The following is a 288,358-nucleotide window of genomic DNA, read 5'->3' on the forward strand; positions in this document are numbered from 1 at the left end:
TTTATACATAGTGATAATTTCTCTTTCCTTTGGCTGGGATTATCATGCTTAGTTGCTTCTCCACATGAAAGGTCAATACATAAGGTCCGATGGTCGGATTTTGGGGTCCATTGGCCAAACATAAAACTCTTTAGATGATACATGATGGCTTTGGAGTGTAGCATACAGTCAATCACACTATTCCCATTATGCTTCCTACATGTAAATCCATTTGTTCCACTCTACAAAGATACACCATTGGCAATGAGCATACATGTGCTATTACACATGTGTAAAAGTAACTTTCCATAGTGATCCGGTTCTTTCTCATCCATTGAAGTACAATCATACAAGTGAACTTCCTCCCACTCCCTTGAAATGTATGGCATATCAAGTTGTTGAGTATCATGTTGCAATGTTTTTGTGCGAGCATTCATATCCCCAAATACAATAACATCACCTTTGCCTATGAAATAAGCAATGTCCTCTTCTATATCAAAAAATGGCTGATCTCTATCCATGCAAGCATAAAAGGGAATAGTGATGAGGAATATAGCAATCGGCTACAAAAATGGGTGCTCTTTTTGGTGTCATAATTTTTAGCCATACATAACGATTGTACTTGTCATCTTTTTACACATTGATAAAAAATCTTCCAATCCTTTCTTAACCATACATGCTACCCCTCCTTGCCCTCTTTGTTGCTTGAGATTCTTTGACCACATCAATGAATGTACATTGTAATCCTCCAAGCCGTTGATCCTTTGTGTATCATGATCCCAAGTTTCAATAAGAAGTACAACATCGGCTTTGTTAGTTACTTCATCAATGCCAACCCCCACATTCCATGGGGTATCCATTACAATTCCAAAAACATATTTTCAATTGTAACTCTGTCTCACAAGTCACGCATCCCTATTTTCTCGAGGGATAAACCTCCTCCGTGGGCACATTTTCTTCATGAGAGATCTCCTTGTTTTTCTTATCATTTTCCTCATATGCCTTGCGACGCATATTTTGTTGCTTAGTAGTGCAATCTTCACATACAAAACATTTTGTATCCCTCAAATAGATCCAACTATTATCAAGGATAATCTTTTGTTAGGTCTCATCCGGCATGGTGCATACAATTGGCCGTTCTCCCGAGCGAGGAGCTTCTTGCTTCCCCACTCTATGTGCTCCACCGACCATTAACTCCGGCCATGCCAAAGTGGGTTTTGAAGGAATCTTCAATAACAATGTCAAGAGAAGGAGGTGTCTAACTTCTCTTCAGGAATTCCTCTTGGAACGTCGCTCTCGTTCCTTCAACTCCTCCACATCCACATTTTCAACATTCTTTGTTTGAACCATATCTTGCATGAGTGAGGAATTAGGAACCACATTGTTACATCATACATCAGCCCAAGACTTGTTTGTGCATACAATTTTTATGTCGCATACATCCCGACTCATGGTGTCAAATTTCTCCTCTTTCAATACATGGTCATGCTCTACTTTGCTCATGCGCTCCTTCAAAGCATTCAAGTCCACAAGAGAGCATTTACATTCCTTGACTTTGAAGCTCTTTAAGTTGCATCAAACGTCTTGTTTGCATCTCAAGTGTCCTCTTGAGATTCTCATTCTCAACCACAAGTACCCTTAGTGTGCCATTCTCCATTGCAAGTGCTTGTAAGTCTTCGCCTTGTTTGTTTACGGTCTCTTGCAACGATACCAAGTATGCCATGATCATGGTTTTCAATGTCGTTGGTTGGATCCCCTGCGAGTGCCGGAAGACATTGTATGTAAAATAAGAGATGAGAGTCACTTTCTTGAACCTATTCACTTCAGAAATGCTACTACAAAAATGACTTCCATAACTCTGAAAATTTCTATTTTTACATCAATGCATAGAGGGCATTGTGCTCTTTGATTGAGGTTATAGATCACCCAAATTGAAGTTCAAATAAAGAAGTTATGATCAAAAGAGTGAACTGTTGTCTACTAGGTCAAAAAATGGCTACGTTTTTTGAGAGAGAGAGCTGCGTTTTTAGAGAGAGAGAGAGAGAGAGAGAGAGAGAGAGAGAGAGAGAGAGAGAGAGAGAGAGAGAGGTGGCCTTTGGCCATCGGCAATACTAGTTGTTATTGAAAGCAAGAGAGATTCTTGGGATGGTTACTCACAGTGAGTTCCCTAGATCACATATTCAGAGAGAGTAATAAAAATACCCCTATATACAGCCTATGTTTACACTATGGGTGTCTTTTAAAAACCTTAACTCCCTCTAAGGTATCCACACATCTTAATAATATGTAGTCCTCTTGGGTTAACCGTGTGATATATTATACATTTGAAAAAGTGACTGCATTGGAGACAAATTAGATTACCATTGTGTAAAAACTCTATTCGGTCACACTAATATCATGCACACACAAAAAGAAAATCACATCAATAAATTTATTGCATTATTAGCCCTGAATCTCATGCAACAAAGGTCCATTAATAGTTGTGTTAGGCACAAATACTAAAGGAGACAAAATGCTCATAGTAGTTCATTTTGCATTCCCCTCTCTCCAGGTCCATTTAACTGTGTTGTCAAACAAGCTATTCGTAATTGTGTGCTTGAAGTGGATCTAGTATGGATCGAAAAGTCAACAATTAAAGGAGGTGCAAAGTTTACACATGTCAAGGTTCTAAGTGGGGATGGGAACGGAGAGAGCTTTGGAGATAGCTTTTTTATCTTTTTCTTTATATATGTTGTATTTTTTGAAAATGCTTGTTTTAGACACTATTAGAGAGAGCTGTTTTTTATATTATTTCCATTTTTAGAGAGGCTAGTACATAATATGGTTTAACTTGGAAAACAAGAGATTGTCTTAGATTTGCCTCATGGAGACATGGCAAAGAAAAAAGTGTATGAGAAGGGTTTCTTTCACTCTCCAACTCCAATATCCCTCCCTCTCTCTCTCTCTCTCTCTCTCTCTCTCTCTCTCTCTCTCTCTCTCTCTCTCTCTCTCTCTCTCTCTCTATCCACTACAACAGATCGCCTAAATATCGATGTCAAATTACCGTCGTCAATGGCAGGCGTCAGTATATATGTAGGTAAATCTAGAGGGAGACCAAATTTTTTTCAAAATCAATTTTTTATTTCAACACCGATACCTAGGAGCATATCAGTGCCCATATTGATGCATATATACATGCCTATTTCAATGCAAATTTTGATGCTTATATCGGTGCCTATATCGATGGATTCTGCAAAAACAAAACCCGCCGGGTTTTTCTGTGCATTTTGCTCATATTTCTCCTCTTCTCTTGCCCTCCTCCTCCTCACTTGCTAGAGATCTACTGCCGCACGGCTTGCCGGATTTGATATTTGCACTCACACGCTCCCCCCATCAACAAGGTAGATTTCTTTTCAAGATTCGTAGTAAGTTTATTTACTTTTGTGTGTGAGAGAGTAACATTGTGTGCGTGTGTGTTCTTTTTTTGCAGGTTTGGTGACATTTCGTCAAGTGTTTCTTGCTTAAATAGGCCGCATGTGAGTGGTCTATCATTCTCTTTTCTTGCATACACACGTTCACATGAACAGGCATCAAATAAACAAAAGTGCACACTAAAAAATATAAACACACTATGTACTGTGTACATACACATTTTTCAATTCAAACAAAGAAAACATTGAAAACAATATATAGCTTTTGTTATTTTATAAATTTTATCAACTATAAATCATCATTAACAAAGAAAGATAACGGCATTTTATCATTGAAAAAAGAATTATTTTAATTTATGTCATTTTATAATTAGTTTTATTATTTTCATGTAAATTAATTTAGAAATTAATAAATTATGTTGTTTTTTTTAAATGTGACTTGTTGTAGGTGTTGTAAATGTATATTAGAAACTATATAATGCTAGGTTTTAAGTACCTTTGATTAGCTTTATTTGTTTTGCAAATCGTCGATCGACGTTGTTATGGTGATCATTTATGACAAAGCGACGTTATGTTGATCGGACATAGTTGCCCGCTTTGGGCTATTCGCTTAATTAGGGTTCGCCCCTTAAGGCTAACCCTTTATGTAATAAGTTGTTTCATCGATTAGGACTGGTCCGTATTTAGATCGTTGAGGCTAGCTGCTTAGGTATTCAGCCGCTTAGCCGAGCTCGTCTAGTCCTACCCGTAGCTTGGCTAGCTTCATTATTTAGCCACTTAGTTGCTTAGGGCTAGTCGTTTAGGTCTAATCAATATTTAGACGGCTTATTAGGGCTTGCCGCTTAAATCTAGCCATTTAGGTATTCACTGCTTAGCGCTCATGACTAGTCCGTATGTAGATCGTTGAAGGCTAGATGCTTAGGGCTAGCATCTTAGTGTTAGCCGTCTCCACCCATAAAAAATGATAAAACACCCGAAGACAGGTGAAATGCTCGACAAAACAAAACCCCTGCAGGCTCCGAGTAAACTAAAACTTGATATCCCATCAAGATCATCCAATGAATTTCTCTAGGCTATATGAATTTTCTCGGCTTTGGGCATGGGCCAAGCTACAACCCTCGCAACAACCGTCTTGAATTGGCACTATTATATGAGATGCCCTTTTGTAGTTTATGCACTGCTGCTCATGTCTCTCATCAACAAGTGTAGTTTTTGTACATGCCAACCTTATATCAAAACTCCATATTGTAAGTCAGCTTTATAGGCACATAAGATGCATCCATTTTCCAAAGTGATTGAGGACCACTTTGGGCTCCAGGTCCTTGTCCAGTATAGAGAGAGTCATTTGGGCAGACCAACCTATCACAATAGTAAACATATATGGCCCCTGCAATGCCAAGGATAGAGCCAAATTATGGATGCACCTTAGAGATTCCCCTATTGAAGAAGAGTGGCTACTGATAGGTGACTTTAATATGGCGGAGGAGCAAGGATAGAACAAGCTCAGCCAACCTATTGGCTAGTTCTGAGAAAAATAAATGGCTGTGTCTTTGTGAGAAATGGGCTATGATGGACCTATGGGAGGCAAGTCCTTGGAAGTGCACGTTGGCCTACACATACATAATCCTATAGTATGCCCGCATGGCTTCCAAGCTTGGCAGGTGCTACTGCTCTCACCAAACTAACTGGATCCCATTGCTACTTGAGATGAAGGTGCTGACAAGGAAGAGTATGTCAGACCATCTACCTTTATGCATGAAACTCAAGGAACCCAAAGGGGAGGGGCAGGTCCCAATAAGGAGTAAGAACCTACTTGTTACTGGGGCACACCTGTTCAAAGACCCTCTATTTAGAAGGCTAACCAAAAAAGCTCTAAGTAAACTTAATAAAAATATTAATCTTGAAAAACCTAAAGCTTGGGACCTCTTTGGTCAGGGTATACATAAAGCAATCAAAAACTCGGGCCCTCGGATGGAAAAGGCCTGAAAAGAACATTGGAAACAACTCGAAGATGAGGTTGCTCATCTAACTTCAAAAAAGTCTACAGGGGTGGCCTCCAAAGAAGAACACAAAAGGTGGCTAGAAGCTAAAGCCAACCTGGCCGAGTATCAGCTCAAGGAGGTCAAGAGAGCGAGATTGATATCCAGGAAGACCTTCCTTCAACTAGAGGCCGCTAATCAAACACATTTTTTTGAGGCCTTGAAAATCAAGAAAAGTCAGGGTACCATCCACTCACTCACAGCAGATGAAAATGGGAATGCTACACAAAACCAAGATGAAATGGAGGGGATGATGCTTAATGATCTAATCCAAATCATTGGCCAGCAGCCACAGATCTGCTCTCAAGAAGTGAATGAAGCAAGAGCGACCTTGCTCAAGAGTGTCAATAGGAAAATTCCCCAGCCTGAATTTAATTGTCTTGAGATGCCTTTCTTGAAGATGAGTGCTCACTTGCATTACAAGCTCTTGGCAAGGAGAATTCCCTTGGTTGGAATGTTCTGACCACTGAATTCTTCAGGGCGTTCTGGGATGACCTCAAGGTCCCAGCCATGTATATGGATAACCCAACTTTTGTCAAGGGACTAGCCACTTAAGTATTCAGTCGCTTAGCCGTGCCGCTTAGTCCTATCCCCTTCTTTATTTAGTCGCTTAGTCGCTTAAGACTAGTCACATAGGTCTAATCGGTATTCACACCACTTAATTAGGGTTGGTCGCTTAAGGCCAACCACTTAGGTATTTAATTGCTTAGCCATGCCGCCTAGACCCACCCGCTTTGTTATTTAGCAGTTTAGCCGCTTAACTACGGCTAGTTGCTAAGGGCAACTCGGTATTCAAACCTCTTAAGACTTATTGGTTAGGGCTTGCTGCTTAGGGCTAGACGCTTAGGTTTACAGCCTCTTTGCCAAAATGTTTAGACCTACTCACTTTGTTAATTAGGTAGGCTGCTAGTCGCTTATGTGTTTGGCCATTCGAAGATGCTCAAGGTTTAGTTTCTAAGATATGGTTGTGTTTTGACGGTTTAAAGTAGAAAAAGTACAAACAATATTAACAAACGGACTTCAAATTCGGCTTGTGTACTTTAAAAAATGCAAATGGACTTCAATAAATGAAGTAAAATAACACAAATAGACTTTAATAATGCAAACCGACTTCCAAAACGGCTTGTGCACTTCAAAACTGCAAAGTAAAATAACATAAAAAGACTTCAAAACGCAAATAGATTTCAAAAGAGCAAACAAATTCCAAAAACGCAATTGATTTTGTGATTTTTTGAGGATTAGTCTATATTAGATCGGTCCATTTAAGTAACTTGTATGTACTAGATTAGAGTTTATATTCGATCTACGTACATGCATTAATTGTCATATAGACATGGGTGTGTACTTATCTCAAGCCCTCAAATACACGCATTGACCAATAAAGATGAGATTATTACCCAATGGTCCTGATCTCTGTTCACCTCTAGACCAAGGTGTGTGGGGATCAGGCATGGCTAGAGAATGTGAGGTAGTTAAAGCTAGTGGCAAATGGTAGAAAAAACACAAACGATCTTCAAAAATGACTTGTCTTCAAAAACGTAAACGGACTTCGACAAACGAAGTAAAATAATGCAAATGGACTTCAATAATGCACATAGACTTCAAAAATGCAAATGATCTTCAGAAATGGTAGTCTGTTGAGGATTGGACCATTTTAGATCGATCCATTTAAGCAATCAGCATGTACTACATACAGGTTTGTACTGGATCTACCTACATGCATTGTCATGTAGTTAACGAACCTCAGTCATCCCGTCCTTATCGACGACATGATAGCAACAATAAGGGGGTGAGATGATGCAGACTCTTGCACGTATGCCTCTTTACAATGGTGCAAAAATCTCAGTTCTCTGGATCTCTTTGGCCATGCTTAATATGCAGTCTGCCTACGGGTGGTTTGACACGAGTGTCATAGAGCTTTTCAGGTGAATATGTTGTATCCTAAGCATGTCAAAGTCCAATTTAAATTTCAATACTATGATTTTTGTGTTGTTGATGTAATGATAGGTTGCTCAACGAGCAAATCTTGCCGGAAGGCAATCACAAGCCCCCTACCCGTCTAGCCACTAAAATAATTCTTACTCACTTGAGCTTAAATTATCACAAAATACATGCATGCCCTAATGATTGTATACTCTTTTGCAATGAGTATGTAAATTTGGAACAATGTTCCAATTGTGGATCAAATAGGTATAGAGATGACACACAAGGAAAATTTTTCCTTGCAAAGATCCTTCGACACTTTCCTATCATTCCAAGAATAAAGAGCATGTTCAAGTGCAAGTCTATAGGCGCTTTGATGACATGACATACAAATACTAGATCGATAGATGATGTGATGCGGATACCTGCAGAATCTCATGCATGGAAGCCATGGAAGCACATAGAGGAAAGATGGTCTACATTTAAGGATGATTCTCGATGTATCCGTTTTGGTCTGGCAATGGATGGAGTAAGCCTATTTGGATTATGAGCTCGTCATGGCGCACGTGGCCTATTTGCTTGGTAAATTATAATCTTCCACCACGGCTAGCTATCAAGAAGGGCCATCTGTTATTGTCATTGATCGTCCCAAGAAAGTACAAAGCAAAGAACATGGACGTCTATCTGGCACCACTTATAAATGAGCTCCAAATCTTGTGGACTGGGATCGATGTGGTTTACATGTCCCAACCAATCGGACAACAAAATGCACGTGCAACGCATTCTCATGTGCACCATGCATGATTGGCCAGGCTTCGACGAGTGTTCAGGTAAGCATCTTTGAAACCCTCATGTATATGCTATTCGTGGTTGTGCCAATGCTTTTATTTCATTTTTATGATTTTGCAGGCTTGAGTTACTCAAACAATCATGCATGTCTAAAATGTGGTCCTCGACTCGGCTTTCGCTGTTGTGATCATTTGAGCAAGACAGTTTACAAGGAGCATGGTAGATTTTTTCTTGAAGGACATAAGCTACGTGGACCAAACATATGCAAACATGACATGCATCCACTGAAAGCTTTGTCCAAGAAAGTTTGGAGTAGTGTCAGGGATGAGAACACAGAGATTAGCTAGCTTAAATACTTTGACTACATCCAAGACATCTTGAAGGTTAGCTTTAGGAAGTTTGATATTTTTATCTTTGATGTCAAGTGGTTCAAAGTTATTACTAGCGGTCCTAATGCAATTGTGCACGCAAAGATAAGAGTGGGTTGATTCAAGTGAACTCTAGGTGGGTGTGGACAGATGCGCGAAATATATTTGTTCTTCCACAGCATTGTGAACAAATTGTGTTTACAATATATCCACTATGGAAAAAAAAGGATGAAAAAGATTTGTCTAAACCGTGATGGATCTATGTTGTTCAAGTTGCTCCACAAAGCAAGCAAGTATGTGAAGGATTGGAGGTTGAGGTCTTTATCATGAACAAAGTGCGCGGCCGACGGATGATGTAAGTGAGGATTTTGATCTGGAGGTCAGTGGTGAGCACATGTCTAAACGTAGAGATGAGCTTTCAAATACGCGAGTTAATGCGAAGAGCGATGAAGAAGTGGAGTTAGATGACAAAGATGAAAAATTATAGATTGAGATAAACATCTTTGGTGCATCAGCTCTCATAGAAGATGAGAGATTGACTACTGATTTTTTCTAGGAACTCTTTTGTAAAACTCTTTTAATTATTCTACAACCTAGATAGATATAATGGGTTGTGTTGCAGCTTTGTTTTTTGTTATTTGCATTGCTTAAGCTTTTGTGAAGTAACGTATTGTATTTGTCTTATTAATGTATCTGTAGCCATGATAACAACGATACATACTCCTAGTTTTAGTTTTCAGGTCACTCCGACTGGCATGTCACCCAAGCAGAGGGTTCCTTTTTGTCATAGTTCACACTAGAGCAAGTTGCTTACCCACAGTGTCTTTGGGGATTTGGTCCCTCTAGACCTACTATGACCGTCCTTACGCCTGGGACTAGTGTGCCCCCTACACCGATCGGTCCTACACCTTAGTAAAGTGTGCCACTTACACCGACGATTGGTTCTTCTTTGAGACAAGGTAGGCGTCATTCTAAAGGTGGTGGTTGTTGTGTTAGCGGTTCTACCAATGTGTCCACACCATTGAGAGAGAGTCCACCACTCTCTTCACTAGATAGTTCACTGATTGGCACACCACGTACACCTTGGGGATCACATGAGTATGATTCTAGCAAGGTATACAAGACCAAGGATGAGCTTGTTGTGGCGGATAGATCGAAAAGGCCATTTGACAGAGGATTTGATAGCTCTGTACAGTTTAGTGTGGCCACTCTGTGATAGAGATTTGGGATGATCAAGATTATGAAAGAAAGAGTTACATCATCAAAGCCATTTATAGAGAGTACAGGCCATCAGAGGGGTATGATCTAGTCTCAAATGACTGGATCTTGAGCGTGGACATTGCCACAATGTCACACCATGGATCACAGGTGAGAGACAGGTATAGGGTCGGTAGTCCAAAGCCGACATGGTTGGACGCAGGGGAGTGGGCGGAATTTCACGAGACACAAAACAATCCTTAAAGATTTCAGCAACAGCAGAGAGATGCAGCCAGAGTATGTTTGAAGTCTATTGGAGCGTCACATCTTGGGAGTGGGGCTAGGACACTCTTTGGATGAGTTTGTAAGTTTTATACGTATGCTTTAAATTTTCAAATATGTATATGTTATTTGAATATTTATCTTACAATTAATTGTTTATTTTGCAGGGAGTTGTCATGAAGCGCCCTCCGACATGCCAAGACGAGAAGTATGGGTACAAGCATAGACTTGTGGCCCTTTTGACCCAGTTGCAGGAGGAGGGAGAGGCCGTCAACTGGGAGGCATTACCAAGAGGGTGATAGCCTCCATATATGTTTTTTTTGTAGTTATGGTCTTCTTGATGCAGTTGTGCTCATTCATTGTATACATGTATTGTTGGGGTATAAAGCCCAATGTGGTCGCCCAGGTAAGTGGGCGGGCCGCCAGGTATGTACACATATTCTTTTGTTAAAACCTAATAAGAACTCACTATGCTCTACACATTACAGTAGAGCGAGTTCACCATATCGTCGTGCTCTTCTTCTCACACTCTCTCTCGCGTCACACTTCCGCTCGTACTCCTTCAACTGGTATCAGAGCTCAGATCAAGGCTCGGGGCAGCATTGCAGGAGGTAGAGTCACCAGCTCATATTGGAGTGAAATTCGACAGGCAAAGACACGGCCCCAAATTTCATTCTGAGGTCATCTCGGTCACCGTTCGGCTTCGACAAAGTTCTGCGCAGGCCATTTTCGACTACGTGGTCTCAGCGGGTGCAGATCCGACTCTGCAAATTTGGGGTTTTCGGCCTACGACTGCAGGTGCTGAGGATATCGACACTCCCAGAGTGTTGATTTGTGGCTGTCTACACATCGAAGGACGTCTCACAGTTCTTGGAGGCGTGTCATATACGACACAGGCGCATCTACACACAGACTCTAGGCGACATCCACTAGTTCATCGGGTAGCTTGTCTTTGCTGCTTGATATTCCAGATTTCATCCTGACATTACAGGTACTTCCACATGGGATGTATTGTCAGAGATGATGTATGTTTGTTGAGGGTTTGCTGGCTGTGAGTCACGCAGTAAACAACCGCCGCAGCGGTTACAACATACAGTGGGAAATTTGTGGATGTATGACTTTGTGGGAAGTCTATGTACTATCAGATTTACTGCAGCCTTTGTTGAGGGTCGAGTGAGGTTTTATTGAGCTGGGGGATTCTCGAATGTTGAGATCCTTTGGGTGATACAGGTCTTGGAGCGATCCCTCGAGCACCCGTAGATAGGCAGCTAGAATGTATTGACTGTGAGTTAGACAGTTGGGATTGCATCTTTGCTTTACTGCCGTTGAGGCATTGTCGCAATCTATGCTTACAGGACAGTGAGAGACAGTACAGTTGCTGGACAGGTTTACCTGCAGCTTACAGCGTCAGAGAGACAGTGATTTTTGAGCTGTTTTTTGGTCTCTTTTTTAGTACACCAGAGCCATTTTACAAAGGAGACTGCCGAAATTTATGCAGAATCTGAAGCTTTCTTGGTTCATTTGACAGGTTGATATTGGTTCAGAGGTTAGTTTACAGGGGAAACTCTGCCGAATTTTTCCCAGGAAAGTAAACCACTATGAAGCGTAGCTATGGCTGGATCACAGGACACTGCTCTTTACAATATCAAGAAGCTGGATGGAACCAATTTCCCATTGTGGAAGAAGCAGATTTGGCAGGTGTTGGTACAAAAAAAGCAGATAAAACCTATAAAGCTCAAGGGGATAAAACCAGAAGATATGGACGAAGATGAATGGAGCGAAATGGCTGAATTGGCACTTTCTAGCATTATGTTGACTTTGGCAGAAAGCGATTACTTCAATGTAGCAAACGAGATGTAGGCTTATCAAGCATGGATAAAGCTGAGTGATCTCTATGAGAAGCAGAGTGCAGCTTCACAGGTATACTGGCTTAAGAAGCTTGTTGACTTGAAGATGAAAGAAGGGACACCTATGTCCAATCATCTGAATGAATTCAAAACCATCTACAGTCAGTTGTCAGCTCAAGGTGTCAAGTTTGATGAACCTGTTAGTGCTATGTTCCTGTTGATCACATTGCCGAAAAGTTGGAACACTTTTCGCACAGCTTTGAGTAATTTTGCACCTCCAGATGGTTTGAACATAGCAGGTGTAGAAGGAAGTCTGCTTACTGAAGAAACCAATAGAAAGACAATGGACAAAGGCAAAGGAACAGCCTTAGTTGTCAGGGGAAGGACCAAAGAAAAGTACAAAGTTGGAAAGAGGAATCAGTCTCGTAGCAAGTCCCACAGTGCTAAAGGCAAGAGTGACATAGAATGCTACCATTATGGCAAGAAGGGTCACATGAAAAGAGACTGCAGAGAATGGAAAGCAGAAAAAGGCAAAGAGAAAGCTGAAGACCATGGTGAGAACAAGTCCTCAGTGAAGATTCAAGAAATAAATGTGACAAACACTGTTGCAGAAGATGACAGTCTAGTGTCAGGAGACATCTACTTCTTGAAGAATATAATGGACTCAGCTCTTCTTAGTGCATCTGATGGAAATGCACTGAGTGACTGGATTATAGACTCAGGGGCATCACTTCATGTGTCTCCAAACAAGGAATGGTTTACCTCTTATGTGACCACTAAAGATCATGTTCGGCTAGGCAATGGCCAGACATGTGAGATCTTAGGTGTTGGAGATGTTCAATTGAAATTTCAGAATGGATCTTCTTTCACGCTAAAGAATGTGAGACATGTTCCCGCAATTACAAAGAGCTTGATCAGCACAGGTTTACTTGATGATGCTGGCTACGTCACCATTTTTGGACAGAACATGTGGAAGATATCCAAGGGTTCTATGGCAGTAGCACATGGAGTAAAGTTTGGAGGACTTTACATGATTTATGTATCAAATGTCTCTAAAAATGTAATCAATGTAACTGAGCAGCCGAACGTTTCTTTGTGGCATAGCCGGTTAGGACATATGTCCAACAAGGGAATGGAAATCTTGTCTCGTTCTGGTCATTTTCCTGGCTTGTCATTTAATGATGTTGAATTCTAAGAACATTGTCTGTATAGTAAGCAAACACAACAGCCACATAAGCATAGAAGCAGTAGAAGAGATACACAGTTGGCACTTGTTCATAGTGATTTGTGTGGACCTATGCCTAACCTATCTCTAGGGGAAGCTTCTTACTTTATGACATTTATAGATGATTACTCGGGGAAAGTATGGGTTTACTTTCTCAAGCACAAGGATGAAGCGTTTAGTGTTTTCAAAACGTTTGTGACACTTGTGGAGAATCAGAGTGGCAAGAAGCTTAAATGCTTACGCACTGACAATGGTGGAGAGGACGTTTCAAAGGCCTTTCAGGACTTTTGTGAGTCAAAAGGTATAAAACGTGAACTTACTGCTCCTTACAATCCTCCTCAAAATGGTGTTGCTGAGAGGATGAATAGGACCATACAAGAGAAGGTCAGAAGTATGTTGTCTAATGCACAGCTGCCAAATGGGTTTTGGGCTGAAGCTGTATCAACAGCTGTTCATCTTGTAAATAGATCTCCTAGCAAGGTTTTGCTGAAGGATTTAGTGGCAGAGATGGTATGGTCAGGCAAGGTGCCCTCATACAAGCATCTCAGAGTCTTTGGCTGTGAGGCATATTCTCACGTTGCAAAGGAATTTAGGAACAAACTTGAGCCAAAGAGTAGAAAGTGCATCTTTCTAGGCTATGGTAATTCTGGTGAGATGGGGGTACAAACTTTGGGATCCTGAATCCAGAAAGGTTATCCGCAGCAATGATGTTCACTTTAATGAAGCCAAATATCATTCTAAACCAGAGAAGGTTGAGGAGATTAGATGAGTTGTCTTCCAAGAAGATGGACCTACACGTGCAATACAAAATGTCTGGGCTCAAGAGGAGCAAGGATGGATACAGTGGAACCACAGGTTGTGGCTGACCCTGAGCCACCTATTGTGCGTAAATCTGGACGTGTCATGCGACCTACTGATAGGTTTGTTCCATCTATGAACTATGTCATGTTGACTGATTGCAATGAGCCTTCTTGTTACAAGGAATCAGTGCAAATGAAGGCCTCCACGAATTGGAAATTGGCCATGCAGTCAGAGATGACAGCTCTGCATAAAAACAAGACATGGAAGCTAGTTAAATTACCACGGGGCAAAAAGGCTCTACCTTGTAAATGGGTTTACAGGTATAAGATCACCGCTCATGATAGTCAGCCAAAGTACAAAGCAAGAACAAGGCATTGACTTTGATGAAGTCTTCTCTCCGGTGGTCAAGATGACTACATTGAGATGCTTTCTTGCATTGGTTGCCATATTAGATTTGGTGTTGCACCAAATGGATGTCAAGACAGCGTTCTTGCATGGTGATTTAGATGTGGAAATTTACATGCAGCAGCCAGAAGGGTTTGTTGAGAAAGGCAAGGAAGATTGGGTATGCCCATTGTTAAAGAGTCTTTATGGCTTAAAACAATCACCGAGGGCATGGTACCATAAATTCCACAAGTTTATGCTTTCTCAAGGCTACAAACGTAGTGAGTTCGATCACTGTCTATATACAAAGAAGGCTAAGGATGGTAGTTGGTTGATCCTTATTTTGTATGTGGATGACATGTTGATTGTTGGCAAGCACTTGGAAGAAATTTCAGCTTTGAAGTCAAAGATGGCAGAATCGTTTGACATGAAAGACATGGGTGAGGCAAGTCATATACTTGGTATGCGCATTGAGAGAGACAGATCAAAGAAGTTGATTTGGTTATCTCAAACAGAGTATATTGACAAGGTTTTGCAACGTTTCAATATGGAGAAGGGAAAGGCATTGAGTGTTCCATTGCCACCATATGTGAAACTTAGCAAACAAGATTGTCCTGTGTCTGAGGAAGAACAGGCTGAAATGGATAAGATTCCATATGCGTCTACAGTGGGTAGTTTAATGTATGCAATGATTGCTACTCGCCCAGACGTTGCATTTGCAGTGGGAGTAGTAAGTCGATACATGTCAAACCCAGGCAAGAAACATTGGGAGGCAGTGAAAGGAATATTGAGATACCTGAAAGCTACAAAGAGTATGCGTATATGCTATGGGAGTCAGGAGCTAAGTGTAAAGGGTTTTACAGAGTCAGATTATGCAGGTGACTTGGACAACCGAAGGTCTACGTAAGGGTATGTATTTACATTGGCTGGTGGAGCAGTATCATGGCGTTCTAGATTACAAGATTGTGTTACTCAGTCTACTACAGAGGCTGAATATGTTGCAGCATCAGAGGCATGCAAAGAATCAATTTGGCTTAATCGACTAGTAACAGATTTGGGAATCAAAGAAGAGATGCCTGTGTTATATTGTGATAGTCAAAGTGCTATACAATTGGCTCGCAATCCAGTTTATCACTCAAAGACAAAGCATGTGGATGTGAAGTATCATTTCATCAGGGAAATGCTCGAGGATAAGCAACTTCAGCTTGTCAAAGTTCACACCACAGAAAATCCTGCTGATCTACTTACAAAAGGACTTCCCTCAGAGAGCTTTGCGCATTTTCGCAAGCAGTTAGGTGTAGGGTAGTACATCACTTCTCTACATCTCTTGTATATTAGCTTGTATAGTAGCTTCTCTCACACTTAAAGTACCACATTGGACTTTAAGTGGGAGGTTGTTGGGGTATAAAGCCCAATGTGGTCGACCAGGTAAGTGGGCGGGCCGCCAGGTATGTACACATATTCTTTTGTTAAAACCTAATAAGAACTCACTATGCTCTACACATTACAGTAGAGCGAGTTCACCATATCATCGTGCTCTTCTTCTCGCACTCTCTCTCGCGTCACACTTCCGCTCGTACTCCTTCATGTATAGTTTGACGTTTATGTTTGTGGTTTTGCATTCCATTTACGATTATGATTATGGTATGGCAATCAGTTTATGGTTATGGTTTTTCAATTATGGTATGGCAATCAAGTTACAATTATGGTTATGGTTTTGCAATTGTGGTATGGCAAGCATGTTATGGTTATGGTTTTGAAAATATGGTTTGGCAATCAGGTTATGGTTATGGTTTTACAATGATGGTATGGCAATCGTATTATGGTTATGGTATGATAAGCAGGTTATGGTTATGGTTTTGTAAATATGGTTTGGCAATCACGTTATGGTTATGGTTATGGTTATGGTTATGGTTATGGTTATGGTATGGCAATCATCTTATGGTTATGGTATGGCAAGCAGGTTATGGTTATGGTTTTACAAATAAGGTTGGGCAATCATGTTATGGTTATACTTGTGGTTTTCAAGTCATGTTTTAGTTATAGCTAGAAAATCTTCATGTCATTGTGCCTATGGTTCGGGAGTCGACGTTATGGTTATGCTTTTGGAAACTTGTCCTGTTTAAGCTTTTGATTTTGTGGTTTTGCTATACTTACAATTTTGAAAAAATGTAATGAATGTACCTCTTACTCTTCAACTTTAAAATGTAGGTGCATTGCGGTTTCTTTTGCACTCTTCCTTTGGGCAAAGAGGGTTGGTTCCTAGTGCTACAATACATGTAACATCAGTTCTCAACTCTCTCTGTCCAATTTTTTTTGTAGGTTTTGGTACCAGTACAGGTGTCAAAATAGGCGTTGATATACCCTTCACCCTTAAGTGGACACTAGCGCTCACTTTGGATTTGAGAGAGAGAGAGAGAGGGGGGGGGGGGGGGGGGGGGGGGGGGGGGGAGAGGAGGGAACATGGGAGATAAGCTGAGAGAGAAGATAGAGTGAGAGAGGGGGTTGAGTGGGGTTTAGGGTACCTATATAAAGGCTTGAAGTGTTAAATTTTTTTCACTTCACAAATTCTATTTCATGACGAATTTCTTGCGTTTTAAGGTAAACTCTCTCTCTCTCTCTCTCTCTCTCTCTCTCTCTCTCTCTCTCTCCCCCCCCCCCTTGAGTGGGCATTAGCACTCACGAGAGAGAGAGAGAGAGAGAGAGAGAGAGAGAGAGAGAGAGAGAGAGAGAGAGAGGGGGGGGGGGGGGGGGGGGGGGGGGGGGGGGGGGAGGGAGCAGGACAAATAGGGTGAGACTGAAGATAAACAGAAAGAAATACACGTTGTCAAACTTTAAGTTTTCAATTAAGATATAATGTCTCTCTCACTCTTTCACCCTTATGCTATCCCTCTCTCCCACCCTCACTCACTCCTTCCTCTCTAGCTTGCACATAAAGCAAGTGGGTGTTAGCACCCACTTGCTTTTAAGCACAAGTGAGAGAGGAAGGACTAAGGGAGTGTGGGAGAGAGTAGAAGGAGAGAGTGGGTTTAAGGTGCTAAAGGCTTGAGGTGTTGATTTTTTTGTACTTTGTAAATTTTATTTCTTAAAAAATTCTTGCATTTTAAGGTAAATCCCCCCCCCCCCTCTCTCTCTCTCTCTCTCTCTCTCTCTCTCTCTCTCTCCTTTCGCTCTCTCTCTTGCTCTTTTTCTTTAATGCCATGCTCCCTATCTCCCACCCTCCCTCTCCCTCTCTCTATCTTGCATATCCCTTCCATGGGTGCTAGCGCTCACTTGGGATATGTGCAAGGGCGAGAGAGAGAGAGAGAGAGAGAGAGAGAGAGAGAGAGAGAGAGAGAGAGAGAGAGAGAGAGAGAGGAGGGAGCATGGGAGATAGGGTTAGAGACAAGATAGATAGCAAGAAAAAGATGAACATAGTTTTTTAAAACTAAGTCATGTTCAATTTTAAACATGGGTGATAGAGTGAGAGAAAAGAGAGAGAGGGAGAGATAGATAGATAGATAGATTTTATTATCGTCCTCGGAGGTCAAATATGACCTATGGGACCAAAGTTACATGTGATGTAGTATGTGTATGGCTGATGAGTGACTCTCGATGCTCCAAAATTGTAGTGATGAGAGTCGCAATGGAGAGCCCACACTTTGGCTGGGAGAGGAAAGTGTGTAGGTCTAAGTTATGGCTGAAAATGTGAGAGAAGCAAGTTCGGATGTGATCAAAAGCTGAGCACTCTAGTAGTGTGTGGTACTCAGACTCTCGAACTTGCAGTGAGCATAATGTGCACAATCGATTTGACTCTTCTCCATTGCCCCAACGCCCTATCTCGCATCGAAGGAAATGGGAGCTAAGCCGAATTGCTGCGATAGTGCGTATCGCGGACAAGGGAATAGGCTCAAGCATGTAAGTTTGAGTACGGTTTCCTCTCTCAGCGAAGAACATGGTTTTGTAGTTGGGGGCAATATAAGTGGTGTAATGTATGAAGCGTGACCCACCGGATTTCTCCCAAGCCGTAATACATTGGCGTTGTAGAAAAGCTTCATTCACTTGAGAGTCAATTGAAGCATCATGTAGCAAGTGTAATGCATCCCATCTCCCAAACCACTTCTTTATGTCTTGCATCCATCCCGTGCTCAAGATCTTGCTTTTATGCGTCTTTTGAACTTTTTTGCTTGCTTCCCATGCAATTGTAGGAAGTCGATGTGAGGGGTTTTGACGCATCTTTATCATGTACTCCACAACCCTTTCCATGCCCATAACCTCAATTGGAAGAGATCCCGACTCAAGAAGTAGGAGCATATATGGTGTTTGTGTCTTAACTTGGAGAAAGTTTGTAAGAAAATGCTTTTGACATTCTCAAACTCTTTCCAAGTAGACTTTGAGATGCTCCCGCCCCACACTTCAACTCCATAAAGAAGAACCGGTGTCACCAATGCATCAAAAAGATACTTCTTGAGAACCCAACACTTGATGTTTCCCGCATTACACATGTTCTCAAATGCATAATATGCTCTCTTTCCCGCTTCCAAACGACGCATAGCACATTCATGCCACTTGTGATTGGATGGAACCTCAAGGCCAAGGTACTTAAAGCTCTCAACAACTTCAAGTGTCTCGTTGTTTTACACAATGCATGGCTTCTCCTTATGGTTGGTTTTCACAAGCATAACCTTTGTTTTGGATTCATTTACAATCAGCCCACTATGCAAGCAAAAGTTCTCAAGGACAACCATAAGCTTTTGTGCATCTTCTAAGTGTGTGCTAGAAGCACTACATCATCCGCATACAACAAAAGCATGATTACCGCATTGCAAATAGTGACCTCTTCAATGCCTTCTTCTTGCATAAAGTCAAGTACCATTTGTTCCAATTGATCAATGCATATACCAAAGAGAGTTGGTGACAATGGACATCCTTGTTTAACCCCAATAGTGCTTACAAAAATTTCTGAAATTTCTCTTCCCATGCGCAATTGACAAATCACCTTCTCATAGATTCGAGAAACCGCAAGCATAAACTCACTTGGCACTTGGAGTTCTTCCATCCTTCTCCACAAATTGTTACGTGGAATCATATCAAAGGCTTTCTTAAAGTCCACAAAACAACAATACAATCGCTTGCCTTTCAACCGACTTTCCTCCACGAGAACACGAAGAGTGACAAGATGATCAATGGTGCTATGGAATCGACGAAAACCCGCTTGTCCCTTTGCACGCTTGTCATTCTCTTCAGCCCAATCACTCAATTTCATCTCCATTATGCACCCAAACAACTTTGCCATAAGAGACCCAATCATTATAGTCCGGTAGTTGCTTACATTCTTTACATCCCCTCCTTTATGCAAAGGCTTAACCCAATTAGTACTCCAATCATAAGGCATACCATGTTGAAGTGCAAGGTTGAACATATCACACATCCACTCATGGGTAAAATCTCTCGTCCATTTGATCATCTCCGGTTTGATACCTTGAAGATCTCCCGCTTTGCGAGTGGCCAACTTTTCAAGCCCACCGCATACATCCTCAATAGTAAAAAAAGACGACATACATGGGAGTGAACCATAAAATGGCATTTTTTCAGTATTTTCTTGCTCATATAATTGCCTACAATGTGTGTACATATCCACTAGACTCAAGTTACCAAAATTCTCAACCCGCTTGCCTCTCAAGTTTCTCCAAAATCTTCCACATGCATGTGCCTTTTCTTGGACTTGAAATTCTTGTTGCTTTACTTCCTATCTTCTTCTCTTCTTTTGAATCAATGTCTTGTATGTATGCAAATGACTTTGATAGTTGTCTTTGTCCATAGTTGCATCAAGCTTTATCAAGGACTTTCGAGCATCTTGACATTCTTTATCAAACCACCTTTTGCGTGATCTATCTTTGTTGATACCATGGAGATGCTTTATGGCAAAGCATTCTTCCGCACAAGAACAAATAGCTTTCTTGAAAGCTTCCCATTTAGTTTCCAATGGTGCATCACATTGAAGCTTTGTCATCCATAATTTTTGCTCAACCATTTCAATGTACATTGGTGCCCGTTTGAAATCCATACATAGTGATAACTTCTCTTTCCTTTGGCTGAGATTATCATGCTTAGTTGCTTCTCCACATGAAAGGTCAATACATAAGGTGCGATGGTCGGATTCTGGGGTCCATTGACCAAACATAAAACTCTTTATGCGATACATGATGGCTTCAGAGAGTAGCATATAGTCAATCACACTATCCCCATTATGTCTTCTACATGTAAATCCATTGGTTCCACTCCACAAAGATACACCATTGGCAATGAGCATACCCGTGCTATTACACATGTGTAAAAGTAACTTTCCATAGTGATCCGGTTCTTTCTCATCCATTGAAGTACGATCATACAAGTGAACTTCCTCCAACTCCCTTGAAATGTATGGCATATCAAATTGTTGAGTATCATGTTGCAATGTTTTTGTGCGAGCATTCATATCCCCAAATACAATAACATCACCTTCACCTTTGAAATAAGCAATGTCCTCTTCCAAATCAGAAAATGGTTGATCTCTATCCATGCAAGCATAAAAGGGAGAATCATGATGAGGAATGTAGCAACCGGCTATAAAAATGGGTGCTCTTTTTGGTGTCATAATTTTCAGCCATACATAACGTTTGTACTTGTCATCTTTCACAATTGATACAAAATCTTCCAATCCTTTCTTAACCATACATGCTAACCCTCCTTGTCCTCTTCGTTGCTTGAGATTCTTTGACCACATCAATGAATGTACATTGTAATCCTCCAAGCCGTTAATCCTTTGTGTATCATGCTCCCAAGTTTCAACAAGAAGAACAACATCGGCTTTGCTTGTTAGTTCATCAATGCCAACCCCCGCATTCCATGGGTATCCATTACAATTCCAAAAGCATATTTTCAATTGTAACTCGGTCTCATAGGTCACGCATCTCTATTTGCTTGAGAGACTTGCCTCCTCCTTGGGCACATTTTCTTCATGAGAGATCTCCTTGTTTTTATTATTCTTTTCCTCATATGCCTTGCGACGCATATTTTGTTGCTTAATAGTGCGATCTTCACATACAAAACATTTTGTATCCCTCAAATAGATCCAACTATTATCAAGGATAATCTTTCGCTTGTCTCATCCGGCATGGTGCATACAATTGGCCGTTCTCCCGAGCGAGGAGCTCCTTGCTTCCCCACTCTATGTGCTCCATAGACCATAACTCCGGACATGCCAAAGTGGGTTTTGAAGAAATCTTCAATAACAATGGCAAGAGAAGGAGGTGTCTCTAACTTCTCTTCGGGAATTCCACGAATAACAATGTTCTTGGAACGGCGCTCCCGTTCCTTCAACTCCTCCACATCCACATTCTCAACATTCTTTGTTTGAACCATAGCTTGCATGAGTGAGGAATTAGAAACCACATTGCTACCACATACATCAGCCCAAGACTTGTTTGTGCATACATTTTTCATGTCGCATACATCCCGGCTCATAGTGTCAAATTTCTCCTCTTTCAATACATGGTCATGCTCTACTTTGCTCATCCGCTCCTTCAAAGCATTCAAGTCCACAAGAGAGCGTTTACATTCCTTGACTTCCTCTTCAAGTTGCATCAAACGTGTTGTTTGCATCTCAAGTGTCCTCTTGAGATTCTCATTTTCAACCACAAGTACCCTTAGTGTGCCATTCTCCATTGCAAGTGCTCGTAAGTCTTCGCCTTGTTTGTTTACGGTCTCTTGCAATGATACCAAGTATGCCATGATCATGGTTTCCGATGTCGTTGGTTGGGTGGTTGTGTTGCTATCTCCACACTTAGGAGATTTTGGATCATTTTCCACAATGGTTGTGGACCTTGTTGAAGAAGAAGAACCCTTGTGAGTGCCGGAAGACATTGTATGTAAAATAGGAGATGAGAATCAATTTTGTTGAACCTGTTCACTTCGGAAATGCTGCTACAGAAATGCCTTCCATAACTCTGAAAATTTCTGTCTTTACATCAATGCGTAGAGGACTTCGTGCTCTTCGATTGAGGCTATAGATCACCCAAATCGGAGTTCGGATGAAGAAGTTATGATCAAAAGAGTAGACTGCTGTCTACTAGGTCAAAAAACGGCTGCACTGAGAGAGAGAGAGAGAGAGAGAGAGAGAGAGAGAGAGAGAGAGAGAGAGAGAGAGAGAGAGAGAGAGAGAGAGAGAGAGAGAGAGAGAAGGATAAGGAGCAAGATAGATAAAGAGAGAGTGAGGGATAAGCAGTGATTGAGACTGAAGGAGCAAGGTAGAGAGAGAGAGAGAGAGAAAAGAGAGAGAGAGAGAGAAGAAGAAGAAGGAGCAAGATAGATAAAGAGAGAGTGAGGGATAAGCAGTGATTGAGACTGAAGGAGCAAGGTAGAGAGAGAGAGAGAGAGAGAGAGAAAAGAGAGAGAGAGAGAGAGAGAGAGAGAGAGAGAGAGAGATTTGAGTATCGTCCTCGAAGGTTAAAGTGGAATTCCTAAAAGAGGAAGGCCATTGCAAAGGCCCACCACTCTCTTATGCTTGGGGTAAAGTAAGAGAGTATGATGCTTTCATATTGTTTTACCCTAGCTCTACCCACAATTTCATCTCTATTTAGCTAGCTACCAAGCAAAGAATTCACGACTTTGAGATGGGAGATGTGGTACAAGCAGATGGAGATTTCAAAGGGCAAGAGGTCTCAGCCACTCCGTTGATTGGAAATATAAGGTTCCACGTGCAAAGCTATGTTGATAAATAGGATTTCTTCATCTCTCCACTCAAGTATGAAAATATTGTCCTACGGGTGGGTTGATTGCATGGCTGCCACTATGAAGTTTCCAAAGAGAAAAGTCCTCTTTTCCTATCGAGGCAAGGATGTTTCAATGGATGTTAATAGTGCGGCCAACACTATACCTCTTTTACAGACTCAAACTATAGACAAAGTAATGAAAAGATCTCTTTCTTGTTCCATGGTTTTAGTTTCATCTTTAGTTAAAGATGAAACTAAAGAGGAGGTAGAACTTTCTAGTTTCCTAGATGAGTTTCAAGATGTGTTTATGGATGACATTCCCAGGGAGCCACCTCCCAAAAGGGGACAAGATATTCATTCCATAGAACTTCTACCTGGTAGCTCACCTCCCAATAAGCCTTCTTATCAAATCTCACCGCCTCAGCAAGAGGAGATTATGAGGCAAGTGAATGAGCTTGTGGAAAAAGGGATGGTCAGTCCTAGTTCATCTCCATTTGGTTCACCCGTTCTACTTGATCAAAAGAAAGATTTTACTTATAGAATGTGTGTGGACTATCGGACACTTAGTTATCGGATAACCATAACAATAGATTTCTTATTCTCAGGATAGAATATCTATTCAATAAGCTACAAGGGTCTACCTACTTTAGTAGAATAGATCTCAAAAGTGGCTATCACCAGATACGGATAGTGCTTGAAGATATTCATAAGATGGTTTTTTGAACAAATTTTGGCTTATATGAACTCTTATTACTCCCTTTTGGATTTACAAATGTGTTGGCTACCTTTAATCGAATGATGGAAAGGCTCTTCATACCTCATCAAAGCTTCACGAGCGTGTTCTTTGACGACATTATTATATACTCAAAGACTATTGAGGAACATAAGCAACATCTAGAAGAAATGTTTCAAGTTTTGAGAGACAATAGCGTTTACATTAATTTAAAAAAAAGTGAGTTTTTCTTAAAAAAGATTCAATATTTAGGTCATATTATCTCTCAAGCAGAGATCTGAATGGACCCTACAAAGTTGGAGGTAATAAAAGAATGGCCTCTACCAACGAATCTACTTGAACTAAGAAGCTTTATAAGAATGTGTGCATACTATAGATGCTTCATTAAAAAAATCGCAGAAAGATAGAGAGAGCTTACCTCTCAACCCGTGCTAATATTACTAGACCTTTCAAAACCTTTTGAGGTTCAGTGTGATGCTTATGGACAATGCCTCGAAGCTGTTTTCCTTGAAGAAGGGCATGTCATAGCATACAAAAGAAGGAGATTGGATGACCTGGGAAAGAATTTAGAAATATATAAAAAAGAGCTTTTAGCTATCTTACATGCCCTAAATGCTTGGAGGCATTATCTCCTAGGCACTCCATTTATTTTTTGCATAGATCATCAGTTTTAAATACTTTTTGACGCAAACTAAATTAAGTGATAAGCAAATGAGGTGGGCAAACACTCTCTCACAACTTTATTTTCATATTGCTCACATAGTTGGTAAGCACAACCAAGTGGCTCATGCACTTTCATGAAGGCCGAGGGTGAATTTTGTATAAATAACTACTCACAATAATCTATCCTCTATGATTGATGAGTACGCTATGGATCAAGACTTCAATCTCTATGGCAACATATTATAGTTACACACAATTTTCATGAAAATGTTATGTACAAATCTCATGTTCCACCTTATGTAGTACATAGAGGGATTCAAGCCACTCTCAAGGGAGTAGAGATGTATTTTTATTAGCCAACAATGAAGGCATAATGGACTATGTTGCCAAATGCAATGCATGTCAAAAGACAAAGTATGATAGAGGGAAGCAACCTGGCTTGCTTCAGCCATTGACATAACCTGATTCGTTTGACAACTAGGCCTCCTTGTACAACTCTCTGCGCTCTCATCGGTGGACCGATCACTCAATAGTTCTACCACTTCATTTGCAAGTACTCTAGCCCCCTTGAAATGAGATGTTTTGAGCTTCAGCACAAACCTTATGATAGCCATATTCATAACAAAGTAATAAATATGTCAAGGGCACATTCTTCACGTACCATTAGCATTGCAATCTAATGGGTAAAGATGAGAATTCTCTCTCTCTCTCTCTCTCTCTCTCTCTCTCTCTCTCTCTCTCTCTCTCTCTCTCTCTCTCTCTCTCTCTCAGACACACACACACACGCGCGCGCGCGCATGCACGCGCACACACACTCTAAAACACATGCATGCATGGACAGAGACAAAAGCAAACCTGATTTTGCGTATCTCATTCTCTTCCTGAGGTGGGATCTTCTGCATATCCATGTCCCTTCGTTTTTTGATGGAAGATATGAGAGCTGACCTCTTATCACTGGTTGAATCTAATGCATGTGCACCCTCTACAGTAGAGTTGGTCGTACAAAGCCACCGATCAAGAAGCAGGGCATTGGAGGTGTAAAGCCTCAAGCATTTCAGATGAAAGCTGCATTCATAGGCATCACATATTAGGGATTTCTTGCGCTCATCTTTCCCACAGGATTTGCATAGCAAGGCAAGCTCTCATTGCTTGCCCACTTGCCTTGCAAACTTGGCATTAGGCTCTTTACCATGTCTTCAACACATCACCCAACATCGGGATCCTGGGTTGCAAACCTCCTTGCAGCTTGACAGCTTGAAAACTCCATGATAAAATAGCAGTCACAATTATGCTAAGAAAGAATTAAGAGCAAGCTTTCCATTACTATTGCACGAGGACTTTAGAACATTTTCTATATATTAAAAAAAGAATTTTTTATATACTTTTCTAGATTGATACAATCAAAACTAGAAAAAGTGCAATGTAGAAAAAACGGAACGTTTCCTAGGTAGCGTATCTAGAAAATTAGATGAGGCTTTCAATGGAACTTTTATATATAGAAAATTAGATGGACGTCCATAAAAAATTGCTAGATATAAAATTGGAGGGACGTCCAACAAAGTTTTTGGCATATGAAAAATGGAATTGATGTTTAAATTTATTTTTTACAAAAATAAACAAATTGATTGACCTATAGATAAATATTAATCAATTTTTAGCCTTTAAACCGACCAATGTATCATCTTTGTGTCACTTTTGGATCATCCACTATAACACACATTACACTAACCAATAAACTAATAACTTTGACTAAAAGAAGATCAGGCCTTTTTGCACATTTCTATCAGATACAATCCAAAGTAACACTACTCATAATCAAGTAGATTTCTCTTGAAACTTTTGTCAAACCCGATAATTTAAAGTGACTACATTTAAACATTGAACTTTAATCTCTTTGCAAGTAAAGAATAATGTCATCATCTCAAAAGAGATATTACATCAATTGGTAACCTATTGGGTCCAAACTCCCCAACCCAATTAATTATTTTTGGAGATACCAAAGAATCTCTAAACCCAAAGGTAAAAGACAAGGACGACATGTCGTCGTCACTAATTCCGCGCAGAGTCCCCCCCTCCCTGCCCCCACGGCCATGTGTCTCATTTTGCCTCAAACCCATGGCAGCTTTAATGGCAAGCTCTTACGGCATCAATGAGCATTTCGACATAGAAGCCTTGGAAGAGACGCCAGAGCTCAGGCAGGGTCGACACTATGTAGGAGTAGGGAGGGTGCAAGATGCCAATTGAGAAAGAGATACATGCTTTGAACCTCCCCAATCCCTGATTGCAAGCCATTGTCATCCCTGTTGTGTGTGTGTGTGTGTGTGTGTGTGTTTGCCACCTAGTTGATATTTGCAATACCATCGTGTAGGTGTTGGGGCTACTTTAAAGCACCATCTACTATATCCCCAATAGAATCACAGTAACCATACATTGCCAACTGCAACAGCAAGCACGCCTGCTTGCATATTCTTCCTCATCACCTGTTGCTTGAGTGCGCAAACAAGAGGACACCTATTCTACCCATTCATCACTTGCCAACACACACATAGACACACACAAAGAGAGAGAGAGAGAGAGAGAGAGATGTAAAATCTTGCAACTATAGCGGCTTCTCACTATCACCACCACCATGGTAAGAAACTGATCCACAAGCTCCTTGCATGCCCATGCTTAGGCTTCAAAGATTATAATATCAAGCCTACAGGAGCGGGTCAGACAATATTGCAACCTGGCATAATCTCCTCAAGACAACAAACCAAAAGCACCTTCATGCGTTAGCACCTCGTCTGGCAGCATGAAACACTCACACATCTCTTCCCTTCCTTGCTCTGCAATTTCGCAAAACAAATCAATTTGAAAAGAAAATTTGTGCGACGTCGATATTGTGTGCTCTGCACACCCCCCGCCGCCATATTCACTTTGCTTTGGGTTTGCGAAATTGCGAGAGCCTCTCTCTCTCTCTCTCTCTCTCTCTCTCTCTCCTCTCTCTCTCTCTCTCTCTCTCTCTCTCTCTTACAACTTCCCTTCTTCCATAGCCGAGAAGATTTTTTGCCTCGCAAAAAGACCAAGTTGCGAGCGAAGCAAAAAAAAAGAAAAAATTCTCCCATCTTTGGCCCAGATCTCTCTTTCTCTCTCCTACATGTGCCCTCCTCCCCCTTTTCTACTAAAAAAACCTTCCTTTCCTTTCCCACTCCAATCCTTTTCCTTTAGTTTTCCAAACGGCATTTGCCCATGATTCCATCAAAGGACCTGAATCCAAAATTGGCACGGCCTACTACATCAATTGGTTTTAAATCAATGAAATGTTCAATCACCAAGCGAATGACAAATAACATGAAATATGATGTTCAACATGGTCTGTTTTCACTTGAGCCCTTACATAAAAATGAATTTCACTTCATCAAAAGTCAACTCATGATCAAGTTGCCTTTCAATGATAACCCTCCCACTCAACCAACCACCTCACCAAATTCAATCTCATTTCCTCCAAAACTCAAACCTCTCTTTTGCTCAAAAAAATGAGGTCTCCTCCCTTTTAATCTTGTAGTGACTAGCTTTTAAAACTAGATACATGTCTTCAATTGTCTGTAGTAGACTGTAGGTCAAAGTGTTCAAGGAGAATAGTCTCCTCCTCCACCACATTTAAAGATGAAACCTACATAAACACATAACTTACTATTATAAACAAAGGGTTTTATGAAAACACATTTTATATTTAAGATAATAAAAGAGCTAAATATAAAAAAATGACAATTACTTCATCAAAATTTGGAACATACACATTCAATATTTCACTTACAATGCATTTCTCATCCTAAAAAAATCAATAAAAAGAGCTTATTACTAACAAATTTGGATTACTTGTGAAGCATCTTGTCTACAATGCCAGCAATCCTGAAGCAGTTATGTTTGTTCCTTTTTCCACACGCCATATACGCGGGACTCTAGCAGCGCATTGAGTGATTTTGTTATAGATGTGCCACATGTGTGATCCACACTTTCAATGCAAAACCACATGAATTGTGTTGTTGAACCATTACCATGAGCACTATCATTCCCTCTTTCCCATCTTTGAATACCCCAAAAGGATGTTGCAACAACACCTGCACCTGTGTTCTTTATATTCTTCTTACATTTGTCGACTCTAGATCCTAACCACCCTTGACATTGAACCCTGCTTTCCTTTGGTATATGACAGATTTCCACATTGTCTTATGAATATCTGCCTCCTCAACTATTAGCCCACCCTCATGTTCTTCAACAACATGTCCAGCCATTCCGGTAGTTGCTTGGAGACCTTGACGATTTTGCGGACGTTTTGTGTGAGATATTCAGGTCAATGTGAAGCATTCTCCTCCTCATTGCTTACTCTCCCAGCATTTTTTTGCTTTCTGGTCGGTTGTTGATAGAGTGGTGTAACTCCGAGCCCATCCTCAATCTCTCTAGCAACAACAGTTTGTCCTAGTGCTCGGCCTCAAGGGTGGGGGTGCATTTGACCTGCACGGGCAAAATCATAACCTTGGATCTGGAGATCCAAATTTACAAATACCACCTAAGCACCCGAATTTACCAATTTCTTTAGAATTATATTTTGCATGTCTTTACAAAACCATACAGACTTCCATTATTTTCAAGAAGCACGCATGGGTCAGTGGTTAGGGCATCAAGCTACCAAGCAAGGTGTCAGGGGTTCAAGTCTCAGGGTGGGATCGGGCTCGAATTTACATTTTGTCTACCTTGAATATCAGATGGCCCGATTTTGACCACAGTTGCTAGATGCACCCACCCTTGATCCCTTCAATATTGGGACGTGTCAAATAGAGAGAAGGCGTCTCCACCCCTAGTAATAGAATATTGTTTGCACCAGACAAGGGAAATCATCTTCCCAATGCTAATGTGGTTAGAGCATTGGCAATCCTATCTAAATTTTGTTCAAGCCTTGCTGTCATGTTTGCCCTCAACACCCCCCCTACCTATCTCATTACTGGACTGTTTTTGATACATAGGTTTCACTACATCGTGCTCTTCTCCGCCTATGTGTGACCATTTGGTGACGTCCATGTTGTTGGGAATAGGTGGTGCGCACACGGTTCTTTTCCACCCTTCCAAGCCAAAAAGTGATGTACGTTTACATGAATTCTTTGCACAACTTGGTTGGTGCTTTACCCTAAAAACTCCTAAGCCAAAATGTACATTTTTGTGTTTTCATATTTTCTATTCATCCTATGTCTATCAAGTCGCGAGCTTACTCGTAAGATGGTAGCGTAGTTATCTTGGGGTAATAAGTGTTGAACCCCAATGCCCCACCCATATGGCATTTTTTACTTTCCAAGGGATTTCCATGTGATTTTCAAATCATTCCCCTTGCCCATCTGACGGCCTTGGATGCATGTTATCTCCACGCAATTGATCCCTATTCGAATTTGGGTGTCAATTAGTCGAGAAAGGGAAGGGGGGGGGGGGGGGGGGGGGGGGTAATTTCTTGAATCTAGCCAAGTTTGTAATGTGATGATTGGATCATATTCCTATAAAAAGGTGAATTACATGTACCAAGATTGATAATTTTTTCATTTCTCCTCAATGCTCCATAGTCACAAGAGGACACATAAGTAAGACTCCACATACTCCAAAGTATTATCTCTATGTTCGAGGCTGGATTTTGGTGATCGTCTACTTATTGGCCCCTATATACCTAGGTACATGCCATCCACTCTACTACACCCCCCACTTATTATGCAATTGGAGGCCACCTCCCTCCTACTCCTACTCGCTTCTAGCTAGTACCCGACCTTGACTAGCGGGCTCACCGGCAAGGGTTGCCTTGACCTATGGGGTTAGGCACAATTAAACCACACTAGGCCTCCCCCACTACCCTCTGGCTCTTGAGCCTACTCCCATTCGCTTTCTTTGACCATCCTCCCCATACAACTCTCAAATCAACACCAACCTACTCTCTCATCCCCCCTCGCCTCTGGCGTAGCATGAAGACAAGCGAAGGCTCTCTCTCTCTCTCTCTCTCTCTCTCTCTCTCTCTCTCTCTCTCTATATATATATATATATATATATATATATATATATATATATATATATATATATATATATATATATATATATATATATATATATATATATATATCTAATGTGTGTGTGTGTGAACAGAAAGGGTCCACAAGGATTGGCATTGGGGCCTTCGGCACATAGGGTTGCTTTGAGGTGGAGATGATTTTAATCTTAAATTTATAAGCCAAAAAAGCCTTGCACCAATGGTTTGATGTGTGTGTGTGTGTGTTTGAGAGAGAGAGAGAGAGAGAGAGAGAGAGAGCGAGAGAGAAGGAGGGAAAGGTGTATTAGGCTAGAAGCCCCAATAGAAGAACATGTTTTGGATTCATATGACGCTTTGTAAGATGAAGTAGAAGATCAAAGTTGAATGAAGCATTTACATGGGTAGGCTAACATGTATACTATTATAATGGGAGGAGGGATTTCGGGCCCCTTCCCTGCCACATGTCAATTCCTCCTTCATCCGGCCAACCTCAGGTAGTAGCCTACAGCTCACGACGATCAGCACGCTTACAGAAGGAGAAACGTGTTGCATGAAGAGAGAGAGAGAGAGAGAGAGAGAGAGAGAGAGAGAGAGAGAGAGAGAGAGAGAGAGAGCTGGCCTTTGGCCACCGGCAATACTAGTTGTTATTGAACGCAAGACAGAATCTTGGGATGGTTACTCACTGGGATGGTTACTCACAGTGAGTTCCCTAGATCACATATTCCAATAGAGTAATAAAAATAAACCCTATACACAGCCTATGTTTACACTATGGGTGTTTTTTAAAAATCTTAACCCCCTCTAAGGTATCCACATGTCTTAATAATATGTAATCCCCGGGGGCTAACCCGTGTGGTATATTATACATTTCAAAAAGTGACTCCATTGGGGACAAATTAGATTACCATTGTGTAACAACTCTATTCGGTCACCCTAATATCATGCATACACAAAAAGAAAATCACATCAATAAATTTATTGCATTATTAGCTCCGAAGCTCGCGCAAAAAAGGTCCATTAATAGTTGTGTTAGGCCCAAATACTAAAGGAGACAAAATGCTCATAGTAGTTCTTATTGCAGCCTCCTCTCTCGAGGTCCGTTTAACTGTGTTGTCAAATGAGCTATTATTAATTGTGTGCTTGAAGTGGATCTAGTATGGATCGACAAGTCAACAATTAAAGGAGGTGCAGAGTTTACACATGTCAAGGTTCCAAGTGGGATGGGACTGGAGCAAGATTTTTTATCTTTTCCTTTATAGATGATGTAATTTCTGTAAATGCTTGCTTTAGAGACTATTAGAGAGAGCTTTTTTTATATTATTCCATTTTTAGAGAAGCTAGTACATAATATGGTGTAACTTGGCAAACAGAAGATTGTCTTTGATTTGCCTCATGGAGACATAGCAAAGAAAAAAGTGTATGAGAAGGGTTTAAGTTTCACGCTCCAACTCCAATATCCCTCCCTCCCTCTCTCTCTCTCTCTCTCCACTATAAGAGATTGCCTAAATTCTGACGTCAGATTACCGTCGTCAATGGCGGGCGTCTTTATATGTGTATGTAAATCTGGAGGGAGACCAAAAAATTTTAGATTTAAAAAATCAAATTGTTGACACCGATATCGAGGCACATAATGGTGCCCATATCGATGCATATACGGGTGCCTATTTTGGCGTATATTTTGATGCTTATATCGGTGCCTGTGTCGATGAATTTTGCAAAAACAGAACCCGTGGGTTTTCTCTGTGCATTTCACTCATTTTTCTCCTCTTCTCTTGCCCTTCTCCTCCTCACTTGCTATAGATCTGCTGCCACACGGCTTGTCGGACTTGAGCTTTGCACTCACACGCTTTTCCCCATTAGCAAGGTAAACTTCTTTTCAAGATTCGTAGTAGGTTTGTTCACTTTTCTGTGTGTGTGAGTAACATGGTGTGTGTATGTGTGTGTTTTTACAGGTTTGACGTTATTTCTTCAATTGTTTCTTGCTCAAAATGGGCCGCATGTGAGTGGTCTATCATTCTCTTTTCTTGCATACACACATACACACACACACACATTCACATAAACATGCACGCAAATAAACAAAAATGCACACTAAACAATATAAACACACTATGTACGGCGTACACACATATTTTTCAATTCAAACGAAGAAAAAATTGAAAAAAATATAAGTTTTTAATTTTATAAATTTTATTAACTAAAAATCATCATTAACAAAGAAAGATAACGGCATTTAATCATAAATTTATGTCATTTTATAATTAGTTTTATTATTTTTATGTAAATTAATTTAGAAATTAAAAGATTATGTTGTTTTTTAATTGTGACTTGTCGTAGGTGTTGTAAATGTAAATTAGAAACTTTATAGTGTGAGGTTCTAAATACCTTCGATTAGCTTTATTCGTTTTGCAAATCGTCGATCGGCGTTGTTATGTCGATCATTTATGACAAAGCGACGTTATGTTGATCGGACGTAGTTGTCCGCTTTGCTTAGGGTTAGCCCCTTAAGGCTAACCATTTAGGTAATAAGTAGTTTCATCAATTAAGACTGGTCCATATTTAGACCGTTGAAGGCTAGCTTCTTAGGTATTCAGTCGCTTAGCCGAGCTCGTCTAGTCTACCCGTAGGTTAGCTAGCTTCATTATTTAGCCACTTAGCCGCTTAGGGCTAGTCCTTTAGGTCTAAATGGTGTTCAGGCAACTTATTAGGGCTTGCCGCTTAAAGCTAGCCGCTCAGGTATTCAATCGCTTAGCTGTTCATGACTAGTTTGTATTTAGATCATTGAAGGCTAGCCGCTTAGTGTTCGCCGCCTCCGGCTAGTTGTTTAGAGCTAGCCGCTTAGGTTTTCAGTTGCTTAGCCACTTAGCCGCTTAGGACTAGTCTCACATGGCTAATCGCTATTCACATTGCTTAATTAGGGTTGGCTGCTTAGGGCCAGTCGCTTACGTATTTAATCGCTTAGCCACTCCGCTAAGGCCTACCCGCTTTGTAATTTAGCAGTTTAACCGCTTAACTAGGGCTAGTTGCTTAGGGAAAATCGGTATTCAAACCGCTTAAGACTTATCTCTTAGGGCTTGCCACTTAGCTTAACAACCTCTTTGACAAAATGCTTAGACCTACCCACTTTGTTACTTAGGTAGGGGTAGTCGCTTATGTGTTTGGCCATACGAAGACGCTCAAGGTTTAGTTGCTAAGATATGACTGTGTTTAGAAGGTTTAGGGTTGAAAAACTACAAACAAACTTTGAAAACATAAACGGACTTCAGAAATGGCTTGTGTACTTCAAAAAAATGCAAATGGACTTCGATAAACGTAGTAAATAACGCAAACGAAATTTAATAATACAAACGGACTTTAATAATGCAAACGAATTTCCGAAATGGCTTGTGTACTTCAAAAACGCAAATGGACTTCTACCAACGAAGCAAATTAACGTAAACACACTTCAAAACGCAAATAGACTTAAAAAACGCAAACAAATTCAAAAAACGCAAATGATTTTGCAATCTGTTGAGGATTAATTTGTATTAGATTGGTCCATTTAAGTAATCTGCATGTACTAGATTAGAGTTTGTAAGTACTGGATCTACGTAAATGCATTAATTGTCATATATACATGGGTGTGTACTTATCTCAAACCCTCGAATATAGGCATCGACCAATAAAGACGAGATTATTACCCGATGGTCTTAATCTTCGTGCACCTCTAGACCGAGGTGTGTGGGGATCAGGCATGGCTAGAGAATGTGAGGTAGTTAGAGCTAGTGGCAAATGGTAGAAAGAACGCAAATGGAGTTCAGAAACGCAAATGATCCTTAAAAACGACATGTGTACTTCAAAAATGCAAACAGACTTTGACAAACAAAGTAAAATAACGCAAACAAACTTCAATAATACACATAGACTTCATAAACGCAAACAGATTTCAAAAACACAAATGATCTTCAGAAATGGTAGCCTGTTGAGGATCGGTCCGTTTTAGATCGGTCTGTTTAAGCAATCCACATATACTAGATACGGGTTTGTATTGGATCTACGTACATGTATTGTTATGTACTTAACGAACCTCGCTCGTTCCGTCCATATTGACGCCATAATAGCAACGATAAAGAGGGTGAGATGATGCAGACTCTTGCACGTATGCCGCTTTACAATGGTGCAAAAATCTCAATTCTCTGTACCACTTTGGCAATGCTTAACTTGCAGTCTGTCAACGGGTGGTAAGACACGAGTATCACAGAGATTTTTAGGTGAATATAATGTATCATAAGCATGCCAAAGTCCAAATTAAAGTTCAATATTATGATTGTTGTGTTTACTTGTTGATGTAATGACAAGTTGCTCAACGAGCAAAACTTGCCAAAAGGCAATCATATGCCCCCTACCCATTCAGTGTTAGGAAATAAGACGTAGCTAAATAGATATTTGAGTAAATTACTTAATGGAGAGAGATATATTTCACACACAAGAGATTATAGAGTAGAGAGAGAGAGTACACACAATATACGTGGTTCACCCAATGTGGGCTACGTCCACGGGAAAGCAGCCACTCAATGGCTTTAGTACTTCAAAACAAGAAGTAGTTTACAAAGGGATTATACCCTTAATGGAGCTCCTGCCTTGCTTCACTCTCACCACCTCACACTCACCTTGTTGCATCAACTTCACACTATGAAATATGTGTAGAAATGGCCTCCTTTTATAGGCCAAAAGGGCTGCCCTCTCTCATGAGAGACAACCATGTGTAGCCACCCTTGTGTAGATAAGTCCAAATCGGACCCTTCAATCCGCCCATGTGTGGCCGCCCTTGAGAAGACAAATCCGCTTTTGAATTCGGCCACCGGCCATTGACTACCGGCCACCGGCCAACCGACAGTTGCCCTTGATTCTTGGCCGTGAAAATTTTGGTTTTCAGCAAGTGATTTTCCTTCACGCACGATGGCTTCTCCTCATAATGGGGGCCTTACAAATGTGCACTTTTACCACAGAAGATTACAAGGTAAATCAGGCTCCATACTTAACATTCAAACGTTAAAAGGATTCTTACTAACTTGGGCTTGGATTATCACAAAATACATGCATGTCCTAACAATTGTATACTCTTTCGCAATGAGTATGCGAATTTGGAACAGTGTCCCAATTGTGGATCGAACAGGTATACAGAGGACACACAAGGAAACTTGTCCCTGCAAAGATTCTTCGACACTTTTCTATCATTTCAAAAATAAAGAGCATGTTCAGGTGCAAGTCTATAGCCGCATTGATAACATGGCATACAAATACTAGACCGATAGATGATGTGATGTGAATACCTGCTGACTCTCGTGCATAGAAGTACATAGAGGAAAGATGGCCTACATTTAAGGATGATCCTCGATGTATCCGTTTTGGTCTGGCAATGGATGGAGTAAACCCAATTGGATTACGGAGTTCGTCATGGAGCACGTGGCCTATTTGCTTGGTTAATTATAATCTTCCACCATGGATTGCTATCAAGAAGGGCCATATATTATTGTCATTGATCGTCCCAAGAAAGTAAAAAGCAGAGAACATGGACATCTGTATGGCATCACTTATAAAAGAGCTCCAAATCTTGTGGATAGGGATCGATATGGTTGATATGCCCCAACCAATCGGACGACAAATGCATGTGCAAGGCATTCTCATCTGGACAATACACGATTGCCCAATGCTTTTATTTCCTTTTTATGATTTTTTAGGCTTGACTTACTCGGACAAGCATGCATGTCCAAAATGTGGTCCTTGACTTGGCTTTCGCCGCTCTGATCATTTTACCAAGATAGTTTATAAGGAGCATGATAGATTTTTTTCCTAAAGGACATGAGCTACATGGACCAAACATATGCAAACACGACATGCATCCACTAAAATCTTCATCCAAGAAAGTCGAAGTAGTGTCAGGAATGAGAACACGGAGACTAGCCAGCTTGAATACTTTGGCTACATCCAAGACATCTTGAAAATTAGCTTTAAGAAGTTTGATCTTTGATGTCAAGTGGTTTAAAGTTATTACTAGCAGTCCTAATGCAACTATGTGCAAAGATAAGAGTGGATTGACTCAAGTGAACTCTAAGCGGGTGTGGACAGATCCGCGGGATACATTTGTACTTCCACAGCATTGTGAATAAGTTTTCACAACTTATTCACAATATATCCACTATGGAAAGAAAATGATAAAAAAGATTTGTCTAAACCGTGTTGGCTCTATGTTGTTCAAGTTGCTCCACGGATCAAGCAAGTATGTGAAGGATTGGAGGTTGAGGTCGAAGAGCTTCAAAAACAAATTGCACGACCGACGAATATGATGTAAGTGAGGATTTTGAGCTGGAGGTCAGTGGTGAGCAGATGCCTAAACTAGAGATGAGCTTTCAAATACGCAAGTTGATGCAGAGAGCAATGAAGAAGTGGAGTTTGATGACGAAGATGCAGAATTACAGATTGAAATAAAAATCTTTGGTGCATCAGCTCTCATAGAAGATGAGAGATAGACTACTCATTTTTGCTAGGAACTCTTTTGTAAAACTCTTCTAATTAGTCTACAACATTGGATAGATATAATGACTTGTGTTGCAACTTTGTTTTTTTGTTATTTGCATTGCTTAAGTTGTTCTTTTGTGAACTAACGTATTGTATCTGTGTTATTTATGTATCTGTAGCCATGGCCGATGACGACGTTACATACTCCTAGTTTTAGTTTTTTGGTCACTTCAATTGGCATGCCACCCAAGCATAGGGTTCCTTTTTGTCACAGCTCACACTAGAGCAAGTAGCTTTAGGGAGCTGGTCCCTCTAGACCTAGTATGGCCGCCCCTATGCCTAGGTCTAGTATGCCCCCTACACCGATTGGCCCTACACCTCAATTGAGTGTGGCAATTACATTGACGATTGGTTCTTCCTTGAGACAAGGTAGGCGTCGTTCTGGAAGCTGTGGTTGTTTTTGTTAATGGTTCTATCGATGCGTCCACACCACCGAGAGAGCATTCACCGCTCTCTTTAGTAGATAGTTCACCGATTGGCACACCATGTACACCTTGGGGATCAGACGAGCATGATTCTAGCAAGGTGTACAAGACTAGGGATGGGGCAGTTGTGGCGGATAGGGTCAAAAAGGCCATGTGACAAAGGATTTGACAGCTCTGTAAAGTTAATTTGGCCACTCTGTGATGGAGATTTGGGATGATCAAGATTATGAAAGAAAGAATTACATCGTTGAAGCCATTCATAATGAGTACGGGCCAACCGAGGGGTACGATCCAATCTAGAATGACTAGATCTTGAGCGTGAAGATTGCCACAATGTCACACCGTCGATCAGAGGTGAGAGACAGATATAGCGCCAAAAATCCAAAGACGGCATGGTTGGACGCAGAGGTGTGGGCTGGATTGCACAAGAGACACAGAACAATCCTCAGAGATTTCAGCAACAAAGAGATGCAGCTGAGCACATTTGGAGTCTGCTGGAGCATCACATCTTGGGAGTGGGGGCTATGACACTCTTCGGCATGAGTTTGTAAGTTTTATACGTATGCTTTAAATTGTTGAATATGTATATGTTATTTGAATAATTATCTTACAATTAATTGTTTATTTTGCAAGACGTTGTTGTGAAGCGCCCTCCGACATGCCGAGAGGAGAAGTATGGATACAAGCACAGACTTGTGGCCCTTTTGACCCAATTTCAAGAGGAGGAAGAGACCATCAACTAAGAGGCATTACCATGAGGGTGACATCTTCCATATATGTTTTTTTTGTAGTTGTGGTCTTCTTGATACAATTGTGCTCATTCATCGTATACATGTATAGTTTGACGTTTATGTTTGTGGCTTTGCATTCCATTTATGATTATGATTATGGTATGGTAATCAGGTTATGGTTATGGTATGGAAATCAGGTTATGGTTATGGTTATGGTTATGGTTATGGTTTTTCAATTATGGTATGAACTGATGTTATGGTTATGGTATGGCAAGCATGTTATGGTTATTGTTTTGCAAATATGGTTTGGCAATCATGTTATGGTTATGATTTTGCAATGATGGTATGGCAATCATGTTATGGTTATAGGATGACAAGCAGGTTATGGTATGAGAAGCACATTATGGTTATGATTTTGCAAACATGGTTTGGTAATCAAGTTATGGTTATGGTATGGCAATCATGTTATGGTTATGGTTTTGCAAATATGGTTTGGCAATCATGTTATGTTTATACTTGCGGTTTTCAAGTCATGTTTTAATTATGGTTAGGATATCTTCATGTCGTTGTGTCTATGGTTTGGGAGTCGACGTTATGGTTATGCTTTTGGAATCTTGTCATGTTTAAGCTTTTGATTTTGTGGTTTTCTTATACTTACAATTTTGATAATCTGTACTGAATGTACCTCTCGCTCTTCAATTTCAAAATGTAGGTGGAGTGCGGTTTCTTTTGCACTCTTCGTTTGGGCAGAGAGGGTTGATTCCTGGTGCTACAATACATGCAACATCAGTTCCCAGCTCTCTCTGCCAAAAAAAAAAAAAGCAGGTTTTGACACTGGAATAGTGTCGGAATAGACGCCGGTATACCCTCAAAATAGATGCCGGTATGTACCTTGAAGTTGGCGTTGGTCTGCGTGCTATTACTAGCGTTGAAATATTATTTGTCTTTTCGACGCGTATTTCAACAGCTATACCGACACTCATTTCATTGTAAATTCCAATGGTGCGTATACTGATGCGTATACCGATGATGTGATACCGATGTTGATCCGACGCTTATACCAAGGCTTTATATTTTTTAAACAAACTTTTACTCATTCGATACACGCATCGATATTTGCACGACGTGTTGTAGTGATCTATCTATCTAACTTTTCCCTATATCACAAGGCGGAAAATCATCAGTCTCTCTCTAAATACATCTCTCAACTTAATTATTGCTCTCCATCTCCCACTTTCTTACTCTCTATCTCTCAGCCTCTCTCTCACTATACTCTCATGAGATGTTCCGACAATTCTCATTATGAGCTCTCTCTGCATAATACTCTCCTCCTTCCACTCCTTCCCACATACTTTCTTTCTCTACCAAAACCAAATAAGACTTTCTTTAGGTGATACCATTCACTTTATAATAATGCACATACAAGCAACCAACAACATAATTGCAAAAAAATATTTCAAAATTTCTCAAAAAGGAATTACAAGGTAAATTCAGACCAGATGGCCTGGTTGTTCTTGGGATACAAGGGGATGGGACTGGAGAGAGCTTTTGGAGGGAGCTTTTTCTAAGTCTTTCCCTGTAAGAATAGTGTCTGCAGGGAAAAATCTTTTCACGCCTAGGTGGATAGAGCTTTTTGGATGGAGATTTTTTTGTTTTTTCTCTATCCAATAAAAACGTTAACATGTAATTTTCAAAAAATTATGCTTTGAACGTAGGAGAAGGACAAGAAGACACAAGCCACCCTATTAAACCATGAATCTCTCAAAACAACAACAATAAAAAGTTTAATTTAGCAACTAACATCCACTAACCAAAAAATATACTTCGTTGATAGCAGAACAACAGGAAGACACAACTATTACAATTAGTGCCATACAACTACATATTAGCACTAGGAGATGTGAGTGAAACAATGTGATTACAGTTCTTTTTTATGTTGTACAATGGTAGTTGACCACACAAAGTAGATCGTTGTTTGTTAGCTTGCTCTGATGGATAAACATACTTGCATGAATCCCCCAAAAGAATTACAAGACAACATTTGATTTAGCGGCTAACATGTACAAACATAAAAATATGCTTTGCACCTAGAAAAACAAGAGGAACACTCAAGCCACCCTCTCAAATCATGAATTCCTATAGATAGAATTACAATCTTAAATCAATTGTTATAGTTCGTGTCATACAATTACATATGGGCACTAGGGGATTTGAGTGAAACAATTCAATTACAATTCTATTTTATGTTGTGCAATGACAATTGAACACACAAAGTAGATCCTAATTTGTTAGCTTGCTTTGATGGATAAACATATTGTGGTTTAGGTCCAAGCCAAAGTAGCAAAGGAAGATGAAGTAAATATGATTGCACGCCATGTAGAGTTGCTTTGTGTCACCCGTTCTGCAAACTCACCACATGTACACATTGGGATACTTCCAATATGAACTTCATAACTCTCGCCCTGCACTTGTGAAGAAGATGTGTCCACCATTAATTTTTCATGCATGCCATTCCTCACCACAGTGTGCGTGCTACTCGATTTTCCATGGTTACTGCAGAATCAATTCTCTTGGATGCTTGAATTGATACTACGGGCTGATAACACACATTATTGCTTTCCTTCACTGCAATCTTCTTTACTGTGAAGCCTCTTGTCTCCAATGCCACCAGCAACCGTGAAGCAGTCATGTTTGTTCCTTTTTCCACAGGCCATATACTCAAGACTCTAGCAGGGCATTGAGTGATTGTGTTATAGATCTACCACATGTGATCCACACTTTCATTGCAGAGCCACATGAATTCTGCATTTGAACCATTACCATGAGCACTATCATCCCCTCTTTCCCATGTTCAAATACCCCAAAAGGATGGTGCAACAGCATTTGCATTCTTCTTACATTTGCCGACTCTAGCATCTTTACACTTTGTAGCAAAGCGTTTGATAGATCAGACCCCTTCTTTCTCTCTTTATTTTCTTCTCCACACTTTTTATCTCAATTTGCCCCCCTTTCTCTCTACCCTCACTATATCCTCACTTTCTCTATCTCTCTCCCTGTACTTCTCTTTCTCTATCCCTCCTCTTCTATTTCTCTTTCTATCTCTTTTCTCTCTCTCTCCATCCCTCTCCCTCTATTTCTATCTATCTCTCTCTATCCATTTCTCTTTTTGCATCTCTCTCGTGCTCTATCCCTCTCCCTCTTTTCTTTTCTCTCTCTCTACCTCTATCTCTATTCTCTCTCCCCCCCCCCCCCCCCCCCCCCCCCCCCCCCCCTCTCTCTCTCTCTCTCTCTCTCTCTCTCTCTCTCTCTCTCTCTCTCTCTCTCTCTCTCTCTCTCTATCTATCTATTGCGACTTTCATCACCACAATTTTGGAGCATCGAGAGTCACTCATCAGCCATACACATACTACATCACATGTAACTTTGGTCCCATTGGTCATTTTTGACCATTGAGGATGATAAAAATATATATATATATATATATCTATCTATCTATCTATCTATCTCTCTATGCTCCCTCTCTAGATTTTTCTATCTCTCTCTTCTCTCTAACTCTCCCTCTCTAGAGCTCTCTATCTCTCTCTCTTTATATCTCTTCTCTCTCTCTCTCTCTCTCTCTCTCTCTCTCTATATATATATATATATATATATCCCTCTTTTATCTCTCTCTCCATCTCTCTATCTCTCTCCCTGTATTTCTCTTTTCTCTCTCTCCAATCCTCTCTGTGTCTTGTCTCTCTCTCAAGAGCTCTCTATACCTCTCTCTTTCTCCCTCTCCCTCTCTCTCTCTCTCTCTCTCTCTCTCTCTCTCTCTCTCTCTCTCTCTCTCTCTCTCTCTCCATGTCTCTATCTCTATCTCTCGCTCTTTCTCGAGCGCATGCATAAAATGCAAGTGAGAGAGGGAGGGAGGGTGAGAGGGAGGTCTGAGGGAGAGAGAGAGAAAAAGAGAGAGACATAAAAGCAATTTTATGTGTGCTTTTTACAATCAAAGGTTCATTTGCTTTTTTATGATATATATAAAGAGGTTCTTAAAGTTTATTACCACAAATAGATGAAATTGAAGCTTGAACTCAAAGGTACTCTTCTCTCTCTCTCTCTCTCTCTCTCTCTCTCTCTCTCTCTCTCTCTCTCTCTCTCTCTCTCTCTCTCTCTCTCTCTCTCGCGTTAATTGTAGGTGGGCCATAGCGCCCACATATGATTAACGCAAGAGGGCAAGATTAAAGCATTGTTTTGAAAATTAATGTGGTGAAATTGAAACCTTAAATAAAAGGTAATCTATCTCTCTCCTACCCTCACTTTCACCCTGCCTCTCTCCCTCTTTCTCTCAATCGTGGTAATTGCTAGTGAGTGCTAGCGTCCACTTGCAATCAGAGAGAGAGAGAGAGAGAGAGAGAGGGGAGAGGAAGCATGAATTTAAAAAAAAATTGTTAATCATATTTAGCATGAAAGTGAGGCTGAGAGTGAGTCTAAATATGATTAACAATTTTTTTTTTAATTCATGCTTCCTCTCCCATCTCTCTCTCTCTCTCTCTCTCTCTCTCTCTCTCTCTCTCTCTCTCTCTCTCGTGGACGCTAGCGCTCACTCTGGATTTGCAAGAGAGAGGGAGAGGGGGGGGGGGGGGGGGGGGGGGGGGGGGGGAGAGAGAGGAGGGAACATGGGAGGTAAGGTGAGAGAGAAGATAGAGTGAGAGCGGGGGTTGAGTGGGGTTTAGGGTACCTATATAAAGGCTTGAGGTGTTAATTTTTTCGCACTTCACAAATTCTATTTTGTGACAAATTTCTTCCGTTTTAAGGTAAACCCTGTCTCTTCCTCGCTTGGGAGAAAGACCTATTGTATGTATCATGGTTGATGAGGTAAATAGAAAGACCATCCTTGACAATAGTTGGACCTACCTCAAAGGAACGGTTGTAATGTATATGAGGATCAGACTCTTATGCAAGAAAATGTACGTCGCAAAGCATAAGAGGAAAGAAGCAAGAAGGTTAAGGTGTCATCTCAAGAAGAAAAGTCACTTGAGGAGGATGCAAGCCCACCCAACAAATAGGGATACATGATCTATGAGACCAACTCACGCTTGCGAATAAGCTTTTGGAATTGTAACGGATATCCAAGGAATGCGGGAATTGGCATTGATGAGCTTACCAATGACTCCAAGTGATACTTCTTGTCGACACATGGGAGCATGATGCGCAACAAATTCTTGGCTTTGACAAATACGATGTGCATTCTTTGATGTGGGTCAAAAATGAAAAGCAACTTAGAGGCCAAGGAGGCGTAGTATGTATGATAAAAAAGGGTTTGAGAGATGTTTCCATTGTCAAAAAAGATAAGTATAAATGCTACTTATGGCTGAAAATCAGCCCACCAAATGGTCAAGTCATGTTTGTGGCTGGTTGTTACATTCCTCACTATGACTCCAACTTTTATGCTCGCTTGGATATGGATAGAGATCAGCCTTTTGTTGAACTAGAGGAAGATATTGCTCATTATAAGGACCAGGGTGAAGTCATTGTCTTTGGAGACATGAATGCTTGCACAAATACGTTACAACACGACACACAACAAGTCGACATGCCGCATGTCTCAAGAAGAATGGATGACTCATACATGTATAATCGAAGTTCTAATGATGCGAAAGAACTGGATCACTATGGAAAGTCACTTCTATATATGTGCAATAGTACCGGAATGCTCATTGCAAATGGTGTATCTTTATGGCAAGGCACCAATGACTTTACATGTAGAAAACACAATGATGATAGCATGATTGACTATATGTTGTTTTCGGAAGCCACTTTAGAATGCATACAAAGCTTTACATTAAATGGAATCCAGAATCGGATCATAGGATGTTATGTATTGACCTCAAGTGTGGTAAAAGACTCAAGCATGTAGCCTCTGATCATGATGTGAATCATTTGTACCTATGTCTAGACTTCAAACGAGCACTTATATATGCTGATATGGTGGACCAAATGTTAAGCATGATAGAGCATCAAGAGAGCCCAACATTAGAATGCAAGTGGAAAGTTTTCAAAGAAGTAATTTGCTCTTGTGCGAAGGAATGCTTTTCGGTGAAACACGTATTGCAAAAGGTCTAAGAAGGGTAGCACCAAGAAGAAATGGTTTGACATGGAATGCAGTCAAGCCCGAAACCGCTTGCTAATATTGGATGCAAGCAAAGACAAGGAAGTTTACTTGGAACGTTCACACAGATACAAAGCACTTGTTCAAAAAAAGAGAAGAAGGTGGGAAGTCAAGAAACAACTTCTTTTAGCACAAGAGAAAGCACATGCATGTGGCAAGTTTTGGCAATCTAAAAGGAAAGTGTGGTGACTTGACTCTTGAGGATATGTATACGCATTGCAAGAACCTCTATGAGCAACCCAATGTTGATAAGATGGAGTGTTGTAGCTCCCTTCCGTTTATGCCTCCCTTCTTTACCATTAAAGATGTATGCCGCGCGCTTGAGAAACTTGCCACTTGCAAGGTAGGGTACCTTCAAGGTGTCAAGGCTGAAATGATTAAATGGACAAGCAAGAAAACACGATATTGGATACGCGATATGTTTAACCTTGCACTTCAGCATGGCATGCCTTATGATTGGACTGCAAATTGGATCGTATGAGCGCTAAAGAAGCCAAGGAGGTTGAGAGTCAGTTGGCTGACTACCTCGCCCGTGGTTTCATTAGACCTAGCACTTCGCCTTGGGCATCACCAATTCTATTGGTAAAAAAGAAAGATGGTACTATGCACATGTGCGTAGATTATCGCGGATTAAATGCCATAACCATCAAGAACAAGTATCCTCTGCCTCGAGTGGATGAGTTGTTTGATCAACTCCATGGGGCAAGATACTATACAAAGATAGATCTTCGTTCAGGATACCACTAAGTGCGTATCCTTTTGCAAGATATCTCCAAAACTGCCTTTAGAACACAGTTCGGGCATTTTGAATTTTTGGTTATGCCTTTTGGTCTAACCAATGCTCCAGCTACATTTATGACTCTCATGGATAGTGTCTTACGTCCCTATCTTGGAAAATTTGTTGTGGTTTTCCTTGATGACATTCTCATTTACAGTAAGACTGAAGATGAACACATTGAACACTTACGATTAATGTTTGAACAGCTATGAGCTCGCACACTGTATGCTAAAGAAAGCAAGTGCGATTTCTTTAAAACAGAGATACATTACCTCGGTCATGTGATCTATTATTCTGGCATCAAGATGGACACCGACAAGGTCACTGCCATTCTTCGATGGCCACATCCCAACACGGTTGAGTAGCTTCAAATATTTTTAGGAATGGTTGGATTTTATCGACAGTATATCCGTGATTATGCGAAAATCGCTGTTCCTATGACGGATCATGTAACAAACTGCTGACGTGTCGAAACCCTAATTCTGCTGAAACCCTAACTATAACCGGCCTGTTAACTTCAAAAAGGGCGGTATACTTTACTTCAAACCTTGATTTAGCTTTCACCCATCAATAGTCGTCTATTCTATCTGTGCTATAATGACACAAGAGAATGCATCTGTATGCGAAGACCGACACCAGACTGGCCCCTAAATTAGGCGCCCCTTTCGGTATTTCTTTATTTTTTAACAGAGGGAATAAAAGCTGTGGTTCCCTACAAGCTGCCCCGCACAACCTTGGCTGAATTTCAACTGTTATGGCCTGATTTCGGCAGCATAACTGTACTAGGACCCTTCACAGTCAGTATTCCCACGCATTGGATAACTTTCGCGACGCATACGGACACTTTGCAAAACCTGGCGAGAATCTGCAGCACGCTGAATTCTCTGTTTTCTGCCCCGAAAATGCGCCAGATCACCTGTACAGCGGTCCCCTTGCGTCCCCGAACCTCCTGGGGGTATTAGGGTCCGTTTAGGGCCAAAACCCTAAACCTACAAAAATACACAGCAGGCTGTAATTCACTGTTTCGGGCTCCGTTTCGCGTGCCGGTCGCATCCGTAGCAAGTCCTCGAGCTCCCGCACCTATAGGGCTACTTGCCCTTTGAATCGGACAAGATTTCGGGCATGAAACCTCTCCGAATTCACCTGTACCTGTGGGGGATTAGCCGCTAGCTAATCTAGTACCTGTGCAAGAGGCTCTTGCCTCGACAATCGTGCATGAACCCACACAACTGTACATTGGTCAATCTGATGAGCCCACTAGAGGGGCATAACCATAAAGAATAGGGGAGAGGGAGAGCAGTGAGAGGTGTGCAGGTCATGACATCCTGCACCTCACTGTACATAGAGGGTAAGCCAGCACTCCATTGAAGCTCTCCCACCTGTGACCAAAGTTACCCGGAACGGGAACGGGGAACGGGAATGGGGGCCTCCGGAACGTTTCCGGAACGGGGCCCCCCCGAAAAAGCGGAACGGGAACGGGGGCCGGAACGGTAAACTCGAATTATGCTTAAATTAGGGTGGATTCAATGTAACAGACTTGGACACTCCAAGTCAAGAATCAACCGCGACAGCACCAAATAACCACTTCAAAACAATTCACAGATCACAATAGATTTGCACTGGCCGGGTGGAGTTCCGTGCCTAGAGATATTGGCCCCAAAGACTGGCGCCCCTTTCAGTATTTCTTTTTATATTAATCAATCATCAAAGTACAAGAGATCGGTTAGGGTTTCTCTCTCAGACTCTGCGTCCAGATGCCCTGAGAAGTGAGGCCCTCACCACTAATTTAAAGGTTACAAGGGATGCCCAAAAGCAGAGCCCCAAAAGCTTCAAATCAAAAGCAATTGCTCTCTCTCTCTCTCACAGAGAGTCAAAACATGAAAGCAAAAGCATTCTCTCTCTCTTTCTCATTTAAGTAGAGAAAAAGCGAAATTTGCGTTGCTCATCATTTTCCAAATTTTTTTAAAAATAAAAATAAAAAATAATAATCCGCCTCCGCGATTTCTGGAAATTAGGGTTTCTGGCAAAAATTAGGGTTTGCAGGAATTTTAGGGTTTCTGTTGTCTGCCACGTCATCACTTTGTGACATTCAACCTATATGTTAGTAGAGAGCCACACACACTCATTACTCCAAGTAGAATCCTATTTAGGCATGCTTTGCAATGATGCTTAAGTCTTAAGGTGCGGTCATGACTCATGACACGAATCCACCATTCACATGACACAGAAGCATCTTGATTCTTCATAGAAAGGACATTAACTTAACTTAAAATTAAAAGAGTCCAGATTCCACACAAAAGCTTGTAGCAAAACAATGATACTAGATAGATCATGACGATGGCTTACAAGGCCAGCCAAGGCGCTACAAAAAGATACAAGGAGCAATCAGTCATGACTCATGAGTCATGCTTGAGAAGAGCCTCCTGCCTCCCAATCTATAGTGGTGTCCTGGATGTCATGAATATCATCCCAATCCTCCTGCATAGGCTCATCCTCATGTGTAGATGCTGCGGCCTCTCCAAGCACCTCTGCCTCTGCCTCCATCTCCCACTATAGAAAAGGGTCTGTCACTTTAGATGCTGACTTGCAAAGCATTCGTAAGTTTGTACTGACAAAAACAAGGTCATTTGCTTTCTCCACTCCAAGTCGGTTCCTCTTTCTAGATGCAATGTGGCTGTAAACACTCCACAATTGCTCCAAGCAAGAGGAGCTAACCGCTTGGCTGAGAATGCGGATAGCAAGTCGTTGAACTCTACCTCCTCTACCTTTTCAAAAGCATCATAGAACTATTGATCACCTTGTCACTCTTCGAGTTCTTATGGAAGCGTCTCGATTGAAAGGAAAAAAGTTGTATTGTTGCTTTGTGGATTTCAAGAAAGCTTTTGACATGGTACGGCGAGGAAATCTTTGGAGACGTATGCAAAGCCTTCAAGTGCTGAGAGAATTTATGCATGTAATCGTTCGTGATATGTTGACTACGTATGGGAGATGGAATTTCAGATTTTTTTTGCAAACACCATTTTTTTGCAAACATCATTGGTGTCAAACAAAGATGCCCACTTTCCCCAACCCTCTTTGGGCTACTCATTGATGAATTGGAGTCCATGGTTCTTGATTTTATGCAACAAAAAGGCATAGAAGAGGTTAAGCTCGTAAATGTGGTGATCATGCTTTTGCTTTATGTCGATGATGTAGTGCTCTTGGCACATACCTTAGAAGATGCACAAAAGCTTATGAGTGTCTTGGAACGCTTTTGCCTACATAGCGGGCTGATCGAGAATGGATCCAAAACCAAGGTTATGCTTGTAAAGACCCTCAATGATGAAAATCCATGCATTGTATACAACAATGAGCAACTTGAAGTGGTAGATAGCTTCAAGTACCTTGGCCTTGAGGTTCCATCCAATCATAAATGGAAGGATTGCACAATGCGCCGCTTGGAAGCTGGAAAGAGGGCTTATTATGCATTTGAGAACATGTGTAATGCTGGAGAGATCAAGTGTTGGGCTCTCAAAGAGTACCTCTTTGACACATTGCTGACACCGGTGTTTCTTTATGGAGTGGAGGTGTAGGATGATAGCGTCAAGAAGTCTACTTGGAAAGAGTTTGAGAATGTCCAAAAGCGTTTTCTCACCAACTTTCTCCAAGTCAAGACACAAACACCCTACATGCTCTTATTTTCTTGAGTCCGGATCGCTTCCCATTGAGGTCTTGGGCATGCAAAGGGTTGTGGAGTACATGCTTAAGACACAACGTATCCCTTTGTATCGACTTCTTAGATTCATATACGAAGTAAGTCAAAAGGTCCAAAAGACATGCAAGAGCAAAATACTAAGCTCGGGGTTGATGCTTGACATCAAGAAATGGTTTGGAAGATGGGATGCGTGTCACTTGGTCAAGGATGCGTCGATCGACTCCCAAGTTAATGAGGTCTTCTTACAACGCCAATGTATCACAGCTTGGGAGAAATCTGGAGGTTCTCGCTTCAACCATTACACCACACACATTGGCCCAAACTACAAATCTCTCTTCTTCTCCAAACAAGGTAACCGAACCCATCCCTACATCCTTGAGCCCATCCCGTTGAGTGCGATCCGCACCATTGCCACCATTCATCTTAGCTCCCATTCTCTACGCTGAGAGACATGACGTTGGGGCACTGGCGAGGAGTCTCATCAACTTGGCACCTTATGCCCTCGTCAAGTGCGAGAGTGAGTACCACACACTACTTGAGTGCTCAGCTTTTAACCACATTAGGTCCTCTTTTCCCCATATATTCATCCATGAGCTCTCCCTACATACCTTCCTCTCCCAACCACGATGTAGACTCTCTATTGCAACGCTCATTTCAACCATTTTTGAGCATTGAGAGTCAATTATGACCTTCACTCACACCACATGACATGTTCATTTGATCCCATATGTCATATTTGACCTTCGAGGATGATAATAGAACTATCTCTCTCTCTCTCTCTCTCTCTCTCTCTCTCTCTCTCTCTCCTTCCTTGTGGGCGCTAGCGCTCACTCGAGATATGCAAGAGAGAGAGAAGGAGAGGAGGGAGCATGAGAGATAGGGTGAGACAGAAGATAAATAAAAAGAAATACACATTGTTTTTTTTTCAAACTTTAAGTCATGTTCAATGAAGATTTGATATCTCTCTCACTCTTTCACCCTCTCGCTATACCTCTCTCCCACCCTCCCTCACTCCTTCCTCTCTCACTTAAGGAGTGAGGGAGGGTGGGGGAGAGGTAGAAGGAGAGGGTGGGTTAAATGTGGGTTTAAGGTGCCTATATAAAAGCTTGAGGTGTTAATTTTTTTGCACTTCGTAAATTTGATTTTGTGAAAAATTTCTTGCGTTTTAAGGTAAATCCTCCTCCTCCTCCTCTCTCTCTCTCTCTCTCTCTCTCTCTCTCATTCATTTTATTTTTCTCTAATGCCATGCTCCCTATCTCCCACCCTCCCTCTCCCTCTCTCTATCTTGCACATCCCTTCAATGGGCACTAGCGCTCACTAGGGATATGCGCGAGGACGAGTGAGTGAGTGAGAGGAGGGAGCGTGAGAGATAGGGTTAGAGAGAAGATAGATAGCAAGAAAAAGATAAACATAGTTTTTTCACACTAATTCATGTTCAATTTTAAAGTGGGTGATAGAATGAGAGAAAAGAGAGCAAGAGAGGAAGGAAAGAGAGAGAGAGAGAGAGAGAGAGAGAGAGAGAGAGAGAGAGAGAGAGAGAGAGAGAGAGAGAGAGAAGGAGCAAGAGTGGGAGAGAAGATAGATAAAGAGAGAGTGAGGGATAAGCAGTGAGTGAGGGGACAAGATGTTCATTCCATAGAACTTCTACCTAGTAGCTCACCTCCTAATAAGCCTTCTTATCGAATCTCACCGGCTCAGCAAGAGGAGATTATGAGGCAAGTGAATGAGGTTGTGGAAAAGGGATGGCCAAGCCTAGTTCATCTCCATTTTGTTCATCCGTTCTACTAGTACAAAAGAAAGATTGTACTTATAGAATGTGTGTGGACTATCAGACACTTAATCGGATAACCATAAACAATAGATTTCTTCTTCTCAAGATAGAAGATATGTTCAATAAGCTACAAGGGTCTACCTATTTTAGTAGAGTAGATCTCAAAAGTGGCTATCACCAGATAAGGATAGTACTTGAAGATATTCATAAGATGGTCTTTCGAACAACTTTTGGCTTATATGAACTCTTGTTACTCACTTTTGGACTTACCAATGTGTTGGCTACCTTTAATCGAATGATGGAAAGGCTCTTTAGACCTCATCAAAGCTTCACGAGAGTGTTCTTTGACAACATTATTGTATACTCAAAGACTATTGAGGAACATAAGCAACATCTACAAGAAATGTTTCAAGTTTTGAGAGACAATAAGATTTACATTAATCAAAAGAAAAGTGAGTTTTTCTTAAAAGAGATTCAGTATTTAGGTCATATTATCTCTCAAACAGAGATCCGAATGAACCCTAGAAAGTTGGAGGTAACAAAAGAATGGCCTATACCAATGAATCTACTTAAATTAAGAAGCTTTATAGGAATGTGTGCATACTATAAACGCTTCATTAAAAAGAAAATCCTTCATAGTAGGCCCATTGTATGATTTGACTAAAAAGAATGTTAAATTTGTATGGATTGCAAAAGGAATGAAGCTTTTGAAAATTTAAAGGCAAAGCTTACCTCTCAACAGACCTTTCAAAACCTTTTGAGGTCCAGTGTGATGCTTATAGATAATGCCTCAAAGCTGTTTTGCTTGAAGAAGAGCATGTCATAGCATACAAAAGAAGGAGATCGGATGACCTAGGAAAGAATCTAGGAATATAAAAAAAGAGATTTTAGCTATCTTACATGCCCTAAATGCTTGGAGACATTATCTCCTAAGCACTCCATTTATTTTGCGCACAGATCATCAGTTTTAAATACTTTTTGATGCAAACTAAATTAAGTGATAGGCAAATGAGGTGGGCAAACACTCTCTCACAGTTTAATTTTCATATCGCTCACATAGCTGGTAAGTACAACCAAGTGGCTGATGCACTTTCATGAAGGCCAAGGGTGAATGTTGTATCAATAGCTACTCACAATAATCTATTCTCTATGATAGATGAGTATGCTATGGATCAAGACTTCAATCTCTATGGTAACATATTATGCGTTACACACAATTTTCATGAAAATGTTATGTACTAATCTCATGTTCCACCTTATGCAGGACATAGAGGGATTCAATCCACTCTCAAGGGAGTACATATGTACTTTTATTAGCCACCAATGAAAGCATAATTTACTATGTTTCCAAATGCATTGCATGTCAAAAGACAAAGTATGATAGAGGGAAGCAACTTGGCTTGCTTCAGCCATTGCCATAACTTGATTCCCCATGGGAAAGTATATCCATGGATTTTATTTTTGGATTACCCAAGTCCATACATGGAAACATGGAAATGTTGACAATGGTAGATTGGTTTAGCAAACAAGGGCATTTTATACTGGTCAAAAAGACTATTAAAGCATACCATATGACAACCCTCTTTATCTCACATGTCTTTAAGTACCATAGCTTACCAACATCTATGGTAATTGATAAAGATTCAAGAATGACTAGCAATTTTTGGAAGGGTCTCTTTGGGAATTTTGGTGCTAAGTTGAATTTCTCCTCGGTCTATCATCCACAAACGGATGGCCAAAGTGAGATAGAAAATTCAACTATCATTGATCTACTTAAAGCTTATGTTACAAAAGTAGATCAAAGAGATCAATGGTAAAAATATCTACCCTTAGTAGAGTATTCATACAATAACACTATCCATACTTCTAAAGGAAAGGAACCCTTTGAGGTGATTAAAGGAAAACCCAAGCTCCCATTGATAGTCAAGACACTTTGGAACATATTTACTGTTGATGAGTATAGCAAAAATCTTAAAGAATCTTTTCAAAAGATCAAAGAAGCTATATCCATCACACAACAGAAGCAAAAGGCTGCTTGCAGATAAGCATAGACGAGCCTTGACCTTCAAAGAAAATGATTGGGTATTGCTCAAGTTTCCAAAGGGGAAAGTCCATGAAAGAGAAAGGGTAATTCCTAAATAATTATCTCAGTCATAGGTACAAGGCAAGGAAGGATAAATATATCCAGGGCAACCTTGATCAAAGGTACAAGACAAAAGAGATGATCAAGAGTAATTAGAGGAGTCTAAATATAGAAAGTGATTGTGCTAATCTCAAGTGATTAGAATAGCTCTTTAGAATCTAGTATGAAATCTGGGAAGCCTCACTGTGAAATTCTAACTTGCCACAAAATGTTTACATTTAGCAGCTTTTGGGAGTAGCTTGGCGAGACCTCCAAATCACTGTGCTAAGGTTTTGCAAAAGAGGTGAAATTTTTAAAGCCCAAAGGATGAATTTTATTTTTTCCAAAGATTATCCTAATTTAACAGGTAGATTGTAGCCTTGGGTCAGCTTCATAAGCCTCCAAGGTTTAGGCAACGGTCTTGCACCCGAGCCAATTAATAAAAGGGTAAGTTCATGCTTTTTATTAAATGAAAGGTTAGATCAGTCCTTCCTCATTTAGTAAGTTGACTCTAGTCTCTGTTTACTAAACTTGACTAGGCCACATGTCCAAAGTAGACTCTGCTCTTTGTTTACTAAGCTTGACTAGGCCACATGTTTAAAGTAGCCTACACTTGCTTTGAGTGAACTTAAGAAGTGTGTGTGTGGTGTTTCCACTTGCCAAGATGATTCCCAAGAAGGGGGAGGGGAGAGTTCTAACATGAAAGGCAAGAGGGGACAAGTGTTGGACATGCTTGAGTTGCATTAGGAGGTGTTCCCACCTCATTGGTCAAGTGTAAAACATTCTAATTCAAGTCTAGTTACACACTTGCATAGCTATATAAGAGAGGGCTCATTGCATTTTTGAGGCTCTTGCTCCTCTGACACACTCTCTCAAGCACCCAAGATTGGCAAAGCAAGCTCTCTCTCTCTCTCTCTCTCTCATGGGAGCTCTAGAGAAGGACTCTATGCTCAAGCTCTTTGCTATGGATGTAAATCCAAGCCAATGAGAGTTCCTTCTTCTCTATCTTTACTATTCTCTTACTAAGCTATGTTAAGAGCTTGCCCATGAGCAAGTGCACATGGAATATCAATTCTCTTACTTGAAAAATACTTCTCTTCGTCCTCATCTTCCTCTTTCCCCGCAATTCCTTTCTCTCTGCTGGAGTGTTTAGGGTTTAAGAAGGAGGGTTATACCATGGAATCTTGAAGACACCATCTTCTTGATTCAAGCAACGCTCCATAAGAGCACAAACATGTATTGTAACAAAAGCTCTCTTTTGAGAGGATTCTAACACAAGTCCTTTTGGAGGAGGGACCGATTTCAAAAAAGTCCTACCCTCATTGAATTGTCAATAATATTTGGTTATTCTCTTTGAATTATGTGCATGGTTAAAGTGTTTTTAATGTGTGTTTGTGTAAAAAAATCAGCAACAGCACAACCTATGTTCTCCTTGCTATCTCTCTCTTAAAGGAAAACTCTCTTCTTTCATAGTTAAATTTCGTTGAATCTAAAAGTAAGTGTTAGATTCTCTGACACAATCACCTATCTTGCATCTTGAAGGAGGAATGTGACATTACATGAGAAGTCAACATAGATGAAAAACTTCATGAGAAGTCTGCTACTCATGGGCTCTTTGAAAAAGATGTCATGCTTTGTCAATTCCTAGGGGGGTCCATCTTTCAAAAAGACCTATAGCATGTGTGTTAGAGATGTAGCCCCCTTTTCTTTCATAAATTTATAACTTCTTTTAAAGCTTTCATTATGAGGTGGACCACTTTTGGGATAAATGCTTTGGTCAACATATATGCCAAAGTATTGTCCTTGTAAAAGCATCAAACACTTTTGATGGGCTTCATGTATTATACATTGTTGCTTGGATTGCATTGATTTCACGATATGAACAACATGGGCAAGGCTTAAATGCTCTACATTGTGTTTAATAAATGTGGAGTGAGCTTTTTTCTCCATATATAGCCTCCCAAAATACATTTATATGTGAAGACTAATAGCAAGGGCTAACCAAGGAAGTTTGATTATTTGAATAGATACAATTGGAGGGCATCTACCCATATGGATTCACATTCGTTGATGCACTCAATGCATGTAGTCTCCCAAATCGCAAACAAGAGGCAAGTGTAGCTTGATAACATGAGGGTTAAATATGGATTTATGTAAACAACGGTATATTTGCATGACTAATATTTATGCAAATTCTTTGTGAAGGATAGACACGAGGATACTAATCGCAAGTGTGGTAGCTCACATCTAGATTACTAATTGAGATAGGCACTCACAATTGAGGAAGGACCACACAACACATCTATGTAAACTTAAAGGTAATGCTTTTTTCCCATCCATTGGGGATAAAAAGGAAGCGACCCTCTGATCTTGGAGGAGAAGAATGTTGTGACCCTCCAACATTGGAGGAGGAGCATATCATAACGACCCTTCGAAAAACAGCTACATGGGGAAGGGCACTCCTTATGATTTACAAATCTAAGCGAGGATGCAACTTCATAGCCATAATTACATATCATGGTGTTGTGTTTTCTTCAGTGTACACACATGTGAGCACGTAATGCATTGATCATGTTTTTCTGCAAACTTATATTGACTATTATCGCCATATTCTAAAAAGTTTTTCCAATCTTGCAAGGTTTGAACAATGTATGTACTCTGTACTCTGTACAAGTGCTTGGAATTAACCTAGCACACAAAATTCAATATACTACTAATTTTCTATTGGAATATGGATCATTCACAAGTGCATCCTTACACATATTGTTCGTGAGATGGTGTATCTTTGAGAGACTATTTTATCTGTAAAACATGTGATCTGTTCTCAAGAAATTTTGAAAACATTGGTAGATTCCATCGATGAAGATGATGCCCTATATATCTTCTCTAGCAAGTTTGCTTAATATCACAAATAATGATTTTGAGTAATGATCGCTTTTGCATGACTGAAAGGGATTAGCCTCGACACCTAAGTCTTCATGAATGATCAATAGCCTACCACGACCACCTTGAGGGAAAGGTGGAGGGAGAAAGTGGATCATACTTTTCCATGTTGTGCATTGATCCCAAGACCAATTCTCTCTAAGCTTGTAGGGTTGAAAAGACTTTGAAATTTTAGACCAGTTAATGCTCACAAGTTCAAAATATGAAGGACGTTATAGGCAATGTATTGCATATTTTAAGGATGGATTGAAAAATTTGAAAGACTTAGGGCCTTTACACACTATGTTGATGCTCGCCAAAACTGTATGCACACCCAATAGAGTTGCATCACATCTGATTTGGGCGTTGGGGGTTTCAAAGCACCCATATTTGGTGGAGCACTCCTTAGGCTCTCTCTTTCCCTTTTTGCCAATCACATGCAGTGCCTTTTGGTGTTACCCATTATCATTTAAACCACCAGTGTATAGTGTGTCTGTCCAAACCCTCGCCGCTATTTAAAAATGGGCTGTTGTATTTTGGCACGAGCGCCCATTTTCTTTTGGGAGTGTGTAAAGGCTGTCAGGTAGGGTGTGGGTAATCATCATCATCATCATGGGCTAGGAAAATACATTTTCCTGACTGGTGAAACAAGGGCAAACTTGAAATTCTCCTGGTTTTTAGGTCAGAATTGGAAGCTTTCGAGGCCAAAACCTGTGAATTTTCCCCAAGGCAGGATCAAAATCTAGCCGGATTTTACAACCAGTAACATGGTAGAGGTGCAACGAACGCCATCAAAACAAATGTCGTTGTAGGGTCGTTGAGCTGCACTTTAGCGTCGTCCGCCCAACAAGAACCGTGCAAACTCGATGCTTTCCAGTTTCTTTGTTCTACTTCGCATTTTCATTTGACTGGACCGAGTATGGACTGTTGCCCCGCAGCTGGAGTTCGCCATGGCGTCGGCACGGGCGCTTGTCTCAAAGAGACGCAGCCGTTGCCGGTTCGCCCGCATCAGCTTTTACGAGTGCCAGCGTCCCCGAAAACTCAAGGATGCAAATGTTCTATGAGGAGCTATGGAGTTTCTTCCTTCTCACAGGCCGTTGGTGCAGATAGGGTACCTTCATCCCCTCGGATACTTGCATCCAGGCATGCAAATACAAGCACTACAGCTAATAATCTGCCCGAAAACGAGGCATTGTCTTCAAATGCTGATTGCAACACCTCTAACTATAATGAGAGGAACAGAGGACAGAATGGTGCTGGTAATACGACATTCACACAGCTACCTAGCAGGGTAAACTCAACCAATTGCAGTATATCAGAATACCAAACCAGTATGGAGGAGAGCAGCAAATTGTCAACTGCCAAAATTTCCAACAACGGGCGTGCTGGCAGTACAAGTTGTGCAGATGACATAAGTTCTCCATCAGTTGATTCCACCCGCAAATCTGGATCAGATGACCAGAATGAAAACACATCTTTACCAGCGTCTCTGACAGATGAAATGACAAAACCTGGTCCCTTGATGGAGATACACAACCACGTAGCTGGTAAAGAGTCACCTTCTAGTGAGAGTGATTCTTCCTTATCTCATCTTCTATCTTCCCGCAATATTGTAGAATTCATATCCAGGTTTCCAAGCTGGGCAGATGAGCAAAAGGAGAGTGGCATGCCCCAGAGGCAACGACGAGCTTTTTATTCCCATGAGGATTGGCTTCGACATCGCAGCTCCTTGCGATACGTACGCCATGTGCTTTCAAGCGTTTCTTCCAGGGTCATAGTATCGTTAGTTCCGCCTGTTTTTACATTCACAGCTGGAGCTATAGGTGTTGCGGCATACAACACCGCATTGAAATACGGTTACCTTCCTTCATTCCTTCCTTTACTACATGCAGCGTCTCTTCCTTATGAGCTGACTGCCCCGGCACTTGCATTGTTGCTAGTGTTCAGAACAGATGCTTCATACTCCCGTTATGATGAAGCAAGAAAGACTTGGACAAGTGTCATTAGTACTACGAAGGATTTGGCCAGACTTTCTGCACAGCTGATCAAGAGTCCTCAAGATGTGGCTTTAAAATCATCTCTCTTGAGTTACATCATGGCTTTTCCTGTTTCACTGAAGGTAAGCCGTTGTCTGGTTAGGTTTGCATTTCCACATGCAGCTTTGGTAGCTAAGTGATAAAATAGTGGAGTTTTTGGTTGCTGGCAGTGTCACCTTATTTATGGATCTGACACCCCGAGCGAACTACAGAGGTTGCTTCAACATGACGATTTAGCTTTTGTGCTCAAGTCCCAGCACAGACCAAACTGCTTAATTCAGCTGATATCACAAGCAATGGATCTTCTTCACCTCGAGAAGACAGACAGAGTTCTGCTGGTATGGTTGTTGAAATCTGTCAGCCCTTTTGACCAAGTAGCAGAAAGATATTTGACAGATTAAGCTTGTGGAGTTTTGTTACTTTATGATTACAGACCTTCTGCCAGCCAGCAGTGTTCATGCATATGTTGGGTTATGGAATCATTCTGGTCTGAAGTATTAAACTCCTGAGGTTAGGTTGTATAACAATAGTAAGCACAAAGTTTGTAGCATTCTCTCTCTCTTTCTCTCTCTCTCTCTCTCTCTCTCTCTCTCTCTCTCTCTCTCTCTCTTCCGCGCAGGTTTCCCTTTTTCATTTGATATGCGTGATACCGGAGTGCAATGTAACCATCAGATGTATACTACTAAAAGTTTCGTTGTTTGCAAGTAGACGGATTGTTTAACTGAAGATTTTATAGATTGCAAAGTGGTTGGCAGAGTGTAAATTGAACCGATTTGATGAACGCATACTGGGAGATATCATGCATTCATCACGCACAGGAAATGCAGAAAGTGAAGGCACACTTGAGGTTCTCTAACTCTGTGAACACCAATAGAGCAAAATTTCGACTCAAGTGTTGACATGAAGATCACCAAAACGAAGGGAGAGGTGATGGACACATCGGAGATAAAAACAGAAAATTTGGCACTAAAAGCATGTATAGAAGAGGGTTTAAGGGCATGGATCAATGCTTGTAAAAACACACGAGGAAATCGTTTAGTGGATTGAGGTGGCAAATAAACAAAAGGCTACTTAGGTATCCACAGCTCTCAAACCAAGATCTTCTATCATTAATGAGACCTTGGAAGAGGAACAATGGAGGAAGATGAGCACTTCTTGTGCGGGTGACAAGTTTGATGATGGCGTGGAGGAGGACATGTGTCACCCAAGTTTGTGACGTGGCATGCCCAACTTAGAAGATGGGCCGAGAGGACTAAAGGGGGTTAGAGTTTTAAACTCTAACCCTAACCAACTTATGGCGCATCGGCCGAGGGGCCTTAAACCCTAAAAACTCAGAGAATCCCTTGAAATTGCGTAAGCTGTTGAGGTGGCAACACTTGCGCAAATCTTGATGACATGGTAGGCTGGTCGCAAAACACGGAAGGGTGATGATGTGGGAGCTAAGTTTTGAAGGCAAAATTGGGCGCTAGCTTTTGGGTACCAGTGCTTTGCTTTTAGACAAGTGCTTTCGGGGCTTTGCTTTTGGGCATCCCTTGTATCCTTATAAGGGCATTGAGGGCCACTTCGGAGAGCATCTGGACGTAGAGTTTGAGAGAGCGGGACCCTCGGGGAGCTGTATCTTTGCGAAGCAATAATAAAGAAATAAGGGAAGGGGTGCCGGTCTTTGGGGCTTGTGCATCTAGATACGAAACTCCCCTGTTTTGTGTCGACTCTCCTCTTCTCTCTCTCTCTCTCTATTCAAGTTCAGTTTAGTTATTTGCAGGTTCTGTTCGTGTGTTGCTATTGATTTCTCGTTGAGTGTATCCAAGCGTGTAACAACATGAAGAAGCTATACAAGCTCATGGGGACTCAAAAGCAATGGGCGGTACTAAACTTGTTTCACATGGACGATTTGAAAATGGAACAAAGCAAGTAGATTTGCCCACCGCATGTGTTTCTCAGACAACTTGGTATGAGTAAGAAAATATACTTTGATGATCCTTATGCACAGTGAAATCAGCCCCCAAGAGGTAATGCTTCCAGGAAGTCAAGGCATGGATGACCGCCAAGAGTTCCTTCTCATAATTCGTGATACGCGCTCGGCCTTAGTGAGAAGCTGACTTTCAAATGTGATGACATGCCAATCCTATTGCAAAACAGCCCCAATACTACTCCCACAAGCATCACAATGAACTTGGAAAAACTTTTGAAGATCTGGTAATACCAAAATGGGTTGTAATAAACTTGGACACTTCAAGCTGAAGATCTACACAGTAACACACATGAGAAAACTGCAAACAACTGAATTGAACTTGAAGAGAGAGACTCAGAGAGAGAAGAAGAAGAGAGAGTCGGCACGGAATGACGAAGTTTCGTCCCTAGATGCACCGGCCCCAGAGACTGGCGCCTCTTCTTGGTATTTCTATATCATTACTTCGCAAGAGTACAATGCTCGAGGGTCCTCTCTCTTGCAGTGCTCCCAAGCTAATCTGCCAAGAGGAGAGGCCTTGGCACTTATTTAAAGGCCCTTGGCCAAAAGCAAACAAGTGAAAAGCTCTGTTCCAAAAGCTTGCGCTCAAAGGCTTCCAGCATAAAACGTGCCGCAAAATCTGGGTCCAGCAGTATGGAAGTATCAGGGGGGTCCATGCTTTATTTTCAAAGAGTTTAGGCCCCTCGGTCAATATTCGTAAGTTGGTGGGGTTAGGTTTTAAACCATAACCCCCTTTGTCCACTCGAACAATTGTTTGAGTTGGGAACTTGCCACGTCACAAAGTTGTGACATACCCCCTCTTGAAAGAATTGTAATCAACCTTGACTACGCCTACAAAATAGACATAGGACAAAAACTAGCTCAATAGACAGTGACTCTGTAAGTACTGACGTACTAGACTGCACACATCCAACACTTGCACAAAGACGATCACTAAACATTCACATCATTATCCCCGTTGAGATCTCTGATGAGAATCATGATGTCACAAGGCAGTCTCCACGTGCCAATAGAAAAGAACAGACTGACAGACTTTTAGCACTTCAATAAGAGCTGAACTAAAAGAGAGACGACATGCAACACAGAGTGGCGGAATTCCACCCCAGATAGTATTGGCCCCAAACCTTGGCTCCCCTTTTGGTGTTTCTTTATATTGCATCATCAAAGTACAAGCCGGTACTCCATCCTCTGCATCTTCGTCCAGAAGCATGCCAGAGAATGACCTTATGGCCTCATATTGAAAGGCCCTAGGCCCAAAAGTAAACTTACATGAAAAGCCTTTAAACTCAAAAGCATCTGGTCCAAAAGCAATGCCTAAAAACTGCCAGCGTGATTTATGGAAATCCGTACAACTGCCACATCAGCAACGCAAATCGTGGAAATCCGTACAGGCTGCCACGTCAGCATGCCAGCGCAATTTTTGGGTTGTCCATATAGTCCTGCCACGTCAGCACACCAGCACGAAATCCTGGCTGTCCGTACAGGTATGCCACGTCATCAGCTGGCTGTGTATCTTTTGTGTGTGTGTGTGTGATGGTCCTGCTTCATCTTTTGTTGCTTCTACCTCTTCACTTAGGGTTTTAGGCCCCTGAGTTGGGATCTGCATAGTGGCTCCGTTCTTCAGTGGCTTGAGACGTCAGCAGTTTGTGACATCCCCCTTCCTTGAAAGAAAGTAATCGTCCGCGATTAGAGCATATCTGCAAAACAACTCAAGTTAGCTCAAAAATTTCCGAGGGTCATTTCGAGGAACAATCCGAGGGACAATCAGTTTGCTCTTTTTTTTGTTAAAGAGTTGGCTTCTCCTTTCGGCTCTTTTGATCAAGGAGTTGGCTTCTCCTTTCGTCCAGATCGAAACTCTTGATATTTTGGCGTAGTAAAATTAGCCATCACACCCAGACCGCACTGATCTTCCCCAGATGTCTTGATGCATTAAAATTACATACCCAGGCAATCTCAACCAATTAGGAATATTCAGGGGTTGGCACATCACAATGCAACACAAATGCTCACATATGCATGCTACAAGACATAGAAACATAACGTCGCCGATGAACACTCCCCCCGCAAATAACCATCCAGGTCTTGGCCATGAGCTGTTCAACGACTCCCTCATCACTCCTCCCACAAATAACCTAAAAAGGTCCGGGCCATGAGATATAGAGTCCTTTTACAACCAAACGCCCCTTAGAGTGTCACAAATGGGTGACGTAGCCTGGACATTGGGGCAACAGAGAACACACACACCCTCCCCGGCAACAAATAATTCCGGAAAACCCATTGTTAGGGCTGATGTGGCAGCAGCGTACGGAATTCCGCGTTTTGCGGCGCTATTTGCGGCAGGCCGTACGGAAGGCTGACGTGGCAGGCTCGCGTGAGAAAAAGCAGGGAAATTCTATGCAAGGCTCCTTTTGGGGAAAAATTGCTTTGAGTTGCTTTATTTACCGTAAGGCTTGTGAGAAGAGCTACATTATTTTTGAATGCTTTTTATGGGCAGCTTTTGGGGCTCTGCTTTTAGCAACCCTTGTAAATCTATAAATTAGTGGCTTGGGCTCCCACTTCTCAGAGCATCTGGACGCAGAGTCTGAGGGTGAGACCCAACCACTCCCTTGTACTTTAGGCACAAATTTTTATACAAAATGAAATACGGAAAGAGGCGCCAGTCTTTGGGGCCAATATTTCTTGGCACGGAACTTCGTCGGGCCGGTGTTGAATCAAATTGTGAACTGTTTTGAAGTGAATTCCTGTCGTGTTGTGATAGATTCCTGACTTGGAGTGTCCAAGCTGTTACAGTAGTATCAGAGCGCGTCCAATTTCTCTTCTACCGGGAAATCCGATCTTTTTTACGCGGCACTTATGGATTCAAGCAAAGGACAGTCGACTTCCTCTGCATCAGGAGATGCGGGAAGAGATCACGAAGAAGATTCACGCGAGGAGTATGGCCCACCTCGGCCTACTCAGGCGGAGCTTGAAGAGATGGAACATCGGAAATTGGTCGATGAGGCGACAAAGTTGATGATGAATTTTGCGAAGGACCGGAAACTTGCAAAATTTTTTACCGAGACCTCCTTCGACAAGGTGCACTCACAATGGCGGCAAACCATGGAGCCACCCCTCAAACTGGCGCTCAAACAACCTCTTATGCCGAGGATGTTTATAGAGCAAGAATTAGAAGAGGTGGTTGATGCACGGATTAGCTAGCTTCTTGACGTGCAAAACAAAGCCAAAAAGCAGAAGAAAGGCATTGATTTCCCGGGCTATTTGGGTCGTCAATCTACTTTTGCCTCGGCAAGAAAGCAGAAGAAGCTTGTGCGATTTGAAGGAGTACGTAGTTCCTCTTCTTCTGACAATTCTTCTAGCTCTTTTGGCTCGAGCGAAGAAGACAAAAGGGAAAAAGCGAAGCAAAAACCAACGCTTTGGAAAGGGCAAGAAAAAGGCAAAGAAGTCTAGATCTCGCGTAGTTTTGGACAATTCTACAAAGGACTCGTCTTTGGATAGTTCGGACTCCTTCGACAATGGATTTTATGCAAGGAAGAAGAATTTTTATAAAGCCAATGTCACGTGACACATCCAACCCTATGTGTTCGTGGACAAGCTACAACATGACCAGGGTTCAGTTCAGTCAAGTCGGTCTAGAATAGGAAGCGTTCTGGCACTTTTGTGAGTCTGCTCTCAGATCGTGCATGTCCAGACACTTAGAGTAGATGCATATCCTCTGGTTGCACACATCATGATCATCAGATTTCCATCAGAACCCTGTGTTCATCAGGCAACTTCTCAGCAGGACCCCCCAAGATGCCCTAGCATTTGTGCATCACAGCAAAGAAGCTAGCGTTTTTGGATCAAGACCAGCCCTGGCGTTTTTGCATTGGCAGGACAACTCGGCAACAACAAGAGACAGCAGATCAGCCCTAGCGTTAGCAGATTTCCACCGCAAGATAGATCAGCCCTAGCGTTTTTGGAGCAGCATAACGGCCAGCGTTTTGCAGTTCCATCGCGACAAGACAACAAGAAGACCAGCGTTTTCAGTTTTCAGCACATAGACTCCGCAGAACAAGTCCCGAACGTCGCAGATCTCACCTTCCCGCAGCATATCCTCGCCGCACGGTCAGATCCTGCGAAGTTTGTAGATTCAGCCCCGAAAACGCAGATTTCAGCATCTGCATTTTCAGCGCATCGTCGTCGTATCGTCGTCATCGCATCGTCACCGACATAGAGTCAAAATTCAGCAGATAAAGATCTGCAGATTACAGCCATTAGCGTTTTCGGATTCAGCCCGTCTTATCGTCGTCCTCATCGTCGTCGACATCGTCGGCAAGTCCAAGGCATTGTAGAGATTTGTGCAATCAATAGTAGACCGCTCTCGCCATAGAGAGTGGGGCCTTCGAAGGAGGGTTTGACAACATTTTGGTGTCGTATTCTTCTCTCTCTATCTCTCAGTCTCAACACCTTCATTCACGGTGTTTATCCACTTTCTTTGTGTCCATTGCACTCTCCTATTAAAGGAACGGAAGGCTCTCCCTTCTGTAAGTAAAAGGAACCCTTGAGCACGTTTCGGAGCACTCATCTTGAGCCATGTTCAACATTCACTTTTGCTGCACCTTACAGCCAACCAATATGACTTTTTGGAAGATAAAAGCAAGAAAGTCCGAGAGTTTAAAGAAGGTGGACAGTCAATTAAATTTGACTCGTTTTTTGGATTTTGAGATGCTTCGAAGGCTTTGGCCTTCATATAGTAGTTTGACATAGCTTTCTCTGGAGGACATTATTCAGAGCACTCCAAGATTCAGAGGGCTACCTCTTTCTTCAAGGGAAACGCTCGAACTTGGTGGTCCACTCTTCTATGAAACAAGAAAGCGTGTCACGTGACACATCCAACCCTATGTGTTCGTGGACAAGCTACAGCAAGACAAGGGTTCAGTTCAGTCAGTTCAGTTAGATTAGGAAGTGATCTGACACTTTTGTGAGTCTGTTCGCAGACCGTGTATGTCCAGACACTTAGATTAGATGCATATCCTCTGGTTGCACACACCATGATCATCAGCATTACCATCAGAATCCATCAAGAAATTTTCCAGTGCATTAAACCTATTTTCCCTATTTTTGACATTTTTCACTTATTATTTTTAAGTGACTTTTGTTGGAAAGTAGGTAGGGCAATTTTGCTAAGTTGTATAAATAGAAACCTAGCGCTAGCACTTTCTAGCAGAAGAGGCAGCAGGAAAATCGGTTCAACAGGCACCTTCTCAGCAGGACCCCCCTCCCCCCCCCCGGCAAGGCCTAGCGTTTTTGCACCATAGACCAGCCCTTGCGTTTTTGCAAAGCAGATCAACCCCGACGATTACAAGACACAGCAGATCATCTCTAGCATTAACAGATTCCCACAACAGATAGCAGATTTCCCCGCAAGATAATTTTCAGCCCTAGCGTTTTTGGTTTGCAGATCTTCGTGACGGAATCAGCCCTAGACTCAGCGTTTCCAGTTTTCAGCAATCAATTTCCGCAGTAGAACCTCCAAACCTCGCAGAGCTCACCTTCCCGCAGCAGATCCTTGCTGCACGGTGAGAATTCATCAAAGTTTACAGTTTCAGCCTGGAAAACACAGATTTTAGCATCTGCATTTTCAGCGCGTCGTCGTCGTACCGTCGTCATCGACATAGAGTCAGAATTCAGCAGATAAAGATTTGCAGATTTCAACCATTAGCGTTTTCAGATTTTAGCCCGTCTCGCGTCGTTCTCATCGTCGTCGACATCGTCGGCAAGTCCAAGCATTGTAGAGATTTGTGCAATCAATAGTCCCACCCGTACTTCATCGCGCATCGGGCGGGCTCCTGTCTTCACCGCTCATGTCTTACAGGGCATAAGCCAATTAAGATCACTTGCACGAGAAGGATCCAGATTTGTTTCAAGTCACTGTTTTTCTCAGAAGCAGTGCCATGCAGATGTTGATGTCTACAACTACCAAGCAACATACTCCAAGTACTTGGCAAGCTTTTAAGAAAAAATTTTGCCCGAAGTTATATGGTTTCTGACATCTTGTCACGTGACACATCCAACCCTATGTGTCTGTGGACAAGCTACAACATGATCAGGGTTCAGTCAGTCCAGTCAGTCTAGATTTAGAAGTGATATGGCACTTTTGTGAGTCTATTCGTAGACCGTGCATGACCAGTCACTTAGTGTAGATGCATATCCTCTGGTTGCACACAGTATGATCATCAGTATTCCCTTCAGAATCCATAAGATTCAGTCAGGGGAATTTTCCAGTGCATTTAGCCTATTTTTCCTATTTTTGGTATTTTTCACTTATTATTTTTAAGTGACTTTCCAACAAAAGTAGGTAGGGCAATTTTGATAAGTTAATATATAAGCAAACCCAAGTTAGTACTTTCTGGCAGAAGAGGCAGCAGGAGCACATGCTCAACAGGCATTCTTCTCAGCAAGAACCCTCAAGCGCCAAGCTCCCCCATAGCCTAGGTTTTTGGATTGGACAACCTCAGCAGGACCCCCCCCATTTTGGCGTTTTCAGCATTGCCTTGATCGCCATCATCACCAGCATGCCTAGCGTTTGCAGATTCCTCTCATCGCCAGCACCTCAAACTGCTAGCGTTTCCAATTTCAGCTCATCAGCGTTTTTGGATTCCATCAAGCCTAGCGTTTTTGCTAAGGATACAAGGCAGCCCAGCGTTTGTGGTTTCAGCCATTGTCGTAGTAGAAGGTCAGCGTTTTCAGCAATGAAGGACAGCAGACAATTCAGCCCTAGAAGCATTGTAGATACCCCCATTTTCAGCCCTTGAAAACGCAGCCAAACCAGAGATTTTCAGCCACCGAAACAGTCCCGAAATTCAGTAGATAGAAGACCATAGATTTCAGCCCTAAAGTCGTCATCATCACCGTCGTCGTCATCGGCATAGTCCCAAGTTGCATCAGTCCATTGCATACGCATTGTACCACTTTGTGCAATCATAAGTAGACCACTCTCGCCGACGAGAGTGGGGCCTTCGGAGGAGGGTTTTACAACGTCTTTGGTGTCGTATCTATCTCTCAGTCTCATACACTTGCATGCACAGTGTCCATTCACTTTGTTCGTGATCATAGCACTTTCCATTAAAGAACGGAAGGCTCTCCATTCCATAAGAACTAAAAGGAACCTTGAGCACAGTTTGGAGCACTCATCTTGAGCAAAGCGCAAACAATCATTCCGCTGCACCTAACACATCTTCCTTGGGAGTGCAACTTCTGGCAGAGTGGGGTATCTTGAAATGCTTGCCATGGAAACCGTAGCAGATTATAACTTGAAGTTTCTCGACATCTCTCAGTAGATGTCTCTTCACGAGCAGATGACCTTGGAGATCAAATGCGATTGCTATCTTGGGACTATCATCGCCGCCAACGAAAACACTCTGTCCAAAAGTTGATGGATCATGCTGTGCTCGGCTACGACCCTATGGAATGAACCTAACCCTAATTTTCTGGTGCAGGTTTCAGGATGGAAAGTCAGCCGACTTTCCAAGCTCGACTAATGTCAAGATTTCTTTTTTAAGTTCGAAATCTATTTGAGAACTTGTTTGGTGATCCTGTTTGAAATTTGTTTGAAATGGATGGTATCTGTTTTGAACCTATTTTGGTGCCGATTTGAAATGTTTGACTCTGGTTTTAATACTGGTTTCATTGATTGGTGACTTTACTCCTGGGTTGAGAACTGAAAAATACTGTTTTGGTATTGTTTGAACCTCGAAACAACGCAGGCCGATGCCTGTGGAGCGTTCTGTTGTATGCTAGAAAACCTCCGAACGACGCAGGCCAATGCCTGAGGACTGTTCCGTTGTATGCTAGAACCTCCGAGCGACGCAAACTGCGGTCTGGGGAGCGTTTGGTTGTACAGTCCTTTGAGCTCATGGCCCGAACTTTTTTAGGTTATTTGCGGGGGGAGTGACGAGGTAGTTGTTGAGTAGCTTCATACCGTAGACCGTTTGTCTTGGAGGACTGCTCAGCGGCGCTGTTTGTTGTGTTTTGTAACATGCATATGTAAGCATTTGTGCTGCATTGTGATGTGCCAATTATTGAATATTCCTAATTGGATGAGATTGCCTTGGTATGTAATTTTAGTGCATCAAGACACTCGTGGAAGATCAATACGGTCTCGGTGATGGCTAATTTACTTTGCCGGAATATCAAGAGTTCCGATCTGGACGAAAGGGGAAGCTAACTCCTTGATCAAAACAGCCGAAAGGAGAAGTTAACTCCTTGATCAAAAGAGCAGAGAGGAGAAGCTAACTCCTTAATAAAAAGAGCAAATTGATCGTCCCTCGGAAATTTTTGAGCTAACTTGAGTTGTTTTGCAGATATGCTGTAATCGCGGACGATTACTCTCTTTCAAGAAGGGGAGATGTAACAAACTGATGACATGGTAGATTTTCGAAAATTGCAATGGCATGATGACGTGGCAGGCTGTACAGATTTCCGCGTTTTGCGCTGGCTGATGAAACCGGCCTGTTTAATCCAAAAAGGGCGGTAGACCTTAGACTTAAACCTTATTTGTTTTCACCCATTTAATTTGTCGCCCACTTTACCTGTACTTTCGAGACACAACAAAGGGGAAAGGGATACAGGCTGCTAGACCGCACCTGTATGAGAAGACCGACACCAAACTGGCTCCTAAATTAGGCGCCCCTTTCGGTATTTCTTTTTTCTTTAACAGAGGGAATAAAAGTTGTGGTTCCCTACAAGCTGCCCCGCACAATCTTGGCTGAATTTCAACTGTTCTGGCTTGATTTCGGCAGCATAACTGTACGAGGACCCTTCACAGTCAGTATTCCCACGCATTGGATGACTTTCCCGACGCATACGGACACTTTGCAAAACCTGGCGAGAATCTGCAGCATGCTGAATTCTCTGTTTTCTGCCCCGAAAATGTGCCAGATCACCTATACAACGGTTCCCTTGCGTCCCCGAACCTCCTGGGGGTATCAGGGTCCGTTTAGGGCCAAAACCCTAAACCTGCAAAAATACACAGCAGGCTGTAATTCACTGTTTCGGGCTCCGTTTTGCGTGCCGGTCGCATCCGTAACAAGTCCTCGAGCTCCCGCACCTGTAGGGCTACTTGCCCTTTGAATCGGACGAGATTTCGCACGTGAAACCTCTCTGAATCACCTGTACCTGCGGGGGATTAGCCGCTAGCCAATCCAGTACCTGTGCAAGAGGCTCTTGCCTCGGCAATCGCGCATGAACCCACACAATTGTACATTGGTCAATTGAAAAGCCCACTAGAGGGGCATAACATATTGCCATAGGGGAGAGAGAGGGCAGTGCGTAGCGTGCAGGGCATCACTCCTGGCACCGCACTGTACATAAGAGGTAAGCAAGCACTCCATTGAAGCTCTCAACCTGTGACAGAGAGAAAATGAGTCCCTCTCCTCTCTAAAATCAGCGCCCCCTCTTCATGCATGAGGAAAGTGCACAGAAATGTGGCACTTGGCACATTTACAAGCTATTTCCCGTTTCGGGGTTGCCGCCTAAAAATCTCCCGACCGGTTGCCCAGTTGACTTCACTGCAGAGTAATAAAATGTTCCCCTTGTCATTCCGAAGATAATGACGCGAACACATTTTCAAGTCCCAAAATAGCAATTTTAGGAAATGCTGCCATTGTATCTTTCTAGGTCATCCGACCCTCTGTGTACACTGCAGCCACACCAAGAACTGAAATGTAGCCTCTGTAGCAAAGGATTCCACTTTGGCTAACCATAGTCCTTGTCCAACTTTAGTGCTCTCTTGCCCTCAGGCCTGGACTCCCTCTGAACAGTTCCACACTCGCTATGCAATGCAGGGCAGTTAGATTTCCCGAGGAGTGTTTTAAAAAAGTGAAAATAAATAAATAATAAGAAAGAAATCAACAAAAAGGATAGATAGTAGTCACATGCTGGTGACATACCCCCCTCTTGAAATCTCAAATGTCCTCGTTTGCATCGATGTCGTACATGCTCACAGTCAACAGTCGGGTGTGCGCACACCTGTCGACACATACACGCTCATTGTCAGCCCTGGTGTATTCAGCACCTCGTTGATACATGTATTACCTACGTGTGAACCCTTTCCCAATGACATAGTGGTAGCTTCGTACTTTGCCATTGCTTTGAGTCATTAACTTTCGAATGACAAAATGGTAGCTTTACATTTTGCCACTATCTTTTAGTACAGGTTGGATCCAGTAACACTTTCGAGCATACCCAAACCGACAGTTTAAGAATGCAGTTACACATGTACCGTTTAATATAAGCAATTACTGTATCCTTGACAAACTGACAAGAAATACTAACTTCTATAGCACTAAGCACACTTTTGGACATTCCGTAAGAGCAATTGCCAAACTGACAATCTGTACAGCTCTAACATTCATGTAACATGTACTTGATTTGAGCTCACTTTAAATACCATGTACATCATTTCTTTCAGAAGCCATTGTCACACTGACAATCCATGTAGCTTTGAAACTCAAGGGGTCAAGGTAGGTTGCAAATCGAAGGCTTCAAGGTAAAGTGATAACACAGTTGGTGACTCTGCAAGTTTACCTTCTTCCATCCACTTAGCATCCATTGGTGGATAGTTTCTGAACTTCACCAAGTAACGCCTAACAACCTTGCCTTTCACTTTTCTTTCTTTATGTGCCAAAATCTGTTCCGGGACCAAGATCTCGTCAAGTTCCTCGACTTCCGGCTGATCTTCAGCTGGCATATCTTCTGGCACATCACCCACATAGGGTCTGAGAAGACTCACATGAAGCGCATTGTGAATCTTCCAACTCTCAGGCAATTTCAACATATATGCAACATCACTAATTATGTCGCATACTTGAAAAGGCCCATAGTAACGCATGCTGAGCTTTGGAAACAGTCTTTCGTTGCCCTTCATCTTCTTTAACCTTGCCTTTTCAAAGCGTAGAAGCACCCAATTACCATGTAAAAATACCACTTAACGACGGTGACGATCAGCTGCTTTCTTTTGCTTTGCCCGAGTTTTTTCTAAGGCCACTTTGACCTTCTTGTACATTTCATCCATGTCCTCAAGATACTTATCTGCTTCAAATATCTTGTCGTTTGTATGCAGTATGGGAGGAACTTTCTTGCCACCTTCAACTATCTCAAAAGGTGCCTTGCCAGTTGATGAATGCATTGTATTATTGTATGCATACTCCACCAATGGCAAATACTACACCCACTTTCCTTTATGCTCTGACACGTAGCACTTTAGCAGATCTAGGACAGTAGAATTTGCCTCTTCTGACTGCCCATCTGTTTGAGGATGAAATAACGAAGAGAATTTGAGCGTTGTGCCCATATTCTCAAACAAGCCTCTCCAGAACAAACTTGTCATGCGTGGATCACGGTCGCTAACAATCGACTGTGGCATGCCATGATACTTGAAAATATTGCTCATGAACAAGCTTGCCTTCGTATTTGGCTTTATCTTCTTCCTGACAAGAATAAAATGAGCCTGCTTGCTGAATCTGCAAATGATGGTCCAAATACCATCGTTTCCTGTCTGCGTTCTCGGAAGATCAAAGATAAAATCCATAGGAATACTTTCCCATGGTTTATCTGGAATAGGTAGTGGTTGCAATAACCCTGGTGCGTTTCGCTTGTCAAACTTGACCTTCTGGCATATTAGGCATTCTCGCACAAAGGCATCCACATCTCTTCTCAATGTAGGCCAGTAGAAGAATGTCTCAACTGCTTTAACTGTAGCATTGATACCACGATGCCCTGCATACGGTGGGACATGACTCTCTGCCATAACTTTGTGTCGCAATGGCTTTGTGACACACAATCTGCCATGCATCATCATGAACCCATCTTTGAGAAGATAGTGTTCATGACGTTGTCCATCCATTAGCTGCTCGAACACCCTTGCAAAATCTTCATCATTTGCATACTGTTCCCTCATATCATCAAGTTCATGATGATAAGGAATTGACACAGCTGAAATTTGTGGCTTCCTTGACAAGGCATTAGCCACAACGTTCTTCTTGCCTTCCACATGCACAATTTGAAAATGGAACATGGACAAGATATTTGCCCATTGCATATGCTTCTCAGATAACTTTGCCTGTGTTAAGAAGTATCGCAAGGTCTGGTGATCTGTTTGGACAACGAAATCTGCACCTAGCAGGTAGTGTGTCCAACTTAAGAGCGCATGAATGACGGCCTGTAGTTCTTTTTCATAAACTTGCATAGTCTTTTCTGACCCTTGCAAGATTCTACTCTGATAGGCTACTACCCTGCCATCTTGCATTAGCACTGCACCAATGCTACTACCACAGGCGTCACACTGGACCACAAATGACTTTCTAAGATCTGGCAACACAATGACTGGATCTGAAGTCATCTTTTCCTTTAAGAGATTAAATGCTGAAATCTCTTTCTATGTCCATATAAAGGTGACTGCCTTCTTTTGAAGAGCATGTAAAGGTGAAGCAATCTCAACGAAATTTTGGATAAACCTTCTGTAATAGGAGCATAGTCCCAAGAAGCTTCGGACATCGTGCATCGTCTTCAAATCTGGCCATGACTTGATTGCTTCAACTTTTGCAGGATCCATTTTGACACCATCCTTTGAGACAATGTGTCCCAGAAAGTGAATCTCTTCGATAAAAAAATCACTTTTCTTTGCATATGAGCAACTTATGGCCGCGTAGCTCTTTGAACACAATGGCCAAGTGATGCCTATGCTCCTCTTCATTCTTTGAGTAGACTATCATGTCATCAAAGAATGTACCAACAAACTGCTGGTGTGGACAGAAAATTCTGTCCATCATCCTATTGAACGTAGCAGGAGTATTTGTGAGACCAAAGGGTATTACTAAAAATTCATAAAGGCCAAACGTTGTTCTAAAAGCAGTGTTGTGCACATCCTCTGATCTAATGCGGATCTGATGTTACCCACTCTTTAGATCTATCCTGCTAAACATAGCTGCTCCTTCTAATTGGTCCAGAATATCATCAATTCTAGGTATAGGAAACCTATTCTTGATGGTATTCTTGTTCAGTGCACGGTAGTCGATGCACATACGCCATGAGCCATCCTTTTTCTGCACCAATAACACTGGAGAACAGTATGGAGATAAACTGGGTTGAATCAGCCCCTTTTGTAACAGCTCCTGTACTTGGCTCATTATCTCTTTCTGCTGAGCCGCACTAACCCTGTACGGAGGCTTATTTGGTGGGCTATTGCCTGGCATCAAATCTATCGCATGGTCCTCGGGTCTCTCTGGTGGTAATTGAGACGGTAATGAATCGGAAAAACAGTCACTATACTGTTGTAAAAACATTGACCTTTCTTTATCTAACACAGATAAATTTGATTCATCACAATCTGACACTTCACGTGCAAAAACCAAGTACGCAGAAAGATGCTTTTTCATTACAGAAGTAATAGCAGAAGCTGATACAGTGGGAATAGACTCTCCTTTAAGCTTTACATCCAGAATGTGAGTCTTTCCCCTGCTCTGTACAGTGATCTTTTTGTTGTAGGCATCCATGATTCCCTGTACACGAAACAACCAAGGAATACCTAGCAACACATCACATCCGTCTAGTGGCATGATGTAAAATTCTTCAGCATCTACATAGGACTGGATATGTAGGCGCAACTTTCCAATGATGGGTGTCACAACGTCTGTATGGCCAGGACATGCCAAACCTGCCTCTGCTGTATACCCCATCTCTTCAGGTCTGATTCCCAACTCTGAAGCCAATTCTGGGGAAATGAAGTTGGCTTTGGCACCTGGATCAAAGAAGATGAGCACTGTTTGATCCTTGACCTTTCCCCATGCTCTGCAAAGCTCACTTGCATCTGGATTTGGCTTGTCACCCACCATATCTGGCACTAGACCAGCCATGGGCCTCTTTCCTTCTCTGTCCTCCTTGTCTTCAGGATCAGCTGGCCTTTTCTTTTGAGGACAATTGTAAGCAATGTGGCCAGGCTGCTCACAGATAAAGCTTTGTTCTCTGACCTGAGGATCTTCTTCTGCTCTTCCGACTTGCAAAGAAAACGTCTTTTCCATTTCTTTGCTGGTCCCTTTTCTGATTCAGTCGTAGCGTTGCCTTTCCCTGCGTTGGCTGGATCTTGAGTCGCTTTAGGAACCTCATTGGGAACGTACTTCTTTGCTGAATTTTTCTTGGCTGATCCTTCCTTGACGCCAGTATTAAATTCACAATCTTCTCCCTTGAGCAAACCATTGCCAGTGTTTGCTACCTCGATGAGTTGCGTCAAAGTAGTGACTTTGGTCTTCGTGCAGTACTTTCTCAATCCTTTGGGTAGGCCACAACAATATTTTTCAATCTGTTCTGTAATTGGCACAAACCTATAGGATGTTACTGGAAGTAGGGCTTTCCAAAAGTGTTGATTGTAGTCATCCAGATTCTTGCAAGTAACAGCATTAAGCTGGTGCCATTCTGTCATGACATCTGCTTCAAAATCATCAGATAACCATGCTGCTGCAAAAATTTGCTTGAAGTAAATCCATGTGGACGGAGCTTGCCCTTGAAGTAATAAAGTTGTCCATCATTGTCCCGCATTCCCTGTCAAAAAAGTGGCTGCCTTGCTGACCTTGAAGCCTCTGTAAAGTTTCCCCCTGCATAGGCCTTGTCAAACTGCTGGAGGAATGAGAGAGCCTTCTTCCTATCATCAAACCCTGTAAAGGTCGTGAATGTCACACCTTTGCCACCTTCTTTGTACGGAGTTGGCCTCTCCAGCGGCGTTAAGTTGTCATATGGAAGTGACTGAAACATGGGAACACTGTTAGGGTTCATCTGTGTTCCTTGGCCGCTATTAAGTTGACCTAGAAATGCCATATTTGGCTATTGATTTGTAATTCCAGCGATACCAAAATTTGCCTGTGGTATCCCTAATTGGCCCTGAATGCTTTGAAACCTTGGTAGCATGCCGGTGACACCATACATGGGGTTAGGCGTCATTGTTTGAGCACCCCCGAACACTGTTCCTGGCGTGTAAAATTGATTTCCAGGTGCATGACCAGCCATGCTTTGGAATACTGATCTACCTCCAAAATAGCCAGGGTGTACTGAAGGTGGTGGAAAGACTTGTTGCATAGCCTGTAGGTTGCTTCCCTGCCCATTAGAACCAGCTATAGGCTGCTGAAAAGTGGCTAGCTGAACTGGTACAGCTTGAAAGACTGGCATCTCAGCCACGTGTTCTTGCACCTTAGGCACAGGTTGTGGAGAGTGCATATTCTTCGTCAAGTGTACAGCTGTTTCCATTGACTCTGCAGTATGAATCACCTGTGCTTGAGCCTTAACAGGCTTTTGAATATGATCCAGTGACCCAACTTGCTGAGACGGAAGAGGAGGTTGCAGAAAGGCTAAAAACCTCGGGTTCTGCATTACTTGTGTGAACATAGCCACAGCAGTAGCCAACTGGGTCCTGAATATATCATCATCCGTCTGTGGTGGTCTTTAGGACTCACCCACTTCATGTGTCTGTTGACCCTATGAGGAGGAAACCTGTTCAGTCACATCATCTGGTCTGTCAGCGATAATTGCAATTTCCTGTTTCTGGTCTATGATCCCCTGTGTCTTCAAGCCCAAACTGACCAAGGCTCACTTCTATAGGAAAAAGTGATTTAATCCCGGCGATGGAACCATCAAACCGGGTTGTTTAATCCAAAAAGGGCGGTAGACCTTAAACTTAAACCTTATTTGTTTTCACCCATTTAATTTGTCGCCCACTTTACCTGTACTTTCAAGACACAACAAAGGGGAAAGGGATACAGGCTGCTAGACTGCACCTGTATGAGAAGACCGACACCAGACTGGCCTCTAAATTAGGCGCCCCTTTCGGTATTTCTTTATTCTTTAACAGAGGGAATAAAAGCTGTGGTTCTCTACAAGCTGCCCCGCACAATCTTGTCTGAATTTCAACTGTTCTGGCTTGATTTCGGCAGCATAACTGTTCTAGGACCCTTCACAGTCAGTATTCCCACGCATTGGATGACTTTCTCGACGCAGATGGACACTTTGCAAAACCTGGCGTGAATCTGCAGCACGCTGAATTCTCTGTTTTCTGCCCCGAAAATGCGCCAGACCATCTGTATAGCGGTCCCCTTGCGTCCCCGAACCTCCTGGGGGTATTAGGGTCCGTTTAGGGCCAAAACCCTAAACCTGCAAAAATACACAGCAGGCTGTAATTCACTGTTTCGGGCTCCGTTTTGCGTGCCGGTCGCATCCGTAGCAAGTCCTCGAGCTCCCGCACCTGTAGGGCTACTTGCCCTTTGAATCGGACGAGATTTCGCACGTGAAACCTCTCTGAATCACTTGTACTTGCGGGGGATTAGCCGCTAGCCAATCTAGTACCTGTGCAAGAGGCTCTTGCCTCGGCAATCGCGCATGAACCCACACAATTGTACATTGGTCAATTGAAAAGCCCACTAGAGGGGCATAACATACTGCCATAGGGGAGAGAGAGAGCAGTGCGTAGCGTGCAGGGCATCACTCCCGGCACCGCACTGTACATAAGAGGTAAGCAAGCACTCCATTGAAGCTCTCAACCTGTGACAGAGAGAAAATGAGCCCCTCTTCTCTCTAAAATCAGCGCCTCCTCTTCATGCATGAGGAAAGTGCACAAAAATGTGCCACTTGGCACATTTACAAGCTATTTCCCGTTTCGGGGTTGCCGCCTAAAAATCTCCCGATCGGTTGCCCAGTTGACTTCACTGCAGAGTAATAAAATGTTCCCCTTGTCATTCCGGAGATAACGCGAACACATTTTTAAGTCCCAAAATAGCAGTTCCCTAAATTTTAGAAAATGTTGCCATTGTATCTTTCTAGGTCATCCGACCCTCTGTGTACACTGCAGCCACACCAAGAACTGAAATGTAGCCTCTGTAGCAAAGGATTCCACTTTGGCTAGTGAATGACCCCACTTTGGCTAACCATAGTCCTTGTCCAACCTTAGTGCTCTCTTGCCCTCAGGCCTGGACTTCCTCTGAACAGTTCCACACTCGCTATGCAATGCAGGGCAGTTAGATATCCCGAGGGGTGTTTCCAAAAAGTGAAAATAAATAAGTAATAAGAAAGAAATCAACAAAAAGGATAGATAGTAGTCACATGCTGGTGACAGCTGATGACGTGGCAAGCTGTACGGATTTTCGTGATTTACGCCGACAGCTTTTTGGCTTTGCTTTTGGACCAGATGCTTTTGAGTTTGAAGGCTTTTCACTATAATTGCTTTTTAGGCCAAGGGTCTTTAAATATGAGGTTAGGGTTCATTCTCTGACATGCTTCCTGACGAAGGTGCAGAGTCTCGAGTACCGGCTTGTACTGTGTTGATGCAATATAAAGAAATACCGAAAGGGGCGCCAAGGTTTGGGGCCAATACTCTCTGGGGTGGAATTCCGCCACTCTGTGTCGCGTGTCATCTCTCTCTCTCTCTCTCTCTCTCTCTCTCTCTCAATTCGCTGTTATTGAAACCCTAAAAGTCTGTTCAATCTGTTCTTTTCTATTGGCACGTGGTGCCCATCTTGTGACATTCCATTCAGGAAGTGACGAGTCATGCGAAATGGGGTTTTGCCATTCATTCAAGCAATTTGACCTACCATAGATGAAATCATGACACAAAGGACCGAACAAACTTCGAACAAAGAAGAATAGCTGGAAGATTCACAATGATTTTCATGTGAGTCTGTTTAAGCCTTTTAAAGGCGATGTGCCCGATGATGGGGAGCCAGATGAGCAATCTGAAGTGGAGGAAAGCGAGGAGATCCTCGTTCCAGAACAGATATTGGCACATAAAGATAGAAAGATTAAAGGTAAAGTAATTAGGCGGTTCTTGGTTAAATTCAAGAACTATCCTGCATTGGATGCAAAGTGGATGGAGGAGGAGGTCCTAGCAGATACTCCTCAGATTTTGGAACTTTACCTTGAAGCATTCGGTTTAGCATAGTCTACTCCGATAGAACCCCAATTTCAACATGGGTGGATCTAGTGCAGCGGGCTTGCACAAGAGGGGAGTTGCTCCGCTCTTTTGTCAACGGATTACCCAGATTTTGTTATAGAGTCACTGATGTCCCTTTGGGTTTCAGGGATACTGCTAGGCTGACAATGTTCTGCTGTATGACTTTATGAACTGGAATTCCCGAAAAATGAAAATGATACTGATTGATTTGTACTTGACTTGTTTGAGTGCAGGAACTGAAAGACGAAATGACTGCAGCATTTCGGTCTCATAAATCTCTATAGACATGATTGCAATATGGATTAGTTAATCGGGCATCTATGAGGTCCTGACTGGATCTAGACGCGATTACTAAATACGTTGCCGATTAATCATGGTCTGAGATTTGGAATGAATTTGAATGTGATGTCGTATGATGTTCGATGATGTGACTGTCGATTGGTACATGTGCTAGATGTGTTGTGCCTAGTGCGTCGGTACTAACAGTCAGTGTTTGCTAAAACAGTTTATGGCCTCTGTCTGTTTTGCAGGTGTAATCGAGGGCGATTACAATTTTTTCAAGAGGGGGGTATGTCACAAAGTTGTGACGTGGCAGGCTTCCAGACACACAGTGACTGCGGCAGAAATGCCATGTGGCAGTAGTATGGGCCCCCGCAAAATGCGCTGGCACGCTGACGTGGAAAACTATACAGAATCCCGCTTTTTGCGCTAGCTGATGACGTGGTAGCCTGTACGGATTTCCATAAATTTACTGGCTTATTTTTATGACAGCTTTTGGGACAATTGCTTTTGGGGCTCTGTTTTTGGGCATTCCTTGTACCTTTAAATAAGTGGGCAAGGCCTCACTTCTTAGAGCATCTAGACGCAGAGTCTGAGAGTGAGCACCTACCTGCTCTCTTGTACTTTGAACACAGATTAATATATAAAGAAATACCGAAAGGGACGCTAGTCTGCTAGTCTTTGGGGCCAACACCTCTGGGCACAGAATACACCGGGCCGTGTCAATTTTGTGAATTGTTTTGAAGTGAATCTCGGTTGTGTCGCGGTAGAATCTTGAATACGGGTGTCCAAGTTTGTTACACCCCCGCCCATAGGACAAATAGAGAGAGTGGGTTCTCTTCGTTTAGAGAGTAGTTTAATGACAACATAGATACCCATACATTCACTTACAGTAGGTAAACTCCTCACTGTATGCTTCAATGTGTCCTCACTATACACATGATTTAAAGCACTCTCCTTTTTTCACTTGCTCACCTGCTAACTCCTGTTGTGGATGCGGTACAAATCCTTGGAGGGTGATTGAAGCACCCTCCAATTTCACCTCCATGGAACTTTCGCCAAAGGGTTGCACAAATAGTTTTGGAGGGTCCTTTAATAGCACACCCATCGGATCTATGGGGGAGCCCTCTTATTGTTTTTGGAGGTCATCTCTTGGGTTTCCTGTCTAGACTTGTAATGGCTTCTTTGTGGCTGTGCCCGATAGCATACTTGTGTTGAAAGGAAAACTAGAAGGAAAGGGAAAGCTTCAAACTTCCAGGAAGTAGTTCCTTCCTTTTCACTTCTTGGAGGAAGGCAAGTTTTCCTCCAAAAATTCTTTCTTCCTCAAGGAGGTAGCTTCAAAGTGAACAAAAGCCCTTCACAAAAACGACGAGTTTTTGTGAAGAATCAACATAGGTGTTCTTACGACGAACGACACGAGAAGCGCTACAATTCCCGCAAGGCGAGGTTCGCATGCAACGCAAATCGCGGAGCATACAAAACACAAAGACTTCAATTTCACATGGTACAAGTTGACATTTTTTTTTCTCTCTTTACATTAGTGTGTGTTTACCATGGCCAGTGAGGATATCCAACCTACACACACTTTTGATTTTGAGCATGTAGATTAAAATCAGGGCACCACGGGTACTGTTGACACTAATATGCATGACGACGATGATCTAGGAGATCATGGCCTTGTAGATATGGCTGCTTTCAAGACTTTGGAAAATCGCAAAAGCGTTCTTGAACGCAACCTCTTTGCACTCAATGCAAATGTAACCAATCTTACGGAGTTACTTGTGAAATTTATGAATTCACAGACGGCTCAAGGAGCCACAAGTGGCATTTGGTTCAAGGGAACCAAGCTCGCACGACTCAAGGAGTCCAAGTGAAACCGGCCCGTAGGGCGATAGGCGTTGGCTTTCACCCGAAATTCTTTACTTAAGACTCACACACAGAGCACTTTACAAAGAGAACCTGCGACGGGAACTAACACTTGAATACACACACGGCTCGGCAGCTAGAATGCTCCGAGCAGACACCGACAACCTGTAGGCCCCAAAATTGGCGCCCCTTTCGGTATTTCTTTATTCTTTAGGAGGGTAAATTACAAGGTAAGCTCCTGGGAATCCTTCACGTGTATCCACCTAGATACCATTTGATTTGGCCAAATTTCGGCAGCATAACAATCCCAAAATTTGCGCGAAACCAATTCCCCTGCTAGAACTCACTTGCACTGGCGTATACTGAAACCGGCCTGTCCAATCCAAAAAGGGCGGTAGACTTCACTTCAAACCTTGATTTAGCTTTCACCCATTATTAGTCGTCTATTTTACCTTACTTTCAAGACACAACAAGGGGGAGAGGGATACAGACTGCTAGATTGCACCTGTATGAGTAGACGGACACCAGATTGGCCCCTAACTTAGGCGCCCCTTTCGGTATTTCTTTATTGTTCAAAAGAGGGAATAAACGCTGTGGTTCCCTACAAGCTGCCCCGCACAAACTTGGCTGAATTTCCACTGTTCCAGCCCGATTTCGGCAACATAACTGTACTAGAACCCTTCACAGTCAGTATTCCCACGCATTGACCGACTTTCCCGACGCATACGGGCACTTTGCAAAACCTGGCGAGAATCTGCAGCACGCTGAATTCTCTGTTTTCAGCCCTGAAATTGCGCCAGATCACCTGTACAGCGGTCCCCTTGCGTCCCCGAACCTCCTGGGGGTATTAGGGTCCGTTTAGGGCCAAAACCCTAAACCTGCAAAAATACACAGCAGGCTGTAATTCACTGTTTCGGGCTCCGTTTCGCGTGCCGGACGCATCTGTAGCAAGTCCTCGAGCTCCCGCACCTGTAGGGCTACTTGCCCTTTGAATCGGACGAGATTTCTGGCGTGAAACCTCTCCGAATTCACCTATACCTGCGGGGGGATTAGCCGCTAGCTAATCCAGTACGTGTGCAAGAGGCTCTTACCTCGGCAATCGCGCATGAACCCACACAACTGTACATTGGTCAAATGAAGAGCCCACTAGAGGGGCATAACATACTGCCAAAGGGGAGAGAGAGGGAAGTGCGTAGCGTGCAGGGCATCACTCCTGGCACCGCACTGTGCATAAGAGGGAAAGCAAGCACTCCATAGCTCTTAACCTGTGACAAAATCTGAAAATGAGGCTCTCCCCCTCCTAAATTCAGCGCCAGTTCTTGTTGCATGAGGCAAGTGCACCAGAAGGTGCCACTTGGCACATTTACAAGCATTTTCCCGTTTCGGGGTTGCCGTCTAAAAATATCCCAACCGGTTGCCCAGTTGACTTCACAGCAGAGTAAGAAAATGTTCCCCTTGTCATTCCGGAGGTAATGACGTCAACACATTTTCAGGTCCCAAAATAGCAGTTCCCTAAATTTTATGAGATGCTGCCATTGTATCTGTCTAGGTCATCCGACCCTCTGTACACTGCGGCCACATCCAAAACTGAAATGTAGCCTCTGTAGCAAAGGATTCCACTTTGGCTAGTCAATGACCCCACTTGGCTAACCATAGTCCTTGTCCAACCTTAGTGCTCTCTTGCCCTCAGGCCTGGACTCCCTCTGGACAGTTCCACACTAGCTATGCAATGCAGGACAGTTAGATTTCTCGAGGGGTGTTTCCAAAAAGTGAAAGTAAATAGATAATAAGAAAGAAATCAACAAAAAGGATAGATAGTAGTCACACGCTGGTGACATACCCCCCTCTTGAAATCTCAAACGTCCTCGTTTGCATCTATGTCGTACATGCTCCTAGTCAACACTGATGTATTCAACACCTGTCGACACATATACGACACATACATGCTCATTGTCAACCCTGGTGTATTCGACACCTCGTCGACTCATGTATTGCCTGCGTGTGAACCTTGTCCCAATGACATAGTGGTAGCTTCGCACTCTGCCATTGCTTTGAGTCACTAACTTTCCAATGACAAAATGGTAGCTGCACATTTTGCCACTGTCTTATAGTACACGTTGGATCCCGTAACACTTTCGAGCATACCCAAACCGACAGTTTAAGAATGCAGTTACACATGTACTCTTCAATAGAAGCAATCACTGTATCCTTGACAAACTGACAAGAAATACTCACTTCTATAGCACTAACCAAACTTTTGGACATTCCATAAGAGCAATTGCCAAACTGACAATCTGTACAACTCTAACATTCATGTAACAGGTATTTGATTTGAGCTCACTTTAAATACCATGTACATCATTTGTTTCAGAAGCCATTGTCACACTGACAATCCATGTAGCTTTGAAACTCAAGGGGTCAAGGTAGGTTGCAAATCGAAGGCTTCCAGGTAAAGTGATAACACAGTTGGTGACTCTGCAAGTTCACCTTCTTCCATCCACTTCGCATCCATTGGTGGATAGTTTCTGAACTTTACCAAGTAACGCCTAGCAACCTTGCCTTTCACTTTCCTTTCTTTGTGTGCCAAAATCTGTTCAGGGACCAAGATCTCGTCAAGTTCCTCGACTTCCGGCTGATCTTCAGCTGGCATATCTTCTGGCACATCACCCACATAGGGTCTGAGAAGACTCACATGAAGCGCATTGTGAATCTTCCAACTGTCAGGCAATTTAAGCCTATATGCAACATCCCTGATTATGTCGCATACTTGAAAAGGCCCATAGTAACGCATGCTGAGCTTTGGAAACAGTCTTTCCTTGCCCTTCATCTTCTTTAACCGTGCCTTTTCAAAGCGTAAAAGCACCCAATCACCAAGTGAATATACCACTTCACGACGGTGACGATCAGCTGCTTTCTTTTGCTTTGCATGAGTCCTTTCTAAGGCCACTTTGACCTTCTTGTACATTTCATCCATGTCCTGAACATACTTATCTGCTTCAAATATCTTGTCCTTTGTATGCAATATGGGAGGAACTTTCTTGCCACCTTCAACTATCTCAAAAGGTGCCTTGCCAGTTGATGAATGCATTGTATTATTGTATGCATACTCCACCAATGGCAAATACTGCTCCCACTTTCCTTTATGCTCTGACACATAACACTTCAGCAGATCTAGGACAGTAGAATTTGCCTCTTCTGACTGCCCATCTGTTTGAGGATGAAATGACGAAGAGAATTTGAGCGTGGTGCCCATATCCTCAAACAAACCTCTTCAGAACAAACTTGTCATGCGTGGATCACGGTCGCTAACAATCGACTGTGGCATGCCATGATACTTGAAAATATTGCTCATAAACAAGCGTGCCATCTGATCTGGCTTTATCTTCTTCCTGACAGGAATAAAATGAGCGTGTTTGCTGAATCTGCAAATAATGGTGCAAATACCATCGTTTCCTGTCTGCGTTCTCGGAAGATCAAAGATAAAATCCATAGCAATACTTTCCCATGGTTTATCTGGAATAGGTAGTGGTTGCAATAACCCTGGTGCCTTTTGCCTGTCAAACTTGACCTTTTGGCATATTAGGCATTCTCGCACAAAGGCATCCACATCCCTTCTCAATGTAGGCCAATAGAAGAATGTCTCAACCGCTTTAACTGTAGCATCGATACCACGATGCCCAGCATACGGTGGGACATGACTCTCTTCCATGACTTTGCGTCGCAATGGCTTTGTGACACAATCTGCCATGCATCATCATGAACCCATCTTTGAGAAGATAGTGTTCATGACGTTGTCCATCCATTAGTTGCTCGAAGACCCTTGCAAAATCTTCATCATTTGCATACTGTTCTCTCATATCATCAAGTTCATGATGATAAGGAATCGACACAGCTGAAATTTGTGGCTTCCTTGACAAGGCATCAGCCACAACGTTCTTCTTGCCTTCCACATGCACAATCTGAAAATGGAACATGGACAAGATATTTGCCCATCGCATATGCTTCTCAGATAACTTTGTCTGTGTCAAGAAGTATCGCAAGGTCTGATGGTCCGTTTGGACAACAAAGTCTGCGCCTAGCAAGTAGTGTTTCCAACTTGAGAGCGCATGAATCACAGCCAGTAACTCTTTCTCATAGACCTGCATGGTCATCTCTGGCCCTCGCAAAATTCTGCTCTCATAGGCTACTATCCTGCCATCTTGCATTAGCATTGCACCAATGCTACTACCGCAGGCATCACACTGGACCACAAATGACTTCCTAAGATCTGGCAACACAATGACTGGATCTGAAGTCATCTTTTCCTTTAAGAGATTAAAAGCTGAAATCTCTTTCTGTGTCCATCTGAAGGTGACTGCGTTCTTTTGAAGAGCATGTAAAGGTGAAGCAATCTCAGCGAAATTTCGGATAAACCTTCTGTAATAGGAGCATAGTCCCAAAAAGCTTCGGACATCATGCACCGTCTTCAAATTTGGCCATGACTTGATCGCTTCAACTTTTGCAGGATCCATTCTGACACCATCCTTTGAGACAATGTGTCCCAGAAAGTGAATCTCTTCCAGAAAAAACTCACTTTTCTTTGCATTGATGAGCAACCTATGACTGCGTAGCTCTTTGAACACAATGGCCAAGTGATGCCTATGCTCCTCTTCATTCTTTGAGTAGACTATCATGTCATCAAAGAATGTACCAACAAACTGCTGGTGTGGACGGAAAATTCTGTCCATCATCCTATTGAACGTAGCAGGAGCATTTGTGAGACCAAAGGGCATCACTAAAAATTCGTAAAGGCCAAACGTTGTTCTAAAAGCAGTCTTGTGCACATCCTCTGATCTAATGCGGATCTGATGGTACCCACTCTTTAGATCTATCCTGCTAAACATAGGTGCTCCTTCTAATTTGTCCATAATATCATCAATTCTAGGTATAGGGAACCTATTCTTGATGGTATTCTTGTTCAGTGCACGGTAGTCGATGCACATACGCCATGAGCCATCCTTTTTCTGCACCAATAACACTGGAGAACAGAATGGAGATGAACTGGGCTGAATCAGCCCCTTTTCTAACAGCTCCTGTACTTGGCCCATTATCTCTTTCTGCTAAGCCGCACTAACCCTGTACGGAGGCATATTTGGTGGGCTACTGCCTGGCACCAAATCTATCGCATGGTCCTCGGGTCTCTCTGGCGGTAATTGAGACGGTAATGAATCGGAAAAACAGTCACTATACTGTTGTAAAAACATTGACCTTTCTTTATCTAGCACAGATAAATTTGATTCATCACAATCTGACACTTCTCGTGCAAAAACCAAGTACGCAGAAAGATGCTTTTTCATTACAGAAGTAATAGCAGAAGCTGATACAGTAGGAATAGACTCCCCTTTAAGCTTTACATCCAGAATATGAGTCTTTCCCCTGCTCTGTACAGCGATCTTTTTGTTGTAGGCATCCATGATTCCCTGTACACGAAACAACCAAGGAATACCTAACAACACATCACATCCGTCCAGTGGCATGATGTAAAATTCTTCAGTATCTACATAGGACTGGATATGTAGACGCAACTTTCCAATGATGGGTGTCACAGCCTCTGTATGGCCAGGACATGCCAAACCTGCCTCTGCTGTATACCCCATCTCTTCAGGTCTGATTCCCAACTTTGAAGCCAATTCTGGGGAAATGAAGTTGGCTTTGGCACCTGGATCAAAGAAGATAAGCACTATTTGATCCCTGACCTTTCCCCATGCTCTGCAAAGCTCACTTGCATATGAATTTGGCTTGTCGCCCACCATATCTGACACTAGACCAGCCATGGGCTTCTTTCCTTTCCTGTCCTGCTTGTCTTTAGAATCAGCTGGCCTTTTCTTTGTAGGACAGTTGTAAGCAATGTGGCCAGGCTGCTCACATATAAAGCATTTGTTTTCTGTCCTCAGGACCTTCTTTTGCTCTTCTGACTTGCGAGGAAAACGTCTTTTCCATTTCTTTGCTGGTCCTTTTTCTGATTCAGTCGTAGCTTTGTCTTTCCCTGCGTTGGCTGACTCCTTAGTCCCTTTAGGAGCCTCATTACGTGCTTCTTGGCTGAATTTTTCTTGCCTGATCCTGCCTTGACGCCAGTGTTAAATTCACAATCTTCTCCCTTGAGCAAACCATTGCCAGTGTTTGCTACCTCGATGAGCTGCGTCAAAGTAGTGACTTTTGTCTTCGTAGAGTACTTTCTCAATCCTTTAGGTAGGCCACAACAGTATTTTTCAATCTGTTCTGTCAATGGCACAAACCTATAGGAAGTTACTGGAAGTAGAGCTTTCCAAAACTTCCGATTGTAATCATCCAGATTTCTGTAAGTGGCAGCATTTAGTTGGTGCCATTCTGTCATGACATCTGCTTCAAAGTCATCAGATAACCATGCTGCTGCAAAAATCTGCTTGAAGTAAATCCATGTGGACGGAGCTTGCCCTTGAAGCAATAAAGTTGTCCACCATTGTCCCGCATTCCCTGTCAAGAAAGTGGCTGCCTTGCAGACCTTTGAAGCCTCTGTAAAGTTTCCCCCTGCATAGGCCTTGTCAAACTGCTGGAGGAATGAGAAAGCCTTCTTCCTGTCATCAAGCCTTGTAAAGGTCGTGAATGACACACCTTTGCCACCTTCTTTGTATGGAGTTGGCCTCTCCAACGGCGTTAAATTGTCATATGGAAGTGACTGAAACATGGGAACACTATTAGGGTTCATCTGTGTTCCTTGGCCGCTATTAACTTGACCTGGAAATGCCATATTTGGCTGCTGATTTGTAATTCCAGCCATACCAAAATTTGCCTGTGGCATCTTAAATTGGCCCTGAGTACTCTGAAATCCTTGTTGCATACCCATGACACTGTACATGGGGTTAGGCATCATCGTTTGAGCACCCCCGAACACTGTTCCTGGCGTGTAAAACTGATTTCCAGGTGCATGACCAGCCATGCTCTGGAATACGGATCCACCTCCAAAATAGCCAGGGTGTACTGAAGCTGGTGGGAAGACCTGTTGCATAGCCTGTAGGTTGCTTCCCTGCCCATTAGAACCAGCTATAGGCTGCTGAAAGGTGGCGGGCTGAACTGGTACAGCTTGAAAGACTGGCATCTCAGCCACCTGTTCTTGCACCTTAGGCATAGGTTGTGGAGACTGCATGTTCTCCGTCAAGTGTACAGGTGTTTCCATTGACTGTGCGGTATGAATCACCTGTGCTCGAACCTTAACAGGCTTTTGAATATGATCCAGTGACCCAACTTGCTGAGACGGAACAGGAGGTTGTAGAAAGGCTAAAAACCTCGGGTTCTGCATTACTTGTGTGAACATAGCCACAGCAGTAGCCAACTGGGTCCTGAATATATCGTCATCTGTCTGTGGTGGTCTTGAGGACTCACCCACTTCATGTGTCTGTTGTCCCTGTGAAGAGGAAACCTCTTCAGTCACATCATCTGGTCTGTCAGCCATAATTGCAATTCCCTCTGTCTGATCTATGATCCCCTGTGTCTTCAAGCCCAAAACTGACCAAGGCTCACTTCTATGGGAAAAAGTGATTTAATCCCGTCGATGGAACCATGAAACCGGCCTGTCCAATCCAAAAAGGGCGGTAGACTTCACTTCAAACCTTGATTTAGCTTTCACCCATTATTAGTTGTCTATTTTACCTGTACTTTCAAGACACAACAAAGGGGAGAGGGATACAGGCTGCTAGAGTGCACCTGTATGAGTAGACGGACACCAGATTGGCCCCTAACTTAGGCGCCCCTTGTTAGGGAATAAAGGCCTAAGTGCCTTGTACTTATTAACTTATAAGTTAAAAGACTTATAAGTGAGGGGGCCCAAGTGTGAATGGCCCCCTAGTCACTTACTCATATACTCAAAGGTCAAGCCAAAAATGTCACTATCGTGACTTTTCCCAAAAACTTCTACGAGTTCTCTCTCTCTCTCACGTATTTTTTCTCTACGTGTGCTTCTTTTGCGCCACTCTCCTCTTCTCCTTCACTCTCATTGCATAGAGTAGCAAGTGGGCTCTCTCTCCTGCTCCCCCACACATGGTATCAGAGCTTTAGGGTTTCCAAGAGAGCCATTTTCGCAACACAGATCAGAATTCTGTTCTTGCTCGCTGCGGGAAGGATATTCAACCGTTTTCGATCAACTCTGTCGCGAAGGGATCCTCTCACCGTGTAGAATCGACCTCCGGTGACAGTTTCCCCAAAATTAGGGTTTCAAAAACTGGCGAACAGCAGCCTATTTCTGCTGAAATTGACCAATTTCGGAGTCAATTTGATGCAATCTCATTAGGGCAAGTCTCACAGGTCATTCTTACAGGTGTTTCCACCAACGAGGTTCTTAAAATTCAGCAAAACAGGTGTTTACAGGTCTGATTTTTGCCCTAAAACAGGGAATTTCAGCAAGCAAATGATGTATACACCTTGTGGAAACCTTTGGTAAGGGCTTGGCAGTGAATGTACGCCGTTTTGGGGTGATTTCGCGTGAAATTTGCTCGCTGTTTTTCTGTAACAGCAAGCTGTTTTTTGCCCGATTGCGCACATTTGGGCGTGTTTAGGTCGGCAAAACAGGGTTTCAGTGTTTGCAATCACTCAGAATGGCTTCTAGCAGTGAAAGTGGCAATTTGTTGCACATTCGCAAGCTTGAAGGGGCCCATAACTTTGCTATATGGAAGAAGCAATGTTATAATGTGATGTTGCAGAAGAAACAGGCGAAACCTATTAAGTTACAGGGTGTGAAACCGGTCGATATGGAGGTTGAAGAATGGGAAGAAGTGGACGAGTTGGCTCGCTCCACGATCATGCTTTCGGTGTCTGACAATTTACTCTTCAATGTAGAGAATGAGCAGACAGCATGGGGCATGTGGAAGCGTTTAGACGAGTTGTATGCACAGCAGAGTGCTGCCAGTAAAGTGTATTGGCTTAAGAAGCTTATGGATCTCCGCATAAAGGAGGGCACGCACATGTCAGTGCACCTCAATGAATTCAATTCTATTTTCAGCCAACTGACAGAGCTGAAATTCACGATTGATGAGGAGTTCAAAGCTACTTTTCTGCTATGCACATTGCCCGAGAGTTGGGATGTATTCCGGACAGCTCTTAGTAACTCAAGTGCGTCACTTAAGTATGCAGATGTAGAGAGTTCTCTCCTGATGGAAGAGATGAACAGGAAGAACACCACAGGTGGGTCTTCTAATGCATTGCACTTGAGAGGCAGGTCTCAACAGAGGGAGAAATCTGACAGTAAGGACAAGGCACGCAGCAAATCTCGTAGGAAAGATGTTGTGTGTCATCATTGTGGAAAGAAAGGGCATTATAAACGGGAATGCTATGAGTGGAAGAAAGAGAAGAACAAGGGTTCTGAAACTGATGCAAAGGACAAGGGAAATGCCAAGAAGAGCACTGTGTTGATTGAGGAAATCAATGTTGCTAGTAGTTGTGACAGTGACAGCAGCACTGATATACTCAATGCCTCTTCTGTGGATGCACATACCCTTGCTATGGGTTCTGATGTGGACATGCATACTTGGATTCTTGATTCAGGTGCCTCCTTTCATGTAACACCTCATAGGGATTGGTTTACACAGTACTCAGGTGAGGTGCAGGGCACTGTTTATTTGGGAGATAACTATGCATGTGACATTGCAGGTATTGGCAGTGTCCAGCTTTCCTTTGCTGATGGTATGACTTTTGTTTTGCACAGAGTGCGCCATGTGCCACAACTCAAGAAGAGTTTGATTAGTACAGGGCAGCTAGATGATGCAGGCTATCACACCACTTTTGGTGATAGCAAGTGGAAAATTTGTAAAGGGGCCCGGATTGTAGCCAAGGGTTGTAAATCGGACACTTTGTATCCTTTGCATGTATCTAGTGTGCGTGACCATGTTGTCACCGTAACCGAGCAGCCAAGTGTTTCTTTGTGGCATGGCCGGTTGGGACACATGAGTAAAAGAGGAATGGAAACTCTGTCTCGTTGTGGTTATTTGCCGTGTTTGAGGTATGCTGATTTTTCTCATTGTGAGTGTGGGGGAGCAGGAGAGAGAGCCCACTTGCTGTCCTATGCAATGAGAGTGAAGGAGGAGAGGAGATTGGCGCAGGAGGAGCACACGCAGAGAAGAACGTGAGAGAGAGAGAGAGGGCTCGTTGGATTTTCGGAAAAAGCCACGCTATGTATTATTTGGGCTTCACCTTTGAGTATATGAGTAAGTGACTAGGGGGCCATTCACACTTGGGCCCCCTCACTTATAAGTCTTTTTAACTTATAAGTTATAAGTACAAGGCACTTAGGCCTTTATTCCCTAACAACCTCCCACCTAAAGGCAATGTACCTTGGGAGATCAAAGAATCAGCTAACTATGATACAACAGCTGATCATGCACTTACTCATCCAACACCCATCATCTGACGGCAATATGCAAACTGCTCTGCTGGAAGACTCTTGGTCAAAAGATCTGCAGGATTGTCATCTGTGTGCACCTTGACAAGTGTAATGCTCTTGTCATCAAGCACACTCCTGATAAAATGATACTTCACCTCTATGTGCTTTGTCTTGGCATGAAAAACAGGATTCCTTGCAAGCATAATAGCACTCTGACTATCACAGTGTAGCACAGGAACCGGTGACTTAATGCCAAGCTCTTCTACCAAACGCATGAGCCACAAAGCTTCTTTGCATGCCTCAGTGGCAGCCACATACTCAGCCTCAGTGATAGACAAAGCAACACATTTTTGCAGTCTGGAAATCCAAGAAACTGCACCTCCTGTGAAAGTAAACACATATCCAGAGGTAGACTTCCTGCAATCGAGATGTCCAGCAAAATCTGCATCTGTAAAGCCATGCACAGATGTCTCACTCTTCCCAAAACAAATGCACAAGTCTTTAGTGCCTTTCAAGTATCTCAAGATACACTTCACTGCTTCCCAATGCTTTTTGCCAGGATTGCTCATGTACCTGCTTACCACTCCCACCGCAAATGCAATGTCCGGACGTGTAGCAACCATAGCATACATCAAACTGCCAACGACTGATGCATAAGGAATCTTGGCCATTTCAGCTCGCATATCATTTGTGTTTGGGCAGTCATGTGCAGTCAGTTTTACATATGGAGGTAGCGGAGTACCAAGTGCCTTTCCCCCATCCATATGAAAACGATGTAGCACCTTATTAACATAATCTCGTTGAGATAGATACAGACGCCTGTTGGGTCTATCTCGAGAGATACGCATGCCCAAAATATGATTAGCATCACCAAGATCCTTCATGTCAAAGCAATTCTTTAAGCTGTGCTGTAATGCATCCAACTCCGTGACATTTTTACCCGCAATAAGCATGTCATCAACATACAAAATCAGCAATAGAAGAGATCCATCACTTGCCGTTTTGATATACAAACAGTGATCAGAATTACTTCTTTTGTATCCTTGAGACCTCATGAATGTATCAAACTTGTGATACCATGCACGGGGAGACTGTTTCAAACCATACAAGCTCTTCAAGAGTCTACATACTTTCTTCTCTTGCCCCTTTGACACAAAACCTTCTGGCTGCATCATATAGATCATCTCAAGCAAATCGCCATGCAAAAACGCTGTTTTGACATCCATTTGCTTTAACTCCATATCTTCAGAAGCAACCAGGCCTAGAACAAGACGTAATGTGGCAAGCTTTACAACAGGAGAAAAAATCTCATCAAAATCCACACCATGCTTTTGCTTGTACCCTTTAGCAACCAAACGTGCCTTGTACTTAGAAGAAGCATCAGATGTGACCTTGGTCTTGTAAACCCATTTACATGGCAGAGCCTTATGCCCTTTAGGCAAATCAACCAAGTCCCATGTATGGTTTTTCTCCAAAGACTGCATTTCCGAAACCATTGCTTTGAACCATTTCTTACTGTCTTCCCGTTGCATAGCCTCTTTATAGCAAGACGGCTCACCACAATCAGTAAGCATGACATAGTCCAAAGACGGTTCATATCTATCGGGGGGCCTTGTCACCCGAGTAGACCTACGCACCCAATGATCCATAACAGGTGGATTTTCAGCGTGTAAACCATCAAAAACAGCAGGCTGTTCAGCCGGTTGCATCGCAACAACGGGCGGTCTAGGAGCATCAACCTGTTCCCCTACCTGTGGTGCATCAATGGCAACTTGTTGGGGCTGATTTTCAACAGCTAATGGCTGATTTTCAGCACCATTTTCAGCATGTAAAGGCTGCTGAACATTGGGCCTTCTTGGCTGTCCATATGTAACATCTTCACGAAAAACAACCCGGCGCACTTCCTCGACCTTTGTGGGCTGTCTGTGCATGCAATTCTCATTGAAGATGACATCATTGCTGCGTATGATTTTCCGTAATGCGGGATCCCATAATCTATACCCCATTTCACCATCCTCACCATATCCTAGGAAAATGCATTTATGAGACTTTGGTTCTAGTTTGGTGCGCAGTTCACTCCGGATGTGAACATAGGCCTCACGACCAAACACTCTTAAATGTGCATATGAGGGTGGCTTGCCAGACCACACCTCCTCAGGCACCTTTCCACCCAAAGCCTTGCTAGGTGAGCGATTAATCAAGTGAATAGCTGTTTGCACAGCTTCTGCCCAAAAACCATGAGGTAATGCAGCATGTGACAGCATACTCCGAACTTTCTCTTGGATAGTCCGGTTCAACCTCTCTGCAACTCCATTCTGAGAGGGATTAAAAGGAGCCGTGAGCTCTCTTTTAATACCTTTAGTAGCACAAAAGTCAATAAATGCTTTTGATACATACTCCCCCCCATTGTCTGAGCGCAAAGACCTAAGCTTCTTGTCAGTTTGATTCTCAACAAACGCAAGAAACTTCTTGAAAGTATCCAAAACATCGCTTTTAGCACGTATTGAATACACCCACACCTTACGTGTAGCATCGTCGATAAACGAGACAAAATATTTCTTTCCCCCTAAGGACAACTGTGGCATTTCACATACATCGGAATGCACTAAATCTAACCTGTTAGACTTCAAAGAAAGTGACCTTTTGTGCGGTGTTTGACTGTGCTTACCATAAATACAGTGCTCACAATGAGAAAAATCAGCATACCTCAAACACGGCAAATAACCACAACGAGACAGAGTTTCCATTCCTCTTTTACTCATGTGTCCCAACCGGCCATGCCACAAAGAAACACTTGGCTGCTCGGTTACGGTGACAACATGGTCACGCACACTAGATACATGCAAAGGATACAAAGTGTCCGATTTACAACCCTTGGCTACAATCCGGGCCCCTTTACAAATTTTCCACTTGCTATCACCAAAAGTGGTGTGATAGCCTGCATCATCTAGCTGCCCTGTACTAATCAAACTCTTCTTGAGTTGTGGCACATGGCGCACTCTGTGCAAAACAAAAGTCATACCATCAGCAAAGGAAAGCTGGACACTGCCAATACCTGCAATGTCACATGCATAGTTATCTCCCAAATAAACAGTGCCCTGCACCTCACCTGAGTACTGTGTAAACCAATCCCTATGAGGTGTTACATGAAAGGAGGCACCTGAATCAAGAATCCAAGTATGCATGTCCACATCAGAACCCATAGCAAGGGTATGTGCATCCACAGAAGAGGCATTGAGTATATCAGTGCTGCTGTCACTGTCACAACTACTAGCAACATTGATTTCCTCAATCAACACAGTGCTCTTCTTGGCATTTCCCTTGTCCTTTGCATCAGTTTCAGAACCCTTGTTCTTCTCTTTCTTCCACTCATAGCATTCCCGTTTATAATGCCCTTTCTTTCCACAATGATGACACACAACATCTTTCCTACGAGATTTGCTGCGTGCCTTGTCCTTACTGTCAGATTTCTCCCTCTGTTGAGACCTGCCTCTCAAGTGCAATGCATTAGAAGACCCACCTGTGGTGTTCTTCCTGTTCATCTCTTCCATCAGGAGAGAACTCTCTACATCTGCATACTTAAGTGACGCACTTGAGTTACTAAGAGCTGTCCGGAATACATCCCAACTCTCGGGCAATGTGCATAGCAGAAAAGTAGCTTTGAACTCCTCATCAATCGTGAATTTCAGCTCTGTCAGTTGGCTGAAAATAGAATTGAATTCATTGAGGTGCACTGACATGTGCGTGCCCTCCTTTATGCGGAGATCCATAAGCTTCTTAAGCCAATACACTTTACTGGCAGCACTCTGCTGTGCATACAACTCGTCTAAACGCTTCCACATGCCCCATGCTGTCTGCTCATTCTCTACATTGAAGAGTAAATTGTCAGACACCGAAAGCATGATCGTGGAGCGAGCCAACTCGTCCACTTCTTCCCATTCTTCAACCTCCATATCGACCGGTTTCACACCCTGTAACTTAATAGGTTTCGCCTGTTTCTTCTGCAACATCACATTATAACATTGCTTCTTCCATATAGCAAAGTTATGGGCACCTTCAAGCTTGCGAATGTGCAACAAATTGCCACTTTCACTGCTAGAAGCCATTCTGAGTGATTGCAAACACTGAAACCCTGTTTTGCCGACCTAAACACGCCCAAATGTGCGCAATCGGGCAAAAAACAGCTTGCTGTTACATAAAAACAGCGAGCAAATTTCACGCGAAATCACCTCAAAACAGCGTACATTCACTGCCAAACCCTTACCAAAGGTTTCCACAAGGTGTATACATCATTTGCTTGCTGAAATTCCCTGTTTTAGGGCAAAAATCAGACCTGTAAACACCTGTTTTGCTGAATTTTCAGAACCTCGTTGGTGGAAACACCTGTAAGATTGACCTGTGAGACTTGCCCTAATGAAATTACATCAAATTGACCCCGAAATTGGTCAATTTCAGCAGAAATAGGTTGCTGTTCGTCAGTTTTTGAAACCCTAATTTTGGGGAAACTGTCACCGGAGGTCGATTCTACACGGTGAGAGGATCCCTTCGCGACAGAGTTGATCCAAAACGGTTGAGTATCCTTTCCGCAGCGAGCAAAAACAGAATTCTGATCTGTGTTGCGAAGATGGCTCTCTTGGAAACCCTAAAGCTCTGATACCATGTGTGGGGGAGCAGGAGAGAGAGCCCACTTGCTGTCCTATGCAATGAGAGTGAAGGAGGAGAGGAGATTGGCGCAGAAAGAGCACACGCAGAGAAGAACGTGAGAGAGAGAGAGAGGGCTCGTTGGATTTTGGGAAAAAGCCACGCTATGTATTATTTGGGCTTCACCTTTGAGTATATGAGTAAGTGACTAGGGGGCCATTCACACTTGGGCCCCCTCACTTATAAGTCTTCTTAACTTATAAGTTATAAGTACAAGGCACTTAGGCCTTTATTCCCTAACAGTGAGCACTGTATTTATGGTAAGCACAGTCAAACACCGCACAAAAGGTCTCTTTCTTTGAAGTCTGACAGGTTAGACTTAGTGCATTCCGATGTATGTGAAATGCCACAGTTGTCCTTAGGGGGAAAGAAATATTTTGTCTCGTTTATCGATGATGCTACACGTAAGGTGTGGGTGTATCCAATACGTGCTAAAAGCGATGTTTTGGATGCTTTCAAGAAGTTTCTTGCGTTTGTTGAGAATCAAACTGACAAGAAGCTTAGGTCTTTGCGCTCAGACAATGGGGGGAAGTATGTATCAAAAGCATTTATTGACTTTTGTGCTACTAAAGGTATTAAAAGAGAGCTCACGGCTCCTTTTAATCCCTCTCAGAATGGAGTTGCAGAGAGGTTGAACCGGACTATCCAAGAGAAAGTTCGGAGTATGCTGTCACATGCTGCATTACCTCATGGTTTTTGGGCAGAAGCTGTGCAAACAGCTATTCACTTGATTAATCGCTCACCTAGCAAGGCTTTGGGTGGAAAGGTGCCTGAGGAGGTGTGGTCTGGCAAGCCACCCTCATATGCACATTTAAGAGTGTTTGGTTGTGAGGCCTATGTTCACATCCGGAGTGAACTGCGCACCAAACTAGAACCAAAGTCTCATAAATGCATTTTCCTAGGATATGGTGAGGATGGTGAAATGGGGTATAGATTATGGGATCCCGCATTACGGAAAATCATACGCAGCAATGATGTCATCTTCAATGAGAATTGCATGCACAGACAGCCCACAAAGGTCGAGGAAGTGCGCCGGGTTGTTTTTCGTGAAGATGTTACATATGGACAGCCAAGAAGGCCCAATGTTCAGCAGCCTTTACATGCTGAAAATGGTGCTGAAAATCAGCCATTAGCTGTTGAAAATCAGCCCCAACAAGTTGCCATTGATGCACCACAGGTAGGGGAACAGGTTGATGCTCCTAGACCGCCCGTTGTTGCGATGCAACCGGCTGAACAGCCTGCTGTTTTTGATGGTTTACACGCTGAAAATCCACCTGTTATGGATCATTGGGTGCGTAGGTCTACTCGGGTGACAAGGCCCCCCGATAGATATGAACCGTCTTTGGACTATGTCATGCTTACTGATTGTGGTGAGCCGTCTTGCTATAAAGAGGCTATGCAACGGGAAGACAGTAAGAAATGGTTCAAAGCAATGGTTTCGGAAATGCAGTCTTTGGAGAAAAACCATACATGGGACTTGGTTGATTTGCCTAAAGGGCATAAGGCTCTGCCATGTAAATGGGTTTACAAGACCAAGGTCACATCTGATGCTTCTTCTAAGTACAAGGCACGTTTGGTTGCTAAAGGGTACAAGCAAAAGCATGGTGTGGATTTTGATGAGATTTTTTCTCCTGTTGTAAAGCTTGCCACATTACGTCTTGTTCTAGGCCTGGTTGCTTCTGAAGATATGGAGTTAAAGCAAATGGATGTCAAAACAGCGTTTTTGCATGGCGATTTGCTTGAGATGATCTATATGATGCAGCCAGAAGGTTTTGTGTCAAAGGGGCAAGAGAAGAAAGTATGTAGACTCTTGAAGAGCTTGTATGGTTTGAAACAGTCTCCCCGTGCATGGTATCACAAGTTTGATACATTCATGAGGTCTCAAGGATACAAAAGAAGTAATTCTGATCACTGTTTGTATATCAAAACGGCAAGTGATGGATCTCTTCTATTGCTGATTTTGTATGTTGATGACATGCTTATTGCGGGTAAAAATGTCACGGAGTTGGATGCATTACAGCACAGCTTAAAGAATTGCTTTGACATGAAGGATCTTGGTGATGCTAATCATATTTTGGGCATGCGTATCTCTCGAGATAGACCCAACAGGCGTCTGTATCTATCTCAACGAGATTATGTTAATAAGGTGCTACATCGTTTTCATATGGATGGGGGAAAGACACTTGGTACTCCGCTACCTCCATATGTAAAACTGACTGCACATGACTGCCCAAACACAAATGATATGCGAGCTGAAATGGCCAAGATTCCTTATGCATCAGTCGTTGGCAGTTTGATGTATGCTATGGTTGCTACACGTCCGGACATTGCATTTGCGGTGGGAGTGGTAAGCAGGTACATGAGCAATCCTGGCAAAAAGCATTGGGAAGCAGTGAAGTGTATCTTGAGATACTTGAAAGGCACTAAAGACTTGTGCATTTGTTTTGGGAAGAGTGAGACATCTGTGCATGGCTTTACAGATGCAGATTTTGCTGGACATCTCGATTGCAGGAAGTCTACCTCTGGATATGTGTTTACATTCACAGGAGGTGCAGTTTCTTGGATTTCTAGACTGCAAAAATGTGTTGCTTTGTCTACCACTGAGGCTGAGTATGTGGCTGCCACTGAGGCATGCAAAGAAGCTTTGTGGCTCATGCGTTTGGTAGAAGAGCTTGGCATTAAGTCACCGGTTCCTGTGCTACACTGTGATAGTCAGAGTGCTATTATGCTTGCAAGGAATCCTGTTTTTCATGCCAAGACAAAGCACATAGAGGTGAAGTATCATTTTATCAGGAGTGTGCTTGATGACAAGAGCATTACACTTGTCAAGGTGCACACAGATGACAATCCTGCAGATCTTTTGACCAAGAGTCTTCCAGCAGAGCGGTTTGCATATTGCCGTCAGATGATGGGTGTTGGATGAGTAAGTGCATGATCAGCTGATGTATCATAGTTAGCTGATTCTTTGATCTCCCAAGGTACATTGCCTTTAGGTGGGAGGTTGTTAGGGAATAAAGGCCTAAGTGCCTTGTATTTACTAACTTATAAGTTAAAAGACTTATAAGTGAGGGGGACCAAGTGTGAATGGCCCCCTAGTCACTTACTCATATACTCAAAGGTCAAGCCCAAATAAAAAACGCGACTTCTCCCAATTTCTTACGAGCGTTCTCTCTCTCTCTCTCTCTCTCTCTCTCTCTCTCTCACGTTTTCTCTCTGCGTGAGCTTCTTCTGCGCCACTCTCCTCTTCTCCTTCACTCTCATTGCACAGGACAGCAAGTGGGCTCTCTCTCCTGCTCCCCCACATCAAATGAGTAGCCCTCTTGTGGGGCATCACATAACTGCATGTAGGGGAGAGAGAGAGAGCAGTGTGTAGTGTGCAGGGCATCACTCCTAGCACCACACTGTACATGAGAGGGAAAGAAATCACTCCATAGCTCTTAACCTGTGACAAATGCAAAAGGAGGCTCATCCCAGCTTAAAAATTCAGCGCCCATTTTTCTGGAAGAGGCAAGTCCCTGAAAATGTGACACTTGGCGCATTTACAAGCATTTTCCCATTTCGGGTTCGCCGCTTAAAAATATCCCAACAGACGCGTCAGTTGACTCGCGGCAGAGTTATAAAATGTTCCCCTAGTCATACCGGAGGTAATGACGCGAACACATTTCACGGCCCAAAATAGCAGTTCCCTAAATTTTAGGAGATGCTTCCGTTGGGCTCCCACTGGTCTTCTGACCATCTATCCGCATGGGGACCGCATCCAAAAGTGCAATGTGGCCCAACTGTCGGATACTTTTTGTTGGTAGTCCCACCTTGACTTTACACCTTAATTGAGTTCACTTCCTAGTATCCACCAACTTGCTAAGTGCGACGGGGGGACCTATATGATCTTGCTCTGAGCCTAGACATCCTCTTACTATACGAATTCCAGTGCCGACCACTTCTCGTCTGCGGGTGAATCTACCGTTCACATTGGCCATACAATGTCCGACCGTTTGCTACTTCAAAAAGAGGGTCTCAAAACAAATAAAATAAACCCCATTGGAAAGAAACCAACAACGAAGGTTAGCAGTTGCCACATCTCTGTGACATGGTTAATAACTGCCACGCCCTCGTGACACCAAGAGACAAGTGCTTCAAAAGATGCAGAAGGTAGCAATGTATTACTTAAGAATATCACCATTCTTGAGTTTCACGGAGAAGAGCGTGATCGCAACAAGGATGCGGTCAATACGTTCTTACACAAATGGAGTGATATTCATAGATTGAAACACACCCCGGATATAAAGACGGCTGTGGAAACAAGTCTATCTCTTAAAGGCAAAGCCTATAAGTGGTGGATGACATTTCCAATAGATGCTCGTTCTCCGTCTTGGGCTGCGTTTCAAGCTTCTTTCCTGCAAATAGTTTTTGGATTTCAATGAAGAAGATAAGAATTGGCTAGCATGGGATGTATGCCGCATGTCTGGCCTCTCTCTCACATAGTACCTTTCGAAGTATTGGGAAATCATAATAGAACTAGAGGTCTAGATGAATTCCAAAAGATGCGGGGTTTTAATAGGGGTCTTGACAAAGACTATTGTCTTCATGTCAAGACCCAACGTCCAAAAACTTTGGAAGAAGCCATCAGTCATGCCCAAAGATATGATGATGATCAAGAGAGGAAAGGAAATGTTCCCTACTCTAAGAATAGTTTTGCTAAGAGCAATGTGGCTAAGAGCCAATGGCGAGGTAGATCTCCCACACGTTCCAAGAGGAATAAGAGACAATCTACCGCACAAGAGGCTAAGAAGCCTAAGCAATCATGAGATACTCCACGTGGGTCTCTCAGCATTGCTGATTTTGAGTGTGCAAAAAAACATAATTTGTGTTTTAGATGTCTTTCGAACCAACATAACAAGAAATATTGTCCTCTTTTGGAAGGCAAAGAAAAGGCCATGCACACGGTGCAACGCTTCACATTAGATTCAATTCCTAAATTTTGTGCTGTAGATGTTCTTCATATGGAAGAAAAGCACAAGTGTTGTGTGCCTGCTTCAATGGGGCAGCCCACCTTTGGCCACCATGATTTCATTCGCATGCATGGCACTATTAACGGACAACGTGTTCGTATTTTAGTGGATGATGGTGCAACTCATAACTTCTTGAACTATAAGCTAGTCAAGAAATTGAAGCTTATACAGACTCCCTGCTCTCACAAGTATGTGCTGGAGCAGATGTCTGGGAATGATAAAGAAGTATGGGACACGGTAGGTCAAGGGGTTGAGCTTATTGTTCAAGATCATACGATGACCCTTGACTTCCAAGTTATGAACATGGACCGTGCTGATGTAGTTTTAGGACGGGAGTGGCTGCATGGTTTAGGAAACACATTGCACACTCCTTATCCTTTATGGCCAATGGTAAACATGTGCTTTTGCTTGGTGAGAAAAATATACCATCTGCACCTCTTATATGTACATCTGAGCTTTCTATTTTACAGAAAGCAGATTTAATAGATGAAGTCTTTTTGTGTTACTGCTTGTCTCCAAGTCTTGTGAATTCTCAAGAGCAAAGTACGGTGAATTCCTGGTAATGGTATGCAAAGTGCAATGAATTCTAATGCTAAACAAAGTGTTAACAAATCTTACAGTCAAAGTGCTCTCAATTTTAATTCTATAGAGCATTGTGCAACTGTTGTTAAACAAATATTACTGGAATTACAAGATTCTCCATCCCAGCATAACTTTACTTTCTCCTTTTGCACGGCAAAAGCTGACTCACTTACTCACGGAGTATAGTGATGTATTCTCAAGTGATTTACCGTCGGGTTTACCCCCTACACGTGATATGCAGCATGGCATAAATGTCTTGCCAGGCACTAAACCGGTGAGTAAACCACCTTATCGTATGAGCGCTAAAGAAGCCAAGGAGGTTGAGAGTCAGTTGGCTGACTACCTCGCCCGTGGTTTCATTAGACCTAGCACTTCGCCTTGGGCATCACCAATTCTATTGGTAAAAAAGAAAGATGGTACTATGCACATGTGCGTAGATTATCGCGGATTAAATGCCATAACCATCAAGAACAAGTATCCTCTGCCTCGAGTGGATGAGTTGTTTGATCAACTCCATGGGGCAAGATACTATACAAAGATAGATCTTCGTTCAGGATACCACTAAGTGCGTATCCTTTTGCAAGATATCTCCAAAACTGCCTTTAGAACACAGTTCGGGCATTTTGAATTTTTGGTTATGCCTTTTGGTCTAACCAATGCTCCAGCTACATTTATGACTCTCATGGATAGTGTCTTACGTCCCTATCTTGGAAAATTTGTTGTGGTTTTCCTTGATGACATTCTCATTTACAGTAAGACTGAAGATGAACACATTGAACACTTACGATTAATGTTTGAACAGCTATGAGCTCGCACACTGTATGCTAAAGAAAGCAAGTGCGATTTCTTTAAAACAGAGATACATTACCTCGGTCATGTGATCTATTATTCTGGCATCAAGATGGACACCGACAAGGTCACTGCCATTCTTCGATGGCCACATCCCAACACGGTTGAGTAGCTTCAAATATTTTTAGGAATGGTTGGATTTTATCGACAGTATATCCGTGATTATGCGAAAATCGCTGTTCCTATGACGGATCATGTAACAAACTGCTGACGTGTCGAAACCCTAATTCTGCTGAAACCCTAACTATAACCGGCCTGTTAACTTCAAAAAGGGCGGTATACTTTACTTCAAACCTTGATTTAGCTTTCACCCATCAATAGTCGTCTATTCTATCTGTGCTATAATGACACAAGAGAATGCATCTGTATGCGAAGACCGACACCAGACTGGCCCCTAAATTAGGCGCCCCTTTCGGTATTTCTTTATTTTTTAACAGAGGGAATAAAAGCTGTGGTTCCCTACAAGCTGCCCCGCACAACCTTGGCTGAATTTCAACTGTTATGGCCTGATTTCGGCAGCATAACTGTACTAGGACCCTTCACAGTCAGTATTCCCACGCATTGGATAACTTTCGCGACGCATACGGACACTTTGCAAAACCTGGCGAGAATCTGCAGCACGCTGAATTCTCTGTTTTCTGCCCCGAAAATGCGCCAGATCACCTGTACAGCGGTCCCCTTGCGTCCCCGAACCTCCTGGGGGTATTAGGGTCCGTTTAGGGCCAAAACCCTAAACCTACAAAAATACACAGCAGGCTGTAATTCACTGTTTCGGGCTCCGTTTCGCGTGCCGGTCGCATCCGTAGCAAGTCCTCGAGCTCCCGCACCTATAGGGCTACTTGCCCTTTGAATCGGACAAGATTTCGGGCATGAAACCTCTCCGAATTCACCTGTACCTGTGGGGGATTAGCCGCTAGCTAATCTAGTACCTGTGCAAGAGGCTCTTGCCTCGGCAATCGTGCATGAACCCACACAACTGTACATTGGTCAATCTGATGAGCCCACTAGAGGGGCATAACCATAAAGAATAGGGGAGAGGGAGAGCAGTGAGAGGTGTGCAGGTCATGACATCCTGCACCTCACTGTACATAGAGGGTAAGCCAGCACTCCATTGAAGCTCTCCCACCTGTGACCAAAGTTACCGGGAACGGGAACGGGGAACGGGAACGGGGGCCTCCGGAACGTTTCCGGAACGGGGGCCCCCCGAAAAAGCGGAACGGGAACGGGGGCCGGAACGGTAAACTCGAATTATGCTTAAATTAGGGTGGATTCAATGTAACAGACTTGGACACTCCAAGTCAAGAATCAACCGCGACAGCACCAAATAACCACTTCAAAACAATTCACAGATCACAATAGATTTGCACTGGCCGGGTGGAGTTCCGTGCCTAGAGATATTGGCCCCAAAGACTGGCGCCCCTTTCGGTATTTCTTTTTATATTAATCAATCATCAAAGTACAAGAGAGCGGTTAGGGTTTCTCTCTCAGACTCTGCGTCCAGATGCCCTGAGAAGTGAGGCCCTCACCACTAATTTAAAGGTTACAAGGGATGCCCAAAAGCAGAGCCCCAAAAGCTTCAAATCAAAAGCAATTGCTCTCTCTCTCTCTCACAGAGAGTCAAAACATGAAAGCAAAAGCATTCTCTCTCTCTTTCTCATTTAAGTAGAGAAAAAGCGAAATTTGCGTTGCTCATCATTTTCCAAATTTTTTTAAAAATAAAAATAAAAAATAATAATCCGCCTCCGCGATTTCCGGAAATTAGGGTTTCTGGCAAAAATTAGGGTTTGCAAGAATTTTAGGGTTTCTGGCAGAAATTAGGGTTTCTGTTGTCTGCCACGTCATCACTTTGTGACATTCAACCTATATGTTAGTAGAGAGCCACACACACTCATTACTCCAAGTAGAATCCTATTTAGGCATGCTTTGCAATGATGCTTAAGTCTTAAGGTGCGGTCATGACTCATGACACGAATCCACCATTCACATGACACAGAAGCATCTTGATTCTTCATAGAAAGGACATTAACTTAACTTAAAATTAAAAGAGTCCAGATTCCACACAAAAGCTTGTAGCAAAACAATGATACTAGATAGATCATGACGATGGCTTACAAGGCCAGCCAAGGCGCTACAAAAAGATACAAGGAGCAATCAGTCATGACTCATGAGTCATGCTTGAGAAGAGCCTCCTGCCTCCCAATCTATAGTGGTGTCCTGGATGTCATGAATATCATCCCAATCCTCCTGCATAGGCTCATCCTCATGTGTAGATGCTGCGGCCTCTCCAAGCACCTCTGCCTCTGCCTCCATCTCCCACTATAGAAAAGGGTCTGTCACTTTAGATGCTGACTTGCAAAGCATTCGTAAGTTTGCACTGACAAAAACAAGGTCATTTGCTTTCTCCACTCCAAGTCGGTTCCTCTTTCTAGATGCAATGTGGCTGTAAACACTCCACAATTGCTCCAAGCAAGAGGAGCTAACCGCTTGGCTGAGAATGCGGATAGCAAGTCGCTGAACTCTAGATCCTCTACCTTCTCTGTACACTCGGGAATGCACTTCGTCCCACCATGATACTTCCTCCTTCTTCTTCTTCGCACCCAAGGGCACACGTTCACTTGATGCGGAAGCTTGCGCCATGTGAGACTCGAGAGAGGGAGGGAGCTTGAGAGAGAAAGGGAGAGGGACTCGGGAGAGATAGGGAGAGGAAGAGGGAGAGATGGAGTGATAGTGAGAGGGAGATGAGGGAGATATGTATTATGGAGAGATGGCGAACCGTGAGAGAGAGAGGAAAAGGGAGAGATGGAGAGAGGGAGAGTGAGCTTTCACTTGAGCCTTGAGGCTTAAAGCCTTGAGGCCCAAGGGAGAAGGAGAGAGAGCTTGAAGCCTTGAAGGTTGAGCCTTGAGGAACTTGGAAGAGGCTAGAGCCGACGTAGAGAGCTTGAGAGCTTGAGCCTTGAGGGAAGGATGAGGCTATGAGCTCTCAACCTTGCCCTTGAGGCATTATATAGGACTTAGAGAGCTCTACCCCTCCCCCAAACGTTCAAAAACGGTCCCTAAACGCCCCCTGTTTTTTAAAAAAAACGGTCTTTTTTTTCAAATTTTGAAATCGGCCGTTCCCGTTCCGTTCCGCTCGCGTTCCCGTTCCGGTTCGGCCGTTCCTTGCCCGTTCCGCCCAGCCGTTCCGGTTACACCCGGGAACGGAATGCCGTTCCGTTCCCGTTTCCGTTTCGGGGACCGAGCCTGGCCAGGAACGTGTTCCGGGAACGGGAGGGGTCCGTTCCGCTCGTTCCCTGTTACTCTACCTGTGACAGCACTAAAAAACGAGCTCACAACTAAAAATCACGTTTTTGCCTTCTCTTTAAGTAGAAAACTGGCCTCAGAGTGCCAAGTGTCACTCATTTGTGCATTTTCCCGCTTTAGACCCTCGGGTCTAAAAATATCTCACCTGCAGTCTCTGTTGACTTGGCCACAGAGTAACCAAATGATCCGCATGTCAAACTGCACGTAATGACGCGAAGACATTTTGCCGTCCCAAAATAGCAGTCCCTAAAATTTAGGAGTTTTTGCCATTACATTCTTCTAGGTCATCTGACCCTCTTTGTACACTGCAGTCACACCGAGAACTGAAATGTAGCCTATGTAGCAAAGGATTCCGCTTTGGCTGGCCAATGACCCCACTTTGGCTAACCATAGTCCTTGTCCAACCTTAGTGCTCTTTAGCCCTCAGGCCTGGACTCTCTCTAAACAGTTCCACACTGGCTATGCAATGCAGGCCAGTTAGATTTCCAGAGGGGTGTTTCCAAAAGGTAAAACAAACAAAATTCCCCAAAGAAAGAGAAAATAAACAAAAATGGAATTGCCACTGGCTGGTGACACTAACCCTAAAATCAAAAACCCTAATTCTGCCCAAAACCCTCATTCTGTTGAAACCCTAATCCTAAAATCAAAAACCCTAATTCTGTCCGAAACCCTAATTTTGTTGAAATCCTAACCCTAAAATAAAAAACACTAATTCTTCCCAAAATCCTAATTCTGTTGAAACCCTAACCCTAAAATCAAAAACCCTAATTCTGTCCAAAACCCTAATCCTAAAATCAAAAACCGTAACCCTAACCCTGATTTGTTGACGTGGCGGATTGACACGTGGCTTGTTGTACGGACACTAGCGCGATTTACGAAAAGCTGGCAGCTTTTGGATTGCTTTTTTTAACCCGGAGCTTTTGAGTTTTGAAGGCTTTTCACTGTAAGTGCTTTTCACGCCAAGGGCCTTTAAATATGAGGTTGGGTGTCACAAATGGGAGCGCATAACAATATAAAATACATTCGGATAAATAGGATTTATCACTTATTACTGAACCGAGGATATAGAGAGAAATAAATAGAGAGAGAGATAGAGAGTGAGAAGATCGACACAGTACTGGGGACCAGAAGATGGGTTGGTCCCCCCCCGTAATAGTATCTTTATTACTGAGGAGAAGTCTATACAAGCATGTATTACCACGTTCGTTCTAGAATAAGACTTGATGGTTCCCAGAAGCCTCAGCTTCCGATTCCTAGGGCAAAACCCTATTCCAAGGAACTTCCGTTCCTTATTCCAATTCCTCGAGAATCAAGGTTCTCGCCTCTGGATCTCACCTTTCAGACTCAGGGGCATGGCATCCCTGCAACTCTTTTCCAACTCTCCTTCCAGAGTCCTCTTCCCGCAGAACAACTCTGCTTTCCTGGACACGAAGTCCTTACTTGGAAATCCCAACTTCCGGATCACAACTTGAGAGACTACCTCTCTCCGATCCGTGGATCTACTTCCCAAACTCGGGTACGAAACCCCTGGGCTGATCTGGCTCTAGTTCCTCAGATTGCTTTTCTCCTGCAGAGGCTCATACCTTCCTCTGCTCCTACTCCCTCACTAAGAGGAAGTACACCTGCAAACAAATACTCAGAGTTCATAACATGAAAATCGTTACCTTCACAGTCTCGACGCTCGAAACGCAACTCCGTTCTCGAAAAACAATTCCCCGGAAGAGATCTCTACATAGAAAATCCTCTCTTCCAATCTTACACACAGAAGAGGTGTGTTCTCGGGTTCCTTCTCGTAGATCAGCCCCGTCTACGACGTTTATGGGCTGAAAACAGAGAAAACCAGCAACTTCTCGCGATGGAAACACGCTCCGTAGGCACTTCTTCGCGAGGGAACTCGCGTACTGGGTCTTGGCGACATCTGGTACACTTGGGGCAGCCATGGGCATCTCCGGCAACGTCTTCTTTACGGCTGAAATTTGTAGCAGCATCTCCTCCTTGCAAAGATTGGTCCTCCCCTCTGAGTGAGGGCATGTGATGCTTTTATAGCTCCTAGCCACGGGCACGAATAGCTGCTCGCGTAGAGATCGCGGCCGTTTTTTTTTTTTTTTTCAATTTTTTTTTCTGTTCTGCTAGAAAAAGAGAGAGAAAACGCTGGCTGATCTATTGCCTTATTTATCAGATGGCGCCGGCGTATTTTAAAAATAGTATGAACCTGCCCAAGAACTCAATAAAATCTTATAAGTTAAAATCAATGCTTTCACAGCACTTCTCAGGCGTCCCTGGATGCAATCACATGCACAGTTGCAATGCAGACATAGACTTCCTCGCGGGAAAGCATATGCTTTCCCGAAAAGCAATCCCGCTTTCTCAGAAAGCATTTGTTTTTCCTCAAAGTTTCCTCTAAACCCATCTTCATTCAAGTGCTTGCTTTTCCTTGTGCACAATTCCAACACAGTTCGGAATTTCCTCCCGACTATGGATATTCCCTTTCAGATGCACCCGTCATCCACCTTGTGACGCATCAGGAATACCCATCACCTAGTCCTTTCCTACCGAACTTACGGTACAATCTCCTTCACGATGCTCTATGTCACCCATCCTATGACGCATCAGAGATGTCCGTTCCCGGATGGTCGGATACTTCTTCTCGATGCTCCTTGTCACCCATCCGATGTGACGCATCAGAAATACCCGTTCCTGGTGGCCTTACAGATATTCCCTTTCACAGTGCTCCTGTCATTACTCTGAATGACGCACTAGGAATATTCTGTACTCGGATGTCTCCAGTGAGAAAAACCCTCTCACTTAAAATTCCAATAATTCATTTAGAATCATTTTTCCTTGTTGTTCCAAGCGAGAAAACCCTCTCACTTATAAATCCAATAATTCATTTAGAATTATTTTTCTGTCAGATAAAGCCAATTTGGCAACATTAGGGCTTATTCTCTGGCATGCTTACTGGAGAGGTGTAGAGTCTGGAGTACCGGCTTGTACTATGTTGATGCAATATGAAGAAATACCGAAAGGGGCGCCAAGGTTTGGGGCCAATACTCTCTGGGGTGGAATTCCGCCACTCCGTGTCGCCTGTCGTCTCTCTCTTTCAATTCGGTTGTTATTGAAGTGCTAAAAAGTCTGTTCAGTCTGTTCTTTTCTATTGGCACGTGGTGCCCGCCTTGTGACAGTGGTATCAGAGCATGAGGCGTGTGCTTTTCTAAAAGCATACCGGTGCTACAAAAGAGCAAACAGAGCTATTGGAATTTTATTTGAGGCTTTTTGGCCCTCGAACCCGGACTTAATAGCCACTCCCACCCTTACTTCATCACGCATCGTCTTCACCGCTCATGTCTTACAGGACATAAGCCATTAAGATCACTTGCAAAGAAGGATCCGATATTTGTTTCGAGTCACTGTTTTTCTCAAAAGCAGTGCCATGCAGATGTTGATGTCTATAGCTACCAAGCCGCACACTCCAAGTACTTGGCAAGCTTTCAAGATTTTTTTTTTTTTGCCCAAAGTTATATGGTTTCTGACATCTTCCTTCGGAGTGCAACTTCTGGTAGAGTGGGGTATCCTGAAATGCTTGCAGTAGATTATATCTTGAAATTTCTCGACATCTCTCAGTAGATGTCTCTTCACGAGCAGATGACCTTGGAGGTTTAGTGCGATTGCTATCTTGGGACTACCATTGCCGCCAAAGCAACACTGTTTGTCCAAGAGCTGACGGACCATGCTGTGCTCGGCTACGACCTCATGGAAGGAATCTAACCCTAATTTTTGGTGCAGGTTTCAAGATGGAAAGTCAATCGACTTTTCGAGCTCAACTGATGTCGAGATTGCTTTTTAAGTTTGAGTTTTGTTCGATCTTGTTTGGTGATCTTGTTTGGAATTTGTTTGAAATGGATGGTATCTGTTGTGAACCTGTTTTGGTGCCGATTTGAATTGTTTGACTCTGGTTTGATACTGGTTTCAATGATTGGTGATTTTGCTCCCGGGTGGAGAAGTGAGAAATACTGTTTTGGTATTGTTTGAACCTCGGAACGACGCAGGCTGATGCCTGGGGAGCGTTTTGTTGTATGTTTGAAAACCTTCGAACGACGCAAGCCGATGCCTGGGGAGCGTTTGGTTGTATGCTTGTAAAATAATTGTTGTTGTGACTCCCGGCCCCGACCTGGATGGTTATGCGGGAGGAGTATTAAGAAGTCTGAGTAGTGGTTACTCTCAGCACCTCCAAACGACGCAGGCTGCGGTCTGGGGGGCGTTTGGTTGTAAAAGGCCTCTATATCTCCCGGCCCGGACCTTTTCAGGTTATGCGGGAGGAGTGATGAGGGAGTCGTTGAATATCTCTCGGCCCGGACCTTGTTAGGTTACGTGGGAGGAGTGTTCATCGGCGGCTTTATGTTTCTATGACTCGTAACATGGATATGTAAGCATTTGTGTTGCATTGTGATGTGCCAACCACTGAATATTCCTAATTGGATGAGATTGCTTGGGTATGTAATTTTAGTGCATCAAGACACCCGTGGAAGATCAGTACGGTTTGGTGTGATGGCTAATTTTACTACGCCGGAATATGAAGAGTTTCGATCTGGACGAAAGGAGAAGCTAACTCCTTGATCAAAACAGCCGAAAGGAGAAGCTAACTCCTTGATCAAAAGTGCAGAAAGGCGAAGCTAACTCCTTAATAAAAAGAGCAAACTGATTGTCCCTCGGAATGTCCCTCCGAAAGACCCTCGGAAAATTTTGAGCTAACTTGAGTTGTTTTGCAGATATGTTGTAATCGCGGACGATTACTCTCTTTCAAGAAGGGGAGATGTAACAAACCGCTGACGTGTCGAAACCCTAATTTCCCAAGGGCCTTTAAATATGAGGTTAGGGCTCATTCTCTGGCATGCTTCCTGGAGAGGTGCAGAGTCTGGAGTACCGGCTTGTACTATGTTGATGCTATATAAAGAAATACCGAAAGGGGTGCCACGGTTTGGGGCGAATACCTTTGGGGTGGAATTCCGCCGCTCCGTGTCGCGTGTCGTCTCTCTTTTAATTCAGTTGTTATTGAAGTGCTAAAAGTCTGTTCAGTCTGTTCTTTTCTATTGGCACGTGGTGCCCGCCTTGTGATAGATCAACTTAAAGCAAAAGGTAAGACCTTTTCTTGGGAAGAAGCCCAAAAACGCAGTTTTGAAAAGCTCAAGGTAGCTATAGCCACTACTCTCATCCTAGCAATCGTTGACCCACTTAAGCCGTTTGTGGTAGAGACTGATGCTAGTGATAAAGCAATTGGTGCGGTACTTCTCCAGGAGGGAAGACCTATAGCCTTTGAAAGTAAAAAGTTAGATAGAGCTCAACATAATTATTCTGTCTATGAGAGAGAGCTCTATGCCATAATTCACGCTTTACGAAAGTGGCGACACTAATTATATGGTGCCGAGTTTGAAGTAGTTTTTGACCATGAGAGTATCAAATGGTTTACTACTCCAACAGACTTGAAGGGCCGTAAAGCTAGATGGGCCGAAATACTTCCAGATTATGATTGTAAGCTACGATATCGCAAGGGGCGATATAATGTAGTAGCGGATGCACAAGTCAGATGGCTCAGATTAATTCACTTGCTTTCACGGAAATAAAGAGTGGATTTTAGGAGTCATCACGTGGCAAGTGTGCACAAGATCGATCATATGCTAAAGTGTTGAGTGCAGTTTTAAAAAGGGATCCCTCACACTCACATGTCTCTGCACGAGCAGATAAAAACTCTCAACACATAGAGCTCCATCCCTACTTAGGAAGAGCTTAAGCGATGGAAGAATTTTTCCATTGATGATGGCTACTTACTCCACAAGGGTAGAGTATGTGTGCCAAAAGACTCAGACACTAGGCGCCAAATCTTATTTGAGTGTCACGATAGTCCAAGTGCTGGTCATCTAGGTATTTGTAAGACGTATGCCTTAGTTCGACGGAAATTCTATTGGCCGGGCTTACATCATGATGTTCAAGAGTACGTACTAAATTGCCAACAATGCCAAGTTAATAAGGCAGAGCGCCTCACGGTAGGTGGCCCTTTTACATCCTTTAGAGATTCCACAAGGTAAGTGGAAGAGTATCTTTATGGATTTTGTAGTAGGACTACCTACTACAAACCGTGGCCATTATGCCATATGGGTAATTGTAGACCGTCTCACAAAGATGGGTCGATTCATTCCCACTAAGACTACGATTAAGACATCGGAATTAGCACGGCTATTTGTAGAGCATATATATAAACTCTACGGTCTTCCAGCTAGTATCATTAGTCACAGAGATCGAAATTTCGATAATCACTTCTGGAGAGTTGTGTTTCAAAAGTTGAAAACCAAACTTAATCTAAGTACGACTGATCATTCAAAAACAGATGGTCAAATTGAAAGAGTTAATCAATTGCTAGAGGATATGCTACGAGCGTACGTTAGCAAAAAGCAAACCAATTGGGAAGACTACTTACCTATATTGGAATTTGCTTATAATAGTTCAAAGCATGTGACTACAGGGTTTAGTCCATTTATGCTTTTATATGGATTTCAACCTAGATCACCCGTTTCGGTGGCGTTGGCTAAGGAGAAGATACAACAAGCGAAGGATTTTCTCCAAGACCGTTTTGACATGCTTCGAGTTGCTCGATAGAATGTTAAGCAAGCTCAAGATCGATATAAGAAGGATGCAGATGAGCATCATCGTCTTGCTACTTTCGAAGAAGGAGACAAGGTTTTCCTCAAAGTTCCGGAGCATTCAGAAAGTCTGAAGATGGGAAAAGTTGCTGAACTATCACCACGGTATTGTGGACTGTTTATCATTCTCAAACGTATAGGTCAAGTGGCGTATAAGTTAGCTCTTCGAGAGCACTCACGAGTTCATCCTGTTTTTCATGTTAGCCGTTTACGAAAATAGCTAAGACAAAATGATAATGTCATTGACATAGGTGTGTTAGTTGACCTTATCGAACCGCCAAGCATCCCTCATGAGTCCGAAAAGATTTTGGATTCTCATGAGCTTTGCACCAGACATCATGTCAGACGACAGGTGTTGGTAAAATGGCTAGATAGACCTGAAGAAGGTTAAACATGGGAGAATGTCTCCACACTTAAGAAACGTTTTCCTACGTTCGTTTTTGAGGACGAAAACGTTTCTCCAAGGGGGGGGGGGGGGGGGGGGGGGGTAATGTAAGGACATGGGTCCTATGGGCAAGGCCACCGGCACGGCCGGACAGTGTGTAGGCTAGGGGGAGGCTATAAGATAGCATGGTAGGGTGGAGACTAGCACACGCATTACCACCGCCCTTTCATCCGCGAAGTGCCCTAAAAAGGCACCAAAAGAACAGAACGACAAAGATGAAGAAAGGCTTGAGGACTCGAAAGCAGCTGAGGAACGTGGACGAAAAGGCAAGATGAAAGCAGGACTGGTTCTAGATTGCATGGGTACTGACCCAAGCACGATTGACGAGAGTACAGAACTTTGCCGAGCTTGGGGCAAAGTGAAAGACCAAGAAGCCCTGATTTTCTTTGATGGAGGAGCCAAGGCCAACTTCATTTTACCTGAATTGGCGGTGCGGCTCGAGATCACACTCGATCGGATGGGACCACTAGCAGAGGCAGTTCTAGCGGCACCCGGGAGGAATGTAGCCATTATACCTGTCGTTGGCAAACTTCGGTTGCATTGTCAGGGGTATTTGGGGCACGAGGACTTCTACATAATGCCCTTGGAAGGTTGTGATGTCCTTTTGGGAATTTCCTGGTACCATAAGAACAATACCTTGGTCGACTATCGGGCGAGAAAAGCGACTTTGACTACACAGAAGAGCCGAACTATTGTACTTGATGTAAAACTTAAAGGCGCGTCTGTCCCTATTGTATCGGCTTCTGTCGTTTCAAAATTAATGAAATCCAGTCTGTTTGTTTACTCGATCTTTTTGCAAGAGTTGAATGATGAACATAGGACAAATTTGTCGGAACTTGATAAAGAACGCAAAGATTTTCTCCACACTCATGCCGATTGCTTTTCAGAGGGCCTGCAAGGCGAGTTACCACCAGCTCGTCCTGAGGATCATACCATTGATTTGATACCTGGAAGCACACCACCGAACCGGCCACCTCACCGTGTGAGTCGAGCCCAGAACGAAGAAATTATGAACCAAGTGAAAGACCTCTTGGAAAAGGGTCTTGTTCAGCCTAGTACTTCACCGTACTGCTCTCCAGTGTTGTTGGTTTTGAAGAAAGACGGATCTTGGAGAATGGGCATCGATTATAGAGCTCTCAACAAAATCACCATCAAGAACAGATTTCCGATTCTTAGATCGATGATATTCTTGACCGACTACAAGGATCCTCGTGTTTTAGTTGGATCTATTTGAAGAGCGGATATTATCAAATTCGAATCGCGCCGAGAGATGTCTACAAGACAACTTTTCAGACGAGTTTTGGGTTATTTGAGTTTTTGGTGATGCCTTTTGGCCTAACCAATGCTCCTGCGACATTTAACCGGATGATAGACATGGCTTTTCGAGAGTACAGACTATTTGTTGGCACTTTCTTTGACGACATCATTGTTTTCTCCAAGGATGAGGCAGAACATAGAGAACATCTGCTACAGGTCTTTCAGGCATTACAAGATCACAAGTTGGTGATTAATGCGAAGAAAAGTGAATTTTTCTACTCGAGATACACTTTTTGGGACACATTGTCTCAGCAGCAGGAGTGCAGATGGACCTGGCCAAGATAGAGACTATTCGTGATTGGCCCGATTTGAAGAATGTCCATGAAGTTAGAAGCTTCTTGGGCTTGTGTTTGTACTACATGCGGTTCATTAGAAAGTTTACAGAGGTTGCTTCCCCTTTGCATATGTTGACGCAGAAAGGAGTCCCTTTCTCGTGGGGATCCACAAGGTGACTGCCTTTCAGACACCGAAAGAGAAATTGACTACATGACCAGTTTTGACTTTGCCGAACTTGCTTAAGTCATTCAAAGTATATTGTGATGCTTGTGGTCGTACTCTGGGTGCGGTCTTAATGCAAGAAGGCCATGTCATTCCCTACGAAAGCCGATTGTTTTCCAGGCTGGAATTGACAGCACAAATTTATGAGAAAGAGCTTTTGGCAGTTATCCATGCTCTTACTCAGTGGCAAGACCATCAAAGTTTACGCTACTTCTTGTCACAAAAGCAACTATCGGAAAAGCAGATGCGGTGGGCGAACATCTTGTCATAGTTTCACTTCCAGATTGTCCATGTGCAAGGACAAAAGAATTTGGTGGCAGATGCTTTGTCCCGGAAGCCGTTGGTTCTGACTATTTCCGCGATACACCATAGGAGCTTCGAGGATATGGTCGATCAGTATGCCAGAGATACGATTTTGCAGATATTTTCACTCGAATACGGAATGGGGAGATAGTAGCGGGATATTCCATTCGGGATGGCTACTTGATGAAGAAAACCATGTTGTGCGTGACACAATCGTTGAGGGAAAAGGTTTTAACCGAATGCCATTGTCCACCTTTTACGGGTCACCGCGGCATTGCTACCACCTTGAAGGGTGTGGAGAGATACTTCTTTTGGTCGGGACTCAAGAAGGATTTGGACGATTTTGTACGCAGCTGCTTGATATGCCAGAAGGTCAAGTTTGACAGGCATAAAGCACAGGGATTGTTACAACCTTTACCCATACCCACCCGCCCTTGGGAAAGTATTGTAATGGATTTCATTTTTGATCTCCCGAGAACAGAGAGTGGGCACGATTGTATCTGGATTATTAACTATTATTGACAAATTTAGCGAGCAAGCTCATTTCATTCTAGTGAAGAAAACAGTCAAGTCGGATCACTTAGCGAGACTGTTTGTGGCCCAGATCTTCAGATTACATGGCATGCCTGAGACGATTGTCTCCGACAGAGACCGCAGATTCACGAGTTTGTTTTGGAAGGCTACTTGGGAGAACATTGGCACACGGTTGCAGTTCTCGTCATCGTTCCCCTTGCAGACTGACTGGCAATCAGAGATTGCCATTTGAGATTATTGAAGGTGCTATGAAGGTTCCACCCTTCCTAAGCACAAAAGATAAGATTTTTGAAGCCGACGAGTACACGCAGGACTTGGACACGGCTTTTGCCAAGGTCCGGGAGGCTTTGCATAAATCTCAAGAAAGACAAAAAAAGGCAGCAGATCGCCATCGTCGCGATCTGAAATTGAAGGAGAATGATTGGGTGCTCTTACGTTTTGAGAAGGCACGCCTGAGAAAGAAAAAGGGAAAGGAGAGGCTTTTTCCAAAGCTTAGTATACGATACTACGGACCTTTCTAGATTTCCGAAAAGATAAATGATGTCTCCTTTAGACCAAAGCTGCGATACTTGGAGAGTTCACAATGCTTTTCGTGTGAGTCTCTTGAAGCCTTCTAAAGGTGATGTGCCCGAAGATGGGGAGCCTGATGAGCAATCCGAAGTGGAAGAAAACGAGGAGATCCTTGTTCCAAAACAGATATTGATAGAAAGATTAAGGGTAAAGCAATAAGAAGGTTCTTGGTTAAATTCAAGAACTATCCCGCATTGGATGCGAAGTGGATGGAGGAGGAGGATATAACCGGCCCGTACAACGTAGAGGGCGGTACTATTTCAATTATCTGTTAACTTTACACAGAGCACTGAGAATAGAAGAGAACACAGTTGCGTCCAGCGACTAGAATGTCACTGCGCACACGAGACCGACACCCTGTAGGCCCCAAATACTGGCGCCCCTTTCGGTATTTCTTTATTCAAATTAAGGTAGACGATCCGACCACTTAGCACAAGCTTTCACAAAGCTGTCCAAACCTGGCGAGGGCTGAAAACGCAGGTTTTCGACCGGATTTCGACAGCATAACGGCGCAAAAACCCCTGTAGGTCAAAAACACCTGTCTAGGACGGATTCCCTCGATATCTGGAAGCTTTCATGTGAGCTGTCACAGAAATTCAGCGGGCTGTAATTCTCTGTTTTTCACTGCCGGGAGCCCAAAAACCTGTACACGCATCCCAAGGCTCTCACAAGGCTCCCCCGATGTTCCCTTGTAGTTTAGGTGCGAAACCCTAAACCTGCAGAAAAACACAGCAGGCTGTAATTCCCTGTTTCGGATCGTTTTTAGCGGAGCGAACACGCCTACGCGTGTCCCAAGGGCTCCCGCACACAATGGGACAGTTCCCCTGTGAATTGGACGAGTTTTCACGCGAGAAAACTCTCCAAACTCGCAATCTTTCGTGATGGAACTGTGCGTACCTGTGGGGGATTAGCAATTAGCTAATCCGCTTCCTGTTCAGAAGGCTCTTGCCTTGGCAAACGCGCATAAACCCCCATAACTGTACATAGGTCAAATGAGAAGCCCACTAGTGGGGCATAACATACTGTACGTAGGGGAGAAAGAGAGCAGTATGTAGCGTGCGGGGCATCACTCCCGTCACCATACTCTGCATAGAGGGCAAGGTAAGCATTCCATAGCTTCTGTACCTGCTACAATCCACCTGAGGCTGAAAATGGCGCCCCCTTTGTTGATATGCAGCTCGTTTTTGCCTCCCAGAGTGGCAAAATCGCTCACAGGCTGACACGTCGCCTAGTTTCCGAGTTTGGGCTTTCCCTTCTAAAAATATTTCAACTGGTGCGTCAGTAGACTTGACAGCAGAGCAATAAAATGTTCCCCTTGTCATTCCAGAGCTAATGACGCGAACACATTTTCCGGTCAAAAATAGCAGTTCCCTAAATTTTAGGAGATGCTTCGATGGCGTCCCTATCGGTCTCCTGACCATCATTGAAGACTACCATTTGACCAACATCTACAATGTGGGTTAATTTACTGGCCCCTTTCAACTTATAAAGTTGCAGTGACTTGACGAGTGGCCCAAATTCCAGTTTGGCGCACACGAGCTTCCATACTCATCAGAATTCAGTGCTAATTGGCCGGGGCAGTCCCTGCCTGACCGACCTAGATCCCCGATGTGAGAAACCCATTTGGCTGCAGCCGTTGCACACTGGCCATGCAATGTCCACTTGCACCTTTTCAAGGGTTTTGGGACAAACAAGTAAAAATAAAATAAATATATCTAATACTTATTTACGGAAGGCAACATGAAAAATACGCCTCCTGGTGACACACCCCACCCTTGAAATACTGCAAGCGACCTCGCTTGCATGCCAATAATACATGCAGATATCTCCTGATATCACATATGTTCTATGATGGGAATCCAAGATATTCATGCTTCCGGAAATGTAGCGTTGGACGATTAAACAATCCCACCAACCTGGCTACGACACATATATCAAGCATAGAAGTCTTCTAGTGTACTCTTGAGCACAAACTTGTCTAGCTAAATTCTGTATGGAAAGAGTAGATACAATTGCTTAACTACTCTCTTGAGCATCATGAACCATGCTCTTGCCTTGCTCCAAAAAGGTTGCATCAAGTCACTGTGGGTTCCATTTGAAAGGCTTCAAGATACAATTGCAATAGCTGAGGTGAATCAAGCAACTCAGACTCTTCCATCCATTTGGCTTCTAATGATGGATAGTTCTTGAACTTCACCAAATAGCGTCTTGCAACCTTTCCTCTAACCTTTCTTTCTTTATGTGCCAATATCTGTTCAGGAACAAGGATTTCATCCAATTCTTCCACTTCGGGTTGTTCCTCATCAAGCATATTCTCTGGCACATCACCAACAAAGGGCCTTAGAAGGCTGACATGAAAAGCATTATGTATTTTCCAGCCTTCTAGTAGCTTTAACCTGTAAGCTACATCGCTGATGTTTTCTGAAATTTGAAAAGGACCATAATATCGCATACTGAGCTTACGAAACAAGCATTCCTTGCCTTTCCTTTTCCTTAACCTGGCCTTTTCAAAGCGCAAAAGTACCCAATCACCAAGTGAAAATACAAGTTCACGACGGTGACGATTAGCAGCTTTCTTTTGCTTAGCCTCAGTCTTCTCAAGAGCAATCTTTATCTTCCTGTATGTTTCATCCATATCTTGCACATACTTGTTTGCCTCAAAAATCTTGTCCTTAGTCTGCAAAATGGGCGGGACTTTCTTCCCTCCTTCCACTATCTCAAATGGTGCCTTACCTGTTGACGTATGCACAGTGTTATTGTAAGCATATTCAACCAATGGAAGATGGTGTTCCCAAGTTGCCTTGTGCTCTGACACATAACATTTGAGCAGGTCCAGGACAGTAGAATTTGCCTCTTCTGACTGTCCATCAGTTTGCGGATGAAAGGAAGAAGAGAACTTTGGCGTAGTGCCCATGTTCTCAAACAATGCCTTCCAGAAAAGACTCGTCATACATGGATCCCTGTCACTGACAATTGATTGAGGCATCCCATGATATTTAAAGATATTGCTCATGAATATCTTGACCATGTGTTCTGGCTTTATCTTCTTCCTAACAGGAATGAAATAGGCCTGCTTACTGAACCTACAAATGATAGTCCAAATCCCATCATTTCGTGTTTGCGTCCTTGGAAGACCAAAGATAAAGTCCATTGCTATACTTTCCCATGGCCTATCAGGGAACGGCAATGGCTGCAACAATCCCGGTTGCTTTTGTCTGTCAAATTTGACTTTTTGGCATACTAAGCATGATCTTACAAATGTGTCAACATCTTGACGCAAAGCTGGCCAATAGAAGAATGCCTCAACCCCTTTCACTGTCGCATCAATTCCACGATGCCCAGCATAAGGTGGAGCATGACTTTCCATCAAAATCTTTGGCCGTAACTGTTTAGTAATGCATAACTTTCCATGCATCATGAGAAAGTCATTCTTAAGCATATAGTGCTCATGATGTTGCCCATCAACAAGTTGGTCATAGATCCTTGCAAAATCTGAATCTTCAGCATATTGTGTCTTCATTTCGTCTAGTTCACAATGGTACGGAATTGACACTGCTGAAATTTGGGGCTTTCGTGACAACGCATCAGCCACCACGTTCTTTTTCCCTTGCACATGCACAATCTGAAAATGGAACATTGACAAGATGTTTGCCCATCGCATGTGCTTCTCAGACAACTTCGTCTGTGTAAGAAAATATCGCAAGGTTTGATGATCCGTTTGGACAACAAAATCAGCCCCTAGCAAATAGTGTTTCCAACTAGTGAGAGCATGAATTACTGCCAGCAATTCTTTCTCATAGACTTGCAAGTTCCTTTCAGTCTTCAAAAGAATTCTTCTCTCATATGCGACTACTCGGCCATTCTGCATTAGAACTGCACCAAGACTATGGCCACACGCATCACATTGAACCACAAAAGGTTCAGAAAGATCTGGCAAAATAATTACCGGATCTGAAGTCAGCTTCTCTTTCAAGTGTTTGAACGCTAAAATTTCCTTCACTGTCCACTTGAAAGTAACTCCTTTTCCTTGCAGTGCATGGAGTGGAGAAGCAATCTCAGCAAAATTTCGGATGAACCTCCTGTAATAGGAACATAAGCCTAGAAAGCTTCGAATGTCTTGTACGGACTTCAAGTCTGGCCATGACCTAATTGCTTCCACTTTAGCGGGATCCATGCGCACCCCATCCTTTGAAACAATGTGCCCAAGGAAGTGAATCTCTTGCAAAAAGAACTCACTTTTCTTCGCATTAATGAGTAGCCTATTCTTGCGTAGCTCATTGAAAATTGCGGTCAAGTGATCCCTATGCTCCTCTTCAGACTTTGATAGACAATCATGTCATCAAAGAAGGTACCCACGAAGTTTCTATGTGGTCTAAAAATTATGTCCATCATTCTATTAAATGTGGCAGGAGCATTTGTGAGACGAAATGGCATGACAAGAAATTCATAGAGACCAAATGTTGTCCTGAACGCAGTCTTATGGACATCTTCTGGTCTAATGCGTATTTGATGATACCCGCTCTTTAGGTCTATTCTTGTAAACAATGACGCTCCCTCAAGCCGATCAAGAATGTCATCTATCCTCGGTATGGGGAACCTGTTCTTGATGGTATTCTTATTCAAGGTGCGATAGTCAATGCACATGCGCCATGAACCATCCTTCTTCTGCACTAAGAGTACAGGCGAACAAAAAGGGGATGAACTGGGCTGAATCAGCCCCTTCTCTAAAAGCTCGTTGACCTGACCCATAATCTCTTTCTGCTGGGCTGCACTAATCCTGTATGGTGGTCTATTCGGTGGACTAGAACCTGGCACAAGATCTATAGTATGATCCTTAGGTCTCTCAGGAGGTAACTCCCCTGGCAAAGAGTCCGAAAAACAATCACTGAAACCACTCAAAAAAGTTGACCTGTCAAGTTCTCAAACAGATTTGGAACTTAAAAAGCAATCTCGAGATCAATCGAGCTCAAAAAGTCGACTGACTTTCCATCTTGAAACATGCACCAAAAAATTAGGGTTAGGTTCATTCCATAGGGTCGTAGCCGAGCACAGCATGGTCCATCAGCTCTTGGACAAACAGTGTTTTCGTTGGTGGCGATGGTAGTCCCAAGATAGCAATCGCACTAGATCTCCAAGGTCATCAGCTCGTGAAGAGACATCTACTGAGAGATGTCGAGAAATTTCAAGTTATAATCTACTAGGATTTCCATGGCAAGCATTTCAGGATACCCCACTCTGCCAGAAGTTGCACTCCGAAGGAAGATGTCAAAAACCATATAACTTCGGGGGGGGGAAAAAAATCTTGAAAGCTTGCCAAGTACTTGGAGTGTGCGGCTTGGTAGCTATATACATCAACATATCTATGGTAGACAAATTAGATACAACTTGAGGTACTTCTTTTGCAAAGATCAAGTACGCAGAAAGATGATTCTTTATTACAGATGAAATAGTAGAAGCAGAAACAACTGGAACAGACTCGCCTTTAAGCTTTACATCAAGGTGTCACCAGCGTGTGACTACTATCTATCCTTTTTGTTGATTTCTTTCTTATTATCTATTTACTTTCACTTTTTGGAAACACCCCTCGAGAAATCTAACTGCCCTGCATTGCATAGCTAGTGTGGAACTGTCCAGAGGGAGTCCAGGCCTGAGGGCAAGAGAGCACTAAGGTTGGACAAGGACTATGGTTAGCCAAGTGGGGTCATTGACTAGCCAAAGTGGAATCCTTTGCTACAGAGGCTACATTTCAGTTCTGGATGTGGCCGTAGTGTACAAAGAGGGTCGGATGACCTAGAAAGATACAATGGCAGTATCTCCTAAAATTTAGGGAACTGCTATTTTGGGACGTGAAAATGTGTTGGCGTCATTACCTCCGGAATGACAAGGGGAACATTTTCTTACTCTGCCGTGAAGTCAACTGGGCAACCGGTTGGGAGATTTTTAGGCGGCAACCCCGAAATGGGAAAATGCTTGTAAATGTGCCAAGTGGCACCTTCTGGTGCACTTGCCTCATGCAACAAGAAGTGGCGCTGAATTTAGGAGGGGGAGAGCCTCATTTTCAGATTTGGTCACAGGTTAAGAGCTATGGAGTGCTTGCTTTCCCTCTTATGCATAGTGCGGTGCCAGGAGTGATGCCCTGCACGCTACGCACTACCCTCTCTCTCCCCTTTGGCAGAATGTTATGCCCCTCTAGTGGGCTCTTCATTTGACCAATGTACAGTTGTGTGGGTTCATGCGCGATTGTCGAGGCAAGAGCCTCTTGCACAGGTACTGGATTAGCTAGCGGCTAATCCCCCCGCAGGTACAGGTGAATTCGGAGAGGTTTCACACCAGAAATCTCGTCCGATTCAAAGGGGAAGTAGCCCTACAGGTGCGGGAGCTGGAGGACTTGCTAAGGATGCGACCGGCACGCGAAACGGAGCCCGAGACAGTTAATTACAGCCTGCTGTGTATTTTTGCAGGTTTAGGGTTTTGGCCCTAAACGGACCCTAATACCCCCAGGAGGTTCGGGGACGCAAGGGGACCGCTGTACAGGTGATCTGGCGCATTTTCAGGGCTGAAAACAGAGAATTCAGCGTGCTGCAGATTCTCGCCAGGTTTTGCAAAGTGCCCGTATGCGTCGGGAAAGTCGGCCAATGCGTGGGAATACTGACTGTGAAGGGTTCTAGTATAGTTATGCTGCCGAAATCGGGCTGAAACAGTGGAAATTCAGCCGAGTTTGTGCGGGGCAGCTTGTAGGGAACCACAACGTTTATTGCCTCTTTTGAACAATAAAGAAATACCGAAAGGGGCGCCTAAGTTAGGTGCCAATCTGGTGTCGGTCTTCTCATACAGGTGCATTCTAGCATCTGTATCCCATTCCCCTCTCTTGTGTCACTATAGCGCAGGTATAATAGACGACTAATAATGGGTGAAAGCTAAATCAAGGTTTGAAGTAAAGTCTACCGCCCTTTTTGGATTGAACAGGCCGGTTTCACAAGGACATGAGTCTTTCCTCTATGTACAAGGGTAATCTTTTTGTTGTAAGTATCCACCATAGCATGCAACCTGTAACACCATGGGATACCCAATAACACATCACAGCCCTCAAGCGGCATAATATGAAATTCTTCCGCATCCACATAGCTCTGAATGTGCAGACGAAGCTTTCCCAGAATGGGAGTAACAGGCTCTGAATGTCCTGGGCATGCCAAACCTGCTTCGCCTGTCATACCCAACTCCTCTGCACGAATGCCCAACTTTGATGCCAATTCTGGTGATATGAAATTTGCATGGGCACCTGGATCAAAGAAAACCAGCACTGTCTGGTCTCTAACTTTGCCCCAAGCTCTGCACAGCTCCGTGGCATTTGTGTTTGGCTGATCTCCAACCAAATCTGGAACAAGTCCTGCACTCGGCTTTGGCTTCTTCCCTTTATGGTCTGACTTGTCATCCTTATCCTGTGACTTCTTCTGTCGGCACTCATTTGCAAAGTGTCCTTCCTGTTCACAAATGTACCATTTCTTGGCCTCCCTAAGAGCTTTCCTTTCTTGAAAAGTTTTGCCAGAAAAATGCCTTTTTTTGTCCATGTCCTCGTTCCGAAGAAGATTTAGACTGCTTCTTGGACGTATCAGCTTCTTGAGTGGAGGGCTTCTTTGCAGGAGACTCAGAAGGCTTTGCTGCAACATTGCCCTTGGCTGAAAACTGTTTGCCCTTGGCCCCTTTCTTGTGGCTATTAAATCCATTGGAATCTCCCTTCGATAGATTGTTGGCCACTCTTGCATTCTCTATCAATTGAAACATATTCATGAAAGTAGTCTTTGTGCAGTAGTCCCTGATTTTCTTGGGCAATCCGCAACAGTACTTCTCAATTTGTTCTGACAAAGGCACAAACCTGTAAGAGGTGACTGGCAACAGTGCGGCCCAAAACCGTTTATTGTACTCTTCCAGATCCGCACATTGTTTAGCATTCAACTCGTGCCATTCCGTCATTACATCCACTTCAAAAGTGTTTGTCAACCATGCAGGCGCAAAAAGTTGTTTGAATTGGACCCACGTTGTTGGGGCTTGACCCTGGTTCAACAATGCGGTCCACCATTGGAGCGCATTCCCTTTCAAGAAAGTGGCAGCCTTGCGTATCTTTGAAGATTCCGTGAAGTTTCCTCCAGCATAAGCTGCATCGAACTGCTGTATGAAGGTCAAAGCCTTTAATTGGTCCTCAGTTCCTCTGAAAGTTTCAAACTTCACTCCCTGCCCACCTTCCTTGTAATCCTTAGGCTGACTCAAAGGAGCCACATTATCATAAACAGGTGCCTGTAGCAGTGGTGCTCCATGAGTGTTCATTCCAGCACTCGCATCAACTGTTTTCCCTGTCATATCTGCATTTTGTACGTATGGCTGTGAAAAACCAGCCATACCAAATTGTGTTCCAGGCACTCGAAACTGGCCATAGGCACCCTGAAAACCAGGTTGGACACCCATGTTCGCGTACATAGGGTTACCCATGCCTGTTTGCATTGTCCAGAACACATTCCCTGGCATATAACTTGTGGAAGGTCCAGCCATAGCTTGAAACATTGAACCACCTCCAAAATAACCAGGATAAGTATTAGGTAATGGAAGGGTCTGACGCATAGCTTGTTCATTGCTCCCTTGACCATTCACAAACGGTTCCTGTCCAGCTAAAGCAAGTTGCTTTGGATCATTGGACACCTCTAGTTGCTCAACCACATGGGCTTTCCCTTGAGCATCATGAGTCCTCTGCGCATTGGAAATCTCCTTTTCTTGCAACGGCTCAGTCATGCCCTGTGTAGGAGGCTGAAAACCCTGTGTCGGAGCCTATAAGAATTCCTGCATCCTTGGGTTGTTAGCCAACTGCTGAAACATGTCCATGCAACAACGCAGTTGAGTTCTAAACAACCTGTCCTCTTCTTGAAGAGTTGAAGGAATTTTCTCTGTGCCATGTGAGGAAGATCCCTCTTCAGGTACTTGGTCTCTCTTCTCTGCCATATCGACAAGCTCTGTGTTGCTTTCACCCGCAACAATCCACGCTGCACATTTGAAGAAAAAGTGACTATCCCGTCGATGGAACCATATAACCGGCCCGTACAACGTAGAGGGCGGTACTATTTCAATTATCTGTTAACTTTACACAGAGCACTAAGAAGGGAAGAGAACACAGTTGCGTCCAGCGACTAGAATGTCACTGCGCACACGAGACCGACACCCTGTAGGCCCCAAATACTAGCGCCCCTTTCGGTATTTCTTTATTCAAATTAAGGTAGACGATCCGACCACTTAGCACAAGCTTTCACAAAGCTGTCCAAACCCGGCGAGGGCTGAAAACGCAGGTTTTCGACCGGATTTCGACAGCATAACGGCGCAAAAACCCCTGTAGGTCAAAAACACCTGTCTAGGACGGATTCCCTCGATATCTGGAAGCTTTCTGGTGAGCTGTCACAGAAATTCAGCGGGCTGTAATTCTCTGTTTTTCATTGCCGGGAGCCCAAAAGCCTGTACACGCATCCCAAGGCTCTCACGAGGCTCCCCCGATGTTCCCTTGCAGTTTAGGTGCGAAACCCTAAACCTGCAGAAAACCACAGCAGGCTGTAATTCCCTGTTTCGGATCGTTTTTAGCGGAGCGAACACGCCTACGCATGTCCCAAGGACTCCCGCACACAATGGGACAGTTAACTGTGAATTGGACGAGTTTTCATGCGAGAAAACTCTCCAAACTCGCAATCTTTCGTGATGGAACTGTGCGTACCTGTGGGGGATTAGCAATTAGCTAATCCGCTTCCTGTTCAGAAGGCTCTTGCCTTGGCAAACGCGCATAAACCCCCAGAACTGTACATAGGTCAAATGAGAAGCCCACTAGTGGGGCATAACATACTGTACGTAGCGGAGAAAGAGAGCAGTATGTAGCGTGCGGGGCATCACTCCCGTCACCATACTGTGCATAGAGGGCAAGGTAAGCATTCCATAGCTTCTGTACCTGCTACAATCCACCTGATTCTGAAAATGGCGCCCCCTTTGTTGATATGCAGCTCGTTTTTGCCTCCCAGAGTGGCAAAATCGCTCACAGGCTGACACGTCGCCTAGTTTCCGAGTTTGGGCTTTCCCCGCTAAAAATATCTCAACTGGTGCGTCAATTGACTTGATAGCAGAGCAATAAAATGTTCCCCTTGTCATTCCAGAGCTAATGACGCGAACACATTTTCCGGTCAAAAATAGCAGTTCCCTAAATTTTAGGAGATGCTTCGATGGCGTCCCTATCGGTCTCCTGACCATCATTGAAGACTACCATTTGACCAACATCTACAATGTGGGTTAATTTACTGGCCCCTTTCAACTTATAAAGTTGCAGTGACTTGACGAGTGGCCCAAATTCCAGTTTGGCGCACACGAGCTTCCATACTCATCAGAATTCAGTGCTAACTGGCCCGGGCAGTCCCTGTCTGACCGACCTAGATCCCCGATGTGAGAAACCCATTTGGCTGCAGCCGTTGCACACTGGCCATGCAATGTCCACTTGCACCTTTTCAAGGGTTTTGGGACAAACAAGTAAAAATAAAATAAATATATCTAATACTTATTTACGGAAGGCAACAGGAAAAATACACCTCCTGGTGACGGAGGACCTAGCAGATACTCCCCATATTGTGAATCTTTACCTTGAAGCATTTGGTTTAGCATAGTCTATTCTAAATGGAACCCCGAACTCAGCTTGGGCGGAATTTGGTGCAACGGGTATGCACAAGAGGGGAGTCGCTCCACTCCTTTATCAACAGATTGCTCCGATTTTGATACTAAAGTCACTGATGTCTCTTTTGAGTTTCAGGGATACTGTGAGCTGATTGTATTCTGCTGTATGACTTTATGAACTACAATTCCCGATAATATGATATTAATTTGTTCTTGACTTGTTTAAGTGCAAGAATTGATAGACGAAATGACTACAGCATTTCGGTCTGAAAGATCTCGATAGACATGGTTGCAATAAGGATTAGTCAATCGGGCATCTATGAGGTTCCGAGTGGATCTAGATGAGATTGCTAAATACATTGCCGATTAATCATGGTCTGAGATTCGAATGAATTTTTGAATGTGATTTGTCATGTGATGTCTTGTGATGTGATTGTCGATTGGTACATGTGCTAGATGTGTGTTCCTAGTGCGTTGGCACTAACAGTCAGTGTCTGCTAAGATTGTTTATGGCCTCTGTCTGTTTTGCATGTGTAATCAAGGTCGATGCCCCTTTCAGTATTTCTTTTTATATTAAATCTGTTGCACAAAGTACAAGGTAGTGGGTGGGTCTCACTCTCAGACTCTGCGTCCAGATGCTCTGCAGAATGGGAGCCCAAACCACACTTATAAAGGTTTACAAGGGATGCCAAAAGTAGAGCCCCAAAAGCTGCCCATGAAAAGCATTAAAAAATAAAACAAATCCTCTCACAAGCCTTTTGGTAAATAAAGCAACTCAAAGATAAAGCAATTTTCCCCAAAAGCAGCCTTGCGTAGAATTTCTAGCATGCCTTGCGTAGAAAAAGCAAGCCTTACAACTCCCGGGATTTACGCCGCAAAATGCAGAATTCCGTACAGCATGACACGATTGCACTTGGTGTTTGTACACTGCCGCCACGTCAGCCCTTCTGCGGGAATTTGGGGACTGCTAGTGTGTGTGTGTACTGCTGGCTGCCACGTCACTAGTTTGTGACATACCCCCCATCTGAAAGCATTGTAATCGCCTTCGATTACACCTGCAAAACAGACAAAGTCCATAAACTGTCTTAGTAGACACTTACTGTTAGTACCGACGTACTAGGAACACACATCTAGCACATGTACCAATCGACAGTCACATTACAGGACATCCCTTGACATCACAAGACATCACATGACAAATCACATTCAAAATTCATTCGGATCTCAGACCATGATTAATCCGCATCTAGATCCACTCGGGACCTCATAGATGCCTGATTGACTAATCCGTATTGCAATCACGTCTATCGAGATCTTCCAGACCGAAATGCTGTAGTATTTCGTCTATCAGTTCCTGCACTTAAAAAAGTCAAGTACAAACAATATCATATTATCGGGAATTCGAGTTCATAAAGTCATACAACAGAATACTGTCAGCTCACAGTATCCCTGAAACTCAAAAGAGACACCAATGACTTTAGTATCAAAATCGAGGCAATTTGTCGACAAAGGAGCGGAGCGACTCCCCACTTGTGCATACCCGCTGCACCAGATTCCGGCCAAGCTGAGCTCGGGGTTCCATTATAGAATAGACTATGCTAACCCAAATGCTTCAAGGTAAAGATTCACAATCTGAGGAGTATCTGCTAGGTCCTCCTCCTCGATCCACCTCGCATCCAATGCGGGATAGTTCATGAATTTAACCAAGAACCTTCTTATCACTTTACCCTCTATCTTTCTGTGCCAATATCTGTTTTGGAACGAGTATCTGCTCGTTTTCCTCCACTTCGGGTTGCTCGTCTAGCTCCCCATCATCGGGCACATCGCCTTCAAAAGGCTTCAAGAGACTCGCATGAAAACATTGTGAAGTCTCCAAGTGTGAGGCAGCTTCATCATTTATCTTTTTGAAAATCTGGAAAGGTCCATAGTATCTCATGGCTTTCGAGAAAGCCGCTCCTTTCCCTTTTTCTTTCTCAGGTGGGCCTTCTCAAAATGTAAGAGCACCCAATCGTTCTCCTTCAATTTCAAATCGCCACGATGTCCATCTGTTGCCTTTTCCTGAGATTTCTCGAAAGCCTTCCGGACCAAGTCCAAGTCCCTCGTGAACTGGTCGTCTTCAAAGAAAAATCTGATCTTTCGTGCTAAGGAAGGGTGGAACCTTCAATAATCTCAAATGGCACCTTCCCCATCAAAGAGTTAATCGTGTTTATGTAGGCATATTCCATCAAAGGTAAAAATTCTTTCCCATGTAGTCTTCTGATGCAAAGAAGAAGACTTCAACAAATCCAGTACCACCGAATAGTCTTCCAAAACAAAACTCGTAAATCTGGGGTCTCTGACAAGAACTGCAACCGCGTGCCAATGTTCTCCCAAATAGTCTTCCAAAACAAACTCGTAAATCTGGGGTCTTTGACAGAGACAATCGTCTCAGGCATGCCATGTAATCTAAATTTCTAGGCAATAAAGAATCGTGCCCACGCTGAGTTTTCAGGAGATCAAAAATTAAATCCATTGCAATACTTTTCCAGGGGCGGGTGGGTATGGGTAATGGCTGTAACAACCCCTGTGCTTTATGCCTGTCAAACTTGACCTTCTGGCATACCAAGCAATTGCATACAAAATCGTCCAGGTTCTTCTTGAGTCTCGGCCAAACAAAAGTATCTCTCCACACCTTTCAAGGTGGTAACAATGCCGCGATGACCCGTAAAAGGTGGATAGTGGCATTCGGTTAGAACCTTTTCCTTCAACGGCTGTGTAACGCACAACATCGTTTTCTTCATAAAGTAGCCATCCCGAATGGAATATTCCGCTACTACCTCCCCATTCTGTATTCAACTGAATACATCTACAAAAATCTGTATCTGTGGCGTACTGACCGACCATATCCTCAAAGCTTCTATGATGTATCGTGGAAATAGCCAGAAACAACCGCTTCTGAGACAAATTATCTGCCACTAATTTCTTCTGTCCCTGCACATGGACAATCTGGAAGTAAAAGTGTGACCAGATGTTTGCCCACCGCATCTGCTTTTTCGATAGCTGCTTCGATGACAAAAAGTAGCGTAAACTCTAACCATCTTTGAAAACCATAAAATCGGCTCCGAGTAGATAATGTCGCCACTGAGTAAGAGCATGGATAACCACCAAAAGCTCTCTCTCAGATGTGTATTGTCAATTCTGGCCTTGAAAACAATTGGCTCACATAGGCAATGACATGGCCTTCATGCATTCAGACCGCATCCATACTACGACCACAAGTATCACAATATACTTCAAACGACTTCTGTAAATCCGACAAAGTCAAAACTAGTCCTGTAGTCAATTTCTGAAAGGTAGTCACCTCTGTGGGTCCCGACTCCCCACCACAAGAAAAGGACTCCTTCTATGTTAACAAATGCAAAGGGGTAAGCAACCTCTGCAAACTTTCTGATGAACTACTCTGATGAACCGCCGGTAGTAAGAAAATAAGCCCAAAAAGCTTCAAACTTCATGGACATTCTTCAAATCGGGCCAATCACGGATAGTCTCTATCTTGGCCTGGTCCATCTGCATTCCTGCTGCTGAGACAATGTGTCCGAAAAAGTGTATCTCTGGGCTCGGCTCACACGGTGAGGTGGCCGGTTCGGTGGTGTGGTTCCAGGTATCAGATCAACGGTATGATCCTCAGGACGAGCTGGCGGCAACTCGCCTAGCAGGCCCTTTGAAAAGCAATCGGCATGAGTGTGGAGAAAATCTTAAAGAAACTGAATTTCATCAAGTACAATCTCTATGCCTTTCATTTGTCAAACTCGCTTTCTTGGCCCGGTAGTCAACCACGACGTTGTTCTTGTGGTACCAAGGGATTTTGAGTAGGACGTCACAACCTCCCAAGGGAATTACGTAGAAATCCTCGTGCCCTAAACACCCCTGACATTGCAAACGAAGTTTGCCAATGATCGGTGTAATGGCAACATCCCGTCCGGGTGCCGCTAGAACTACCTCTGCCTGTGGCCTCATCCTGTCAGGCGTAATTCCAAATTGAACCGCCAATTCAAGTGAAAAGAAGTTGGCCTTGGCTCCTTCATCAAAGAAAAAGAGGGCTTCCTGATCTTTCAGTTTGCCCTAAAAGCGGCAAAGTTTTGTACTTTCATTCATTTGATTCAGTTCGTGCCCCATGCAATGTGGTACTAGTTCTACTTTCATCTGCCTTTTCTGCCACGTTCCTTAGCTGCTTTCGAATTCTCTGGCCTTTCTTCATTTTGTTCTTTCGGTGCCTTTTTAGGGCACTTTGCGGAGATATGCTCAGTTTCCCCACATTCAAAACACTTCCCCTCTTTGATGTAGCTGATCCTCTCTCGAGAGTGAGCTGGGGTCGTGCATCCTTTTTTTTTTCTTTTCTGGGGTGCTCTCCTTCTTTCTACTTTCATTGTTAGAAGTCTGTTCGGTTCTCCGCATCATGATCTCATCTGTGGGGTAAGTCAAATTGCTTGAATGAATGGCAAAACCCCGTTTCGCATGACTCATCAGTTCTTGTGACTTTTGTTACAGCAGTGATCCCGGATCTCTGTAGGAAGTCCCAAGGTAAACTACTTAATCTGTTCTTTAAATGAGATCTTCTTAAATGAAGAAGCTGGTAGAAAAGAGCTCCAGAATCTCTCGCAATATGTATCCAATGTATCTTTCTTGGTCATCTGAAGATGGTTTCAAGCAGTTCGTATGTCGCGCTCGTACTCCCGAGTCAGCCATGAAGAAATAAAAAGCCTTTTAAATTTCAGCCATTTAAGTGGCGCTTTCTTGCTCAATAGAAGAGTGGACCACCAAATTCGAGCATTTCCCTTGAAGTAAGAGGTAGCCCTCCGAATCTTGGAGTGCTTTGAGTAATGTCCTCCAGAGAAAGCTATGTCAAACTGCTGTATGAAGGCCAAAGCCTTCGAAGCATCTCGAAATCCAGAAAACGTGTGAAATTTAGTTTTTTTTTTTTTTTTTTTTTTTTTTTTTTGTTTTTTTTTTTGAGAAAAAGATCCTTCTATTAGTTAATGAAAACTGCCCATAGGGCTACATCCACCTCTGCAAGAGAGGGCTACAACAAGCATGGTGGGGAGACTCTCCCAATGAAAAAACAACATATGTACAATGGGGCTAAATCAAGAGATGGGAGGAGGGAAAAGCCACACAGGTGGACAGTAGTGCCATCTGAGCACCCCCTGGACCATGGAGTAGAACGGCCCAGGGCGCCAGAGTCGAAGGAAAGCCTCGCGGCGCTCCCGCATGCGGTCGGAGCTGCCCTGTAGTCCCTCAAGCTGTCCTCTGAGAGTATGGATCAGCTCTAGCCAAAAGTCACGAACAGTCTCTATTGGTGGTACAAGGCGAGCCTCAAAGATGCGGAAACAACGGGCCCGCCAGATGAACCAGAGAGCTAGGCCGCTGATGAGCTCCCAACACTCCGCTCTCTCACTGCTCCACTCCTGTGGAGTAAGGTCTGTAGCAGGCTGGAGTGTAGGTCGACCCCCCTGTATCACTATCATCCTGCTGGTGGAAGATAGCTCAAACTGGAGTGCCGGGCCCGTGAGGGTGGACCAAGCCGCTGCCCCCCAAGTGTACTGTCGAGCCGTGGAGAGGGCAGGCATCAGCCGAAGAACTCGTAGCCACACTTGCTAGGCCGAGGGACAGTCCCAAAGACAGTGACGCTGACTCTCCACCAACTGGTCACAGGTTGTACATGCGGCCGAGAGACCACTATGTACAAGCCAGCTCCCTACTGCTGTGGCTCTGTGTGCAACCAACCACTGGAACAAGGTGACGCGCCTCGGCTGTCTGGAGTCCCACAGCCTCTGCCAAAAAGCTGCCAAGAACTCAACTGTGAGACCCTCCTCCTGCCAATGACGTGCTGCAGCGGGGCGGGCCTCACTCTGTGCTGCAAGTATATGACGTCCAAGCCGAACAGTGTACTGAAAGAAAGGGACTCCTGGGCGGTCTGCAGAAGAGAATGGGTCCCTCCATAGCCACTCACCAGGATCCCACTGTACTCGTGCTAGTGGACAGCACTCCCAAGCCCATAGCCTCCAGTGTCCTGTCTCAAGAGCTGCTGGGTCAGGGTCTATGACGCAAGTCCTCCCACAGATGCCCACACTTCGGATCCTCTGGAAACAACACTCTGCTACCTGCGGGGCCTCTACTGCAACTCTCTGTAGTCGTCCCCCACCCTGAAGCTCGAAGAACAGGGCTGGGACAGTCTCTGAGCAAGCCCTGATTGAAATGAGAACCTCCAGTCGTGTGAAGGCTCCCATCCACCGGGGTGCTACTGGCTTGAGAGGCGTGAGCCAGTCAGCTGGAACTGACTTTGAGATGTCCTGACACATGCTCTGAACCCCTCTCATGCCCTGTAGCTGGACAACCTGCACCTCCTCTGACAAACCTGTGAACTCTAGCCAGTCACCTAGAGAGCGCGCTGGACCTGCTGCCATGGGACCCCAAGAAACATGAGGCCTACTCCCAACCAAGTGGCCTCGCTGAGTGCTAACCATGGGGTTCCAGACGAGGGGCTGCCGTAGGCGCTCCTCCGTGCACGTCGGCTGTCTCTGCTCTAGGCCACGCCGTAATAGCTCCCAAGAACGAAGCAGACTCACAGCGAATCGGTCCTCCAGTCTCCTGCTCAAACCAACTCGACGCAACTCTGTAAAGATCCATCTGGTCGAAGGTTGCCAAGGGCCTCCTGACTGAGGCACCCTGGCACGAAGCCTCTGCAACAAGAACTCCTTCCAGGGCTCCTCGCCTGGAAGAAGTCCTCTGACGACGAACTTCCCAAGAAGGGCTCTGCTCTGCTTTGCTGGATCAATGATCCCAAGCCCTCCCTGAGAACAAGGAAGTGTGATGACCGACCAAGCCACCTTGGCTCGGGCAATCTGAGTGTCGCGACCTGACCAAAGGAAGTTCCTGATCAGCCTCTGTACCTGGCTGATGCAAGAACTCGAGAAGATCCAGCAAGAAGTGATGTACCACATAGTCGCCAACAACACCTGGTTGGCAACTACTACTCTACCAGCCAGCGAAAGTCGGGCTGAGCTCCAATGTAACAGCTTTCTCCTGATGGACAGGAGAAGAGGAGCAATCTGCTGCTCGGGGGACAAATCCAAACCAACCTGACAACCCAAGTACCGAACTGCAGTCCCTCGAGGAATCCACCTGAAACCCTCTCCTGGCATCCAATCTGGCACAGGAGCACTACCAACCGAGAAAGCCACTGTCTTTCTCCAGTTGATCAGTGCGCTCGATGCACAGCAGAAGGTCTCCAAAGCCTGCCCACATCTGTGTAAATTGGCCTCCTGGCCCTCTAAGTACAAGGCTGAGTCGTCGGCAAACTCAGCGTCCAGAAGCTCATCTCCTCGTAGAGGGAGTGCTAAGCCCCTCAAACCAACCTGCTGTGACACCAAAAATCTGCTCATCGCCTCCGCATAGAACAGAAAGAGAAAGGGGGCAAGAGGACAACCCTGTCTGACCGATCGTGTGAGCATGAAGCGCTCACCTCTACCTCCTGCCAAAAGCACCTGACTGTGAGCCTGTCTGTACAAAGCTGACACCCCTCTGATCCAAGCCTCTGAGAAGCCCATCCTGCGTAGCGTGCCCTCTAGAAAGTCCCAGTCGACTCTGTCGTATGCCTTCTCAAAATCGAGAAGAAGAATCACAAGGTCCTCCCCACGGAGCCGTGCAAGGGCAGAAGCCTCCCAAAAAGTGAAGATGTTGTCAAGGATACTGCGTTCCTTGACAAAACCTGTCTGAGTCCCATGTATAAGGCTCTCCAAGAGTGGATGAATCCTCAAACTCAGAGCCTTGGCAAGAATTTTGTAGGCTGAGTTGAGAATGGTGATGGGGCGCCACTGTCGAATCTCATCCAAGGAGCCACCCTCCTTTGGAATGAGGTAAATCAGGCCCTCACTCATGCTATCCGGCATCACTCCTGTGTGCAGAATGTACTGAAAGGCACTACAAAGATCTGGGCCAAGCAGGTCCCAGTACTCCAAGAAGAAGCTGGGAGTGAGCCCATCCTCACGTGGACAGCTACCACGAGGGAGGGCCCTAAGAGCCGTGTGCAGCTCCTCAAGCTGAAGAGGTAACTCAAGCCTCTGCCGCATCTCCTTAGTCACAAGACAGGGCATCTGTGCCCAACCCTGCTCCCTGCATGCATCCTGTCTCTCTGACTCGGGCTCAGCCGACAGTAGCTCACGGTAAAAGTCAGTAGCGACTGCACGCATATCCTCAGGCTCACAAACAACTGACCCATCGGGTCTCCTCAACTGATTGACCTTGGCATGCGAGTGCCGAGGTCCCACTGTCTCAAAAAAACCATCTGTCACCCTCTCACCCACCTGAGTCCACTGAGATGCCTGTCGATGAAAGGCAAACTCATGGCGCCTCTCCTCTGTGCAAGCAAGCTCCTGTCGAGCCTGCTGTAACTGCTCCTCCAACCATGGACTGTCTGGATGCTGCTCCTGCATCCTTTGTAGTGAAGCAATGCCTCGTCTGAGACGCTGCTCCTCCTCTCTTGCTGCAGCCCGTCGAGCCAGAGACTCCTGGAGAAAGAAGTGGCTAAGTTGAGCTAGGCCTGAGGCCACTCTGTCTGCAGGTGGAGCCTGGCTGTCCATGCCCTCTGTCCATAGAGCCTCGACCCTCTCTCTGAGTGCTGAGTCCAACAAGACCCGCTCTGGGATGCGAAGCATCGTGCTCCCACTCCTCTGCCTATCTGCCACTGTGAGAATCACTGGTGCATGGTCCGAGAAGGATGTCCCTGCCAGGATGCCCACTGATCCCCCCAAGTCACTGAAGTGGTCACTAGTGTAGAAGCGATCTATGCGCGATAGATTCACTCCTCCCACTCTGCGGTCCGATCTAGAGAAGGCAAGACTCTCTGGAGGCCTCACAAAGCTAGAATGCTGCCATGTATCCGAGACCCTCAGCGTCATACAAAACCTCTCCCAAGCTGCTAACTCGACTCCATGCACAGTAGCATGGCTGCCTCCGATCCTGTCAGAAGGGTCCTCCAACATGTTGAAGTCCCCTCCTACACACCACTGGTCAACCTGTGGCAAAGACTCAACAATCTGTGACCAAAACTCTGCACGAGCACTCGCCACATTGGGCGCATAGATGTTCAGGAAACCCACAAGGCTACCCTGAACCTGCATAGTAATCCACTGAGCCCTGCCTGGTACAATAATCCCTCTGCCCACAATGGCCTGCTGTAGTGAGTCCGCAATAGTCATACATACCCCACCCTGGATGCCTCCAGGTCCAAAAGCAGCTGACCAAAAGGTATCATAGTGTCCACGCAAAATCTGACCACATCACCGAATGCGGCTCTCAGACAAATGGTGCTCCTGAAGCATAAGGAGATCAATCTCTCCTCCCACAAGGCAACGCTGAAGCTCCTGACGCAATCGGCCCCGCTGTCGCTGAAACTGGGGCCCACCTAGTCCCTGCACGTTCCACGAGACGATCCTCATGGGGAGCGAGAGAGAACAGATGCTGCCGCAGCAGCAAGACGAGCTATCTTCGAAGCAGGCTTGGATGGGGAGTAATCCGCATCCGAGCGTCCTCTAGATAGGCGAGACTGCAGTGAGTGCCTGGTCCAAGCCCAAGCAGAGCGAGCCGTGCGTAAAGCAACCTCCTCTGTCCAGGAGTCCTCATGAATGAATACATAGCAAGGCAAACACTGCGTATCAGCAAAAAAGTACACCACAATGTGTCTACATCCTGTTGAGTCTGGGGGTATCACCGCAAACTTGGCCAGTGGCCACAACGTCTGCAGCAAATCTGTAACGCCAAGTTCTCCCATGTGGTGAGAGAACTCGAGAACCTGTGTATGCAACCATCCCACCACTGAGTCGAGGGACCACTCTGTCTCAGTCCTGCCACAGAGGGGGAAGGAGAAACCAACTGCTGAGTCCAAGGCCTCTGTCCCCCTAGCGGCGAGGAACAAAGCGTGGACTCTGAAGCAGGCTGCCTAGTGGTCTGATGCGGAGTCGCCAAGAAAACAAGTAAACCCGTAATCAAAGAAATCCCAACGGCGTCGGAGGTCAATGCTCGTCAAACCACGCGGGATAGCTGCAAGAGAAGATGTCTGAATCTGCAGAGGGGGCCGCATGAAGGGCTGACCCTCTCTCGCTAGGCGACTCGTGGCAAAGGCGCTGCCAAGAGATCTCCTAGCCGTCGGCGAGGGTCCAGTCTCCTGAGCCGACTGAGGTACTGAAGCAGGAGGAGGGGGAGAAGGGGCTGGGGGGGGCGGGGGAGAGGAGAAGCGGGGTGGGGCGGCAGAGACATGGGGGGGGGCGAGGTGGGGGGTGAGCGGTAGCAGAGGGCGGGGGAGGGCATGAGGAGGAGGAGGGGAGATCGGAAGGCGGAGCGGCTGGCGAGGGTGAAGCGGAGGTGGAGGCTGGCGAAGGAGGCTCCTCCTGCTCAAGAGGCCCAAAGCGGTTCCCCGTGGGAACCCACTGCTGCTGAGTAGGCACCTGGGGGCCACTCTGAGTGCCAGGCTGTCGCTGTGGCCCCTGGCGTCGACGGCCACGGGCCTGCTGCCACCCCTCCTCCGCTGGAGCCCCAGGCTCGGAGGGTGGCGCTGAATCTGTGCTCTGTGTCGCTGGCTGTGGCTGCGGCGCAGCCTTGGCAGGTTGGGGCTGAGGCTGGGGTGCGGGTCGTGGTCTCCTCCGTGGACAGGCCTTCGCTAGGTGGCCCATCTGTCTGCAAATGAAGCACTGGTTTGGGAGACCCGAGTACTCCACACTCTGTCGAAACCAACCTGCACTCACCCGAGGCAGAAGGATGACCTTCGGGAGCGTGTGGGTATCTCTGACCAAAACTCGAACTGAAGGGATGCCAGCCGCCTTGGCAGCTACTGATGCTGCCGTACGAGGTGTCTCCAGGACTGTCCCGATGGCGGAGCCAATCCTGGAGATAAGTGGAAGGTACTCCCTCCGTAAACCCGGAAAGCAGACTGAGATGGGGATGTCTGCCTCCTCTACTAGCACATCCGAAGTCGGGTCAAAACCATGTCGCCACTGTCGAAAGTGGGTGCGTGATGCTCGGATGGCCAGTGGACTCATAGCAATGACCTTGGAGGCCATCTCGGAAGTCTCGAACTCAATCTGGTAGTACCCCCGTCCGAGAATCTGGACATCCAAGATCTTGCCCACCTCTGCGAGAAGGCGGGCCTGGAGAAGGTCTCGCAGCTCTCCTCTGCTAGGTCGAGTGTCGAGAACCTTGCAGATGACCAAAGTTGCCTGCAAGCGCTCTACCTCTGCGGCAAGGCTCGCTTGCTCTGTCGGCGAAAGAGCAAGTCGAATGGTGGGCTCAGCGGGGTCGGGCGAGGGGGCTTCAGGCGAGTCCCTCTGTGGCGAAGCTGGAGCCTCCATCTGTGTCTACTGCTGTGGCGTAAGAAGAGGACGACGGGAGGATGCTGCAGAAGGGCGCGCAAACACTGCTCCAAGGAGTTGGAACAGATGCCGAGAGTGCCGAAACTGCAGGGAGCAACCGAGGCGGGGGGCCCAAACTGATGGGTGAACGGGCCGAGCCGGGGGGGGGGGGGATAAAGCGGGTTTGGGCTAAGGGATGAGGGCGTGAGGCGGCAGCATGGGATGAGGCTGAGGGCGGGTGGCGGCAGTAGAAAGGCTGGAACAGGGCAGCGCGAGGGGGGGGGGGGGGGGGCAGCGGGGGCAGAGGGCAGGCGGGAGGGACAGCAGGCGGGGGCTGAGGGCAGCACGAGGAGGACAGCGGGCAGCACGTGAGGGAGGGAGGGAGGGGAGGGGGGGGGGGGGGGGGGGGGAGGCGATGGCGATGGGGCAGCGGGAGAGTATAGCAGCAGCGAGCTCGTTCCATGTCCCACACTGTGTCAAATTTAGTTGATTGTCCACCTTCTTTAAATCCTCGGACTTTCTTGCTTTTATCTTCCAGAAAGTCATACTGGTTGGCTTTATAAAAATCTTCTTCCTTGCATAAAATCCGCTGTCATCGGAGTCTGAACTATCTGAAGATGAGTCCTCTGTAGAACTATCCGAAACTGGGCGAGACTTAGGCTTCTTTGCCTTTTTCTTGCCCTTTCTGAAGCATTGTTTTTTGCTTCGCTTTTTCCCTTTTCTGTCTTCTTCGCTTGAGTCGGAAGAGCTAGAAGAATTGTCAGAAGAAGAAGAAGACATAGAATTGGGTACTCCTTCAAATCGCACACGCTTCGTCTGCTTTCTTGCCGAGGCAAAAGTAGATTGACGACCCAAATAACCCGGGAAGTCAGTCCCTTTATTTTGCTTTTTGTCGTGCATTTTGCTTTTGTTCTGCGCGTCAAAAAGCTGGCTAATCCGTGCATCAACCACCTCTTCCAATTCTTGCTCTGTAAACATCCTCGAAGTAGGAGGCTGTTTGAGTGCCGGTTTGAGGGGTGGCTCCGTGGTTTGCCGCCACTGTGAGTGCACCTCGTCGAAGGAGGTCTAGGTCAAAAATTTTGCCAATTTAGGGTCCTTTGCAAAATTTATCATCAACTTTGTCGCATCATCGACCAATTTCCGATGTTCCATCTCTTCAAGCTCCGCTTGAGTAGGCAGAGGCGGGTCATACTTGCGTGAATATTCTTCGTGATCTCTTCCCGCATCTCCGGATGCAGAGGAAGTCGACTATCCTTTGCTTGAATCCATAAGTGCCGCGTAAAAAGGATAGGATTTCCCGGTAGAAGAGAAATCGGCCGCGCTCTAATACCACTGTAACAGACTTGGACACTGCAAGTCAAGAATCTGCCGCGACACGACAAGAATTCACGTCAAAATAGTTCACAATTTGATTCGACACCGGCCTGGCGGAGTTCCGTGCCAAGAGGTATTGGCCTTAAAAGACTGGCGCCCCTTTCGGTATTTCTTTTTATATTAAATCTGTTGCACAAAGTACAAGGGAGTGGGTGGGTCTCACTCTCAGACTCTGCGTCCAGATGCTCTACAGAGTTGGAGCCCAAACCAAACTTATAAAGGTTTACAAGGGATGCCAAAAGCAGAGCCCCAAAAGCTGCCCATGAAAAGCATTCAAAAATAAAACAAATCCTCTCACAAGCCTTTTGGTAAATAAAGCAACTCAAAGATAAAGCAATTTGCCCCAAAAGCAGCCTTGCGTGGAATTTCCAGCATGCCTTGCGTAGAAAAAGCAGGCCTTACAGCTCCCGGGATTTACGCCGCAAAACGCGGAATTCCGTACAGCATGACACGTGTGCACTTGGTGTTTGTACACTGCTGCCACGTCACCCCTTTCTGCGGGAATTTCGGGAGTATCAGAGTGTGTGTGTGTGTGTGTGTGTGTGTACTGCTCGCTGCCATGTCACTAGTTTGTGACAAAACACACACACCCATGCAGTCCCGGAATCCTGCTGTATTGCTGACGTGGCATCACCATACGGACCCCCACGAATTGCGGCGGAAAAAGCGCTGGCTGTACGGAATTGCTGAAGTGGCAAGAGCTTGTGGTAGTTTTAGCTTTTGGCTATGCAAGTTCTTACGCCATGCTTGAGAGAGAGAGAGCTTTTGAATATCTGCTTTATTTTTTATGAAGCTTTTAATTTTCAGCTTTTGGGGCTCTACTTTCAGCATCCTTTGTAAACCTTTATAAGTGTGGGCAGGGCTCCCACTTCTGAGAGCATCTGGACGCAGAGTCTGAGAGTGAGACCCTCCCACTCCCTTGTACTTTGAGCAACATATTTAATACAAAAAGAAATACCGAAAGGGGCGCCAGTCTTTGGGGCCAATATCTCTTGGCATGGAACTCCGCCGGGCCGGTGTCGAATCTAATTGTGAACTGTTTTGAAGTGAATTCCTGTCGTGTCGCGGTTGATTCTTGACTTGGGAGTGTCCTAGTCTGTTACTGAGGCGTTTCCTGGTTCCAGCCATGTGGGGGTTTTTTCTTAATTTTGTCCGGATTGCCACTTGTTGGCCATTTTAGGTGGGTGCTCTATCTTTTACTTGGTTTTCCATTTATACCCACATTCATGGGTCCTGGGGTACTTGATGTGGGTTGGGCACGATTGTTAGACCCCTATAGAAGGAGTGCTCCCATTGTAGTATGATGATGTAGAGCAACCTTGTACTCTCTTGTGTTAGCAGAGTTTGCCTTCACAAGGCTTGTCCAAAGGGGGCTGATTGGTGTCTGCCATGATTTTTTTGGGAACCCTTATGTATCTGGGTTTTTCAGCTAGTAGACAACCGAGGAGTGTTGATCATTTTCATTATGAAGTTGTATGAGATCTACCTTTGTAGATTTGAACCGATTTCAGCTGGCGTGCCTGCCCTTGAAGAGGAATTTGGAGATTCCATTCAATAGGAGGTTGCTTGCAGCCTTGAAGCCCAGTTTCTACCTGTCAAAGCCCGGTTTCTACTTGTCTACGGAGGATTGCTTTGTGACCTTTTTGTATCTGACGATGGAGCCTTCACGTGGCAGCTATATAAACACGTTTGGAGTTTGACTAATTCTTGAGAGATTTTGAACCGCTTGGAGAATTTTTACAATAGGATGGCACCTGTGAGGAGAGTGCACTTGGAGGTTCAATTGCGGACTTTGGACCCTCAATAGTCAAAGTCCAAGAAGGATCCCGTTGAGAAGATGTAGCTAGTGATTCTTTGGGTAGGGAATCTGGATTTTGATCTCTTCAGAAGATATGGCTATAATCGTAATGATGCATTTGACTCCTGAGTACAATGCTTTCTATTCAGCCTTAATTACTTTAGGGAGGACCAGTGATTTGAGGCTGAATTTAGAGGGGGTGCAAAGGCCTTAACTGGACATTTGTCCAAGAAAGGAAAGTGGAGAAAAAAGCACAGAGGATACTTCTGATGCTGGTGAGAGATTCAAGAAGGAGGTGATATGTCATAAACGTGGAGAAAAGGGGCATATTTGGAGTATTTGCCCGAAGAAGGCAGATTTGGATTCGGAGTGTGATGAGGCAGCTCCTGCTGAATGTGTTCCAGCTTTTACTCACTTGGTTCACCTACTTTCATCTTCAGGACTCACAAAGACTTGCAGATGGATAGCACTCTTCAACTTCAACTCCAGTGACTCTTGTCAGATTTCTCTCATCAGTTGGAAGATCGATAGACGTAGTAATTGGATTGAATAAACTGGACATAGTAAAAGGAGTAGGAGGATAACGACCACCAAGAGAAGTATATGACTCCTCAGTAAGAAGAACCTGATGCACTGTTAAGAAAGATAGAAGGATCCGTAGTGAGAGGCACCAAAGACATTGCAATGGGGTTCTCCTTGCTAGACATGTTGGTGCAAAAAGGGAAGAGAGAGACAATCCGTAAGCAGACAGCAGAATCCGGCGGAAACATAAAGTGTGTAAGGGATGGAAATGTGTATATCGCAATGAGAGAGTCAGCGATGGTAGATCTGATGGGAGGCTGAAAATTCCGGCAAGAAAGCTGCTGCATAGGGTCGATTTGTACTAGCAGAAGCTTCTTGAACATCCAGATACAATACCATTGGGTGAGTGTTGCAGATCTGGGCTATAACACACCCTATAGGGGTTACTTTTGACTGGGAGAGGCTGCAAGAGTGCTCCAAACAAAAAACGCTAGGGCTGTAATGCGAAAACACTGCAGCAGAGCATAGTAGCATGGGACGCGTCCCGAAGAGCCAGAACGGGGAACGGGGATGGGGCTTAGAGGAGAATTTTGTTTCCACAAGTGGGGTTCTAAACAAGGGGGTGTCCCGGGATGCTGCTGGAATGAGGGGACCAGGAAGCCATGGGCGTGCCATGTGACTATGCAGCAGAGGCTGATCTGGGCCAGATTTTACACCTTTAGGGGTCGATCTGCAAGGGGCAAGAGGAGGGGCAGATCTGATGGCTCCCTCCAAAAATCAGCAAGAGGCCTAGAGTTTTTGTGGTGAAAAGTCTCCAAATGACCGCAAAAACACAGCTGCACAGTGGCTAAGAGAAAAATGCAGATTTGATGGAATTTCTGTGACAGAACTCCACAAAATACAACCTCGATAAAGAGGTCTGCAAGTATAGGTGAGATACCGTGAAGACGGTGTAAAAAGAAGGATTTTCGTGACAGAATCCCTTGAAAAGGAGGGCTGATGCAAAAACATGCAAATTGAAACAAGCTAACACGATAAAATATCTTGTAGAAGCCTCCAAAGGGCAGAAATAGGCCAAGGATTGTCAACTCATTGGTGAGTTACCAGTTTGGCTTTGGCTGGGCAAATGTTTTAGGCTGTGGGTGCTATGAAACAGCAGGAAGGTACAGGAGACTCGAGTAATTGAGGTTGATCTTTGATTTTCAGAGAGGATGTTTGTTTGAGGGACGTGCAGATATTTATTCAATGCAATCATGGTGATGAACATCAAGGGTAAGCCATAAGGGTGGTTAGTATTTGATTACATAGTCATGTTACGACCTACCATTACACAGCAAATAAAGGTTTGGAATCTTAACAAGACGGTGGCATCTAACAGGATATTTGTTGAGCATCTGCCTTGATATAGTTTTTAGTAATAAGGTTTGAGCTATATGGAATCGTTACACTTTCTGTTTGTGCATATCTTCTACTCAAGTTTTACCTGGCTAAGTTGTTTTTTGCATGCAAAAGTGTACTGTATTCACTTGTGTTTGTGTTTGATAGGAAGATCACATTCGACAATATGTTGCGAGTGTTAGTGTTTGCGAACGGCTCATTCGTACGCCAATCCCATTGTCATACACTCGACTAACCTCCAGATTTTTGGTCTTGTGGCACATCAGTCTTCCAATTGTTTTGTGGGATGCATGCGGTTGGCTTGCTGTACCTGCAACATTTTTCAGTGCAGCTACGCTTTTTTGTATCGAGGAGGTAATATCAGGCTTTTCTTTGTTACATTTCTTAAGATTCCAGATATGGTTCAGGTGGATGTATGTTTTCTTGTAATTGTTTTGAAGCTAATTGATTCGAGAGATGTCTTGGTGTCTTCTCAAAGACAAACATCAGAGCGAGTTTCAATTGACATGTTGTGTGTTGTTGGATATGCGGCTCTTTAGAGTCACTAGTGGTGGATTAGCTGTTTTAAAATCATGTTAAGGTGTTTCCCTTTGTTTAATATGTCATAGCCATATAGTGGTTATGTAATCACTTCCGGTGAATGATCTGACGGAAGACATGGAGAAACCACAATCTGCAAAGCTTGGGAACACTTAATTAATCAAACAACTTGAATAACTGAACTGAAACAGAGAGTGAAGGGAGAGAGATATGTTGGAATTGGATGCCCCCATACATAGTTGGTGGCCTTGAATTGATACTGTCCGCTCCCCCGTTGGGTATTTATTTTCCAATGGAACTCTTCTTGTACAAGGAGTCGGAGGGCTGAAATCCATTGGTGCTCATGCAATCACGTGGCGGCAATCTACAAACGATCTCTGTGCGCGCAAGGGAATTTAAAGCTAACTAGGGGCTGCGAGAATAGGGAGTGCCAAAAAAGCAAGGCTCCCAAAATCTGGTCCCTTCTCCCTCTTTTTGAGAAATCGTCCCAGAAAATGCAAAATTGCCCCCTTCATATTCATAAAAATATCAGCCGATTGGGGGTGTCAGCTTTTATTTATACTTCAGCAGAGAAAAGTTGCTGTTTTAATGATATCCAGTTTAGAGAGAGAAAGTCTCTGTTTTTAGACAAAAAATTCTGTCCAATTCTAGAGAGAGAAAATTGCAGGTTCTAGAAAGAGAATCGGGTTTTGAGAGAGCAACCTGGCAGATTCTAGAGAGAGAATTAGTGCGCGGCGTAGAGGATCCTGGCTTTGACAAAGAGATTGGCATGGACCATCTTTCTAGAGAGAGAGAGAGAGAGAGAGAGAGAGAGAGAGAGAGAGAGAGAGAGAGAGAGAGAGAGAGAGAGAGAGAGAGAGAGAGAGAGAGAGAGAGAGAGAGAGTCTGTGACTGGCCAAACGAACGTAGTGATCAGTTACGTCGATGACCTGGATGCAGAAACCCTAAGTGGAAATTGCAATCAAGTTTTCTTGTCGTAAAATACGAAAGGTTCGAAGACCTGATGCCATGCCTGCAAAACTGTTAGTTAGATAGAAAATCCACGATGAGACTTCAATGCGGGGCAGAGAGCATCAATGCAAGATGTGTTGTGCTTGGTAATGCTCTAGGATGCTTCTAGCAAATGCGGAGTGAGTGCTTCGTCCTACACACGATCATCTATGTGGAAGGCATCTCACCACGGGGCGGTAGGCGTTGGCTTTCACCCGAAATTCTTTACTTTAGACACACACACACAACACTTTGCAAAGGTAACCTGCAACGGGGAATAACACTTGAATGCACACACGGCTCGGAACCTAGAATGCTCCGAGCAGACGCCGACAAACTGTAGGCCCCAAAATTGGCGCCCCTTTCAGTATTTCTTTATTCTTTAATAGTGGGAATCAAACCTGTGATCTCCTACAAGCTGCCCCGCACAATCTAGGCTAAGAAACACCTGTTCTGGCCCGATTTCGGCAGCATAACTGTACTAGGACGCTTCACAGTCAGTATCCCCACGCAATAAGTGACTTTCCTGACACATACAGACACTTTGCAAAACCTGGCGAGAATCTGCAACACGCTGAATTCTCTGTTTTCTGCCCCGAAAATGCGCTAGTTCACCCGTACAACGGTCCCTTCGCGTCCCCGAACCTCCTGGGGGTATTAGGGTCCGTTTAGGGCCGAAACCCTAAACCTGCAAAAATACACAGCAGGCTGTAATTCCCTGTTTTGGGCTCCGTTTCGTGTGCCGGTCGCATCTGTAGCAAGACCTCGAGCTCCCGCACCTGTAGGGCTACTTGCCCTTTAAATTGGACGAGATTTTTGACGTGAAACCTCTCCGAATTCACCTGTACCTGCGGGTGAGTAGCCGCTAGCTAATCCAGTACCTGTGCAAGAGGCTCTTGCCTCGGCAATCGCGCATGAACCCACATAACTGTACATTGGTCAAATGAAAAGCCCACTAGTGGGGCATAACATACTGCTCGTAGGGGAGAGAGAGAGCAGTGCGTAGCATGCAGGGCATCACTCCTAGCACCGCACTGCACATAAGAGGGAAAGGAAGCACTCCATAGCTCTTAACCTGTGAGGACAGGTTCTCAATGAAGCATCCCCCCAGCATAAATCGAGCGCTTCCTCTGTTGCCCTTGACCTGTAATGCATCTGTGAACAAATAGATGCAAAAAGGAGAAGATTTCCATGGCTGCCAATCTGCGTATCGCTGAAAACGCAGCAAAACAGCCGTGTAAACACGCATCTGATGCCTTCCAATGCTGAAAATGAGCTCCTTGGTCCTAGGTAAAGTCATGGGAAGCTCAAAAATGGAGAGAAATGGCTGAAAATCACAATTATTAGCCTCCAAAACTGCTCCAAAAAGTCAGTTACGAGTTCTGCTCTCCCAGACTTGGTAAATTGACCAAGAAGTGCCACTTGGCACTCATGCATGCAATTTCCCCGCATTGGGCTTCCCGCTTAAAAATCTCTCAACTGGTGCATCACTTGACTTTGCAGCAGGGTTGTAACATGTTCTCGTAGTCATACCGAAGGTAATGACGCGAACACATTTCACGGCCCACAATAGCAGTTCCCTAGATTTTAGGAAATGATTCCGTTGGGCTCCGTGTGGTCATCTGACCATCTATCCTCATTGGGACCGCATCCAAAAGTGCAATGTGTCCCAACTGTCGGATACTTTCTGTTGGTAGTCCCACCTTGACTTTATGCCTTTATTGAGTTCACTTCCTAGTATCCACCAACTTGCTAAGTGCGACGGGGGGACCTAAATGATCTTGCTGTGAGCCTAGACATCCTCTTACTATTCGAATTCCAGTGCCGACCAACTTGCCGTCTGCGAGTGAAACTACTGTTCACATTGGCCATACAATGTCCGACCATTTGCAACTTCAAAAAGAGGGTCTCAAAAATTAAACAAAAATCATTGGAAAGAAACCAACAACTAAGGCTAGCAGTTGCCACGTCCTCGTGACATACCCCCCTCTTGAAATCGCAAACGTCCTCGATTGCATACCATAAATACATGCCATAGATGATCTTGTGTTGTTAGCACTCTTTTATCATAGCATGTATTCGCAAGAAAGACTTAATGAGACCTTCATACTTTTGTCAAATTGTATACTGCTATTGCACTGAATCCATGAGTACATTTGATGTGCTAGCTCTATCATTACCCCTCCTTTGCAGACATTGGGTTGGGGCATACATAGGCTGTAACCCAAAGGCCTCAAGGTAAAGCTGCAATACATTTAGTGACTCTGACTGTTCATGGCACATGCTCTTCCATCCACTTTGCATCCATAGGTAGATGGTTCTTGAACTTCACCAAATAGCATCTAGCAACTTCTCCCTTAACTCTTACCTGTGCAAGAGGCTCTTGCCTCTGCAAACGAGCATAATTCCACAACACTGTAGCGTACTACCCACAACCAAGTAAGCTCAAATTTCAAGATGATTTACCGATGCGTCAAAGAATCCAAGCAATCGCCTAAGAGAATCGGCAAGCAGCGTGTCACCTGGCAGACCCACATCACTCCCGTAGGAGATCTTGTGGCCAATCTACCATCGTGAGACCTCTCCCTATCTCATCTTGGTTCATACTTGCAAACCCTAAAATGGAGCAGAAAATCAGCCCTAATTTGACCACTTTTTGGCAGGACGAACATGCAGAATTTCCTCGTTGTCCTGTGAAGAGGAACCCTCTTCCATAATGCCCTTCCCTTTGTCGGCCATAGTGTAATCCCACGTTCCTGCACTCTGTCTTTACCCAAAACAACCGAGGCTCACTCTTTGAGGAAAAAGTGATTGATATCCCGGCAAACGGAACCTTGAAACCGGCCCGTGGTGGGGCGGTAGGCGTTGGCTTTCACCCGACATTCTTTACTGTAGACACACACACACAACACTTTGCAAACGTAACCTGCAACGGGGATTAACACTTGAATACACACACGGCTCGGAAGCTAGAATGCCCCGAGCAGACGCTGACAACCTGTAGGCACAAAAATTGGCGCCCCTTTCGGTATTTCTTTATTCTTTAACAGTGGGAATAAAACCTGTAATCTCCTACAAGCTGCCCCGCACAATCTAGGCTAGGAAACACCTGTTCTGGCCCGATTTCGGCAGCATAACTGTATTAGGACGCTTCACAGTCAGTATCCCCACGCAATAAGTGACTTTCCCGACGCATACGGACACTTTGCAAAACCTGGCGAGAATCGGCAGCATGCTGAATTCTCGTTTTTCTGCCCCGAAAATGCGCCACTTCACCCGTACAGGGGTCCCTTCGCGTCCCCGAACCTCCTGGGGGTATTAGGGTCCGTTTAGGGCCGAAACCCTAAACCTGCAAAAATACACAGCAGGCTGTAATTCCCTGTTTTGGGCTCCGTTTCGCGTGCCGGTCGCATCTGTAGCAAGACCTCGAGCTCCCGCACCTGTAGGGCTACTTGCCCTTTGAATTGGTTGAGATTTCTGACGTGAAACCTCTCCGAATTCACCTGTACCTGCGGGGGATTAGCTGCTAGCTAACCCAGTAGTTGTGCAAGAGGCTCTTGCCTCGGCAATCGCGCATGAATCCACATAACTGTACATTGGTCAAATGAAAAGCCCACTAGTGGGGCATAACATACTGCTCGTAGGGGAGAGAGAGAGCAGTGCGTAGCATGCAGGGCATCACTCCTGGCACCGTACTGTACATAAGAGGGAAAGGAAGCACTCCATAGCTCTTAACCTGTGACAGGTTCTCAATGAAGCATCCCCCCAGCATAAATCGAGCGCCCCCTCTGTTGCCTTGACCTGTAATGCATCTGTGAACAAATAGATGCAAAAAGGAGAAGATTTCCATGGCTGCCAATCTGCGTATCGCTGAAAACGCAGCAAAACAGCCGTGTAAACACGCATCGGATGCCTTCCAATGCTGAAAATGAGCTCCTTGGTCCTAGGTAAAGTCATGGGAAGCTAAAAAATGGAGAGAAATGGCTGAAAATCACAATTATCAGCCTCCAAAACTGCTCCAAAAAGTCAGTTACGAGTTCTGTTCTCCCAGACTTGGTAAATTGACCAAAAAGTGCCACTTGGCACTCATGCATGCAATTTCCCTGCATTGGGCTTCCCGCTTAAAAATCTCTCAACTGGTGCATCAATTGACTTTGCAGCAGAGTTGTAACATGTTCCCCTAGTCATAACGAAGGTAATGACGTGAACACATTTTACGGCCCAAAATAGCAGTTCCCTAAATTTTAGGAAATGATTCCTTTGGGCTCCGTGTGGTCATCTGACCATCTATCCTCATTGGGACCGCATCCAAAAGTGCAATGTGGCCCAAATGTCGGATACTTTCTGTTGGTAGTCCCACCTTGACTTTATGCCTTTATTGAGTTCACTTTCTAGTATCCACCAACTTGCTAAGTGCGACGGGGGGACCTAAATGGTCTTGCTCTGAGCCTAGACATCCTCTTACATCTAGGCGTGCCATGAACCATATTGAAGATCGCCATAGTCGCAAGAAGGCCTCGCGGCACTCCTGCATGGGGTTGGAGCTGCCTTGGGGTCTCTCAAACTGGCCCCTCAGTGTATAGATCGTCTCCAGTCAAATGTCATGGATAGTCTCCGCTAGTGGGACGGGCCAAGCCTCAAAGATACGGAAGCATCGGGCTCCCCAGATGAACCACATTGTCAAGCTGTAAATAAGCTCCCAACAACACTCTCTATCTCTGCTTCACTCTTGAGGGACAAGCTTTGTGGCGGGTTGGAGTGTAGGCCTTCTCTCTTGTAACACAATCATCATGCGAACAAAAACCATCTCAAAGCGAAGTGCTGGGCCTGTGAGTGTGGACTAAGCTGCAGCATTTCAAGTGTATTGACTGGCAGTAAAAAGTGCAGGCATCAGCCGAAGAATTTGAAGCCAAATTTGCTGTGCCATGGGGCAGTCCCACAGACAGTGACGCTGAGTCTCAGGTGGGTGGTCTTAGGGCGCATATACGGCCGAGAGGCCATTGTGCACCAACCAACTACTGCAGTAGCTCGATGTGCAACTAGCCACTAGAACATGGTGACTCTCCTCCGTTGTCTGCTGTCCCACAAGCACTCCCAAATATTTGCCAAGAACTCGGACTTGAGACCCTCCTCCTGCTAGTGAACCGCGTGCAGTGGGACGAGCCTCTCTCCGTGCTGTCAGTACGTGGCGACCCAGCCGAGCTGTCAACTGGAAGAAGGGGGTCCTTGTGTGATCGGCTGGAGGAAAGGGATCTCGCCAAAACCTCTCCCTCCGGTTCCATTGCACTCGCACCAAAGGGCGGCTTTCCCAAGCCCAGTGGGACGAGCCTCTCTCTGTGCTGTCAGTACGTGGCGACCCAGCCGAGCTGTCAACTGGAAGAAGGGGGTCCTTGTGTGATCGGCTGGAGGAAAGGGATCTCGCCAAAACCTCTCCCTCGGGTTCCATTGCACTCGCACCAAAGGGCGGTTTTCCCAAGCCCATAGCTGCCAATGTCCTGACTTAAGATTTGACGGGTTACGGTGTATGACACAAGTCCTCCCATTGATGCCCACAACTCGGATCCGCTGAAAGCAACACTTAGCATAGTTACCCAGAACTGGAAATCGGAACGGGGAATGGGGAACGACAACCGGTAGGAAATGCCATTCCCTGTTTCGAACACTCACGTCTGAAACATGGAACGGGAATTCGGAACGAGAAGCTAGGTTGGGAACGGGGAATGACGACTTGAAAATGGCCATTTCCTGTAACTATGACACTTAGCCACCTTTGGTGCCTCGGTAGTGACTCTATGGAGGCGATCCTCTCTCTGAACCTCAAAGAACTTGTAGTAACATGTGTCTAAGCAAGCCCTAGATGAAATGAGGAGCTCAAGTGGTGTGAAAGCCCTCATCTAGTAGGGAGTTACCGGCTCAAGAGGGCTGTGCCACTCTACAGGTATAGCCTCTACAATATCCAGAGACATGCTCTGCACCCCCCTCATGTCTTGTAGCTGAATGCTCTGGATCTCTATAGGAAGTACTGTAAACTGCAACCACTCCCCACAAGTGTGGGTTGGACCCTTTGCCATGGGACCCCAAGTGACATGAGGTGTAACCAACTTGGACACCCCAAGTCTAGATTCTACCGCGACACAACAGAGATTCACTCTAAAACAGTTCACAAAAAACGACACTGCCCGGCGTAGGTCCATGCCAAGAGGTATTGGCCCCAAAGACTGGCACCCCTTTCGGTATTTCTTTTTATATTAATCCGTGTTCAAAGTACAAGAGAGTAGGCAAGCGCTCACTCTCAGACTCTGCGTCCAATGCTTTGAGAAGTGAGGCCTAGCCCACTTATTTATAAGTACAAGGGATGCCCACAAGCAGAGCCCCAAAATCATTAACTTAAAAGCTTCTCTCTCAAAAGCATTAAGCTTCAAAAGCTGCAAGCAAAATCAGCTAGTGCAATTTACGCAGATCCATACGGAATGCCACGTCAGCAATGTCATCGCAATTTGCGGCGTCCGTACAACTGCCACGTGTCAGCGCGATTTCCGGTGCGTTTTTCGGGACTGTCCGTATAGTCAGCGTGTCGGCGCAATTCTGGGGTTCCTGTAGCTGCCACGTCATCAATTTGTGACATATCCCCCTCTTAAAGAATTGTAATCGCCCTCGATTACGCCTGCAAAACAAAGGCCATAAACTGTCTTAGTAGACACTGACTGTTTGTACCCGACGCACTAGACACAACGCATCTAGCACATGTACCAATCGACAGTCACATCATCGGACATCATTTGACATCACAAAACATCTCATGACAAATCACATTCAAATTCATTCCAAATCTCAGACCATGATTAATTGGGAACGTATTTAGTAATCGCATCTAGATCCAGTCAGGACCTCACAGATGCCCGATTAACTAATTCTTATTGCAATCATGTCTATTGAGATTTATGAGACTGAAATGCTGCAGTCATTTCGTCTTTCAGTTCTTGCACTCAAACAAGTCAAGTACAAATCAATCAGTTTCATTTTCGGGAATTCCAGTTCATAAATTCATATAGCAGAATACTGTCAGCCCAGCAGTATCCCTGAAACCCAAAGGGAGATCAATGACTCTATATAAAAAATCGGGGTAAATTGTTGACAAAGGAGCGGAGTGACTCCCCTCTTGTGCAAACCCGCTGCACTAGATTCACCCATGCTAAAATTGGGGCTCTATCGGAGTAGACTATGCTAAACCTATGTCACGTGACACATCCAACCCTATGTGTCCGTGGACAAGCTAGAGCACGACAAGGGTTCAGTCAGTCCAGTCAGTCTAGATTAGAAGTGATCTGGCACTTTTGTGAGTCTATCCGTAGACCGTGCATGCCTAGTCACTTAGTGTAGATGCATATCCTCTAGTTGCACATAGCATGATCATAAGCATTCCCATCAGAATCCATCAGAATCCTTCAAGGAATTTTCGAGTGCATTTAGCCTATTTTACCTTTTTTTTTTGACATTTTTCACTTATTATTTTTAAGTGATTTAAGTGACTCTTGTTGGAAAGTAGGTTGGGCAAATTGAGTAAGTTTGTATATAAGCAAACCTAAGCTAGCACTAAGTGGCAGAAGAGGAAGCAGGAGCCAAGCTCAACAGGCAACTTCTCAAGCGAGACCCTTGGTGGACTTTCCTCCAAGCAAAGACATCATCGCCAAAGACCACGTTCCCTAGCGTTTTTCTCATCAGCATCAGCTTGGCGTTTTCATCATGAGGATCATCGCCTAGCATCACAGATACAGAGCATTTGCGGAAGATCTTCACCGCAAGAAGTCCCAGCACCTAGCGTTTCTAGATTGCACCCCTAGCGTTTTTGGAGATTCTGGCGTTTGCAGTTTTCAGCCTTTACAACTTTCAGCCCTTGGTGACTTTCAGCAGTAGAAAGACCATCCGATTCAGCCCCAAGAACCTCAGTTTTCAGCCTACAGTAGATGCAGATTTTCAGCCATAAAGACCAGAAAATTCAGCGTTTTCCACAGCGTTTTCGGCAACAGCAGATTTCAGCCCATAGCGTTTTTGGGACAGCAGATAAAAGATTGCAGATTTCAGCCCTTAGGTCGATGTCGTCACCCCGTCGTCATGCCGAGATAGTCTAGACTTGGATCAGTCGCATGCATCATCATTGTACCAGTTTGTGCAATGAATAGTAGACCACTCTCGCCGACGAGAGTGGGGCCTTCGGAGGAGGGTTTTACAACGTCTTTGGTGTCGTATCTCTCTTCTCTCTCTATCTCTCAGTCTCATACACTTGCACGCACAGTGTCCATTCACTTTGTTTGTAATCATTGCACTCTCTCATTAAGAACGGAAGGCTCTACCTTCCATAAGAACAAAAGGAACCTTGAGCACAGTTCAGAGCACTCATCTTGAGCAAAGCGCAAACATTCATTCCGCTGCACCTTACAACCGAATGCTTCAAGGTAAAGTTCCAAAATTTGAGGAGTATCTGCTAGGTCCCCCTCCTCCATCCACTTTGCATCCAATGCAGGATAATTCTTGAATTTAACCAAGAACCGCCTAATCACTTTACCTTTAATCTTTCTATCTTTATGTGCCAATATTTGTTCTAGAACGAGTATCTCCTCGCTTTCCTCCGCTTCGGGTTGCACATCTGGCTCCCCATCATTGGGCACATCGCCTTTAAAAGTCGCTGGGAGAAAACACGAGAGAGAGAGAGAGAGAGAGAGAGAGAGAGAGAGAGAGAGAGAGAGAGAGAGAGAGAGAGAGAGAGAGAGAGAGAGAGATGGTGGAGAGAGAAAATGCTAGAGGGAGAAAGTGGTGCACACAACAAAACGCTAGCAGAGCTGGAAACGCTAGAGAGAGAGTGTGTGCCCAAATGCTGGATCTTTGCTCTGAACAACATGCCAAAAGTACAAGCGGGGGTTTGCATATATCAGGCGATTGGGAAATTGCCCTACCTGCGTGGAAAACCCCACAATTCTAAAAATGGTTAAAAATGCTAATAAACGTGACCTGGCACACATATTTAGCAGCACAACTGTAGAAGACTCGAGACTTTGACCCTGGGAAACCTTACGAACGGCAGTCTTGCCTCATGCTTGTCTACTGGGTGGGCGACACCGTGGAGTGCAATGCCGAGAAAGGTATGTCTACCTCAAATACGTCCGCGCACATATTTAGCAGCACAACTGTAGAAGACTCGAGACTCTGACCTTGGGAAACGCTAAGAACGGGAGTCCTGCCTCATGCCAGCCTACTGGGTGGGCGACACCGTGGAGTGCAATGCCAAGAAAGGTATGTCTACCTCAAATACGGCCGGGCACAACCCTCACTCCCTAATATGCTCCTGGGAGATACTGGAGTCACCACCGGACATGTAATCTGAACTCTTAACACCCCCTCTTAGCTCCTGGACAGGAAACAAGTCTAAGGGAGCTGGCATGAGAGGATAATGTCGCCTGTGGAAGAGGTTTGGTGAAGATATCAGCAGGGTTATCTGATGTTGGAATGTACTCTACTCGAAAAGAGCCATCCTTGGTCTTCTCACGAACAAAATGGTAGTGTATCTCTATATGCTTGGTGTGGGCATAGAGTACCGGATTCCTCGCAATGCCTATACAACTCTGGTTGTTAGAGTACATGATGGTCGTCTGATAGGGAAATCCCATCTCTGAATGTAGCGTTCGTAACCACATTGACTCACATGTAGCATTGCAAACAACCCTGTACTTTGCCTCTGTGGAAGATAAGGCAACTATAGGCCGTTTCTTTTGGCTCCATGAAACTGCTCGAGTCAAAAGAAAAAGTGTAACCTGCAGTTGACTGTTGTCCAATCTGAATCACTCCATCCTTGTAGAATGACCTTGGAGTCTATACCTCCGGCCGCATAGTGAATCCCTAATGACTTGGTCACCTTTAAATACCGCAGAGTCCGAAGAGCTTGCTTCAAATGAGACTTGCTAGGTCTCTGCATGAAAGAACAGAGAAGTCCCACCAAGAAACTGACATCAAACCGGGTGTTGAGAACCCAAATAAGAGAACCGACCAGTTTTTGATATTTTGTAGCATCGGCTACATCTGAGAGTCATTTTGTGACAACTTCTGGTTATTGGGATCCATAGAGGTTGAGATAGGTTTGCACTCAGTCATACCAAATGCTTCCAAAAACTCTTGGATATAGCACTCGTGAGAGAGAAAAATTCCCCCCTCTATTTGCCATATCTCCAATCCAAGAAAGTAGTGAAGCAAGCCGAGATCTGTCATCTCAAACTCCTTCGCCAAGATCTCCATGGTATTGCGGATGTGCTCAACATGGCTACCTGTTATTACAAGATCGTCCACATAGACGATAATAAGTGTCACCAATCCTTCTTCACGGTAAATATATAAATTTAGGTTTGCAGAAGATCGTTGAAAGGAGTGTTGTAGAAAGAAAGAGTCTATCTTCTGGTACCATGCTCGAGGGGCTTTCTTTAGGCCATAGAGGGCCTTTAGAAACCTACAAACCATGTCTCTGAAATCTAGATCCTTGAACCTGGAGGTTGCTCCACATACACCTCCTCCTCTAAGTCACCGTTGAGAAAAGCTGAAACAACATCCATCTGAAAAACCGGCCACCCAAAAAAGGTAGCAAGGGCATCCTCGCAGTCAGTGCTAAGGTCTCCTCATAGTCCACACCCTGTCTTTGAGAGAAGCCCTTGGCAAGGAGCTTTGCCTTGTGCTTGTCCAAAGAACCATCATATTTGTACTTGGTCTTGTAGACCCATTTGACGCCAATCACCTTCCGCTTGGCAGACTGCGGAACCAACTCCCAAGTATTGTTCTTTTTAATGGAATCAAGTTCTTTCGGAATGGCCAACTTCCACTTTGGTTGTGAAAGCACCTCCTCAAGTGATAGAGGATCTCTGTCCTTGATCACTGTCGACATCAAAGCATAGTTCACCTGTAATAAAGTCCAATCCACCTCAATAAATCGAAGGCGCTGAGATTGTCATGTTGTACCGGCTTCACTCTAATCTGGTGGAAAATATGAAGTTGCTACATCTCGCAATGTCTCTAATAGCCACTTTGGAAACTTGTCCGAAGGAGGAGCTATTGGTGTATCTGGCTCTAACTCTGCACTATGATGAAAACCACTATCATCAGCATCATCTGAAATGGGTGTATCCTCCTCTGTAGCTTGAGGGACAGGGGTTGGAGAAGAGGGTTCCTCAAGAGGCAACGCATAATCTGGGTCTCCAAGTATCGGCAAATTAGGGGTCGTCGTAAAAAACTTGGGAGCGGAACTCGTCGAAGACAACATCATGGCTGAGTACATCCTTCTTCTCTGGATCATAAAGTCGATATCCCTGTGAAAGAGAATTGTTATCACGTGCACATCCAACCCTATGTGCATGTGGACAAGCTATCTCAGGTCTAGGGTTCAAGTCAGCCTAGGAAGTGTTCTAGCACCTTTGTGCGCAGGCCGTGCATGTCCAGGCACTAAGATTAGTTGCATATCCTCTTATTGCACACAACATCATCATTAGCATGGCATTCAGTAACCATCATGAGCATTTTACAGAGCATAGAACCCTTCTTCCCAAAATACACATTTTTCACTTATTTATTAATAAGTGACTTTTGTTGGAAAAGTGAGTAGGGCAAATTGCTAAAGGAATATAAAAGAAACCTGGCAGTCACTCAGTAGAAGCAAGAGAAACAAGGAGAGCACAAGCAAATCTCTTGCAGCATGCCCTCGAGCGTTTCCTCCTCGGCAAGACTCCCTCAGCCATTCAGCGCCAGCGTTTCCACCCCTTCAACCTCAACGTTTTCAGCCCAGCTTCATCAGCGTTTTCAGCCAGCTATCGACAGAGTTTCCAGCCAAGATTCAGCAGCGTTTTCAGCAAGACAAATTCAGCGTTTTCAGCCAAGTGTCCCAACGTTTTTAAGCAGGCCTCAGAAGCGCTTTCAGCCAATCTCCACCAGCGTTTTTGAGCCTCAAAACTCAGCCAGATTTCAGCCATTATTCATCGTCGCCATCATCATCGCCGTCATCGTCGACTTAGCCTTCCCTTGCATCATAGCATCAAGTTCATTACACCAACACCATCGTACCAGATTTGTGCAATCAATAGCATAGACCTCTCTCACCATCGAGAGAGGGGCCCTTGGAGGAGGGTTTGAGAACCGCCTGGTGTCATATTCTTCTCTCTCTCTTCTCTCAGTCTCTAACACGTCCACTCACAGTAGCATTCACTTTGTTTGTGATCATTGCATTCTCTCGCTAAAGGATGGAAGGCTCTCCCTTCCATAAGTAAAAGGAACCCTTGAGCACAGTTTGGAGCACTCATCTTTAGCAATATCAACATTCACTTCCGCTGCACCTTACAATTGTAGCCTTCAAAAAACATTCTCTTGGACTTGTGGTCAAAGTTGAACTTCCATAGTTACATGGGACAGCGGGTCGGGGTCGGGAACGGGACGGGACGGCAAGAGTCAGGAAACGGGGACGGGGGTCGGAACGGCAAAAAAAAAAGAGTTTTTTTGGCATTTTTTGACCTACACACATGCCACACACATAGAGCATCACTTTGACCATAAATTTACACTAAATAGACCAAAGAACACGAGTCATATAGGCGGAAATGTGCTAATAAAACATCGATGATTGATGGATACAAAATGACAAGTGCATGCCACAAGGGCTCAAGAGTCAAAAATGCCTAAAGGACTTAGGACAAGCCTGAGGCCTCAAGGATAACAAAAACTACAAAGGGCTATGTAGTAGGTAGAGTCGTAGACTCGAGAGTCGAGTGATCAATGATCATCAAACTCAAGAAGTGCTCGCCTACTGAATCTCCATATCGTCGTCGTAGTCGAGGTCGTCAGCGACGTATGAGGGCTCGGGAGGCTCGCATTGAGGCTGGAAGTCCTCCGCTAGCTCCTACGAAAGAGTATCGGCCATAGATGGATTCTCTTGTGCCATCTCCCACTTAGTGAAGGGATCAGCCTTGTGTGTGACGCTCTTGGCAAGCATGCGCAAGTTAGCGCTCACAAACACCAAATAATTGGCCCTCTGAACCCCAAGGCGATTCCTCTTCTTAGAGGCAATGTGGCTGTACACACTCCATAGTTGCTCCAAGCAACTAGTGGTACATGCTTGGCTAAGGACACGAACAGCCAAGCGCTGCAAATGTGGGCCATCTCCTCCATAGTCCTCCCACCACAAAACCGAGCCAATCTTGTTGCGATCAAGCTGTGCATCTACACATCCATAGGAGCCCTTCTTTTGCCTGTAGTTGAGTAGCTCGTCTCTAATCTTGCGCCTAATGTCACTGCTAGGCTCAAGGCGCTCCAATGCAAGCCGCCATCCTTTGCTCACCTCCTTGTCGGTCTCTTGACGCCTTCCCTGAAACTCAGGGTCATGCACATAAGCTGCCGCATGAAGTGGAGAGTAGTATCCATTCCACCTCCACTCACACAAGCCATGAATCTTTGCATACTGAACAGGGTCAGGCACAAGCTTCTCAAGTGCCTCTATCATCCGATCCATGGCTTCGTAGACTTTGCCAATGCATGGTTGCAAGCCATCCACTACTCGAAGTAGGTATCGAATAGGCTTGACCATGGCGTCAAGAGGCTTCACCTCCTCCCATTAAACGGCGTCGTCGGCCCATTCTCGGCATTTCAATCCTGTTGTTGATGTAGACTCCGGCATGGCGTGGAACTCATCACTGAGAAAGAGGCCCCTTAAGGCTCCGCCACATGTAGACAAGCGGCCTAGCATAAGCCAATTGAATGCAAATCTTGTCTCTGAATATTTTAGCAAGGACAAGTGGCTCCTCTTTGAGAATTCATGGCGCACTTTTTGATGGTTGAGCACAAAGGAGACAATTCGAGAGGCGTCACCAATGGTGGGTGAAATCCATGACAAGTTCCCTATGTCCTTGAGGAGGTTATTGAAGCAATGCGCCATGCAAAATGTGACATGGATGCTGGGATACATGCCCTCAATGAAAGCTCCGGCTGCCCTATTTGACGCCTCTCCATCTGCAACCATACAAAGGACATTCTCCGGGCCGGTGATCTCTATGGTGCTTGTCCACTCCGCAACAAGCATCTCGGCGGCCTTGCCACTATCGGATGCATCACGTGACTCCACAAAGTACATCTCCCCCCGAGAGTAGGCCACCACCCCGTGGATGGACCGCTTGCGGGTGTCGCTTTATCCATCTACAAGGAGAGAGACGCCATTGGTCTCCCACAAATCCTTTGTTGCTTGGGCCGCTTGCTCCACGGCAAGCTTCTCTTTGTCAAGGAGGGTGGTGCGAAGCCTCTCCGATGAAGGTGGCACATAAGAGGAGCCATATTCCCCTATTTTCGTAACCATGGTTCGAAAATATGGAGACCTATCCACACAAAATAGAGCATGTTGTGTTAGTATGGAGAGTCGAGAAGTTATAACCCATTATGAATACAAAATGGAAGATTACAATGTGCATATGCCAAGGGAAACTCACCGCGAAGCATGGAAGGCAATGTGGTCGTGGAAGAAGAATCGGGCAACCGACCTATCCACCTCTTCCTTCAATTTAGGATTCCAATTTTCGTTGAGAGTGCTTTGGCGATGCGGAACGGAAGAGGACGGTGTAGATGCATGGCTCTTGAAGCTTCGAGAGATGTCGTCAAGGTTGGCTTCCCTTTGCTCTCGCGGTGTCGTTGTGGCGGAGGGATCAACGGCAACAAAACGGCCCCTCTTGGCCGCTTCCGCAACCTCATACACCGCGAGCTTCTCAAGAAGATCGAACCTCTTCTTGGGAGCTACATGAGGGCAAAACTTCACCTCGTGACCGGGGTCATGAAGAAGATGGGCTCGCACTTTGTTTGCACCACCCGTTCTCTTGTATGGGCATAGCTTGCATGTCCATGGTCTTGCACCGCCACCTTTGCCACGCGTGCTAAAGTCGACTTCATCCCACCACGACCACGTTTGCACGGCGGGCCTCCTTCGAGAAGAACCCGCTTGAGAAGTGGAGTTGGCTTGAGATGACATGATGGTGGAGAGACTCAAGAGATTAGAGCTTAGAAGTTAAGAGGAGTTAGAGGAGAGCTTGTGTGGAGAAAGAGTAGAGGAGAGCTTCAAAGTGGGTAGAAGAGGGAGAGGAGAGCTTCAAAGTGGGCAGAAGAGGGAGAGAGTGGAGACTCAAGGGTTGAGTGTAGAGCGTACGAGCCACGGCGCGTAGTCATGCTTGAGCCTTGAGCAATGAGTCTATGAGTAGAGAGGAGAGCTTGAGCCTTGAGGGAATAAGTATTAAGAGGCCCAAGGGGGCTTTTATAGCCTCTTAAGGGCCAAGCCCCCCCAAAATATGGCAGTTGGGCTGCAAATAGCCGTTTAAAACGGTCAAAAACAGTCTAGAACGGCTAATTTTTTTTGGCCTGAAAACTGTCGTTCCTGGCCGTTCCATCCATCCCCGTCCGTTTCGGTTCGTCCTCGTCCGTCCCCCCTGCCCGCCCGTCCGGCACCTCTTCCGACCGTCCCAAGGCGTCCCAAGGTGTCCCCGGCTCGGTTACGGCCGTCCCCCGGCCCTGGGGCCCGTCCCCCCCGTCCCCTGCAACTCCCCCCCCTCTCCTCCTCCGGTACATGGACATATGCATTGCTCCCAAAGATTCGAAAATGGGAGACGTCGGGCTTCTTACCAAAGTAAGGTCCGAATGGGGTCTTGCTTGGAACTGAAGAGGTTGGAGATCAGTTTATGGCATGAACTGCCGTTGTAGCTGTCTTTGCCCATAAAGACTTTGACAAGTCTCGATGCTCAAACATGATCCATGCCATTTCTACCACTGTCCTATTCTTCCGCTCCACAACTCCATTCTGTGAAGGGGATCTAGTATTTGCAAGCTCTCGCTTGATCCCATTGTCCGCACAAAAATGAATGAATGCCTTGGAGATAAACTCCCCACCCTTGTTCGGTCAAATAGTCCTCAACACTTGATTGCTTTCTTTCTCCACAAGAGAATGCCAATTCTTGAAGAGGCCAAATGCCTCATACTTGTACTGTAGAAAATACACCCATGTAAAGCGGCCGAAATCGTCCACGAGCAACATGAAATAGAGAGCCTTCCCGAGGGAAGGAGTTTGCATAGGATTACTTCCAACATTTGGTAAGCGTGTAAACATTTGCTCACGAAAAGCAAGCCGAAGAGTATCATTGTTCAAATGATCAAATCTGTAATGCCAAAAATCACCTATGGGTATCCGTGTTGGTGAAGAAAGAGCATGGAGCCTATAGAGTCCGTTCTCCACTGTGCTCCCTCTGACCTCCTTGCCGGATTCACGATCTTGAATAGATACCACATCCTCTGTAAAAATCACCTCCATGCAAAGCTTGCACACCTCGTGCATAGACACAAGATGAAATCCCAGCTTCGGAGCATAAAGTACCTTGGAGGTATGCATACCCTCTCTGCCGTGGGGAATCAACCATAGTTACTCGAAACGGGAACGGGACGGGAACGGGGAGGAGGAGGGGGGGTCGGAACAGGAATGGGGCGGAACGGTCCACCTAAAGTAAGGATTGAATTACCTCCATTCAGCTTAGTCTCAAATAAACTCCTAAACAACCCCAAAACTGCCCCCAAATCTGCCCCATAGCCTGCCCTCAAACTGCACCAAATATGTTCCCCGAAAAGCCCTAAATCTGCCCCCAAAAGCCCACTTTTTTTCCCCCCAAATGCCTACTTTTGCCCGTTCCACTCCGCGTTTCGCCGTTGCGCCTCATGTTCTGCCCATTCCAGAACACCGTTCCGGTTACACCCCGTTCCGGAACGGCGTTCCATTCCCATCTCCATTTCGGGAATGGGACTCGTCCGGAACGTCGTTTCGGAACGTTTGGGCTGTGTTCCCCCCGTTCCCTGTTACAGTGGAATCAACTCCATAGATTCCTCGCTATGAATAGGAATTTCAGATTTGTTGCCAGTAAAAATGGTACATACCACAGTGTTGCCGCATGCTGGACAAGATCCTTCGAAGGTTTCATGTGCCGTGAGGTACCACTATCCAGACTCCAATCACGATCATCTCGAACCGCAAGAGTCGAAGCAACCTCCGATGTCCCTGGAGAGTCCTTTGAGGGTAGAATCTTCAAATGATGAAGGCTGGTGACTGCACCAATGTCGTCTCCAACTCACTTTGGACATTTCCGCCAATAATGGCCTTTTTCCCCACAATTATTGCAATGTCTTTCGGCCTTCAAGGCTTCCTTGTCAGCATCACTCTTCTTTTCCTTGGTATTGTTCCTTTTCTTCTTAGCCTTCTGCTGCTTGTTGTTGTTGGAAGAACCAATCAAGGCTTCGGAGCCTGACTTCTTCCCCGTATTGAACCGCTCCTATTGGTCCAACACCATTGGAACAATCTCGTCCCAAAAGATAGTATTCAATTGGCCACTCATAATCAACGAAGAATAGAAATTGGTATACCGAGGAGGTAATTGGGCCAAAAGCTGGATGGCCATGTCCTCTAAACTGATAAGCTTCCCTGTATGAAGTATCTCTTGTTGAAGCTCCTCTATCTTGCTGATGTGATCCCGCATGGAAGTGTTCTTCGCAACCAGGGTCCTCAACTGCACCTCGAGGGCTATCCGCTTCATTGGAGAAACTCAATCATATAGTGAAGAAAGCCGATCCCAAATCAACTTCGCGTCTTTAATCAATCGGATGTGACTGATGACTGATGGTGTACTGTTGAGGATAATGAAAGACCGGAGTCGAACATTGACACGCTCCCACAACTTCGCCCCCGTAGGGTCCCTTGAATTTTGAAAGTTGCTTGAAACAAAGCCTCCAAGCTTGTAAGAGTCGAAGACCGCTGGTGCAGCCGAAGTGTATCGATCCTAGCAGAGGGCACATACAGTGATGTGTATGCTAACAGGTGCATGACAGAGTGCTAAAGCAGGTATGCAAGGCTTGGGCAGGCAAGTGGCAGTGGAGACTTGATCCGGGAGGGAAAAAAGATTTTTAGAATGGGGAGTTTTTGGCGGAGTTTACGGCTCGATCATTGAATGACTGGGTATCAAGTTGCAAAGACTTGAAGCAGGAGCGAAAAAAGATTTTTTGGAGGTTTTTCTGGCGACATTTTGAGGCTCTTGGAGGATGGCCAAGCCTTAGAGCACCACGTAGTAGCACAATTGCAGAAGGCTTGAGACTCTGACCCCGGGAAACCTTAGGAATGGGGGTCTTTGTTGGGTTAAAGGCCCAAATGACCCCTTTTATGTACATTTTTAAAGGTTACTAACCTTTGGCCATTGAACTTGAAGGGGATTGGGGGAGCACCACAGACGGAGAGTGAGAGAGAGAGAAGGAGACACACGACACAGATATGGGTGGGGAGACTCAAAGAGTGAGCAGCCCCCTATACACTTATGCTATGTATAAGGTATACAAGTCAGTGGGCGCCCAGACTCTCGGCGGCCGGGCAAGGCACAAGCGCCTATACCCCAACAACCTCCCACTTAAAGGCGACTGTGCCTTTAAGCAAGGGAACCTAGTCTAAAGACTACAAAAGGTGAGAGAAAACCACTCTCAACCGATGCCCACTGGCTGGCTGTGATCGTGTGCATCCGGTTGTCCTGCTCCCGTGTAAGTCCATACATCACCAGACGTACCGCACACGTACTGCAAGTATGTACGCAATACCTGCATATCTCCCTCATGCACTATGCCATCATCAGTCAACAAACGACTGACAACCCCAACTGCAAATGCTCCCACTGCAGCTGCGATATCCGATCTCAAGATCAACATCTCATACATGAGACCACCGAATGCCGATGCAATGCTAGCGGGCCCTGCTAGCTCTACGGAGCATGCATCAACATATATATCCCTGGCAATAGGCATCTCTGACTGACAAGGCGTGTCAGCCACATGCATCTCCTGACTGTCCACAAAAGACGCATCAACCTGTCGTGCAACCTCAGAGCACACCAGCTGCTCTAGGTGTCTGCTGGAAGACATATCCTGCACAACTATATCCCCATGCTCACTGTCAAGCATAGAAAGGAATGACTGCATAATCGCTGACATCTTAGTCTCCTTTGCAATCATCCACTGCAAACATGACCACTCAATCTGCTGTGACTCACTAGAGCTCTCATGCTCTAACTCCGTATGCATAGACTCTTGCACAACGTCCTCCTGTCGTGACTCACTAGAGCAAGACCGCTCTACCTGTTATCCTGCATAGAAGTATCTCGCACAACTGACTCTCTGCTTTGCTCAGTCACTAGCAAAGCATGCATGTCTGACTCTGTCACCTCTCTGTGTGACTGCTCAAGTCGTGCCCCAACTGTGTGCACAACGAGCTCACTACTCTGCACTCCATGCAAAGCATCCTGCAACCCATGAGCAAAAGAGACTCGCCTGCTCTCTCGCTCTCTACTTGGCTGCATGATCACAGAGACAACACCGTCTCTCTCGTGATCCACATGCAATGGGTAACCTGTACCACTCGTGGCACCTCTCGCAATCACTAGCGAACCCAAATGCAACGCAAAAGATCGCTCAAGCAGCGATACCCGACATCCACTATCCCGTAACTGTCTGACTGAGATCAAATCCCGTCTCAGATCTGGCACATAACGCACGTGACGTAGGGTAAATCTCATACCACTGGGCAAGGACAAACATACGTCTCCTGTACCCTCAATGTCATACACAGCACCATCAGCCATGTGCACACAACCAAGTCTCCCACTAGAAAACGTGCTAAACCACTCACGATGCGACGTGACATGGAATGTAGCATCTGAATCTAGTAACCAATGTGAAGACAATGTGCAATCCGATATGCAATCCGTAGACATAAGATCGTATGAAGACAAGCTAGATGTAAATGTGACATCGCCATCACAAGCATACTCAGTAACCACCGTACTGATCTCACTAGCATCTGTCATGCCCAAATCTGCATCACGCATCTGTCGCCTCCTTTGTCTCAAACGCCTGAAACATCGACGCCTAATGTGCCCTCTATGTCCACAATGCCAACATGTCAAGTCTCTATGCCGTCGAGACTTGCGTGTGGGACCAATCTCTCCCATGGACATAGAAGTGGGACTAGACTCCCCTGTAGACATGGATGTCGCGTACATAGCATGTAAACTCTGCCATAAAGCATGAGTTGTAGTCTCCCTCGAGACCTGCCAGTAAACAGACTCAACCAGATGCAAATGAATTGTAGACATGTCTAACTCATCAAGATCCTGCCAATCATCATCACGCATAGACTTGGGCTTCGCTGATAAACCATGCAAGGGTTTATCCTGCCCCAAATCCGCCAATGCAACAAGCATATGTTCCTTCCAAGCAACAAAATCTACACCATCAAACTGTGTCAGACCATAACGCTGGAAGTCAAATGAAAAATCAGCCATAATGCTCGCAAAAGAGCAACCAACAATGAGTAGCAAATGTCAACCAAATCAGCCCTAAACTGGCTCGAATTGCATCAACAAAAGTCTGCAAATATGGCTGTAAGATATGGCTGCAAATCAGCCCCAAAATTCAGCTCTTAAACAGCTGCATAAACAAGTCACAAATGTGTCCCAAATCAGCCTAAAACTGAGCCATACATGGACACCTACAAAGAGGAAACAATGGCTGAAAATTCAGCGCCCAAATAAACCCTCAAACCTGCCTGTAAACTTGTAAACCTGTAGCTGAAACCTGCTGAAAAACCTCAAGCCATTAGTGCTCGAATCCGGCTACCTAGCTCGTAGCCACACAAGCATACATCACAATACTCACTCCTGTGAGTGTGCCAAGATAACTGTACGCCTGTCAAACCCGTGAGCTAATCACCAAGCCCACACTGTGCGGTATCGATGCATACACACGCACAAATCTCCCACCTGCAGAGAACACCGCACGCAAATGCTGAGTGCAACCCGCAATCTCTACCTAGATCGCATAAATGATACGTATAAAACTCTTGTGAAAATTTCACCAGAGTTTGACGCACAATGGCTATCAACACAAAATAACCATTGTCCTGCAAGCTCAATACAATGAGCAATCAATGCGCATCAAACTACCCTCCAAATGCATGCACCAATCTCCACATTTTGCATACATCATTGCAAACACCTGCAAATCTAGTACACAAATATCTGCTCTACCTGTGACTGCCAAAAAACATGCTCGAGGCATACATTGCCGAGCTCAAAATGCAATCACATTAGTCTCCCTGAGCATCAAACCACATAAGGCATACATCGTATCCTCCCACCTGTGAGGAAACTTGCAGCAAATATCACTCTCACATCTGAGAGCAAACCATGTGTGGAATCCTCGACACACAATAAACAACTGCTGCTGCTGCAGAAAATTCAGCGTTCAGAATTTTACAATTCTGATATGACGAGTGCGTCCGGAGCGTGCCAAAACCCCAAGGTAGACTCCTGGATCACATGTATCCGAGTCCGGGTGTGAAAGCTATGCCAAAAACAGTGTTTTTGGGACCCGAAAGTGCACAAATAAACTTGCTGCTGTACCTGCTGTAATTCAAAGCATAATTTCAGCAAATAGACATCACCATTACGTCCGGAGCGTGCCAAAACCCTGACCTAGACTCCTGGATCATGTAGATCTGACTCTGTATGACGGAGCTACGCAAAAAACTGCGTTTTAGAGCCCGAAAATGGCAAAAACGAGCTGCACACAGTCTTGAACCTGCTCCTGCTCCACTCTGCGTGATGCAATGTCCTCTCAATGCAAGCTCCAACACAAGAGCTCTGCCACAACAGTATCCAAGCACTCGAATGTCAAGCTCTCCTCCGCCGAGCACTTCTCTAACGAGCTCCACGGAGCTCAAAAGCTCCTCTCACTAAGGAAGCCGCAACCGCCTCCTCGACCAAGCTTGACCACACCAAGCTCCTAAGCTCCAAAGACAATGCTCCTCAAGCTAAAATCGCTGTCCGTGAAACTCCGCGATCGAACTCCACCGTCGAGAGCGAGCCAACAATGAGTAGCAAATGTCAACCAAATCAGCCATAAACTGGCTCGAATTGCATCAACAAAAGTCTGCAAATATGGCTGTAAGATAGCACCCAGACTCTGGGCGGCCGGGCAAGGCACAGGCGCCTATACCCCAACAGAACTTGGCCACTAACTTAAAAATGGTCTTATACTTTAATAAAGGGAATGAGAGCCAAACTTATTCTCTCACTTATTCCCCTCACAAAACGTGTAGCGCTCTCTCCTCTCTCCTTCGTTTTCTCACGCCCCCTTCTCTGAAGGCCATCGCCACCTCTCCAAGCCTCAAGCCCTGTACTTCTCCTCGTGCTCTATCACTTGCACACTCTGTTGCATACTCATCAACTGGTATCAGAGCCAAATTAGGGTTTGCTTCCAAACCTGCAAACGCTGATTTTCAGCCAAGGAGGTCAACTTTTACGCGAGGTTTATAATTTTATCGCCAAAGGACTCGTCCCCGAACACCAGAGGGCTCCCGGCAAGTCAAATGGACCTAAAACAGGTTGAAATTAGGTCAAAATCAGCAAATTTCAGGTTATGACAAGAAAATACAGGTTTTGCAAATTATGTATTAAGGTGTGGGAACATCTTTACTAAGTCCCCGCTACCCAAAAACAAAGAAATTGTCGAAAAACAGGTCCTAAAACAGGTGTTTTCAGCAAATTTCAGATTTACGCAGGTTTGTGCAAGTGTATTTTTGATGCATCTACATTGAGGAAAGTGCAAATTGATGCAATTCATGCACATTTGACAAGTTTTGGCTATGTATGACCATTTGTGGCTCAATTTTCTGCAATTTGATGCTACAAATTGGGGCTTTTGCTCATACATGCTTCTAACGGATGTGCATTAGCGTTATGTATGTTCTGCGATGCTAAAAACAACTAAAATTGTTATTTTTGAGCACAAATTCACTCGCTGAAATTTCCTGTGCATAAATTTCAGAAATTGTTTTTTGTGCCTAAATCGATCCATTTTGCCTCAAATTGCTCCTGTGACCATTTGAAGCTGTAGTGCACACTTCTCCGGTTTTGGTGCATTTTGCCCAAAAATTCAGCGTACTAGCCCTCTTATTCGTGCAACTATGGCCTCATCTTCTTCGGATGTGAAGAATCTCTTCGAGATTAGGAGGTTCGATGGAACAGGTTTCGACCTTTGGAAAGACAGGATCCAGGGAATCCTATTTCTGAAGGATTTTGAAGGGGCACTTGAACAGGTAAAGCCACATAATATGTCGGATGAAGCATGGGTTAGCCTGAACAGGAAGGCAGTTACATACATCAAAATGGCCATGACCGATGAGACGGTGATTGATTTGAAAGGTCTCACAAATGCTTTTGACATGTGGGAGAAGTTAAAGGCGATGTATGAGAATAGAACGCCTGTCAACTAACCAAGTGCACTTGATGCGAAAACTTGTTGGCATGCAGCTAGATAAGTCCAAGAGCACTGCAGAGCACTTGTTGTTTACAGGTACTTTGTCGCAGTTACAGGATTCATGTTTGCCTCCTTTTGATGATAAGCTGAAAGCTATCTTCTTGCTTTTGACCTTACCTGATTCATGGAAAACATTGGTGGTTTCATTGTCGAATAACCCCAATTCGACCTTTGATGGTGTTAGGGGTTCTATCTTGAATGAGGAAATATGGAGGAAAGCAGGTGGAGAGGGAGGCAGCTCTGCCAACATGGTTAGAGGTAGGACAGAGAAGAAGAATGTCTATGCATAAAGGAGTAAGAGTAAGGAAAGGGGAAATGCCAGCAAAGGCAAGGGTGATGTGACTTGCTATCAGTGTGGCAGGAAAGGTCACAAGAAACCCGATTGCAGGTACTACAAAACCGAGTTAGAACGGAAAAAGAATGGCGGAGACAAAAAGAAAGAAAAGAAGGAAACCAAGCCAGATGCACAGGACAGCTCAAACGACAAAGAGATGGCCAATGTGGCTTCTAGTGTTGTGATTAAGGAGTTGTGAGATGTAGAGGACATCTTGTGTGCCACTTTGTCAGATGATGATGCTTATGACCCTGATGCCTCTCTTAATGCTCATTCACAGGACATGCAGATTACCAAGAGTGATCTTATTGATGCTTTGTTGATTGTCAATGATGCATTATCCCAGACTTGGATAGTTGATTCCGGTGCTTCATTTCATGTGACTCCTATCAAGGAGTGTTTCTCTACTTTTGATGCAGGCAAACATGGCCATGTATACTTTGGAAACAATCATGCATGTTCCATTGAGGGTATTGGCACTGTGCATCTCTGCATAGATGGCACAAATGAGCTTGTCTTGCATGATGCTAGATATGTGCCGGGAATCAAGAAGAGTCTGCTTTCTGTTGGTCAGATGGATATGCATGGTTACAGCATCTTGTTTGAGAGAGGATCATGGAAAATGACTAAAGGCTCAAGGCTGATTGTAAAGGGCACAAAGAAAGGGACAACATGCATGGCAAGGCCACGTTGGGCAAGTTTATTGCATTGGCTGCAATTAACTCTCACATGGAGTTATGGCACAAGAGGCTTGGCCATATGAGCCAAAAGGGTCTTTCTAAGCTTTGTACTTCGAACAAGCTTGATGCTAAAGGCACAAAGCTTGACTTTTGTTGTCACTTGACACATCCAACCCTATGTGTCCGTGGACAAGCTACAGCACGACAAGGGTTCAGTCAATCCAGTTAGTCTAGATTAGAAGTGATCTGGCACTTTTGTGAGGCTATTCGTAGAACGTGCATGCCCAGTCACTTAGTGCAGTTGCATATTCTCTGGTTGCACACAGCATGATCATAAGCATTCCCATCAGAATCCTTTAGAATCAGTTAGGGAAATTTTCCAATGCATTTAGCCTATTTTACCTATTTTTGACATTTTTCACTTATTAATTTAAGTGACTTTCCAACAAAAGTAGGTAGGGCAAATTGGGTAAGAAAATATATAAGCAAACCAAAGTTAGCACTAAATGGCAGAAGAGGCAACAAGAGCCAAGCTCAGCAGGCAACTTCTCAGTAAGATCAAGCCTTGGTGGACCTTCCCTCCAAGCAGCAGATCCCCCCCCCATAGCCTAGCGTTTTTGCTCCATCGCCAGCCTCCACTTTGTGTTGGCGTTTTGCAGCAGGTACCGAATTTCAGCCCATTGCATCTGGCGTTTTTGCATGATTGCCGGCGTGCTGTCCCCTCAGCGTTTCCAGCCTTAAAACGCTTTAGATAAGCCTCAGTTTCAGCCCCTAAACGCAGCCCATCTCAGCGTTTTTCCTCAGCTACCACCTGCGTTTTTCAGCCACAAGAAAGCAGCCCCGACTTTCAACAATTCAATTGCAGCAGGTTTCAGCAGTTAGCGTGTTTGGACAGCAGTCAGAAGCCTTCAGTTTTCAGCCCTATTGTCGGCCTTGCCATCACTGTCGTCATCGTCGACATAGCCTAGACTTGCATCAGTCTCATGCATACCGTTTGTACCAGTTTGTGCAATCAATAGTAGACCACTCTCGCCGACGAGAGTGGGTCCTTCGGAGGAGGGTTTTACGTCTGTGGTGTCGTATCTCTCTTCTCTCTCTATCTCTCAATCTCATACACTTGCACACACAATGCCTATTCACTTTGTTGTGATCATAGCACTCTCTCATTAAGAACGGAAGGTTCTACCTTTCATAAGGACAAAAGGAACCTTGAGCACAACTCGGAGCACTCATCTTGAGCAAAGCGCAAACATACATTCCGCTGCACCTAACATTGGTATGAGAGCTTTGGCAGTGTTCTGTATCACTCGAGGAAAGAACCATAAGAATCACAAGAATTTTTTTTTGCTTGTTGCGGTCGCACGAACCCAAGTTCGCTTGGGCGTGTCGATTTCTAATCGTGTTTTTGAAGAGTGACGGGAGTCCCAGGAAAGAAGGGCTTGTCCAGCCTCCCCTTGTGTCTCTTTTCACTCGTTGAGAGCGGACCGTGCACTTAGCAGCCGGCCAATCGACGTAAGCTGGGAAAAAGCAACCTTGGTCTGAGCGCAAGGCCGCCAAGGTGTGTGCCCACGGAAAGGAGTAGAACTCCGGTGAAGAGAAGGTCCTTCTCAAAGTCGGTTTGCAAGTGAAAGAAAATCTCAAGAACCTCAAGACTCTCAAGAACCTCAAGACTCTCAAGAACCTCAAGAACCCAAGAACCCAAGACCCTAGTACATGGTCATCACCCGAAGCGGAATGGATACTTTGCATACATGTGGTGAGCATGAGAGAGGCGACGAAGAGTTCTCCCCACCAAGAGATTTTTCCGACCCTCCCCCTTCGCCATCTACGCCACGAGTTGTACCAACTTCTATGGAGGAGATGATCAAGTCGATGTTGGACATGATGGAACAACAACAAGAAACGAATTGAGTTGCGCTGGCACAACTAGCAAGAAAAGTAGAACAACAAGAAGCTAAGGACCGTGAGGGCGACGAATGAATTGCCGCACAACAAGAAGCAAATCGCATTAGCATGATGGCAAACAAGAAGAGACTCACATTGCTTTGGAACGCGAACGCGATGAACGAAAAGAAAGAAAAGAACAAAGAAAGGAGAAAGCGGCAGCATGAAGTGCAGCCTTGGAGGCCGAGCGTGCAGCTCAAAGAGTGGCTTTGGAGATTGAGCATGAGTCTCAAAGAGAACTACGCACTCAAGAATTGATTCGACAAGTACTTGCCTCGATATCCGAACCAGCCAAAGATCGTGGGAGTTCCTCAAGTGGCGCAAGCCACGATGCGGATTCCAACTATCCAGTCACAGAGAAGTTGACTTTCAGTAAGTATGAGTGTAAGATAGATGCTACGGTTATTCATTCTTGGTTGCATCAATTTAATGCTTATTTTGCGACAACTAAGAAGACAGGAAATAGCAAAGTTTTGACGGCAGCCATATACCTTGCCGGTGATGCCATTAATTGGTACCACGCATGGCAAGAGACAGAGTTAGCCGCTCACCTAGAGGAAGCCGACGAATTCACGCCCCTTTCCTTCAATTGGGCTGATTTTCAAGACAAGCTCAAGGCGCGGTTTATGCCCCCTCAGTACCTCGCATGATTGAAGGACGATTGGCGCGCTCTCAAGCAAAATGGTATGCCGGTTATGTCTTTTTCCGATCGTATTTTGCAGCTAGGTACCCAATTACGCAAGTTGGATGATGAATGCAAAGAGGCGTTCCTTTTTGGGCTAGACGACTATATTAAGTTTGATGTAGAAGTCTTCGACCCAATCGATCTCAACAAGGCGGTAGCGATTGCTCTCGCACAAGAAATGAAGCACAACAAGGGAAAGCCTAAGGAGAACAAGACTTCCACAAGTACCTCGCAGACTTCTCAGAACCCTCAGAACGGTAAGAATGGTAACTCTTCTAACCAATCTTCCAACAGTCTCTTAGAAAAGACTTCTTCCAATGAATCTAAGGGTAAGGCTAACACAATTGCTAAATCTAAGCTTACTCTAGATGAAAAGGTAGCACAAGGAATTGTAGGAGGATACATCACGTCAGAAGAGCAAAGCACTTATTCTAAGGAAGGTCGTTGTTTTCATTGTCACATTAAGGGTCACATAAAAAGAACATGTCCTAATCTTGAATCGAGAATCTAAAGAATCCACAGAACCCACTTCCTCTGTCAATGCAATTAATGATAACACGAGTGTGCCCCTAGTTTCTCTTGACCTTCCCATTGATGATTCTCTCATTAAATGTTATGGTCAGGTGTCGGGGCAGCGTTTTGTCATATTGTATGACCCAGGTAGTATGCATGATGTGATCAGTCCCTCTCTTGTTGAGAGAGCCCGCCTAGAAGTTAGTCAGAGATCTCCTCTCGAGGTCTCTGGCTTTGTTCCCGGTATGGACTCTCTGATCACGCAAGAGTGTCTTGGTGTGTTGTTTACAATTCAACAAGCTGCTTTCAGTAGAAGATTTTTTGTCTCTCCTCTCTCAGGATGTGATATGATTTTGGGCATTCGATGGTTTCGTGAGCTTAACCCTCTCATTGATTGGGAGGCTAACACTTTCACTCTCTATGCCAAAAGTGACTCTCCCATTGTCATTCGTGGAGAGGAAGTTGTTCATTCTCCCTCTCTCATTGCTAATATGCAGGACAAGATTGAACGGATTCATGAGAAGGAGACTCTCTCAGTCTCTTCTTCTCCAAAGCATGACACACAGGCTTTGCATGATGATTTGGATGATAATGATGAGCATGATGATTTGCATGCTCAAGATGTGATTTCTCACAAGCATGATGAGTTGCATGAAGATGATGTGATTGTTCACAAGAATGATGTGTTAGTGGATGCTTTTTCTAGCAAAGCTAACCTTGTTGTAGATTGGATCAATCACGAAGAACCGATCTTGGCTTTTAAGTTGAGGTCCAAAGAACCCCCATAGGACGATTCGATCATTCAGGAAGAACCGATCTTGACTCTCGAGCCTAGGTTCGCATGATTGATACGCACGCATTGTTCGAGTGTTTCATATGTGATCGTTTCTTGTATTTTAGTTAGCGTTTTCATGTGATCCCTTTTCCTAGGCATGACATATTGTACGATGAGCACGTTTCACTCATCAATAAGCACGGATGTATGCGGATTGTCCATGAGAAGCTAAAAAGTATGTATGTAAGGAAGTCACATTCCATGTCTCTTCCTTGGCATGACACATTCGTAGAAAAAGCACATGAAAGTATGAGCACCAAGCATGGGCATTTCCGTTGTGAATTGCCACAGTTGATTGCTCTAGATCATAAGAGAAAGATTCGATCTCATTGTTTGCGTGTGTGTGGTGAACGGTTTAGCACTCCGTCTCTTTGTTCATCTACATTGCATGCACAGTCTTTCTGGAAGACATGATTTTTTCCACTCACTTTACATGGAATAGGTATGTTCATGGTTTTGTGTTGGAAATGGTTTCAGGAATTTTCAGCCATGGAGATTCTTGAAGAAGAAAGAAGCATGACTCTCGACGAAGTTGAAGCATTGAAGGAGCATCAGAAGACTTTGTGTCGCTTTCGGCGTAGCCCAAAGAAGCAAGCGTTGCAGACCTTTATGAAGTTCAAGTACCGCACGGCCCACACATCCGAGTGGGCCGGCGAAGAGTCCCTTCCAGGATTCCGGATGCTATTGGCGATCTCCTTCGACGCCATACAGTTCGGTATCAGTACCTCACTTTGAAAAGGAGGGGATGTCACGTGACACATCCAACCCTATGTGTCCATGGACAAGCTACAACACGACAAGGGTTCAGTCAGTCCAGTCAGTCTAGATTAGAAGTGATCTGGCACTTTTTTGAGTCTATTCGTAGACCGTGCATGCCCAGTCACTTAGTGTAGATGCATATCCTCTGGTTGTACACAGCATGATCATAAGCATTCCCATCAAAATCCATTAGAATCAGTTAGGGAAATTTTCCAGTGCATTTAGCCTATTTTGCCTATTTTTGACATTTTTCACTTATTAATTTAAGTGACTTTCCAACAAAAGTAGGTAGGGCAAATTGGGTAAGAAAATATATAAGCAAACCAAAGCTAGCACTAAATGACAGAAGAGGCAACATGAGCCAAGCTCAGCGGGCAACTTCTCAGTAAGACCAAGCCTTGGTGGACCTTCCCTCCAAGCAGCAGATTCCCCCCCATAGCCTAGCATTTTTGCTCCATCGCCAGCCTCCACTTTGCCTTGGCGTTTTTCAGCAGGTACCGAATTTCAGCCCATTGCATTTGGCGTTTTTGCATGATTGCCGGCATGCTGTCCCCTCAGTGTTTCCAGCCTTAAAACGCTTTAGATAAGCCTCAGTTTCAGCCCTGAAACGCAGCCCATCTCAGCGTTTTTCCTCAGCTACCACCTGCGTTTTTCAGCCACAAGAAAGCAGCCCCGACTTTCAGCAATTCAGTTGCAGCAGATTTGAGTAGTTAGCGTGTTTGGACAGCAGTCAGAAGCCTTCAGTTTTCAGCCCTATTGTCGGCCTCGCCATCACCGTCGTCATAGCCTAGACTTGCATCAGTCTCATGCATACCGTTTGTACCAGTTTGTGCAATCAATAGTAGACCACTCTCGCCGACAAGAGTGGGGCCTTCGGAGGAGGGTTTTACAACGTCTCTGGTGTCGTATCTCTCTTCTCTCTCTATCTCTCAATCTCATACACTTGCATGCATAGTGTCCATTCACTTTGTTGTGATCATAGCACTCTCCCATTAAGAACGGAAGGCTTTACCTTCCATAAGAACAAAAGGAACCTTGAGGACAGTTCGGAGCACTGATCTTGAGCAAAGCGCAAACATTCATTCCGCTGCACCTAACATTTGTAATGAATGTCAATATGGCAAGCAAGTAAAGCGTTCTTATTACTCCGGTGTCTCTCGTAAATCTTGTGTGCTTGATCTTGTACATTCTGATGTATGTAGAATGCCTACTAAGTCTATGGGAGGTGCATGCTATTTTGTCTCCTTTGTTGATGATCATTCTAGGAAAATTTGGGTTTATTTGCTTAAATCTAAGGATGAATTCAGCCTTTGCTGTGTTTAAGAAATTTCATGCATTTGTGACCACCCAAACAGGTAGAAAGTTGAAATGCTTGCGTATGGACAGTGGGGGGGAGTTCACAAGTGCTGAATTTAACAAATTTTGTGAAAATTTGGGCATTAAGAGGGAGCTTACTGTGCCATACAGTCCCTCTTCTAATGGTGTGGCTCAAAGATTCAATAGGACACTTTGTGAGAGGATGGGATGCATGCTGTCCACAGCTAATCTCTCTCATGGATTTTGAAGAGAAGCTTTGAAAACTGCAGTGCATATATGCAATCGATCCCCTCACATGTCTTTGAAAGGTGACATCCCTGAAGAGGTTTGGTCTGGCAAGCCAACTTCATATGATCACTTACGCATTTTTGGTCGCGAAGCTTTTGTGCATGTTAGACCCGAGTTGAGGAGCAAACTAGATACAAAGTCCATTAAAGGCCTTTTCATGGATATGGTGAAGAAGGCGAAATGGGTTACAGGATTTGGTTACCTCGGCTCAAAAGGGTTGTGCGCAGCCGGAATGTTGTTTTTAATGAGGCAAGGCTGCTTCAAAACAATTGTGCCTCAAAGCATGAACATAAAAGGGTCAAATTTCAGCATGACCAGCCACCTGTTAGGCCTATTATTGACCCTCAGGATGCACCACATATGGCTGAAAATGTAGATGATCCAGTGGTGTTTGAGCCAAAAGATGTTGGGTAGCAAATTGAGGCTCCTGAAGGGCATTTGCAGCCACGAAACAATGCTGAAAATGATGTACAACAGCCCATTGTTGATGATATTATCATGCCACCTGATGTAGAACCATTACCGGATAATGTGGATCATTGGGTGAGGCGATCTACTCGTCCAAGACGGACTGTGAGTAGATATGATCCCTCTTTGCATTACATTATGTTGACAGATGAGGGAGAGCCTCTTACGTATAAAGAGACAAAGACATGTGAGCACAACGACAAGTGGGAGCTTGCTATGCAAGAAGAGATTAAAGCTTTGCATGCTAATCATACTTGGGATTTGGTGAAATTGCCCAAAGGAAGGAAAGCTATTCCTAACAAATGGGTGTATAAAATCAAGTCAATTGATGCAAAACCCAAGTATAAGGCAAGGCTAGTTGCAAAGGGATATGTCCAAACCAAGGGCATAGACTTTCAGGAAGTGTTCTCTCCTGTAGTGAAGATGACCACTTTGCGTGTATTGTTTGCCATAGTGGCTGCCCTTGATTTGGAAATGGACCAAATGGATGTACATACCGCTTTCTTGCATGGTGATGTGGAGGAAGAGCTTTACATGAAGCAACCCGAGGGTTTTGTTATTCCTGGCAAGGAACATTTGGTATGTATGCTCAATAAAAGCTTGTATGGGTTGAAACAATCATGTAGACAATGGTACAAGAAGTTTGATCGCTTCATGCTCAAACATGGTTACAAAAGAAGCCATGCAAACCATTGTTTGTATACCAAACGTGATGAGGATGGCAGCCCTATCATTCTTGTGCTCTATGTGGATGATATGTTGATAGCTGCAAAGAAAAGAAGCATTGTTGATGCTCTTAAAGGGCAGCTGAAATCTGCATTTTCAATGAAAGACCTTGGGACAGCTAAACATATACTTAGAGTGAGAGTTAGCAGGCAAAGGGACCAGCGCATAGTGTATTTGTCGCAAGAAAAGTACATTGAAAAGGTGCTGGACAGATTTAACATGGCTGAAGCAAAGCCTCTTGGCGTGCCATTACAACCATATGTCAAAACCTCCAAGGATGATTGCCGCAAGTCAAAGGAAGAAGCCAATGACATGCAAAGTGTGCCTTACGCTTCAGCTTGTGGTTCACTTATGTATGCTATGGTAGCTACTAGGCCTAACTTAGCCCATGCCATGGGAATTGTGAGCCGGTTTATGGCTAATCCAGGCAGGTTGCATTGGGATGCAGTAAAGTCCATTATGAGGTACTTGAAAGGGACTAAAAACAAATGCCTTTGCTATGGTAAAGGACCATTGGAGTTGAAGGGATTTTGTGACTCTGACATGGCTGGTGATGTGGATACACGGAAATCTACAAGTGGTTATGTGTTTACTCTTGCAGGAGGTGCTGTTTCATGGTGTTCTAGATTGCAAAAGATAGTTGCATTGTCTACTACAGAGGCTGGATATATTTCAGCCACTGAGGCTTCCAAAGAAGCCATTTGGTTAGCACGTCTATGCAGTGATTTTTGTATGCCTAACAAGGCACCTATGCTTGGGTGTGATAGCTAGAGTGCCATATGTCTGGCAAAAATGCCATGTTTCATGAACGCACAAAGCATATTGATGTGCGGTATCACTTCATTCGAGAAGTGCTTGAGGATGGCCTTATTACATTGGTTAAGGTCCATACATCACAAAATACAGCAGATGATCTCACTAAGTGCTTACCCAAAGCACAACATCAGCTATGCATACAAATGGTGGGAGTTACGTAGCTTAAAGGCGCCATTTATGCCTTTAAGTGGGAGGTTGTTGGGTTAAAGGCCCAAATGACCCCTTTTATGTACATTTTTTAAGGTTACTAATCTTTGGCCAAGTTCACATTGAACTTGCCCACTAACTTAAAAATGGTTCTATACTTTAATAAAGGGAATGAGAGCCAAACTTACTCTCTCACTTATTCCCCTCACAAAACGTGTAGCGCTCTCTCCTCTCTCTCCTTCTTCGTTTTCTCACGCCCCCTTCTCTGCAGGCCATCTCCACCTCTCCAAGCCTCAAGCCCTGCACTTCTTCTCGTGCTCTATCACTTGCACACACTGGTGCACCCTCATCAGTCATGCCTCATGCTAGCCTATCGGGTGGGCAACACTGTTGAGTGCAACGCCAAGAAAGGTATGTCTATCTCTAATATGGCCGGGCACAGCCACAAAACAGTCCTCACTCCCTAATCTACTCCTAGGAGATATTGAAGCCACTACCGGATATAAATCCGAACTCTAACAACATCACCCTCTTGTATTGGGCACCCATTGTATCAGTGCTCACACTACCCCACACAGTTCTAGCTAGTAGCACTTCTAGATTCATTTTACTATCTCTTTTTTTGTAACCAGACATGGTATCAGATACACTAGTTTGTAACGGATTGGTCTCATAGGGCAATTTTGGTCTTTTGAAGGCGTTAATATATCATTTCATTTCATTTCATCTCTCTCTCTCTCTCTCTCTCTCTCTCTCTCTCTCTCTCTCTCTCTCTCTCTCTCTCTCTCTCTCTCTCTCATAGCAAGTGTTGAGTTCAGCTCTCCTCGTCGGATAGATCTTTAAGGTCTCAGTTTCTTACTCCGTTAAAATTCTCTTGTTCTCGGGTGTGTGTGTGTGTGTGCGCAAAAGAGGAAAATGGTATAACCTTTCTATCACCCAAGTGTGGTAGATTGATTATGCCATTTCCCTCTTGAATAACAAGTCTTAAGTTCAGCTCTCCTTGTCACAAGACGGGCACTACGTGCCAATAGCAAAGAACAGAGTGAACAGACTTTTAGCACTTAAATACGAACTGAACTGAGAGAGAGAGAGAGAGAGAGAGAGAGAGAGAGAGAGAGAGAGAGAGAGAGAGAGAGAGAGAGAGAGAGAGAGAGAGAGAGAGAGAGAGAGAGAGAGAGAGAGAGAGAGAGAGAGAGAGAGAGACGACACGCGACACGGAGTGGTGGAATTCCACCCTAGAGAGTATTTGGCCCCAAACCTTGGCCCCAAACCTTGGCCCCAAACTCAATACAAGCCGGTACTCCAGGCTCTGCACCTTCTCTAGGAAGCATGCCAGAGAATGAGCCCATGGTCTCATATTTAAAGGCCTTAGGGCCCAAAAGCAGTTTACATGAAAAGCCTTCAAACTCAAAAGCTTCTGTTCAAAAAGCTGCCATCGTAAATCATGGAATTCCGTATAACTGTCACGTCAACAGTCAACGCAAAACGCAAAAATCCGTACAGTTTGCCACGTCATCATATTACCGCAAAATCAGAAAATCCGTACAATCTGCCATGTCAGCAGGCCCGTGTGAATTGCAAAAATCTGCTGTTGCTTCTTCTGTTGCTTCTGCTTCTTCTAGGGTTTAGGCCCTCGACCGTGATCTGAAGGTTGCTCTGCTCTCCACTGACTTGACACGTCAACAATTTGTGACATCCCCCCTTCTTGAAAGAGAGTAATCGTCTGTGATTACAGCATATCTGCAAAACAACTCAAGTTAGCTTTAATTTTTTTTCCGAGGGTCATTCTGAGGGACAATCAGTTTGCTATTTTTTTTTAAAGGAGTTGGCTTCTCCTCTCGGCTCTTTTGATCAAGGAGTTGGCTTCTCCATTCGGCTCTTTTGTTAAGGAGTTGCCTTTTCCTTTCGGCTCTTTTGTTAAGGAGTTGGCTTCTCCTTTCGTCTAGATCGGAACTCTTGATATTCAGGCGTAGTAAAATTAGCCATCACGCCAGACCCACTGATCTTCCACGGGTGTCTTGATGCCTTAAAATTACATACCCAAGCCATCTCATCTAATTAGGAATATTCAGTGGTTGGCACATCACAATGCAACACAAATGCTCACATATGCATGTTACAAGACACAACAAACAGCGCCGCTGAGTACTTCCCCGAGTCAAATGGTGTACGGTATGAAGCTACTCAACGACTACCTCGTCACCCCCCCCGCAAATAACCTAAAAAGGTCCGGGCCATGAGCTTAGAGGACTGTACAACCAAACGCTCCCCAGACCGCAGCCTCCGTCGCCTGGAGGTTCAAGCATACAACCAAACGCTCCCCAAGCATCGACCTGCATCGTTCGGAGGTTTTCTAGCATACAACGGAGCGCTCCCCAGACATCGGCTTGCGTCGCTCCGAGGTTTTCAAGCATACAACGAAACGCTCCCCAAGCATCGGTCTCTGTCGTTTCGAGGTTTTCAAACTTACAACAAAACGCTCCCCAAGCATCGGCTTGCGTCGTTCCGAGGTTCAAACAATACCAAAACAGTATTTCTCACTTCTCCACTTGGGAGTAAAATCACCAATCAGTAAAACCAGTTTTAAAACCAGAGTCAAACAGTTCAAATCGGCACCAAGACAGGTTCAAAACAGATACCATCCATTTCAAACAAATTTCAAACAAGATCATTAAACAAGTTCTCAACAGAACTCAAACTTAAAAGCAATCTCGACATCAATCGAGCTCGAAAAGTTGACTAACTTTCCATCCTGAAACCTGCACCAAAAATTAGGGTTAGGTTCATTCCATAAGGTCGTAGCACAACATGGTCCATCAGCTCTTGGACAGACAATGTTTTCTTTGGCGGCGATGGTAGTTTCAAGATAGCAATCGCACTGGACCTCCAAGGTCATCTGCTCTTGAAGAGACATCTACTGAAAGATATCGAGAAATTTCAAGTTATAATGTGCTAGGGTTTCCATGGCAAGCATTTCAGGATACCCCACTTTGCGAGAAGTTGCACTCTGAAGGAAGATGTCAGAAATCATATAACTTTGGGCAAAATTTTCTTGAAAGCTTGCCAAGTCCTTGGTAGCTATAGACATCAACATCTGCATGGCACTGCTTTTGAGAAAGACAGTGACTTGAAACAAATCTGGATCCTTCTCTTGCAAGTGATCTTTATGGCTTATGCCCTGTAAGACATGAGCGGTCAAGACGGGAGCGCGCTCTGCACGATGAAGTAAGGGTGGGAGTGGCTGATAAGTCCAGGGTCGGAGCACGAAGCTAAAATTTCCAATGAGCTTTGGAAGTGCGATCTTGCTCTGTCTGCTCTTTGGTGGGACCGGTGCGCTTTTAGAAAAGAACACGCCTGATGCTCTGATACCACTGTCACAAGACGGGCACCACATGCCAATAGAAAAGAACAGAGTGAACAGACTTTTAGCACTTAAAGATTAACTCAACTGAGAGAGAGAGAGACGACACGCGACACGGAGTGGCGGCATTCCACCCAAGAGAGTATTGGCCCCAAACCTTGGCGCCTCTTTCGATATTTCTTTATATTGCATGAACTCAGTACAAGCCGGTACTCCAGACTTTGCACCTTCTCCAGGAAGCATGCCAGAGAATGAGCCCATGGCCTCATATTTAAAGCCCCAGGCCCCAAAAGCAGTTTACATGAAAAGCCTTCAAACTCAAAAGCTTCTGGTCCAAAAGAAATGCCAAAAAGCTGCCAGCGTAAATCCGGAATTCCGTACAATTGCCACGTCAACAGTCAACGCAAAACGCGGAAATCCGTACAGTTTGCCACGTCATCATGTCAACGCAAAATTAGGAAATCTGTACAATCTGCCACGTTAGTAGGCCAGCGTGAATTGCGGAAATCTGTTGTTGCTTCTTCTGTTGCTTCTGCTTCTTCTAGGGTTTAGGCCCCTCGATCGTAATTTGAAGGTTTGCTCTGCTCTCCATTGACTTGACACGTCAGCAGTTTGTGACACTCCTCGTCGGATAGATCTTTAAGGTCTCTTAGATTTACTAGTTTGTAACGGATTGGTCTCATAGGCCAATTTTGGTCTTTTGAAGCGTTAATATATCATTTCATTTCATCTCTCTCTCTCTCTCTCTCTCTCTCTCTCATAACAAGTCTTGAGTTCAACTCTTGTCGTCGGATAGATCTTTAAGGTCTCTCGGGATAGTTTCCTACGATGTTAAAATTCTCTTGTTCTCTGGTGTGTGTGTGTGGGTGTGTGTGCGCGCTAATAAAAAGAGGAAAATGGTATAGCCTTTCTATCACCCAAGTGTGGTAGATTGGTTATGCCATTTTCCTCTTGAATAACAAGTCTTGAGTTTAGCTCTGCTCGTCGGATAGATCTTTAAGGTCTCTTGGGATAGTTTCCTACGACGTTGAAATTCTCTTCTTCTCATGTGTGTGTGTGTGTGTGTGTGTGTGTGTAGCAACCATGGACAGTGATGGTTGCTTTCTTATGTGAGCATGTGGTTACCTCCTCATTTGGCCACTGGTATTCATCTCTTTGGGAGTTTGTGTCTGGGAAACCTGATGGACATATTCCTGGCTGTCCTCTCATCTCTGCTTTGATATTGGATTGGAAAAAGGTCACCTTACATTTGATATGGGCTGGTTGTATCGAGCGTGAAGGTAACTCTTTGAGGTTGGAAAGCATTCATTGGAATAGGGCATTCCCGCTAACTTTGGTGGACAGCTTCCCACGCAGGCTTACTTTTTTTCTCATCATGGGCTGCGTATGGTTGCTGATGTCGTGAATTCAGAAGGGAATGTGCTTCGTTTTGACGAGATGGCATGCGCTTTTGGTTTAGGCACGCATTATTGACCTCTTTGGCGGCAATTGCACCTTATGTAGGCTGAATTACTCCCCCTTCCACCTCTGGCTGATGGATGCCGTATCATGGATTGGCGATTACAACAATTCAACTTCACTACAGTTTCTGCTCGCCAGGTTTACAACATTTTGTTGCCCGATCCTTGGCTTGCAGACCATTGCAATGCCCTATGGTCACTACAGCGTTCCACCCGCTGGTGGCAGAAACCCCTTACTGCCATTTGGAAGAGCCATTTGCCTCTTAAGGAACGTCTATTTCTGTGGCGTTGCTTGATGGGTGTGCTAGTTGGTTCTTTTTTGCAAGAGCGTCGGAGCAGCTCCTCAGGTTGCGTTCGTTGCTCTGCTTCCGAAGAATCTGTTCAACACTTGCTATGCGATTGTCACTGTACTAGAGTTTTTAGTGCTCGGGTTTCTACACTCATGCGTCTCCGTTTTCCCGCAGTGGTCTTTCAGAAGAAATTCTGGCTTTTTTGGCGCCAAATACTCCAGCATTAAAGCCTTTTGCTAATTTCTTCACATGGGTCAGATATCGGACCTTCTGGAGTATTTGGTGCCAATGCAACACCCGCATGTTTGACCGCATTGATCTGGACCCTTTCCCCTACTTCAAGATGTCACTTCAACAATCCTTGCGCTTTGCCCTCGCTGCTGCGATCGACTTTTTGTTGTGGGTTTTCCTTCTTTGGAGGTTTCTCACTTGTAAATCAATCAAGTGCACTTACTTAAAAAAAAGTGTGTGTGTGGGTGTGTGTATGTGTACTAATAAAAAGAGAAAATGGTATAACCTTTCTATCATCTAAGTGTGGTAGATCGGTTATGCCATTTCCCTCTTGAATAACAAGTCTTGAGCTCAACTCTCCTCGTCGGATAGATCTTTAAGGTCCCTTTGGATAGTTTCCTATGACGTAAAATTCTCTTCTTCTCTCTCTCTCTCTCTCTCTCTCTCTCTCTCTCTCTCTCTCTCTCGTGTTCCCTTGTCACCACGCCTTCTTTTGCACTTTGACATGGTATCAAAGCCTATTCTTGACGACGCTTAGTGGATCCGGAGCACGAGGAATGGCTGTTGGAGGTACGTCTGGGAAAAAGTGAAGGCTTGAAAATGGTGCCTCTATGACTGATCGCCTTCAACGATTAATAGTTCAAAGTCTTGTTGACGGCTGCCTTTTTCAAGGTATACCAAGTTTTCCGTGTTGCTGGATTGCCTGTGGTAGCTTCTTGTTTGGCTGTTACATCCATTAAGAACAAATAGTAGATACCTAACAATTTTCCATAATACAATATATGTATTATTGATTGTTGAGCACCATGTCACCTAAGACATATCCATCATTAGGAGGGCTACTTGTTTGTAATTACTTCCAATCTTAGTGCTTCCTAGCTCAAGTTCGGAAGGGAAGGTGTAGACTAGCTTGGAACGGTTAACTTCAGGACAAGGAATTAAGGAGATACAAGACGGAGGGAAGCATCCTGGATTTATATTGCATGCTAACAATCATTTGTATAGCTTTTCACAACAAAGTAATGTAATGAGGGTGCACAGAGAGCTCTTGGGCTATCTAGCAGCCTTAGGAGATCAGGCTACCAAGCTAGAGAGGAGCATTCAAAATGTCAGGAGGTTTCAGAAGCTTTTACTGTGCTTGCAATTGCTTGGCTGATAGCTTTTGTTTGTTCTGGTGCAGGTTGGTGTTCTCATAGAGGAACCATTTCCAATGCTTGCGCTAGATAAAATCATTGGTATTGCGCATGAAAACATACGGGAGCTGATGAAACGACAGCAGGAAACTGACAGATTTTTGTCCTTGAAAAAAAAAACAGTCAACAAGTAATGCCTCTACGATAACACGTTATGCTAGTCATCACTAAAGATGACTTGATAGGACTCATTTCTGCACTCCATATATTAGTCATGGCGGAAGCTGAGGATACATCTCTGAGCTTTAACCTGTAAAATATTTGAGAGCGCATTAGTCCAGAGAGTCTCAAGCTGTACATGCAATACAAGAAATACTAAACGCTAGGAACAGAGAAACATTCTAAAATCCATATCGTTCACTTAACAAGTTTTTGATGTCGGAACTTTGTGGACGTGTGATGCTGCTTAAGCTTGTGTGTATGGTTGAGAGTGCATGTTGTGTGGATGCATACTGTTGATAGATTATTGTGACCACTTTCTAGTATTGATGTTATGCTGCTCTCCCCCCCTCTCAAAAAAAAAAGGACACTATCAGCACATTCATTGGCATTGTCAAATCAAATGTATATGCCTATGGCAGACGTGTGGGTAATTGAATTGCATATCTTCGGGAAAGAAACAATATTTCTAGAAAATTTGTCAAAATTTTTGTGTGGTGATTAAATTTGTGAGTAAGCTGTCGGCATGCCTACAGCAAAAAACTGTGAGTCTCAAGCTCGTCATTCTGAAGCATTAGTCCACTTGGAGCTTGGAAAGATTGTGATATGATATTTATACAGTTGCAATAGTTGTTACTTTTGCAACAGTCTCATTAACCAGTGGAGTGACTCCACAGGCATAGCTTGACTTGGGCACCTCTACGTTAATCTAAAATGACTTGTAAAAAGAACCGTAAGAATCCTCATTTTAGGATCTTGGAATCTGTCTTTCAATACTCATTTGAATCCCAAGCCTTAGCTTTATCTTTTCAAGAGGTTTTTAATTTCACAAAGACAATAACCGTATGTGAGAGGATACCAAATGAGCATCTCCATAGCCAACATCTTTGGAGCGACTCTTCTGGCTAGAGTTGTGAATCATCACCCAACCTTTCTTATCTGTAGTTTCTTCTTGTATATTTTCTCATCAGGTCCCCTCAGGATGTTGTCTCCCATGGGACCCATGTCTAGGTACTACCCCCTTTCCCCTTGTGGAAAAGTTCCTCCTCGGAATCAAACGTGGGAAATCTCTTGTTGAGAACGCTAATGATTCTTTAGTGGAAGCCTTAGTCTTTTGCACTTGAGAAGTACTTGTCTTACATGATGTCATGACGCTACTCAAGGCAATCCACAATACATTTTGGCTCATGGGACTAACGGATTCACTACACATGTATGCACCAAAATAGCAACTTTGACACCTATATTTGGAACCCTCCTTCGTAAAAATTATCCTTTTTGGCTTATAAAAACCCCCCTAGTGTTCACTCACGTGAAACCATATTGTAACCCTTAGTTAATACCCCAGGTTTGATAGATTATACTAAAGCGTCTCACATGTTTGTTGTGTCATTTTCATAAACAACACACGTATACAACATTGAATGGACATTGAAGGCTCGAAGGTTATTGTATCTTGTAAACAACTTCACTTACGTTCTTTAATATCGTGAAAGGTCCACAATACCTTGGACAACTTAGTAAGTTCTCTAGTCATGAGACTCCCTACAAGCTCTGGAACTCTTAGGAATACCCAATTACCTTCCTAAATGGTAATGTGTCTCCCCTTTTGATTTGCATACTGCTTGTAATCTTGTTACGCATGGGACATGCAATGCATGACGTATCACATGGATAATATCCTTAAATTGGTGAATTTTCTTAATGGCTAGTCCCTTTGTGTTCGGTGACCTAAGTTGAAAACCATCCATCATCATACATGGACTAAGCGTATCATTATATGCTTAGAACTATTGGAAACAAACTCCCATATTGGGCAAATAGTCTTCTCAATAGTTTTTTCTTGCTTACTATGCTCAAAGCTAAAGCACTTGGTTTACCAATTTTATTTGTCCATAAGCTTGGGGAGGATCAACGATACTTAACATAAGCACCTTACTCAACATTCGAATACGGCTTGCCAAAAAAATGGTCGAACTTTGGATCGTGATAGTTCACAATGTTACTTGGCTATCCATAAAGCTTGTAAACAATTTTCATGAATATCCACTTCACTCTAAAGTTTTTATTTATCGACTTGTAAGGAATAAACCTTCACATCTTGTGAACTGGTCTACCATGACCCAAAAGGAATCATGTTCACAATTTTTTATGAGAAGACCAATAGTAATGCACATAGAAATACTCACTTTCCATTTGGAATCTCCAATGGATGCAACAACTCGCTTTCAGATGCTAGGCTTTAGTTACCAATTTTGACAATGTAAGACATATTCTCAAATCTCCATGAAATTTTGGCCAAAAATTGATGGCTTATTGGTATGATTACACTTAAACTATCATGACACTCAAAATTATTTGGCATCTAGTGGCTAAGTTTGTAGGTACACATATTCTCCCCTTGTCTAGTAAGTATCCATTATTGATGGAAAATGTTTCCATCAATCCATTTTATCACTCATCACAGGAGAACCTTGTGTGAAGTTTTTATCTACTCTTACTATAAAGTGGGAGAGATCTCTCATTTGAACAATACTACACACCTTAGAACATGCAAGATCATGCTCAGATTTTCCCTTAAGAGATTCCAAGATCCCACTCAAAACTCGGTGAAGCTAAGGAGATTAACCTTTGGCATCCTACTTAGAGCATTTATGACCACATTATATCGGTTTTTATGATAGCATAGCCTATAGTCATAGTCCTAAACAATCTCTACATATTTGGCCATTTCCCCGTTAACTGTTTGAGATTGGAACTGTTTGAAACCCCCATGATCAAATACCATCTCAGAATGTATGTGAGATTGTGATACTAATTACCAAAATTTGTAGTCTCACCACTTATATAGTACCTAGCCATCTTCAAGAATATCAGTGTGAGGATATCACTGGGCATCTCTATAGTCAACATCCTCAGGCTTTGAAGCCTTCATACTAGATCCACAAAGGCTAGACTCTTACAAATCATCATTCAACCATCCTGTCTAGGCTATTTCTACATGTATTCCTGTGCTTGCTAGCTACCCTTAGACTGTCGTCTCCCACAAACCCATGTCTTAACATTATGTGGTTTCAAAACCATTCACCTAGACGCTTTAACGATCTACACTAGCTACAACTTGAGGTCGAGCTTCAGAGGGAGCTTTTTTGGATATTGAATCACTTACAGCTCCGTCCCTCTTTTCCCGTTTTCCCTTTCTTTATAAACTTCTCTTTGTCCTTTCTCTCTTCCTCTTACATTAGTCTAAGTTGTGTGCACCTCTTATACAAAAATCACACAATTTCACTCTTTCTCTCCACAAGTCTATACCAGCTTATGAAATCGAGCTACACATCTCCATCTCGATCTCCCCCCCCCCCCCCCCCCCCCCTTCTTTCTCTCTCTTTGCAAATAGTTCATATGAAGGCAAGAAATCCAAATAACTATAAGCATAAACAATCTTGCAAAAATATATTTCCTTTTTGTCACAATAAAAATGCCGCCGTTCACATCTACTTACAAAAAATTCATAGATTGAATGGGCTCAAGTAGACATTCCTACTCTAAGGCATGGGTTGGTGGTTCTTACTCTGCAATACTTGGCTTTGGGCCCGCCAACGATCCTTCCCCTGACGCTTGATCCAACTCAATCACTTGCCTCTTTCCACGCTCTTGCATCTCTTTGAGACGAATGGCTTGTTGATCAAACATGGGACAAAGTTTGTTGGCATACTCCTTGTTGTCTTCAAAAATTGTAACCATCCGATCCATTTGGCTCCCTAGGAATGCCAGTGCCCCAGAGTCTCCTACGTACTGCACTACAATGCCATGTTCGTTTGTGTACCACGTAAGCACTTGCGAAAAAATTCCATGCCACATTCCATACCTCCTACAAAATCAGATATGATTAGATAAAGTTGTGAAACTACATCTCTTATATTTTCTAAGTGTTACATTGTACATCGCGATGGCATGTCATCTTCTTGTTTTCTCAAGTCATCCTCCTCTAGCGGATCAAATCAGGTGTCCTCTTGTGGCAACTCTATGGCGTTTTCTAGCGGTGGATGCTCTTTCTTCATTACAGAGACAAGCAATGAGCGCACAATTCTGGTCTACTTCTTGCAAATTGGTGTCTTGTCGACCACTACTTTTGTGTGGTCCTCATGCCATCCAGTAGCACTCAAGATGTCCGAACCATGACATAATCACCAGCTTGACACACAACCACCAATACGCCTTTGTCATCAGTTGTTGCATGCATGAGCCACGCGAGCCGTCCGAATTAAGAGCTCCACTTTGGGATCTCAGTTCCATGCACAAGAGTATTGGTAAACAGAAATAAAATTGATGCATGCACCGCATAATCAACTATCATCTCGTCATGACACGGAAAAGAAATTTCTCGACTATATGTGGCTCGACAATGCTCAATAAAGGATTCTTCGTGTCTTTGTCTGTCTTATCTGAACTGAAATGTGCAATCTGAATACGATCACCATTACTATTTGAAAAGTCTCAAAGATCACACTTTGTTAGCATTTTGATACTTCACGAAAATAAAATATCAAAACCATCCATGCAATTCAAGTTCCACTCGTCCCATTCAGACGTTTTCAATTACTGTTTAGGAGACAATTACCAGATGAGGAGTACGTCACTATTGGCAAGTGCCACACATCCAATATTTGTGTTTCAAGACTTGTTGCGAAGTCAATCATGTGCTTGGTAGTCAATCTAAAGTTTTTTGCTAAAACAAAAATTGAAAATTAGCAATCATACATCTTGAGATTTCATGTCTAATCTCCTACGAACATTTACTTAACAATACAAGCTGCATAACCTACTTTTTTCCTTGGTGTAAGCATGCAGTTGCAAGCCTCGAGCTTCTCCAGTTTGCTCTACCTGCATAGCCAAAGTGGTTGCGTCAAATGCCAACTTTTTAGTTTCAAACTAGAAATCAAGTTTTTATATGGTAGTCATCAATCACACACCTGAGATGTAGTAGCTATCTCCTCTCTTTGTGACACCTGCACACTGGACTTTGTAGGTGTCTGCATCGTAGGGGTTTATTGAAACACAATAAACTCCGAGGTTATTAAGGGAGACATCTGTTGTGTTGCTTGCCGAGCTCAATCCTCCCTATCCTTCACCGAGTCATTGCAAAAGCTCAAAATCAAAATCTTGCTAAAAAAACACACTCTTTGTTTAGCAAGATTTGTGACTAAAATTCCCAAATTCTGGTCTTGAAAGTCAAGGTCCAATGAAATCACAACCAAGATTTTCCATTTCAAGCTTGAAAATATGTGCTCCTGATAGGTTGCTCAACGAAGTGCCTCATAGCATCAAACAACTATACCCATTAAGAGCAAGAGGAATGTTGGAGTTGGAAGCTTGATTAGGGGCCAGTTGGTGGCAGTCTCAAGCTTGGGTAAACTAATCTATTATTGTGGTATGAAAGCATTCTCATTGTGATTTTGAAAAAAGTTCCACACATTTGAGAGGGTAATATGTAAACAAGGATCTATTGTGAAATACTCTTCTTCTTCTTCTCTGTCTTCCCCCCTCCCTTCACTCCCTCCCTCCTCTCTCTTTTCACTAACACTCTCTCTCTCTCTCTCTCTCTCTCTCTCTCTCTCTCTCTCTCTCTCCTACTCCTGGGTTAAGTACGCTTAACCTAGAGAGAGAGAGAGAGAGAGAGAGAGAGAGAGAGAGAGAGAGAGAGAGAGAGAGAGAGAGAGGGAGGGAGGGGGAGAGGAGAAGCGAGTTTGAGAGAAAGAGGACGAGAATTACTTGTATATATTTTTGGCTTTTGCTCTTCTTTAAAAAAAAAGATTATTTATCTCCCCACTAGGTATTTATATGGAGAGGAGAAGGAAACTTGTATATATTTTTGGCTTTATTCTCTTCTCTCTCTCTCTCTCTCTCTCTCTCTCTCTCTCGCTCTCTCTCTCTCTCTTGCGTGCACTAGAGAGAGAGAGAGAGAGAGAGAGAGAGAGAGAGAGAGAGAGAGGATAAGAGAAAGAGAGAGTGGAGGAAGCGAGGGAGGGAGAGTGAGGGTGAGAATAAAATTATTTACAACTAAATTTTAAAGCTATGTGCCGTCTCTCGCCTCCTTCCTCACTCACTCTCTCTCTCTCTCTCTCTCTCTCTCTCTCTCTCTCTCTAGAGGGTGAGGCACAAAGCAGTTCGCTCGCTTTGCGCCTCACCGTCTAGAGAGAGAGAGGGTGAGGCACACACACACACACACACACACACACACACACACACACACACACACACACACACACACACACACACACACACACACACACACACAGAGAGAGAGAGAGAGAGAGAGAGAGAGAGAGAGAGAGAGAGAGAGAGAGAGCTTGAGGGAGAGAGAGGGTGAGACACACACACACACACACACACACACACACACACAGAGAGAGAGAGAGAGAGTGAATGAGGGAGGAAGTTAGAGGGGGAGAGAGGGTGTATATTTTAAAATATAAAATTTTTTAAAGCTCTAATTGCTCTCACCCTCTCTCTCTCTCTCTCTATTTCTCTCTCTCTCTCTCTCTCTCTCTCTCTCCCACCCACAATGTGCAAGTGAGGGAGGGAGGGAGAGAGAGTGCGAGCGAGGGGGAGAGAGGTTGAGGTATCGAAAAATCTTTTTGAGGGAGCTTTTCTCAGATGAGAAAAAAAGAAAAAAAGCTTGCTTCGCTCCAAAATCAATTTTTGGAGCAAGCTTTTCTTCTTCTTCTTCTTCTTCTCTCTCTCTCTCTCTCCCCTCCCCCCTATACCTCTCTCTATCTATTTATCTTCCTATCTCTCTCCATGTGTCCCCCCCTCCCCCCCTCTCTCTCCACACACACACATATATATGTGTGTGTGTGTGTGTGTGTGTGGTGATGCTTGTGGTGATTGCCTTGGAGCAGTATTGCTTCAAGAAGGGCATGCCAAAGCATATGAGAGACGAAGGCTGAATGCTGATGAACGAGTCTTGGGCATATACGAAAAAGAGCTTTTAGTTGTTCTACATGCCCTAGACACATGGAAGCACTATCTACTAAGAATGCCATTTATTTTGCGAACGGAACACCAAAGTCTCAAGTACTTCATGACGCAAACCAAGCTTTCTGACAAACAAATGAGGTGGGCAAATTTTTGTTCGTAATTTTATTTTCATATTGCTTACGTTTTTGGTAAGCACAATCAAGTCGCCGATGCACTTTCACGACGATCAAAAGTTAATGCGGTGTCTATAGCAACTCACAATGATCTATCTTCTATGATAGATGAGTATGCTATTGACCTCGACTTTAGAGACATAATGTCAGCCCTTGCATTGGGAAAGAAAGAAGAACCATTCACCTTGTAGGATGGTTATCTTCTCCATGGAAATAGGCTATGTGTTACCCACTCCCTTCGTGAGAAAGTCATGTATGAATCCCATGCTCCTCCCTATGCGGGGCATAGAGGCATTCAACTTACTCTTCGAGGAGTAGAGATGTACTTCTATTCGCCTACCATGAAAGTGGACATACAAGAGTATGTTTCAAAATGTGTGGAATGCCAAAAGACTAAGTATGATAGAGGAAAGCAACTTGGATTACTCCAGCCATTGCCAATCCCTAATTCACCATGGGAGAGTATATCCATGCATTTTATCTTTAGATTATCCAAGTCTATCTGCGTGGGAATACGGGAATATGGACAATAGTCGACAGGTTTAGCAAGCAAGCACATTTTATTCCTGTCAAAAAGACTATTAAGGCACACCAAATGGCAACTCTCTTCATATCTCAAATTTTCAAACACCATGTATTGCTAACATCCATCGTGTGAGATAGAGATCCTAGAATGACCAATAATTTTTGGAAAGGTTTCTTTGAAAATCTAGGTATAAGATTGAATTTCTCTTTGGCCTATCACCCACATACGGATGGCCAAAGTGAGATAGCCAATCTTATGATACTCGATCTATTAAAGACTTATGTTAAAGAAGTAGATCAACGCTCACAATGGAAAAAGTACTTACCCCTTGTAGAGTATGCGTACAATAATAGTGTCCATACTACTACGGGAAAGGCACCTATTGAAATTTTAGAGGGAAGACCTAAAAGTCCGTTGCTACTTAAAGCACATGGGAAGATCTTCATTGCCGATGAGCATAGTCGTGGCCTACAAGAATCTTTTCAAAAGATTAAGGAGGGTATATCCATCTGTCAATAAAGGCAAAAAGCTGCTGCTAAGAAGCATAAAAGGGCCTTAGAAAATGATTGGGTCTTACTTAAGTTTCCCACGGCTCGATTGAGACAAACAACGGGCAAAAATCCCACGGGCCATCAAAAATATTATGCTAAACTAGCAAAAAGATACTATGGTCCTTTTCAAATCTTGAAGCAAATCAATAAAATGGATTATCAACTCAAGCTGCCCAACCATTGACTCATACACAATGCTTTTCATATGAGCCTACTTAAGCCCTACAAAGAAGAGTCCCCAAGTGAACCAATTATAGAAGACCCTCCAAAAATCGAAGACCAAGAAGAGGTGCTACAACCTGAAGCTATCCTTCGGCATGAAGACAAGGTACTACGACATTGTAAGATTATCCGACGGTATATTAAGTTCAAAAATTATCCTTTTGAAGATGCTAGATGGATGAAAGGAATACAACTTAAGGATAATATGAACCTCGTCTCAATGCTTAATGCTACATTAGAGTAACCAAATGTACACGTTTCTTTTAAATGATCAATGTTTTTGTCTCAACTTGTCAAATTCTCTAAACTCTCTCTCTTGCAAAAGTATTATTCATGCCAAGTTAATTAAGTATTATGGTTATGTTGCTACGCTAATTAAGTTCACCCTCTATGTTCTCAAAGTAGTCTCACAAAAATGCTCACTCTAATTCTCCTAATTCCGCTATTCTCAAAGCTCATAGGCCATTTCCATTATAGAGGATTAGCTTTAGATTTAGATTAGCTTACTCTAATGTTGCATTGTAAGCATTGACAAGGTTCATACTATCCTTAAGATGTATACCTTGCATCCATCTAGCATCTTCAAAAGGTTAATTTTTGAACTCAATAAGATACCGTCGGATAATCTTAACATGTCGTAGTACCTTGTCTTCATGCCAAAGGATAGCTTTGGGTTGTAGCACCTCTTCTTGGTCTTCAATTTTTGGAGGGTCTTCAATAATTGGTTCTCTTGGTGGCTCTCCTTCGTAGGACTTAAGTAGGCTCACATGAAAAGCATAGTGTATGAGCCAATGATTGGGCAACTTGAGTTGACAAGCCATCTCATGGATTGGCTTCAAGATTTCAAAAGGACCATAATATCTTTTTACTAGTTTAGCATAATACTTTTGATGGCATGACATAGGATTTTTTCCCGTCGTTTTCCTCAATCGAGCCTTGGGAAACTTAAGTAAGACCCAATCATTTTTTAAGGCCCTTCCTTGCTTATCAGCCAACAGCTTTTTGCCTTTGTTGAGAGATGGATATAGCCTCCTTAATCTTTTAGAAAGATTCTTGTTGTCATGCGGCTATACTCATCAGCAACAACGAAGATCTTCCCATGTGCTTTAAGTAGCAACGGACTTTTAGGTCTTCCCTCTATAATTTCAAAAGGTGCCTTTCCCGTAGTAGTATGCACAGTATTATTGTACGCATATTCTACAAGAGGTAAGTACTTTTTTAATTGTGAGTGTTGATCTACTTCTGTAACATAAGTCTTTAGTAGATCGAGTATCATAAGATTGGCTATCTCACTTTGGCCATCCGTTTGTGGGTGATAGGCCGAAGAGAAATTCAATCTTGTACCTAGATTTTCAAAGAGACCTTTCCAAAAATTACTGGTTATTCTAGGATCTCTATTTGACACAATGGATTTTAGCAATACATGGTGTTTGAAAATTTGAGATATGAAGAGAGTTGGCATTTGGTGTGCCTTAATAGTCTTTTTGACATGAATAAAATGTGCTTGCTTGCTAAACCTGTCAACTATTGTCCATATTCCCGTATTCCCACGGATAGACTTGGAGAATCTAAAGATAAAATCCATGGATATACTCTCTCATGGTGAATTAGGGATTGATAATGGTTGGAGTAATCCAAGTTGCTTCTTTCTATCATACTTAGTCTTTTGGCATACCACACATTTTGAAACATACTCTTGTATGTCCACTTTCATGGTAGGCCAATAGAAGTATGTCTCTACTTCTTGAAGAGTAAGTTGAATGCCTCTATGCCCCGCATAGGGAGGAGCATGTGATTCATACATGACTTTCTCACGAAGGGAGTAGGTAACACATAGCCTATTTCCTTGGAGAAGATAAGCATCCTGCAAGGTGAATGGTTCTTGTTTCTTTCCCAATGCAAGGGTTGACATTATGTTTCTAAAGTCAGGGTTAGTAGCATACTCATCTATCATAGAAGATAGATCATTGTGAGTTGCTATAGACACCGCATTAACTTTTGGTCGTCAGGAAAGTGCATCGGCCGCTTGATTGTGCTTACCAGCAATGTCAGCAATATGAAAATTGAATTGTGAAAGAAAATTTGCCTACCTCATTCGTTTGTCGGAAAGCTTGGTTTGTGTCATGAAGTACTTGAGACTTTTGTGGTCCGTTTGCAAAATAAAAGGAGTCCCGAATAGATAGTGTTTCCATGTGTTTAGAGCATGTAGAACAACTAAAAGCTCTTTTCGTATATGCCCAAGACGCGTTCATTGGCATTGAGCCTTTGGCTCTCATATGCTATGGCATGCCCTTCTTGAAGCAAGACTGATCCAAGGCAATCACCACAAGTGTCACATTGGACCTCAAATGGCTTTGAGACATCCGGAAGCATAAGGACTGGTTGGGAGGTAAGCTTCTCTTTGAGCTTGTCAAAAGCATTTTGCTCTTTAGCAGTCCTTGAGTACTTAACGTTCTTCTTTGTTAAGTCATGTAATGGTCCTGCTATTTGAGAGAATTTCTCTATGCACACATACCAATAATTCTTATTATCTCATGTAGATTCCTTGGATTAGGCCATAATTTTATTACCTCCAACTTTGATGGATCCATACGGATACCATCTTGAGAGATAATATTGAATCTCTTGAAGGAAAAATTCACTCTTCTTTTGATTGATAAAAAGCTTGTTCTTCCTCAAAGCTTGAAAAATTACCTGGAGGTGTTGCTTGTGTTCCTCCATTCCATTGAACTTGCGGTAGGGTCTAATTATTGTCTCCATCAAACGATTGAATGTGGCCGGAGCATTAGTCAAGCTAAAAAGGCATGACTAGATATTCATAAATACCAAACATTGTACGGAATGTGGTTTTTAGGAATCTTTATTCACCATCCTTATTTGATGATATCCACTTTTAAGGTCAATCCTTCCGAGGTAGGTTGAACCTTGTAGATTATCAAATAGATCTTCTACCTGCGGCACGTGAAATCTATTTTTGATAGTGATATGGTTTAGCGCTTGATACTCCACACACATGCGGTATGTACCATCTTTCTTTTGCACTAAAAGGATTGGAGAACAAAAGGGAGAGGAGATAGGCCTCACCATCCCTTCGTCTACCAATTCTTGTACTTGACTCATGATCTCCTCTTGTTGAGCTTGGGAAACTTCATAAGGAGGCTTGTTACGCGGTGAGTTTCCTGGTAGGAGCTCAATTCGATTGTCATCATCCCCTCGTTTTGGAGGTAAGTCCATAGGGTTATCATCTATAAAAACATCTTGGAATCCATTTAGAAAATTAGAAAAGTCTAACTCTTCTTGATTCCTACCATTTACATTATTTGATGAAATATTAGGAACTTTTAGGGACACTTTGACAAATATCATGTACGCAAAAACTGAGCTTTTCATTGATTTGTCAAAAGCAAGAGAATTTACAAGTGGTATAGTACAACCAGACTCACTAGCATCTATATACATGCTCTTTTCCCTGTAGAGGTGAAGGAGATTCTTGTTTTACGGAACTTCATATTGGCAGCCATGTGGTTGAACCATGGTGCCCCTAGGATAACATCCTTATGGCAGAGAGAAGAGATGAAAAAGTCTTCTTTGTCGACGTAGCTTTGGACATGAAGCCTTAACTTCCCAATCAAGGTAGTAATGGAGGCTTGCTATCCCTTGAAATCTCCATTGACAATCACAGTATCTCCCATCTCAAAAGCTTGAATGCCCAACTTAGTGGCCAACTCCATTGATATGAAGTTGTGAGTAGAGCCATGGTCAAACAAGATGAAGGCATCATGCTCCCTTACCTTTCCCCAAACATAGGAGAGAGGTGATCCTTTGCAATGAGCATCCTCTTTTGGAGCTTTGATCATGGAAGCTCTAGGAGCCTCATTGCAGGCATTTCTCTTAGGGCAAGAACGATAGCCATGTCCTTGCTCCCAACACTTAAAAACATTTGTGTTCCTTACGAAAAGATTCAAGCTCAAGAGAGAGACTATTTTTACCTTTGTAAACTCCTTTCTCCTTAGACCAATTGTTGTTGTTGTTGGAATTTCTTGGGAAAGAATTTTGGGCATTGTTTTTCCCATTTACATCACTTTTGTCTTTGCTTTCCATGGGCTTTGCATTCCTTCTAGCCCCTTGTTGAAAATTGATGCACGAAGAAACCATAGTGTGGTGGATTACTTCGATGATAGAACCAGGCCATTGGGAGTTGACATACTTGGCCATCTCTTTAGGTAATCCCATACAAAATTGTTGCTTTTGCATGGGAAAGTCTATCTTTTGAAGGACAATAGCCTTGAGATGTAAATCCCAAAACTTCTCCACATATTTGTGGATAGACTCGTTGGAGAGCAGCTTCAACTCAACCATTTGATAAGCACTTTGTCCTTTGTATCGCTTGCAAGGAATTGCTTCATAATGGAAACTTGTAGAGTTTTCCATGTCTTTGGGACTTCAATGTTGCCACGAAGGCTAGCCCACCATTGACGAGCATATTTCTAGAAGTGCATAGCTACATGGCATAGCTTGGAGGACTCCGTGAAGCCCTTGTTCCAAAGGCCGCATCAAATTGCTGGATGAAGGCCAATATTTTGTCGGTAGCACCAAAGGTGCCATCGTAGGTGAGAAAAGAGATACTCTTTCCTCCCTTTTTGAACTTCTTGAGATTTTGGGACCCTCGCCATGCAGGGTAAGATTTGCAATGTCCTCTCCTCTTGTATTCTCTAGGAGAATAACTGTTGCTTTCATCGGAAGAGGAGGAAGGTAAAGAAGAAGGAGAAGAGGGTGACCTCTTTCTTGCCTTTTTCTTCCTTTGTTTCCTCTCTTCCCTTTCAGAGTGACGAGGAGAAGGACTATGGGTTAACTGTTTCCTCTTGGGAGGAGTCCACGACCGTCTAGACCGCCGTCTTCATGGAGCCACATCTTCAAAGGAACTTAGGGATTCTCTTCTTTCTTGTTCTTTGGATTCCTCCTCTCTTATGGGAGAGAATCTTCTTTTGGGAGTCTCATCAAGAGGCCTCCTAAGCTCTCTCTCCTCTTGGAGAGGAAGGGAAATCCCATAAGCAGGAAGTTTTTGAGTAGCTACGGCTTGCAAAGCAGGGTTGCCCATAGCTTGCTGCAACCTACTAGTAACAAGGTAAATAACAAACATGGGGCATCATAATTAGCACCTTCATGTGCAAAATCAAAGTTATCAACGTTCATTCTACTCTCTTGGTTATTTTCAACTATGCTAATTAAACTTATGTATAGAATTACTTTGTGCTTTGATACACTCAAAAAACTTAGTTGCTACTCTTCATTACCTTTGTAAATTAGTTCTCAAGCAGCCACACCCGTGGTTTAGAAACTGTTGATTGCAAAGACTAGTGGAGAGGGTATAACATTTCTTGATTGATTATGGTTCCTGTTGAACTTGCTTGTAGCTCAATAATGGTTAAGCCAAAGGCAAGCCCCAAGAGACTCCATTCTTAAGACTAGAGTTCCCAACGGTGTACCTTGAACTAAGTCCTTCTCAAGCAAGATAATAGATCCCTGTGAAGGAGTACGAGTGGAAGTGCGACGCGAGAGAGAGAGAGTGCGAGAAGAAGAGCACGACGATAATGTGTAGAGCATAGTGAGTTCTTATTAGGTTTTTACAAAAGAATATGTGTAGATACCTGGCGTCCCGCCCAATTACCTGGGCGAACACATTGGGCTTTATACCCCAACAACCTCCCACTTAAAGTCCAATGTGGTACTTTAAGTGTGAGAGAAGCTACTATACAAGCTAATATACAAGAGATGTAGAGAAGTGATGTACTACCCTACACCTAACTGCTTGCGAAAATGCGCAAATCTCTCTGAGGGAAGTCCTTTTGTAAGTAGATCAGCAGGATTTTCTGTGGTGTGAACTTTGACAAGCTGAAGTTGCTTATCCTCGAGCATTTCCCTGATGAAATGATACTTCACATCCACATGCTTTGTCTTTGAGTGATAAACTGGATTGCGAGCCAATTGTATAGCACTTTGACTATCACAATATAACACAGGCATCTCTTCTTTGATTCCCAAATCTGTTACTAGTCGATTAAACCAAATTGATTCTTTGCAGGCCTCTGATGCTGCAACATATTCAGCCTCTATAGTAGACTGAGTAACACAATCTTGTAATCTAGAACGCCATGATACAGCTCCACCAGCCAATGTAAAGACATACCTTGACGTAGACCTTCGGTTGTCTAAGTCACCTGCATAATCTGAGTCTGTAAAACCCTTTAAAATTAGCTCCTGACTCCCATAGCATATACGCATACTCTTTGTAGCTTTCAAGTATCTCAATATTCCTTTCACTGCCTCCCAATGTTTCTTGCATGGGTTTGACATGTATCGACTTACTACTCCCACTGCAAATGCAATGTCTGGGCGAGTAGCAATCATTGCATACATCAAACTACCCACTGCAGACGCATATGGAATCTTATCCATTTCAGCCTGTTCTTCCTCAGACACATGACAATCTTGTTTGCTAAGTTTCACATATGGTGGCAATGGAACACTCAGTGCCTTTCCCTTCTCCATATTGAAACGTTGCAAAACCTTGTCAATATACTCTGTTTGAGATAACCAAATCAACTTCTTTGATCTGTCTCTCTCAATGCGCATACCAAGTATATGACTTGCCTCACCCATGTCTTTCATGTCAAACTATTTTTCCATCCTTGACTTCAAAGCTGAAATTTCTTCCAAGTGCTTGCCAGCAATCAACATGTCATCCACATACAAAATAAGGATCAGCCAACTACCATCCTTAGCCTTCTTTGTATATAGACAATGATGGAACTCACTACGTTTGTAGCCTTGAGAAAGCATAAACTTGTGGAATTTATGGTACCATGCCCTCGGTGATTGTTTTAAGCCATAAAGACTCTTTAACAACTGGCATACCCAATCTTCCTTGCCTTTCTCAACAAACCCTTCTGGCTGCTGCATGTAAATTTCCACATCTAAATCACCATGCAAGAACGCTGTCTTGACATCCATTTGGTGCAACACCAAATCTAATATGGCAACCAATGCAAGAAAGCATCTCAATGTAGTCATCTTGACCACCGGAGAGAAGACTTCATCAAAGTCAATGCCTTGTTCTTGCTTAAAGCCCTTGGCAACAAGCCTTGATTTGTACTTTGGCTGACTATCATGAGCGGTGATCTTATACCTGTAAACCCATTTACAAGGTAGAGCCTTTTTGCCCTGTGGTAATTTACCTAGCTTCCATGTCTTGTTTTTATGCAGAGCTGTCATCTCTGACTGCATAGCGAATTGCCAATTCTCGGAGTCCTTCATTTGCACTGCTTCCTTGTAACATGAAGGCTCATTGCAATCAGTCAACATGACATAGTTCATAGATGGAACAAACCTATCAGGAGGTTGCGTGACACGTCCAGATCTATGCACAATAGGTGGCTCAGGCTCAAAGCCACAACCTGTGGTTCCACTCTATCCTGTCCTTGCTCCTCTTGAGCCCTGACATTTTGTCTTGCACGTGCAGGTCCATCTTCTTGGAAGACAACTCTTCTAATCTCCTCAACCCTCTCTGGTTTAGAATGATATTTGGATTCATTAAAGTGAACATCATTGCTGCGGACAACCTTTATGGATTCGGGATCCCAAAGTCTGTACCCCATCTCACCAGAATTACCATAGCCTAGAAAGATGCACTTTCTACTCTTTGGCTCAAGTTTGTTCCTAAATTCCTTTGGAACGTGAGTATATGCCTCACAACCAAAGACTCTGAGATGCTTGTATGAGGGCATTTTGCCTGACCATACCATCTCTGGCACTGAATCCTTCTGCAAAACCTTGCTAGGAGATCTATTTACAAGATGAACAGCTGTTGATACAGCTTCAGCCCAAAACCCATTTGGCAGCTGTGCATTAGACAACATACTTCTGACCTTCTCTTGTATGGTCCTATTCATCCTCTCAGCAACACCATTTTGAGGAGGATTGTGAGGAGCAGTAAGTTCACGTTTTATACCTTTTGACTCACAAAAGTCCTGAAAGGCCTTTGAAACATACTCTCCACCATTGTCAGTGCGTAAACATTTAAGCTTGTTGCCACTCTGATTCTCCACAAGTGTCACAAACGTTTTAAAAACACTAAACGCTTCATCCTTGTGCTTGAGAAAGTAAACCCATACTTTCCTCGAGTAATCATCTATAAATGTCATAAAGTAAGAAGCTCCCCCTAGAGATAGGTTAGGCATAGGTCCACACAAATCGCTATGAACAAGTGCCAACTGTGTATCTCTTCTACTGCTTCTATGCTTATGTGGCTGCTGTGTTTGCTTACCATACAGACAATGTTCACAGAATTCAAAATCATTAAATGAAAAGCCAGGCAAATAAAAAGAACGAGACAAGATTTCCATTCCCTTCTTGGACATATGTCCTAACCGGCTATGCCACAAAGAAACGTTCGGCTGCTCGGTTACATTGATTACATTTTTAGAGACATTTGATACATAAATCATGTAAAGTCCTCGAGACTTTACTCCATGTGCTACTATCATAGAACCCTTGGATATCTTCCACATGTTCTGTCCAAAAGTGGTGACGTAGCGAGCATCATCAAGTAAACCTGTGCTGATCAAGCTCTTTGTAATTGCGGGAACATGTCTCACATTCTTCAGCGTGAAAGAAGAGCCATTCTGAAACTTCAATTGAACATCTCCAACACCTAAGATCTCACATGTCTGCCCATTTCCTAGCCGAACATGATCTTTAGTGTCCACATAAGAGGTAAACCACTCCTTGTTTGGAGACACATGAAGTGATGCCCCTGAGTCTATAATCCAGTCACTCAGTGCATTTCCATCAGATGCTGTAAGAAGAGCTGAGTCCATTGTATTCTTCAAGAAGTAGATATCTCCTGATACTAGACTGTCATCCTCTGCAACAATGTTTGTCACATTTATTTCTTGAATCTTCACTGAGGATTTGTTCTTCTCACCATGGTCTTCAGCTTTCTCTTTGCCTTTTTCTGCTTTCCATTCTCTGCAGTCTCTTTTCATGTGACCCTTCTTGCCACAATGGTAGCATTCTATGTCACTCTTGCCTTTAGCAGTGCGGGACTTGCTACGAGACTGATTCCTCTTTCCACCTTTGTACTTTTATTTGGTCCTTCCCCTGACAACTAAGGCTGTTCCTTTGCCTTTGTCCATTGTCTTTCTATTGGTTTCTTCAGTAAGCAGACTTCCTTCTACACCTGCTATGTTCAAACTATATGGAGGTGCAGAATTACTCAAAGCTGTGCGAAAAGTGTCCCAACTTTCCGGCAATGTGATCAACAGGAACATAGCTCTAACAGGTTCATCAAACTTGACACCTTGAGCTGACAACTGACTGTAGATGGTGTTGAATTCATTCAGATGATTGGACATAGGGGTCCCTTCTTTCATCTTCAAGTCAACAAGCTTCTTAAGCCAGTATACCTGTGAAGCTGCACTCTGCTTCTCATAAAGATCACTCAGCTTTATCCATGCTTGATAAGCCGACATCTCGTCTACTACATTGAAGTAAACGCTTTCTGCCAAAGTCAGCATAATGGTAGAAAGTGCCAATTCATCCATTTCGTTCCATTCATCTTCGTCCATATCTTCTGGTTTTATCCCATTGAGCTTTATAGGTTTTATCTGCTTCTTTTGTACCAACACGTGCCAAACCTGCTTCTTCCACAATGGGAAATTGGTTCCATCCAGCTTCTTGATATTGTAAAGAGCAGTGTCCTGTGATCCAGCCATAGCTACGCTTCACATTAGTTTACTTTTCTGGGAAAAATCCGGCAGAGTTTCCCCTGTAAACTGACCTCTGAACCAATATCAACCTGTCAAATGAACCAAGAAAGCTTCAGATTCTGCAGAAATTTTGGCAGAGTCTCCTTTGTAAAATGGCTCTGGTGTACTAAAAACAGACCAAAAAACAGCTCAAAAAACACTGTCTCTCTGACACTGTAAGCTGCGGGTAAACCTGTCCTGCACCTGTACTATCTCTCAGTGTCCTGTCACTGTCCTGTAAGCATAGACTGCGACAATGCCTCAATGGCAGTAATGCAAAGATGAAATCCCAACTGTCTAACTCAGAGTCAATACATCCTAGCTGCCTATCTAAGGGTGCTTGAGGGATCGCTCCAAGACTTGTATCACCGAAAGGATCTCAACATTCGAGAATCCCCCAGCTCAATAAAACCTCACTCGACCCTCAACAAAGGCTGCAGTAAATCTGACAGTACATAGACTTCCCACAAAGTCATACATCCACAAATTTCCCACTGTATGCTGTAACCGCTGCGGCGGTTGTTTGCTGCGTGACTCGCAGCCAGCAATCCCTCAACAGACATACATCATCTCTGACAATACATCCCATGTGGAAGTACTTGCAATGTCAGGATGAAATCTGGAATTTCAAGCAGCAAACACAAGCTACCTGATGAACTAGTGGATGTCGCCTACAGTCTGTGTGTAGATGCGCCCGTGTCGTATGTGACACGTCTCCAAGAACTGTGAGCCGTCCTTCGATGTGTAGACAGCCACAAATCAACACTCTGGGAGTGTCGATATCCTCAGCACCTGTAGTCGTAGGCCGAAAAACCCCAAATTTGCAGAGTCGGATCTGCACCCGCTGAGACTACGTAGTCGAAAATGGCTTGCGCAGAACTTTGTCGCAGCCTAACGGTGACCGAGATGACCTCAAAATGAAATTCTGAGCACAGCAAACCCTACGGGCTTGCCCACAAGATTTGGGGCCGTGTCTTTGCCTGTCGAATTTCACTCCAATCTGAGCTGGTGACTCTAGCCTCCTGTAGTGCTGCCCCGAGCCTTGATCTGAGCTCTGATACCAGTTGAAGGAGTACGAGCGGAAGTGCGACGCGAGAGAGAGTGCGAGAAGAAGAGCACGACGATATGGTGAACTCGCTCTACTGTAATGTGTAGAGCATAGTGAGTTCTTATTAGATTTTTACAAAAGAATATGTGTACATACCTGGGGGCCCGCTCACTTACTTGGGCGACCACATTGGGCTTTATACCCCAACACCCTATCCTACTTACGCTATTGTAATGAATAGGTCTAACCTTTTATGGACAGCTTAAGGACCTCTCTTATTAAGCAAGAAAAGAGAAACCAATAGCTTTGATACCAATGTAATGGAAATGGCCTATGAACTTTGAGAATAGCGGAATTCAGAGAATTAGAGTGAGCATTTTTGTGAGACTAATCTGAGAACATAGAGGGTTAACTTAACTAGCGGTAGCAACATAACCATTATACTTAATTAATTTGGCATGAACAATGCTTTTACAAGACATAGAGTTAGAGAACTTGACAACAATTGAGGACTGGATTTATATGGAACCGGTCCCCCCTCCAATAGGCTTTTGTATTATAGATTCTTCAGAGAGACTTGGTGCAATACAATCTTTGTGTTCCTTGTGACCCAGATGATGCAATGAAGGTGGAAAACTTCATGCATCACGAGAATAACATAAACTTTGTAAAAACATTAACCATCCCCGGCCTCAGTCCTAAGGCCTCAAACACTTTCAAAGGTGGAGAGAGCTAGCGGGGAATGAAGGTAGGGAAGAGGAAGAAGAAACATTTATAAAAGAAAGAAATAGTTCCTCACTTATCATCACTCTTCTCTCTGAGCATTGATAATAGCATAGTAATGAAGATGAAAAATATGGCAAGCTTAAGCATTGAAGCATGGCTCTTGGTTGGATATTCATTCCATAGACAAGAGTGTTGGTGTAGGCTCTCAACTTCTCAACAAGCTTGGAGAAGGAGATGGAGATCTTGCACTTTGCACCTCACACAATGAGTGTGTGTGTGTGTGTGTGTGTGTGTATGGGAGAGTATACCCCCCCAAGCTAGCCCCTAGCTTCCTTGGTCGACCCCCCCTTACAGCTCCGGCTAGAAGATGATTGGAACCCTACAAGCCTAGCCAATCGCATGGAGGGTGCATATTAAGCAAGCATGCTAGGATTGGGACAAATGTCCCGATTTCCCCTTTGAGAGAGAGGACTTGATAAATGCATAATCAATTAAATAATTAGCTAAATTATCATTGGACCCCTTGAGAGGCCAACCAATAGGCTTTTGGCACACAATGAGGGCAACATGAAGAGGAACTTGACAAGTGTCTTTGTTACTTCTTTAGACAAGGCTTGAGTTTGGTGTGAGGGTGTGTGTGTGTTCTCTCTCTAGCTTCTACAATGAGGGCTCGTCCCCCCTTGTGTAGGGATCTTGTTGACTTTTGGGAACACCTTGAACCCCTTAAGCACCCTAGTCATGGTGCACCTTAGCACCTTAGTCATTAAGCACCTCAAGCACCTTAGTCAGCAAGCACAACAAGCACCTCAAGCACCTTAGTCAGCAAGCACGACAAACATTCAAGCACCTTAGTCAGCAAGCACCTCAAACTTGGATTGGGTTCACACCTCAAGTACATCCCTAGCTTTGACTAAGGTCAAACGACATTTAACACTAAGCTTTGGGGGTCTTTAATGAAGCTAACCCTAAGGTCTTTAAGCTCCATTAGCTAGCATTGCTCTTTGACATACCATCTCTCATTTGAACCCCTTTAACTTTGGCCCCGTGTTGAGATAGATCCATAAGCACATGTCTATATTCTAACTCTTGTTCGCGTTTATTCTCCCACATTAAATGATTAGTTTAATATGAGATATCATTTGGGTTGGTTAGATATTAGGTTTTAGGACAAGTTTTCTTGCAAATTTGTCCAATCTCTTGATTTTGGATGTACTTTAGTAGTTTCTTTATGGTCACACTTAGGATTCTGGTATCTGAGAGCAAGGTTAAATAATGGGTGATAATTTCTAGTCAATTGGTCACAAAGGTACATGGATCGCAATCCATGTTCCTTAGTAAAACTGAAAAGAAATTGTTCAGATTGTTTCCTACAAGCTTCCTTAACCCTTCTTTCAAGGTATTTTTGAGTTTGAATCAAGTTTGATGCTCAAACCATCAAATTTTCAGAGTTATGGACTTTTGTACCAAAATATGGTTTTGGACAATTTTTACCTTTGATTCTTTTGGCCCCATTTGATGGTAGAAGTTGTTATTTAACCTACTCCTATGAACTGAAATAAATCTATGAATAGAAATGAATATAACAATGCAAAAATAACAATGTAATGGATGGAGAAGCAGTCCTTTCTAAGCATAGAGAAAACCAAAGAATGAAATGCCTTTTGTATCCCACTCATAGCTCTCCTTGCTCCTAAAGAGTAGAAATGGCCATGCCCCAACTCTAGTCTCTACCAAGCACTAAACCCCCATCTAGCTACTTTACTGCCTAGGTGTAAATGGATTGTGTGTCAAAATATCTAAAAAGGGGTCTTTTTTGTATGACTAGGTCACTCACCACCTAAATATTGAAGCTCCGACAATGGTACCAATGTTAGCGGGTCGCTACGATGGACATTTGCAACATAGCTATCTGACACTAACATATGTCTATACTCAGGGAAGCGACTCGGGGTGGGGCACGAAGACTCTTTGAGGTTGTCAATTTCAAGAAGTGAACCTATAGAACTACGCAATCAACTACTATAAAAAATCTATCACTCTCTAGTTTGGAAATCCACCTATGTCCAATGTCACCGCTCTAGGTCATCATGCCTTTTTGACATCCAAATAAAGTTAGAATGCAACAAAACTTAAGGAGAAGTATTGCAACACAAAAGGGCACAATCCTACCAAGTTTTGTGGTCATCAGAGGAGGTACCAAAATCATGATCCATCCCAAAAAATGTGCAAAAAACTGCAGTAGAACTATTCAGAAGATAGCTATATGCCATAGAAATATTCTTTCAAGATCAAAACATAAAAAAATAACCATTTTAGCACTCAAAACTATGCATTTATCTCACAAACAGGTTGTCCTCACGAACCACATCAAAACCGAGAATGATTACACTTAGATTCAAGAGAAAGAGACAAGGAACATAATGCACTAATTGGAATCTATTTCCAATGAACATCTAGTTCATATGCCTCCAATATTAAATTGAAAGGCACAAGTGGTACAAAGAAGGCAAAGAGTGGAATTATGCTCACAATATATGCGGTCGATATATGGAGTGGTAATGTAAATTTTGCTTCACCAAAAAATCAGGCGATGCACCATGTATTAAGGACCATTTTTTTGGGTAGCCTTACAAAGAATTGTAAGAACGTGATCATCCTCAGGCTCCTGCAATTGCAAAGCATCTGAGAGAAGAGATCACCAAAAAGGGTGGCAAGAGACAACTGGTAAGATCTATTATGGATCCATGTCAAGAGTAGACAGAGTCTAATATCAACTCTTCTAATTGTGTAGTGACACCAACTGACCCTATAGAACCACCTGCACAGGGAGAGGAAATGCCAAGCAGTGTGCCTTTTAAGTGCCAGAATGAAGGTGGACTTGGGCAAATGCATCAAAAATCATTGCATCAAATCTTTCGAATGCAGTCACCAGGAGAAGCACAAATTGCAATTGAAAAAGCAATTTTTTTCCACTGGGAGTGCTCTAATCATGGTAGACAACAATCATTGGAACAAAATTTGTGAGTTCGGCCCATGATTTTTAGCCGCTTTGTATCACACGATACAAAATGATCTCTTGGAAAAATGTTACATCGAAGTCAAAGAGAGTTTGGAGGATGCAACTGTGTGACGGGCACCTAAAGAGCCGGCTACAAGCCACACTTCATTGTACTCTTTCTTTTTTCCAAAGAAGCCTTGTAATTAGAAAATAATGATTCTTGAGGTGTATTCATCTAACCTAGGTTTTTCTTCTTTTCAGTATATATTAGAAAACCAATCACTAAGAAAGCAATCAAGTCTAGACAATATGATGTTTGCAATGTACTCTAGTTAATCCACATATCGACCACATATTTTGTAAGCAAACATACACATTGCAATGCACTCTCTACATGGCATTATGCATACAACAATGCTATTCAATGCAACTTGATGATCTATGCTGTCAAGAAATTTAGGCACTACCTTCTAGCAAACAAGTTTGTCTTCTTCGTGCATCATCAAGCACTGCTGTATCTAGTAAACCAACCTTGCAACATTGGAAGAATTTTTCGCTAGTTTATACTATTGCTGGAGTTTGACTTCACGGTGGTCATAAAAAAAGGGACCACACACCAAAGAGCATATCATCTTTCACGACTATTTCATGGGGAAGCACGTGAGGGTGTTGATGATGACCTTCCTGATTCATAGCTGTTTAACATAGAAATGGTGCCGAGATGGAGCGAAGAGGTCATTCCTCTACTCACAATCGGCTCATTGCAGATAGAAATACAACCATCAATTATCCATCAAACACAAAATCTCTAACTTTTAGCAGGATGGCTGTACCAACACGGGAGAGATGGGATACTGAGACTATGTGTACAGCCCGAAGATACCACCTACTACCTCAAACAAGCTCATATACAAAATACGGGATTTCACACTGGTGAAACACAAACAAGCCAACGATTACAAAGACTGGGCGTCTACTGGCCAAACATGGAACACAGTGTCCATAAATATGTAAAATCCTGTGATAGTTGTATAATACAGCCCCCAGTGGAACATGCCACCATGTTTCGTGTAGTACAAGCACCTAAATGGAGTGCTCATATAGTTGAGTACTTGAAAAACAAAACCTTTCCAGCGGAATGGGGCAAAGCAAGAATGAAATCTATCGAAGAAGAGGCCAAATACTAATTGCTCATTGCTAACCAACAGTATAGGCAGGGAAAGGACAAACAATTACGGCTGTGTGCTATAGAAAGCGAATATTACGTCATCCTAGATCAATAACACTCAAGACAACCCGGGGGACACTTATCTGCTATTAAAACGGCAAAGCTCGTGCTACACTCAGGTATATGGTGGCCAACCCTGTTCATGGATGGAGCAACATATTCAAACGATGTGATGAATGTCAACGCACAAAACCACCCCAAAGGAGAGATGAAATGCCACTGAGGCCAATGATGGGTGTACGTGCTTTTGCTAACTGGGGCATTGACTTTGTTGGTCCCATCATACCTCCAGGATACAGGACGCACGCACAATACATCATCGTAGCAACAAACTACATGACGAAATGGGTGGAAGCAAAAGCAACCCAAAAAAATGATGCAAGGACTACAGCTCAGTTCCTTTTTGAAAATGTCTTATGTGGTATGGACTACCAATCGAAATAGTGAGCAATAGAGGAACACACTTTGTGAACGACGTCCTTGAGAGCCTCCTTGACGAATTCATGGTGGTCCATCACAATTCAGCACCCTTTCATTTGAAAGCCAATGGACAGGTAGAGAGTACCAACAAAATCCTATTCACAGTGCTCACCAAGATAGTCAGTGACTCAAGGAATGATTGGGATCAAAAGCTACACACCACGTTATGGGCTTACCGCGTAGCTTTTAAAACTTTCATTGGAACGACTCTCTTTAACCTGGTATTCGGGATTAATGAGATACTATCATTGGAATTCCTAATCAAATCCCTTAGAGTGCCAACACAATTAGGATGGACGGGCCATGAGCTATCGGAGAGACTAGACACCCTAGAACAATTAGATGAAACTAAACTTAAAGCTATAGCTGGGATATATGCTCAGAAAAAGCAAATGAAAGCTTTCCACGATCAACACGTGATTGGTAAGGAGTTCCAAAAAGGGGATTACGTTCTCATGTATACCCTAAAACAACACTTCAAAAAGCTCAAAAAGCGAGGAATGGGGCCTTTTGTAATCCATGATATATCGCAAAGTGGCGCCATCAAACTTGCAACATTTGCAGCAGAGGAGATGCCTAATTGGACGAGTGGTTGCAGGTTAAAGAAATATCTTCTTCCGTTTACACTAGAAGAACTCGCAACACTCCATGCAGCAGCTCAACGCAGATGTCAAGCACAGGGCATTCGGGAACAAGCACAGCAGGACGCCAAACTCAAAATATTAAAATTTAAGAAACAAGCAAACTTTCAGAGGAAAGAACAACAGGACGTGGCTATTAAGAATGCTCCGATAGCATCCATACTGATGGGGAGGAGCTGGGAGCACAATGGAAGAAGAATATGCATGCACATTCTCGCACACACACCACAATAGCCACACACAGGTTGAAGGGGGAGAGACAACGTACTGTATGCCCCCTTTCTTTCTTCTCTTATCTTATGCACTAAGGCACAACACACATTATACTTAGTGTTAGTGGCTCACACAAGTGTATGGCTGTACACTTAGGGTTAGTGGCAGTTAGTGATGGGCGGTCGGCCACATGGCTATTAAACCTAACATTCTCCCACTTGATGGCCAATGTGGGAGACTATAAAAATGGAAGAGCACCACTCTTCACCCAATGCCCATCAACTTACGACAGCGTTGAAACTGATGGCTGGAGAGACTCTTAGTGAGTGCATCCGCTGTGTTCTCTGACGTAGGAATCTTCACTAAATCAAGGCTCTTGTTTGCCAGGCATTCACAACTGAAGTGATACGCACATCAATGTGTTTCTTTCTGGAATGAAACACTGGATTGTTAGCCAAGGCAATAGCACTTTGACTGTCACAATGAAGAACTGGTGTACACTGCTCAAATGCAAAATCTTTCACTAGGCGAGCAAGCCAAAATAGCTTCTTTGCATGCTTCACTCAATGCAACATACTCTGCCTCTGTGGTAGAAATGAATGTACAATCTGGGAGAACAGATCTCCAAGAAATAGCATAACCAGCAAATGTGTAAATCCAACCTCTTGTTGATTTACGACTGTCAACACAGCCTGCATAGTCACTATCTACAAATCCCTAAATGGATGACTCTCCACGACCATAGCATAACTGTCTATCTGCAGTGCCACTCAAGTATTTGAGAATCGACTTGACAACATCCCAATGCTTTTTACCAAGGTTAGACATAAATCTGCTGACAACTCCCACTGCATGTGCAATGTCAGGTCTTGAAGCCACCATGGCATATATGAGACTACCACAAGCTGAAGCATAAGGAATTTTAGCCATCGCAGCTTTTTCCTCAGCAGATTTGGGAGAATCGTTCTTGCTAAGTTTCAAATATGCAGGAAATGGAGTACTCAAGGCCTTCCCCTTCTGCATGTTGAAACAATCAAGAACCTTGTGCACATACTCTTTTTTGAGAAAGGTACAACGACCTCTTCTTATGATCACGATTAATGCGCATACCCAAAATGTGATTGGCTTCACCCAAATCTTTCATGTCAAATTGACTTTTTAGCTTGGTTTTCAAGTCAGGAATGTCCTTCTTAGAATGACCAGCAATAAGCATGTCCTTCTTAGAATGACCAGCAACAATAAGCATGTCATCTACATAAAGGATAAGCATAACAAGCTGTCCATTTGGTTGTCTTTTCATGTAAAGACATGGATCCTCATTACTGCGCTTATAGCCTAGGGAACGCATGAATGCATCAAAATTTTGATACCATTGTCTGGACGATTACTTCAAGCCATAGAGACTTTTCAGAAGCTTACAGACCAAATGTTCCTTGCCCTTGAGCAAAAAACCTTCAGGTTGCTACATATAAATCTCTTTCTCAAGATCACCATGTAAGAAAGCTGTAATGACATCCATTTGATCAAGCTCCATATCTTCAGTGACAACCAAAGTAAGCAACATTCTTAGTGTCATCATCTTGAACACTGGAGAAAAGATTTCCTGGAAATCTACACCATATTCTTGCTTGAAACCTTTGGCCACTAAATGAGCTTTGTAATTCTCAACATTGGATGCAATCTTCTTCTTGTAAACCCATTTACAAGGTAGAGCTTTCCTACCCTTTGGCAATGGAACAAGTTCCCATGTTTTGTTCTTTGCAATAGTGGATAGCTCCCTCTTCATAGCATGTTCCCACTGAACCTTATCATTGGCTAGCATAGCCTCTTTGTAAAAAGAACGCTCACCACTATCTGTCAGCAACACAAAGTCCACGCCTGGAACAAACCGTTCTGACAGATGTGAGACTCTTTGAGATCTCCTCGGCTGATCAGAGCTTGTACTAGCCTGTGTAGTAATTGGCTCTGGAGCTATCTGTGCAGGAGGTGATACATCGAAAAACGTCACTTTCCGGAATTCAACCTCTTTCGTTGGCTGCCTATGCATCTTGGTCTCATTGAAGACAACATCAATGCTATGGACTACTAATCAACTTTCCAGATCCCATAAACGATAGCCAAATTGACCATCTATACCATAGCCAATAAAGATGCATTTCCTGGACTTAGGGTCAAGCTTAGCACACAACTCCTTGGGTACATGTGCATAAGCTTCGCAGCCAAATGTACAGAGTTTTTCATAAGACAACTTATGTCCTGACCATAACTCCAAAGGTACACAAAAATTGTAATGAAGCATGTGGTGATCTATTGATCAAATACACAGCAGTGTATAATGCTTCAATTCAAAACGCTTGCATAAATTAGCCTGTGATAGCATAGACATAATCCTCTCTTGGATGGTTCTATTCATTCATTCGGCAACACCATTTTGTGCAGGGGGATAAGGAGTTGTAAACTCGCACTTAATTCCCCTACTTGAACAGAAGTCTGCAAACTCTTTGGAGACATATTCTCCACCATTATTTGAGCGTAAAGCTTTCAACTTATGTTCAGACTGAGTTTCCACACTAGATAAGAACATTTTGAAACAAGAAAAAGTATCATCTTTAGACTTCATGGCATAAACCCAAACGTGTCGTGTTGCATCGTCAATGAACGTAACATAATAAGACGCACCACCATGGGATTTAGAAGGCATAGGCCCACATAAATCACTATGCACAAGCTCTAAGGGCTTTCTTTCTTTGTCAAAAGACTGTGTACAATGTGCTCGTATTTGCTTACCATATTGACAGTGTTCACAAAAGGGAAAATCACAAAATGATAAAGACGGTAAGTAGTCCAAACGAGAAAGAGTTTCCATTCCCTTATTTGACATATGACCTAACCGGCTATGCCACAAAGCAACTGTTGGCAGCTCGGTTATAGAAAGAACACTTTTCTTGTCAGATACATAAAGAGGATAAAGTGTACCAACTTTAGAACCATGGGCTAAAATAAGATGACCTTTCGCAATACGCCAAGACTGCCGATGAAAAGTGACTTTGTAACCCAAGTCATTAAGACGTCCAACCGAAATCAAATTTCGTGTCAAAGATGAAACATGATGCACATTATGTATGGTAAAATTCATCCCATTTGCCATAACCATAGCAATATCACCTATGCCCACAATGTCACAAGAGTAGCTGTCACCTAGCGTAATAGTGCCAATGGTTTCCTCATATGTAGTAAACCAATGCCTATGAGGTGTGACATGCAACGAAGCGCCCGAATCAAGAATCCATGTATGGGACATTTCACCACTAACAAGTAGCTCTGCTGGCATAGAACTCTGCAAAGATAGAGTTTCTTGTGCATCATAAAATACATCATTATTTTCAGTCAACATATTGATGTCTTGTGCATCACAATCATCTTGCACTATGTTCATTTCTTCAATTTTAATCGAACTCTTTGGTTTCTCCTCTTTATCATCATTGTCTTTGCCTTTGCCTTTACCTTTGTCACGCTTCCAAGCATAAAAATCCTTCTTTATGTGACCAAACTTTTCACAATAATGGCATTGAACATTGCGATGACCAGGAGACTTTGATCTACCCTTTGAAGCATTTCTATTGCCCTCTTTCTTGGATTCACGATTCCAAGAACGACCTTTACACTGTTTTCCATCCTTTTGCACATAATGAGCTTCGCCATGATGCAAACTATCCATAGCCTTGCGGCGCATTTCCTCTGACAAAAGAGAACTAGTGACATCAATGTACACTAGCGTACCATTAGGAGCAGAGTTACAGATAGCTGTGCAAAAGATATCCCATGAGGGTGGCAACGAACAAAGTAAGAAGATTGCTTTCATCTCATCATCAATATTGATCTGTTGTGCACGAATTTGGGCAAATAGAGAATCAAAGTCATTAATATGACTGGCAACACTGGCTGACTCCTTCATGCGAAGGTTAAACCGTTTTTGCATCATGAAAACCATATTACTTGCCGTATCCTTCTCATAAGTGTTGCATAAATTTTGCCATAAAGCATAGGCAGATTCACATTCTAGCACTGAAAAGTACACTGACTCAGCAAGGTGCAATCTAATAGTAGATATGCATAGCTCATCAAGATCCTCCCAATGAAACTGAGTCAAATTCATCTCTTCAGTCCGTGTCGCATAAATAATAGGCAATTTTTGTTTCTTTTGGACAAGCACATCTTGCATTTGATTCTTCCAAAGCTGAAAATTAGGGCCATCAAACTTCTTTATGTCATAAATGTCACTGTCTTTGCTAGTAGACATGATGAAAAAACTACAAAAAGATTCTGGGAAAATTTTGGCAAAGTCTCCTTTGTATTTGGGACTATGTCAACCAAAATACGAGACAAAATGACCAAGTATGTCACTCACAAAGCATAGAAGAGAGCAATGCCTCTCAAAAGCACACTGTATAGAGACCAACTGAGGCGCATAAACAGTCAAACTAACCATAGACCGCCAACTCGACGTCAAAAGCACCTATACCACTCCATACATACCCTATGGAGAGGCCTCGTAAGGGATGCTACAGCTACCTGTATCACCAAAGGTATCTCCACATTTGAGAATACCCCAGCTCAATGAAAACCTCACGCTATCGACCCTCAACAACGTAGGTTATGCAGCAACAAACGTATAGCCAAGTCTCAGAAATGGCTATCTTTCGGACCAAGTCTCAGAAATGGCCGAGACTGCCGTATTAGCCAAAAGATGGCTCCACAAAAGCGTACAATGGAAGTTTCCACAAAGATGTACAAGTCTGTCACCAAGACGCTCAAGCAGACGTCAGAAGCATGTGCTTGCAAAACTAAACATCCCTGCGGGGAGTCAATCCGCTATCAAAAGAGCTCAAACACTGTCAAAAGTGTCAACATATGCATGTACGCAGAAACAACTACTCCCACTGGAACCATAATATCTCAAGCACTGAAACTTGTACCTGTAGTTGAAGAAGACAATGATGTCAAGCTCCCACTCTATGTGTGTGTATGAGGCCACTCCGAAAGAGGCTACACACTCCCGAATGAGCCGTTGGCTCTCATAGATGGAAGAGACTGCAACAATGATACCTTTAAGTGGCTATGGAAGCACTACAACACAAACTACCACAAGAGGGCTGAAAATTTCAGCTCCTGAACCGTAGCTTGAATGGGGTTTCTGATGGCTCGAATGGCTCCGAAAGGGGGGTAAAATTGCAGGACACCTACTGGAAACGCTCTCAGGAAGCTGAACTTGCCAATGGTGAAATCGGAATCCTGTTTGCACTCTTGAAAGTGCGTGCGCGCACGGAAACTATTTCGGGAATGAAACTGCACTAATACCAGATGATGGGGAGGAGCTGGGAGCACAACAGAAGAAGAATATGCACGCACACACTCACACACACACCACCATAGCCACACACAGGTTGAAGGGGGAGAGCCAACGTACTGTATGTCCCCTTTCTTTCTTCTCTTATCTTATGCATTAAGGCACAATACACATTGTACTTAGTGTTAGTGGCTCACACAAGTGTATAGCTGTACACTTAGGGTTAGTGGCAGTTTAGTGATGGCCGGTCGGCCACATGGCCATTAAACCTAACACATACAAATGATGGCTACATGGTTAGGAGGAATGGATCTACGCATTCAGTTACAACTTGCCGACGGCACCATCAAAAGAGCATTAGTGGACACAGGGGCCAGAGCTAATGTGGTTAACTACTCCACTTTCAAAAAAATCACACAGGAACCTCTAATGCCCAACACTATGGGATTCAAAGTCGCAAAAAAAGGTACTATGGAGAGTCTAGGCCACATAAATTTGCCAATCACCATTGATGGGATATTTTGTCCACATTAATTTCATGTGGTTGAAGATCAACATCGTAACAAAGCAATTATTCTGAGAGTGCCGTGGATGCGCACTTATCAAGATACACCAAACTGGTAGGACAACACTTTACTCATCGAGTACGAGGGCCAATCTTTAGCCACACCATTCGTACAAACGGACCATGTATGGGAACCTCTACCATCGCCACATGCAGCAGCTCAGCGATCATCCACCACCATGGTCACGAAAATATGGGTTAAGAAATCAATCATGGAAACCAAGCCTAGGCAATTGTGGATACCTAAACGACAAACCAATACACATAAACCTACATTGCCTACACAGAAATTAAACCACCACAAATTGCCCACCGCTGTTGCCAAATGGCCTAACCCAATGGATCACTATCTTTGATATCCAAACACACTCAAATGGGTATGGCAACCAAAACAACCTCGCCTTCATGCTGCCTCTTCTAGCGGGTTCATACCTAAGCAATTTCGATGGAAACCCAAAGAATGCCAAAAAGCAACCCCACCGGCAGCATCAAAACTTTTGCAGGTCACAGTAAAAAATAGAGTGCGACTTCTCCAATTACTATTGTTCGGACCACACAGCTTCCAAGGAACCTCGCCACCTACAGCCACTGAACATATTCTTCATCACCTATCTCTTGCATAGCATTTTGTTTTCCTATGCATATCCTCCATCAGCATCATAGAGCCACACTATACGACTATGCATAGACACGCGCTTTATTCCCAAGCACTCTGATACATGTTCATCGCGGACGACTCACTCTAGGAAGGGGGGAAATGCGACTGGATTATCATTTGTATATACCATTATTATCATCTTACTTCTTTTCTTTTCTTCTCGTTTTATTTTCTTTAAAAAAACACAATTTTTTCAGAGCCTGATAGACTCTTAGTTGGCATAATCATGAGCCATACCGTCACCATCTAATACCAGAATAAGAGTATGTATATAAGGGAGGCGACACTAATTTTGGCTAATTTTTGGCCGACTAATAATCATTGTAAATAATTTTCTTCTACAAAAAAGCAAAAAATGACAGGTAATCAACAAAAATTGATAAGTCGAGCCAGGAAAGTCAGAATCGATTTTTGAAAGCAAACGCCGAAACTTCAAAGCGAGGACTTCAAACATGGCAAATATGGGAAAATTCAACAGAAGATGAATTTTGAGTCAACTTCTGAAGGATCAAAACTACAGATCGAATTCCATTTGTAAACTGAGTGTCAGAATGACGAATGTATCGAACCGCAGGTGATATGAACAACAAGATACAAGCAATGAAGGTAAGTATAAATGGGACATTCCGGGTAGACTCGGATCATATAGTCAAAAGGGGCAACAAAAGCTCATTTGTATTCAGAGAGAGAGAGAGAGAGAGAGAGAGAGAGAGAGAGAGAGAGAGAGAGAGAGAGAGAGAGAGAGAGAGAGAGAGAGAGAGAGCCACAGGAGCATAGAGGTTTCGGAGTTGCTTCTGCCCACTACGACCACCTCGGTGGATCTTACTACACCAGATTTGACAGGTATGATCATTAACCTTGCAAGAGCATATGTGTGACCCATACATACTGCATCAACAGTACCAAAACAACAAATTGAAGCAGTACAAGGTCACAAAATCGGCAAACTAACAGGGCCAATGAGGAAGTCCAAAACCCATCAAAAACAAGAAAAAGTTCATTAGTAGACCCCTACTAACTGACAGAATCAACCAAGCTAAAAACAACAAAAAAAGTGCTAGAACATGGATCGCGATCCATGTTCCCCAAACCCTAAAATCATGGAAACTTCTACAGGAGCAAAAATAGAGGATCAGGAACAAACTCCTATGACTGGTTTTTCAAAAAGCATCCCAACATGGATCGCGATCCATGTTCCTTTTTGCAAAAATCAGGATAAAATTGGCTCACTAGCTGGACAATGTATAAATAGTACTTGTGTTGCAAAATGATCACAAAAAGTGCTCTAAAGATCATCAAACCCACCTGGATTGCTACTTTCAGTTTGTAAATGGTCTTTTGGTCAAATTACTGCTAAAGTTATTTGGGAAACTTCACACTCTCCTCGAAGCCTATCAACAAGCAAATGTAACATAAGAATGGTGATGGGATCAAAACTAAGCAAAATTTTACTTGCAAAATGGTGAAACTTGCAAGATTCAGTTTGTCTTCTCAAAAGAATTCAATGGCCGGGGGAAATTGCCAAGGAACCAAGCAAAGCTATGAACTATAGACCTAAATCATCAAAAATCAAAGCAAGGAGAGATCTCATGCAAAACATGACTCCAAAAGTGGTTGCCAGAAACAGATTTGGTCAAAACGGAAAAAATATGGCCATAAACTAAAAAATCGGGCAAACTATGGAAAGGAACAAATGTGCACAAGAACTGTATCAAAATTCTTCCCAACATGGATCGCGATCCATGTACCTTTTTGCCCAAAATAAGTAAAACCCATGCCATCTGATTCAGTATGATCAAGAAAGCCAAGCCATGGAGCTTCAAGCCATTTGAATCCCAAAATCCCCTTCAAAAAGCCAAAATCTCTAAATCTGTACATGATTTCCAAAATTCAGCCCAAGTGTCAAACCATTGATCCAAATCGCGAAATTTTTGGACCAAGTCATAATCAAGATGAACCCTACCAGATGCTATCATCAAATTTCCCAAATATTGCCCAACATGGATTGCAATCTATGTACAGCCCTAAATTCAGAGAAAATTGCTCAGTAGCATCCCCTTATGCCCAGGAGCAACTTCTCAAAGTTAGAATTTTCAAATGCTTCTCAACATGGATCACGATCCATGTTCCTTTTGCCAAAATCCAGCTGTTACATTACAGTCTTGTGCCTATAGTAATCTTAGGTGCACTGGTGAAATTTGATCAAATTTGGAGTAGTTTGGACAAAGTTAAGCTCACTTTTTTATTTTATGGTCAAGTTTACACTTTCCAACAATTTTGATCAATGGCTAAAACCTAATTTCACTTGCAAAATTGGCAATAGGATTCCTCGAAGGAAAGCACAGAGGGAGTGGAATGTGGGACCCTATGAGATAACCGATATCTCATCAAATGAGAAAGCTCACCTCACCGAACAAGTACTTGAAGCAATTTCAATAAACATCTTCATCGGAAGGTTTCAAGCAGTAGACAGAGAAATTGTAAAGACCACCATCTTTCCACAAAAAATGTGGACTTTGCACCAGAAACCAAAAGTGCAAGCAGGGGTTAGGTGCCTACAACTCGACAACTTCTTATGACTGCCTCCTTGGGGAACAGACTTCAGACAAGCTCACGAGCTCATAAGTTCAATTGAATACAATGGGGAAGCAACTCTAACAGGCAAGGATGGGGAAATCGTTAAGGTAAAAATTATAGCAGAAATTATCAATGAATCCCTCCACCTGCCGCAGGGGACGCACAATCTATTGCAGAAAACGAAGGCAATAGACAATGATAAAGCCTTTTTGAAGCAACGAGGCCACAAGCTGACGTATCAAGACCCGATCTACTCAGAAACGGAATTTCCATTGCATCTTATATCACAACATTTCAAGGTGCAGAAGCCGCCTAGATATACCGAACCTTTGTTGCATATGGTAGAGGTAATGGCGATGGGCTTGGCTGAAGGCATGGTGGTCAGTTGCGACTTTGGCAACTATCTTCTTGACACGATTGTGGAAGCAAACCTGAAGGGCAGTCAAAGAAGTAAAGATTACATGAACGGGGGACCAATGCTCACACAAATAGCCTATCAAGCACTAGGAATGATTGACGATCTACCAGCTGCCAAAGCACAAATAGATCTAATCCACAGATCCAAAAGAGATGTAAGACCAGTGGCAGGACCTTCTACAAGGCCGAACCCAGTAGTAAAAAACGAAAGGCAAAGTGCACCTCTAAGGGATTCTGACAACGAGAAAACAGAGTCAGATGCTCGAAGTAGCCAGGAAGAGGGGTCCCACCCAAGAGATACTCCTTCTGAGTACCAATCTTCGGAGGAGGAGCAGGATAGCCCATACACCCTGGGATATACCCGGTTGAAGAAAAAGGCTGCACATTTGGCAGAAGCTATCCCCATTACTCGTGCTAGGAGGACAATGGAAGAGGCTCAGGCATTGAGGGAAAAGCTCCGCCACCAAAAGAAAGATCATCATCAAACCCAAGAAACAGAAGCAGATGATGAGAAAGAAGATGATGAAGCCGAGAATGCTCCGTTGATACGCAAGCAAATAGAGGCTTTGGAAAGGATCAAGCAACAAAAGAGGAAGGAAGCTGAAGAAAAACGGAAAATTGCTAGCGCCATGCGGTAGTGTATTCACAATGAGCTCAAGCAAAAGATGGAGCAAAGGTAGCAAGAAGAATCAAAGAAGCCACATGTCGATGATCTAGAATCATATGACGAATCTAGTAAGAGTAAAAAAGAGGAAAGTCACTCGCAAGGAGAGGAACAACACGACACACAGGACCAACAAGGTCAAGAGCTTGGTTCTCCCAAGGATGCTGAGACACTTTCAGAGACATCAGAAAAAGAGAAAGGAGAAAGTGCAGGACGGTCGGAGCAAGGGGTCGAAGGAAAGCAGACGGAACAGCAAATGGATAAAAAAAAGAGTCACAAACAAAGACTGCCACAACCTCTGACGCCTTAAAATATTTGAAACAAAAGGAAAAGCAAGCTGAGGTGGCTGAGCAATCGGATCAGAACCAAAAAGACCAGCATGGGCCAAGATCGCCACGCTCACAAGCGGCCATGAAAGAAGGAGCGGAGATAGTTAAGTCATTTGACATTGACGATCACTTAGAGCAGATCAAACTGCAGTTCCAATGTCAAAGAGCTCTTTACAACCTAAAGGAGTTGGAGTTAGAACACAACAAAAAAGAAGCATCTAGAGCAGCAGTAGAATCCTTGCAGTTAAAGCAACAAATCGAAGCACTAAAGAACACACAAGTCCAGGCATAATCCGAGTTGCAGAGAGAACGAGAGAATTCAACGTACTATTACAAAGAAGTGCAACAATTCAATGAGGCAAACTTTGCATTGCAGATCAAACAACAACGCCTCGAGGAGGAGCTAACCAGAGAAAAGGAACAAAATGAGAAGCTACAAGGCTCGTATGCAGTGGTTAGCAGATCTCTAACTAAACTCCTGGCCATACAAGAGACACCCTCCTCTTGAATGATGACTGCAGGATCTACTTCCTTGAGCCAGGAATCAAAGAGTTGAAAGAGGCCCTGAAACAAGAGAAATATGAAGACAGATCATGAAGACAGGTCATAGGGCCCTACAACAGGCCAAGGATGAGGAAATTGATGACTTAAAGAGGCAACTGGCTGAGGCAAGAGGGGAATTAGCAGCTCTGAAAGACAATCAAACAAAGTATCAGCAGAATCTAGGGAAATTTGAGCAAGGAGAAGGATTCGAACAATCATCGTTTGAAACCCATCAAACTGAGATGCCCACTACGAGCATTGGAAAAGGCACGCAGGAATCTGTAGATCCAGCCACGACATCCACCTTGGAGTCGGCAAAAGATGAAATTCAGCGCTGGATCTCAGAAGTAAAGTACCCTTCACACAAGGCGTATATGCAATATGAACTAAAAGTGATGGAATCGGCTGCCCTCCTCATGATCACTCCAGATGAGGTAGCAAAAAATCATGGGTATGAGATGATCACACTACCATTGATGCGACAAGAAGTTTGATTATGGCAGCAAAAGATGCTCCCCAAACTTGAACCAAATAGCAAAGGGGACTACAGAGAGGTTCCGATTATGGCCCTTCAGATTCAAGCCATCCTCGACAATCAACCACTCTAGCGGAAAAAATGGTTAGATCAGCGACCAACTGCTGAAACATATTACAGGAACGCCCCCAAGCATCTCAGGATCGACCCCACTTACTGTCCCATCACAGATGGCGATCCTGGGATAGTTTTTATAGTTGGAAAAGCAAAAGACCGGTGTCGAGTGATAATTGTGTGAAAGGTGAGCCAGGAAGGCACCGGGCCCCTGGCTGTGAGAGGTGCGGAAAAAAAGGTGTAGCTGACACAATTCATGACAATAGTATTCAAAACAAACAGTTTGCCTAATTCCAATTAATCGACAGAATCCATGATTAATCAATTACTTATGGGGGCTTAATGCTCCTTACAAGATGAAACCTGGCTTAATCCAGGTGCTAATCAAGAAAAGTGAAAATGACCTGCTTAACTCTGCCTTCTGCTTCTTCCCATCATGGCTTAGGAATTTCCTCTTCCAATGGCCATCTGGTTTGTCTTCCAGAATTGAATGGGTTTAGGCTCGGCTAATGGTTTAAGATTAGGCTCAGAGATTAAGAATATAGAGATTAGGCTTCAATTAAGAAGCTTATCGTGATCCGCTTAAGCTTGGTTTGGTTTGAATGCTTAGAATAGGATTAGGATGGCTAGTGGAGGTTGAGCTCGAGATATTGAATGGCTAATCAATGCTTAAAAGCTTTGACTTGGCTTAAAGGGATTAGGCTTAGAATTAGAAGCTCGAGACTAGGCTAAGATCAATGAGATTAAGATTACCTTTGCTTAGGCTTGGCTCAGTTCAAGAGATTAGGCATCGGCTCAGCTCTGTGGATCCTGCAGGCTTCAATTTATTACTTGCTTTAATCCTTGACAAGCTTCTTCTCAAGATTCGACCTCCATTCTCCTTGGTTGCATGCCTTCCGAGAACTAGCTCGAGAGATTTAAAAATCAAGCTTGGCTTATGAGAACTGAGAGATTAGGCTTGATTTTTGAGAGCTTGGCTTATCGCTTTCAGAGATTAGGCTTGAATGGCATATGAAGTTAAGAGTAGGTTAATGGGAGCTTAAGGGATTAATCTTGAGGTTAAATGAGAGTTTTTGCTTAAGAGAGAAAGGGCTTTGGCTTATGATTGAGGATTAGAGCTCAAGAGGCCTTTGAGTATCTTGAATTAGGCTTGGATTAAGGATTAGGCTTAGCTTAATTAGTGTAAGTGGTCCGGCTTAGAGGGGTTAAGAAGTTTTAGTGAGAGATTAGGAGCCTTTTCCTCCTCTCCCGGAGAGAGGAAGGACCTCAATATGATGAGGAGAGCAAGAAGAACCCCCCCCCCCCCCCCCCCCCCCCTCCAAATCTCAGACATTCTTTCTACATAGTGCATGGTGAAAAAACCTATTTTCGGCCATCCCATTAGTGATATCGCTAATGGGAAGGGCCTCTTGATGATGTGGCAAGGCGGGGTTTCAAGTGTGTGGAACGTAGTAGGGCTAGAACAAAAAATGGTCGCCATGGCACGTAGATCAAATTTTGTTTCAGGAACGCTCTCATCCGAGCTTCCTAGTGGACGCTACATTCTCCTCAAAGCTTGCTCAACTTCTTTCTCGCTGCTGCCATGCCCTGGCTCCTCATTTCCCCATTAGCTTCACATTCATTCACTCCCCTATTAATTTAGGGTGACCTCGGGCGGCCTTTTGGCCATTACCTTGGGTGGCCTTGCCCCTTGGCTTCTTTTTGACACTTAAAGGGAACCCCATTTGGCATACATATCGACTAAAGCATCACCAAGCTCAACAACTTTCTTTAGCAGCCCCGTCCAACAATCTCATCAAGGATTCTCTCACCTTGGGGTAAATCCCACAGTCAATGCATTCCAAGTGATCACATTCCAAACACGAAGCTCTTCAAGCACGTAAAACAGCATCACATTTAGTATACACTTCAGCCAAGCATTGCCTAGCAACTCAGTTTTCTCTAGCAAGCAGCAGCAGTGTTGGCATTTCCATGCAAAGATTGCATTCCAAAACCCGGATGAAAGACAAAACTTCGAGATGGCACTCCAACCAAGTGGACCGGACTAGTGCGAACCCGACCCCCCGTAAATCCTAAATAGTCAATAACTTGACAACCGTAAATCCAATCATTGATCTGAAAAGACCGACGCGCTCCACAAAGTGAGCACTTCCTTTGCTCATTTTCTTGTCATGGGAGCGGAGCAACACGAAATTTAATTAAGGAACTGCATATGATCCCCTTCTTCTTTGGATTTACGGTTGTCAATAACTTGACAACCGTAAATCCAATCATTGATCTGAAAAGACCGACGCGCTCCACAAAGTGAGCACTTCCTTTGCTCATTTTCTTGTCATGGGAGCGGAGCAGCACGAAATTTAATTAAGGAACTGCATATGATCCCCTTCTTCTTTATAGAAAACAATCTTGCTTCGTTCATTAATATCCTTCATTGCTAACTCGATAATTCTTGAGCTTTCATAAACAACACCATCTGCAAAATAGTCCCATTGTGTGGGGGATGTCTCTGCCAGTTCTCGGACCGTAGCTTTAAACTTAGAGGTTACCACTTCTTCAAATGTTGAAATCATCCAATCTTCTGGAATTCCTCGGCTCTTCATATCAGCTTGATAGCATGCAAGGAGTCCATCTGGATCATGTCCTTGAAAAATTCCATATTGTTCATGTACGACATCAAGTGCCATCTCCACTGCATCATCAAGATGCTTTTTCATCTTCATAGATTTTACTTCTTGAAAGCATCCCTTAACTAAGCCCAACATTTTTGGCAGATCTGGTGCTGCTAGATTTTTATCAAAACTATTCAGGTTGTAATCTTCAATAAACTGCTTCAATTCTGTTGGAATATCCATCCTGACCTCCCACCCTGGCTCTTTTTGCGTCGGGTTCACCAAGAATGTCCGGGGATAATTGTGTGAAAGGTGAGCCAGGAAGGCACCGGGCCCCTGGCTGTGAGAGGTGCGGAAAAAAAGGTGTAGCTGACACAATTCATGACAATAGTATTCAAAATAGACAGTTTGCCTAATTCCAATTAATCGACAGAATCCATGATTAATCAATTACTTATGGGGGCTTAATGCTCCTTACAAGATGAAACCTGGCTTAATCCAGGTGTTAATCAAGAAAAGTGAAAATGACCAGCTTAACTCTGCCTTCTGCTTCTTCCCCTCATGGCTTAGGAATTTCCTCTTCCAATGGCCATCTGGTTTGTCTTCCAGAATTGAATGGGTTTAGGCTCGGCTAATGGTTTAAGATTAGGCTCAGAGATTAAGAATATAGAGATTAGGCTTCAATTAAGAAGCTTATCGTGATCCGCTTAAGCTTGGTTTGGTTTGAATGCTTAGAATAGGATTAGGATGGCTAGTGGAGGTTGAGCTCGAGATATTGAATGGCTAATCAATGCTTAAAAGCTTTGACTTGGCTTAAAGGGATTAGGCTTAGAATTAGAAGCTCGAGACTAGGCTAAGATCAATGAGATTAAGATTACCTTTGCTTAGGCTTGGCTCAGTTCAAGAGATTAGGCATCGGCTCAGCTCTGTGGATCCTGCAGGCTTCAATTTATTACTTGCTTTAATCCTTGACAAGCTTCTTCTCAAGATTCGACCTCCATTCTCCTTGGTTGCATGCCTTCCGAGAACTAGCTCGAGAGATTTAAAAATCAAGCTTGGCTTATGAGAACTGAGAGATTAGGCTTGATTTTTGAGAGCTTGGCTTATCGCTTTCAGAGATTAGGCTTGAATGGCATATGAGGTTAAGAGTAGGTTAATGGGAGCTTAATGGATTAATCTTGAGGTTAAATGAGAGTTTTTGCTTAAGAGAGAAAGGGCTTTGGCTTATGATTGAGGATTAGAGCTCAAGAGGCCTTTGAGTATCTTGAATTAGGCTTGGCTTAAGGATTAGGCTTAGCTTAATTAGTGTAAGTGGTCCGGCTTAGAGGGGTTAAGAAGTTTTAGTGAGAGATTAGGAGCCTTTTCCTCCTCTCCCGGAGAGAGGAAGGACCTCAATATGATGAGGAGAGCAAGAAGAACCCCCCCCCCCCCCTCCAAATCTCAGACATTCTTTCTACATAGTGCATGGCGAAAAAACCTATTTTCGGCCATCCCATTAGTGATATCGCTAATGGGAAGGGCCTCTTGATGATGTGGCAAGGCGGGGTTTCAAGTGTGTGGAACGTAGTAGGGCTAGAACAAAAAATGGTCGCCATGGCACGTAGATCAAATTTTGTTTCAGGAACGCTCTCATCCGAGCTTCCTAGTGGACGCTACATTCTCCTCAAAGCTTGCTCAACTTCTTTCTCGCTGCTGCCATGCCCTGGCTCCTCATTTCCCCATTAGCTTCACATTCATTCACTCCCCTATTAATTTAGGGTGACCTCGGGCGGCCTTTTGGCCATTACCTTGGGTGGCCTTGCCCCTTGGCTTCTTTTTGACACTTAAAGGGAACCCCATTTGGCATACATATCGACTAAAGCATCACCAAGCTCAACAACTTTCTTTAGCAGCCCCGTCCAACAATCTCATCAAGGATTCTCTCACCTTGGGGTAAATCCCACAGTCAATGCATTCCAAGTGATCACATTCCAAACACGAAGCTCTTCAAGCACGTAAAACAGCATCACATTTAGTATACACTTCAGCCAAGCATTGCCTAGCAACTCAGTTTTCTCTAGCAAGCAGCAGCAGTGTTGGCATTTCCATGCAAAGATTGCATTCCAAAACCCGGATGAAAGACAAAACTTCGAGATGGCACTCCAACCAAGTGGACCGGACTAGTGCGAACCCGACCCCCCGTAAATCCTAAATAGTCAATAACTTGACAACCGTAAATCCAATCATTGATCTGAAAAGACCGACGCGCTCCACAAAGTGAGCACTTCCTTTGCTCATTTTCTTGTCATGGGAGCGGAGCAACACGAAATTTAATTAAGGAACTGCATATGATCCCCTTCTTCTTTGGATTTACAGTTGTCAATAACTTGACAACCGTAAATCCAATCATTGATCTGAAAAGACCGACGCGCTCCACAAAGTGAGCACTTCCTTTGCTCATTTTCTTGTCATGGGAGCGGAGCAGCACGAAATTTAATTAAGGAACTGCATATGATCCCCTTCTTCTTTATAGAAAACAATCTTGCTTCGTTCATTAATATCCTTCATTGCTAACTCGATAATTCTTGAGCTTTCATAAACAACACCATCTGCAAAATAGTCCCACTGTGTGGGGGATGTCTCTGCCAGTTCTCGGACCGTAGCTTTAAACTTAGAGGTTACCACTTCTTCAAATGTTGAAATCATCCAATCTTCTGGAATTCCTCGGCTCTTCATATCAGCTTGATAGCATGCAAGGAGTCCATCTGGATCATGTCCTTGAAAAATTCCATATTGTTCATGTACGACATCAAGTGCCATCTCCACTGCATCATCAAGATGCTTTTTCATCTTCATAGATTTTACTTCTTGAAAGCATCCCTTAACTAAGCCCAACATTTTTGGCAGATCTGGTGCTGCTAGATTTTTATCAAAACTATTCAGGTTGTAATCTTCAATAAACTGCTTCAATTCTGTTGGAATATCCATCCTGACCTCCCACCCTGGCTCTTTTTGCGTCGGGTTCACCAAGAATGTCCGGGGATAATTGTGTGAAAGGTGAGCCAGGAAGGCACCGGGCCCCTGGCTGTGAGAGGTGCGGAAAAAAAGGTGTAGCTGACACAATTCATGACAATAGTATTCAAAATAGACAGTTTGCCTAATTCCAATTAATCGACAGAATCCATGATTAATCAATTACTTATGGGGGCTTAATGCTCCTTACAAGATGAAACCTGGCTTAATCCAGGTGTTAATCAAGAAAAGTGAAAATGACCAGCTTAACTCTGCCTTCTGCTTCTTCCCCTCATGGCTTAGGAATTTCCTCTTCCAATGGCCATCTGGTTTGTCTTCCAGAATTGAATGGGTTTAGGCTCGGCTAATGGTTTAAGATTAGGCTCAGAGATTAAGAATATAGAGATTAGGCTTCAATTAAGAAGCTTATCGTGATCCGCTTAAGCTTGGTTTGGTTTGAATGCTTAGAATAGGATTAGGATGGCTAGTGGAGGTTGAGCTCGAGATATTGAATGGCTAATCAATGCTTAAAAGCTTTGACTTGGCTTAAAGGGATTAGGCTTAGAATTAGAAGCTCGAGACTAGGCTAAGATCAATGAGATTAAGATTACCTTTGCTTAGGCTTGGCTCAGTTCAAGAGATTAGGCATCGGCTCAGCTCTGTGGATCCTGCAGGCTTCAATTTATTACTTGCTTTAATCCTTGACAAGCTTCTTCTCAAGATTCGACCTCCATTCTCCTTGGTTGCATGCCTTCCGAGAACTAGCTCGAGAGATTTAAAAATCAAGCTTGGCTTATGAGAACTGAGAGATTAGGCTTGATTTTTGAGAGCTTGGCTTATCGCTTTCAGAGATTAGGCTTGAATGGCATATGAGGTTAAGAGTAGGTTAATGGGAGCTTAATGGATTAATCTTGAGGTTAAATGAGAGTTTTTGCTTAAGAGAGAAAGGGCTTTGGCTTATGATTGAGGATTAGAGCTCAAGAGGCCTTTGAGTATCTTGAATTAGGCTTGGCTAAGGATTAGGCTTAGCTTAATTAGTGTAAGTGGTCCGGCTTAGAGGGGTTAAGAAGTTTTAGTGAGAGATTAGGAGCCTTTTCCTCCTCTCCCGGAGAGAGGAAGGACCTCAATATGATGAGGAGAGCAAGAAGAACCCCCCCCCCCCCCTCCAAATCTCAGACATTCTTTCTACATAGTGCATGGCGAAAAAACCTATTTTCGGCCATCCCATTAGTGATATCGCTAATGGGAAGGGCCTCTTGATGATGTGGCAAGGCGGGGTTTCAAGTGTGTGGAACGTAGTAGGGCTAGAACAAAAAATGGTCGCCATGGCACGTAGATCAAATTTTGTTTCAGGAACGCTCTCATCCGAGCTTCCTAGTGGACGCTACATTCTCCTCAAAGCTTGCTCAACTTCTTTCTCGCTGCTGCCATGCCCTGGCTCCTCATTTCCCCATTAGCTTCACATTCATTCACTCCCCTATTAATTTAGGGTGACCTCGGGCGGCCTTTTGGCCATTACCTTGGGTGGCCTTGCCCCTTGGCTTCTTTTTGACACTTAAAGGGAACCCCATTTGGCATACATATCGACTAAAGCATCACCAAGCTCAACAACTTTCTTTAGCAGCCCCGTCCAACAATCTCATCAAGGATTCTCTCACCTTGGGGTAAATCCCACAGTCAATGCATTCCAAGTGATCACATTCCAAACACGAAGCTCTTCAAGCACGTAAAACAGCATCACATTTAGTATACACTTCAGCCAAGCATTGCCTAGCAACTCAGTTTTCTCTAGCAAGCAGCAGCAGTGTTGGCATTTCCATGCAAAGATTGCATTCCAAAACCCGGATGAAAGACAAAACTTCGAGATGGCACTCCAACCAAGTGGACCGGACTAGTGCGAACCCGACCCCCCGTAAATCCTAAATAGTCAATAACTTGACAACCGTAAATCCAATCATTGATCTGAAAAGACCGACGCGCTCCACAAAGTGAGCACTTCCTTTGCTCATTTTCTTGTCATGGGAGCGGAGCAACACGAAATTTAATTAAGGAACTGCATATGATCCCCTTCTTCTTTGGATTTACGGTTGTCAATAACTTGACAACCGTAAATCCAATCATTGATCTGAAAAGACCGACGCGCTCCACAAAGTGAGCACTTCCTTTGCTCATTTTCTTGTCATGGGAGCGGAGCAGCACGAAATTTAATTAAGGAACTGCATATGATCCCCTTCTTCTTTATAGAAAACAATCTTGCTTCGTTCATTAATATCCTTCATTGCTAACTCGATAATTCTTGAGCTTTCATAAACAACACCATCTGCAAAATAGTCCCACTGTGTGGGGTATGTCTCTGCCAGTTCTCGGACCGTAGCTTTAAACTTAGAGGTTACCACTTCTTCAAATGTTGAAATCATCCAATCTTCTGGAATTCCTCGGCTCTTCATATCAGCTTGATAGCATGCAAGGAGTCCATCTGGATCATGTCCTTGAAAAATTCCATATTGTTCATGTACGACATCAAGTGCCATCTCCACTGCATCATCAAGATGCTTTTTCATCTTCATAGATTTTACTTCTTGAAAGCATCCCTTAACTAAGCCCAACATTTTTGGCAGATCTGGTGCTGCTAGATTTTTATCAAAACTATTCAGGTTGTAATCTTCAATAAACTGCTTCAATTCTGTTGGAATATCCATCCTGACCTCCCACCCTGGCTCTTTTTGCGTCGGGTTCACCAAGAATGTCCGGGGATAATTGTGTGAAAGGTGAGCCAGGAAGGCACCGGGCCCCTGGCTGTGAGAGGTGCGGAAAAAAACGTGTAGATGACACAATTCATGACAATAGTATTCAAAATAGACAGTTTGCCTAATTCCAATTAATCGACAGAATCCATGATTAATCAATTACTTATGGGGGCTTAATGCTCCTTACAAGATGAAACCTGGCTTAATCCAGGTGTTAATCAAGAAAAGTGAAAATGACCAGCTTAACTCTGCCTTCTGCTTCTTCCCCTCATGGCTTAGGAATTTCCTCTTCCAATGGCCATCTGGTTTGTCTTCCAGAATTGAATGGGTTTAGGCTCGGCTAATGGTTTAAGATTAGGCTCAGAGATTAAGAATATAGAGATTAGGATTCAATTAAGAAGCTTATCGTGATCCGCTTAAGCTTGGTTTGGTTTGAATGCTTAGAATAGGATTAGGATGGCTAGTGGAGGTTGAGCTCGAGATATTGAATGGCTAATCAATGCTTAAAAGCTTTGACTTGGCTTAAAGGGATAAGGCTTAGAATTAGAAGCTCGAGATTAGGCTAAGCTCAATGAGATTAAGATTACCTTTGCTTAGGCTTGGCTCGGTTGAAGAGATTAGGCATCGGCTCAGCTCCGTGGATCCTGCAGGCTTCAATTTCTTACTTGCTTTAATCCTTGACAAGCTTCTTCTCAAGATTCGACCTCCATTCTCCTTGGTTGCATGCCTTCCGAGAACTAGCTCGAGAGATTTAAAAATCAAGCTTGGCTTATGAGAACTGAGAGATTAGGCTTGATTTTTGAGAGCTTGGCTTATCGCTTTCAGAGATTAGTCTTGAATGGCATATGAGGTTAAGAGTAGGTTAATGGGAGCTTAAGGGCTTAATCTTGAGGTTAAATGAGAGTTTTGGCTTAAGAGAGAAAGGGCTTTGGCTTATGATTGAGGATTAGAGCTCAAGAGGCCTTTGAGTATCTTGAATTAGGCTTGGCTTAAGGATTAGGCTTAGCTTAATTAGTGTAAGTGGTCCGGCTTAGAGGGGTTAAGAAGTTTTAGTGAGAGATTAGGAGCCTTTTCCTCCTCTCCCGGAGAGAGGAAGGACCTCAAGATGATGAGGAGAGCAAGAAGAAATCCCCCCCCCCCCCCCCAAATCTCACGACATTATTTCTATATAGTGCATGGCGAAAAACCTATTTTCGGCCATCCCATTAGCGATATTGCTAATGGGAAGGGCCTCTTGATGACATAGTAGGGTGGGATTTCAAGTGCATGGAATGCAGCAGGGCTGGAACCAAAAATGGTCGCCATGGCACGCAGAGCACATTTCGTTTCAGGAACGCTCTCTTCCGAGCTTCCTAGTGGACGCTACATCCGCCTCAAAGCCTTCGCAACTTCTTTCTCGCTACCACCATGCCCTGGCTCCTCATTTCCCCATTGGCTTCACATTCATTCACTCCCCTATTAATATAGGGTGACCTCCGGCGGCCTTTTGGCCATTCCCTTGGGCGGCCTTGCCCCTTGGCTTCTTTTTGACACTTAAAGGGAACCCCATTTGGCATACATATCGACTAAAGCATCACCAAGCTCAACAACTTTCTTTAGCAGCCCCATCCAATAATCTCATCAAGGATTCTCTCACCTTGGGGTAAATCCCACTGTCAATGCATTCCAAGTGATTACATTCCGAACACAAAGCTCTTCAAGCACTTTTTGTGCTTTCATAAAATAGCATCACATTTAGTATACACTTTGACCAAGCATTGCCCTCGCATTGCTCAACAACTTAGTTTTCTCCAGCAAGCAGCAGTAGTGTTGGCCTTTCCACGCGATGATTGCATTCCAAAACGCAGACGAAAGACAAAACTTCGAGATGGAACTCCAACCAAGTGGACCGGACTAGTGCGGACCCGGCCCACGATAAATCTTAAATGGTCAATAACTTGACAACCGTAAATCCAATCATTGATTTGAAAAGAACGACACGCTCCACAAAGTGAGCACTTCAGTGCGATGCATTCATTTCATTCTTGTCCCCTCAACTGCAATTGCCCAATCCTGTACGGATCTGCTACTACCGACTTAAATTTTAAGCTGCCATAACTTCTTATCCGCAGCTCCGATTGACAGGCCGTAAAGACATGCATGTAGAGATTTTTGAGTACTTCAACTTGGATTAATAAAACCCCAGCTATGACCACATTACGCACACTCACTATTTGGTATTACCAAGACATCTTTTGGCCCTTAGAGCCACATCTGGCACACTTTCAGCTTATAAATTGGCTTGTTAGCAAGCCCTTATAACTACTGATTAACCATGCAGGATTCAAATACTCTTGATCAACATTCCTTTACTCATTTTCTTGTCATGGGAGCGGAGCAGCACAATACCAACAGTGCTGAACTACCCGGTAATCACAAAACCGCTTAATAACAACCCCCCATCCGAGCATTACATGGTGCAAACTCTAAAAGGATAATCAATATGATGAAAGAGATTCTAGATCTCGCTTGTCAGATGCTTGTAAATATTTCCAAATGCTCATCATGTGCATTACAACTTTCAGAGACATTGAAGCAGCAGAGCATCCCTGGCAAGTTTTTGTCAAGGGTACGTGGGGTATTTGCTGGAATATGGAGATAGAAATCCCTAGCAGAAATGTTATCATGGGATTATATGCAAGAGTCATTTTTCTGTCCTCTCATTACATGCAAACCTTCAAGGAAGCTTTCATGACAGGTTTCTTCGAAGTGGACTCTTCCATATTCAATCCAATGATGAAAGATCTGCCAGCCCGCCACATCGCCTACCAAAGTACCATCAACAATAATCCCTTCAAAGAGCTAGCAACCAAAGTCGAGATTAAAGAAAGAGCTCAGAAATTTAGAAATCTCACTGCAATGCTCGAAAGAAGATAGTAAAGTAAACTCACTCAGAGACAGCTTGCACGAGGACGTGCAATGAATAGGAAGGGGGGAATGTTTGGTGGATATAGGCACATACAGGTGTATGCACACCAAACCCTGTGGACACTCTATTTTTTTGAAAAAAACCATGTAATTCAACCTAAGATGAGTTGTAATCATGATGTGATTAGACAATACTCTCTTTATTTCTTTGAGTCTACACCCTTGTAAGAGGCCGGATGGCCATGGGAAAGCCCCCTAACTTTTAAAGTCAAAACCCTTAGTTTTGAGAAAAGAAGTCATTAGCTGGAGGAAGTAAAAAACGTGCACTGTGGAGGCTTCTTGTGACTACAACTTGTAATCTTCTTTTCTCCTGAGCTGGTAATCAGAATTCTATTCCGAATAGCACATTGTGTTCCTTGTTTTTTGCTCTACAATCTAAGTGTAATCATTTCCAATTCTGCTGTGGTTTGCGACGTATTGTTTGTGAGCTAAATGCATTGATTTGGAGGTTAAAATGGTTGTTTTTTGATGTTTTGACCATGGATAAGTGTTTCTATGCTTAAGGAAGATCTTTCCAAGTACTTCTGTTTCAGTTTTTTGCACATTTTTTGTGATGGATCGTGATCTATGTACCTTCCCAGATGGTGACAGAACTTGGTAGGATTTAGCCCATAAGTGTTGTGATACCTCTTCTTAAGTTTCATGGTATTCCAGATTCGTTTGGATACCAAAAAGACGTGATGTCGTTACGTGGTGAGATTGGATGCATACTGATTATTTGACTAGGAAGTAATTGATTTGCTTTTGTCATAGAACGAGTAGCCCTTGAGTTCACTTTGATGAGATTGACACTCTCATTAAATCTCCGTGCCCCATCCCGAGTCGCTTCCTTGCATATTGACATTATGTTAGTACAAAAGAGCTATGCTGCAGACGTCCGTCACGGCGACCTGCTAACATATTTCAAATTTTGAGAGACAATAAGATTTATATTCACAACAAGAAAAGTGAGTTTTCTTATAAGAGACTCAATATTTAGGTCATATTATTTTCAAATCAGGGATCTGGATGGACCTTGAAAAGTTGGAGGTAATAAAAGGATGGCCTATATCGTAACGAATCTACATGAATGGAGAAACTTTGTAGGAATTTGTGCATACTATCGATTCTTCATACAAACTTTCTCATTCATAGCAAGGCCATTTTATGATTTAACAAAAATTAACATTAAATTTTTATGGACTACAAAAGACAATGAATCTTTTGAAAATCTTAAAATGAAGCTTATCTCTCAACTAGTGTTAATATTACCAAACCTTTCAAAGCCTTTTGAGGTTGTGATGCTTGTGGAAAATTCTTTGGAGATGTTTTGCTTCAAGATGTGCATGCCATAGCATGCAAAAGTAGGAGATTGGATGACCAAGAAAATAATCTAGGCATCTATGAAAAAGAGTTGTTAGCTATCTTTTATGTCTCAGATGCATGAAAGCATTTTCTCCCAGGCACTCCATTTATTTTGCGCACAGATCATCAAAGTCTTAATGCTTTTTGATGCAAACTAGATTAAGTTATAAACTATGTGGTGGAAAAACAATCTTTCACAGTGTAACTTTCATATTGCTCACATAGCTAGTAAGCACAATCAAGTGCCTTATGCGCTTTCACAAAGACCAAAGGTGAATGCTGTATCAATAGCTACTCACAATGATCTATCCTCTATGATAGATGAGTATGCTATGGATCTAGAATTCAAAGATTTAATGGTATCCATTGCACTAGGAAAGAAAGAGAAACCATACAATGTGCAAGATGGTTATCTTCTCTATGGAAATGGGTTATGCATTACACATAGTTTTTGTGAAAAGGTTATGTACGAATCTCATGTTCCACCTTATGTGGGGCATAGAGGGATTGAAGATACTCTCAAAGAAGTAGAGATGTACTTTTATTGGTCAACAATGAAGGAACACATATTGGACTATGTTCACAAATGCATTGTATGTGAAAAGGCAAAGTATGATAGAAGGAAGCACCTGGCTTGCTTTATCCATTGCCTATATCTGATTCCCATGGGAGATTATATCCATGGATTATATCTTTGGATTGCCAAAATTCATACATGAGAATACAGGAATATGGACCATAGTAGATAGTTTAGCAAGCAAACACATTTTATACCGATCAAGAAGACTACTAAAGCACACCATATGACAACCCTCTTTATCTCAAAGGTCGTTAAATACCATGTCTTACTGGCGACATCTATAGTATCTGATAGAGATCCAAGAATGACAAGAAATTTTTGAAAAGGTCTCTTTGAGAATCTCGGTACTAAGTTGAATTTTTCTTTGGCCTATCACCCACAAATGGATGGCCAAAGTGAGATAGAAAATTCAACCATAATTTTTCTACTAAAAGCCTATGTTACGAAAGTAGATCAAAGAGATCAATGGAAAAACTACTCACCCATAGTAGAGTATGCATACAATAACATAGTGAGTGCTTCTAGACGAAAGGCACCCTACGAGGTAATAGAAGGAAGATCCGAGCTCCCATTGATAGTCAAGACACTTGGGAAGATATTTGTTGCTGATGAGTATAGTGGAGACCTCAAAGAATCTTTTCAAAAGATTAAGGAAAGTATATCACGTGGATTCAAATGTGGGGATTATTTTTATTCTACATCTTCTCATATCTTCACATACGGAAGGGTATTGAGAAAATGATCTTGAAATTTATTTTAGAGATTAAATCGAAAAAGGTTCCCTTTTATTGGTGAAAATTCATAGCTTAGGGGTTTTATAAATAGTCCTTGAACGCACGTGACATATTGGTTTTATATCTAGTGTCATAAAATCTAATATCTAAGCAACCCAAATGATTTTCTCATATTAAACTGATCATTTTATGTGGGAGAACATCTACTAGTGTCATGAGTGACCACCACTAACTGCTAAAGTGGAGCGTGTTGCTTAACCAGTTTGTATCAACATTTTGGCAAAAAGTTGCAAAAAAATTCCAGTAGTAAATAATCGTGATTATTTACTTCTGCTACAAAATTGGACAATTTTGCACATTTGAGTATACCACAAGGTCAAGCATATAGACTCTACATATCAAATTCAGTGAAATTTGGATCACAATATTGAGACTTAGGCCTGATTCTTGGAACAAGAATCCGTGGACAGTAAACAGTTGATAACTTGAACAAATTTTGTTCAAACTCGGTGAAACTTATCCAGAGACCTTAACAAGTTGAATACTTGGCAAAACAGCTAAAAAGTGCAAAAAATTGAGAAAAATAAATAATCACGATTATTTACTTTTGAGCCCCAGAAACAAGATTTTGGACTTTTGAGCTTGTATAGTGTTAGAGCAACATAATACAAGGGTCACTGGTCAAGTTTGGATTCCATTGGATCAAAATTAATACATGATAACTCGGTTTTCAGGTTGCAGATTAGTCCTTTAGCTCTTTATAAGGATAGAATTTGGAATTCTCATTTGCTGACTCACTTAGCTCAGATTGAAGAACCAGGTTGCAGGCAAAGAATTGGGATCTTGACAGGAGCTGAATTCAAGTCAAGTGGAAAAATGGATAACAATCCAATCCACCGGTAAGTACTCTATCCAGAGCTTCACAAGTCTATATGAACCTTAGATCTGGTCATATACTAGCAAATCAAGGCATATTTGGAGAGACCGCTAGTAGGGTATCCATTGAAGAGAGTGTGAATCAAGGTGATCAATTGGGAACTGTCTTTGAAGAACTCCTAGCCACTTATTTTGACTCAACACATGTAATGTCTTCCTATTCGACTCAGTCAGATGAACCGGGGAAAAAATCACATTGAATTATAGATTAGGCTATTCAAAGCCCATATTTTCATTGAATCAAAATTACAATCAATTTTGACACTTTCGAGCTAGAGTTGATCAACTCTTGTGAGTCTAAGAGCAATCAACTGCCAAAAGTACTTTGGCAAAAGCAGTCTTATAAAACCCGAGTAGAATTTTTTTTTTGCTAATCAATATCAAAATCTGCTAGGAGACAGTTTTTACAAAACCAGTCGACATGGTTTTATCTTGAGTTGAGAGTTCAAGTACAGTAGAGCAAGCCAGTAGCAGCGGCAACACAGGTACAAGTGCAAAAGAGCAGATTTTACAACTATATGGCTACATTAGAGATAAGATTTTGTATACAGTCCGGAAGGCCATAGGTTCTTATAAATAGCAAAAGCAGCACAGGAGTCAAGATCCTATTGATCAGAGTAAAGCCAGATTTAGAGAACTCCCAGATGTTCACAGTCTTTAGTGGAGCCAGGTATTGCAAGCTCAAAGATGAAGTGCAGATAGAAGTTCAGAAAGTCAACCCAAGTGTTTATCCAAGAATCTGCACAAGTCAGCAAAACATACATTTGGTGCATATGCAATCAGGGTCATTGTACATGGATTACAATGGTCAGATCTATAGTCAAGAACCAAAATTGAAAGATCCAACAGATCAACCAATTGAAAACAGTCTAATTGGAGAACCAAGCCAAAGACAATACAAAGGTCAAGACAGAGCAGTCAGCTTGATGCTTAGTGTTTTAAAAAAAGATGCCAACAACTTGGCCAGCATAGAATCAGAAACTCCTCAAATAGAGCTTGACATGATAGAACCAGATGAAATACCACCAGTCATGGCATATTGCTCAGATTGTGGACAAAAAGGTGGAAATTTTTTTGAAGATTGTCCAAGAAATCTAGACAACAAGGACACATCAATTGCCAAGCAAGGTACATAAAAAATGGAAAGGCAAATCTGGATGTTAGTGCATTTAATTCGTCACTTTTAATGCAATTAGATGATTATGCATTACCATTAGAAGCACCACTAAAAGCATTGCAAATTCAAAAGCAGCATAAAGATACATTGGCACGTGAAAAGCTTAGAATTGATTCTTTGAACAACAAATTCGTGCATGAATTTGGTCAAGGTGTCCAAATATCACTGAAGGTTGAAAAGACTGTTAGGTTTGCAAATGATTCTGCATCCACTACCACAAGTGTGCAATCATTCATGAGTCTAAGGAACACATCAAACAGAATGATGTTAGCTTTGTATGAAACACATAGTTCATATGCACACTATCTAGATCAAAAAGGGAAACTGTACAAAAAGGATCAACCAGTGTTTGAACAACCCACATACCAGTTCATAGAAGTGCGTCCAGTGATAGATAAAAAAGGATGGTTCATTTTAGAGAAAAGAATCTATTATAGCCCATCCTCTCTAGAGCAGAAGGATATTACCTGGGTGAACCCAAAAATCTGTACAAAGCCAAACTCTCCTCCATTGAAAATCAAGCTTGGACGTTGTGACCAAACGAGCACATGCTTTGATCAAAATCGTCATAGATATAGATGAGAGTCTAGCATCTATGATGCCTTGGGTCCTGAAACCACAGAAGCTCATATCATAAGAGACCCATGGGATAGACAATACTAGGGCAAAGATGATGCTATCTACACAGCTTGACTTGGGGAATAATTTGTCATGTTGTTTCAAGGAGATACATAGAAAACTATGTAGAAGGTTTACAGATGCCAAACATCAACAATGTACCCAAAGTGTGCCTACACAATCCCAAAAGGTGAGACTCAACCGGAGCCAAACAGTTTTAAGCTCTCACAATGAAGCAGGCTATAGTGATGACCCTAGGAAGGGGGGAGCTGTAAATCCATCAAGCTCAGCTTATGTACCAGGAATCGCAATATCAATTAGAAACCCTAGAGCCTCTAACCAACAAACTCCTTCAAAGTAGAAACCATTGAAAGATGATATGGTTGTTGAAAGTTTCCAATTGACGCAGGTTCTCTCAAAATCTGCATACAAATGCCTATGAAGATCATCAAGGACAAAAGTTTCAGATGATCTCCACATGTCAGAGTCAAAAGCCGACAAGTCCAATAGTGTTCAAATAGTTACATGTGACCAAGCTCACATATGCATATCAACATGAAAATGGCAATGAATACCAACCAGTTCATGATCTTGTACAAACCCCTATGGATGGCCCGATTGAAGTCAAAGACTATCTAAAGATGATGCAAAGCCTCAGGTTTCCAGAACAGGTGATAGAAAATACAAAATCAATGAAAGCTAAAGTCCAAAAAGCTACACAAAGGTCACCACCAAAATCTCCTCCAAAGAGACAGATTCTACCAAAAAGTACAGTGGATCTATTAAGATCAAGGGTTATCTAGATGCAGGTGGAAAATGCTCAACAATTGCAAACATTTAGACAAGAGCCTCATGTCCTTTTGCACTTGGAAAAGATGTGGCCAACCATAGCTAGAAGATGCTCCTGGATTTGTGAGCATATCTGGAGACAAACGAGCAGAATGCAAGGCTCAATTCCATGTGATCATAGTAAAGGATATGTGCCAAACAAAATCGTAATGGGAATGCCAATGGTCCAAAAGATACAAAATTCAATGAAGATGCAGTCTTTAGAGACAACAAAGATTGAAGACCAAGACTGGTCACCCGCGGACGACATCACAAGGTCCTCAAGCACAATTAAAATGGAGACTTATATCAAAGCAGATCTTATTGAAGACGATTCATATCCATTGAATAGAAATTTAGAAGAGCTTAAAGCAGATCAGGCAACAACAAGTGCAAATCAAAAAGAGCAGAGAATGCCAGTTGGAGACAACCAAGAATCTATGGGAAGTCCACAAATCTAGACATTGTCAGCTAAATCAGGTGAAGAAAATCTGATTGAAAAACAAAGTCTCAAGCCACCATCCATAGAGATACAGCTAGATCAAGATGAGACCATGGCAAAAGCTGGACAAAGATCTTCAATAGAACCAACAACAAGAATAGCTATAGTTCTCAGCAGTACAAAAGGAGCAAGTGTCAGATGCAATGCTCTACTGGATAACGAAGCAAAGTGCAATATGGTTGTAGACAACATTCATAGCATTCTAGAGATTACTCAAGACTAGCCATATAGTAGAGAAATCATGGGTAAGGCTACAAGTAAAAAAGAAATGGTTGCTACTCTTAGCATCCAACATCATGAAGAGCAAGTAAAGTTTCAGGTGAATCCTTTAAAGGAAATGCTTGTAGATGTAATCCTTGGACATCAGTGGTGGTTACACCAACACAAGGCCTACAAAGAAGATACAATGCTAATACTCTCTTCTTCAAGAGGAAGCCAACAAAATTTACAGGTATCGTTAATGCTAGATTCAGAGTTGCAAAAGTCACAAGAAGCAAAGACAAATCTTGCAGACAAAGTTAAAGCTAAAGTGGACCCTCCATCATAAGCAAAGAAGGTGTGACACCATATGCCTCTACATCAAAGATCCCTCATGGATCAGTTTCTTCAAGCAAGTGAGGCTTTCAAAACTTCAAGTCAAATCCTGACCGAATTGAAACCAAAAAAGCAAATATATTTCAACCAAAGTACTCAAGAAAGCAAAGGAAAATCAAGCAAGTGTTTGTTCAAACAAATTTGGTCAAAGTCAATGATCCAATTTTGATTAAGGATGGGAGATCAACGTAGAAAGACAAAATCATGGTATGGATAGCATCACAATGGAGCTTAAAAGAACAAGGATACTATGGAGGTAATAGACATATATGGGTACCAAAACCGCAGGTTAAGGCATATGAAGTAACATCAAGTCCCTCCCAAGAAAGAAGGACCACCAGGTATCAACCTCAACAATATTCTATGATACTTAAGAAGTAGGTATACAACAAAACAACATTGAAACATGCTAAATTCTACCACAACTCTCAAGAGGATACAAAATAGAGACATATCTCAAAGAATCTTCCTCTTAGATAAGGATTCTACACAGGTTATACAAAGATTTGGCTACCAGTCAACCACAAGCCAGCTACAACTACATTAGACTTGCATAAAGATCTTAAGAACTCAACAAGACCTAAAGCGAAGCAAAGTTAACAAAGGAGATACAAAGGTCATTAAGAGATTTGGATTCCTAAGTTTTCCAATGCTCCTTTCAAAAGTCAAATTTCGACAGTGAACAGAGGCCTACAACAACATCAAAGACTCCTATCAACATGCCTAATTGGAGAATCAAATAGATAATGGAGTCTTTACAGTCAAAGAAGGACCACCCAAACAATGCAAATGCAGATTCAAAGATGATAAAACAGGTATGGAAAAAGAAACCTTCAATGCCAACTTGGTCCTTCACTAATCCACTTTTTGAGGATTCAAGCTTACTTTTACCTGAAGAAATGTTTGTAGTAAGCACAAGACTGTAAATGGTCAAGTCATCAGGGTGCAAAAAACACTCCTTGGCATAGTCAGAGTCAAGCTGCTAATCCATAAAATGAGCAAGGCATTATCCCAAAGCTTCAAGTCGTAATTAAACTCTGTGCTAAGAGTGGTAGTTACGCTCAAGCTAGTAGAGTTGAGCATATCTAAGTTGTGTCGCTCATGCTGGATGAGATGAGCATAAGAGTCAAAGTCTATTAACTTAATCATGGTGGAGTGTTGTAGAATCCAACACTCACGCACAGTGCACTGTAAGATGAGAGTACATATCCTTGTCAATGAAAACCATTCTTAAAGGGGTGCCAACTTGCAAAGCCATGACATATGCTTTTATAGCTACACCATCTTTCTGAAGAACCCCTCAAAATCCTTCATGCACAACATATTGCTTTCCATGCATTTTTGTGTATGCATAAATAGGATGTCCCACCATTGGACATATGCATTACACACTCTTTTTTGCTTCCACCTATGCACCTTGAGTGGACTACAACAGGAAAACCAATGTTCCATCGTGCTACCCTCTCATATTTGCTACCTTTTTAATTCCATATCTATCTGTTAACCCTCACGGCACACGGACACCCTATGATCTATAAACGTTGTATTGTTTAAAGTCAGGTACCGGGCTTGTCGGACCAATAAGAACAGGGTAAGGGTGATCGTCGATGACAGGCGCACTCTAACTGGAATATTCAAGGAGTTAGTTGGCTAATTATGGGCGCCCAAGTGTGAATGGGGTGAGCTCATATAAAAGCCACTAAACCTAATTTTTACTCATTCTCTCATTGTGCAATAGAAGCTGCTCTTGCTCCATCTCCACCTTCTCCTTCACCATCTCTTTGTGTGTGTGTGTGTGTACGTGTGTGTGTGAGGGAGAGAGAGAGAGAGAGAGAGAGAGAGAGAGAGAGAGAGAGAGAGAGAGAGAGAGAGAGAGAGTGTGAGAGTGTGTGTGTGATCGAGCGTTGCGGTGGCACGACGGCGGCGAGGCGGTTGAGCGCGGCGTAGCGGCGTCTCCCTCTTCTTCGCGGCGCGGGAATCCTTTATTCGCAACTACGTAGGAAGGTGAGTGACACACCATTCTTCCTTGTGAGCTTGTCTGTTGTATGACTGTGTGCTAGGAGCCTTTGTGGCTCGCACACGGCGCGTAGCAAGTCCCTAGCCGTGACACTTTTGGCGCCACTGTCGGGGAGCTGCTGCGCGTGAAGCTCCAATGGCGACCTGTAAATTGTATTGAAGCTATTTTTTATGTAGGAAAGGTGCGGCTTAAGTTTGATTATTGTTGTTATGCAAAAACAGTAGAGAAAGACACAATGTTGTTGACTGCATTCAAGTTTTCTGTGTTCTGTTAAGCTCTGTTTTGCTAGTTCTATTAAGCTCAGATTTCAGCTTACACTATTAGCATTTCTTGCGTTTCTGTGTTTTCTGCATTTTCTGGTTTGCACTGCACAGTTCTGTCAAGTTTTAATTTTTTGCATTTTCTATGTTTTCTGGTTTGTGCACAGTTAGGCGCACAGTTAGTTAATTAAGTAGGTTAGTAATTAGGTGAACCACTGATTAGCAGGTCAGTAGGTAGGTGGGACAGTAAATAGTTAGGTGAGGTCAACGCGCCCCTAAACGCGTACCAAATAATATCCAAAAATATATATATATAATTAAAAAAATCGAAAAATTTAAAAAAAATAAAAAAAATATAAAAAAATCTAAAAAGAAAAACGTGAGTGAGGGGGAGGTTATAAAAACGGACGGGAAAAAATCGAAAATATTTAAGTGTGAGTGACTGGGGGGATCACTAAAATTTTGATCGGGCTCGGGATCATTTGCCCAAGCCCAAGCCCAGGCCCAGGCCTCAGTCCTCAGTCCTCTGATATATGCTAGACTCACTCTTATATATATACCCTACCCCCTCAAGAGGGAATGAGAGCATGTTGGGCAAGTCCTCCACTCTCCTCCCTTCTCTTCCCACTTGCACCCTTAGACTTGCTATTTGGAGCCTAGTTCTCCAGCTAGGAAAAGACTGTTTCGGGCTTTTTTGGAGCAAAATAGAACCAAACGGTGGGCTGTAAAGCACAGCGCATCCCTCCTAGCGATACGCTCGTTTCGAGCTATCACACGGCCCATTCCACGACACGCTCTAAAAAATCTAGCAAAAAAACAAACAAAAAACTAGTCACAAGGCCTCCTAGAGCAGCTTTTTGACACCTTAGGGTATCAAAAGCACATGCACTTACGCTCTGGGCGGGTGCTAGAACACGAGCATATTGAGGGTGTCTCTGTTCATAGGGACACCCATTACCCATCCACGATAGGCTCTAGACCCTCAGCGGGGACACAAGGTAGCACCACCCAAGACCCTAAAATAGCCGCTAGTGATTCCTCCTCCGACTCAGAAATCATGGAAGCATACCCTACCCAAAACACTGAGAGAGAAGGCCATGCACCTCCCGAAGCTCCACAGCCTAGTACTAGTATGTTTAGCCGTTTCATGGAAACATTAGGTAGAGCTACTCGCTCGGAACCTGATGCAAATGAAAAACACGAAGGGGGTGGGGAAGTGGACTCTCCTTTCACATCGCACGTGGACCCCACACCCCCAAAGAGTGTCCATGTGGATATCCTGCCAACTTCTTACCAAGAAGGCCCTGTTGAGCTGCCTCCTTCAGAAGTTCCCTCTAGAGTACCGTTGGTGACAAGTAAAACCACGGGGAGCAACATTGCTTCTACCTCACAAGAAACCGTTAACACGTCGACTCTAGAAGGATTGTTCATTAATGATCATTGGACATACGACCTCCACACTGAGGTGTTGACGGATCTACACTCAGGCCACGCCTACCATGTAGGATGGATAGAGATTGTACAATCCACCTCTAGTGCCACGAGCATCGAAGATCAACAGAAAATGATCTGTAATGTTATCCATGGCATTATTCAATCAGAAAGGCAAAACCGAGGGGTAAATATACTCTCAACTGGCCCCATGCCGATTTTTGGATACGAGCAAGGCTCAACAGCCTACTCTATCACAAATGGAGACTCCTCTAATGAGTCCCATGGACCCATCTTACGTCATTTCACCTGGGGTCTCTATGCAATCTGAGCCTCCGAGCGACAACTTTAGCTTCCCTAACTTGGCTCAACCCTCTATTAAGGAAAACACAGTGCTCACTCCAGGGATAGGCCTGACAGAGAATGTACCGATGACATCTACGGTTAGCGCAGTGCCGCTACCTAGTGTCGTAGTACCTAATATGGGGCCTCGACCGTATGTGCCTCTAGCCCCTTATGCACACATGGCCCCCACACCTCCAATTGTACCACTTGTTTATGCTCCTCGAGTGCCGCTCCCTAGCCCTTATCTGAGTGGACCTATGCCCGGTTATGTTCCATATCCTGCATCATCCACACATATGCCAAGACCGGTACCCGTCCCTCTCCCACATATGATTCCAAGAGTACCTCCACCGGCCCTGCCTCCTCACATAGGTGACTTGAAAGTGTTTACTCAAACCATAGGTCGATCTATCGCAGAAAATATGCGTCATGCATCTGATAGAGAGCCTAGAAGTAAGGCAGTACAAATTGCCAAACTCACGCAAAAATTCAATGGGAACGAAGATGCTAGAAAACACATTGAAGTGTTTGAACAAGTATGTGATTTCTTAGGGGAATGCAACGAACTACATAAGTGCAATGCCTTAAGCTTGACATTAAGTGGGAAGGCTGGAGATTGGTATAGAACCCTAAGGGTGGACGAGAAAACAATCTACCCTACCCTTCGAAGGTTGTTTCTAAAGGAGTACATACGAGAAGGTGTGCTTTGGGGTGTAGCATCTCAGCTACAGAAGGCCGAACGTAAGGAAGGAGAGTCAGTAAGGGACTTCATTAGTCGTCTAAAGCACTTAAACTCTCGCTGCCCTGTAAATGAGCGCTTCAACAATAACCAACTGCTTGATCGATTCATTCGAGGGTTGAGGAATGAAGGAATCTGTAATGGACTAGTGATTAGAGGTATCACAACCTGGGAAGATGTCACTGCCAATGCAATCCAATTAGAGGACAACTTGATGATAGCAGGCATGAGGGTGTCTACTGACACGAGATCCACTAGCTCACAAGCCATTGAGTATGAAACCATGACTGCAAAGCCCATTGCCAATGAGCCAAAGGTATTTGAGACATTCTTGACAGACCTCACCAAGGCAATCCAAGAGTCTCTTAAGGATAATCGAGCCCCTCAAAATAGTCACATGTATCCAAGAAGGGAGCAACAATGGTGTTCCATTTTCTTAGGTCCACATAGCACTAGTGAGTGCCCTACGTTTAGAGTAAAATTTAATGGAACTTGCAACGCATGTGGTAGGTATGGTCACCAAGCTAAGGATTGTTTAATGATCAAATGTATGATGGCAAATAGACCACCTGTAGCCTGGACGGATGCACCTCGAGCTCCTGTATTGATGCCTGCTCCACCTGTTGAGCAACTACCGCAACACATGGTCCCTAGATCTCAAAATGTTGTACAAGCTACACCGCTACCACCTCCTGTGCTAGGACCGCAGCCCCCGCATCCAAGAGTCGCCCCTATGAACCAAGTGGGTTGCGAGCCATCTAATGCTTATGCAGATGGCTGTGAGGAGGAAATAGACACTAGTATTGCCTACGGACTTGATATATTGGAAGAGTGTCCTATATACTACATGGAAGATTGCTGGGGGCAAGTCAAGCCGGTTTATCAAGCTACTGCTCTCGCATCCAGAGGTCAAAATATCAACACCCAGGCTAGGAGGCCACCTCTTCAATGCTACGAGTGTGGTGGACCACATCGGGCAGCGGAGTGCCCTATTAGGCTGCAAAAGAATGCTGCACAGATGCAAATGAATCAAGGGAGCACGTCTACAATGCCAATACTCACATGTAATCGTTGTGGCATAGATCACTTGATTGGGGACTTGATTGCCCAATGCCCCTATAACCCAAATGCACCTAAAATCACACCCCTAAATTTGGTCGAAATTGCTAGTGTGACATCGCCAATACCACCCGTCGCACCCGCTTATGCGATTACACGGTCCATGCTTCAAGGGCTAGGCCATATCCTCGAAGAGAGAGATACCGCGTCAGTTATCCAAGCAAAGAAAAATAAGACACGAAGGAAGAGGTCGCAGAATACGGGAAATTCAAAGCCAAGTTCCAAAACAAACATAGGAACAGGAGATGACCCCGTGTATATGAATGACCTCGAGGATGATTCAGATTCAATCGAGACAATGGAGACTAGAACCAATACCACAAAGGGAAAGACCGACAAAGAAAACCGTAACATGGAACCAAATGAAAACCGAACAAGAGAAAACCATAAAGAGCCTCTGAAAACACCACAAGTGTTTCCAAATCCAATCCAAGACCCCCAAGATAAACCGCAGGGGCAAAAAGGGAAGAATCGTAAAAAGAAGATTGGGACGTACCCAAACCCAGTAGACGAGATTGAGCAGGTGAAACATCTAAGAGGTTTAGTGGAGGAGACTCAAAGGAAACTAGAACCAGAACCCATGCATGTCAGAATTCATGACACAGTGTTTCCCACGCAAGTTCATCCACCCCACATGAACCATAGACCGTTAGCCATATCTAGTATCATCCAAGAAGGGAGTGAGGACGGGACATCAGAAAGTGAGCATACACGTTTCTTGTTGGAAAGGATGTTTAATGAAGGAATACCTGATCCCATTGAGGAATATGAGATTCCATCCTCACCAGTTCCTAGTCAAGGACCTACACCCTGCAAAATGCCAATGAATGTTGCCAAACTAGTGGACTTCATGTCTTTTGAGGTCCGAACCACGATCATAGCAAAGTTGTATGGAGATCCTGAGTTATTCTTTGCACTTCGAGCATTCCTTAACGGAGAGCTACAAACGGGATTACCGCAGTTTGCGCAACCAAAAAGGCTTGACTCGATTATGATTGATGAGGAAAATCATGTGCAATCACTTGACTTAGATGGACACGAGTCTGTGATCGAGGTACCCATTAACGAATTAGGGCAGTATTTTGAAGGCGACGAGTCTAATGCGACCCTACCTATCACTACCAAGGGATTAACTATAAAGGGAATTCTTGATGGTGGTGCGGGAGTTAGCATCGTTACAAAAGATTGTTGGGAATCCATGGGAAAACCCCGCCTCAGTGTTACTAACATTGTGGTAAAGATGGCAAATGGTACCACAGCCAAACCTATGGGGATGCTCAAGGATCTTAAGATCAAAGTTCTAGGACACAAGGTACGACATACGTTCATTGTAATGGATTTCTCTAAACACCTTATGTCATATGAAATGATTTTAGGACGACCATTCATGAGGGAAGCACAAATGATTCATGATTGGTCTAAAAATCATGTCTATTTGTAATTCCAAGACTCTGTCCTTAGAGTGGATTTGGTGACTGGTAAGGTACACCCCTTAGGGAGTAAAACCATTATTGATCATCGCTCTGACACCACAGTTCACTCGGCCCCACTACAATATTGTTACACTTGTAAGAAGGATACAGACATTGGCCAAGATTCTCCTTACATGGATGTGTTACCGGGCATGAAGGAATCAGACAACGTAGACTGGGTACACCTAGCTGCAACCATAGATACCTGGGGAAATAGAGGAACCACTTGGGTCACACAGAGGGGGAAGAGGTACCACAAATTGCACCTCTGAACATGATAAGTGCCATACATGCATCTTCTAAGGGCAAGGCAATTGTAGACCAATCTGACAGTGACACCGATAGCTCAATAGAAGACTTTGACCAACACGACTCAGACACTGACTCCCAGAGTGAAACGGATTCTGAATCTCATGAATTAGAGAGTGGAGTAAGTTCAGAGTCAAAACATTCGGAAGGACCGAGCACATCAACTGATGATAGCTCCTCCGAGAGAGAAGATGACACCAACGAGGACTCCTTTAGTGAGCCAGATCTAAATGCAAATCAAAGGCAGGTATCAAATAAGAAAAAGAAAAAATTTAAGAGGCGTCGATATCGAGCCAATGTACGTGCTAGGATAAAAAAGAAGAGATCCTCAGCAGAATGGCTCAGTTATATAGGAGCATGTGATGCTCATCGTAAATTGGTAGACGATTGGGGTGAATATCTCCAAAATGTTATGTGATGTAGACCACGACCCCATGACATAGCCCAATTAGAGATCATAGACAAGCCAAAGTTGAGCCGCACTGCAAGGAGGCGTCAAAACCAAGAGTTAGCTCGACAACACAAGAAAGCAGAAATAGAAGCACAGACCAAAGCACAACCAGAATCCACAGACTTGCATCCTGCACCAGAACATTTCAAATCTTACACCACAGGGGAAGAAAAGGTTGTGTACACAAAAGCCCAAAGAATACCTATCGATGGGGATAATGGAATCTATGATGGTCCGACAATAGTTAAAGAAATAGAATTAGCCGACCCCGGTGAAGAATCAAAACCTGTTTTTATTGCCCAAGACCTCACAGAAGTTGAAGAGGCGGTCCTCAAAGAGCTTCTCAAGGAATTCAAGGACATATTCACTTGGACATACCATGATATGAAAGGTGTTCCACCGTCTGTGGTCCAACATACAATCCCTATGATTAGCACTGCGAAGCCCGTACAACAAAGACCCTACCCGATGAATCCTAAGTATGCAAAGATCATTCAAGAAGAACTAGAAAAGCTTATCAAATGTGGGTTCATATATCCTATTGAACACTCTGAATGGGTGCCTCCAATAGTTATCGTGCCAAAAAAGAATGGGAAACTCAGGGTATGCGTGGACCTCAAAAAAGTTAATGCAGCTACTAGAAGAGACCATTACCCCCTACCGTATTCCGAACATGTACTCGAAAGAGTTGCAGGCAAGGAAGCTTATAGCTTTCTAGATGGGTACTCAGGCTACAACCAAATCACGATAGCGCTAGAGGACCAAGCTAAAACTACCTTCATCACAGAATTTGGCATGTTTGCATTCGTGTGATGGCTTTTGGCTTAACAAATGCCCCTGCTACATTCCAACGATTAATAAACACTGCTTTTAAAGAATATTTGAGAGAGTTTTGTGAAGCTTTCTTAGACGACCTTTGTGTTTACTCTTCTTGGAAAGAACATCTATCATGTTTGCGGAAGGTGTTTGAAAAGTGTAGGTTATATCGTATCTCATTGAACCCGTTCAAATGCCAATTTTGGGTCAAGCATGGAGTTATTTTAGGGCATATAGTATCTAAGAATGGCATCTCAACCGATGAGAGCAAAATTAAAGTGATTCTAGAGTTACCACCACCAACCAATTACAAGGGAGTCCAAAGGTTCATGGGACACGTGGGTTATTATCGACGGTTTATTTTATTTTTCGCTGAGATAGCACGTCCTTTGTACAAGCTTCTCATTGAATTTAAATGGACTGAAGAGTGTGACCAGGCCTATGATCAATTGAAGAAAACACTAGCAAGTGCTCCGATTTTAAGGACACCTAACTGGGATGTCATTTTCCATGTGCATATTGATGCATCAAACTTTGCTATTGGGTGTGTTCTCACTCAACCAGGAGAACATAAATTAGACTATCCCATTAGCTTTGCAAGCCGTCAATTGAACGATGCTGAAAGGAACTACACCACTACAGAGCGAGAAGGTTTGGCAATGGTTTATACAGTAAAGAAATTTCGCTACTACCTTCTGGCAAACAAGTTTGTATTTTATGTGGATCATCAAGCGTTGCTGTATCAGGTAAACAAGCCATGCTCCACAGGAAGAATCACACGATGGTTGTTAATTCTTCTGGAGTTTGATTTCAGAATTGTAGTGAGACCCGGTAAAAGGCACGTCATGGCTGATCATTTGTCTCGTATACCCAATGGTGAAGCCCCTACAGGAGTTGATGATGAATCACCCGATACTTCCCTATTCATAGTTGAGACTATGCCTAAATGGAGTGAGAACATTGTTAACTTTTTAGTTAATGGTTTTCCACCCAAGGAACTTCGTAAGGATATCGCTCGAAGGCTAGTAAAAGAATGTGAACCCTATTGTTTGATTGCCGGAACTCTGTATAGACTAGCCAAGGACAATATTCTTAGGCATTGTGCCCGTGAGGATGAATATTTGTATATCTTGCAAGAAGCACATATGGGCATAGCAGGAGGATATTTTTCAGGAGACCTGACTGCTAGAAAGGTGCAGCAATCAGGCTATTGGTGGCCAACTTTATTTAAGGATGCATCACTTTTTACAAAAGGGTGTGATGAGTGCCAACGTTACAAGACCACACAACGCAAAGACAGAATGCCCTTACATCCTATTAAAGTAACCCAACCATTTGAAAAATGGGGCTTAGACTTTGTAGGTCCAATTAGTCCCGCAGCTCGCAACACTCAATCTCGATATATTCTAGTTGCTACGGACTATGTAACAAAGTGGGCTGAAGCTAAGGCTTCACAAAAAGCTGACGCAAGGACAACAGCTAAGTTTCTTTTTGAGAACATTATGACAAGATTTGGTTGCCCTTTTGAAATTGTTAGTGATAATGGTACCCATTTTATAAATGAGGTAATAAGAGAGCTTACCACGACCTTTATGATATCCCACCATAAGTCTACACCTTATTACCCGCAAGCTAATGGACAAGCCGAGAGCACCAACAAGACTCTAATCTCTATTTTAACCAAGACGGTAGAAGCTCATCGCACTGATTGGGATTTGAAGTTGACATCTGCTCTATGGGCTTATCGTACTGCTTATAAAGTGGCTATTAATTGTACGCCATTCAAAATGGTATACGGCCAAGAAGCGGTTATGCCTTGGGAGTTTGTCATCCCTAGTCTTAGGGTAGCTTTGCAAGAAGGATGGAATGGTAACCCCTTAACCGAGCGTTTGTATATCTTAGAAAAACTAGACGAAGAGAGACAGTTGGCTGTGCAAAATGCTCTTGTGGAAAAGGATAGGAGAAAGAAGTGGTTTGATCACCATGTGAAGGACAAGGACATCAAGGTTGGTGATAAAGTCCTTATGTATGGAGTACGTAAAGAGAAGAAAAAGTTGAAATATGCTGGTAAAGGACCATATTGAGTATGTGAAATTAGCCCACAAGGTACCTTTCGTGTGGAAACTCTTGATGGAGTTGAAACCATTGGATTCCTCAATGGGAGTAAATTCAAAAGATATTATGATCCTTTAAGCCAAGAAGAACTACGGGCCATTCATCAAAAGAAGGCCGCCAAAGCACAAACCGAGTTAAACAAGATACAAGCTCAAGCTGAGGCTAAGGAGCGACAACAACGTATAAGACAAAAACGAGAGGCTAACCTTGGAGTCACAAATGCATTCCACGTGGAAATCGAAGAGGATTGGTTGGACTCTGACACACCTCTACGATACCCTATTGAGTTAAATAGTGCCTATGGAAAAGTGCTATATAACGCCTTATTGGACACGGGTGCTAAATATAATCTGCTATCCTATGGGGTGTGGTGTCAGTTAGGGAAGCCACCTCTATCTGAGAGTATTATCCAAGTCAAGGCTGTCAACAAGAAAAAAACTACGGTTTTTGGAATCTGGCACACTTCTGTCAGTTATGACAATGGAATTGTAGCTCAAGACTTTTTGGTCATGCCTACTGGAACTATGGAGGGTAATATAAACCTAGGACGCACGTGGATGATAGCCACCAAATGCACTATTGATTGGGGGACTGGGGGTGTCACAACACAAAAAACAACTCTTATCCCTACCACTCAAGCCATAGTCCCTGAGATATTGCCTAAGGAAATAAAACCCAAGACATTGCATGTCCAGGAGGTTGAACCATACGTCCCCATAGCCCAACTCTCTAGATCTTCAACTGATGCAGTTGAAAGAAAGCTTGAGACACACAAGAACCATCCTAATATAACAAAGAAAGAATACAAGTGGGTCCCTAAAGCTTCTTTAGTAATCATGGTTGATGCTAAAAAACGGAAGCCTCGTAAGAAACGTCCCACTCGCTCCAAGAAATGTAAGAAAACGTGGCGCTGGATTCCTAAACGACTATTAAAAGCCCAAGGATACTATGATGGAAATGAGCAAATTTGGGTACCTAAACGTAAAATGTGTCCTTCCCTATCGACAACAAACCCATATGAGTCAAACAGTGTAACGCTAAAGCCAATGGTAGACCGTGGGAAGGGAAAGATCACAGAATGCTACACACCTAGTCCAGAGCTAGTTTGGGCTCCAAGGCAAACCCAATTTATTCCACCTAGCCCAGGAAGGGGGGAGTTCCATGAAGCTTCTAGCTCCTCAAGTAATACATCCATAGAGGTAAAAGCTTCTACACAGCCTCCATCTATGGTAATGGACCTCAATGAAGCTACAAAAGTATCCACACCTCCCAGTGTTCAAGAATCACCTGATAAACCACTTCAAGTTCGATCCTGGGAGAGTACCTTACCACCCTTGCAACTTGACGAGGCACCTAGGGTAATAGAAAACTACTGGCAAAAATCCTCACCTATTACCAATTGGAACAATTGGTTTCAAAGGGTGACAAGCTCATTTCAAACGGTATGATCTATTCAAGGAAGGGGGGAGTGTTTGTGGACATCCATCATTCACTTGCTTCCCTCTCAACCTTTCTCCCTGACCTCTTAATCTCCGATCTTAGGGAATGTATATATAAAGCCTTATACTCACAAAAACAAGATAAAAAAGTAAAAGAGCAAGAGCCATCACACAAATCATAAAAAAAAAATATGCACAAGAACACGACCCTTGTAATATTTGCACTCTAACCATCATCTATTTGCGTGTACAGATATGGCTAGTACGCTAGAGTCATCCACTCCTGCCTTGGGTGAGAGGTACCCTAGTTAATTTTCACAAATATTTCACATGGTCTTTCCAGTGCTTGCATGTGAATGGGATTTGATAGGTACGCTAGCATGTGAGAGGAATTTTGAGGAGTTAGAATGGCTGATACGTCTCTTGACCACGTCTGATCCATACTTAGAAGAGAGCGTTTCTGCCATTGCACAAGCCTACCCTTTTGACCAAGATGACTATAGGCGTCTAGTGACCTTCTTAGTAAACATGGGCACCTATGATGAAGAAGAAAATTTACATGACTACACGGATGGCACATATGGTCTCATGGATGATGACTTTGTTTATCTCGATGACGAGGATAGGGGTTTAGCCTTAGGGTTTCCCCCCAACCTCTACAATATCCTATTCCCTTGACTCTTTAGGGGGAGTGCAAATAATTAGGTTAGGGTTCCTTATGTTTTTTGTTGTGTTCAATAAGTGTTGGTACCTTTTCCCACTAATGTGCCTTCTGGAGGTATTCCTTTTGTTTCCAAGTGTGTACAGGAGCGTGTTGCTATTGATAGGATTTGGACCTTCATGGAACCTTTCTCTCGTTCACACTTCAAATCAAGTGCAACCATCAACACAAACAGGTGTTTTATGTCCATTAGCATTGCCCTTATCTTTTTGCATCCATGTTTGTCTGCCTTAAATGTGATTGGTAGCATAATATTCAGCGCATTTGCTTAGTATCAAACATTTAATTCAATGTAATGTTTTGTCATAATCACTTGTCTAGGTTTAAAAATCAAGCAGTCCGACTAAGCTAGTTTGACCAAGCTAGGTATTAGAAATCTTCTCTTAATACCATGGGGAATGCCTTCCTAATAAGCAATGGTTACTTAGGTTCTTAATCCGATTGAGGCAGCATTGTGTGAAATGTACTAGGGCTTTCTAGTGGGCTTAACCCTATTGACCTTTAGCTTAAGTATTATAAAGGGAGTTTACTAATGTGATGAGCCTGGGGAGGGTAACAGTGTTATATGACCCCCCAAAGTTACAAAATTAAAATGCTGAAAATGAACAAACAAAAAATCAAAGTGCCACAATGTAAAATTTTAAGCTGGAAGAGAAATCCCTGCTTAAATTGGTACTTCACTCACATGTATCGCCTATGGTACTAGAGCCCTAGAGGTTCCCAGTGTGGGCGCTTTTCCTTGAAAAGCAAAAAACCCAAGGGATACAAAATAAGCACACACATCAAAATTGAATCAATGTGAAAAGACTTTGGGGGTCAAAGAAAAGGTAATCAGTCAGGTGATGATTTCATGAGAAATTCCCTTTATCGTAGCTTAACTTCAAGGTCTTCTAGGTATAGCCTCTAGTCAGCCCTCGAACATCAAATACTTGGCTCTCGCGATTAAACAACTTAATTGACCAGAAGAAATTGAGAAGTTATCCATGGTATTAATAGTCGAGCTCTAGTGCCTTTTGACCGTTAAATTAGCGACCCCGGACTTGTTTAATTTTTTACCTTTACATCTGTTTATGCATTTGATTATATTGCAATTTAATGTTTATTGCTGACAAATTGTCTAAAATTCTGTTACCAATCAATTTGTCTGTCTAAAATTGCATATGCTTTTTAATTGTATATGAGAATGCAATTACTGTGGCACTGTTGTTTGATTTTGCAGTGATTAAAGAAGGCTACGCACATCCATGTCGACTGCTCTCCCATCTCGACGAACGAGCTTCAACTGGATAGCTTCCGAGGACGGAATCTACATCAGGAAGGGGGGCATGTTAACCCTCACGGCACACGGACACCCTATGATCTATAAACGTTGTATTGTTTAGAGTCAGGTACCGGGCTTGTCGGACCAATAGGAACAGGGTAAGGGTGATCGCCGATGACAGGCGCACTCTAACTGGAATATTCAAGGAGTTAGTTGGCTAAGTATGGGCGCCCAAGTGTGAATGGGGTGAGCTCATATAAAAGCCACTAAACCTAATTTTTACTCATTCTCTCATTGTGCAATAGAAGCTGCTCTTGCTCCATCTCCACCTTCTCCTTCACCATCTCCTTGTGTGTGTGGTGTGTACGTGTGTGTGTGTGTGTGTGTGTGTGTGTGTGTGTGTGTGTGTGTGTGTGTGTGTGTGTGTGTGTGTGTGTGAGAGAGAGAGAGAGAGAGAGAGAGAGAGAGAGAGAGAGAGAGAGAGAGAGAGAGTGTATGATCGAGCGTTGCGGCGGCACGACGGCGGCGAGGCGGTTGAGCGCGGCGTAGAGGCGTCTCCCTCTTCTTCGCGGCGCGGGAATCCTTCATTCGCAACTACGCAGGAAGGTGAGTGACACACCATTCTTCCTTGTGAGCTTGTCTGTTGTATGACTGTGTGCTAGGAGCCTTTGTGGCTCGCACACGGCGCGTAGCAAGTCCCTAGCCGTGACACTATCAGTAAATAATCCCTTGAGTACTTTATGAATATTTCCCATGCTAATAAGTACCCCAATAATGCACATATCCCAAAGGCACTTTTTTCCCACCGGGGTTTTTCCCTTTGGTCATCTAGGTATTAGACCTTAATTTAGATGCTCATCATTTTACTTCTCTTGTACATACTTTTCATAAATAAACAGCAGCCTCATCATTATGCTATTACATCGAAAAAATGCAACATCATCTCTCACATCAGACATACTCGGATCAATGAAGATGCTGCAGCAAATTGAACCTCATCAACAAATTTGACGACAAAAGAAGACGATCATCCATCAAAAACCAATAAAAACCTTCCACAGCCTCCACGGACACTTTTCAACAGTGCCCGAGAACGGACACTAAAATCGGAAGAGGGGAATGTTAACTGAGCCGACGTGAGTTAACAAGAGGTGCTAAAGATCAAAGCCTTATAAATGCACATCGAAGATGAATATGAAGAAGCAGTGAAGATTGGACTTACACACTTTTCACATTTTGTCAAAATGTCCATGTGTTGTAATTTCTTGATTTATTTAGCCATCGTGATAATTGTAACGTGTTACAGGCTCAATAAGAGTTCCAAGATGTGAATCATAGGTCAGTTAGTGTACCTAAGTTGCAGATACAATAAGTGTGGAGCCTCAAAGGTCTTGGGCACCGGACATTACACATTTTAGACCTTGGCTAAGGTATAAAAGACAACTTTGTGAAGTTTTGATTAAGTTTTCCATAATATAAACACAGTGTGAGCTTATGGTGCTCACTTATCTCCTTCTCGTGCTTCCTACTCCCTTCTCGGTTGTCACATTACAGTACAGTCTGTTGTGTTGCAACCGTAGGTAAGAGCTCTATGCATTGACGTAAACATTTCATGGTAATCCGTAGCTTTTGACGTCGCCGACCCACGGCTTAATTTCATCATAAGTAGGAATTTTAAGCTTTAAAATCATAAACTAAGTATAGGCGGGGTATTGGGGCATCATTGCTAAGCATTTAGATGCATTCTGGGTCAAAAACGACTATGTCAAAGTCTCACTGCTGTTAATAATCATGATTTTTTCACTTGACCTAAAGTGAGATTTGAGACCATAAGCATGTGTGCTTAGGTCTTATAAACATGTCCTAGAAGTTTTGTAATGTTTGGATGTCATTTGATGCTGTAACGGATGTGATTTGTTTGCCGATGAGCGATTAGCTTTTGGTGATTTCAGTCATTTGAGTGTAGCTTGAGCTAGATGTGAGTTGTTTGTTGTTTTCCAAGAGATTGACAACCTCTTGGAGCCTCTATGCACTAGTCGAGTCAGCTTCGTCCCATGGATTGACAATTATATTCGTGGTTCTTGCTATGTCTGCAATAAGATAGGAGTGAGGTTAGATGTTGGAATTAGGGTTGCAGAGAAACGCACACAGCTTGGAGAAGATGAAGGAAGCTCAAGGCACAAAATAGAGAGAGTATTACTTAGTGTGTAATGGAAAGATAGATAGCCCCAGAGTGATGGACGTATATACAATGCACGGGGAAAAAACCTGTAAACCCCCCCCTTGTAGCTCAAGCTTGAAGCTCATTGGACCCCTGCTGCAAGATTCGTCGATAACATGCAGGCAGGGATTAAACATTTACGTAATTACCACAAATTTTGTGTGATCACAAGGTCTTATTGACACATTTACATAATCACACTTAGCATGATAACAAAGAATTAGGTTAAAGAAACCTGGAAACCCATAAAAAGCCCGCTCGGCATTTTAGTTTTCCCTACAGGCCCGCCGAGCTATTGAGTTTCCTCTGCGGGCCCGTCGAGAAAACCCATAAGCCCGGCGGGGCCGCAAAATAATATATATAAGACCCCGTCAGGCCCATTGGGTTTCATTGAGAGAGAGAGAGAGAGAGAGAGAGAGAGAGAGAGAGAGAGAGAGAGAGAGAGAGAGAGAGAAAGCGAGAGACAAAGAGAGAGAGAGAGAGAGAGAGAGAGAGAGAGAGAGAGAGAGAGAGAGATCAACGACCGACCTTGCAGGTACTTCGAGAGGAGAGAGGGAGAGAGCGGGTCCTGTGGGATTGTGCTCTACGTCACAATGTGTGGCAGTCGCGGAGTACCTGACCACACGACCCGGGTATGTTTTGTGTGTGTGTGTGTGTGTGTGCGTGTTTATATACATTGTGTGGTAGCATGCCTTTTGTTGTACTGCACAGCAGTCATAAGGTACCTGGTGTCCTCATGTGTGGTAAGTATTGGCTCACTATCTGGGTACTACATCGGTAAGATGGCAATTCTAGTATCCTTATGGTGAGTCAACTTCCCTTCCCCTTTCCAAAAAAACATATGGGCCTCGGTCGGTAACGCAGCTATATGATGCTCGTTTGCAATCCATTATTTCTTCTTAGATTCGGACGTCACTCAATTGGTAACGTGGCTAATTGAGTGTCGTTTGTTAGAGAATGTGTTTTTGCAAAAATGTGGTGTTAAGGTCATTTGCCTGGTCGTACGAATGCTATATAATTTGTATGTGCATCTACAGTTCATTTTTTTAAGTATTAAGTATATGAAATACTCGGTCTCGGTAAGGCGGCCACAAGAGTATTTCTATACAAATGTTTGAATTGTTGTTTTTAAGTGTCTTATGAAAATATATACTAGCTAATCAAAAGAATTCTTTATTCATCAATCATCGTCGCTATTTTAAATGCTACATTTACATAAATTCTATGTAAAAAAGTATATGCACACAATTTGCATGTTAAATATTCATTTTTATATTTTTAAAGGCCAAGACGTTCTTTGAAATTTCTAATTGGTTTATATGCTTTCAATGTTTTAAATGAGCTAAAATAAAATTGGCAATATGTACATCACGATACATGTATCTTCTAAGAGGCATTATTTTTGAAGTGAATTGTGATAAGTTGCAAAACATAAACTCAGGTATTTTGCTCTATCAAAAAATTTGGAATCATGTTCTGTTAGATCTGGACAATTTTATTAGGAGTGACTTATTTTTATTGCATTTTACACGAGTAAACATACCATTTTAAAGTCAAAATGATTATCAACCTGAATAAATATAATCTTGCACAATTTTTTGAAGTCTTTAAGTCAGTGTATGCTTTGTTTGTACTAGTATGGGAGTGCATGGTGAAAAATATAAGTTATAAACTCACAACATGCTGAAATGTTTCAGATTTTTAATATGTATTGTTTGATCTGGATGAAGCTCTTAAAAGCTACTTGTTTGCTCTGCATTTTTCACAAGTAAACATTGCATTTTAAAGTGAAATTTTTTTCCAATGTTTATCAATATACTTGTGCACATTTCTTAAAGTCTTCAAGTCATGGTTATGGTTTGTCTAAACTAGCGTTTATGGTTTGACAGAGAAAGATACAAAAATAACACGGCTTTCTATAGCCATCCAAACACCCCAACCATATCAGGTATGGATGGAGAAAAGTATTTACCGCATGAGACAAGATGTTCAAAATTTGACACCACGAGTGAATCCTTCTATCTGTACAAGGGACACACATTAGTCACCTTATCCTGCATCCAGATTTTGTCCCCTTGTCTACTTCGGATGCATGTTCATCTTCCCAATGTCCAGTTTGCTACAAGAATTTTGATGGATGGAGTGGATACTATATATTGACATGTGGTCATTATTATCACTTTTTCTGTTCAATTCATCTAATTCAAAATGTGGGACGGGGTGTCTAATGTTACCACATACATGTGGTAGTGATGTGTGTGAACACACTAGGACCGCCAGGGCATTTTTTCCCTCTTTAGGTGGTTTTTTCCCTCGTGCATTGTATATATGCCCATCACTCTAGGGCTATCTATCTTTGCATTGAACACTAAGTATACTCTCTCTATTGTGTTCCTTAATATTCCTTTGTCTTCTCCAAGCTGTGTGTGTTTCTCTGCAACCCTAATTCCAAGAATTGGTATCAGAGCAGGTTGCATCCTCCCGGGCTCAGTCGCTAGCAGCTCCAGCACACGCCTGCTTACTTTCTTTGATTTTTGTGAGCTTTGGCGAGCGTTTCACAAGTGTTTGCTCAGATTTTTGATTCGGGCTCATTTCGGCCTCCGTTTCCACCTACAGGCAATACTGCACAGGCTATTTTGTCATTTTGTGCAAAATTTTTGTTAGTGCCATTTTCTGCATAATAGGTGCCTTACAGTCTTCTACGGTTTGTGCTATATAGCACATGTTGTTCTCGCTTCGTCTCTCCTATTTTCGGGCAATTTTCACATCAGGTGCAGCATTTACCATGGCTGACAACAACACAGATATGTTCAAGATGTTTGCTACTGAGGACAGGTTGGATGGGGACAATTACCCTATGTGGGCTTATATGATGCAACATGTTCTTGTGTCAAAGGGCGTCTAGATTGTGCAGGGCATTGATGTATGTCATGGTTCTGACGATGCAGGCGATGTTGAGGATGTTGCAGGTCTTGCTACAAGGATTGCTGCTATTAGAGTTGTTTTGCCTACGATAGAACAAGCTGGTTGGGATATAAAGGATGCACAGGCTCATGCATTGATTGTGTTGTCTATGAAGCACACCATTTTTCCTCACATTCGTTCAACAAAATCTGCAAAACAGGCTTGGGATATTCTAGCAGGTCTTTATGCAAGCCGCAATGAGGCTAAAATTGCTTTTTTGCATAAAGAGCTGGAATCGAAGATTATGCATGAGGAAGATGATATGGACACTTTCCTTGCTGGTGTCAAGGATATCAATGAGTAACTTATTTCTGCAGGCAAAGTCATTTCAGACAGTTCCCTTGTGCAGACTGTTCTTGATGCCTTACCAGATTCTTACCAGACTTTTGCTAGTACTTGGAGACTTATGACCCAAGGAAATCCTGAAGTTGTCAAGTTTGATGCATTATGCACATTGTTGTTGCAAGAGTCGCTTTCCAGAAAAAACAAGACTAGGCAGCGTGTAGTTGAACAAGCTTTTATTGCTACTCAAAGAAAGGGTGGTAACAGCAATGCAACCACTTCTTATGGTTCTGCTGTGAGTGGCAAAACTTCCTCATGCTTCTGATTGGCAGCAATTCATCTAGAAATTCTGGTGATAAGGGCAAAAAGAAGATGCATTGCCATTATTGTAAAGCTAATGATCACTTGATCAAGCAGTGTCCTAAGTTGAAGGCCAAAGAGGCTAAGAAGAAAGAGGGTGGTTCCACTACAAATGTTGGTTCCACTACAAATGCAGCCATTGTTGAGTCTTCTGTGAAAGGAGACTGTAATGCTCATGTTGATACAGAATGGGCTTTTAGTGCACAGTGCACTTACACTCCTGATGTCCATGATGCATGCTTGTCAGTTGCTGCAGATTCACATGTGTGGTATTTTGACAGTGGTGCTACAAAGCACATTACCTCACATCGTGAATTGTTCACCTCTCTCGAGTCTGTCCCTCATGGGAATTCAGTCACTTGTGCCAACAATGCCTCTTATCCGGTTCAGGGGGTTGGAAAGATTGTGCTTATTGTTGCAAATGGCAGTTCTTTCACACTTGTTGATGCACTTTATGTACCTGGGATCAAGAAGAATCTTTTGTTTGTATCCGCACTTGCTAGACTTGGATTTGTAGTCAAATTTGTGGATGACAGATGTACAGTTCATGATCTCAGTTTTGGTGATGAAATTGTTGCATCTAGCCTTTTGTGCCGTGGGCTGTATAAGCTCACTTTGTATGACAAGTGTGGACAAAATTTTTCATATGCAGTTGCAGATTCAAGGGCTATTTCAGATGCAAAACTTTGGCATGCACGTTTTGGGCATCTAAATTTTGCCAGTTTGTTGCGTTTGCAGAAATCTGATATGGGTGCTTCTTTGCCGCCTCTTGAAGCACCTATCAAACATGTTTGTAAAGGCTATATTTTGGGTAAAATGCAACCTTCTAAGTTTCCAAATGATGGTTCAGTTAGGGCCACATGCAGGTTGCAACTTGTGCATAGTGATGTTTGTGGGCCCATGCAAACTTCGTCCTTGGGCAATTACCTGTACTTCGTGACTTTTATTGATGATTACCCCAGGCATGCATGGGTATTTCCTCTTAAAGTGAAGTCCAAAGTTTTTATGTGCTTCAAACAACTTATGGCTATGGCTGAAAATGTATCGAAATGTACAATGGGCACCCTCCGTTCCGATCGAGGAGGGGAGTATATGTCTCATGAATTTAATGCATTTTTGGCTAGTCGTGGGATAAAACACCAATGTACAGTGCCATATACGCCTCACCAAAATGGTGTTACTAAGAGGAAAAATAGGTCTCTTACAAAAATGGTAAGATGTATGGTCAAGAGTCAAGCTTTACCACATTCGTTTTGGCTTGAGGCTGTCATATGTGCCACTTATGTACTCAACTGGTGTCCTACAAAAGTGTTGCGGTCTATAACTCCATATGAAGCATGGCCTGATAGAATACCATCTATTGAGCACATTCATGTTTTTGGCTGTTTGGCTTATGGTTTAGTGCCACAAGTGCAGCACAGAAAATTGGATGATAAGGCTGTCAAATGTATTTTTGTTGGTAATAGTGCTGAAAACAAAGGTTACAGGTTGTATCATCCACAAACAAAGTGTATTTTGGTTTCATGGGATGTAGTGTTTGTGGAAGATTCTGTTCAGTCCTTGTACTAGAGACAGTAATGTAAGCTCACATGACATTTATGACACTTTGTTGCCTCTTTTCAGTGGTGGAAGTTCGAATGTACATTCCAATGAGGCGAATGTACAGCCTATGGGGGTTTCCAAAATTGTTATAAATCAGCCTATTACTGATGCAGATGTACATGATGTACTTGATGAGGAAAGGGTTGAAAATGAACAAGCTAGAGGTATGCCAAAATGGCTGGTGCACGCTTTACGTGACAATAAATTGGATGCACCTTTGTCTAGTCGTACTCGTTCCAGCTCTCACCATGCATCTTATGCATCAGATTGTTATGCTTTGGTTGTGTCTAGCTTACATGATGTTGAGGAACCTCTGTCTTTTGATGAAGCACAAAATTCAAAAAATTGGATGGCTGTGTCTAACTTACATGATGTTGAGGAACCTCTGTCTTTTGATGAAGCACAAAATTCAAAAAATTGGATGGCTGCCATGCAATCAACATATGATGCACTTATAGAAAATGACACATGGACTTTATGTGATTTGCCTCTTGGCAAAAAGGCCATTGGTAGGAAATGGGTTTACAAGTTGAAACGCAAGCCAAATGGTGAGATGGATCGCCATAAGGCTGGACTTGTTGCAAAGGGTTATGCACAGCAAAAAGGCATAGATTATGAAGAGAATTTTGCTCCCACTTGTCGTATGACTACTGTGCCTTTTCTATGTGCATTGGCAGCTCATTTTGGTTGGTGTGTACATCAATCAGACATTGTTACTGCTTTCTTGAATGGTGACATATTTGAGGAAGTTTATGTAACGCAGCCTCGCGGTTTTGTCAAGAAAGGACAAGAGGATAAAGTGTGCAAATGTAACAAGGCTTTGCATGGGTTGAAGCAATCTCCTTGTGCTTGGTATGAGAAATCTGACACTCATTTGGTCAAACAAGGTTTTCGTAACATTCCAACAGAAAGCACATTGTATGTGAAGCGTGAGGGTGATGTACTTCTCATTGTGGTTCTTTATGTAGATGATTTGTCATTGGACCAAATGAGAGACATATTGATGAATTTAAGGCTGATTTGAATGCTACTTTCAAGATGAAAGATTTGGGGCTATTGCATCATTACATGGGTATACAATTTAAGCAGTGTGATGGTGGTATTGCCTTGTGTCAGAAAAGCTACATAGAGACATTGCTATGTAAGTTTGGACTTGAGGATTGCAAAACTATTGCCACTCCCATGGAAATAGGTTTGAAATTGAGTCTTCATGACGCTATTGATCCTGCTGATGTCAGTCTTTACCAAACTTTTGTTGGATGCCTCATTTATGTATGCAACACAAGGCCAGATATTCAGTTTGTAGTCTCACAGGTCAGCAGATTTATGCATAGCCTAGGGTCTAAGCATTAGCAAGCTGTAAAGAGGATTTTTTGCTACCTTAGTGGCACTTTACATCTTGGCTTGTTTTATCCCTGGGGGGATCATTGCCGCCAGACCTACATGCTTTTTCGGACTCAGATTGGGTTGGTTGTTTTGACACACGAGTGTTCTTTGATGATATCATCATCTACTCCAAGTCCTTGGAGGAACATAAGAAACATCTCCAAGTGATTTTCTAAGCATTGAGGGAGAACAAGCTTTTTCTCAACCAAAAGAAAAGAAAATTCTTCCTTCAAGAGATTCAATACTTAGGTCATATTATCTTTTAAGATGGTATTTGTATGGATCCATCTAAGTTACAGAAAATAAAGGCATGGCCTAATCCAAGTAATCTACATGAGCTACGAAGCTTTATTGGTATGTGTGCATACATAGATGCTTCATAGAAAAATTCTCTCAAATAGCAGGACCATTACATGACTTAACAAAGAAGAATGTTAAGTATTCATGGACTGCTAAGGAGCAAAATGCTTTTGACAAGCTCAAAGAGAAGCTTACCTCCCAACCAGTCCTCATGCTTCCGGAACTCTCAAAGCCATTTGAGGTCTAATGTGATGCTTGTGGTGATTTCCTTGGAGCAGTCTTTCTTCAAGAAGGGCATGCCATAGCATATGAGAGCCCAAGGATCAGTACAAATGAACGAGTCTAGGCATTTATGAGAAAGAGCTTTTCGCTGTTCTACATGCTCTAGACACATGGAAGCACTATTTATTGGGGACTCCATTCATTTTACAAATAGACCATCAAAGTCTCTAGTACTTCATGACACAAACAAAGCTTTCCGACAAACAAATGAGGTGTGAAAATTTTCTTTCGCAATTTCATATTGCTCACATTGCTGGTAAGCACAATCAAGTGGCCAATGCACTTTCACGACGACCAAAAGTTAATGCAGTGTCTATAGCAACTCACAATGATCTATCTTGTATGATAGATTAGTATGCTACTGACCCTGACTTTAGAGACATAATGTTAGCCCTTGCTTTGGGGAAAAAAGAGGAACCATTCACCTTGAAGGATGGTTATCTTCTCCATGACAATAGGCTATGTGTTACCCACTCCCTTCATGAGAAAGTCATGTATGAATCCCATGCTCCTCCCCATGCGGGGCATATAGACATTCAACCTACTCTTCAAGGAGTAGAAACTGTTATGGAATTGATATGTTATTATTTATTGTAGCTGACAGGTGGAAAAGGCTTAACCAAGCTAGGCTATTGCAAGAGGATATTACATTTTATAAATATTTATTCAAGTGCTCTTTTATGAGCTTTGGCCATTTATGACCGGCCGGCCAGTTTGTACTCACTTTGACCATTCAAGAATCTATAAATTAAATACGTGCAAGAGGGAAATGGTCACTCTTGCACGGGGGGAGATTGCACCCAGTGTCTGCGTTGCTCCTCAATCTCTCTCGCTCTCTGTCTCTCTCTATTCGTGTATCTTGCGATCATGCGACCACGTGATTGTTCCAGGTATGCCGATTAGCTTGTTTTATGCTGTTTATTGTGTTATTTCTGGTATTTCGCAGGGCAGCCACGCTCCCGTGTGTAGCAGTGGTATCAGAGCACAAGGCTACGCTCTGGGTAACAAACAAATCAAAGGAATCCACAACTAGATATTGGAGAAAAGTTCTATAATTTGCTTCCCAGGAACAAAGATTCTCGTGAATTTTGCACCACAGATAAGTTTTTGAAAATTATTTCGACTCCATTCAATTTTGTTGTTTGATCTCTTTTTGATTTTTGGCAAAATCTTTGAAGACTTTAATGTTAATCTTTTATTAATTTGTGATTAATATTAGAGATTTGATTAGATAGTAGAAGTAACAATAATTTATTTGATAAGCACATCAAATAAATATGTCGATAAAACTAGTTAACATAATACTAGCATACCTACGTTAACATAGATCGAATAAGTGAGGAGACGAAGTAGAAGTAGTTGGAGTTTTCAAGGAACGGGAGGTAGAAGGAGTCTGTAAGGAATCCTAGATGTCTCAAGGAACTACTAGGATGAGTGAAGGTCAAGATTGAATGCTAGGGGATAAATGAACAAGTTCATGTGGGATACAAGCCCGAGAACCTCCAAAGGTGAAGGATATCTTAATTTTATATATTAAAATAGAGACATCACACAGTGCGACTCTTTCAACGGGCGACAGAGTAGGATGATGCCACTACGCTCAACAGTTTTGCTTTGACGTCATCATGTGACTTGATGAAGCATTGCAATTTGCATTGCCTTGTTGTGTTGCAACGAAAGAACTTCGTTGGCTTTCGAGGAGCCCGAGGGCAGTAAAGCAACTGCAAGTTGAAGGAAAGCATAGCCGCTTGAGATGATCCAGGCCTTGCAGAAATCTACATTCAAGCAACTAAAGCTTTCCAAATGCTGAAGCAGTACACTTTGCTTACCCCATCTGTTCCAATTGCGAGTTCACGCAGGTTGCATGCAGCCTTTATGCATAAGAAGTAAACACTGGTGGACTTTTTTTTGTTTTGTTTGCTCCTTTCCTGCATAACGAACTGTGGTGTAGGTGTGGGGTGCTCTCATACTCACACAACTACTCACCTGCCTGCTCTCGCCCACCACCCACTCGCATGCAACTGCACCCAACCAAAGAACTCTCTCTCTCTCGAGCCGCCATGCAACCCACATTGGTACACACCCACCAACTGGCTGTGACGACCTGCGGCTCCCTTTTCTTTTGCATGGTTGTTCATGGCGTACCCCAAGTGGACCCACTTTTAACCCTTCAGACCAGAGATCGACAACTTAACTGAGGCAGCCGCAAAACACACACTCTCTCTCTCCACTACCGCCATCAAATTACCCTCTCTCACTGGCCGTCAATTGACGCCCACAGCTACCACTATTCTCACTGCTTTTCGCTGCCATCAACTACCACTGTTCTCACTGCTTTTCGCTCCATGCACACTCCAAAGTGTTTGTAAACCTCTCCACACACACACCCGCATAAGCAGATTTCTCTCTCCTTCTCACCTCCATGCAGCCACGACAATCATCTTCGAGGGTTTCTCTCTCTCTACCCCTCGTGTGCCCCACACACCCAACCTCTCAGAGTCCAAATACTTACATACAGACGTGGAAAGTATTGAAGCACTCTCTCAATGATGAACACACCTACAGAGCATCTCTCTCCCTAACCCCCTCACATCTGCTGCATCTACTACCATCTCCTAGTTCGGTTACTTACCGAGAAGGACAAACGTAGCGCCTGCTACTGCCACCTGCGCCCCCTCACCTGCTACTGCCATGCAATCGCTCGCGGTGAAAACTCTCTGATAGGCTGCATATGCATTGGCCCGATTGTGATTGCGAGATTTGCATGACCCTACCTCTTCAGGTTATTAGCTAAAGCAACGACGGATGGCTCTTGTGAGTGGGCGAACAATTTTGTGCATGCTGTTTGTACTGCAAGTTCTTGGCATCGTCTACGTCTACAGTAGACACTTTGGGTTGGTTGTTAATGAGAAGATATGGTCGCAAAGTATGATGGGAATCTGTCGATGTTCGAATTTCTCACTTTGTAATGGCTTTTGGAAAAAAAAAAGCAATACCCAGCTCTCAATTTTGTTATCAATTGGTGGCACTGTTGGCTTCATTAACCTATAAAACTCTTAGGATTTTTTATTTTTTATTTATTTTTGGCTCCTTCCCATTGGATGGTGACCTCGTGGCCTTGGGTTTTTGAGTTCCAGCTAGTTAGTTAGATCCTTGAAGTCAATCTGAATTGTTCAAGGAAACTCAAACCCATTCGATCTATTGCAAGACTTCTTTGCCATAGAAACCCATGTAAGCCAAGTACATTGGCAAGAGTGCATGTGGCATGACATTCATTAGACTCCAGCAAGAGTTGACGATAAAGATCAAGTTCACCATAATTGACATGAGACAAGGTACTTAAGACAAGGAGACTGTGACAACGATAATGAATATAGCATGAATCCTAGCCATTATGATTGCAAGCCTAACTCTACTATGTCCACACTCACACTCATCACACTGGTGGTCATAGAATATCCCTCTCTCTACTTCTCATTATTAAAGCTTCATGGCTCACTTTAGATAGCTGGAACCACATATACTGCCTCATCTTTTGGAGCAACATCCCACTAAAGGTCCTCCTCAAGTGTGGCTCACTGCTACCGGAGTACGATCGGGATGCAATCGATAAGGCATACACCTTTTACTCACCAGTCATAGCTATCAAGACAAAGTCCTCTTTTTCATACGTTTCCATATCGGTTTGTACAAATAGCCATGCTAACCAAGTTTCATTTACAAATTGTCACTACCAACTTTTATACTCTTTAACATGTGATGAATGCTATCTCCATTGCTCAAATGCGAATATATCATTGTAAGCAATTCTTCTCTCCCGAAAATAAGTAGATTTATTTATTTGATGTTCCCACAACCCATTGGCTTAATGGTGCTGTACGATCACACATATTCCCATTGACATAACCTAATTTGTGCTTTGTATTATTGCACTACTCCTGAGTGTTAAACCATACTTCCATTTTTATTTTTGGCAATATAAGTCTCTGTCTTGAATGATCTTACTCAAATGATTTTTATTATGATCCTCAATTTTTTTTGCTACATTTCTCTAACTCGTTTAAGGATTCACAAAAACCTATGCAGACCCTAATGCAAGGACGTCAGATAAGTCATCTTTTAATTTTATTTTGCAAATTCATTCTTACGGCTTCCGTACTAATCTTCTCACCATATTTTATCGAGTTTTATGATACCCCTCACTTTGTCATCGATCCAATATCTATCCTCACCTAAACCTTACTACCTCCTGCTTGATTATACTAACTCTGTCATACAAGATTGTGCCAAGCCCCTAGTTATGTTTACTGATACCATTCCAAGAGACAACACAACTCTCTTGACATGCATAATCAAGTAACCACTCTGGATTCTGCTGGTATGTACCTCCAATACATCACTTCTCTTTTCTCTGCATTGTATTTGTATATCCACCATTGCTCTCTCAAAGATTATGCCCTCTAATTGAATTCAAAAGAATTTTTGTGAGATAATTTGTTGAGATGCTTTGGATGTAAGCTATGCAGCTACTCATGTGAGCTATAGTACTCTGGGATAGTGCACAAAAAAATTGTAAGTGCTTTGATATACTGCACTATGATGTCAACAACATAGTAAATATTTTTTCTCCCCTTTATGTCTTGCCTAGTCCATTGGTCACGCACACACAGATTCGCCGATCTAGGCAGTGTGTAGATACTCATCTTGGTGCAGATCCGCCGATTTAGGCAGCACAATAATAAACTTCAGAACTATGATTTTTAAACAATATCCAATGCAGATCCGCCGATTTAGGCAATATTGGTGCAGATTCGCCGATTTAGGCAGCATGTTTTATTGGTGTAGACTCGCCGGATGAGGCAACACCGATCACAAAATCATGCTGCAGTGGATGGCCACCACTGCGACTGGTATGATTTTGTCACCCAGGTACATAATGACAGTGATTTGGATTTGGACTTATATTGTGGAATTGGAATTGGATTGGGATTTGGTATCTGGTGATTATTACGACAGTGTTTATGTGATGAGACTTGACATTATGAGGTTGATGATGAGTGTGACCAATGATATCTTGATTCATCAGGGTATGACATATACCGCTTATTCTAGTGGTATGGGACACTAGAATAGGTAGTATGTGGATGACGGAAGGCATAAGCAATGTTGTCTAATTTTATGATTTTTTTTTTACTATTTGATATATATTTCTAATCATTGTTTTTGACAAGTATTGTTTGTAGATTTATACCTTTGCAACTGAGGAAAGTTGCTTTTCAACGGAGAGGTATGTTATGGAATTGATATGTTATTATTTATTGCACCTGACAGGTGGAAAAGGCTTGACCAAGCTAGGCTATTGCAAGAGGATATTACATTTTATAAATATTTATTCAAGTGCTCTTTTATGAGCTTTGGCCATTTATGACCGGCCGGCCAGTTTGTACTCACTTTGACCATTCAAGAATCTATAAATTAAATACGTGCAAGAGGAAAATGGTCACTCTTTCACGGGGGGAGATTGCACCCAGTGTCTGCGTTGCTCTTCTCATCTCTTCCCTCTTCTCTCTCATCGTGCCGGCGTAGGACTCCGCTCTAGGAGGTGCGCTTGCACGTGCTCTCTCAATCTCTCTCGCTCTCTGTCTCTCTTTGTTCGTGTATCTTGCGATCATGCGACCACGTGATTGTGCCAGGTATGCCGATTAGCTTGTTTTATGTTGTTTATTGTGTTATTTCGGGCATTTCGCAGGGCAGCCACGCTCTCGTGTGTAGAAGAAACATACTTCTATTGGCCTATCATGATAGTACACATACAAGAGTATGTTTCAAAATGTGTAGTATGCCAAAAGACCAAGTATGATAAAGGGAAGCAACTTGGATTACTCCATCCATTGCCTATTCTCAAATTCACCATGGGAGAGTATATCCATGGATTTCATCTTTGGAGAACCCAAGTCTATCCATGGGAATACGAGAATCTGGACAATAATCGACAGGTTTAGCAAGCAGGCACACTTTATTCCTGTCAAAAAGACTATTAAGACACACCAAATGGAAACTCTCTTCATATTAGAGATTTTCAAACACCATAAATTTCCAACATCCATTGTGTTAGATAGAGATCCTAGAATGACCAATAATTTTTGGAAAGGTCTCTTTGAAAATCTAGGGACACGATTGAATTTCTCTTCGGCCTATCACCCGCAAACGGATGGCCAAAGTGAGATAGCCAATATTACGATAATCGATCTAATAAAGACTTATGTTACCGAAGTAGATCAACACTCACAATGGGAAAAGTACTTACCTCTTGTAGAGAGTTGCTACTTAAAGAACATGGGAAGATCTTCGCTGCCGATGAGTATAGCCGTGACCTACAAATCTTTTCAAAAGATTAAGGGGGCTATATCCATCTCTCAACAAAGGAAAAAGGTTGTTGCTAACAAGCACAGAAGGGACTTAATGTTCAAACAAAATGATTGGGTCGTACTTAAGTTTCCCAAGGCTTCATTGCGGTAAACAGCGACCAAAAATTGTACGGGCCATCAAAAGTATTATGCTAAACTAGCAAAAAGATACTATAGTTCTTTTCAAATTTTGTAGCCAATCAATGAGATGGCTTATCAACTCAAGTTGTCCAACCATTGGCTCATACTCAATGCTTTTCATGTGAGCCTACTTAAGCCCTACAACAGAGAGCCACCAAGTGAACCAATTATTGAAGACCTTCTCGAAGACCAAGAAGAGGTGCTACAACCCGAAGCTATCCTTTGTCATGAAGACAAGGTACTACGACATGGTAAGATTATCCGACGGTATCTTATTAAGTTAAAAAATTATCCTTTTGAAGATGCTAGATGGATGCAAGGAATACAACTTAAGGATAGTATGAACCTGGTCAATGCTTACAATGCTACACTAGGGTAAGCAAATGTACAAATTTCTTTCATATGATCAATGTTTTTGTCTTATAAGACTAATTCTATTTTTATTGTGCACAAATTTAAATAGTATGCATGCTTAGAATCATGTTTGTGAATTCTATTTTTACTGTGCAGAAATTTAATAATATGCATGCTTAGAATCATGTTTGTGATGACGATGTCTCTCAAACACCAAGTAGAATTTGTCACTCTACTTGGGAGAATGAAATGGACTAAAGAGCAGACATGCTTGCGGCAGGTATGTCTCCCAAGCACCAAATGGATTAGTCATCCATCTTGGAAAGATGTTGTAGGGTAAAAAGGGATCCTCTACTCGCCAAGCAAGATTGACTAATGACTAAGACTATATCTCTTCTACCTCATAGTGGAGGATGACTATGATTTCAAGAGAGGTAATCATAAAATCTAATATCTAACCAATCCAAATGATTTTATCATATTAAAATGATCATTTAATGTGGAAGAATAAACAGGAACAAGGGTTAGAATATAGTGCTTTCGGGTCTATCTCGACATGGGGGCAATGGGAAAGGGGCCCAAATGAGAGATGATCTATCAAAGAAAAAGGCTAGCTAATGGAGCTTAAAGACCTTAGGGTTAGATTCATTAAAGACCTCCAAATGTTAGTGTTAAAAGTCCTTTGACCTTAAGTAAGCTAGGGCTGAGCTTGAGGTGGAAAGCTGGCCCAAGCTTGAGGTGCTTGTCATGCTTGATGACTAAGGTGCTTGAGGTGCTTGTAGTGATTGATGAATAAGGTGCTTGAGGTGCTTGAGTTTCTTGTCATGCTTGTTGACTAAGATGCTTGAGGTGCTTGTCGTGCTTGTTAACTAGGGAACTTGAGGTGCTCGTGGGAACACCCCAAGCTTGAGGTGCTTTGTCATGCTTGCTGACTAAGGTGTTTGAGGGTAAGGTGTGCAAAAGTCAAATACCATCCCTACAAGAGAGGGGACGAGCGGGATGAGAGAGAACACACACACACACACTCACACAAGGTAAGCTTGGTACAAGGAAAGCATAAAGGACACTTGTCAAGTTCCTCCTCAGGTTGCCCCCATGGTTTGCCTAAAGCCTATTGGTTAGCCTCCCAAGGGGTCCGATGATAGTTAAGTAGATTTAATTAATTGTTGTTGCATTGATCAACAAGTCCTCTCTCTCAAAGGGGAAAGGGGGACACTTGTCCCAAGACTACCCTTGTTGCTTGTAATGCATCCTGCATGTTATTGGCAAGTCTTGCAGCAGGGGTCCAATGAGCTTCAAGCTTGAGCTACAATGGGGGGTTGATCAAAGCAAGAAAGGGGCTAGCTTGGGGGATATACTCTCCCACACACACTCACACACACTCTCATCGTGTGAAGTGAAAAGTGCAAGAGCTCCATCTCCTTCTCCAACTTTTGTAGAGAAGTTAAGAGCCTACACCAACACTCTTGGCTATGGAATGCAAATCCAACCAAGAGCCATGCTTCAATAGTTAAGCTTGCCATCTTCTCCATCTTCCTTACTATGCTATTACGTATGCTAGCAAGAAGAGTGATGATAAGTGAGGAACTAATTCTTTCTCCTATGAAATGTTTCTTCTTCCTCTTCCCTACCCTCATTCCTCGCTAGCTCTCTCCACCTTCGAAGGTGTTTGAGGCCTTGGGACTGAGGCTTGGGATAGTTAATGCTTTTTGCAAAGTTTATGTTATGCTCGTTGATGCATGAAGCTTTCCATCCTCATTGCATCACCTAGGTCACAAGGAACACAAAGATTGTATCGTACCAAGTCTCTCTTGATGGGAGAAACTATACAAATGCCTATTGGAGGGGGGACCGGCTCCACATAAATTCGGTCCTCAACTGTTGTCATGTTCTCTAAACTCTCTCTCTTGCAAAAGTATTGTTCATGCCAAGTTAACTAAATACTATGTTTATGTTGCTACCATCAATTAAGTTCACCCTCTATGCTCACAAAGTAATTTCACAAAAGTGATTTCTCTAATTTCAGCTACTCTCAAAGTTCATAGGCCATTTCCATTACATATAGTGACCCCACCCGAGGCTACTGATAAGCATAGACAAGACTTCACTACAAGAGATCGATTGCTTACTCACACCAAATCACCGATATTGGTGATGGACGTTGGTATATGCGCAGAAAAATCTGGAGGGAGACCCAATTTAAAAAAAATCAATTTTTTGACTTCTAGTGCTCATTTAGACGCATATTTTGATACCCATTCCGATGCTGATTCCGACACCTTTATCAACATCACGTGCAAAAAAAGAACCCATGGGGTCTTTCTTTGTTTTCATCCCATTTTTCTAAAAATCTCTTGCTCTCGTCCTCCTCACTTGCTTCAGATCTGCTGCTGTTGTAGGGCTTGTCGGGCTTGGGCTATCCACTCACATACTCTCCTAGATCAACAAGGTAAGATTCTTTTCAAGATTTATGGTAGATTTATTTGTTTGTGTGTGTGTGTGTGACATAGCGTGTGTTTTTTTTTTTGTAGATTTGGCAGGACTTCTCAAGTGTTTTGTGCTCACATAGGTTGCATGTGAGTGCCCTACACACACACACACACACACACACACACACACACACACACAAATAAATAAAAATGCACATTAATTTACCAAGTATCTAAACACACTATGCGCGCATACACACAAATTTCAAATTAAAAACTATTAATTTTGTTATTTTATAAATTTTATTCAAAATTATCATTCACAAACAAGCATAAGGAAATTTCATAATTAAAAACAAAGAGTTATTTTGATTTAGATCATTTTGTAATTAGTTTTTATTTTTATGCAAATTTATTTACAAATTAATAGATTATGTTTTTTAAAAAATTGGTGGCCTGTTGTAGGTGTTGTAAATGTTGTTATTGTTAATTAAAATGTTTTTAGTTAAGTTTTAGTGCTAGGTTCTAATTACATTTGATTATCTTCATTCGTTTTGCCATCTTAATACGTTAATGTTGAATTTTTAGGATTAGCAGGTTAGGTTTAGGTTATAATGTTAGGTTTAGGTTTAATTATTATTCTTTGGTCGTCGTAATACGTTTAAGTTAGATTATTAGGGTTAGCGACATTTGACTTGGTGCGACATAAATGGCGGTCCATATTAGATCGATTAGGATAAAGCGGATTTTGGTTCTCGGGGGGTTCACTATGTGTAAAACTACGATATCACGTGCGTTCAAGATAGGTTTGTAAAACTCCTTATCTGTGAATTTTGTTAAGAATATAATGTACCCTTTTCTTTTAAAATCTGTAAGTTTTTTTCAAATTTGAAAAAGTAATGTCCTTATGTATATATATTTCTGTAAGTTTCAAGAGCTTTAAATACCCTTCTGTTGAACTCACGTGATATGCTACATTTTTATTAGGTGACCTCCCCGGGTTTTGGTTTAGCCGCTAATAGTTGGCGATGCGTATTAGATCGCTTAGGGTCAAGCAACATTGTTATGTCAATCACACGTAGTTGGCCTTGTAAAGGTGGTTGGGTTGCTTCAATCCTCTTAGGGATAAGCTCTCAGGGCTAGCCACTTAGGTTCTGGTTCTTTGCAATTTGGTTGTTTCACGTCGATTAGGGCTAGCGGCTTAGCCCGGTTAGACGCTTTTGAGATGGCCTCTTTTAATCATCTTAGTGTCACATTACTTTGACATTTAAGTAATTTGATTAGGAGATGCCGCTTAGGGTAAGCAATTGGGTTGTTTTAGTCTGCTTAGGGTTAGCCGCTTAGGTATTAGTTCTTCACAATTTGGTTGTTTTGAATTCAGACCGCTTTGGGCTAGATGCTTAGGGTTAGCAGCTTTTCATTTGGACACTCTAAATTGGCTTATATTGGTGTCATGTTACTTTAGCCAATTTATTAATCCTCTTAGGGTATGCCGCTTAGGGTAAGCGATGGATGTTTCAATCTGCTTAGGGTTAGCCGCTTAAGTGTTAGTACTTTGCAATTTGGCCGCTTGAGGCCGCTTAGGGCTAGCCACTTAGGGTTAGCGGATTTAGATTTGGCCGCTCTAAATCAGCTTAGTGTTGCATTACTTTAGCCATTTCAATAATCCACTTAGGGTAAACAATGGGATGTTTAAGTCCACTTATGGTTGAGGGCTTAGGGCTAGTCGCTTAGGTGTTAGGTCTTCACAATCTGGTTGTTTCAGGTTGCTTAGGTAAAGTGAAGTTTTATTTTCCTACTTGAAGCTGGCCTCTTAGGGCTAGATACTTAGGTTTTACTTCTTTGCAATTTGGTTGTTTCAGGACACTAGGAACTTCAGGTTTCACCGACTGCTATAGTATTAGATTTTGTACTCCATCTACATGCATTGTCATGTAGACGTGGGTGTGTACTTATGTTGCACCCACGAATATATGCATTGACCAATAAAGATGAAATTATTATCTCGTGGTCCCGATCCCCATGCACCTCTAGACCGACGTGTGCAAAGATCGGGCATGGCTAGAGAATGTGAGGTAGTTTACACTATTATCTACTTATGTTTTGGCCTATTAGGGTTCCTTGTGAATATGCTTATGGTTTGGAGAATTAGAGCTAGCGATGTCAAGGGATATGTGTTCAAAATGTGGGCCCAGAAGGTGCGGGGCCTTTGACTGTGAGAAGGTGTGTGAGAGAGAGAACAGTAGACATAGAAAGCTCTTGCAATCACCGTAATCATAAATAAACTTTAATCAATAGCCAAGGCAGGTTGTTAACAAAACCGTCACTTGGGTTAACTTAAAGCTAGGAGTTTAAGCTCCCTTTACAAGATTAAGTGGGACGCTAATAAATTCATGACTTATCAAGATGATTAATCCAGTTTAAGCTGATGACGGTGATGGAGATCTTGTCCATGTTGCTATCCTTGCTTCAATTGCCTCTTGAACTCTGAAAACGTCATTCTTGCTTTCTATGTTGTTCTTCATGCTTCAATTCTCATCAAGAACTCTCCCCTCTTGTGTAGCTGCTCTCTTTTCTTTAATTGGCTCTCTTCACCCTCATGCCCTATCCCGAGGAGGTCACCTAATAAAAATGTAACCTATCACGTGAGTTCAATAGAAGGGTATTTAAAGTTTTTGAAACTTACAGAAATATATATATACAGAAGGGCATTATTTTTTCAAATTTGAAAAAAACTTACAGATTTTAAAAGATAAGGGTACATTATATTCCTAACAAAATTCACAGATAAGGGGTTTTACAAACACGTCTTGAACGCACGCGATATGGTAGTTTTACACATAGTGAAACCCCCGAGTGCCCTATATTGTCTTGATCCTTCTAATATTTAATGCTTCCATTAATGCCGAGAGATAGAGAAATTGAGCTCAAAGCTGAGCTCTCCCAACTTCTTTGGCAAATTTTAGTGAGAGGAACAGAGAGCTACCTCGACTAAGCGTCTTTCCAAGCTACGGATAGAGAGAGAATCCCTCCCTTTCATCATGCCTTGCAAGCCTCGGGATTCATCCCTTCCTCCTCATGCCTTGCAAGCTGCCATGAGTCTCCTCTCTCTTTCTCCTCAAGTCACGAGCTTCATGCTCTCCTCTTGCTCTTGATTGCCCAACCAAAAAAATCCTCTTTTTGAATGCAAAAAAATTTGTGTCCTTAGGCGTGTGAGTCCACCTCTATATTTAACCAAGTTGCTCTTATTTTTAGTTTTCTTTTTGCATGAATGGCCTCTTGCTAATCTCCACAAGGCTTGAGCTCCAAGTATCACGAGACCCATCCCTCTTATGGAGCATCGACTACGCCATCGGTGCTCCCCGAGGTGGCCTTCAAAACTACTAGTTTCTTAAGGACCTCATGAATCGTCCCCCCCATGATATGTGTATCCCATCAACAGTTTTTTGCAATGAGGCTGACACCATCACCACCTCCTACACCACCACCATGCATCAAAACCAGACAATGGTCGCCCGCCACTACCTCAGGTAGTGCCTACTGTGAATCCCACTATAGCCAGTCCCACAAGAAGCTCCCACGCCCCTCTGATACACCCCATATGAGTTCACAACTTTGGATTTATAGACCTCTTCCTTTCAATTTTACCTCCACATGTGGGTTTACCCACACGCCATGTGGAAGCATGGCAACCCCCCAGCCTCTTGAGGCCTCCAAAAAGACACAAAATAACAGAAAAAACTTAGTTTTTCTACCCAGCTTCAACTATCTGCCATCCACTACGCCCTATCCCAATGGAACTCATCTCCCCAACTTCAAGCATGCACAATCCTCTCCGCACTCTAATATCACCGAGCCCTCCAATTGGCGCTAAAAAAATCGAGAAAATTCTCCTAACATCACCCTACTGACAACTGCCATCGGCTTTAACCTTCAATATCTCGCCGACTCAAACTTCGATTGATAGACGTAAATTTGTATGGCCTTCACACAACGCATAGTTTTTTGTAAAAACCCTGATGACGTTGCAAAACTTCCAGATGGCCCATTAATCGAGGCAACCAATCTGGTACAAAGCTGGTCCTCGATGAAACTTAAATTGGCAATATCTTGGTAGCCAGAACCCCATTGCCAATCTTAAAAGACGAATGTGCTCCACAAGATAATAACTTTAGTCCCATGAACTTACTTCATCCCCGATCCCTCACCTACAATTGTCCAATCCGGTACAGATCTACAATCAATCCCAAATTCAAATTGTCATACCTTCCTCAATGTAGCTCCAATTGACGAGCCGTAAAGACAGACCTGTAGGCCATTTCTAGTTCTACAGTTCTAAAATCATAAACTTCCAATTATGATAGCTTCAAACATTGCCACCTTTAGCATCAACAACATAGTTTTTAGCCCCTGAAATACGCATCTTACATATATTTAGCATTAAAGATGCTTGTTACCAAGCCCTTATCACTGCTCAATAAACATGTAGGCTTCAATTAATCTTAACTTGCATCCTTTTCCCCTTTTCCTATTATGGAAGGGAAGTTGCACGACAACGACAAATGGTTTGGTCAATCACTGTTTGGTCGTGTGAAGACGCTTATGGTTCGGTTGCTAGGATGTGGTTTTGTTTGGCCAATTAGGATAGAAAAAATGCAAACAAATTTCAAAAATAGCTTGTGCAATTCAAAAATGCAAATGGACTTCAATAACACAAACATAATTCAAAAATAGACTTAAAAAATGCAAATGGACTTTAATAACACAAACGGACTTTAGAAACGCAAACGACTCTAGAGAGGGTTAGGGTATCATTTGGCCATTTCAGTCTTCTTAGGACTTCAGAAATAACGCAAACGGACTTAAAAAACGCAGCGTTCATCCATTTCCTGGTTTGGGTCAGGGCTAACTGTTCTAGAAAGATACTGTTTTAAATAGAAGCTTGGTGTGTTTTAAACTAAAGTGCTCTAAATTAGAGCATTTTGTTTTAAGGTTTATGACAAGAGTGATTTGTTAATTTGTTGCATAATCTGTAGGTTAAGTATGGGCGATACATTGAAAACAAAGGTGGCAAAAACATTCAAGGCAACACTTTGAATCAACCTCAATCATCACATCCATATCGACAGCATGAGAGTGCCGATAAAGAAGGTGAGATGATGCGAACTCTTGCATGTATGTCGATTTACAATGGTGCAAAAATTTCAATTCTCCATACTGCTTTGGCAATGTATGCAATAATTGTTCAATGTTTGATCAATGCTTTATGCTTTTTATTTCATTTTTATGACTTTTATGCTTTAGTTACTCTAGAAATCATGCATGTCCAAAATGTGTTCCTCAACTTGGCTTTCGCCGCTCGGATTATTTGAGCAAGATAGTTTACAAGGAGCATGGTAGATTTTTTCGTGAAGAAAATGAGCTACATGGACCAAGCATATGCAAACACGACATGCATCCGCTAAAAGTGAGTGACTGGAAGAACATGTGGCTAGAAGGGAGATTTAAAGCCACCCAGCATGACTTTCCATAAACTCCCATATTGGAGTGACTTTCTTATTAATCATTTGCTCAACCCAATGCACATTTATAAGAATATGGGGGAGATCCTTTGGAAGACCATCACTGGAAAAAGAGAGAGCAAGGACCAAAGAGACGATCTACAGGGTGTGGGTTGAATGCCAGAGATGTGGCCTTAACCCAATGAAAAGTTTTCTATACCATGGGTTTTGAGTTGTGCAGTGGAGCAACAAGTTAAGAAGACCATATCTTTAGTCAAGAATCCTACTAGGTTCATGCGATGTTCGAAAACAACTAGAGATGACAATCTTAGTGGTCTTAAGTCCCATGATTGGCACAAATTATTATAGTTTATCTTACCAATTTCCATAAAAGATTTTCTGACAGATGACATTAGAAGCATAATTCATAAAATTAGTGAGCTAATGCATTGGATCTCATAAAAAAGATAAGAAAAGACAGCATAGATGCAACTCACTTAATTGCTATGGAAGCAGTATGTATGGTGGAAAAGTATTTCCCAACAACATTATTACCATCCAAATGCATTTACTTGTCCATGTGGTCGATGAAGTTGCAATTTCTTGTCGGGTTGAAAGCAAAGGTTGTGGTACAAAAAAAGGGCCAATTTTATTTTCACCTATTTGGTACTATGGAGGGAAAGTTTGGAGGTAAATGGCATTTGTATCTCTATTTTTTAATAGATATGATGGTATTTCTAAGGACTCTTTGTACAATTTCATAATGGGTCACCCCGTGTGAGAGTAGTGTTGTCATGAGTGGATGTAGTGGCTCCAAAGTTATCTCCCTTCGTTTCAACTCCAGTTGCATAGCGTGCTCTCTCACTCATCATCTTGTCCAATCCTGAGCTCTCTCTCTCTCTCTCTCTCTCTCTCTCTCTCTCTCTCTCTCTCTCTCTCTCTCTCTCTCTCTCTCTCTCTCTCTCTCTCTCTCTCTCCCCTTATCATCACATGCGCTTGCAATAGCTCTACTCTCTTGTGTCAGCTCTCCAACAATCAGAACCCCAAAGGCCAAGGGAGATGCTACCAGTAGAGTGTCACCTTCAACATGCAAACTAAAATCGAAGGCCAAAGGCAGAGTGTCCTCCCCTATCAGAAGCAAAAACAAAGGTGTTCCCACCCTTCCCTCAAAATAGAGCCAGAGCACAAAACTAGTCCCAACACAAGGGCTAGTGCAAAACAGTGCAAGGTTGCTGATATCGACTCCAAACAAACCTCGCTCCTCTTTAATGAAGATGAATCAGAATCTTTCAACAAGTCAAGACATGGTACGCTATTCATTGGCATCAGGATTTTGTTAATTAAATGTTGCATGTTCATCCCTGTGCTTGATGTGACATTTCAAGTTAGATGTACAATACCAAATCTGGTACTCTTGAGTACCAAATTTGATACTCTACAATACCAAATTTGGTACTTTGGAGTACCCCATTTGGTACTGTAGGGCATCACAACACATTTAATCTATATCTCAACAATTTTTTTTGATGTTTTTCACATTTCAAGTAAGAATAAAATGGAGGAGTACCCTTAACAAACCAAGTTTTGTTACACAACACAAGACCTGCATGAGGAGTACAGCCTCAGTCTAGAAAGAAAAATCCCTAAGGACTTGATTGATGAAGACTTGCCGCCCGAGTAGTGGTTAACTGTTTCAAGTACAAGTACCAAAAGAACATCGAGATCTATTTAAACCATTTTCAGCCATATCTGGTGGAAGATTGTGCAGATTTCTATTCTCCAAAGTTTACTAGGGGCCCCCTTCATGTGGTGAATTGACCAACATTAATTTTTTTCTTGGTGCTATGCTTTTGAGAAATGCCATGCAGTGAAAAAAGACCCAGCAAGGCATAGAGTATCATGGGCCCGGTTTTGTGAAGGAGTGTTGCAGATAATAGCATCTAGGAATGGCTGGCTTGACTGTAAAATTGATGCATGGAGGAGGCAAAATGGTTCCTCCCCTGGAAGTGTCCTATGTTCAGATAAGAAGGTACGGATGACTCAAAGTGGTAGCAACATCCACACAGAACAAGAGCAAGCTAGCAGAGGGGTAGTGACTGACTACCTACCTGATTTAGAGGCATTGAAACAAAGACTACTAAAACCGATGTCACATCCAGGATCGAAAAACCTAATAGACCTGATGGCCTCTATTCAAGAAAACAAGGACCAACTACTGGTATATGAAGGTAAAAAGGACGTGGAAAAAAGTTTGACGGAGGACATTAATATCCTAGAAGTGCACATTGTTTTGCTGCAATAACAAATCTTTGTCCCTAATGAAGAGATCAGAGAGGTTGAGGCAAGTCTGGGAACAAAATCCAACGTTACTTATGATGAGACGAGGGTTTTGAACATATCCAAAAGCTCCAAGCTGTGGTTCAACAACAGGTTGTATTGTATTTCCAACTTATTGCATTGTGTATGACTATTGAAAGTGTTTCTTTTGCACATGGTTTGGTGATTTGGCATGTGTGACTTCTCGTCTGGTTTATTTGCTGACATTTTTAGGTGTTTTTGGTACTTTCTTAAGCTGTTTTGGTTCTTTCTCTAAGTTTATGGTGCTTCTTTATTTTATTTGGTACTTTCTTGAACTACTTTGGTACTTTCTTGTTACTAAATTTTGACTCTTTTAGGTATTGGTGGTTTTGTCTTGGGTGCTATGTTGGCACAGTCCATGGTACTTTTGCTGTATTTTTGTTCATTTGATAATCTTAAGGACTATTTTGAAACTATTTTGGTACTATTATGAAATAATTTTATAGTGCTTTGGTAATTTTTTGAATTTTATTGCTACTTTATACAGCTATTTGCGTACTTTTTTAAACACTAGGTGCTATGTTGGTACTTTCCTTGACAAAGTTTAGTGCTTCTTTATTACATTTGATACTCCATTGGATTATTTTGGTACTGGCACTACAACAAAAAAAGGTGTCATCGACGTAGATATCGACGCACTGCGTCGCTATGTGCGTCGATATCCGCGTCCCTGTGAACCTGTCACTATTTGCGACGCAGATATAGACGCAGATAGCGACGCGCATAGCGACGACCATAACATAAATTTTTTTTCTTGGGTAGAGGGCAGGTAGCCTAGCCTGTGCCCAGTTAAAAGATGGACACAGCCACAGTCAGACTTCCCGCCCTCTGCTCAAGAAAGCGAGCAGCACCAAAATCAACCATGCTCCCGTGCGCAAAAATTTCGGCAGAGTTCCCTTTGTTTTTACATAAACTTTTAAAAAAAAACCATATCATGTATACGCCTCCTACATGCTATCCATGTAGGATCTCACATGAGATTTAAGGCCAATGAAAGACAAGTACCGTACCAACTGAAAAGCATAACCATAACGAACCATAACCATAACTTAAAAGCATAACCATAATGCAGATAAACATAACCATAAACAAAATTAACAATAACCATAAGCATAACCAGAAAGTTAAACATAACCATTAACAAAACTTGAACCATAACTATGTCTATACAAGAATAGGAGAAATAACCATGTCTATACAATGACAATGACAATAATCATAACCATAAGGGAAACAATAACTGTCTGAACAATAACTGTCTGTACAAAAAAGAGACACAGAAGCGTGTCTGTGTTTCACAAAGCATATATATGAAATCCGGTCCACTAATGACTAGGCGTCGCAACCTGCACATAGGACAACTCACAAAATTAGTATTGATATTACTTCACATATACTTACTTAATTAAATCAACTCACACATATTAACGTCTCACCTCAAGTGATCAGCGAGACTGTAAGGCCTCCCAGTCTACAGGCTCTCCTGAAGCTTCAAGATCATTCAGTACTTCATAGATACCTCTGCGATATCCATTTGACTCCTCCTGGAGTGTCGGAGCTCGATGCATCGCAAGATTCTGTGTTTATACAAAAATCAAAGTAATAAGAATACATGATTCATCGCGTTTTAAAAAACGCCATAGTTAAGATTGGATTAGAAACTCACAAACTCATAGCGAAAGGTGTCGAAGCCTCCGCTGCCAAGATGAGATGTCCCCCTGGTCATCTGTCATACCTGCGTGGCCTCACGCTGCTGTCTGAACCGCGTGTCCGCTATCCGCTCATCCTCCCTGATCTGCAGCCACGTCTCGTGTGGGATGCCCGAAGGCTTCGGCGAGCCGGTCCTGAAAGCCTTCCGAGCTGCATCTCGTCGATGTTTCACGGTGTCCCGTGCAACACCCTTGATCCACCTCCTCGGAACAATGAAAGAACCCGGAGCAGGCTGGTACTCTCGCAGGATGGTCTCCACTATGTAATTGACTTTGTCCCCATCCTGATCACCCCAAGACGTCAGAAGGCTGGTCGAAAACTGCAGCTCCGTGAGCTGGCGAATCCACTGTCGCATCTCAATCCCGACTCTATCCATGTCAACAGAACCATCAGCCTGTACAGTATAGAGCTTAGAGGCACTAGGATCGTGTGCCCCCCAAGGTGTTCGAGGTGTGTCGAGAGATGTGCCTGGGTAGGATGGGGGTCGTGAGCGAGGAGGGGTCGAAGCATCTGTGGACCCTCCTCCACAACAACCACCACCTCCACCTGACGATCGTTGAGATCGGCGAGTGCGCCTGTGCTGCCGAGATGAGGACATACCCGCCTCTGTCCCACCCCTAGGTGTCAAAGCGGCCGTGATGGGAGAAGCAGGCATCGTACCCATAGGCGTCCTCCCCCCCGTAGGCGTCCCCCCCCTAGGCGTCAGACCCTCCGGTGTGAAGCCCGGAGGCGTAGTACCCGTGCCTCTGGCTACCCAGTACTGAGAAGCCTCTTCCATCTAAGCAGGGGTCATCCGTGTAATGAAGCCCATGAATGCATCTGCACTCATGGAAGCGGGATCTGGAATCTGGTCTGCCATACTAAAGTCCTGCACAAAGAAAGTAAAATAAAGCGTCATAACACAATTGTGTAAATTAACTTTAAGCTTAATTTTAAATCAACGTCTTCACACAAACACTTACAGGCCTAGGCCTCGACGAGTGAGGCATCATTGATAAGATCTTGCACCGTATCATCGTCTATCTCTAATTGCAAACATAACTCTGCCCCAACTCGTTCTGGCAGATTGCCTTCATCCATTGCATCTTCATCTACAAGTGTCAATTCTGGCTCGTCTACATCATCCCTCGTATATCTGTCAGCTTCCTCTGCCATACCTTCGTCCATCTCATCTAATGTCACAGTAGTATGGATGTCATCTGACTGACTTTCCTCAAGGAGATCTTGCCCTTCAAATACTTGTTTATTTCTTGGAGCAACCTGAACCACAAACCACCATTGTCGCTCTCGAGGGTCCGGTACAAAGACCACTTGCTCGCAATGTTCGGGGAGAGCAAATGTGTCACTCGCATCTGTCCAAATCTTTGTAGAATCTATTTGCACAAGTTTGTTTCCATCTCTACGTACCATTGCATTGCGACAAGAAGTAATCACCTTGAACCACTTCACATCCAACAAAAAAATCTCAAACCACCTGAAGCTTACTTTCAGGATATCTGATACCAGACCATAGTAATCCAGGTTGCTAGTGCTTTCATTCGTGTCTCTAGCACTGGCCTTGGTCTTTTGCATGAAACTAACCATTACCCCACTGTCAAACGTGTTTCTTCTGCTATCAATTTTTTGTGTTCTGAAATGCTTTCCATGCGACCACAGTGCCATGTATGTATGATACGTCCAGTCACATCCAATAGCTAGCTCTTCCTCTTCTAGAGATATAAGTTCTCCAATCTGTCGAGCTGCTCTCACTGTCTTGTCCAACCATGCCATTGTAGGGAATTCAGGTAGAGGAGCCAGATAGTCTGGCAAGGGTAAGCCTCTAGACGTTCGACTTCGCCTGAAATCCTGTCGCTCCCTATTGCGTCTCTCTTTCTCTTCTTCGTACCTTTCAAGCCATTTTTGCATCGGCGCTGAATTTAGTATACAAAACTTCATGATCTTTTCTCGCATGGCCAGGTTCATTTTCTTCGGCACCCCTTTCCCTTGCGGCTCCTCTCCCACCAGTCTTGCATCCTCCTCATCGCTCCACAGTCGAGGCATTTCTGGGTCAGAAACGGATAGAAATTCGGTCGTCAATACAAGAGACTCTTGCACCATCCATCCTTCTGCCATGCTCCCCTCTGGACGCGCTTTTTGGCGAACAAAACCCTTAAGTGTTTTCATGAACCACTCTAGAAAGAACATCCAACGGCTGTGGACTATACCTGCCACTGCAACCTCATCTACTACATGGACGAGCAAGCGCATTTGGATAGTTAGGCAGCTCGTGGGTAGATACTTCTCAATCATGCAAACTGCCTCAATGGAGTTATCCCTTGCGACTGCAATAGATTCCTCCCGTATCTCCTTGGAGCTCGTCAACTAGTGGAGCTAGATAAACATCCATGTTTTTTGCCTTGAACTTACCAGGTACAATCAAGCTTAATATCAAATGACCCTTCTTGATGGCAAGCCACAGTGGGAGGTTGTAATTGATAAGGCACACAGGCCAAGTGCTCCATGACGAGCTTCTCAAGCCAAATGGATTGACTCCATCCATTGCCATGCCCAAACGCAAATTGTGTGGTTCACTCTTAAAATGTGGCCAGGTATCTTCAATGTGCCTCCAAGCCATTGAATCAGCGGGCACCCTCAATGTTGCATCAGTGGATCTATTCGTAGAATGCCACCGCATCAACTTTGCAATGGAACCACAATGAAACATGCTTTTTTATCCTAGGAATAATAGGAAAATGCCGCAACACTTTAGCTGGCACTGTCTCGCCAACTGCATCTTGTTTGTAGCGCATTGCTCCGCACTTAGGACACGATAGACAATCTGCGAATTCATTGCGAAAAAGAATGCAATCATTTGGACATGCATGAATCTTGTTGTAGTCCAAGCCAACTGAGGTCAGAAGTTGCTTTGCGTCTGGCCTGGAGGGGGGCATTTCATTGCCAGCCGGGAGAAGTTGCTCCCGCAATAACCTGTTTAAGCCACGTTAAATTAAAAAGCTCTCCGAGCACATCACCGTTGCAATCAGAAAATCTCTTTTGAAAATTACGTACCTAAACAAAGCAGTGACGCTTGCATCTGACCACCCGTACACTGACTGAAGATTCAAAAACGCCAGACAAGTACGAAGCACAGATATTTTGGCGCCTTCATAGATTGGTTGACATGCCAACTTCCTCAACATGTCTTCAGGAGATAGGCGCACGGCTTCTAGTGCTGCGTCATTCGCGTTCTCCTCGCTTGTCTGGAAGAAGGCATCGATCATCTCCTCCATGCCGTCGTCTTCTGTCTGTAAGCCCTTTTCTGCTTCCATCCGTGGCTCTATATTGGTCGGACCTTCACGCATAATCTTTTTTCTCTCTCTCTCTCTCAGATGTAGGTGCTATGTCGCAAAAATCAATGCCCGTTCCGTAGGAGTCGTATCGCAGATTCTGTACGGTTTCTCTAGCAAACACTCCGTACTTGTGCACATGCTCATTACATATCCTACGCTTGCGCAGGATTTGATACTTGCAGAGCGTGCACGACCATGCAATCTTTTCCTCCATGTTAGTTGATGACGTTGCCATCTACAATGATTATGAATTTTGTTTTAATATATATATATATATATACTCCTCACAATGTAAACTACCTCGCATTCTCTAGTCTTGCCCAATCTCCGTACACCTTGGTCTAGAGGTGTACGGAGATCAGGACCACCGGGTCAAAATCTCGTCTTTATTGGTCAAATCCTATATGGGTAGACATATATGTGCACTCCCAGGTGTACATGGCAATGCATGTAGCAGGAAAAACCCCTTTGCCTCTTTTAGTTCCATAGTTTCTTCTTTGTCTACGTACCCTATCTCTCGTTCTTTCTCTCTCGATCTCGCTCTCGCTATCTCTCTTTCTCTCTCTCTCTCTCTCTCTCTCTCTCTCTCTCTCTCTCTCTCTCTCTCTCTCGATCTCGATCTCGCTCTCGCTATCTCTCTTTCTCTCTCTATTTCCCTATTTTCCTATCTCTCTCTCCGTCTCGCTCGCCACTTCTCTCTCTCTCTCTCTCTCTCTCTCTCTCTCTCTCTCTCTCTCTAATGAAGTTCAAGAATGTAAACGCTCTCTTGTGGACATGAATGTAGTGAAAGAGCGCTTGAGCAAAGTTGAGAGTGATCATGTATTGAAAGAGGAAACGATAGATACAATACGACATGATGTATGTGAGATGAGAAATGCATCCAAATCATGGGCTGATATATGTAAGGATAATGTGGTTTCTACATCTCCTATCACGCAAGCCGTTGTCCAAGCAAAGAATGTAGAGAATGTGGACACTCAAGAATTGCAAGAACGACAAAAACGCTCAAAGAACATCGTCATTCGTGGAATCAAGGAGGAAAGCATGGAAACACCCCAATCTCTTGCGGTTGCTATTGAAGAGTTTTTTGCTACACACTTTGGCATGTCAGGAATCATGGCTTATGGTGCACATCGAGTTGGAAAACAAGGAGTCCCTCGCTCGAGAGAAAGACCTATTGTATGTACCATGGCTGATGAGGTAAAGAGAAAGATCATCCTTGACAATGGTTGGATCTACCTCAAAGGAACGGGTTGTAATGTATATGAGGATTGCACTCTTATGCAACAAAATGTACGTCGCAAAGCATACGAAGAAAGAAGCAAGAAGGTTAAGGTATCATCTCAAGAAGAAAAGTCACTTGAGGAGGATGCAAGTCCACCCAACAAATAGGGACACATGATCTATGAGACCAACTCACGCTTGCGAATAAGCTTTTGGAATTGTAACGGGTATCCATGGAATGCGGGAATTGGCATTGATGAGCTTACCAATGACTCCGATGTGATACTTCTTGTCGAAACATGGGAGCATGATGCGCAACGAATTCTTGGATTTGACAAATACGATGTACATTCTTTGATGTCGGCCAAAAATGCAAAGCAACGAAGAGGCCAAGGAGGCGTAGCATGTATGACCAAAAAGGGTTTGAAAGATGTTTCCATTGTCAAAGAAGATAAGTATAAACGCTACTTATGGCTGAAAATCAGCCCACCAAATGGTCAAGTCATGTTTGTGGCCGGCTGCTACATTCCTCACTATGACTCCAACTTTTATGCTCGCTTGAATATGGATAGAGATCAGCCCTTTGTTGAACTAGAGGAAGACATTGCTCATTACAAGGATCAAGGTGAAGTCATTGTTTTTGGAGACATGAATGCTCGCACAAATATGTTACAACACGACACACAACAAGTCGACATGCCGCATGTATCAAGAAGAGTGGATGACTCATACATGTATAATCGAAGTTCTAATGATGCAAAAGAAGTGGATCACTATGGAAAGTCACTTCTACATATGTGCAATAGTACCGGAATGCTCATTGCAAATGGTGTATCTCTATGGCAAGGCACCAATGACTTTACATGTAGAAAGCACAATGGTGCTAGCGTGATTGACTATATGTTGTTCTCAGAAGCCACTCTAGAATGCATACAAAGCTTTACACTTGGTGAATGGAATCCGGAATCGGATCATAGGATGTTATGTATTGAAATCAAGTGTGGTAAACGGCCCGAGCATGTAGCCTCCAATCATGATGTGAATCATTTGTACCTACGTCTAGACTTCAAACGAGCACTTATATATGCTGATATGGTGGACCAAATGTTAAGCATGATAGAGCATCAAGGGAGCCCAACATTAGAATGCAAGTGGAAAGTTTTCAAAGAAGTAATTTTCTCTTGTGCGAAGGAATGCTTTTCGGTGAAACACATGTCTTGCAAAAGGTCTAAGAAGGGTAGCACCAAGAAGAAATGGTTTGACATGGAATGTAGTCAAGCCCGAAAACACTTGCTAAGATTGGATGCAATCAAAGACAAGGAAGTTTACTTGGAATGTTCACACACATACAAAGCACTTGTTCAAAAGAAGAGGAGAAGGTGGGAAGTAGAAAAACAACTTCTTTTAGCACAAGAGAAAGCACATGCATGTGGCAAGTTTTGGCAAAATCTAAAAGGCAAGCGCGTTGAGAGCTTTGGTGACTTGACTCTTGAGGATATGTATATGCATTGTAAGAACCTCTATGAGCAACCCAATGTTGATAAGATGGAGGGTTGTAGCTCCCTTCCATTTATGTCTCCCTTCTTTACCATTGAAGATGTATGCCGCGCGCTTGAGAAACTTGCTACTCGCAAGGCAGGTGACCTTCAAGGTGTCAAGGCTGAAATGATTAAATGGACAAGCAAGAAAACACGATATTGGATATGCGATATGTTTAACCTTGCACTTCAGTATGGCATGCCTCATGATTGGAGTGCAAATTGGATCAAACCTTTGCACAAAGGAGGAGATGTAAACAATGTGAACAACTATCGCACTATAATGGTTGGTTCTTTGATGGCAAAGTTATTTGGATGTATCATGGAGATGAAGATAAGTGAATGGGCTGAAAAGAATGGCAAACG

The 288,358-nt window shown here is 43.3% G+C and overlaps 1 protein-coding gene and 1 pseudogene across 1 annotated transcript; one reads left to right on the forward strand and one right to left on the reverse strand.

Annotated features, from left to right (window-relative positions):
* The first annotated feature begins 56,331 nt into the window (after positions 1-56,331).
* LOC147449954 (voltage-dependent chloride channel 1, chloroplastic-like) lies at positions 56,332-183,425 on the forward strand. Its single transcript, XM_086522297.1, has 4 exons — positions 56,332-57,683; positions 57,771-57,938; positions 142,170-142,376; positions 183,029-183,425. The coding sequence occupies exons 1-4, from the start codon at positions 56,484-56,486 to the stop codon at positions 183,173-183,175; spliced, it is 1,722 nt and encodes a 573-aa protein (XP_086378423.1). The 5' UTR covers positions 56,332-56,483; the 3' UTR covers positions 183,176-183,425.
* Positions 156,361-158,580, reverse strand: LOC147449955 (uncharacterized; annotated as a pseudogene).
* Positions 183,426-288,358: the final 104,933 nt, after the last annotated feature.

Source organism: Adiantum capillus-veneris, chromosome 10, assembly GCF_014529385.1.
Source record: "Adiantum capillus-veneris isolate H3 chromosome 10, ASM1452938v2, whole genome shotgun sequence".
In the NCBI taxonomy this organism is placed as follows: domain Eukaryota; kingdom Viridiplantae; phylum Streptophyta; class Polypodiopsida; order Polypodiales; family Pteridaceae; genus Adiantum; species Adiantum capillus-veneris.

Bases quoted from the DNA above. Each gene is read 5' to 3' on its own strand.
- LOC147449954 (XM_086522297.1), top strand. From the start codon at position 56,484: ATGGACTGTTGCCCCGCAGCTGGAGTTCGCCATGGCGTCGGCACGGGC. The intron at 57,939-142,169 runs GTATGGTTGTTG...TGTGTTTGATAG, and splicing joins AGACAGACAGAGTTCTGCTG to GAAGATCACATTCGACAATA. The intron at 142,377-183,028 runs GTAATATCAGGC...GTTCTGGTGCAG, and splicing joins CGCTTTTTTGTATCGAGGAG to GTTGGTGTTCTCATAGAGGA.